At 52.8% G+C, this 261,427-nt stretch overlaps 14 protein-coding genes, 3 long non-coding RNA genes and 1 other non-coding gene across 47 annotated transcripts; 7 read left to right on the top strand and 11 right to left on the bottom strand.

Annotated features, from left to right (window-relative positions):
* Positions 1–1,931: 1,931 nt before the first annotated feature.
* On the top strand, positions 1,932–21,126 carry MED25 (mediator complex subunit 25). 3 transcript variants are annotated; one of them, XM_037991958.2, is made up of 18 exons: positions 1,932–2,149; positions 2,244–2,289; positions 3,262–3,386; positions 8,476–8,574; positions 8,997–9,117; positions 9,892–10,054; positions 10,195–10,325; positions 10,629–10,716; positions 10,812–11,005; positions 11,451–11,579; positions 12,053–12,138; positions 12,219–12,276; positions 12,426–12,533; positions 15,417–15,608; positions 15,966–16,037; positions 16,155–16,373; positions 16,654–16,834; positions 19,001–21,126. In XM_037991958.2, the coding sequence occupies exons 1-18, from the start codon at positions 2,016–2,018 to the stop codon at positions 19,243–19,245; spliced, it is 2,391 nt and encodes a 796-aa protein (XP_037847886.2). In that variant the 5' UTR covers positions 1,932–2,015; the 3' UTR covers positions 19,246–21,126. The 3 variants fall into 3 exon arrangements, with proteins under 3 accessions (XP_037847886.2, XP_037847887.2, XP_007995794.2); XM_037991959.2 differs by having other exon boundaries at positions 1,934–2,149; positions 19,130–21,126; XM_007997603.3 differs by lacking the exon at positions 19,001–21,126 and adding an exon at positions 17,273–17,405 and having other exon boundaries at positions 1,935–2,149.
* A 10,912-nt stretch (positions 21,127–32,038) lies between these two features.
* Positions 32,039–41,173, top strand: PTOV1 (PTOV1 extended AT-hook containing adaptor protein). The gene is made up of 13 exons (XM_007997605.3): positions 32,039–32,355; positions 35,227–35,364; positions 35,473–35,555; positions 35,652–35,709; positions 35,793–35,900; positions 37,357–37,512; positions 38,072–38,161; positions 38,283–38,356; positions 38,435–38,492; positions 38,927–39,031; positions 40,414–40,611; positions 40,696–40,763; positions 41,047–41,173. Exons 1-12 carry the CDS (start codon positions 32,185–32,187, stop codon positions 40,705–40,707), a joined length of 1,251 nt encoding a protein of 416 aa, XP_007995796.1. The 5' UTR covers positions 32,039–32,184; the 3' UTR covers positions 40,708–40,763; positions 41,047–41,173.
* Positions 41,174–41,590: 417 nt separating this feature from the next.
* On the bottom strand, positions 41,591–48,029 carry PNKP (polynucleotide kinase 3'-phosphatase). 2 transcript variants are annotated; one of them, XM_007997604.3, is made up of 17 exons: positions 47,905–48,029; positions 47,493–47,656; positions 46,828–46,874; positions 45,525–45,824; positions 44,747–44,826; positions 44,602–44,659; positions 44,387–44,494; positions 44,090–44,161; positions 43,087–43,135; positions 42,935–43,005; positions 42,768–42,860; positions 42,588–42,684; positions 42,453–42,514; positions 42,184–42,293; positions 42,015–42,102; positions 41,835–41,896; positions 41,591–41,752 (listed from the first exon to the last, which is right to left on the bottom strand). In XM_007997604.3, the coding sequence occupies exons 2-17, from the start codon at positions 47,641–47,643 to the stop codon at positions 41,635–41,637; spliced, it is 1,566 nt and encodes a 521-aa protein (XP_007995795.3). In that variant the 5' UTR covers positions 47,644–47,656; positions 47,905–48,029; the 3' UTR covers positions 41,591–41,634. The 2 variants fall into 2 exon arrangements, with proteins under 2 accessions (XP_007995795.3, XP_037847888.2); XM_037991960.2 differs by lacking the exons at positions 47,493–47,656; positions 47,905–48,029 and adding an exon at positions 47,192–47,471.
* LOC119621774 (uncharacterized) lies at positions 44,490–45,156 on the top strand. Its single transcript, XR_005238360.2, has 2 exons — positions 44,490–44,668; positions 44,753–45,156. It is a non-coding gene; the product is annotated as an uncharacterized lncRNA (long non-coding RNA).
* Positions 48,030–49,219: 1,190 nt separating the features above from the next.
* Positions 49,220–57,916, bottom strand: AKT1S1 (AKT1 substrate 1). Of its 4 annotated transcripts, none has more exons than XM_007997606.3 (5): positions 56,972–57,916; positions 53,003–53,388; positions 51,918–51,995; positions 51,657–51,826; positions 49,220–50,185 (listed from the first exon to the last, which is right to left on the bottom strand). In XM_007997606.3, the coding sequence occupies exons 1-5, from the start codon at positions 57,022–57,024 to the stop codon at positions 50,042–50,044; spliced, it is 831 nt and encodes a 276-aa protein (XP_007995797.1). In that variant the 5' UTR covers positions 57,025–57,916; the 3' UTR covers positions 49,220–50,041. The 4 variants fall into 4 exon arrangements, with proteins under 4 accessions (XP_007995797.1, XP_007995798.1, XP_007995799.1 ...); XM_007997607.3 differs by having other exon boundaries at positions 57,413–57,862; XM_007997608.3 differs by having other exon boundaries at positions 57,625–57,862.
* A 78-nt stretch (positions 57,917–57,994) lies between these two features.
* TBC1D17 (TBC1 domain family member 17) lies at positions 57,995–68,295 on the top strand. Of its 2 annotated transcripts, none has more exons than XR_005238361.2 (17): positions 57,995–58,132; positions 58,529–58,627; positions 58,884–58,958; positions 60,297–60,420; positions 61,276–61,483; positions 62,048–62,159; positions 62,249–62,407; positions 62,771–62,899; positions 62,980–63,083; positions 63,660–63,754; positions 64,260–64,376; positions 64,466–64,566; positions 64,665–64,764; positions 67,018–67,115; positions 67,262–67,378; positions 67,710–67,870; positions 67,968–68,295. XR_005238361.2 is itself a non-coding variant. In XM_007997611.3 (17 exons), exons 1-17 carry the CDS (start codon positions 58,112–58,114, stop codon positions 68,166–68,168), a joined length of 1,947 nt encoding a protein of 648 aa, XP_007995802.1. In that variant the 5' UTR covers positions 57,995–58,111; the 3' UTR covers positions 68,169–68,295. The 2 variants fall into 2 exon arrangements, 1 of the variants encoding a protein (XP_007995802.1); XM_007997611.3 differs by having other exon boundaries at positions 67,784–67,870.
* An 897-nt stretch (positions 68,296–69,192) lies between these two features.
* On the bottom strand, positions 69,193–83,932 carry IL4I1 (interleukin 4 induced 1). Of its 3 annotated transcripts, none has more exons than XM_007997616.3 (8): positions 76,205–76,756; positions 75,535–75,569; positions 75,201–75,439; positions 74,459–74,571; positions 73,699–73,900; positions 70,952–71,020; positions 70,518–70,654; positions 69,193–70,139 (listed from the first exon to the last, which is right to left on the bottom strand). In XM_007997616.3, exons 2-8 carry the CDS (start codon positions 75,545–75,547, stop codon positions 69,209–69,211), a joined length of 1,704 nt encoding a protein of 567 aa, XP_007995807.1. In that variant the 5' UTR covers positions 75,548–75,569; positions 76,205–76,756; the 3' UTR covers positions 69,193–69,208. The 3 variants fall into 3 exon arrangements, with proteins under 3 accessions (XP_007995807.1, XP_007995805.1, XP_007995806.1); XM_007997614.3 differs by lacking the exons at positions 75,535–75,569; positions 76,205–76,756 and adding exons at positions 80,617–80,792; positions 83,747–83,932 and having other exon boundaries at positions 69,209–70,139; XM_007997615.3 differs by lacking the exons at positions 75,535–75,569; positions 76,205–76,756 and adding exons at positions 80,617–80,763; positions 83,747–83,932 and having other exon boundaries at positions 69,209–70,139.
* A 3,082-nt stretch (positions 83,933–87,014) lies between these two features.
* On the bottom strand, positions 87,015–108,839 carry NUP62 (nucleoporin 62). 2 transcript variants are annotated; one of them, XM_007997621.3, is made up of 2 exons: positions 108,731–108,839; positions 87,015–89,365 (listed from the first exon to the last, which is right to left on the bottom strand). In XM_007997621.3, the coding sequence occupies exon 2, from the start codon at positions 89,286–89,288 to the stop codon at positions 87,723–87,725; it is 1,566 nt and encodes a 521-aa protein (XP_007995812.2). In that variant the 5' UTR covers positions 89,289–89,365; positions 108,731–108,839; the 3' UTR covers positions 87,015–87,722. The 2 variants fall into 2 exon arrangements, with proteins under 2 accessions (XP_007995812.2, XP_072872264.1); XM_073016163.1 differs by lacking the exon at positions 108,731–108,839 and adding an exon at positions 107,132–107,734.
* ATF5 (activating transcription factor 5) lies at positions 108,699–113,365 on the top strand. 2 transcript variants are annotated; one of them, XM_007997618.3, is made up of 3 exons: positions 108,699–108,805; positions 110,106–110,402; positions 111,835–113,365. In XM_007997618.3, the coding sequence occupies exons 2-3, from the start codon at positions 110,225–110,227 to the stop codon at positions 112,515–112,517; spliced, it is 861 nt and encodes a 286-aa protein (XP_007995809.2). In that variant the 5' UTR covers positions 108,699–108,805; positions 110,106–110,224; the 3' UTR covers positions 112,518–113,365. The 2 variants fall into 2 exon arrangements, with proteins under 2 accessions (XP_007995809.2, XP_007995811.2); XM_007997620.3 differs by lacking the exon at positions 108,699–108,805 and adding an exon at positions 109,596–109,809.
* On the bottom strand, positions 111,136–120,224 carry LOC140711824 (uncharacterized). The gene is made up of 2 exons (XR_012093122.1): positions 116,842–120,224; positions 111,136–111,727 (listed from the first exon to the last, which is right to left on the bottom strand). It is a non-coding gene; the product is annotated as an uncharacterized lncRNA (long non-coding RNA).
* Positions 120,225–123,403: 3,179 nt separating this feature from the next.
* LOC103235066 (sialic acid-binding Ig-like lectin 11) lies at positions 123,404–136,623 on the bottom strand. 2 transcript variants are annotated; one of them, XM_073016162.1, is made up of 11 exons: positions 136,390–136,623; positions 135,936–136,319; positions 135,519–135,803; positions 135,155–135,202; positions 134,738–135,001; positions 134,110–134,157; positions 133,716–133,973; positions 133,357–133,644; positions 125,953–126,049; positions 125,539–125,620; positions 123,404–124,675 (listed from the first exon to the last, which is right to left on the bottom strand). In XM_073016162.1, the coding sequence occupies exons 1-11, from the start codon at positions 136,535–136,537 to the stop codon at positions 124,409–124,411; spliced, it is 2,169 nt and encodes a 722-aa protein (XP_072872263.1). In that variant the 5' UTR covers positions 136,538–136,623; the 3' UTR covers positions 123,404–124,408. The 2 variants fall into 2 exon arrangements, with proteins under 2 accessions (XP_072872263.1, XP_072872262.1); XM_073016161.1 differs by lacking the exon at positions 133,357–133,644 and having other exon boundaries at positions 136,390–136,612.
* LOC119621826 (small nucleolar RNA U3) lies at positions 123,753–123,965 on the bottom strand. The gene has a single exon (XR_005238424.1). It is a non-coding gene; the product is annotated as a small nucleolar RNA U3 (small nucleolar RNA).
* A 50-nt stretch (positions 136,624–136,673) lies between the features above and the next one.
* LOC103235067 (sialic acid-binding Ig-like lectin 16) lies at positions 136,674–147,723 on the top strand. 3 transcript variants are annotated; one of them, XM_037991966.2, is made up of 10 exons: positions 136,674–141,907; positions 141,978–142,361; positions 142,494–142,778; positions 143,095–143,142; positions 143,275–143,538; positions 143,826–143,873; positions 143,987–144,253; positions 144,762–144,855; positions 145,194–145,273; positions 145,648–147,723. In XM_037991966.2, exons 1-10 carry the CDS (start codon positions 141,541–141,543, stop codon positions 145,695–145,697), a joined length of 1,887 nt encoding a protein of 628 aa, XP_037847894.2. In that variant the 5' UTR covers positions 136,674–141,540; the 3' UTR covers positions 145,698–147,723. The 3 variants fall into 3 exon arrangements, 2 of the variants coding, with proteins under 2 accessions (XP_037847894.2, XP_007995816.3); XR_012093121.1 differs by lacking the exon at positions 143,987–144,253 and having other exon boundaries at positions 145,174–145,273; positions 145,648–145,684; XM_007997625.3 differs by lacking the exon at positions 143,987–144,253.
* A 457-nt stretch (positions 147,724–148,180) lies between these two features.
* Positions 148,181–192,341, bottom strand: VRK3 (VRK serine/threonine kinase 3). 10 transcript variants are annotated; one of them, XM_007997630.3, is made up of 15 exons: positions 192,321–192,341; positions 187,091–187,153; positions 182,833–182,975; positions 176,783–176,932; positions 174,777–175,055; positions 171,643–171,707; positions 168,642–168,708; positions 166,342–166,426; positions 165,970–166,075; positions 164,043–164,135; positions 161,267–161,399; positions 159,658–159,778; positions 152,637–152,695; positions 151,084–151,243; positions 148,181–148,509 (listed from the first exon to the last, which is right to left on the bottom strand). In XM_007997630.3, exons 3-14 carry the CDS (start codon positions 182,972–182,974, stop codon positions 151,095–151,097), a joined length of 1,449 nt encoding a protein of 482 aa, XP_007995821.3. In that variant the 5' UTR covers position 182,975; positions 187,091–187,153; positions 192,321–192,341; the 3' UTR covers positions 148,181–148,509; positions 151,084–151,094. The 10 variants fall into 10 exon arrangements, with proteins under 10 accessions (XP_007995821.3, XP_007995820.3, XP_007995818.3 ...); XM_007997629.3 differs by having other exon boundaries at positions 192,222–192,323; XM_007997627.3 differs by lacking the exon at positions 192,321–192,341 and adding an exon at positions 191,821–191,936.
* A 66-nt stretch (positions 192,342–192,407) lies between these two features.
* ZNF473 (zinc finger protein 473) lies at positions 192,408–212,762 on the top strand. Of its 2 annotated transcripts, none has more exons than XM_007997634.3 (5): positions 192,408–192,600; positions 197,802–197,879; positions 203,107–203,233; positions 205,650–205,739; positions 208,632–212,762. In XM_007997634.3, exons 2-5 carry the CDS (start codon positions 197,871–197,873, stop codon positions 211,019–211,021), a joined length of 2,616 nt encoding a protein of 871 aa, XP_007995825.3. In that variant the 5' UTR covers positions 192,408–192,600; positions 197,802–197,870; the 3' UTR covers positions 211,022–212,762. The 2 variants fall into 2 exon arrangements, with proteins under 2 accessions (XP_007995825.3, XP_007995824.3); XM_007997633.3 differs by having other exon boundaries at positions 197,680–197,879.
* Positions 203,860–214,668, bottom strand: LOC103235070 (uncharacterized). Its single transcript, XR_005238362.2, has 4 exons — positions 214,561–214,668; positions 208,624–208,749; positions 205,771–205,896; positions 203,860–203,963 (listed from the first exon to the last, which is right to left on the bottom strand). It is a non-coding gene; the product is annotated as an uncharacterized lncRNA (long non-coding RNA).
* A 7,567-nt stretch (positions 214,669–222,235) lies between these two features.
* LOC103235072 (uncharacterized) lies at positions 222,236–237,740 on the bottom strand. Of its 6 annotated transcripts, none has more exons than XM_073016155.1 (6): positions 237,566–237,740; positions 237,263–237,444; positions 235,160–235,256; positions 234,248–234,374; positions 229,225–229,326; positions 222,236–225,386 (listed from the first exon to the last, which is right to left on the bottom strand). In XM_073016155.1, exons 1-6 carry the CDS (start codon positions 237,738–237,740, stop codon positions 223,424–223,426), a joined length of 2,646 nt encoding a protein of 881 aa, XP_072872256.1. In that variant the 3' UTR covers positions 222,236–223,423. The 6 variants fall into 6 exon arrangements, with proteins under 6 accessions (XP_072872256.1, XP_072872257.1, XP_072872259.1 ...); XM_073016156.1 differs by lacking the exons at positions 237,263–237,444; positions 237,566–237,740 and adding exons at positions 235,408–235,487; positions 236,228–236,334; XM_073016158.1 differs by lacking the exons at positions 237,263–237,444; positions 237,566–237,740 and adding exons at positions 235,408–235,487; positions 236,228–236,334 and having other exon boundaries at positions 222,236–225,309.
* Positions 237,741–238,781: 1,041 nt separating this feature from the next.
* IZUMO2 (IZUMO family member 2) lies at positions 238,782–254,075 on the bottom strand. The gene is made up of 6 exons (XM_073016160.1): positions 253,844–254,075; positions 253,624–253,698; positions 249,957–250,043; positions 248,714–248,794; positions 243,939–244,067; positions 238,782–243,152 (listed from the first exon to the last, which is right to left on the bottom strand). Exons 1-6 carry the CDS (start codon positions 254,073–254,075, stop codon positions 243,037–243,039), a joined length of 720 nt encoding a protein of 239 aa, XP_072872261.1. The 3' UTR covers positions 238,782–243,036.
* Between the last annotated feature and the right edge of the window lie 7,352 nt (positions 254,076–261,427).

The raw sequence follows: 261,427 nt of genomic DNA, 5'->3' as shown, positions 1-261,427 counted from the left end.
AATTTTTGTATTTTTAGTAGCTGGAGTTTCACCATGTTGGCCAGGCTGGTCTTGAACTCGTGACCTCAGGTGATCTACCCACCTCGGCCTTCCAAAGTGCTGGGATTACAGGCATGAGCCACGGTATCCGGTTCTGGTCAGGTTTCTTTCTATTAAAGTAAATATAAAGTGGCAGGGCACAGTGGCTAACACCTGGGATTGCTTCAGCCCAGGAGTTTGAGACATGCCAGGGCAACGTAGTGAGACCCCATCTCTACAAAAAATTTAAAAATTAGACCGGGCGTGGTGACTCATGCCTGTAATCCCAGCACTTTGGGAGGCTGAGGCCGGCGGATCACGAGGTCAGGAGATCAAGACCATCCTGGCTAACACGGTGAAACGCCATCTCTACTAAAAATACAAAAATAAAAAACAAGCCAGGCGTGGTGGTGGGTGCCTGTAGTCCCAGGTACACGGGAGGCTGAGGCAGGAGAATGGCGTGAACCCGGGAGGCGTAGCTTGCAGTGAGCCGAGATTGCGCCACTGCATTCCAGCCTGGGAGATAGAGCGATACAACGTCTCAAAAAAAAAAAAAAATTAAAAATTAAAAATTAGCTGGGAGTGGTGGTGCGCGGCTGTGGTCCCAGCTGCTCTACAGGCAGAAGAGTGGCTCCAGTGCGAGCAGTAGAGGCTGCCGTGAGCCAAGATTGGGCCACTGCACTCCAACCTGCACAACAGAAAGAGACCCTGTCTCAAAAAATAAAAATTAAAATTAAAAAGATAATAGTAATTCAGTGTTTCTATTTTTCTATATTATTCATCAATAAGATTTGTGTAGCACATTTCTGTCAACAAACACGTTAGATTTTCCCAGTTGGTAGTGTATTTTTCAACTTGGTTTATGCAGTCTTTTGGGAAAGATTAATAAAGACTACGTTTTCTGACTTTGCTGTAGTGCTAAGAAACTCCTTGGCAGTCATTAAGATTTTTTCCTTCAGATAGTTTTCGAGTTTCATTTGTTGCACTTACATTTTTAATCTACCTGGAATGTATTTATGTTCTAGGCCAGTTTCTGGCTCCTCTCCCGGAAAACAACGCTCAGGTGTTGCTAAGCAACCCACACTGGGGTTGGTGTTCGGCTTCTTTTCAGGGGGAAAACAACTGCCCTCCCTTCCAAGTTGAGGACGACCTTAAAGCGTTGCCTAGTAACCTCGTTTCCGCCGATGTGATTGGATCCTTCTCGCCTCCCTCCCCCCAGTCCGCGCGCCCGAAAGAACAGAATCAGAAACTTAATCTAAAGGTTAGAAAACAAGGGCAGAGGTCCCGGCGCTGTGGCTCAGGACTGTAATCTTAGCACTTTGGGAATCCAAGGCGGGCGAATCACTTGAGGTCAGGAGTTCGAGAACAGCCTGGCCCACATGGTGAAACCCTTTCTCTACTAAAAATACAAAAATTAGCGGAGCCTGGTGGCGGGCACCTGTAATCCCAGCTACTCAGAAGGCTGAGGCAGGAGAATCGCTTGAACCCGGGAGGCGGAGGTTGTAATGAGCCGAGATCGCGCCACTGCACTTCAGCCTGGGCGACAGGGCGAGACTCCCGTTTCGAAAACAAAAAACAAGAAAACAAAGGAAACAAAACACAAAAACGAAAACAAGGGCAGCGTACGCGTTGCATAGCAACCAGGTCTCCTGCCCCTCCCTTTGAGACAAGAGGCGGACCCAGACGCCCCGCTCAAAGATGGCGGCTGACTGAGCCGCTTTCAATTTATTTCGCTCTTGAGAATCCTGACAAGAATTCCGTCGAACCCATCAGGCCCCTAAAAGGGCTAACTATGCCCTTTCTGAGTCTTCCACGCGGTGGAGGCGAAGGAGGATGGAGCTAGAACGAAGCCTCAGCGCGTGCCCCGCACAAACATGGCCACATTCCCAGCGGCCCTAAACCGCCCGGCGCGGGTGCGCGCGCAGCGCAGGCGCATTTCCGCTCATTCCGCGGTGTCGGCTGCGGCGGCTGTGGCGGTGGCGGCTACCGCACGGGGTATGGTCCCCGGGTCCGAGGGCCCGGCCCGCGCCGGGGGCCTGGTGGCCGACGTGGTGTTTGTGATTGAGGGTACGGCCAACCTGGGACCCTACTTCGAGGGACTCCGCAAGCACTACCTGCTGCCGGCCATCGAGTGAGTGCCGTTTCCGCGGCTCTAACCCCGCCCTCCCATTTCAGTTTCCGCAGCTTCTTGCCTGACTCCGACCTTTCACCTCCGACCCTCACAGGTATTTTAATGGTGGTCCTCCTGCTGAGACGGACTTCGGGGGAGATGTGAGTCTTGGGACTCCTGGGTCTGAGGGAGGAGGGGCTGGGGGGCCTGGACTCCTGGGTCTGAGGGAGGAGGGGCCGGGGGTCTGGACTCCTGGGTCTGAGGGAGGAGGGGCTGGGGTCTGGACTCCTGGGTCTGAGGGAGGAGGGGCTGGGGGTCTGGACTCCTGGGTCTGAGGGAGGAGGGCTGGGGGCCTGGACTCCTGGGTCTGAGGGAGGAGGGGCTGGGGGCCTGGACTCCTGGGTCTGAGGGAGGAGGGGCTGGGGGTCTGGACTCCTGGGTCTGAGGGAGGAGGGGCTGTGGGCCTGGACTCCTGGGTCTGAGGGAGGAGGGGCTGGGGGTCTGGACTCCTGGGTCTGAGGGAGGAGGGGCTGGGGGGCCTGGACTCCTGGGTCTGAGGGAGGAGCTGGGGATCTGGACTCCTGGGTCTGAGGGAGGAGGGGCCGGGGGCCTGGACTCCTGGGTCTGAGAGAGGAGGAGGGGCTGGGATCTGGACTCCTGGGTCTGAGGGAGGAGGAGGGGCTGGGATCTGGACTCCTGGGTCTGAGGGAGGAGGAGGGGCTGGGGTTTGGACTCCTGGGTCTGAGGGAGAACGGGCTGGGGTCTGGACTCCTGGGTCTGAGCGAGGAGGAGGGGCGTGGACTCCTGGGTCTGAGGGAGGAGGGGCTGGGGTCTGGACCCCTGAGTTTGAGGGAGGAGGAGCTGGGGACTTGTACTGGGTCTGAGGGGGGAGAGGCTGGGGGTCTGGATTCTTGGGTCTGAGAGAGAAGGGTCTGAGGGAGGAGGGGCTGGGGGCCTGGACTCCTGGGTCTGAGGGAGGAGGGGATGGGGCTGAGACTCCCGGGTCTGAGGAAGGAGGAAGCTGAGGAGTTCCTGGTTCTGGAGGAACAGGAAGCTGGGAGCCCTGATTCCTTCTCTGAGGGAAAAGAGAATTGAGGTCCTAGATTGAAAGTTTTTCTGTTCTCCCCTCCCAGTATGGAGGGACCCAGTACAGCCTCGTGGTGTTCAACACAGTGGACTGCGCTCCCGAGTCCTACGTACAATGTCACGCTCCGACCAGCAGTGCCTATGAGTTTGTCACCTGGCTCGATGGCATTAAGTGAGCTTTTCCCCCACTTAGGGTGGGTTGGGGTTCCTGTGAGGGGCCGTGAATGAGGGATGACTTGGGTTTGAGCTGCAGGAAACATCTCATACATGAAACGATTGAAAGGACTTTGAGGGTGATTGTGTTTTTGTCAGAAATCACTTTTGTGGCTTCTGTGTGCTCAGCAATGTTGCCAACCAGTTTAGAAGTAGGAAAAACTTCCCATTCAGGGAGGCCTGGCTGAGCTCCAGCAGCCACCTTGTACTTCCTGTGTGATTGTCCCCTTTCTGTTCTCTCTTTTTCCATCTACCCCTGTTCTCCTTTTCCAGATGGGTACTTTGTAGTCTCAGTGCAGGGGGATGGGTCAGAGCCAGGATAGATCCCTCTGTGGCTTGAATCAGACCTTTTTTTTTTTTTTCTTTGAAACAGAGTCTTGCTCTGTCTCCCAGGCTGGAATACAGTGGCAGAGTCTTGGTTCACTGCAACCTGCATCTCCCGGGTTCAAGTGATTCTGCCTCAGCCTCCCAAGTAGCTGGGATTACAGGCACACGCCACTATGCCCAGCTAATTTTTTTTTTTTTTTTTTTTTTTTGATTTTTAGTAGAAACGGGGTTTTGCTATGTTGGCCAGGCTGGTCTGGAACTCCTGACCTCACGTGATCTGCCTGCCTCAGCCTCCCAAAGTGCTGGGATTACGGGGGTGAGCCACTGTTGCGGGATTGAGGAGGATGGGAGAGAGCCTTCCGGTTAAAGCAGGAGAATCTTTCATTGAGTGCACTCAGGCCCAAGCAGACTCACGTCCAAAGACGGCCTGGAACAAAGACAGCACTTGACTTTTATACACACTTCACAAAAGGGGGTGGGCTAGCTTGAAGCAAACTTACAGTGGCGTGAAAGCAGGGATACAGAGGCAGGACAAAGACAGTTAATCAAATTGTTGTAACAGGTTTATAACTCAGGATTACACATAACCGTTGCTATGCAACCCAGATGTCCGTTATCTAGGTTTGCCTAGGCACGGGCTTATCCCATAACCTTCACTATGGTGCCATGACCTTCACTGTACTTCTTAGATAAAAGAGAATACTTGAAGTCATTAGTTACAGAGAACAGAAGTCTATAAACTCATTCCATAAAACAAAGGAAAATTTGTTTTTTCTTCTCCCTATGTTGAGGGAGTGCTGGGAGAGTCTCCAAGAGCACATTAGATAATATTATCAAGACTTTTCCTGGGTCTGGGCTGTGTCTGTTGCTGCCTCTCAGGCAAGTCAGCCTAATACAGTAAAACTTATTTCTGTTTCTTTTTAATTTTATTTTTCTTTAATTTCCTGCTTTAACACCACACCTGGCGCTGGATCAGATTTTGATAGTTGACATTGTAGACTCTGGAGTCAGGCAGTCTGGGGTCAAATCCTGGCTCTTCCACCACAGAACTAACTCTCAGACCCAGAAGTCCATGTCCCCCCTGTGCCTAGTATCTCATCTCTGAACTGGGGATGTGGATAGTACTTGTATTAGTATTTCGTTGTATTACTTATTCTTAGCTGCATAACAGATTACCACCAAACTAACGGCATCATACTGCAAACATTTATCTAATGCAGTTTCTGTGAGTCAGGGACACAGGAGTGGCTTAGCTGGATGATTCGACTGAGGGTCTCACAAGGCAAGAGTCAAGAGGTCGGCAGGATTGCAGCCATCCAGGCGGTTTGACTGGCAGTAGGGATTGGCTCCCAAGGTGGTGAGTCTGTGGCTGTTGGCCGCAAGACCTCTCCACGGGGCTGCTTAACTGTCTGACATGGCAACTGGCATTCCTCAGATTGAGTGACCCAATAGAGACAGCAAAGAGGAAGCCCCAGGCCTCTTTTTGAGGAAGGATTTCACTCTGTCACCCAGGCTGGAGTGCAGTGGCTCAGTCATGGCTCACTGCAGCCTCGACCTCCTGGGCTCAAGCTCAAGCGATCCTCCCACCTCAGCTTCCCAAGTAGCTGGAGTAGCAGGGACTGTAGCCAAATGCCAACACACCTGGCTGATTCGTTAAAAATTTTTTTGTAGGTCGGGCGTGGTGGCTCACGCCTGTAATCCCAGCATTTTGGGAGGCTGGGGCAGGTGGATCACCTGAGGTCAGGATTTCCAGACCAGCCTGACCAACATGGAGAAACCCCGTCTCTACTAAAAATACAAGCACTTCTCCTGCCTTGACCTCCTTAAGTACTGGAGTGCTGAGATTATAAGCCTTAGCCGGGCATGGAGGCGCATGCCTGTAATCCCAGCTACTCAGGAGGCTGAGGCAGGAGAATACCTTGAACCCGGGAGGTGGAGGTTGTGGTGGGCCGAGATCACACCATTGCACTCCAGCCTTAGCAACAAGAGTGAAACTCTGTCTTAAAATAAAAAAAATTAAAAAGAAATTTTTTTTTTTGTAGTGGCTGGGCATGGTGGCTCATGCCTGTAATCCCAGCACTTTGGGAGGACAAGGCGGGCAGATCACCTGAGGTCAGGAGTTCGAGACCAGCCTGGCCAACATGGTGAAACCCCGTCTTTACTAAAAATAAAAAAAATGGCCGAGCGTTGTGCCTCATGCCTGTAATCCCAGCACTTTGGGAGGCAGAGACGGGCAGATCATGAGGTCAGGAGGTCGAGATCATCCTGGCTAACAAGGTGAAACCTCCCGTCTACTAGAAATACAAAAAATTAGCTGGGCGTGGTGTTGGGCACCTGCAGTCCCAGCTACTCAGGAGGCTGAGGCAGGAGAATGGCGTGAACCCGGGAGGCAGAGCTTGCAGTGAGCTGAGATCGCGCCTGGGTGACAGGGCAAGACTCCGTCTCAAAAAAAAACAAAAAGAACCACATACAAAAATTAGTTGGGTGTGGTGGCATGTACCTGTAATCCTAGCCACTCAGGAGGCTGAGGCAGGAGAATCACTTGAACCCAGGAGGTGGAGAGATCGTGCCACTGCGCTCCAGCTTGGGTGACTGAGTGAGACACTGTCTCAAAAAAATTGCTTTTGTAGAGTCGAGGTCCTGCAATGTTGCCCAGGCTGGTTTTGAACTCCTGGTCTCAAGTGATCCTCCACTTCAACATCCCTAAGTGCTAGGATTACAGGCATGAGCCGCTGCACCCAGAGGCCCCACTAGGCTCTTTGTAATCAAGTCTTGGAAGTTACATGTCATTATTCCTGTTACATTCTTTTTTTTTTTTTTTTTTTTTTTTTGGGGAGATGGAGTCTTGCTGTCGCCCAGGCTGGAGTGCAGTGGCTGGATCTCAGCTCACTGCAAGCTCCGTCTCCTGGGTTTACGCCATTCTCCTGCCTCAGCCTCCCGAGTAGCTGGGACTACAGGCGCCCACCACCACGCCCGGCTAGTTTTTTGTATTTTTTAGTAGAGACGGGGTTTCACCGTGTTAGCCAGGATGGTCTCGATCTCCTGACCTCGTGATCCGCCCGTCTCGGCCTCCCAAAGTGCTGAGATTACAGGCTTAAGCCACCGCGCCCGGCCCACATTCTTTTTTTTAACCTGAGACAGGGTCTTGCTCTGTTGCCCAGGCTGGAGTGCAGTGGTGGGATCATAGCTTGCTGCAGCTTCAACCTCTTGGGCTCGAGTGATCCTCCCACCTCAGGCTAGGACTCCAGGTGGGCACCACCATGCATGACTGATTATTTTAATTCTTGTAGAGATGAAGTCTTGCTGTGTTGCTCAGACTGGTCTTGACCTCCTGACCTCAAGCGATCCTCCTGCCTTGACCTCCCTAAGTGCTGGAGTACTGAGATCACAGGCCTGAGCTGCGGTGGCAAGTCCGCTTCTGCTGTATTGCATTTAGTGTGCAGTGTAAGCCTGTCCCATTCAGTGTAGGAGGAGACTGCGCAGGGCGGGAATTACCAGAGGCTGAATTGCTGGGTGCTGTATTGGGGGCTGGGTACCACAGTCTCACAGAGATGTTTGGAGAATTAAGTTAGTTGATGACTGGTTAATACAGTTCCTGGCATGTATTAAGTGCTATGTAAGTGTTTGCTAGGATTTTGTGCCTCACTTTCCTGGTTTGCAAATGGATGATCGTAGTGTGTATCTCCCTGTTGTTAGAAGGATCACAGGAGCTAGGTTGTGTACTGTGTTTCACTTAGCGCCTGGTGTGCAGTCAGGGTTCATTAAACAACACCTGTTCGTAGTAGCTGCCGTTACCTCTATACGCTTCTGGAGCAGGTGTTTGTTGAGCATCTGCTTTGTTCCAGGATGTGTGTACAAGTGCTGAGTGCAGGATGTATAGTGAAAAGGTGACACAGAAGCTTTCCCTTTGTGATAGCTGGAATTTGTAGGTGACATAGAGCAGAGTTTCTCATCCTTGGCCTTAGTGACCCTGTGGACACAATCATTTCTTGTAGTGGGGGCTGTCCTGGGTATTGTAGGATGTTTAACAGCAACCTTGGCCTCTACTCACTAGATACCAGTAGCCCCTCCCAAAGGTGTGACAACCAAAAATGTCTCCAGGCATTATAAAATATGCCCTGCCGCATGGCCCTGCCAGGCCTCCATTGCGCTGAGTACTCAGCAAATGGGTCCTAGGCCTTGTGTGACCTGGGGCTCAGACACCTTGGTGTCTCTCATGGAGGACTGCACACGGTGTGGAGATAAGCTTGACAGCTGCAGTATCAGGTGATCTATGATGTGATTAAGGGCAGGCCCTAAAATTAGGTGGCACGTAGGGAAGGCTTCCTACAGGAGGGCACACCAGGATGGGTGTCGTAGCTTCACCGGATTCACGCCTGTAGTTCCAGCTACTCAGGAGGCTGAGGCAGGAGAATGGCATGAACCTGGGAGGCGGAGCTTGCAGTGAGCCGAGATCGCGCCACTGCACTCCAGCCTGGGTGACAGAGCAAGACTCCGTCTCAAAAAAACAAAAAAACGCACACAACAAGTGTCCCCTGTCCTGTCTGGTACTGATGCTGTGCTAGCACCAGGGATCGGGTAGGGAACTCAGCGGTGTCCCTGTCATCCCAAGGTGCATACTCCAGGATAGGGTGGGGGACAGCATGGGAGCAGGCTCTTCAAGCATGGCCTGGGGGCAGGGATGATGGCAACCCTGGGGGCTGACCGCTCTGCCCCTACAGGTTCATGGGCGGGGGTGGCGAGAGCTGCAGCCTCATCGCGGAAGGACTCAGCACAGCCTTGCAGCTGTTTGATGACTTCAAGAAGATGCGTGAGCAGATGTGAGTGCCCCGTCTGCCCAGGCTGGGTCAGTCTCTCTCTGCCTGGCCCGGAACCACTTTGCCTGTCGAGTGGCTCTACCTCTAGCCTCACCCTGTAGGGCATGGGCTCTGTGTCCCCAAGCACGCTGAGCCAGGAGGCTGCAGGTTTGTTCTTGGGGGAGGTCTGGGCAGTGCCGGGTCTCAGCGTCCCCATCAGGAAGCAGTGCCAACTGTGGGTGTCACTCCTGCGTGCCCTGCCTGCTGGGTGACAGAGAGCACATTCCAGAACCTTTCAGGGCCTCAGTGTTGTCAGCTGTAAATTATGGGCGTTGCTTCTGATTCCATATGAGGCGGAATATGTGCGCCTCCACTGGTGCTGGGTCTGGGTTCCTTCTCAGGGCCCCTGTTGCTGCCGACTCCATGTCTTCTCTCATTCCTGGTAGTGGCCAGACGCACCGGGTCTGCCTCCTCATCTGCAACTCGCCCCCATACCTGTTGCCTGCTGTTGAGAGCACCACGTACTCTGGATGCACAACTGAGAATCTCGTGCAGCAGATTGGGGAGGTGAAGACTCCAGGGTCTGAGGGAGGAGGGTCTGGGGGCCAGGATTCTTGGGTTTGAGGCAGGAGGCACTGAGGGCCTGGACTCCTGGGTCTGAGGGAGGAGGCACTGGGGGCCTGGACTCCTGGGTCTGAGGGAGGAGGCACTGGGGGCCTGGACTCTTGGGTCTGAGGGAGGAGGCACTGGGGGGCCTGGACTCTTGGGTCTGAGGGAGGAGGCACTGGGGGCCTGGACTCAGTCACAGAATAGTCACAGACTGGCAACCAGCTTTGCTTACTCTCTTTTTTTGAAACAGAGTCTGGCTCTGTTACCCAGGCTGGAGTGCAGTGGTGTGATCTTGGCTTACTGCAGCCTCTGCCTCCTGGGTTCAAGCAATTCTCGTGTTTCAGCCTCCCGAGTAGCTGGGATTATAGACGCCCGCCATCACGCCCAGCTAATTTTTGTATCTTTAGTAGAGACGAGGTTTCACCATGTTGGCCAGGCTGCTTTCGAACTCCTGGCCTCATGTGATCTGCCTGACTCGGTCTCACAAAATCCTGGGATTACAGACGTGAGCCTCCACACCTAGCCCACTTAGTGTTACTGACAAAACCAGAACGTCGAGTCTCCCGGGGCGGGCAATACCAGGTTTCAGGGTCTCCTGCCTCAAAGCCCAGTGGGAATTGTGGTTGTAGGACTAGTGCCGTCCAGCCACACAGCAGCTGTGGTAGGTTGGGGGCTGGCCCTAACACCCCTATGGAGGGGGCCCGTCATGACTGCTGGGTCCCTCTCCTATAGCGGGGGATCCACTTCTCCATCGTGTCTCCCCGGAAGCTGCCTGCACTTCGGCTTCTGTTTGAGAAGGCAGCCCCCCCGGCCTTGCTGGAGCCGCTGCAGCCTCCGACAGATGTGAGCCAGGACCCAAGGCACATGGTGCTGGTTCGGGGGCTCGTGCTGCCTGGTGAGGCCTGGGCACCGCGCGCGGGGATGGGGGGCTCGACATGTTTCCCCAGCTCCCTCTGACTTGGATTTTGGATTTCTCTCCCCTCTCTCCATCTTGAATCCCTTCTTTCCGGGGTTGGCCATCCCTCCTGCTCTCAGTTGGGGGTGGCTCTGCCCCAGGCCCCCTCCAGCCAAAGCAGCCAGTCCCCCTGCCTCCTGCTGCACCCTCCGGTGCCACTCTCTCAGCAGCTCCCCAGCAGCCTCTGCCCCCCGTCCCCCCGCAGTACCAGGTATGGATGTTTCCAGGAAGGGACATGCTTCTGGGGACTTGCTGGAGCCCTGGCCCCTGGGGAGAGATCTAGTTGCATGTTGGAGCTTGTGGGATGATGGGAGTCCCATGGGACATTGGGAGGGTGGGACTCCTGGGGCCATGGAAGCTCATCTGCTGGGTGATGGGTGTCGTGAGCTCCTGAGCTATCCCAGCTGGGGCAGCTGTGCCTTGTGGGGCCGTGGGTAGTGTGACCTCGTGGGACACCAGGATTGGAGGGCCATGGTCCTCACCAGTCCCTTTCCTTCTTCCCTTCTACCCACAGGTTCCCGGGAACCTGAGTGCAGCTCAGGTGGCCGCCCAGAATGCAGTGGAGGCCGCCAAGAACCAGAAGGCTGGGCTGGGCCCTCGCTGTGAGTCCTGGGGCGAGAATGAAGGGCAGGCAGGGGCCAGGCAGGCCTCTCTCCACACACTTGTTCCTCACTTCTTCCCTTGGTCTCTCCCACAGTCTCACCCATCACCCCTCTCCAGCAAGCTGCTCCCGGAGTGGGTCCCCCCTTCAGCCAGGCCCCAGCTCCCCCACTACCCCCAGGACCCCCTGGCGCCCCCAAGCCACCACCTGCTTCCCAGCCCAGTCTGGTCTCCACCGTGGCCCCTGGCTCCGGTCTGGCTCCCACAGCGCAGCCCGGGGCACCGTCCATGGTAGGTGCCTGCACGCCTCCTGCCCCCACTCTTTCCTCCTGCTGCCCACAGCTAGGACAGTTAGAGGATGAGTCATTTGCCTTCCAGGGGGGTGTGGATCTGGTGGCCCTGGGGCCTTGGGGGTTTGTGGTGCGTGTGCTGCAGATGCCTGAGATGAGGGTCTGGGAATGGAATGGGGAGGCTCATGGCTCCAGGTGGGTCAGGGCTGTTCTGAGAAACCCAAGGAATCCCTGGGTTTGGGAGTCCGGGGCATCGCACAGCTTATGAGTCCTCGAATCCTGCAGCATCCAAGCATTTGGGGTCCTGGGGCTGGCCAAGTGCTGTTCTGGGAATGGATAAGCAGAAGAAGGGGCCTTTCCTTCTTCCTGGTTTGCCCTCACAGGATGGCCCCTGGAGGCCCCCCTCTTTCCCCATTCTCATGGCCCTCCTTCCTCCTCTCTGGCAGGCAGGCACTGTGGCCCCAGGAGGGGTGAGTGGCCCTTCCCCAGCCCAGCTAGGAGCCCCAGCCCTCGGTGGGCAGCAGTCAGTCTCCAATAAGCTTCTGGCATGGAGCGGGGTCCTCGAGTGGCAGGAGGTGAGGGGCCTGAGGGTCCATTGGGCACTTGGGACTCCCGGGGCCGTGGGGCTTGGCATGTGGGACTCATGGGTCAGATGCATGGGGTTTGCAGTGCTGGGTTTGGGGGCATTCCTTGGGCTGGACCCGTGGGATCCGGCACCAGGCCAGGAGCCCCATGGAGCAGTGGGACTTGCAATACAGAAGAGAGTCCCCATGCAAAGAACCCAGAAAAGCCTAGGATTTGGGGCCCAGAGAAGGACCCAGGCGATGTAGCACCTGGGGCACAGTGGATTGTGGGATTTAGGGGCCGGGCACGTAGCCCTAACATTTGAGGAATTGAAGGTTTGCTGGTTTGGAGGAGGGCCAGGGGCTCATGGGACTTAAACTGGGGAACATCCTGAGCTTTGGGGCCAGCAGGCTAGGACATGAGGGCTCAAGGGGACTGAGGCTTATGGCCCTTTTTACTTTGACATGCTCTTTCTCCCCCTCAGAAACCCAAACCTGCCTCAGTGGATGCCAACACCAAGCTGACACGGTCATTGCCCTGCCAGGTCTACGTGAATCATGGCGAGAACCTGTAGGTAACTGTCAGGGGTGGGGTGTGGTGGGGCTGGGGCTGGCCCCCTCCTCACACCTCTCCTGGCATCACCCCCCCAGGAAGACCGAGCAGTGGCCCCAGAAGCTGATCATGCAGCTCATCCCCCAGCAGCTGCTGGTGAGTGGTGGTGGAGGACAACCCTGCTGCCGGGCAGCCCTCACCCTACTGTCTCTTCCCTGTTCCTTGCCCTACCCCTACTCCCTGCCTCGTGTCCCCACCTCACTTGCCCACACCAACATGCCAGCTGACTTCTGTGTCTCCCGCAGACCACCCTGGGCCCTTTGTTCCGGAACTCAAGGATGGTCCAGTTCCATTTCACCAACAAGGACCTGGAGTCTCTCAAAGGCCTCTACCGCATCATGGGCAATGGCTTCGTGAGTCCAGGGCATTGGGGGCCGAGGGGCATTAACTCTTGTACTGCTTTCTGCTGACCTTTGAAGGGAATCCCAGAGTGCCTGGGCCCACGGAAGCCGTTTTTGATGGTTGGGTGGACTTCATGCTCGCCTTTCTTCTAGAGCCTTGACTTTTATTATAATCATCGTATGCACCAGATTGAGGGATATTCCACATTAAAAATGTGAGCTGGTTGTGACTGGAGCAGTTAGGAGGAAGCTGTTGATTCTGGCATGGGTTTATGGGATGTGTTCGTTTCCTGTGGCTGCGGTAACACATTACCACAAGCAGAGGGGCTCAAAACAACAGAAACGTGTTTGATCCCAGTTCTAGAGGCCAGAAGCCCAAGATCAGGGTGTCGGCAGGACCGCGCTCTCTCTAGAGGCTCAAGGGAAGGCCTCCTCATTGCCTCTTCTGGCCAGTAACCCCAGGCTGCAGGTGGCATCGCTCCGGGGTCTTCCTTGATCCTGTGGCTGTCTTCCCTCTGTGTGTGTCTCTATGTGGCATTTTCTGTATCTCTGTGTCCCTGTGCTTATAAGGACATCAATCATTTTGGATTAGGCCCCATTTTCCTGACCTCATCTTACTACAACTGCAAAGACCTTTCCAGATAGAGTCACCTTCACAGGTGCTGGAGACTGGAACCTCAGTTTAGCTTTCTGGTTTTGTTTTTTGAGACAGAGTTTCACTCTTGTCACCCAGGCTGGAATGTAGTAGTGCACTCAGTGCAGTCTTGGCTCACAGCAACTTCCGTCTCCCGGGTTCAAGCAAGTCTCCTGCCTCAGCCTCCCAAATAGCTGGGATTACAGGCATGTGCCACTATGCCTGACTAATGTCTGTATTTTTTATTAGAGACAGGGTTTCACCATGTTGGCCAGGCTGGTCTCGAACTTCTGACCTCAAGTGATCTGCCGCCTTGGCCTCCCAAAGTGCTAGGATTACCAGTGTGAGCCACCGCACCCAGCCTCAGCATAGCTTTCTGGGAGACACAGTTCACCTTGCAACTCGGGGAAGGAGCAGAGCAGTTACTTCTGTGCACCAGGCACTCCTGCACGAAAGAGGACCATAGGGATCGCCTCATGGGATCCTCACAGAACCGTGTGAAGAAGGCATTCCTGAGAGTTAGGAGTGCTTCTGGCTGCAAATAACATAGTTTTCCAAACAAATAGATAATTGGGGGCACTCAGAAAAAATTTTCTCTTATGATTCTGTGAGTCACCTGGGCTCAGTGGCCATCTTGCTTGGGGACTCTCATGGAGTTGCCATCAGATGGCAGCTGAGACTCTGGTCGTCTGAAAGCTTGACTGGGCTGGATGTTCAAAATAGGCGCTCCTCATAGGCCGGGCGTGGTGGCTCACGCTTGTAATCCTAGAACTTTGGGAGGCCGAGGTGGGCGGATCACGAGGTCAGGAAGATTGAGACCATCCTGGCTAACATGGTGAAACCCCGTCTCTACTAAAAATACAAAAAACTAGCCGGGTGTGGTGGCGGGCGCCTGTAGTCCCAGCTACTCGGGAGGCTGAGGCAGGAGAATGGCGTGAACCCGGGAGGCGGAGCTTGCAGTGAGCCAAGATTGCACCACTGCACTCCAGCCTGGGACAGAGCGAGACTCCGTCTCAAAAAACAAAACAAAACAAACAAAAACAGCTCCTCACACAGCACTGGCTGTTGGCTAGGGCTTGGCTAGGACCGGCCACCCCAGTGTCTGTACATGGCCTGTGCACATGGCCACACTGTGGCAGCTGGGTTCTGAGAGGACAGGCGTTGTAGGAGCAGGCATTTATTTTTTTGCACAGGACAGGACATCCAGGGGGAGCCAGCTATTGGGGTTGGTATCATAGGTCTGTGACATCAAGGGCAGGGCCCTGTGGTTCTCTTGACCCCTCCTTTATGGGTAGCTCCCATGGCTCCAGGCATTCCGTATGCTTTCATGAAGGAGGGGAAGGGGGCTGTGTATTTCCCTTTCTTTAAGACAGCAGAGACTTTCTCAGATTCCTGAGCAGGCCTCCCTTTCACCTCCTGGCCCAGACCTAGGCCACTGGGCAGCACCTAGTTGATGGGAGGCTGCCGGGAGCAGATATCCATGACTCTCTGGGGCTGGGACATGTCGCAGCCCCAGATGGCATTGGGAATGCAGGGGAGGAGGACACTTGGATATGGATTAGGCAGCTAGCAGTGTCTGTCTCAGGCAGGAAACTGAGGCTCAGAGCAGTCAGCTCACTTGGCCAAGGTCAGCCTCGCCTCCCTCAGGAGCCCCTGTCCTGAATGCTCCATGTGTTGCCCCCCTGGTGACCAGTGATGTTTCCTGGGTGCTTCCTGTGGGCTGAGCCTCGGGCAGGGCTCTTGCTGTGGATCGGACATCCCATAGTCACAGCGACCCTGTGATGTGGGAGCACTCCTCGTGGGGTACACTGGCCGATGCGGAGGCCTGGAGGATCTCTTGAGGCCCGGGGTCCGACACCACCGTTGATCCCAGGCCTGTGGGTACCGCGCTCTGCATCTAAGCCTCTCTGTCGCGGCTGTGACTTTCAGCAGCCCTTTAAGGAGGCAGCCGTGGCATTTAATGCCCAAGGAAACTGGGGCATCCCATGAGGAGCAGGTGATGGCCAAAGGTTGAAGAGCTGGGCTCCAGTGCTTTCTCTCCGCTTTTCCTCTCAGTGCGCAGCCAGAACCCCAGCTTGCCCTGAGTGCCTCAGTTTCTGTCTCTGGAGCAGCCCACAGCACACCTGTTCTCCTCAACTTTCTATAGCAGAAACCTCACCTCCCCTTGCCCAGGGGGCCTCTAGAATCTTCTGGAATGGGGAGGGGGTCAGGGCTGCCTTTTTCAGGGCATAAATGGTTCTGAAGAGCTGTTGTCCACCCAGGCGGGCTGCGTGCACTTCCCCCACACGGCGCCCTGTGAGGTGCGTGTGCTCATGCTCCTGTACTCGTCCAAGAAGAAGATTTTCATGGGCCTCATCCCTTACGACCAGAGCGGCTTCGTCAACGGCATCCGGCAGGTCATCACCAACCACAAGCAGGTCCAGCAGCAGAAGCTGGAGCAGCAGCAGCGAGGAGTAAGTGGTCACAGTCCCCAAACCAGCACTGCGACCCCCTCCTGCCCAGGCCCCACATGGCCCCCTGGGATCTCCAGGACCACAGACGCCCACCCTTCTCCCAATACATGGCACCCCCAAGCTACGTCCCACTCAGATTTTCTTGCAGTCTCTCTCCTTTTTCAGCACCCACATCAAAGCCTTGACACAGCTTCCTACTGGGGACCTTGGAGCGTACAGCGTCCCTCCCAGACCACTCACCCCCAAAGAGAATGTCCCTATCTCCTTACGAATTCCCCTCAGGGCACAGGTCCTCCTGCCTCAGATTCAGGACGCCACCACCCTCAGTTACTGACCTGCCCCTCTCTCCTCGTGCAGATGGGGGGACAGCAGGCACCCCCAGGGCTGGGGCCCATTCTGGAGGACCAAGCGAGGCCCTCACAGAATTTGGTGAGGACAGGGCTGGCGGAGTGGGGGCTGGGTGGGGGAGGCCCCAGAGGCTGCTCTCTGTGCCTGCAGGAGGGACGTGAGGCCCGTCTCCCTCACCCCTGTGTCTCTTCCCACCAGCTCCAGCTCCGCCCACCGCAGTCCCAGCCTCAGGGTACTGTAGGGGCCTCTGGGGCCACGGGGCAGCCCCAGCCCCAAGGTACTGCCCAGCCCCCCCCAGGTGCCCCCCAAGGCCCTCCTGGAACAGCTTCTGGCCCACCCCCTCCTGGACCCATCCTTCGGCCTCAGAACCCTGGGGCCAACCCCCAGCTTCGAAGCCTCCTCCTCAACCCGCCACCGGTGAGATGTGGGGGTGGGGTGGTGGGAGTTCCAGATCCTGGCCCTGGCGGTTCTGGTCCTGTTGCCTGGGAGGAGGGAGGTTGACTGTGGTCAGTGGGCATGAATGGAGACCCGCCCAGGGCTTTAGGCAGAAGACAGACCGCCTTCTCTCCATCCATCCCCTACCTTTGAAGAAAAACTTCCCCTCACCACTAGCTGATGCGATCTCTGAGCAGTGTCTGTGTTGGGAGGTGGAGAGTCTCTATCAGGAGCCTCTGAGCCACTCTCTGTGTTCTCCCAGCCGCAGACCGGGGTGCCCCCACCCCAGGCCTCCCTCCACCACCTCCAGCCACCAGGGGCTCCTGCGCTGCTGCCCCCGCCACACCAGGGCCTGGGGCAGCCCCAGTTGGGGCCCCCACTCCTGCATCCACCACCTGCCCAGTCCTGGCCCGCACAACTTCCCCCACGGGCTCCACTGCCAGGTAAGGGGACCCGGGGGAGGGCAGAGGTCTGGACTGAGTGTTCCAGCAGCTCCTGGGCTAGAGCACCGAGACCAAGTGCTCCTGGGAAGTAAAGACATAGGATCCAAGAATGAGGGTTCCCCCACGGGCTGCAGAGCTCTGAGGACTCTGGGAAAGTACAGCCCATGGGTCCAAGGACCTAGTGGGTTAAGTGTGTTTCCCATGATCCTCCTGTGTGTGCTCCTGGGATTGCTGGGAAATGTGGTCTTAGGGCCAGAGAAGTAGTTTTGGAGAAGGGCTCCCAAAGGCTCATGGGAAACAGCATATTTGTAACTAGATGGGGTTAGAAGGTGCTTCTGTTGGGTCCCCCACGGGCTGCCTAGAAAACTTAGTGCCTCTGGGCCCTCCTGGGCCCAAGGGCCTACTGGGAGATGCAGTCCCTTCCCCACTGCCCCTCAGGTCAGATGCTGCTGAGCGGGGGTCCCCGAGGCCCGGTCCCCCAGCCGGGCCTGCAGCCCAGCGTCATGGAGGACGACATCCTCATGGATCTCATCTGAATCCCCAACACCCAATAAAGTTCCTTTTTAACACACGCCCCGGCTCCCGTCACTGACATCCCCCAGGACTGGGCAGGAGGAAACCCCAGGGGGCATCTCTGTCCTTGTTCTCACTTCAGCAGACATCCCTGGGGCCCTGGGTGGGTGACGCTGGGGCCTCCGCGGTGAGTCAGAGGCAGTCTGGTGTAACCTGGTTCGTGGGAGATGCAGGGACAGGCAGGCAGCGCTCAGGACTCAAGCTCTCCTGGAGGCGGCGGGGCACCATGGGAGCCTGGAAGAGGTGTCTGACCCAGCCCCAGCTCCTCAGAGTCTTGAAAGAGAATCAGCTGTCAGGCCGGGAGGGAAGGAGGTGAGGGGTGATCTGGGTGCAGAGAACAACAGAAACTTTGAATACTCAAAGACAGGAGGAAGCCTGGGACGTTGAGAGGAGCAAGTTGATGGATGCTTTTGGAGCATGAGCGTGTAGGGAGCTCATGTGTAGAGAGATTGGCAGGTGCAGAGTTTGAGGAGCTCAGATGCCAAACTGAGCAGCCCATGGTTTGTCCTGGGGACACAGGAGAACCAGGAGACTTTGAGCGGTGGGGCGGGCTTAGGCCGGCTCTGGATGTCAGAAAGAGCCCTCTCAGCTGTGGAGCGTGATGAGACCAGACAGGAGGCCAGGAAGGCTGAGGCTGGGTGGTGGGGATGCTGGGGACTGGGGTAGAGGTTGGCTCCCGGGGTCAGGCCTACGTGATGGTAGGTGGTGGGGCTCCTGGGAGAAGGAGCTGGTAGTAAGTGTACGTGGTCCAAGGGACGTCCAGGTGACAGGTGCCATGTTGGGAGCTCAGGACGTGTCCTTAGGGGACAGCGTATGTTTGGTGGTTCACGCCACAGAAGCAGACAAGATCGCACATGGAGAGAGGGTGGTCCCTGGGTCCACGTCAGAGACTGACCTTCCAGGGCTGTGGACGGGAAGACGGTGGGTCTGTCCCCAGGATGGAATATCCAGCAGGGAACAGGTTTGGGATGTGGCAAGGTGAGGGACCTAAAGGATGACCTCAGAGACGTCCTGAGGGCAGGGGATCCAGACAGGCTTGGAGCACAGGGTGGTCTCTCCTGGAGGTGGAGAGTGAGTTGTCTGTTGTCGGACTCTGAACCAGTGTTGCTGAGAGCGCGGTCCATGCCCGGACCACCAGCATCCACATCATTTTGGATGCTGGTTAACGTACAGATTCACAGGCCCCACCCCAGGAGAGAGATTGCAATCTGGTGGCCTATGGGCCATGGTGCAGATGAGTTTTGTTTGGCCTTCCCTGTGTTAGCATATGTGGCATTTTTTTCTTGAGTTAGTTATAAAAATCAGGTTAATTCACACACACACACACACAAAATCTGCAGTCTTGGCATCTTTTGACAAGTCAGAAGAATTGGCACCCCTGGGCCCGCCCTTCTGCCTGGCAACAACGGGCTGGAGCTGCCCCTCTCCATGGGGCGTGTGCTCTCCGGTTCGCCACAGTCCCCACCACTCCCTCTTGGCTCCCTCGTGAGGCAGAGAGTCACTGCCTTTGTCACGGGGCTTGCACTGTGGTTGTTCTGTGGTAGCATTCAGAGGAAAGTGAAATCTTTCTTGTACTCATGTCTCTATCACAAGCGGCAAAACGAAAGAGAGAAGGAGAGGGCCGCGTGTTTCGAGAAAAGTGGGAGCGAGCCTATTTCTTTGTGGAAGTGAAGAGCATGCCTATGTGTTTAATATGCAAACAAATCGTGTCTGTGTTCAAAGAATACAACCTGAAGCGCCACTACGAATCAAAGCATAGCAAGAGCTACGACCAGTACACAGAGCAGACTCGAGATGCCATCCTCAGCGAACTGAAAAAGGGACTCAAATGTCAGTAGGGTTTGTCTTGAAAAGCGAATTAACAGAAGTGGTGCGGCAGTGGTACGCCGTTCCGGAATCACGTGAGAAGAATGACCTGGGCATTCAGACCTACAGCAGATGGCGAGTTGATAAAGGAGCAGAGTGACGTGTCCTTTACAGAAACACATGACTATTGAGACCATTATTTAAGTCTAACGGGCATTTGCGTTGCACAGTGAGTTGGAGATAACTCGGGGGATTTACAAGTCCAGTTGCTTGAAAGAGTCAAATTGATTGTGGCCTTTTCTTTCGCTGCTCATAAACTATTACCACCCAGTTAGCTTTATTTATTTGTGGTGTTAAGAAACTTGATGTGACCGAAGAAGTCTGTGGCATGGTGCCAAGGCAGGCCCAACACTGGGAAAGGACTCATTTTTTTTTGTATATTGAGAGAAAAGTTTCACATAGACTGGCCAGAGTTCTGAAGCACAACTACAGACAGCTGTCATGACAGGGGGACTTGACAGGACACCTTGAGCCAAGGTGACAGAATTTGGCAAGGACACGGAAGTCGGGTCGTTGGATCCATCATCAGGAGTTGACTTGTTCTGAGCAGCTGAACAGAACACACCGTGATGCTCTCGACACTTCCGCTCCTGGGTTTTTTTTTTGTTTTTTTTTTTTAGACGAGTCTCGCTCTGTCGCCCAGGCTGGAGTGCAGTGGCCGGATCTCAGCTCACTGCAAGCTCCGCCTCCCAGGTTTACGCCATTCTCCTGCCTCAGCCTCCCGAGTAGCTGGGACTATAGGCGTCCACCACCTCGCCCGGCTAGTTTTTTGTATTTTTTTAGTAGAGACGGGGTTTCACCGTGTTAGCCAGGATGGTCTCGATTTCCTGACCTCGTGATCCACCCGTCTCGGCCTCCCAAAGTGCTGGGATTACAGGCTTGAGCCACCGCGCCCGGCCGCTCCTGGGCTTTAGTCACGAGTGAGTTGATGATGACTTGACCTGAGAGATTTCACAGAAGCTCTGTGACTTGGTTGTGGAAGAAATCGGAACTGTACAAGTTAATCAGCTTGGTTCATTTTAAATCAAGCAAAAGCCACAGTGGGTTCCTCTGAGAAGGTTAGTCAAAGACTTCTGGTCAAGGTTATGACCGTTCTGAACACTGAATATTTCTCCGCAAGGATGTCCACAAACAGCTACTTGAATGTAAGATGGTACGTGCTTGGTCCTGGCAAAAACGGGGAATCCACCAGCAAGGAAAAATAACGTTTACTCTTTCCTACATCACAGTTGGCTTTCAGAAATGAAAGACGTGGCCCGGACTATATTCACCTACGTCCTGGGGTGGAAGACCAAATTCCCCCAAAGGCCCTTGGAATCCAGACTCATGAGAAGGAAGAGACACTGTTCAGTTTGCCTTTGTTGGTAAATGTTTCTTGTGTGAATACAGACCGTAAATAGTAATTGAACTACGGTGCAATACGGCGCTGGTTCCTAACTACAAGTCTGTGTGAAGATGGTGAGATTCTACAACTATCTCCAGTAGTTGTCCTGAATATCCATGTTTGGGAGTACCCACGCTTGTGAACAGCTGTTTTCCGTTACGAACCTGAATCAAATTAAACATTGTTCCCAGTTTAAGGATTCAAGGCTGAATTCTAAACTGCCCATCCCCACCGTGCCACCCCAAGGCCTGACACATCTCGGTGTGGAAGGGAAGACGCCAGCCTTTTGGCTTCAACTCAAAGGCGCAAAAAGAATTATGAAAGAGAAAATTTTAATAATTAAATACTTCTATTTTTCAATTTGTATTTTTTCAATTTTGAATTTAAAAATATAAACTCCAGTATCATCCATGTTTGTATTATGTTCCATGCATTCACCATAGTTCAGTAAAGATCCGATTTGATGATATTTCTGGCCGTCGACTTTTCTTATACCTGGCTAGTTCACTCATTTATGTGACCCGCCTGGCCCCTGTAGGCATGTGAGTTTCCCATCCCTGCCCTGGAACTGTTGGATCCAGCGGGGGGAGGGCGGGGGTCTGGGAGTCGTGTGAGCAAGCTCTCTAGGCGATCCTCAGGAATGTGCGTGTGGAGCAGGAGGCACTGGTGACAGCGAAGAAGTGAAAGTGGGGGATTTCCCAGGCAGCCTGTGTAGCAGGGGTTTTTGAAAACTCAGATGGCTTCAGGGACCAGGCAGGTGATGAAAATGTGTGAAGCGGACGGGTGTAAGACAACAGGGAATGATGGGGACTGTGGCGAACTTGGAGAGTGCTTGCCCCGCCTAATGGCATTCAAATTGAAACCAAAAACACTGTGAGGACCAAACAAAATCTGCCTGTGGGTCTAATGAGGCCGCCAGGCCGCCATTTTGCGACCTCTGGAAGAAGGAGAAGACTCAAGAACAAGGACAGAACCCCAAGAAAGAGCCACGCGTAAGGGTTGGGCTGGGAGCCAGAAGCCAGGAGGAGAACCAGGCAAGTGTGGTATTCTGGAAGCTGAGTGTTTTTGAGGAGGGAGCGATCAACTCTGTCAGAAGCCGCTGAGAGGAGCAGGAAGCAGCCTTCGGTGTTTCCACCAGGGTGGCCACGTCCCCCGGCAAGGGAAACGCAGGTTTGGATCAGAAACAAATTGGTTAAAAAGAAAGGTTTCCAGTCGCCAGTTTGGCCATCTCATGGCAGTGGCGCCCTCTTGACCTTAACACTCAATTAGAGGAACCAGAGGGACTGTCGTGGCCTAATCACACTTGTTTATCGGAGTGAACCAGGGCTTGCTTATTAATAGTAGCAGACCTGTTAGGGGTGAAAGAAAATGCCCACCCACCAGCTCCAAAGAAGAATTAGGAGAAAAAGGACACCTTCTCAAAAGGGGTATTAAGAATGTATTTGTTTCAAGGTACACAAAACACTAACACATATTTTCTTACCATCTTGGCGTTTAAAAAAAAATTAACTTTTAAAATGTATTGAGTTACACATACTAGAACAGTTTCCTAAAATGAAAAGGCACTGAAATGTGTGGAATAAAAAGGAGGCCCAGGCCGGGCACAGTGGTTCACGCCTGTAATCCCAGCACTTTGGGAGGCCGAGGCAGGTGGATCACCTGAGATTGGGAGTTCAAGACCAGCCTGACCAACATGGTGAAACCCCGTCTTTACTAAAAATACAAAATTAGCTGGCCATGGTGGCACATACCTGTAGTCCCAGCTACTTGGGAGGCTGAGGCAGGAGAATCGCTTGAACTCGGGAGGCGGAGGTTGTAGTGAGCCGAGATTGCACCATTGCACTCTAGCCTGGGCAACAAGAGCAAAACTCCTTCTCAAAAAAAAGAGGAGGCCCCAGGAGTGAGGCCAGATCTAGAACATGGGACTCACCTCCCCATTTCATAGGCCAGGTGACAATAAGGCCTAAGAACTTCATGTGCGCCTTAGAACCAGCCAACACCAACGGAGCAAATCTTTTGGGAAAGTTTTTCTCTGAATGCAAGGTTCTCCTAAGGCAAGAAATAGTGAAAACCCTAGAACAGCAGGGTTTAATCCCGAGATTTGTGCTGATTAGCTCTGTGACCTCAGGCAGGTCCCTGCGCGTCTCTGAGCCTCACTTTCCCCATATGTCAAATAGTGACTACCCCAGAGGATTCTCATAAGGAATACACGATCTGGCCCAGCTCAGTCCTGGACACAGGAGAGCTGCTAGTAGCCACTGTTGTCATCTTTTGGCTGAAATTCACTCTAAGAAAGTAAAATGTGGGCAAAACTGTTTCTAGAAATGCATGCCAAGCTGGGCCTCACGCCTGTAATCCCAGCACTTTGGGAAGCCGAGGTAGGAGAATCAGTTGAGGCCAGGGTTTCGGTACCAGCCTGGCCAACATGGTGAGACCCCATTTCTATTTAAAAAATACATCCTGGCTGGGCGTGGTGGCTCACGCCTGTAATCCCAGCACTTTGGGAGGCTGAGGCAGGCAGATCACTTGAGGCCAGGAGTTTGAGATTAGCCTGGCCAACATGGTGAAAGTCTGTCTCTAGTAAAAATACAAAACTTAGTTGTGGTTACACGCACCTGTAATCCCAGCTACTTGGGAGACTGAGGCACAAGAATCGCTTAAACCCCGGAGGTGGAAGTTGCAGTGAGCCAAGATCGTACCACCGCACTCCAGCCTGAGTGACAGCAAGACTGTCTCAAAAAAAAAAAAAAAAAAGCATCCAGGCCGGGCGCGGTGGCTCAAGCCTGTAATCCCAGCACTTTGGGAGGCTGAGACGGGTGGATCACGAGGTCAGGAGATCGAGACTATCCTGGCAAACATGGTGAAACCCCGTCTCTACTAAAAAATACAAAAAACTAGCTGGGCGAGGTGGCGGCACCTGTAGTCAGCTACTCGGGAGGCTGAGGCAGGAGAATGGCGTGAACCCGGGAGGCAGAGCCTGCAGTGAGCTGAGATCCGGCCACTGCACTCCAGCCCGGGAGACAGAGCAAGACTCCGTCTCAAAAAAAAAAAAAAGGCATCCTAACGTATAAAAATCATTTGTGTCCAGAAAGGTTATAATTGAGTGAGTGACTTGTAAATATTTTATTTTTGACCAGTTTGCTTTTGAATCACACATCATGGCTGGAGGCAAGACTGGGGATTCATGAAAATTCTTGCAAAGGAGCAGGTGGTAGGAGGTAATTGGAAAAAAAGTGACTGTTGAGGTAAAAATGCTAAAATGCCAACATATTAATAGTTGCAAACCTGTTGGGGGTGAAAGAAAATGCCCACCCACCTCCAAAGGATTAGGAGAAAAAGGACACCTTCTCAAAAGGGGTGTTAAGAATGTATTTGTTTCAAGGTACGCAAAACACTAAAGTATTTTCTCACCATCTTGGCGTTTAAAAAAAATTAACTTTTAAAATGTATTGAGTTACACATACTAGAACAGTTTCCTAAAATGAAAAGGCACTGAAATGTGTGGAATAAAAAGTGGAAGTACCATTGGGCATGGTGGCTCATGCCTGTAATCCCAGCACTTTGGGAGGCCGAGGTGGGCGGATCATGAGGTCAGGAGTTGGAGACCAGCCTGGCCAACATGGTGAAACCTCATGTCTACTGAAAATACAAAAATCAGCCAGCGTGGTGGCAGGCGCCTGTGATCCCGGATACCCAGAAGACTGAGGCAGGTGAATCACTAGAACCCAAGAGGCAGAGGCTGCATTGAACCAAGATCGTGCCACTGCACTCCAGCCTGGGAGACAGAGCAAGGCTCCGTCTCAACAACAACAAAAGTGGAATTACCCCTTCACACCTCACTCTCGCCTCTCCTGCCCAAACACACACCCTGAGCAAACCACTTACCTCCCCAGAGGCTGATGTACCAGTTCTGCATTTGGATTTACATGCATGTGGTTTTGGACACATTTATAGTTTAATTATTATATATGTGAGTCAATTTCTTTGTTCTTTAGCTTGCTTTTTTTTTTTTCTTCCCACCAAAGTAATGGCCATCTGCCTGCACTGTTTTTATTTATTTAGAGACAGAGTCTCACTCTGTTGTCCAGGCTGGAGTGCAATGGTGTGATCTCAGCTCGCTGCAACCTCTGCCTCCCAGGTTCAGGCATTTCTCCTGCCTCAGTCTCCCAAGTAGCTGGGATTACAGGCACGAGCCACCACGCCTGGCTAAGTTGTTGTTGTTGTTGTTGTTGTTGTTGAGAAAGTCTTACTTTGTTGCCCAGGCTGGAGTGCAGTGGTGCAATCTCAACTTACTGCAACCTCTACCTCCCAGGTTCAAGCGCTTCTCCTGCTTCACCCTTCTGAGTAGCTGGGATTACAGGCGCCCACCACCACGCCCAGCTGATTTTTGTATTTTTAGTTGAAACAGGGTTTCACCATGTTGGCTAGGCTGGTTTCAAACTCCTGACCTCAGGTGATCCGCCCACCTCAGCCTCCCAAAGTGCTGGGATTACAGGTGTGAGCCACCGCGCCTGGCCTGCCTGCACTGTTAATTTCCTGTTCCTCTGTGTCCCCACTTCTCATGGTGGCCTCAAGTAGTGCACTAAACGGATGCATTTCAGTTCCACAAGCGATCCTGTCTATTAGTTAGATATCTGTTGTGTAACAAACCCCACCACTTGAGTGGCTTAAAACAAGAAGCATTTATTGCCTCACAGTTGCTGGGGGTCAGGAATCCAGGCTTGGCTGAGCTGCTGGCTCCTGGGCTCTCAGGGTTGCAGTCGATCTGGTGGCTGGGCCTGTGCAGTCATCAGAAGGCTCTGTGAGGAGGGCCCACTTCCAGTCCACTCACATGCCTGTTGGCAGTATTCAGTTCCTCACAGGTGATGGGGCCAAGAGCCTCAGTTTCTTGCTGTTGGCTGGAGGTTTCCCTCGGTTTCTCGCCCATTACAGGCCTCTTCACAGGGCACCTTGCAGTTGCAATATAGCATCTAGCTTCTCTAGAAATATGAGAGAGGCTGGGCGCGGTGGCTCAAGCCTGTAATCCCAGCACTTTGGGAGGTCAAGGCGGGTGGATCACCTGAGGTCAGGAGTTTGAGACCAGCCTGGCCAACATGGTGAAACCCCGTCTCAACTAAAAATACAGAATATTAGCTGAGCACGGTGGCAAGCAATCCCAGGTACTTGGAAGGCTAAGGCAGGAGAATCGCTTGAACCCAGGAGGTGGAGGTTGCAGTGAGCCGAGAACACAACATTGCACACCAGTCTGGGCTGCAAGAGTGAAACTCTCTCTCAAGAAAAAAAAGAAAAATGAGAGGCAACGCCCAAGGTGGAAGCTGCAGTCTTTTGTACCCCAGTCTTGGAATTGATATCTTGTCACTCTTGCTATATTCTGTACAAATTGCTAGGTTCAGCCCACACGCAAACTGAGAGGACAGTGCAGACAGGAGGTGAGGGTCATGGGGGCCGTCTTTCAGGATGCCTGCCATGCCGCGCCCTGCCAGTTGGGGGCCTGTCCAGTTTTTCTTTTACTTTTTTTTTTTTTGTGATGGAGTCCCACTCTTGCCCAGGCTGGAGAGCACTGGTGCGATCTCAGCTCAGTGCAGCCTCCGCTTCCCAGGTTCAAGTGATTCTCCTGCCTCAGCCTCCCGAGTAGCTGGGATTACAGGCACACACCACCACACCCAGCTAATTTTTATATTTTTAGTAGAGATGGAATTTTGCCATGTTGCCCAGGTTGGTCTCAAACGCCTGACCTCAAGTGATCCACCCACCTTGAGTTCCCAAAGTGCTGGGATTACAGGCGTGAGCCACTGCGCCTGGCCAGTTTTTCACTATTATCAGACACACTTCAGAGGATGAATGTGTATTTTTTTTTTTTTTTTTTGAGACAGAGTCTTGCTCTGTCACCCAGGCTGGAGTGCAGTGGCCAGATCTCAGCTCACTGCAAGCTCCACCTCCCAGGTTTACGCCATTCTCCTGCCTCAGCCTCCCGAGTAGCTGGGACTACAGGCGCCCGCCATTATCGCCTGGCTACTTTTTTGTATTTTTTAGTAGAGACGGGGTTTCACCATGTTAGCCAGGATGGTCTCGATCTCCTGACCTCGTGATCCACCCGTCTCGGCCTCCCAAAGTGCTGGGATTACAGGCTTCAGCCACCGCGCCCGGCCTGAATGTGTATTTTTTAAACCCACTTGTGCAGGCATTCCTATGGGATGCATTCCTGGCAGCAAAATTTCAGAACTGAGTATGCCAACTTTATTTACATGACCTAAAAAATGGTGTATTCATTTTTCACATATAGGAGAAACCTTCCTATGGTTCACACTTGGGAGAGGCTCCAGAAACCAACCAAGGCAGTCTCAGCTCCCTCTAGAGATCAGTTACCAATTGCTTAAGTGTCTTTTCAGAAATATGTACAAGCAGGTGCAAGTAAATAGAGACACTGATTCATTTTCTGCTTTTCTATCCAGTGGCAGCCTACTTCATTCTATGATTTTTTTGTTTTGTTTATTTCCAGTCTAACAACATATCTTGAAGTTTGTGCCAGGACAAAAAGCCTTCCATTCGTTTTATTATTGTTTTTTTACATAGCCCAGGAGGCTGGGCTCAGTGGCTCCTGCCTGTAATCTCAAACCCAGGACCGTGGGTTTGGGGATAGGGCAGGTCTGCCTTGTACAATCTGGGAACACTCAGCATGGTCTGTGCTGGAGGGCAGATGGTGGCAGAGAAGCTAAGAAGTGCGGCAGTGACGAGGGTAAGATGGTCCCAAGCCCGAGGGGCTGTGCCCCTTGTTTATTCCACAAAGTGGAGGCCAACACCTACTGAGATTAAGAACCTGGGCCCTGTCCCTGCCCTGTGTCTCTGCAGCCTGTGATCTCAGGCTTTTGCTTGTGGATTCCTGGTTTCCCCATCTGTGGAGTGGAGATAAAAAGATTGTTGAACTCATGGCCTGCTGTGTGAGAATTGAGTGGGTTCAGACATGAAGTTCTTGAGAAACATTTAACTACTATTATTGCCAGGGGTCCCACTGTCAACCCTGGAGTGCAGTGGCATGATCTTAGTTCACTGCAGCCTCTGCCTATGGGTTCAAGCAGTCTTCCCACCTCAGCTTGTCGAGTAGCTGGGACTACAGACACACACCACCGTGCCCAGCTAATTTTTGTAGTTTTTGTAGAGAAATAGTCTCAGTATGTTGCTCAGGCTGGTCTCGAACTCTTGGCCTCAAGTAATTCTCCTGCCTCAGCCTCCAGAGTAGCTGGGACTACAGACATGTGACACCGTGCCTGGCTAGTTATATAGTTGTAGAGATAGAGTCTTGTTATGTTACCCAGGCTGGTCTCAAACTCCTGGGCTCAAGCAATACTCCAACCTCAGTCTCCCAAAGTGTTGAAAACTACAGGTGTGAGCCACTGTGCCTGGACACAAATAATGACGAGAAAGTTGAAAAACCTAGAGTTTGCAGAGCATGTATCAGGCAGACCTTAAAAAAAAAAAAAAAAAAAAATTCAGCCATACATTATTTTGTAATGGCAAAGAAAGAAAAATCCAAGCCAGAGATGATCTTACTCTCATTTCTTAGTATAAAGCATTTTATTATCTTTTTTGTTTGTTTGTTTTGAGACGGAGTCTCGCACTGTCACCCAGGCTGGAGTACAGTGGCACAATCTCAGTTCACTGCAACCTCCGCCTCCTGGGTTCAAGTGATTCTCCTGCCTCAGCTTCCCTAGTAGCTGGGATTACAGGCGCCCACTACCATGCCCAGCTAATTTTTTGTATTTTTAGTACAGATGTGGTTTCGCCATGTTGGCCACCATGCCTAGCAAATTATTGTGGTTTTTGTAGAGGTGGGAGTCTCCCTATGTTGCCCAGACTGGTCTTGAGCTCCTGGGCTCAAGCAATCCTCCCACCTTGGCCTCCCACCCGATGTGTTGGGATTATAGGCATGAGCCACTGCGCCCAGTGGAACAGCACATTGTTGTATAAGCTCCACCCACAAACCACAATGAGTCATCTCATTTTAAGTGTTTTTTTTTTTTTTTTTTTTTTTTTTTTTGGAGACGGAGTCTTGCTCTGTCGCCCAGGCTGGAGTGCAGTGGCCGGATCTCAGCTCACTGCAAGCTCCGCCTCCCGGGTTCACGCCATTCTCCTGCCTCAGCCTCCCAAGTAGCTGGGACTACAGGCGCCCGCCACCACGCCCGGCTAGTTTTTTGTATTTTTTAGTAGAGACGAGGTTTCACCGTGTTAGCCAGGATGGTCTACGATCTCCTGACCTCGTGATCCGCCCGTCTCGGCCTCCCAAAGTGCTGGGATTACAGGCTTGAGCCACCGCGCCCGGCCTTTTTTTTTTTTTTTTTTTTTTTTTAATGAGACAGAGTCTTGCTTTGTCTCCCAGGCTGGAGTGCAGTGGCACGATCTCGGCTCACTGCAACCTCTGCCTCCCGGGTTCACGCCATTCTCCTGCCTCAGCCTCCCGAGTAGCTGGGATTAACAGGTGCCTGCCACCAAGCCCAGCTAATTTTTTTTTTTATGTTTAGTATTAGTAGAGACAGGGTTTCACCATGTTAGCCAGGATGGTCTCGATCTCCTGACCTCGTGATCCACCTGCCTCAGCCTCCCAAAGTGCTGGGATTACAGGTGTGAGCCACCGCGCCCGACCAAGTTGTTTTTTTTTTTTTTAAGTGGCTTGAGAACCTAAAGATGTTTATGATACAAACTGGGGGCTGAGTCTTCCTAGGTTTTTATGAGCTTTTTCATTAAATAATTTACAGTTGCTTTACTTGTACCTAAACTGGCAGCACTTTATTTTTTTTATTTTTAGAGATGGAGTCTTGCTTTGTTACCCAGGCTAGAGTTGCAGTGGTGAGATCTCGACTCACTGCAACCTCCGTCCCCTGGGTTCAAGCAATTCTCCTGCCTTAGCCTCCAGAGTAGCTGGGACTACAGGCACACACCACCATGCCAGGTTAATTTTTGTATTTTTAGTGGAGACTGTGTTTCACCATGTTGGCCAGACTGGTCTTGAACTCCTGACCTGAAGTGATCCACCCACCTCGGCTTCCCAAAGTGCAGAATTACAGGTGTGAGCCACCAGGCCTGATGTTTTTAACAACTCCCTTTTAGTCTTTCCAAAGCAAGCAATCTGGTTTGTATATAAACAACTCTCGTACATTAATTTCATTATTTGGATTGTAAATTAAAGAACTTCTGGCATAAACAGGTTTGGATCAAACAGCTACCTTTCAGGAAGCAAGCAGCTTGAGAGATGGAAGTGGAATTGCTTAGTCATAATAGTAGCCTGCTAGCCCTGGCAGTGGGCTTCACAGATGAAAAGGAAAGCGTCTTTCAAGTTGGTGGACTGAGTGAGATGGTTTCAGAGAGTTTTGTTGCAGTATTACTGATAGAATTTCAGCCTACATTTTCATTTCACTGTCTGACATGAGTTCCCATTTTGCTTACTCTGGAGTACACCCTCATATACCTTTCTCCATGCTTATACAATTCAGGGCATTCAAACTCATGCATGTCCTGGTGGGTTCTGAGGGATGGGAAGGCATTAACTAGGTAGAGAACAGGAAGGATGGGAAAGAGTTTTTTTGGGGGGCAGCAGCAGGAGCCACAGTACCAAGTTTGGATTTAATTCTAAGGGGATTGGGATGGGAAGCCATTGGATGGTTTTGATTATTGCAGTGACAGAGAAGGCAGCAAGAGTTAGGAGGCATCACCCAGGCAAGAGATCTCGATGGTTTAGACCAACAAGAATGGGGAGAAGTAAAGATTCAGGGAGATTAAAGCAGCTCCTGTCTGGGTTTTCTCCTTCCTGCTGCCAGGTTGTCCTCACATGGGTGATTGACAGGGCATTGGAGGTACCTGTCGATAACTAACTTGCAGTTTGTGTCCAGGGAGCACTGACTTCGTTTGGCCACAATCCAGGTTGGATTTGGGGCTTAAGGCTGGGCTCCAGTCAGCCCTGGGAATCCCCTGGGCAGGAGGCTTAGTGGGGGCAGGGAAACATGGACGGGCCTACAGGTTCTTCTGCCATTTCACTGGCCACTCCTCGGTGTCCTTTGCTGGTTGCTTCTCATTGTCGTGACTGTTAAAGGGATAAGTGTCCCAGTCTCTCTGTGATCTTATCCAGTCTCCAAATATTGATGACTCCCGAATTTCTCTCTGCAGGCTATGACATCAAAATCTATCTACATTGTTTAGTCAACATCCCAAACAGAAGTAGGGATTCCCTCCCTAACCTCCTACAGCTGTGTGTTTCTCCTGTCTACCTTCACTCGGCTCCACCCACACTGGCTCCCTTTTATTCCTTCTACTTTCAGGATTTGTCTTTGCTGTTCTGTCCTCTTAGCACACTTTTCCAGCCATCTGGAATGGCAGGTTGCTCACAGGTCACTTTCTTGACTTCCCTTGCTTGCGAACTTTACTTCCCTATGGTCATATCCCATCGCCCTGTGGATATGTGCTAGTTAACACTTAGCACAGCCTGTGATTATGCCTCTCCCCAGTGGACCGTGAGGTCTGTGAGGGACCTGGTCTGATTCGGTCGTTGCCGTGCACAGAACCGGACAGGGTACTCATAACAGATTTTTGTTAAGAAAATCTAACCTTTGAGTAGTGGTTGCGCCAAGCATTTGATCCACATAACCACTCTAGGGTTAGATGTTACCCACGTTGAAGGAACAAAAATCGAGGGAAAAATCTTATACAACTAGTAAGCGGCTACGCAGTCATTTCATGTTAGCAGAGCGAATGAGCGAATCCACGGAAGGCCGGGGAGCGAGGCGAGTGGCTTGGAGTAGCCAGGGACGGCGGGCGGAGCCTGGGCGCGGGGACTAATGGGCGAAGCCTCCGTGGACCGCTGCCCTCCCCCACCCCCAAGCCGCGCGGAGGCCGCTGGGAGTTGGAGTCCCCTGCCCACCTCGCCACGTCACCGTCTGCAAACCATCAGCTCTCCCCTCAGGCTCGGGTGCAATCCGTACTCTCAGTGGGTTCCCTTTTAGTGGGTTCCCTTGTCCCCAGGCCCATTATTCTGTCCTCCTCTCTTCCCTTATGTCTTTTGGCGCGGTCTCCCGGCTCTGCGGGTCCAGGGCTCCGGATGAGGTCTCCCGCCGTCCGGACCCCGGCAAGGGGCCAGCTTGGTGTCGCCTTCGTTCTTCTGCCACCCCGTTTGGTAGGGAATCCCGTTCCCGCCACGCCCCCTGAAGTTGTTGCTCGCGCGTCTTCCCAGGCCCTCCCCCGCGCCGGAGCTGCCCGCAGGACCGCCGAGCCCACACTCCGCTCCCGCCAGGGCCCCGCTCCCCCGCGCCGCCTTGGTACGCTCCGGCCACGCCCCCTCGGACGCGCTTGATACGCGCCGGGCTCCCCCACTCGCCTCAGTGGTTCGGCCGCCGCGACCCCACTCCGGCGGCGCGTCCACCGAGCTTGGTGCGGCTCAGCCCGTCTCCCCCGAAGCCGCGCGCCCGCGCTCCTCAGTCGGTGGAGCCTGCAGCCCCCCCTTGTGGCCCGCGGCAGCTCCCCGCCCGCTCGGCCCGCGCCCGCCATGGTCCGTCCGCGCCGTGCCCCGTACCGCTCCGGCGCCGGGGGCCCCCTCGGGGGTCGCGGCCGCCCCCCGCGGCCCCTCGTAGCGCGCGGCGTCCGCTCGCGCTCCTGGCCGGCCAGCCCCCGAGGCCCGCAGCCTCCGCGGATCCGGGCCCGCTCGGCCCCTCCCATGGTGAGCCCCCCGCCCTTTTTCCAGAGCCTTCCACGGCCCCGCCCCCCCAGCCCCTACCCCGGGCTCACGCCTTTGTCCGCGGCCCCCGCCGCTCCGGGGTGTCCCCTGTGGCCCGAAGGGTGGTGCCGCCCGGGGCCGGGTTCCCCCGTGGAGCCCCCGGTGGTTCGCGCCGCGCTCTCCCCTTTGTTGCGCGTTCGGGCCGGGGTGGGGGGGTGGGGGACGGGGGCGGGGCGGGCTCAAATTACTGCTGACTCTGCGGCCGGATTTAAACGCGGGTGGGGGGCGGCGGACAGGCGGCCAGCACGCGCGTTTGTTTTTCCCCATTGGAAAGTTGCTCTCTCCGGGCAGGAAACCTGGAAATGGGGGCGGGGGTTGGGGGACAGCGGCGAGGGAGGGGCCCGCGCTTTGTACCAGCGCCCCCAGATGTCGCACCCGTGGGCGTTCTCCCTGGGGCCCGCGCTGTGCCGGTGGAGTGCGCACCTAGAATGTGCGCCCGCGCCCAGATGTGGGATGCTTTGATGGACTGCCGTGAGCCCAGACCTTAAACGTAAACATTCAGCTTCGCAGGTACTTTGGGCTGCACAGGCTTTCCCGGACCCAAAAGACTCACATGCTTTTCAGAAACCCTTAGTAAGGTTTACCTGGGGCTATAAAATTGCACATCGCGACTTTGCACCGTGCACACGCTTGCCCCAGTGTGAGATATCCCTTGGGTTCGCGCTCCAGTCCGCTTTTTAAATACACTCCCCAGCGATGTGGATGGCACAGAGCTGTGGCAGCCCTACTGAAACCTTAAACAGGCTTCCTGGGGTCATAAACATGGATACCCAGACTCAGATCACCTCCCAGAACTTAAACGTAGCCCTTCACTCCACTGTCTTTGCCCCTTCCTGCAGCATTCGCATCTAGTCGTTCAAAAGTGCTTTCCGGGCCCTCAGACATGCAGCCCAAGGCTTTAAACCTCAGTGCAGGTACTAGATGGGCTTCCCTGTGCAGTAGGGATGTCAGGCGCGCACAGTTTTGCACACACTTGCCAAGATGTGAGATTTCCTTTAGGTTGCACCTTACCCGTCGTTTTTAAATGTGATCGTCCCATCTTGATGTGCTGCTCCTGCTGTGGAAGGTATCCCTGGGTTTTAGGCATGCATGCCTGCTCTTTACGATGGCTCCAGATCCCAGCATCTTTTGAAGTCCTGAGTCAATCTGCCCTCCTAAACAAGCAGACATTAAGTATGTCGCTTGGGCCCTTAAGTGCGTTCGCCTGATTTTTACCCATCTTTGTGGCAGTAAATGCATATGTGTCACTCTATATGCGGACTTGTGTATGCAGTCTAGATATCCCAGGTCCCAGCGCCGTAAACAACTTGTATGTTGCAAGTGTACCCTCATCTCTAAAAGCACCTCCAGGTGTGCGTTTTAACACATCTTCTCAGATGCCGGATGTCCGGTATGGTGCCTGAAGCCCCCGGGGCAACATCCACTCTGTCCAGCTCATTCTGATGCCAAGATACTCAGGTTTTCTTTCTGATCTTTTGATGATTGCCCAAAAGCCAGAATCACCTGCAAGGGTGGAGAGCAAGTTTGTTCAGGTGTCTCTTTTTAAGCGCTCACAAAGTAAGATTTTTTGTTTGCTAGTATTCTGGAAGGAAAGATCTCCTTGTGCTTCATAGAAAATTTGGAAAATACCTGTTTGTAATAAAAAAAAAGAAATCACCCTTATAATTTTTTTCCCCTGCCTGGAGGAGCCTACTATGGGGAAACTCTCCTGGGTTTCCTGCTGCCAGGCTGTTTTCGAAGCTTTCTGTTGTTTGCTTTCAGATGTTTCTGGTTTTAAAAAATAGTAAGTGAGGCCAGGCGCGGTGACCCACGCCTGTAATCCCAGCACTTTGGGAGGCTGAGGTGGGCGGATCACTTGAGGTCAGGAGTTCGAGACCAGCCTGGCCAACATGGTGAACCCACATCTACTAAAAAAAAAAAAAAAAAAAAAAAATTAGCTGGGCATGATGGCGCGGCTTGCAGTGAGCGCGGTTGCAGTGAGCCGAGATCGCGCCACTGCACTCCAGCCTGGGAAACAAGAGTGAGACTGTCTCAAAAAAGTAATAGTAATAAAAAATAAAATAATGGGAGAGTGCCCTGTGAGTAGTATCTGCGGCTTTGCTTGGCTTTACTGCTAGACGCTTCTCCTGGTGTTCTGCGTGTTTTGGTCTGTGAGGCTCCTCCAGGGGGTGGTGTCCCAGCTCTCTTCCACATGTTTCCCCCTTCTGGTCGCTGTCTTTCTCCTAGATGGTTCAGTCCCCTCTGTGTTTCTTGTCACCTCCTTCCTGCCTCCCTGGGGTCAGACTGATAAGGCCAGAGAGGGGGGCACTGGCAGCTAGAGGGAGGAGTTGAACTTTGGAGTGACTGGGAGCCTTAGGAGAGTTTCAGACAGGGCAAGCTGGTCGCGGGACAGACACAGCACAGGCCGGCTTGTGTCTGCGGAGGCTGCAAGGAAGCCCTGGGCCCAGCCTGGGGCACATGGAAAGTCCCCCACAGCCGGCTTCTAACTTGGGTCTCAAGGAATCGATCAGGCACACAGCTGGGGCAAAGGCTAGAGGTGGTGCTGGCTGAAGGCTTCAGGACTCTGCTGGGCCAGTGTCAAGGTGACAGCAGGCTCTGGGAAGGAAAGGTCCTGAGGGGGGGCAGCGGGAAAGGACATGAGGACCAGCGTGTTGGGGTCCTGAGGGGTGAGCAGAGAGTTTGGACATGGCCCGGTGGGCTTCCAACAGGGGATTTGGGTCTGAATATTGGGACATCCCCTCTGGGGTATGTGGGGACTGCCTGTCCTTGCAGGCCCCAGCCTCAGTTTCCCGCCTACCCCCCACTCCACTGCAGGAAGGTGCTCGGGTCTTCGGGGCGCTGGGTCCCATCAGTCCCTCCTCACCTGGGCTCACCCTCGGGGGTCTGGCCGTGAGCGAGCACCGACTCAGCAACAAGCTGTTGGCCTGGAGCGGCGTCCTTGAGTGGCAGGAGGTGAGTCCCTGTGGGGCTGCAGCTGGTCTCCAGGGTCTTGTCTTGTCCCCGCGGGGACAGGCTGGGGCATCTAGGCTGTGCACAGTGACGCCCCTCCTGCCCCCACAGAAGCGCAGACCCTACTCTGACTCCACTGCAAAGCTGAAGCGGACCCTGCCCTGCCAAGCCTATGTGAACCAAGGCGAGAACCTGTGAGTGCCGGGGTGCAGCACCCAGGGCGGTGGCAGGGGCAGTGGCTGTGGCCATGGGGATCAGGGCAGCCCTTTCTGACCGGCTCTTTCCCATAGGGAGACCGACCAGTGGCCGCAGAAGCTGATCATGCAGCTGATTCCGCAGCAGCTGCTGGTGAGACCCGCCCCGCCCGCCCCACCCACTCTGAGCACCCCCATGCTTGGCTGACGCAGCTGTCTGTCCCCTGTCATCCCCAGACCACTCTGGGGCCCCTGTTCCGGAACTCCCAGTTGGCACAGTTCCACTTCACCAACAGAGACTGCGACTCGCTCAAGGGACTCTGCCGCATCATGGGCAACGGCTTTGTGAGTGGGGCGGGCTCGGGTGCGCGAGGGGGGCAGGGGGCGGCTCCCTTGTAGCACTGTGCTGACAAGTACAGCTGGAGGCAGGACCCTGCTCACAGCCCAGGCGGGGGCTGGGAGTCTCCCCTGGGGTCGACGGTAGCCCTCGTGGCCTCTCAGCCTGTCTGGAAATGACTGACCCCAGGCATCCTCCATAGAGCACAGGGTGAAGGAACTCAGCCTGAGAGGCCTCCAGTTCCTGCATCTGTGCCCAGCTCTGAGGTGGCCCTTGGGGTGTGAGTGCACAGAGGGACCGGGGCCAGGAGCCTGTCAGGGACACACAGCTTATGGCAGGAGCCTGGTAAATGGGTATGCTAGGCATAAGAGCCAGGAGGGAGTGGCGCATCGGGGCTTGGTATTCTGGTCTGTAAAATGGGCTAACAGGAGCCGTGCTTCCTAGGGCCACCGGGAGGCTGGAGGGAGGGAGTTTGTGTAGAGTGCTTGAGATGGTGACTTTAGTACCTAGTGAGTGCTCAGTGAACCTAGCTGCTGAGGCTGTTCAGGTGACTGGGATTCTGGGGCAGGGCAGGTCAGCAAGGGGGATGGGACTGTGAAAGATGGCAGGTGCTGGAGAGGAGGCAGGGATGGGGTGGGAGCGAGTCCTCTGCCCAGAGGACCTGGCTCTGGGACATTCTTAGTCCCTGTTCCCCTTTGGGACAGTCTGCCTCTACCCCGTTCCAGCTGCCGCTCTGAGGCGCAGTGGGTTCTGCTTTGGCCTCCCTTCTCCCTCAGAGCACCAGGGGCAGACCAGGCCTTGTGCCTGGCATGAGGTCTCTTAACTGACCCGTCCCCCTTCACCCAGCACTGTTTGTTGAGGGCCTGCCATGTCCGGGCCCCGAGTACCCAGTCTGTAGGGAAGGTGGGCATCCGCATTCGCCCCCCAGGCATGGCCCTGGGAGGGTGACTGTGCGTGGCTCCAAGGAGGCCAGGGACAGGGCCCTGAGCAGGTGATCCCTGGGCTGACACCGAGGTCGAGAGGTTAGGCTGGCAGTGTGTAGGGTACAGCACTGTGGAGGGTGGCCCAGTGTGGGGAGGGGACATGGGGTTCTAGAACGGGCCCACCACTTCAGACACCACGGCCAGGCACATCTGTCAGGCTTAGTTCTCTCATGCCCCTTCCAAGAGGTACCAGTGCTTTATCTGTTGAGCCTTTATGTGGCACCAAGTGTGTGCACTATTACCCCTTTTTACAGATGATGAAATGGAGGCCCAGAAACAGGAGGTGGCTGGTGTTAGGTCACACAGCTAGGAGGCAGCAGAGCGGTGGGGCGCTGCCTGTGCTCTTAACCCCCAGGCCAGGTCACCCCATCAGGCAGGCAGGAGGGCTGGCGGCAGCCCCTACAGGTGGGGCAGTCCAGGGTGGTGGGGGCATGGCGGCCCCGGGCAGTGCCCACGGGGTCCTGACCTGCGGCCCCCACAGGCGGGTTGCATGCTGTTCCCCCACATCTCGCCCTGTGAGGTGCGCGTGCTCATGCTCCTGTACTCATCCAAGAAGAAGATTTTCATGGGCCTCATCCCCTACGACCAGAGCGGCTTCGTCAGCGCCATCCGGCAGGTCATCACCACCCGCAAGCAGGTGTGCCGCCGAGCACAGCCCCTCTGAGGACAGAGTGGAGTTAGGCCGCAGCGCCCTGGATGGGCAGCCAGACTTGGTGTGGGCGGAGTGTGATGCGATGACTGGAGCAAGGAGCCGCAGGGGAGCCCAGAGGAGGCCGGGCGGGTTCCCATCAGGGCTCCATGGAAACGCAGCCACCAGGTGGCTCTGAAGGGCCGGAGGGTGGGTCTTGGCGCAGCGGTGGGGAAGCCAGTGGAGTGGGGAGCTGGGCAGGGGTTGGGATCATCGTGAGGCTGGAAGGCCCTGCCCGGTGACCACGTGTCCTGGTCATGCCTTGCCAGTTGAGGCAGACTCTGCAGGTCCTGTGCACCAGGTGAGGGCCAGGACCTGTCTCAGGCCACTGGGGAGCCATGGGGGGCTGTGAGCAGGTGAGGGGGCAGGGCCTGTTCCCCTGGGGCTAGAGAATGGACCCAGCTGGGGTCAACAGGCCAAGACTCGGAGGGAGGGACGGCAGACCCCAGGACAGACAGGTTTCCCAGGACCCTGGGCCCCTTCTTCCCACCCCCTTCCCTTCCAACAGGCAGTGGGACCTGGTGGTGTCAACTCAGGCCCAGTCCAGATCGTCAACAACAAGTTTCTGGCATGGAGCGGCGTCATGGAGTGGCAGGAGGTGAGCCCTTGGCAGCCCGGGGACCTGGGACCCCCAGAACCTCACGGACTGTGGCTGGGAGGGGACACTGGGGTTGTGGGTCTCCAGCCCTGAGGGCTCCTCTTTACCTGTCCCCCAAAAGCCCAGGCCTGAGCCCAACAGTCGGTCCAAGAGGTGGCTGCCGTCCCACGTCTACGTGAACCAGGGGGAGATCCTGTGAGTGCCGGGCTGGGGGCGGTGGCAGCGTCCAGGGGAGCTGGGGCCTCCTGACCCTCGTCCCCTCGTGCCCCACAGGAGGACCGAGCAGTGGCCAAGGAAGCTGTACATGCAGCTCATCCCGCAGCAGCTGCTGGTGAGGGGCTGGGGCCGGGCTCTCAAGCCTGCAAGCAGTAGCCATTCCAGAGGGCAGGACTGGGGGCAAGAGCGCCTCCCTGGGTGGCCTGAGCTGGCCATGAGGGAGTGGAGCTGAGGGTGCTGAAGCAGGGGCAGTGGGTAGGTCCTCAGGCCTGGTTCCAAGGGGTCCCAGGCACCCAGCCGGTGGCTGTGCAGGGACTGAGCGGGGCAGGGGCAGCTTCGATCTCGACCTGGGGAGCTGCCAAGGGGTCTGAGAGCGGCTTCCGCAGCACTCCAGGATTGGGCTGGTTGACGGGTGGAGATGACAATTTCTTGAAGTAAGGAGGACAGGGGAGCCTCAGTTTGGTCCTGGGCCTGGGGGACTCAGCAGGCTGGGAGCAGGAGGCCGTGGTTTGAGAAGCCAGAACCGGGGGTCCCCTCGCTTCCCCGCAGACCACCTTGGTGCCGCTGTTTCGGAACTCGCGCCTGGTCCAGTTCCACTTCACCAAGGACCTGGAGACACTGAAGAGCCTGTGCCGGATCATGGACAACGGCTTCGTGAGTGGCGCCGGCAAACGCTGGGGAGGGGCTGGCCAGGGCAGAGGGAGCCAGGGCAGAGCGAGGCAGGACCGCTCACAGGGGGTGCACATGGGAGAGGAACAGAGCACCATGTCCTGGACAGCTGGGGAGAGAGGGTGGCTAGTGTGGGCGTGGCTCCTGAGGGCTCTGTGCTGTCCCCACAGCACTGGACGGGGGCACTGACCCGTTATGCAGGGGCCTGCTGCTCCTCTGCCACATCAGGACTGACTCAGCACCAGGTGCTGATGTCCCAAAGCACCAACTCCGTGCTCTCCACTCCCCCGGGACAGGTGCCCTTGTCACTCCAGGTTTCCCGGGAGCTTGTGCCACATCCCAAAGGCCCATTGCTGGGCAGGGAGGGCTGTCTGTCCCCAGCAAAGTCCCAGAATATCTGGTGATCATCTTATCTGGGGGAGTCTCGGTTGAGTTTTCTCTCTCTGGGGCTCAGTTTCTCCATCTGTGAGGTGGGGAGGGTTGGACTTTGGTGCTTCTGCGCCCTCTCCCCTGGTGTCCACCTTCCAGCTGGGCCGTACTTAGGTAACATCTGTCCTGAAACTACCTTAAAATTACCTTCGCCTTAGTCTGAGTAAACTGTCCACAAAGCTGTTAGTGGGTGACGGGGCCTGGGTGTAGATGCTTTTACATTAAAGCAATTGCAAGAGTTCCCTCACGCCAGGCGCGGTGGCTCATGTCTGTAATCCCAGCACTTTGGGAGGCCGAGGGTGGATCACCTGAGGTCGGGAGTTTGAGACCAGCCTGGCCAACGTGGTGAAACCCTGTCTTTATTAAAAATACAAAAATTAGCTGGCCATGATGGCTACTCCGGAGGCTGAGTCACAAGAATGGCTTGAACCCAGGAGGTGGAGGTTGCAGTGAGCTGAGATCACGCCATTGCACTCCAGCCTGGGCAACAGGAGTGAAACAGTCTTACACACACACACAAAATAGTTTCCTCAGGGAAGTGCATAAAGGCTGCATGTACCTCCGCCCTCACCTGTGCTGGGCCAGCTGCTGCCGATCCCTCGGGCTCCCGAGTTGAAGCCATGGCCAGTTGGCTCAGGCGGCTGTGGTGAGCTGGCCCCAGACACAGCCTGGCCTGCCCAGAAGCTCTGAAATGCAAGTTCTTGGGCCCTTCCCAAAAGAGCCTGTTGGCCTTTGACCCACCCGTTGCTCTTGGCCACCGTGTCATCCTAATAAGGGGGCCCACCTCCGGGACGGGTGGGGAGGTGGGAGGACAGAGCAGTTAGGCTGTGTCTGGCTCATCGAGCCCTTGGCGTGGTGCCGTGGTTGGAGGGATGCTCGTCCCTGCGGCCTGAGTCCCTGTGGTGCTGTCTACTGACACCACACCCTGTGCCCGCCAGGCTGGCTGCGTGCACTTTTCCTACAAAGCATCGTGTGAGATCCGCGTGCTTATGCTCCTGTATTCTTCGGAGAAGAAAATCTTCATCGGCCTCATCCCCCACGACCAGGGCAACTTTGTCAACGGCATCCGGCGTGTCATTGCCAACCAGCAGCAGGTCCTGCAGCGGAACCTGGAGCAGGAGCAGCAGCAACGAGGGGTGAGGCAGCCGGGCCCCAGGGCTGCTCAGCCTCCCCCCCACCCCTCCTGCCTGCTCACCACTGGCCTCTGATTCCTCCCACAGATGGGGGGGTAGTGGCCACCCTGGGCTGGGCCCCTCCAGAGTCACAGATGAGGCCCCGGCAGAGACTGGTGAGTGGTGACCCTGTCATGTACAGGAGGGACCCTGGGGCATTGGGGGGGCACGGGTGCGGTTGGGAAAGAAGCAGGGCAACCTTGGCCTTGGGGTGACCAGAGCAGAGGGCGAGGCAGCAGTCCTGGCAGTCCTAGGCTATCTGGGAAACTGTATCCCGGCTGCAGGGCCATGGGAGGTGCAGTGTCCAGGCCTGGGTGGGGCCGGGCCTCTGCCCACAGGGATGTGGATCAGTGCTTGGGAGCCTGTGGCCAGCAGCCCCCACTGCACCCCTGCCCCCAGGTGACATGCTTCTGAACAGGGGCCCCTGGGGACTTCAACTGCCCAGCAACATGGAGGATGGTGTCCTGAGGCCTCCAAGGATGGTCCCCACCCCTCTACGTTCCCCTAATAAAGCCTTTTAAAAACCTGCCTGCCCCTCTGCTCACTGCCCCATGCCTGGCAGCCCCCTAGCCATAAGGTGGCCCAGCAGGCCCGGACAGCCTGGATACTCACTGGGTCTGGCTCTCGGCTGCCCACACCCTCTTCCCCAGCAATTTCCAGATCCACAGGCCCTGGGTTCAAGTTCAGGGGTCACACCTGGCCTTGAGCAAGTCCCTGGGTTGGAGCTTGTGGGCTCACCAGCTGGCTCTCAGGCAGCCAGGCAGCACCCTGCCCTGTGCGTTCCCTGGCTAATGTCTAACATGCCCATGCCAGGTCCCAGCAAAGCTGGAATCCCTTCTGTAAGGCCCCACCTTCTGTTACCGGAAAATGTCCCTAAAGCCTCCATCCATGTAAAAAACTGCCAGGCCTGGAGCCCCTGCTCCCAGCAAAATGCCGGCCAAGCTCAAGGAGAAACAGCATTTATTGTGGAGGGGAGCTGGGTGGGGCTCAGCCCTCGGAGAACTGGCAGTACAGCCGCTCCAGCCTCGGCTCCAGGCACAGCCGGAACGGGATCTCCAGGATGGCAGAGAAGCCTTCGGCCAGCGTCGGGGCCTCGAACTGCTTCCTGGCAGTGGTGGGAACAGTGAGGGACAGCCTGGCTCATGTGGCCCAGCCAGCGCCCCTCCCCCTGCCATCCCCAACAGTACCTGTAGCCATACATGACCATGTCTGATACGGGGACGTGAGAGGAGTCCGTCATCTCTCGAAACTGTGGGGATATCAGAAGGGGCGAAAGGCCCAGGGGTCAGGGGAGGGAGGGGGCACCTGGGGGTGAGGAGGGGGGTCGGGGTGCATCCCCGGGGGGTGACCGGGCCTAGCGGGCTCACCCGGTTGTTGTGGCGCGCCTGCTCCAGAGTGGCGGTGAAGAGGAAGCAGCGGCAGGGGAAGCCCGCGGCTCGGGCGCACTGGACGTACCTGTGGGGGAAGGAGCTGGATGTGCAGGCCCCGCCCACCCCGCCGCAGGCCCCGCCCACCCTACCGCAGGCTTCCCGCTACCTGGCGCGGCTCCCGGAGTCCGGGTTTGTGTTGTCGATGGCGACCCGTTTCCCTTGCTTCAGGGCTGTCTCACACGCGGTCACACAGCGCTGCCAGGAGCCTAGCGTGTCCTGGGGACACGAGAGGTCACAAACGGATCCGGAGACCCGAGGGGAGAGAAGACCCAGAGCGGGGTCGGGGAGGCAGTGATGGAGGGAAGCCGCCCCAAACCAGTTGAGCGGTGGAGATGGGAACTGAATAGATTCGGGGCGGCCAAAGCCTAGTCATACCCTGTTCACATGGACGTATCCGGCCGACACCAGGTGCTTCTTGAGAAAGGTGGACTTCCCGGCTGTGTGGGGGGCAGTGTCGGTGGGTGGTCTAGGACCCCGGAGGGGCTCAGGGCACAGGGGCAGGGCACTCACCCCCAGGGAATCCCACGGCGACCACCACCTCTGGGCTAGAGCTCAGGAGGGCCCTGGACTCGGGGAGGCAGAGAGGTCCTGAGCGGCAGAGAGTCCTCTGCGAGGGGAGGGGCACACGCGTGAGACGCTGTCCCCGTCTCCGGGAGCCCTCCCGCTCCCGCTCCCACCCCAGGGCCTCACCGGGTCAAAGGCTGGGAGCTCAAAGCCGGCTACTGGCCACTTCAGGAAGAACTCCTCAGGTGTGGCGAAGGGCAGGCCAAGGTTGAGGGCAAACTAGGGGTTGAGAACGGACATCAGACACAGGCCTGGGTCGGGCTCGGGCGCGGGGCAACGGGCAGGGGCCTCACCAGGCGATCTGCGCAGGAGAAGTCTTTCTTCTTCCGCCCTGGGGCCCAGCTGGCCGGGCGTCCGGCTGCGTCTGGAACACACGGGACACACTGTCCCCACCAGCTCGGAGGGAGGGGTCCCAGCCCACCCTCAGCAGCTTCCAGGCCCTTACCTCCCACAAAGATGCTGTCCCGGATGGAGATGGGCGTGCCCTCGTTGGCCTGCGGGAGATGGCAGTGAGGAGGCCCTTCCCATAACTGTCCCGCCGCAGCAGTAGCGGGTCCCTGGGGCTGCCTCGCCTGGTCTATGCCGCGCATCAGGCCTCATCCTCCAACTTTTCATGTCCCCACCATCCAGCCACTTTGCACCGTGCTCCTGGCCCTGTGGTCTCCACGCAGCCCCCTCCCTCCAGGCCTCCCAGCTTCCGCCTCCGCCGGTTCCCCACGCGGCCACCAGAGGGCGCCCGCTCTGCCTCAGCTCCAGCCTCCTGGGGGCCTGCGCCTCCCAGGCTCCCCCTCCCTCAGGGCAAAAGCGGGGCCCTCCCTGTGGCCCTGCCCTCTCCCCTCCCTCGCTTAGGGCCAGCCGCATGGGCCTCCCTGTCCCTAACTAGCCCAGGCTAGGGGCTGCCTCAGGGCCTTTGCACTTGCTGTCACTCCTGTAAGGGGGGGGGATCCACTTTCCCCAGGTGTCCACGTGGCTCCCTCCTTCCTCTGTCTTAGGCCTTTTCCTCGGATGTCACCTCCTCAGAGGCCATCCGTGCCCAACAGCTGAAATGATGCCTGCTTTCTCCACCTCCCTCCCTCCCGCTGTTTTACACGCCAATCTGCCCATCTGCCCAGAGTCATGGCGCTCGCCGTGCGGGCCCCGCTGGAGCAGGCTGTCCCGCTCACTGCTATCTTCAGCTCAAGAATGCGCTAAACTTCAGAACAAATGCACATACAAACGAATGAAGGAAGGAATGAACAGCTTCTCTCTCTACTACTCTGATTTAGAAAGTTTAAGAGCATTGGTCTCGTAAACCAACATCTAAGATGTGACAGCAAAAAAACAGAAGGCAGGTCCGAGGGAGGACAGGAGGAGTAAGGAGGCCCGGACCTGGCCGGAGAGCGGGGAGCCCAGGAGTGAGGGGCTGGAGCGAGGAAAAGGAGGGAAGCTGGGCAGACTGTGAGACTCACCTGCTCCTGCAGATGGTCCCACATGCCTGTCACTGGCTTCCGGTACAAGCCTGCGTGCGTGGCCACCAGCACCTGTGGATGGGAGGGGGCCACCAGCCTCAGCTCCCCCTCAAGCACCTACTGGATGCTACCCCAGCCCTCACCCAGCCAAGCAGAGCTACAGAATTTGTAGCTGATGATGGGTTCCTATCAGCATCACACCGCCTGAGGCCTCTGCCCCACTTACCCTGGAGTCTGAAACCCTCTCTCTGGATCTCTGTGCCCCCACATAGCTCCCAGCCTCCCTTCCAGCCATACCTGGAAGGGGACCCCCAGCTTCTCCACCACAGCCTCCACCTTGGCCTTGAACTCTTCGGCTGGCAGCTTCCCGCGCCCGATGCTCATCTGGTTGGTGAAGATCACCAGCTGGGGAGCAGAGAGTGTCATGAGGCGCCTGCTCACCAGGACCTTGGTCTGACCTGAGGTTGGACCGCCACCTGCACGCGCCCATGCAGACAGGTGGCTGCACATACCTTGTAGCCCTCGGCTTCTAGCTCCCGGAGCTTACGCGGAATCTCTGGGTACAAGATCCTAGGGCAGGTAGGAAGCGGGAGGGGTGACCCGGGGCCAGAGGTGGACTCCAGGCCTCACTCACTCCCTTGTTTTGCCTCTTATCACCTCCAGTCACTGGGGCCAGTGGGAAAGACCTTCCCAGAGCGTGTGGTGATGAGGGTCCCGTCCAGATCAAAGCCAGCCACCTGGTGTCACCAAGGAAAGAGGAACAGCAGCACTGTGATACCTCTGATCCTCTCCACTCACAGGCTGACTCACACCAACCCTGCCATCTCACAGATGGGGAAACCGAGTCACAGAACACCTCCATGTCAAGCATCCATGAAGCCTCTGAGTGCGGCCCGACATCTTAACCTTACTGTCTCCTGTTAACTCCTTATGACCCCGGCCCCAGGATTACAGTCTTTAAAATGGGGGTTAATGTCTTACCCAGCCTCCTTCCTCCCCTGGCCTTCTCCACCTTGGTGGGCTGCTAATCGTGAAAATAAAAACAGGAGCAAAGCTTTGGGTGCTAACTGCACGTCAGGGACTATGCCACGTGCTTTTTATGGATTCAGCATCGTAGAGACGAGAGACACGGGACTCAGAATGTGGTGGTAACAGCATTTGAACTCAAGTCTCTCTGGACCTAAATAATACTCATCATAATAGCTCCTACTGAGACGGTCATGGTCATTGCTGATGACTGGGTGGTCACCGTGGGACATGCAGGAACTGACATACATCATTTTCCCCACTGCTTACAACGAACCCTGCGTTTATCATTAGGCCCATTTCTCAGAAAATTAAACAGAGGCTAAAAAGAAGTTGAGAGAGCACACAACAAACCTGGGATTGGGTCCCAGTCTGTGGCGGCTCCCTCAGCCCTCGGCGTAGTCCTCACCTTGCCCTGGGGTTTCACCCCAGCTGCGGTGAACACTAGCAGCTTCTCCAGGTTCTCCCAGCCGGGGTTTGACTTCCGCATACGCTTCTTGGGAGGCTCAGAATCTCTCTTCTCGTCTTGGGACACCGGAGGGGTGCCAGGTGGAGTATCTGACTGGGATTCTGGTGTGCGCATCTCTTCCCAGCGCAGGGTCAGTGGGTGGAGGCCATTGACCAAATACAGTGTGTCCCCCACCCCCAGAGAGCCCTCCAACCCCGGCTTCAACTCCTGGGTCCCGGCAGTTGAGGGGTTAACTCCCAGCTGCAGAAAGAGAGGGAGGAGCTGAGACTGGCTCCGCCCCCACCGGGAGCCTCCTCCAATCAACAACCGAGCGGAAAGATCTGCTTTTCACCACTAATCAGATCCTTAGGCCTCACCGCTTCACTTTCCAACGGGCTTTGGAACGGTTAAGGGTTTTCAGCCTTATCCAATTTCTTCCTTCCTTCCTTCCTTCCGTCCGTCCTTCCTTTCCTTCGTTTCCCTTTCCTCTCTCCCTCCCTCCCTTTCTTTAGACAGAATCTTGTTTTGTCGCCCAGGCTGGAGTGCAGTGGTGCAATCTCGGATCACTGCAACCTCTGCCTCCCGCGTTCAAACGATTCTCCTGCCTCAGCCACCCAAGTAGCTGGGATTACAGGCACCCGCCACCATGCCCGGCTAATTTTTGTATTTTTAGTAGAGATGGGTTTTCGCCATGTTGGCCAGGCTGGTCACAAACTCCTGATCTCAGGTGATTCGCCCGCCTAAGCCTTCCAAAGTGCTGGGATTACAGGCGTGAGCCACTGCGCCTGGCCGCCTTGTCCAATTTCCAAGGGCTTGGACAGGTATCCACCCCACTGAAACAGGCAACACTTCTTTCTTTACTGGACACACCCCCTTCTCTCCTAGCCATATTTTTTCTTTTCTTTTTTGAGGCAGGTTCTCGCTGTCACCCAGGCTGAAGTACAGTGTGGTGATCACTGCTCACTGCACCCTAGACCTACTGGGCTCAAGGGATCCTCCCAATTAGCTGGAACTACAAGGACGCGCCACCATCCCCGCTAATTTTTTATAGAGACAGGTTTCACCATGTCGCTCAGGCTGGTCTCGAACTCCTGGGTTCAAGCGATCTGCCCGCCTCGGCCTCCCAAAGTGCTGGGATTACAGGCTTGAGCCACAACGCCCGGCCCCAATCAGATTTTCCTAATGTACCACTTCACTGATGGCTTGCAATTCCTCCCCAAATCCCATCCCCAGGCCTTGCTGCCCCTTGCAGAGGCACTGATACCTGTTTCACTGCCACTGTCCGGGTCTCAGGATCTGCGACCAGCTCCACTGAGGATAGGAGGGATGGAGTCAGGATTTGCATCCTTGTGTGATTGGTTCCCTCATTTCTGGGGAGTGTGGCCTGCTTCAGGCTATAGCATCCATTCCGGAGGGAGTCAGAGGCAGTTTATTTCTACACGGGATTGGCTCCTTGATATGTAGTAGCCAGATGGTGGCACTAGGGTTGCCTGACACTGGTCCTTCCTTGTAAGGGACAGGGAGGTACTTTTCTCTATAGAATTAGTTTCCTCCTTTACAAAAAATGTGGCTAGATACAGGTCCGGGACTTGGCCTGTTACCATCCATCCCAACCTGGTGACATTTACTTTTCTCCATAGGATAATTTTTCTCTTGACAAGGGTCGTCGCCTGTTTCTGGATTTCCAGATGGCCTGAGTATCATCCGCGCAGTGAACATCCTCCCGAAATTGGCTCGATCCCCTCTCCCCCAAAGGATCTAGCTAATTCTAAATCAAGCACAAACTTTCTCTTCCTGTGCGCCCTAGAGAGCACCTTCTGACTTCTGGGCTGCCGGCACCACGCAATCCCGCGTAGCAGCCAAGCGTCCCTCTGGATTGTTCTCACTTTTGCCACAGGCCACACCCCCTCCAGCTCAGGCCCCGCCCACCTTGAGTTCTGGAGCACTTCCGGTCCGTGACCTGGGTCAGGGGTCCCCTGCCCAGGACCAGGGCTTGCCCGTCCGAGGGCAGGAAGATGGGAGGCGCTCCCCCAGGGGGGCTCTCGAGCCACAAGCGGCCCGGGGCTTCCACCTCGCCCATCCTGGGTGCCAGCCTGGGGAGCAGGTAAACGGGCTTGAGTGGCGCACGGCTCCGGTTTGCTACAGGAAGTCCCACTTCCTCCCACCTCCACTAGAACTTTCCCCATCATTAACTGCTCCGGAAGTCCCACCCCTTCGCCTGCCGCGGGTCGCGCCGTTTCCCAGGCGACGACGCGTGCTCCATCCCCGCGAGTTGGAATCCCTACTTCCCAAGGCACAGGTAGATAGCCTCGCACATGCCCCCGCCCCGCCCTGTACTCACCCGGGACCGCTGCTCTGGCTCACGGCCACTTCCGACCAGGGAGGTCCTGCCCGAGGCGCCCCGCTTGCAACACGGCCGGCGGCGCTCAGTTCCTCGTCGGACGGAAATGACTCGTGCCCTCGAGGGGGGCGGGGCCTGGGTTCCTCCCACAGCAGCCACGCCCCTTGTCCGACCCACTGCCCCTAGGGTCCCTCCACAGCCCTGACCTTCACGTCTTGCTGCAACGCGAGGCTCAGACCGGTAGCGGGGACTGGATCCTCCGTTAGCAGATTTGCCTCTTTCTAACTGGACTTCCAATTTTCATCCCATGGAGGAAGCTTTTTTCCCCATCTGATGGTCATTGTCAGTCAAGGAAACCTCCGCCCACGACAGCGCCCCTAAATCCTTCTTTGGTTTTACCCTCCATGTTCTAGTTTCCTTATCTATAAAGCGGATGATCCTTTCCACTTCGTGGGGTTACCATGACGATTAAAGGCGCTAACACGTCACAAAAGCTTTAAAAAATCTTTGGGTGGTAGCAAGCCCTGTTTAAATCTTATTTAGTGTTAGCATTCTTCCGGTAGTGGTCTGGTGGGAGATTACGTTTACCTGGTTCTAATTTCGAAGGTGGTTTCCACCTGCTTTCTAACCTCCAGCCATTTTTTTTTTTTTTTTTGGAGAAGGGGTCTCACTGTGCTGCCCAGGCTGATCTCGACCTCCTGGCGTCCTGTGATCCTCCCGCCTCAGCCTCCCAGCGTGTTGGCCTTATAGGCGTGAGGCACCAAGCCCAGCTGCTCCAGTCCTTTTATAATAGAAGACTCCCTGCTGGAGTTCCTGGCTTTGCTGGTGAATATGTGGCCTCTGGCTCCAACTATCACCCCAAGATTGGGGTCCATGGTCACACAAGACTGGAATGCTCTCCTCCACCCCATGAACCTCTTGTCTTCATATGTATAAAATGGGCACAGAGCCAGGCGCGGTGGCTGACTCCTGTAATCCCAGCACTTTGGGAGGCCGAGGCGGGTAGATCATTTGAAGTCAGGAGTTCGAGACCAGCCTGGCCAACATGTTGAAACCCTGTTTCTACTGAAAATACAAAAATTATCCGGACGGCAGTGGCGCGTAATCCCAGCTACTCGGGAGGTTGAGGCAGGAGAATCACTTGAACCTGGGCGAGAGTGGGAATCACTTGAACCTGGGCGAGAGTGGGACCCTGTCTCAAAAATAAATAAATAAAATGGACACAGTCATTCCAACCCCCAGCTGTTCACTGATAATCAGACGTTGCCATTCGGTTTCAGAAAATGTTGAATGAACACTCACAACACACCTCACATTTATCTGTCAGAGGTAAAACTCTTTAATCTCAGAGCGCCCTTCCCAACTGCCAATCCCCCAACCCCTCACTCTCTCCCCTACACCAGGGCCGGAGAGTGAGGGCCCCTGCCCCCCACCTTGGGTGGACGAGGGCCCTTTAAGGCACCTGTGGAGGTGGGGGGCGAGGGACGGGAGCTGGTACCATCCTGGATGCAGGGACGGGCTTCGATTGGCAGGCTGTTGTGGGGATGGATGGAACCAATGAAAGGGGGTGCCAGAGGCAACGACCCCAGCCCCCGTAGTGTAAAGAATGTAAATTGAAGGCCCCAGGCCAATTCTGGGAACAGGAGGGCTTGGCCACGCCCCCACAGGAAGCAGGAGCCAATCAGGAGGGAGAACTCAGGAAAAGCGGACGATGACTATGCGGAGACTGGTCAAGCCCTTTAAATAATTCGAGCCAATCAAAAATAAGAGCTGCCCAGCGACTAGGGGATGGAACCAATGACGTGCGAGCAAATCCCTTGTCGCTAGGCGAAAAACAACGGAATTGACCCATTTAGAGCTTAGAACTGAGCGAGCCAATCCCTTAATAAAATAAATCTGTCGCTAGGCGGAGAGAAGCGACAGATCCAATCGGGAAACGGGACAGATCCCGCTCCTCGGCGCGGGAGGTCATGGGCTGGAAGGGCGACGTGGATTGGCAGAGGCGGCTCAATCCTGGGAACGGGAGACGCAAGGAGGCGGGCCCCGGATCGGCCTCAGATTGGCGGGCCCCGCGAGTGGGGCGGGGGCGTAGTGTGGGACGGGGCGGATGCGGCCCGGGACGCTCCCTCCCTGGGCCTCAGTATTTCCGCTTCAGCTTCTGGAAGTCGCTGGTGTTAAGCCGCGGCCGTGGCAGGTCCCCGAAGACCTGGGTGTCCTCGGCTTCTCTCAGCACCAGCGCGCGCATGCTTGCCGCGATACGGTCCAGGTCGGGCGAAGAGGGCTGCGGGGGGGACGACAACGGGGCAAGGTCAGCGCCGGCAGGGCACGCCCCCTGCACCCACACGCAGCCCAGGGGTGCACCCTGGCTCCAAGCCCACTCCTAGCACGTCCCCGCCCTGCCAGTTGTGCCCTGCGATGCCCACTGCCAGCAATGCCCTTCCCGTCTTGCTCCGCGTAGGAACCGTTCTACCCAGTTCAGACACCTCCTCCACGAAGCCTTCCTGCCCCTCTCCCTCCCCTTCTTGGCCTGGGAGATTGCTTCCTACACATGGAAGTGCTGTTGTCTGCTATCCATTAAGGCTGCGTGCACCCTCTCAAGTTTGAGGATCTGGGCTGGGGTTCAGTCATGTTCCAATCAGACCTCTACTGCTGACTAGCTGTGAGCAAGAGGTTTTGCTTCCCTAAGCCTCAGTATCCCCTTCTGAAAAATGGGAGCGGATAACAGGGTCTCTGTGAGGACTGAGATAATCAGCTGTTACTGCTTTATCATGTGGCCGTTGCGCTACAGAAAAGATCCCTCCCTGTGTCAGCCCCCACCAAGGAGCGGTCCTGTCATTCTGCCTGCAGCTCTGGCACCTAGTACTGCCTCTACTACAGCCCCCGTCACCCTGAGCTGGGCCTGTCCCCTCGCAGGATGGGACCCGGAGACCCAGATCAGGAACTGGATCTGAGCCCAGTGGGAGACCAGCTCCTGGGCACAGCACTCTGGAGGCCAGAGCGTTCAATGAACTGTGTTGCCATGAGTCGCCAGCACAGAGATCAGCAGCAGGAGGACCCTGGCTGCACCAGGCCCTGTTTCTGGTCTTCAGCGCTCACTGCCTCATTGAGGGAAGATGCACAGAAGAGGTCACCACTGTGACTGCTGGTTTGCACATGAGGACACTGAGGCCTGAGGGGGAACTGTGGGGACCCAGGCCTCCTCCCTCAAAGCCCACAGCTCCTTCCTGAAACGCAGCTGGGTTCCAGCCCCAGCTCTGCCTCTCAGGGAAGTCACATGTCCCCTCAGTGCCTCAGTTTCCCCTCTGCTTCAGGAAGGCTCAGTGAAGGCCAGCCCAGCCCAGGAGCTTCAAACAGGGGTCACTACAAGGGATGAACAGGGGACCAGGGGGTGGGACAAATTCTGCAAAGGGCCAGGAATGTGCGGGGTGGGGATGGGAGGTGACCTAAACCCTCCAAGCCTCAGTTTCCCCACTAGAGGGCATGCCAAAATACCTGTGCCTTGCCCAGAGCAGGTGTTCTATAGAGGTGCTCCTGGAAAGGAGAGGCCTTCTCTATAAGGTACTAGGACACGTGGTAAGGCTGCAATTGTTAAAACTGCAAGGCTCAGGTCCAAGAACTCGCCTCTTGAGGTTGAGGGGAGGATTCAGTTAGCTTATGAGTGGAAAGTGGCATCCACGCCGGAGGGCTTCCTGGAGGAGGCGGCTCAGAGCCCTTCCAGCTGCCCTCCCTACCTCCCCACATTTGCCCCTCACCGGCCCATTCTCCTCATCTGATGACCGCGCCTCTGTCCTCTTCTCCTTGAAGCCCCAGACGGGCACAGACACAGGCAGGGACTTGGCGTACTGCTGTGTGGGTAGGGCTGAGGCCGGGGGCACTGAGCAGGTTGGGGGGCCAGCAGGGGTCTCCTCGCTCAGGCTGCCATCTGAAAGAGAGGGTGGATTTCAGCTTCTGTCACTGCCTTTGTGCCAGCCGCCTGCCCCCAGGTAGGGAGGGGAACAGCCTGGGACACTCACCGTCTGTACTCTCGGGGTCCGACTCACAGAAGGGAGGAAGGTCCTGGAGAGTGGCGTCCTCATCCATCACGAAGAGCCCTGTGGACGGCGTGAGTTAGAGGCCCGGGCCAGTTAGAGGCCCTAGCCATGCTCCGTGTGCCCTCCTCCTCAGCCACGGCCACCGCCACAGCCACCACCTCCACCTCCCTGAGGCTTCTGAGACCCTCTCCCTTCACCTCAAAAACCGCTTCCTCTAGCAGCCTGCCTGGTCATCGGCAGAAACACACTGTTTCTATGGATCTGTCACCTTCTCAGCTGCACACAACGCGCTGCTAACGTGAAACCTCTATGATCTGTTTGGGACAATGTGACTCAAAATGCAGCCTGAGAGAAATATGGGATGACTATGACCTCTGTTTCACAAATGGAGACCTGGAGGCCCAGAGAGGTTAAGTCACTTGCCCGAGGTCCCATGGCTACTAAGGGATACCACCAGGATTTGAACTCAGGATGCCTGCCCTTCACCCTATGCAGGTTTTCTCTAGCAAGGTGAGCAGGCTGGCCATTTGTAATAACAAACGAAGACCTCCTAGTTACTGATCAAACTCCTACTAACTCCTCAAAGCCCTAGTTACAGCCCAGCCTCCGGGAAATGCCCAACCCCCAAATTCCCCCCCAAAACAGTTGCTTGCTGCCTCCCTGGCTTCCTCAGATGTTGGCTGCATCCTGGACAACTCTTTAATTCCTATCGTGGCCTCCCAGGCCTTGTGGAAACAACTCTGGTTCTACCCATGTCCTGCTCCAGAGCCTCCCGACCCCACACTGGGACTCCAATTCCTTGGCTAGACCGGGAGGCCCTTGAGAAAAAAGCCCGAGCCTGCTGTGTGTCCCTGTGCTCACCACTCCCAGCACAGAGCTGGCTCAGAGCAGGGAAGGGACTGGCTTTAGATCACACAGCAAGCCCCAGGCAAGCCTGTCTGGCTCTGGGGTCCTGAGACTGCACTTGCGTGGACGTACTCAGGACTAAGCAGGTCACCCCCACAAAGCCTCCTGCAGGCACCTCATCAAGCACTGGGCCGCATCAGCTCCTGCCCCTGCCCTCTCACCTCCATTATCACTGACGCCCAGCTGCTCCCCAGAGGTCTCTGTCTCTGTAGGCTCATCCTCTTCCTCCTCGTTGTCCTCCCTGGCCAGGGTAGGCCGGGGTGGGCTGGGCGTGGGGCTGGGTGGCTGTGGTGCTGGTGGGGGCGCAGGAGGCCGAGCAGCAGCAGCAGCCCTGTGGGCCAGCGCGATGTCGTGGAGGCAGCGGCGCGCTGCCTCCGCCAGGGCTCCTCGGCCATGGGCAGCGTAGGCACAGGGGCCTGGGCGGGGTGGTGGCGGCGGGGCTGCGGTCAGCAGCACCAGCTCCGTGCCAGTCCGGGCCCGGAAGCGCTCAGCGGCCCCCACCACGGCCTCCCACAGCTCCTCGGGGCGCCCCGACGCCATCCGCGCCCTGCGGGCCAGAGCACGACAGAGGGGCTGAGGCTTGGCTGCTTACACCATTGCCACCCACTCAGGGTGTCTGCCCGTCCTGTGGATGGCACTCACCCCCCTCCACCCACCTTGTCCCTGCGGTGCTGCGTGTCCTCCCCAAATCCTACTCCCCAGGATTCTCACCATCCAGCCCTTGCAGGCCCAGACCCTGGCGACGTCCTCTGCCCCAGCCCATTCCTCCTTCCCCTTTGGCCCTGCCCTGGCCTCTGTGTGAGCCACCAGCCACGTGAGCAGGGAGTACTGGAAAGTCAGGGAGTCCCAGCAGAGATGCCTCTCACAGTAAAACCTGCACCAGGGTCTGAAGACTGAGTACAAAAAAGCAGAATGAGCCGGGCACGATGGCTCAGGTCTGCAACCCCAACACTTTGGGAGGCCGAGGCAGGCAGATCACTGAGCCCAGGAGTTCGAGGCCAGCCTGGGCAACATGTTGAGACCCTGTCTCTATTTCAAAAAAAAAAAAAACAAAGAAGAAGAATTTCATCTGCTTTTTTTACTCTTTTAACATGGTGTCTAGAAAATTTAGAACTCCAAATGGGCCTCGCGTTGCATCTGATGGGTGATGCCACCCTGCTCCATCGCCCAGCCGTCCCATCCAGAGTGTCCTGCACAAGGCCCAGGGGCTTCCTTCTGCACCCAGAGCTGATGCTACCCCTCGCCATAGTCCTCAGGACAGGGTCTCAGCCTTCAGCCTGGCCCTGGAGGCTCTGCGTGTTCTGGCCAACGCCAGCTCCTGGGCTATCCTGCCTCCATGGCCTTCCAGAGCCTCTCAGGCCCAAGGCCTTCAGAAAACGTGGTCCCTGACCTGGATGCTCTGTTCCCCACCAACCTTTCACTCATCCTAGGGCGGAAGAAACTTTCCCTCACCCCTAGATCTAGCCAGTCCCCTCCCTGGGGTGTCCCACGACATCTGAGTGGCCACCTTCCCGGCACACTTCCTTCCAGAGGGAACCGGCTGGTTCCATGACTGAGGCCTCAGTGAGAGTCAGAGCTGAACAAAGGTAAGAAATGGTGCTGGTGCTGCTCTCTGTGCTGGGAAATCCACGTGGCTTTTTCCTACAAGACTGTTCGGGCAGGTCCTCTGTCGTCCCTCATCCCCCAGGGTGCATCAGATGCCTTCCGGAGCCCATCTGATGCTGTGGGCTTCCTCCATGAGCACTCATGTCACCAGAGCTTGTGACAGCTGTACCCTGGCTGCCTCCTGCATCAGACTGTGAATTCTCCCGAGGTCGGGGATTTGTATTCACAGGACAGGTTGGCCCTAAGCAGACAATGCAGGGTGCATCTCCTTACTGGGTGAGAAGAGCGAGGGTAGGGAGGCCGGGTCCTTGTCCTGACTCTGTCTCAAACCTGCTGTGTGACCTTGGACAGCTCACTGGCCCTCTCTGTGCCTCATTTTCTTTTTCTTTTTTTTTTTTTTGAGACGGAGTCTTGCTCAGTCTCCCAGGCTGGAGTGTGGTGGCGCGATTTCGGCTCACTGCAAGCTCCGCCTCCCGGGTTCTCGCCATTCTCCTGCCTCAGCCTCCCAAGTAGCTGGGACTACAGGCGCCCGCCACTACGCCCGGCTAGTTTTTCGTATTTTTAGTAGAGACGGGGTTTCACCGTGTTAGCGAGGATGGTCTCGATCTGCTGACCTCGTGATCCGCCCGTCTCGGCCTCCCAAAGTGCTGGGATTACAGGCGTGAGCCACCGCGCCCGGCTGTGCCTCATTTTCTTCCCCATTAACCAGAGTGGTTGAGCCAGAGCTGCTGGGCTGTGGAAGAGGCTCCTTGGGGAGGCAATGAGCACACTGCCACTGCAGGGATTCAGGCACAGCTGTGGTCCAGCCCACCAGGGTGAAGGGAGCAGGGAGTCTGGAGTTTGAATGACATTTGCAGGCCCTTTATGACTCACGATCATAGATGTCGGTGTTTGCTGAGCACCTATTCAGTGCTGGGACTCCACACCTGGCATCTCACCTCCTATCTGACTCACTCAGGGAGTTCAAAGCCCCGAGGGAAGTAAGAGGTTTATCCACCACTTCCCAGAAGCCACGCAACGACCCAAGATGGGATCAACCTTCTCATCCCACCCTTTCACCTACGCTATGAGGCAGGAGTTTTAGTTACAGTTCACTCCATTTTACAGTTGCAAACTCAGGCCCAGGGACAGTCAGCATCTTGAAGGGTCCGGTCCCACAGCTGGAAGAGGCAGGGCTGGGACCTGGACTCTGACAGTCTAGATCCAGGGCCTGCTCTAAATCCTGACCGCCATCCTGCCTGCCTTTAGGAGGGTAGATATTATAATCTAGATGGAAAAGTGAGGCTCAGAGAGCTTAGGACACTGGCAAGAAAGCACACAGCTACACAGGGCACAAGTGGGGCTGAAACCGCTGGCTGCCCAGCTTCCGAAACCCAATGAACTGGGGGGTACCCAGTGTCTCAAACACACCCCTCATGTCCTTCCTAGCTGATGGAGGAAGAAACTGAGGCTCGAAGCAAGAAGTGGCCAGTCCAAAGTCAACTGCCTGGCTGTGCTAGGCCTGGGGCTCTCACTTCCATGGGCCCCCAGCCCCTAATGACATTCGGAGAAGAGGGGGAGCGGGGGTCCCGGAGGAGGACGTCAGGATGAAACTCCCTGCCTGTACTCAATCTTGGAGGAGCCACGGGATTGAAGAGAGTGAAATAGGGTGAGTGGGTTGTGAGGGTTCCCCCAACTCAGGAGACATGAGCAAAAACGACGGGCGACTTCCACAGGCCTCTCTGCCAAGGTCCAGGGGCACCTGTAATGTTAGCCAACAGGAGAGTAGCCAAGACCTGGCGGTCCTCCTTACCCTTGAGCTTCTAGAGGAGGTCCTGTTTCCTCCAAGGAGCTGAGAGATGGAGGAAGAACCCGCCCCGATGGAGAAGTTTCGTTTAAGATCAAGGAGAGATGAGACGAAAGTGAGACGTGTTCCCCACAGGAGGGGGAGCACGATGTGGCTGTCCTCTTTGGATGAGGGGAGGAGGGTAAGAGCTAAGGAGAAGAAGGGTGGAACCACCCCTCCTGTCGAAATTTTAGGGCCCCGCACCCAAAGATGTGAGGAACCCGAGCATGAACGCGGTAGCCACGGGTGGGGTGAGTGCCTGGGGCCAGGCTCAGCTGCCCCGAGACCTCCCAACCTCGCCGGTGGTCCAGGGAGGACCCACTGGTCTAGGAAGAAAACAGGAAATCCCGCCCAGGCGGAGGCCAGGACCGGAAGTCCCGCCTTTGGAAGGGTGAGGGGCGCCCCGAGGCCCCCCAAGCCATTCCCCGACCCCGTGGACGTGGTCCACGGCCCAAGTAGAGATCCCAGGCGCTCTGGACACAGCAAGGTGAGGCTGTCTAGGATTTGCCTCAGGTCTGACAGGACGATTCCCACAAGCGACCCCCTTCCAGCGCTCAGCAAAGGGTCGCTGGCGGACCTCTGCCCTCTGATCTGTGCAGGCCATACCCCTCCCGTGAGCCGCTCGCCCTCCCAGCGCCCCGCTGCCTCAGGACGGCCAAATCCTCCCCACACCGCGGTTCACAACGCCGCCTCCACTCACGTGCCCGTAGCCAGCATGGCCGGCCCGGCGCCGTCGCCGCCCTCAAAAGACATGGCGGCGCCTTGCGTCACGTCCGCGTAGTTGCCCCGCCTCCTCTGTGCACACTCCGCCTCCCTTATCGGGGCCGCCCGAGATCAAGATGGCGGCCACAGGGGCTTCATCCGAACCAGTGGGCAATGGCGACGGCAGCGTGCCCACAAGAAAAATGGCGAAAAAACCGCTTCAGCTTTCTCGCCTAGGGCATTTCCATTTGCCCCCAACAATAATGGCCGTCCTCATAAGCTCGCTCATGACCACAGCAAACGAAGGCAAGCGACCTGACGTCCCTGACCCACGATAAACTTCTTCGACAAAAGTGGAGGAAATCGGTACTCGTTAACAACATGGCAGCCAACCGGTCTAATCAGCCCATAGTGTACATTGGCTCTCCCTCCCTCCAACCTGCTCCCATTCAGCACCAAAGCTGGCAAAGATCCAACACGGCAGCATTTCTTGCTTCGGTTTGCCAGGCTTCAAAATGGCGGCTCAGCCCGCTTTCTCGCGACGGTGACTCAGAAATTCGTTGGGGGCCGCTTCGTTTCTGGGGGCACTGACGGCTTCATCCCGTTATCCCGAGTCCCTCAGTGCCTCTTGTGGTGTACAGCTCCTCTCACCTCCTCTTCTCTTATCCGTTCGGCTCTTCCAGCTGTCGCGCCCCGCAGAGAGATGGGACACCCCCGTATTAACATGGCTTTAGCCGACCAGCTTAGGCCATGCCCTCGAGCAAAATGGTACCTCCTTGGCTTCAATTCCAGTATACAACATGGAGAAGGAAGTGGGCGTTTCGAGGCGTGCTTGCCCCAGGTGGTGCAGCTCTCAGACCCTCCCACTTGTTTACTTCGTGGCGAGAGGGAGAACACTGCGCCTGCGCACTCTCCGTAGCCGGCTCCACCTTCAGCGTCTGCGCCACGTGACTCCGATCCACCCTCGAAGTTCCAGTGGAATATCCCCCTTCTGAAAAATGGTTTCACCCACTCTTTCTCTGGAACTGGTCGGGGCGCTACCACTGTCCGGTCCGGAGGGGAACTGTTTTCTCCGGAAGTGACCACACGCTAACTCGGAAAAGGAGGAGGCGGGGCAGTGGGGCCTTCGGCGGCGACTATGGAAGGAGCCGGCTACAGGGTAAGCACTGAGGACGCATTCTCTCGCTTCAGTGTATGCGAAACGCCCCGTCTGGTGATCAGCTCTTCCCTCAGGCCTTGCGAGTGCACTTGAGAAACTCCAATCTCTTATAAACGCGCCGTCACCCTCCCGTCTACCGCCCCAGGGAAGAACCTCTCATGGCCCCGCCCCCCGGCTCAGGCGACTCATTGGGCCCTGCCCTCTGTGGAACGCACGCCAGCATCCGAACGTGGGCTGGACCATTCTCCCCGCCTTGGTCCCTGGGCAGTGGCCCTCCCGGCCCCGCCCCCTGGGGATGGCTCCTCCCTGGGCCCCTCCCTATTGGCTCCCCGGGCCGGTGCCCTCGCTGGTCGCCTTCTCTTGGGCCCCAGCCCTCGCTGATTCCCCCCAACTCAGGTGGTGTTTGAGAAGGGCGGAGTGTACCTGCACACCAGCGCTAAGAAGTATCAGGACCGAGACTCCCTCATCGCTGGTGTTATCCGTGTCGTGGAAAAGGTGCGTTGGGAGGGAGCAGGGCTCGAACCCGCTCCGAGCGGGATGCAGGCGCTCTGGGATGCAAGCGGCAACTGTAGGAGTTTGGTCTGGCGGTCAGCAGTGGGACCTGAAGAAGGCTGGGGGTGGGAACTGGAATGAGGGGCGGGACTTTGAAAGGCCGAGGGTAGAAACTGGGAAAGTTTGGAAATTTGCAACGGAAAGTTTTGGGAATGTGGTTTGGGGAGCGCCTCTAACCCCGCCTCCCTCCTTCTCCTAGGACAATGACGTCCTCCTGCACTGGGCTCCTGTAGAGGAGGCTGGAGATTCCACCCAAATCCTCTTCTCCAAGAAGGTAGGCTCCACCCGCTTGGCCCTTCTCCACTCGCTTTTCTTCTAGGTCCGTGCTGTTGTAAGTCATTTGAGGGACTTGTGTACAATCCCAGAGCTACCCATGGGGCATGTGTGACCCTGTCTGGGCTTGGGTACTCTGCCCCTTGGTTTGCTCCTCTCTGTGAAATGGGCAGAGGATGCCTATTCAAGGAAAAAGAGCAGGGACCATGAGACACACGGTCGTGGGAACGGCTGACCCCTCTCTCCCTTTGCTTCGTGGGAGATCCCTGCCAGGGTGCAAGATGTGGATTCGATTTGCTTGAAGGGAGGTGGCATTTCCTCTGGTGCCATAGGACAGGGCCTGACAGCCTACTCACCCACTTCGTCACTGCTCCTGCCTTTCCCTTCGTTATATCTCCTGAGACTTCCCGTGGCTGGACCCCATCCTGGGCAACTCTGAGACCCAGAGATAAGTCAGATCCAGACCCACCTAAGCCTTCACCCTTACTCACTTTTTGAGAAACTGATAGATTTCTCACTTTTTGAGAAACACAGCCAAGGCACAAGGAAGTTGTATCACGTCATTTCCGCTTTTCAGGTTGCCCTGCATCTGGTTGGTAGAACTTGTCATGTATCCTGGATTCCAGCTGCAAAGAAACCTGGGAAATGTAGTGTTTTTGTTTGTTTGTTTTTAAGACAGTCTCACTGTCTCAAAGAGTGCAAAGTGGTATCTTATTGTGGTTTTGTTTTGTATTTACCTAGTGAGTACCGACATTGTCTGTTAAGCACTCCACAGTCTGACTGCAGAGCCACCTGCTGTGTAGCATGGACCTTCCCACACACTGGGAGACATGGGGCCAAGTCCTGGCTCTCTCTCTGGTTGCGTTGGGTGACCCTGAGCAAGTGCTGTACCTTCTTTTTCTTTTTCTTTTTTTTAAATTTTTTTTTAATGAGATGGAGTTCCTCTCTTGTTGCCCAGGCTGGAGTGCAACGGTGCCATCTCAGCTCACTGCAACCTCCGCCTCTCAGATTCTAGCGATTTTCCTTCCTCAGCCTCCTGAGTAGCTGGGATTACAGGCATGCGTCACCACACCCAGCTAATTTTTTTGTATTTTTTTTTAGTAGAAATGAGGTTTCACCATGTCAGCCAGGCTGGTATTGAACTCCCACCTCAGGCGATCCGCCCGCCTCAACCTCCCAAAGTGCTGGGATTACAGGCATGAGCCACCGCACCCAGCCTGCTGTAGCTTCTTTGTGCCTCAGTTTCCCTGTTTATTCGATGGGACTATCTTCCAGGGTAGCCTCAAGGCTCAGATCTGCATCCCTAGCCCCTTACTGTCTGCTCATTTCCTCCCCTAAGGACTCCAGTGGGGGTGACTCCTGCGCTTCTGAGGAGGAGCCAACCTTTGACCCCGGCTATGAACCTGACTGGGCTGTCATCAGCACTGTGCGGCCACAGCCCCGCCACTCAGAGCCCACGAGAGGTAGGCTGAGGTGCGGCCCTTGGGAAGCACGTGTGGGCCAGGTAGGCCACATCTTGCCCTCAGTGGTCATGGCTCCAAAGGCTTTGCTGCTCACAATCAAGAAGGCCACCAGTCACCACCTTCTAATCCCAGGAGCATGGAAGTGAATGGGAGTACAGGACTGTCCCAGCCCAGGTCAGCATGGCCAGTGTCTCTGAGGTCACAGCCTTGCTCATCCTGCTGGGCTCCTGGATTGGCTGCGGGTGCCCCCACACCAGGCCTGCCCCTGAGGTTCGAGGCTGGTGGGGTGATAGATGCAGCCAGTCAGGGTGCACCATCCTGGGGTCACACAGGGTGCAGGGGACATCCAGAGAAGGCACCTGACCCTCTGGGGAATGGAGACCCCTTCCTGGAAGAGGTGATGCTAGAATTTGGCACTGAGGGACTCTTGGGAGTTATCTCTTCTGGCAGAGAGAGCAGCCCGTGCAAGCCAGAGGCAGGCGGCCCTGGTGTGTTTAGGGAGCCTCTGGCCTTTCATTGTAGCTCAAGTGTGGGATTTTGAGTGAAGAAGGGTTGGAGGTAAGACAGGCAGGGGCGAAGGACAGACCTGAGGGGCCTCAAGTGCCAGGTTGAGGAATAGGGCCCTTACCCTGCAGGTTGAGGGGTACCTAGGAAGGTTCTGGAAAGGCACATGTCCACTGGGCTGCCCTCCCATCTTACTCATTTGTGCTTCCAAGTAATGTGAGGCCAGGCGCGGGGGAATGGCTTGTGGCGGGGCGTCAGGAGATGCCTGTGCCAAAGGAACATCCTGGGTTGAGGTTGATGAGGCCGGCTCTGGCCTCTCACACCTCCCCCAACACAGCGCCCTCTCCCCAGGTGCAGAGCCCAGCTGCCCCCAGGGCTCCTGGGCCTTCTCAGTGAGTCTGGGGGAGCTCAAGTCCATCCGCCGCTCCAAGCCGGGCCTCAGCTGGGCCTACCTGGTTCTGGTGACCCAGGCTGGAGGCTCCCTGCCCGCACTGCACTTCCACCGCGGGGGCACCCGCGCCCTGCTCCGCGTCCTCAGCCGCTACCTGCTGTTGGCCAGGTGAGCTCTCTCCCAGTGCTGGGCCTTAAACCGGGCCCAGTTCCTCCATGGCTGCAGCGTGATCCCTCAGGGCTGTGAAAGAAACACAACTCACACTGATTTAAAGGAAGGCAGAGAGAGTTGACCAGCACATATAACCAAAAAATGAAAAAGGAGTATTGATTTCAGGCAGGACCCAGGTCCCAAAATGTTGGAAACAGTTATCCTTTTTCCCCCTGAGTTCGTCATTCTTTGAGCCCCCAGTATCCCTGGCTTAACAACCCCGCTGGATGGAAAGCACCTCTTCCCCCCATTCCAACAAGATCCCAGAGCTGCCTCTCATTGGCTCGTCCCTGAGTCAGTTACAGTGGACCAGAAGGTGAAAGGCCCTCATTGGCCAGCCCCAAGTCACACGCCCACCCCTGGGCTCCAGCTCTGGTCCTCCTGTAACAGCATCCTCCGAAATGAGGGATTCCCCAGGGGTGGTTGGGACACTGCAGCTGGAACGGATGTCGGCCGAGCAGACAGCCTGGGACACTGGGCCCCTACCTGTGCATCACCTGTGCATCGCCTCCCACCTCCCAGCTCCCCGCAGGACTCCCGCCTCTACCTTGTCTTCCCCCACGACTCCTCTGCCCTCTCCAACTCCTTCCACCACCTGCAGCTCTTTGACCAGGACAGCTCCAATGTGGTATCTGTGAGTGTCCCGGGCACCAGGCCTGGCGGGTGTGGGCAGGGAGCGACGAGAAGGGGCGGGCTGTGAACTCCCTTTGGCCTCGTCCCCAGCGTTTCCTCCAGGATCCCTACTCCACCACCTTCAGCAGCTTCTCCCGAGTGACCAACTTCTTCCGGGGTGCCCTGCAGCCACAGCCCGAGGGAGCCGCCTCCGACCTTCCCCCGCCACCTGACGATGAGCCTGAGCCTGGGTTCGAGGTCATTTCCTGTGTGAGTAGTGAGTGGACCCTCCCTGTTATTTCTGGCCATGTCTCCTTGGGTGCATGATTTCATTTCCCTGGGCCTCAATTTCCTCCTTGGTAAAATGGGGACGGTAATGGGACCCTATCAGGGGGTGCATGAGGAAAGCGCTCACGGCTCTGCCAGGCACTGTGAGCACCCGCTCGCTCCTATTAGGGGACCCCTCCTAACTGTGGGGTGACTTGGCTGCTGAGCCCCAGAAGAGGCTCCTGCCCGCCCCTGAATGTTAGTTATTCGTCAAGCTAAGAAGCGCCCTGAGCTTATGGACTGAGGCCGGGTTGGGTCCCCCCACTGCCCTGCCGAGCCCCGGGCTCACTTGCCCTTCACCTGCAGGTGGAGCTGGGGCCTCGGCCAACCGTCGAGCGGGGCCCTCCAGTTACAGAGGAGGAGTGGGCACGCCACGTGGGCCCTGAGGGCCGCCTGCAGCAGGTACCCGAGCTGAAGAATCGGATCTTCTCAGGGGTAAGTGCCAGGGCAGGTAGGAGGATGGGGCAGGGCCAGAACAAGGCCCCACTGAGCTGCCTGCCCTCCTGCACCCCCAGGGTCTGAGCCCCGGCTTGCGGCGTGAGGCATGGAAGTTCCTCCTGGGGTACCTCAGCTGGGAAGGCACAGCTGAGGAGCACAAGGCCCACGTTCGCAAGAAAACGTGAGTCCTCAGGAGGCCCTGCCAGGTGTGACACCTGGTGCCTCTTAGGGCACCAGTGGGCAAGTTCTGTGGACGCTGGTTGTGAGCCTGCTGTATCTGGGCACCATCCTGCGCCTGTGGAATACGTCAGTGATCAAGCCAGACCCATCCTCGCCCCTGTATAGTCTGTCTCCTGTCTCCATTGCAGTTTTCATTCCTGTGCCATATTGTTTTAATGATCACAGTTTTGCAGCATGTTTTATAATCTAGGCGGGCCCATCTCTCCTCATTCCTGGTGTAGGTTATGTACCTGCCAGGCACTGAGAATGCAGCAGTGCTGGACAGTTCCCTGTCCCTGGTGTTCTGTCCAGTGGGGGGTGACAAATTTTCACCAAAAACCCACAAGGCTATGTAGTGAGAGATACCAGAAAATTGAAGCATAAGGGATGGTGGCAAAAATGACAAGGTGACTTGCTTGGGTCTGTGTGGTCAGGGAGGGGCTCTGCAGGGCTGACTTGGGAGGTGGCGCCAGGCTGGGAGGTCTCTGGGTGCTGCAGAGAGTGGTGGCCTCACATCTTGTTTCCCTCTGCCGCTCAGGGATGAGTATTTCCGCATGAAGCTGCAGTGGAAATCTGTGAGCCCTGAGCAGGAGCGGAGAAACTCACTCCTGCACGGATACCGCAGCCTCATCGGTCAGTGTCAGGGGTGGCGCTCAGGGTGGATGGGAGCAGGGAACCACAGGAGGGCCTCAGGCACGGGTGCGAGGGGCAGATAGAGGGAGCCCCCTGCCTCCCCAAGACCAAGAAGAGGGCATCTAGGGGGAAAGCAGCATGGGGCATTGGGGAATGGCCTCGTGGGAGCAAGGCCAGGGACAGGACGGGAAAGAAGGGGAGCCTGGCTGCCTTGGGGCCCAGTCTCAGTTCTGTCGGTCCTCGAGATCTTGGCAAGTGATTTTGCCTCCCTGTGCCTCAGTTTCCCCTGCTGTGGGAGGATACAGCGAGCTGGTGAGCAGGAGGCCCGCACCTCGCAGCAGGAGCATCAGCGATGGTTTCTAGAACCAGCTCCGCTTCTGCCCGAGAGCGAACCCCGAGGCTGGGGGCTGCTGGCAGGAGAAGCAGTGGGGGCTGGCACTGGTGGCCTGCAGGGATGGGCCCCCCTACCCTTCTCACCTTTGCTTCCTGCGCCCGCTCCCCACAGAGAGAGACGTGAGCCGCACTGACAGGACCAACAAGTTCTACGAGGGTCCCGAGAACCCGGGACTGGGCCTGCTGAACGATATCCTTCTCACCTACTGCATGTACCACTTTGACCTCGGTGGGTGCCAGGCCTGGGGCCAGGCGGGGCCTGGGCTGTCCAGGGGAGCGCTGTGGGCTTGGCTGCAGCCTGACTCTGTGTCCCCCCAGGCTACGTCCAGGGCATGAGTGACCTTCTCTCCCCGATCCTCTACGTCATTCAGAATGAGGTGGATGCTTTCTGGTGTTTCTGTGGCTTCATGGAACTCGTGGTGAGGCTCGGGTCAGGGGTGGGACACAGGCCTGTCGAGCAATCAAGGGTCCTGGCACCTCACGGGGCCTGCTCTTCCCCCCTCCTTCCGTCCCACAGCAAGGGAACTTTGAAGAGAGCCAGGAGACTATGAAGCGGCAACTCGGGCGACTGCTTCTGCTCCTGAGGGTGCTGGACCCCCAGCTCTGCGACTTCCTGGGTATGTCTCTCGGGCAGGTGGGCAGGAGACAGTGGGGCCGTAGACCTTACCAGATTCTCTGGTAGCAGCCACAGGTGGCGTCCTGGACATTGGGTCCTGATCCAAACAAGAGAAACATCCCCACGCAACCTAGAACGTAGAGGCAGAATTGCGGTTTGAAGCAAAACGTCACCAAATGCGACACACAGGGACACTGACTCACCCCATCCTCGTGCTCACCTAGATCCTGTTTGGGCTTTGCCTTAGGCTTAACTTGCAGGGTATTTTTCAGAAATAAGGACCTAGGCATTCCTGCCACTTTTTATCTCCACCTGGCTGTGGCTCACCTTCAACCAGGAATCAGAAACTGGTTCTCTGGGCCACGGGGCTGGGGGTGCTGCATCCCAGCTTTAACATTTTTATTCTTCGGCCAGGCACAGTGGCTCACGCCTGTAATCCCAGCACTTTGGGAGGCAGAGGCGGGTGGACTACTTGAGGTCAGGAGTTCGATACCAGACTGACCAACATGGAGAAACCTGTCTCTACTAAAAATACAAAATTAGCCGGGCCTGGTGGCACACGCCTCTGATTCCAGCTACTCAGGAGGCTGAGGCGGGAGAATCGCTTGAACCTGAGAGGTGGAGGTTGCAGTGAGCCAAGATCACACCATTGCACTTCAGCCTAGGCAACAAGAGCAAAACCCCAACTCAAAAATAAATAAATAAATAAATAAATGAATAAATAAATAAATAATATATATATTATTATTATAGTATATATTATTTGTTACTTAGTCAATGTAAAAACTGTAGGAAATTAAGATGAAGAAAAAAAAATAAGACTGGGTGTGGTTGTTCATGCTTGTAATCCCAGTGCTTTGGGAGGCCGAGGTGGGCGATCACCTGAGGTCAGGAGTTCGAGACCAGCCTGGCCAACATGGTGAAACCCTGTTTCTACTAAAAATACAAAAATTAGCCGGGCGTGGTGGTGGGCACCTGTAATCCCAGCTACTCGGGAGGCTGAGGCAGGAGAGTCACTTGAGCCGAGGTCCCACCACTGCACTGCAGCCTGGACGACAAAGCGAGACTCTGTCTCAAAAAAAAAAAAGAAAAAAGCAAGTTAAAATTGCTGTTTGATATCATTATTTTTCTTGAGTGCAGATGGTGATGATAATAAGTTAAACTTATTCATGGACGTTTCCTCAACGCTTTGGGACCCCTGGGGGAGGGAGCTGAGATACTCTGTCCTCACCTTACTGATGAGGAAACTAAGCCATAGAAAAGCGTCAGCTCCTAGGGCACAAGGACAGAGGATGCCTCTGTGTCATTGAAAGTCTTCGGAAACATCACTTTTCTTGACTGCACGGCATTGTGTCCTGCAAGATGTGGTAGAATTGATTTAACTTGACCTGCCGGAGATTCGAGTCCTTTGCAGTTTTTCATCACAGTGCATAGTCTGGGTCCTATCTTTAGGTTCACTTCCAAGAAGTGGAATTTTGTTCAGGACAGTGCTTGTTTTCACAGCTCTGGAAAGTTTGTCCTCCATTGTTACTTTCCTAAAAAGTTAGAATGCTCAGGCTCTCAGTCTCATTTGAGTCAACTTGGGGGAAAAAAAGGTTTGACACCAGCTTAATTTTTTTTTTTTTCTTTTTGAGATGGAGTCTCGCTCTGTTGCCCAAGCTGGAGTGCAGTGGCGTGATCTTGGCTCACGGCAACCTCTGCTGCCCGAGTTCAAGCAATTCCCCTGCCTCAGCCTCCCAAGGAGCTAGAATTACAGGGGTGTGGCACCATGCCCAGCTAATTTTTGTATTTTTAGTAGTGACAGGGTTTCACCATGTTGGCCTGGCTGGTCTCGAACTCCTGACCTCAGGTAATCCACCCGCCTTGCCCTCCCAAAGTGCTGGGGTTACAGGAGTGCACCATCGCACCTGGCCCTCAGCTTAAATTTTTGCTAACATCATATCTAGGACTGCCAGTTTCCTTAGGCCTCACCAGCAGCGGGCACTGAGGTCTGTTTCCTCGGGCATGCTGGGCGTCCTGCTTCCCTTCCATGTCCATGGCAGATGTGGAAGTATAATAGCACACTTCCTCTGGAGAGTGGGTGGAAGAAGGGGCAGGGCCCGCTTCAGAGCTGCTTCTGTCTCACCTCCGAGGTTCCCAAGCCAGGCATAAGTCACTTGTCTAGACTTGGGGAAGGTGTTCCACTCAGGATGACATCTCAAACTCTCAGTCCCAGCGCTGGGCAAGGCTGAGTGGGCTCCATGTCATCCCCCAGATTCCCAGGACTCTGGCTCTCTCTGCTTCTGTTTCCGGTGGCTGCTCATCTGGTTCAAGAGGGAATTCCCCTTCCCGGATGTCCTTCGACTGTGGGAGGTGGGCCAGCCAGTTTGGGCTAGAACTGAAGGGGTGGGCTCGCCTGCCCCGGGAGAGACTGGGAGGTTGGGTGGAGAGGGGCAGGCCCTGGTGAGACCTCAGGCCCAGGCTGGGTCATCACCCCTCCCTCCCTTCCGCACCCCCAGGTGCTGTGGACAGGGCTCCCTGGCCCCAATCTGCACCTGTTGGTGGCCTGCGCCATCCTGGACATGGAGCGGGACACCCTCATGCTGTCCGGCTTCGGCTCCAATGAGATCCTCAAGGTGAGGCTCTGGCTCCCTCCCGGCCCGTCCCCGCCCTGTCCACCCTGAGCTGGGCGCCGCCCAGGGCCGCAGTACCTCCGGGGAGCAGGTGTTCAATGTGGGATTATTGAAAGCCTGGTTAGCTGGGAGCGCAGTGGGGGTGGGGCCGCGTAGCTTTCCCTCCTGCCCCATCCCGGGCCTGCTCCCAGCAAGGTCCTCAGGGCAGGTGGGTGGGGACCTGCCCTCCCCTAGTACGGGCTCAGAACGCTCCCAGAGGCCTGAGAAGCATGACTCGCCCAGCACGCCTCTGAGCCCTAGAGGGCCAGCCCGGTGTGTCTTCATTGTTTCCCAGCACGAGCCACAGAGCGGGCGCTGGGGCGGAGGTGGCTGAGTGCTGACTGGCGCCTGACCCACCCCCTCCCGCAGCACATCAACGAGCTGACTATGAAGCTGAGCGTGGAGGACGTGCTGACGCGCGCCGAGGCCCTGCACCGCCAGCTAACCGCCTGCCCCGTGAGTCCCCCGCCCGTCCTGCAGCGCCCCCGCCCGAACCCCGCCCCCATCTCACCTTCACCTTCCGCTTGTGGCTTCCCTCACCTCGCGCCTCCAGGAGCTGCCCCACAACGTGCAGGAGATCCTGGGGCTGGCGCCGCCCACAGAGCCCCACAGCCCCTCGCCCACCGCCTCCCCGCTGCCGCTGTCGCCCACCCGGGCCCCGCCCACCCCGCCGCCCCCCACGGACACAGCGCAGCAGCCGGACAGCAGCCTGGAGATCCTGCCCGAGGAGGAGGACGACGGCGCAGACTCCTAACCCCGCCCGGCAGCCTTGTTCTGCACAGGCACTTTAGACCGAGCCAGGGACACCTGCGAGGGGCCGGGTGCACTCCGCCGCCCTACTGATAAGCTGGCTTCATTAAACTGACACTTCTCATGTGCAATTGGCTTCTTCTTGGTGGGAGGAAGGCTGCCAAGTGGGCTCTGACCTGGGTGGGGAGGGGATGGTGGCTGGGCAGAGCCTAGGGTGAATGGGGTTTGTGCAGGCAGGGCTCCCTGAGTTGCCTGATTTGTTTTTTTGTTTTGTTTTACGAGATGGAGTCTTGCTCTGTCGCCCAGGCTGGAGTGCAGTGGTGGATCTCGGCTCACTGCAGCCTCTACCCTCCGGGTTCAAGCAACTATCCTGCCTCAGCCTCCTGAGTAGCTGGGACTACAGGCGTGCGCCATCACACCCGGCTAATTTTTGTATTTTTGGTAGAGACGGGGTTCCACCATGTTGGCCAGGCTGGTCTTGAACTCCCGACCTCAGGTGATCTACCTGCCTTGGGCTCCCAAAGGGCTGGCATTACAGGCGTGAGCCACCGCACCCGGCCTGATTTGGGGTTTTTGGAAGAGGATAGGGTGCTCTGGGCTGCGGCTGCGACCTGGTAGCTGTGTGGGAACACTGCTCGGACATAACCAAGGTGGAAGGGCCTGCAGAGTTGCACTCTGGGGAGCCTGCCCTCCCAGCTGCTGCTTGTGAGAAAAATCACCTCCTGTTAAGCCACTGTCAGCCGGGCTTTCTGTTACTTGCATTAGGGCCCATCTGTGCTTCAGCCTCGTGGCAGTCGGAGGTGGTTGTTGTGATTGCCATTTCCCGGTGGTGCAGGGCGTCTGTCCGGTTCCCTTCTATGCACCCCCTCCCACCCTCCTATGGAGCCCCACCGTCCAGGAAGAAGTGAGGGGCAGATTCTTGGGGGACTCCAGGATAGGCATAGCGCCTGCTAACTGCAGGCCTAGTGGTTCCGATGCAGGCAAACTGGGGAAGTAACTGAGCCACGGGGGAGGCTGGACCACACGGCTTTTTCCGAAAATACTTTAATACGAGGTCCTCGTGTGGGTCATGTGCTGGAGAGATAACTGGCCTTGGGCTGCAGGGTGGCTGCCCTCTTCCTTTGCCAGGTCATGCGAGGGGCTGCCAGCCACCCCATGCACATGCCCCTGCCCCTCCGTGTCGGACGCGTGCCCCGTGGGGCTGGCCGTGTCGGATGCAGGCCCCTTCCGGCTGTTGATCTTGATGGCGGCGCGCAGCGCCGACTTTACCGCCGTTTCCACCCAGCCGTGCGGGTAGGCGGTGTGCTCGCCGGCAAAGTAGATGCGGCCATAAGGGACCCTCCAGTAATCCTTTTCGGTTTGCCAGAGCGCCGGCGGCTGTACCACGAAGCCACCCTGGCTGTGCGGGTCCTCCGCCCAACGCTTGACGACGCCGGTGCCGTCCCAGAGCTGGCGCACGAGAGGCCCGTGCAATGCCGCCACGTCGTCGAGCGCCAAGCGCAGGGCCTCTTCCCGGCTCAAGCCGGCGAACGCGGCTGCCGCGTCCGACCACGTGTACGAAGCCAGCAGCAGCGCGCCCTCGCGCGGCGGCGGGTAGAAAATCATGCGCGACGGGCGGTCGGTGTTCGAGTGGCCGCCTTCAATGTGCTCCTCGCGCCAGAAGGGCCTGCGGAAGCTTAGAAACACTTTGGTGGCCGGCACGTAGTGCAGCCTCCGCAGCGCCTCCTGCATGTGGCGGGGCAGCGGCGGCGAGAAGGTGATGCGTTTCACCGCCGGTCCGCTCGCCGTCAGCAGCACCACGTCGGCCTTCAGCACCTTCAGATTCCGCGCCGGGGGTGAGGTATCGATCTGCACGTGCACATCGTGCGGCCCCTGGGTCATCGCCACGACGGGCGCGTTCAACAGCACAAGCCCGGACAGCGAGCTCAGCAGTGCGCGCGGCAGCAGGTCCCAGCCACCCACGATGCGGCTGTACCTGCAGGCGGGGCGGGGCGGGGCGGGGTTGGGGGGGGGTGACCTGGGCTCTGCGGCCCTGCCCCTCCGCCTGGCCCCACCCACCCCGGCAGCTGGCCCCTATGGGCACCGGCCCGCTCCCCAGTCATCCACCTCTCCCGACCCTGCCCGTCCCTGACATCCTGGAGGTCGCAGGAGTAGTGGATTGTGTGACCAGGGATCCCACCACTTCTCCGCTAGACCGTGTCCTTTATCCGGGAACCCTTAGCCCCACTGCCCTCAAGTAGGCCACGCCCTTCACAACAGCTCCGCCCCCAGACCCAAAAGCTCCTCCCACTCCCTGCTACTTGTCTTGATTGGCCCCCGCCCGCCCCTCCCCGCCGCCAGCCCCGCCCCTCACTGGAGTCTGTCGCTGAGGCAGCTGTGGGCCCGGAGGGCCTCGGCGAAGCTGAGATAGAAGAAGCCATCCTCGGACATCACGTCTCCCAGAAGCTGCACGGCCGGCCGGCTCAGGTTCCCTTCCCCGAGGAGGTATTCCTGCAGGGTGGGCGCAGGCCGAGGTCAGGGCCCAGGCAGGCTGCACCCCCGAGAGAGCCCCTCTGCAGCCCAGCCTCTTGGTCCCATGACATGTCCTTGGACCGTAGGATCTGGTCCCCGCTCTCTGACAGATGAGGAAAACTGAGGTCCAGAGAGGGGGCGTGTCCAGCCCCCGGGTCAGGCAGGAAGGTGGTGGCAGGACTAGGGTCCCAGGTACCCGCATTCTGACTCTCTGGGGAAGGCCTCATGGTCACACTCTCTGCCCTGCCTCTCAGCAGAACCAAGGGCCCCATTTACCAAGAGCGTGTGCCTTTCAAATTTTTTCATCGCCTTTCTGCAGCCCAGTGCCTTGAGGTCTTTGAGGGCCTGTTGTGGAAGAAGCAGACATGGCGCTGAGCTGCCTGGGCAGCCAGGGTGGAGGCTGGGCCTGGAGCCCACACCTGGCTTCTCCTGGTGGTTCTGCCCACGGCTGGCCATTCACCACTCTCAAGCCCCTGGGCTTCTGCCCACACCGTGCCCTCCGCCTTGCCCTCCATGGCAACTCCGATGCCACCACTCCTCCGATCTTCCTGAACTGTTCACGCCGCCTCACCCCCGCATTCAGCAGGCCAGGCTGGTCACAGCTCATCCCGGTTGGGTGTTATTTTGCCTGTTTCCGAGCCAGCCAGCCTGTGAGCTCCATGGAGACACGGATGTGGACAGCTGGAGAGGAGGCTGGGAGAGGATCCCAGGAGTGCTGCGTCCTCCCGGGCTCAGTGATTATTGTGGCCACGGACAGAAGCTGGTCCCCTGTGTCACTGGTCAGCGCTGACAGGGCATGATGGCTGAGAAGTTTACCTACCGTCTATCCCCTGCCCACAGCCCTCCTGTGGCTCCCCAGTGCCTGGGGCCACAGGGTCCTTGCCCCTCAGCCTCATGTTCAAGGCCCCTGCTAGCCCCTCAATGTCTTTTTTTTTCTTTTTTTGAGACGGAGTGTCGCTCTGTTGCCCAGGCTGCAGTGCAGGGGCGCCATCTCGGCTCACTGCAACCTCTGCCTCCCAGGTTCAAGAGATTCTCCCACCTCAGTCTCCCAAGTAGCTGGGATTACAGGCGCCCACCACCACACCTGGCTAATTTTTGTATTTTTAGTAGAGACGGGGTTTCACCATATTGGCCAGGCTGGTCTCAAACTCCTGACCTCAAGTGATCTGCCCACCTCGGCCTCCCAAAGTGCTGGGATTCCAGGTGTAAGCCACCGCGTCTGGCCTCAGTCCATGTCTTTTATGGCAGCTCCGGTTCTGTGAGCAGTGTCCAGTGCCCAGACCACCCGCCCTCAGGGCTCTCCCACCTGCACGTCTGGCACCTATTTTTTCCCTGCGTGTCTTTGCGTGGCACACGAGTGCCTGTCCTTCAGCTCTTTGTTCAAGTCTCACCCCCTCCGAGAAGCCTCGCTGCCCCTGTCTAATTTCAGGCCTCTTCTTGGTCTACCTGGCTTCCCCCTTCTGGCCAGGACCTCAGAGAGAAAGCGGTGCCCCTTCACTCACTCATGCATCTCGCATCTCCCAGGCTCGCAAACCAGTCAGTGTCAAGGCATAGAAATGACCTGGTCTAGAAGGGGAGATGGGCAAGTGGGCTCTGACCTGGGGGGGGAGGGGATATTGGGTGTGGCCAGCTTCTCCCTAAAGGTATCAGGGAAGGCTTCCTGGAGGAGGGGACATTGGATCTGGTTCTTGAGGGCTGAGCAGGAGTTCCTGTGTGGGGAAGGGAAAGGCATTCTGGGCAAGGGAGGGCGATGCACAGGTATAGTGAGTGTGAGGAATACAGAGCTGGGGGCATGTGGACCACCATGAGGACAAAAATTCCTTAGAGGAGAAAAGAGCATGAGGCTAGAGGGGTGCAGAAGGGAAGGCCAGTCAGGGCTCAAAGCTGAGCCCGAAAAGATCAGACTTTGTCCTGGAGGCAGCGGGGAGCCACCAGGGGCTGTGAGCGGCATCACTCTGGGTGTGTGGGAAGACACTTCTGGTACCAGGTGGGGGAGACTGGAGCCTCGGCAGTTGGAGAAGAGGCTGGGGGAGGGTCCAGGGCAAAGGAGGAGGCCTGAGCTGGGGTGGGCAGAGGGGAGCAGGGCACAAGCATCAGGGGGCAGGGGTGGGCATTGATGGTGGGGGAGGTGGGCGAGGAGGAGGTCAGGAGGAGGATGGCTCCTGGGGATCTGCCTGTGACTGCGGGATGGTGGGGCCATCGTGAGATGGGGGCACCGGGAGGAGGAACGGGTTTAGGGGAAGGTTCTGAGCCCAGTGGAGCTAGAGGGTCCTGGGGAGGGACACAGGCCAGGGTCTCGGGAGGCAGATGTCTCCATCAGCCCGTAGATCTATGTTTAAGCCAGAGGTGGAGACTGGAGAGGTTGTCCAGGACAGTGTGTGGGTGAAAGGGGAAGAGGCCAAAAGCTGATGCAGGTTTGAGGTCAGCAGTGTTTATGGGGAAGCTAAAGAACAGAGTTGGGGCCGGGGGCAGCGGTTCACGCCTGTAATCCCAGCACTTTGGGAGGCCGAGGCAGGTGGATCACGAGGTCAGGAGTTCAAGATCAGCCTGGCCAAGATGGTGAAACCCCGTCTCTATTAAAAATACAAAAATTAGCTGGGCGTGGTGGCGGGCGCCTGTAATCCCAGCTACTCGGGAGGCTGAAGCAGAGAATTGCTTGAACCTGGGAGACAGAGGTTGAGTGAGCTGAAATGGCGCCACTGCACTCCAGCCTGGGCGACACAGTAAGACTCCGTCTCAAAAAAAGAAAAGGGAGGGGGGAGTTGGGAGGTGACCCATATGCGTAGAAGCCCCTGGGATGGCCCATTCTCACTCTCAGATTGCAGTGAGTAGGTCAGTGGTTAGACCTCAGGGCACACGTCCCCCTGGTAGAATTTCCATCTCCATCAACAGGTGCCCCACCCCGTGGCGGGGGACCCAAGGGATGACAGAGAGAAGAAAAGCCAGGCCAGGGAGCGCGCCGGGGCGAGCTTAGGAGGAGGACAGAGAAGTCAGGGTGGGAGGAGGGTACAGGCGGTGCCCACCTGGTTGAGAGCCATCTGGTAGATGTCTTCAGGTGACTGGCCCTTTTCCTGGGGGCGTAGGGCGTAGCCCAGCTTCTCGGGTACCTTCTCCACCACATAGTTGCGCAGCTTCACTTCGTGCACCTCCGTCCATGTGTTCTTGTCGTACTGGGTGAACTTGGTCAGGTTGAGCCCCAGGCCCTGGCAGAGCTTATGGAGGATCCTGATTGAGGGAGTGGGTGAGTGAGGGCTGGGCTCCGGTGGAGGTAGCCCGGTCCCTCGTGGGACTTGGAGAAGGGAGGTGGGAGGGGAGAGTAGCTGGGGACCAGCATGAGGCTGGGGGTTGGGCTAGATTGAGGGTGATCAATGCTGAGGGATGGGAATGAAATGGGGACAAGGTTAGAGGGCTTAGGGCAGTACCAGGATTAGGATTGAGTTAGGAATGGGAATAGAGCCCAGCTTAGAATCGGGAAGGGGGACAGAGTTTGGGGTGGATGGGGGTTTGAGATGAAGAAGGAGCCTGGGGCTGGAGTGCCTGAGGGTGTGGGGGCGGTGGAGCTGCAGGCCTGGAGGGGCCAGCAGAGGAGCTGGGTTCTGCACCAGGCAGGGCTAGCTGGGGGTCTGGTTGGACTAGGTGGCCCGAGCATTGCCAGAGGCCCAGCGCTGGCGCTGGAGTCAAGACTGAGATGGGGATTAGGCGAAGGATGCCTGCTGTGGCTCGGGCATGGAGCTGGGGGGCTGGCTGAGTCTAGGCACACAGGTGGATGGGTTGCCAGGTCACCTGTGAGAGCTGGGCATGCGCATGGCTCCCAGCTCCCCAATCCAGCCCGTGTTCTGGTCCCGGTAGGTGAAGATGCGGCCCCCGATCCTGTTATCTGCCTCCAGGATGGTGACCTGAGGGAGGCGGTGGGTCGAGGAGGGCCCTTCAGCTCCACCCACTGACCATTCCCTGCCCCCTCCCACCCCGTGCCAGCCCCCTGCCTTCTTCCGTCCCCACAGTGGCACGGGAGACTAGGAGAGGGTCCCCTTCTGTATGGGAGGTGGGGGACCAGAACCAAGTGGGCAGCTCTCGAGTGCAGCAGGAAGGCCGCCGGCTAGCCTGCAAAGGGGCTTCCCAGCTCGGGGAGTTGCGAGATAACCCATATGCACAGAAGCCCCTGGGATAGCCCATTCTCATTCTTGGATTTCAGTGAGTAGGTCAGTGGTTAGACCTCAGGGCACACATCCCCTTAGCGGAGTTTCCTCTCCACCCACAGGCGCCCCACCCCAGGACAGGAGCTTTGAGCCAGTGAGACTTCCCTCTGGGATGAAAAACGTGGGACAGGAAAGTCTAGGGCCTCTCAGTGCAGACATGTGACAGCAGGGGGCTTGGACCTCACCCTCAGACCACGGGGAAAGGTAGCCTCTCCCTCCACATCCCCACCCCCACCCTCTCAAGCAGGAACAGGGCCAGGTCCCTCTGCCCAGGGACTCCAGCCTGCAGCAGAAGGGACTCCAGGTAGACTGCAAGCAGTGCTTCCCACCTTATGTCCGGCATCACTGAGCATCTTGGCAGCCACCAGCCCGGCCACACCAGCGCCGACCACAATCACCCTCTGGGGCTTCAGGGTCCGATTGAGCCCCCAGGTCACCACCTCGAGCAGCTGCTCATAGTCAGGATCCTGCATGCATTTCTCGAAGGGGTCCTGGCTGTGTTCAGCCTTCCAGTCCCGGGAGGCCACCAGGCTGAGGAGGATGGGAACGAGGACGAGGAGGCGCAGGGCTGGGAGAAGGAGGACAGGGTCAACAGGTATGGGGCAGGTTGGGGGAGAGGGGTTCTACTCACTTGTCCCAGAGCCCCCTCCCCTGCTTACTCACCCAACGGGGCCATGACTCTCCGTGGGAGATGGCGTCTGGGGTGGAGGAGAAGGGAGGGCTATTGTGGCGGAGGCCTGTGACTGCTGTAGCCTGACTCTGTCTCCCATGGGCTGCCCAGCTGCTGGAGCCAGCCCTCTCCCAATCACTGCCCTCTTCTCTGGACCTGTGTCCCCCAACCCCATTCTTTCAGAGTCCTCTGGACCGTCCACACCTCCCTCCTCACTGGTCTCCACCTCTGCCACAGCTCTCTCGGGTTCCTGTCTCTTTCTCTTCTTTTCCCTCTTTTTTTTTTTTTTTTTAAACAGTCTTTCTCTGTCATCCAGGCTGGAGTACAGTGGTACGATCTTGGCTCACTGCAACCTCCGCCTCCCAGGTTCAAGCAATCCTCCCACTTCAGCCTCCCAAGTAGCTGGGATTACAGACACCCATAACCACAGCTGGCTAATTTTTGTATTTTTAGTAGAGATGGGGTTTTGCCACATTGGCCAGGTTGGTCAACTCCTGATCTCAGGTGATCCACCCACCTCGGCCTCCCAAAGTGCTGGGGTTCTGGGCGTAAGCCATTGCGCCCAGTCTCTTTTCCCTCTTCCTCATCTCCCCCACTCGTTTCTCAGTCCCTGTTTCTGTGGGTCCTGTCTCTCTGTCCCCCCACCACTGGCTGTGTCACTACCTTCAGCTCTCGGTGACAGCAGGACTGCGTGGTCCTCTCCACCGCCCTCCACTGTGTCTGCTGAGGCCCTTTCTCTCCCCTTAAACTGGAAGAGCCCCGCCCACCCCTCCTTTTGGGAAACGCCGAGGGAAATGAAACTGATTTCCTGGAGCTGCTCTGGTCAAATGCTCAGAGTTTAGTTGAGGTTGGAGAAAGGGGGTCAGAGGAAGTTAATCAGTCTATTTTCCTTTTGCCCCAGATAGTTCTGGGGTGGTTTGGGGGCCAGAAATAGATGCTCAGGTAACCGTGTCAATAACGGGAATCCCCCTTGGCCTGCCCCGTCCCTCATCACCGGGCCCCTTGTTTCTATCCTCCCCTGCACGCTCTCTGCCTCCTTGATTCCCACGGCATGGGGACAGAGGGCGTATGGGTCCCTGGGCCAGGCCCATTTTCCCCTCCAAGTCCTTCTCCGTCAGGTGTCGCCATGTCCTGCAGGGTCCCCCATGGTTCTGCTTCCCTCTCCACTTGCCACCCAGAGCCTCAGTCTCCCCCTCCGTCAAATGGGCGTAGCAGTGGGGCTGGCAGCCGTGAGCTCTGAGCCCACCCTCCCCTCTGTGGCTCCCATCCGCAGCTGTTAAATGGGGACGTCCCAGTGTTTTAGGATAAAGTGAGTGAATCCAGGTTAAGCTCTGTGGCCGGAACCTGGGGCAGTACTGGAAGCTGCTCCTTTGGAAATGCCAGCTGCTGTGGCCGCAGGGGCACTGGGGGGTTCTGTGAGTGGCCACCCGCCAGAGGGAAGTGCCCAGGCTTCACCCATCCCTGCCTTGAGAACCACCTCGGTGCTCAGGGCAGGGAGTGGGGCGGCACCTTGAAGTGCGTGGGGTGGAGAAACAATAGCGGGGACTTTCCTTGGGGTGGGGGGAGGGAGCCAGGGGCTCAGTGAGGAGAAAACCAGAGGGAGGCAGATTCTCTGCAGCAGGGGTCAGGTGGGGGTAGGGGAGAATTACCAAGAAGGAAGATGGGAAACTCCAGCGGTAAATCAAAGAGGGATGCGGTTTATGGCCGGGAGGGGCTGGGCGGTGAATGTGAGTAAGAAGGCATATGATGCAGGGGTGGGAGGCTGTGGCAAAGGGCAATGATCAAAGAGCTGGACGGTTCAGGGACCGAAAGAGCTTGGGTCAGCAAAAATAGTGACAAGGGCCGGCGGTGGCTCACGCCTGTAATCCCAGCACTTTGGAAGGCTGAGGCAGGCGGATCACCTGATGTCAGGAGTTCAAGACCAGCCTGGCCAACGTGGTGAAACCTGGTCGCTACTAAAAATATAAAAATTAGCTGGGCGTGGTGGTATATGCCTATAGTCCCAACTACTCTGGAGGTTGAGGCAGAAGAATTGCTTGAACCTAGGAGGCAGAGGTTGCAGTGAGTTGAGATCGCGCCATTGCACTCCAGCCTGGGTGACAGAATGAGACTCCGTCTCAAAAAAAAACAAAAAACAACAAACAGCAACAACAACAAAAAACAATAGTAACGAGGGCTGGGTGTGGTGGCTCACTCCTGTAATCCTAGCACTTTGGGAGGCTGAGGTGGGAGGATTGCTTGAGCCCAGGGCCTTGAGACCAGCCTGGCCAAGATGGCGAAACCCTTTCTCTAAAAAAGAAAAAAAATAGTAACAAAAATGTTCCCATGGCTATCACCTGCTTGGAGGCCGCCTGGTGCTCAGGGCTTTGCACCCATCGTAACCCTCACAATGCGTACGTTTGAGGCCAGGCACAGTGGCACACACTTGTAATCCCAGCACTTTGGGAGGCTGAGGCAGGCAGATCACTTGAGGTCAGGAGTTCAAGACCAGCCTGGCCAACATGATGAAACCCTGTCTCTGCCAAAAATATAAAAAATTAGCCTGGTGTGGTGGTACTCGCCTGTAATCCCAGCTACTCGGGAGGCTGAGGCAGGAGAATCGCTTGAACCCAGGAGGTGGAGGTTGCAGTGAGTCGAGATTGTACCGCTGCACTCCAGCCTGGGGGACAGAGCGAGACTCCGTCTCAAAAACAAAAACAAAAACAAAACAAACAAAAAACAATGCCTGCATTTTTTTTATGTTGTTTTTTTTTTGAGATGGAGTATGAACGCAGTGGGATGGGGGCCTTATTCACCTGTGCCTCGGCCTGGGTCTCACAGCGGGGAATGGCAGTGCTGACATTCCTTACCAGGTCGGGCGGACCCCAGGTCCCCGGCCCCTGCCCAGCAGCTTGTTCAGTCCTACAGCCACATAACAGTGGAAACGACCATGGAAAGGGGTGGAGGCCCACAGCCCGCTGACACCTAGGACATGTCCCAGGAGTTTTTGGGTCTCCAGAGTGGGTGGGCTCCGGCACCAAGCCCCTTGTCCTTATCACACAGGGTTGTTGCACAAAGCTCCTCTGGCTCTGGGTGTATGTGCAGCTCACCTTGGTGGACTTCTGGGTTTTTTTTTTTTTTTTTTTTTAAAGACAAGGTCTCACTGTCACTCAGGCTAGAGCACAGTGGCACAATCACGGCTCGCTGCAGCCTCATCCTCCCGGGCTCAAGCAATCCTCCCACCTCAGCCTCCCTAGTAGCTGGGACTACAGAACTGCACCACCACACCTGGCTAAATTCTGTACTGTTTGTAGAGATGGGGTTTCATTATGCTGCCCAGGCTGGTCTTGAACGGCTGGGCTTAAGTGATCCTTCCACCTCAGTCTCTGAAGTAGCTGGGACCACAGGTGCATACCACCATGCACCGCTAATTTTTTGTACTTTTTCATAGAGGCGGGGCCTCACTATGTTGCCCAGGCTGGTCTCAAACTCCTGGGCTCAGGTGATCCACCTGCCTTGGCCTCCCAGAGTGCTGGGATTACAAGCATGAGCCACTATGCCTGGCCCCCTTGAGCTTTTTTGTGCATTTCACATCATCTTCATTCAGCATGTATTGCTTTTGTAATTAAAGAAAAAAAAAATCCCAATTAATGTTAGTTTGAAGCAATACATCAGACAGGCCAGGTACCCCAAGTGAAGAGAAGAGGGTGCAAGTCAGCTGGCTCAGGACTGATGCCTTTCCAGAATGCTCTGTGGCCCAGGTTGGAGTACCGTGGCGCGATCTCAGCTCACTGCAACCTCCACCTCCCGGGTTCAAATGATTCTCCTGCCTCAACCTCCCGAGTAGCTGGGATTACAGGCATGCACACCACCATGCCCAGCTAATTTTTGTATTTTTAGTAGAGACAGGGGTTTCTCCATGTTGGACAGGCTGGTCTCAAAGTCCTGACCTCAGGTGATCTGCCCACCTGGGCCTCCCAAAGTGCTGGGATTACAAGTGTGAGCCACCATGCCCAACCTCCAGAATCATTTCTGATACAACTAAGGAAATTGATGTTCAGGTTAAATTAGGTTTAGGGATGAGGGTGGAATTAGGGAAAAGCGGTTTGGATAGGTGAGTGGGAGACAGGAGGGAGGGGAGGGGCAGGTGGAGGGAGCAGACGGGGACGGGAGGAAAGGCCCGGTCAAGTATCTGTTGACTTCAGCTGGTTTGGGGATATTCTGATATTTTGTTTTTACAAAACTCCATTTTGTAAATGGAGTTTCTAGAAAACAAGGTTAATACTCCCAGACAGTGGTCTTCGGTGGGGCAAATCCTACCTTATTTGGTTGACTTCTAGAACCACAATGATGGTTTCGATGGGGTTTAGGTCATATCTATACAGCAGCCAGACACCTGGCCCTGGCCCCACGGGGGGCCTCGCGGCCCATCAGGGCAGGTGGTGCTGATGAGGACTGCACAGATGTGCTGGGGACCGGGCCCCTGCCTTACGTATGTACGCATTCCCTTCTCTGAGTCTGTCCAAAGACCCTAAGTGGTCAGTATTAAAACTCACTGGCCGGGCGTGGTGGCTCACACCTGTAATCCCAGCACTTTGGGAGGCTGAGGTGGGTGGGCAGATCACAAGATCAGGAGTTCGAGACCAGCCTGGTCAACACGGTGAAACCCCATCTCTACTAAAAATACAAAAAAATTAGTCGGGCGTGGTGGCGGGCGTCTGTAATCCCAGCTACTCAGGAGGCTGAGGCAGGAGAATGGCGTGAACCTGGGAGGCGGAGCTTGCAGTGAGCCGAGACCACGCCATTGCACTCCAGCCTGGGTGACAGAGCGAGACTCTGTCTCAAAAACAAAAACAAAAAAACCCCACAAAACTTTCACCAAGGCTTGGGTGGGCAGGGTCTGCCCAGGGGATGACCTGGGACCTGGGTGGGAGTCAGGGGGTCCAGGCCCAGATGGGGGAAGGGACTCAGGGATTGGAGAACAGAATTAATGAGTCCCCCGATCTTTGGCCTGACCCCAGGACAGGGGCCCCCTTCCCACAGAACCCTCTTTCCTGTTTCCAGAACATCCCAGGGCCCCAGGTGGGGGCACTCACTGCATGGCTGGCTCTGGGGGGCTCTCTCAGCACCCATGGCCTTTCTGGTTAGCCCAGGACAGAAGTCATCGTTGGGCGTGTGCAGAACCAAGGTCAATGATGGTGGCTTTGTCCTGATGCCCTTGTTAGGTCAGAGATGCCAGGTTCCTGGTGTTGGGGTCAGAGCAGTTGGGAGGCTGTGAAAGGCAGGTCCCCCTTTCTCAGAAGTGTTTTATTATGGAAACTTTCAAACATCCAAAACCAGAGTGAGCAGAGGATGAACCCAGGTGAATTCATGGCTTCACACAGCCTTTGTTTCATTCACATCCTCTCCCTCCCCTCACTGGATTTATTTGAGAGCAAATCCCAGACACCGTATTGTCTTTTTATTTTTTGAGACTGAGTCTCGTTCTATCGCCCAGGCCGGAGTGCAGTGGCGCAATCTCAGCTCACCGCAACCTCCACCTCCCAGGTTCAAGCCATTCTCCTGCCTCAGCCTCCCGAGGAGCTAGGATTACAGGCACAGGCCACTACACCCGGCTAATTTTTGTATTTTTAGTAGAGATGGGGTTTCCCTATGTTGGCTGGGCTGGTCTCGAACTCCTGTCCTTGGGTGATCCCTCCCGTCTCGGCCTCCCGAAGTGCAGGGATTACAGGGCTGAGCCACTGCGCCTGACCATGTTTTGCTTTTTAAAAACTACAATATCGGCTGGGTGCAGTGGCTCATGCCTGTAATCCCAGCACTTTGGGAGGCCGAAGCAGGCGGATCACGAGGTCAGGAGATCAAGACCATCCTGGTTAACACGGTGAAACCCCATCTCTACAAAAATACAAAAAAATTAGCTGGGTGTGGTGGCGGGCGCCTGTAGTCCCAGCTACTCAGGAGGCTGAGGCAGGAGAATGGTGTGAACCCGGGAGGCGGAGCTTGCAGTGAGACAAGATCGTACCACTGCACTCCAGCCTGGGCAACAGAGTGAGACTCCACCTCAAAAACAAACAAACAAACAAACTACAATATCACTATCATATTTTAAGATGGCAGCCATTTATTTTCTTTCTTTTTTTTGAGACAGAGTCTCCTGACCTCATGATCCGCCCACCTCAGCCTCCCAAAGTGCTGGGATTACAGGCGTGAGCCACCGCGCCTGGCCATCTCATCATTTTTGAAAAAACAATTGGTTTAGGCCGGGCATGGTGGCTCACGCCTGTAATCATAGCACTCTGGAAGACGGAGGTGGGCGGATCACCTGAGGTCAGGAGCTCAAGACCAGCCTTGGCAACATGGTGAAACCCCGTCTCTACTAAAAATACAAAAATTAGCCGGGCGTGGTGGCGGTCACCTCTGTAATCCCAGCTACTCAGGAGGCTGAGGCAGGAGAATCACTTGAACCTGGGAGGCAGAGGTGGCTATGAGCTGAGATCACGCCACTGCACTCCAGCCTAGGTGACAGAGTGGGACTCCGTCTCAAAAAAAAAAAAAAAAAAGAAAAGCCGGGCGTGGTGGCTCACGCATGTAATCCCAGTACTTTGGGAGGCCAAGACGGGTGGATCACAAGGTCAGGAGATCGACACCATCCTGGCCAACATGGTGAAACCCTGTCTCTACTAAAAATACAAAAATTAGCCAGGTGTGGTGGCGGGCGCCTGTGATCCCCGCTACTCGGGAGGCTGAGGCAGAGAATGGCGTGAACCCGGGAGGCGGAGATTGCAGTGAGCCTAGATCATGCCACTGCACTCCAGCCTGGGCAACAGATCGAGACTCTGTCTCAAACAAACAAACAAAAAAACTGGTTGGTTTGTATGCAAATCAGAGTCCATATTGCATTTGAGTGACATTGTCTTGGTCAATAGTGTCACCTTCAGTTCTGTGAATTCAAAGGAACTGGGGTGTCTGATGAGACTCCAGGGCACCAGGCCAGTTCCCAACAAGGCAGCGCACCCGGTTTGCTTCTTGCCTCGAGAAATCTTTGGAATTTGAGAGGGTTCAACGTGATGGTGTCCGGAGGGGAGATGGGACGAGGGCACCCACGTGGGTCACTGTGTTTGGAGTGACCAGGGCTCTGGTGTGCAGAAGCCAAGGGTGTGGTCCTGTGGGACAGGCAGGGGAACAGCTGGGGTCACTGAAACCTGGCTGGGGGGCTGGCTGCTGCGTAAGAAGCAGACCCGGCTTCTGAGCGTGAGGGCTTCGCTTCCTGGGAGGTTCCGTGGAGAGATGCTGCCGTGAGTCTGAGGGTAGATTTTGAAAGCACCCTAACATTTTTGGGGTTTACTAAAAACTTGGGAGCAGTGGTGTGCTGAAGCTGAGTCATATCAGGCCATAAGAGCTGATTTACATTTTCAGGAGTTTTGGCTTTTGCTCTGCAAGCCATTCATTATTAAAAAATAAATTGTATCGATGATTAGATTGTACTAAAAAAGAATCAAAAGTCATCATTCCCTCATGATTTGATGGTTTGACCACATATTATACTATTATATGTGCTGGGGTTTTTTTTTTTTTTTTTTGAGACAGAATCTCACTTTTGTAACCCAGGCTAGAGTGCAGTGGTATGATCTCGGCTCACTGCAACCTCTGCCTCCCGGGTTCATGTCAGCCTCCAAGTATCTGCAACTACAGGCAGGAGCCACCACGCCTGGCTAATTTTTGTATTTTTGTAGAGACGAGGTTTCGCCATGTTGCCCAGGCTGTTCTCAAACTCCAGAGCCCAAGTAGTCTACTCCTCTTGGCCTCCCCAAAATGCCGGGAATACAGGCATGAGCCACCACACCCAGCCCCCATTTGCCCCTCTTTTTTTTTTTTTTTTTTTTTGAGACGGAGTCTTGCTCTGTCGCCCAGGATGGAGTGCAGTGACCGGATCTCAGCTCACTGCAAGCTCTGCCTCCCGGGTCTACGCCATTCTCCTGCCTCAGCCTCCTGAGTAGCTGGGACTACAGGCACCCGCCACCTCGCCCGGCTAGTTTTCTTGTATTTTTTAGTAGAGACGGGGTTTCACCGTGTTAACCAGGATGGTGTCGATCTCCTGACCTCGTGATCCGCCCATTTCGGCCTCCCAGATTGCTGGGATTACAGGCTTGAGCCACCGCGCCCGGCCCCATTTGCCACTCTTATCCCTAAACAGGGAAAAGCAAAGCAGTAAAAGCTGAGATTCACCTTTAAAAGCCTCTGATTCCAAATTTAGTCACCAAATGTGTTGTCTTCATATTAATTAATGAGGAACTTAAGGAAAGGCCATTTGTCGGGACTGGCAAGGAAGCACGTCTGTGTATTTTCTTCCTGGAAAGGGAAACTGAAATTACAACGGAGCCATCACCCGCGGTGGCACCCAGTCGGCTGCTGGTGCTGCGATCTTGGGATCCCTCCTAGACTCCCCCAGGAGGCCTGTTGGGACCATTTCCCACACGGCTTTGGGGCAGAGCCTCCTGATTTAACGGAATCACTTGTGTTATTCAGAGTGGGGTGCTCAAGATCCCTTGGGGTATGGGAAGAAAATGTAGAACTTAATTTTCATGTTTTTTGAGACGGAGTGTAACTTTTGTCGCCCAGGCTGGAGTGCAATGACGCGATCTCGGCTCACTGCAACCTCCGCCTCCCAGGTTCAAGTGATCCTCGTGAGGAGCTGGGATTACAGGCACCCGCCACCACGTCTGGCTAATGTTTGTATTAGTTATTTATTTTTTATGTTTCTGAGACAGAGTCTTGCTCTGTTGCCCAGGCTGGAGTGCGGTGGCGCCATCTTTGCTCACTGCAAGCTCCGCCTCCCAAGTTCACGCCATTCTCCTGCCTCAGTCTCTCCGAGTAGCTGGGACTACAGGCGCCCGCCACCACACCCGGCTATTCTTTTTATATTTTTAGTAGAGATATTCACTGTGTTAGCCAAGATGGTCTCGATCTCCTGATCTTGTGATCTACCCACCTCAGCCTCCCACAGTGCTGGGATTACAGGCGTGAGCCACCGTTTTTGTATTTTTAGAAGAGACGGGGTTTCACCATGTTGGCCAGGCTGGTCTCAAACTCCTGACCTCAGGTGATCTGCCTACCTCAGCCTCCCAAAGCTGGAATCTGTTCTTATTTTAAAAATGTAACTGTAAGAAAGCAATTAAGCACTGCTAAGCTTTAATATGCAAAATAGGAAAAAATAGGAAGATATACATACAGACTTTGGAAATATATGCTCAAATTTTCTTGTCATGATTGTGTAGCTCCTGCCAACGACCTCTTTGTGGGCATTTTTTGGTACCTCCAGCACCAGATCAGGACCAGCTCTGAAAATAGATGCTGAAGGCACAAATGTAGGTAAAATGCAAACTGCTTCCTACCTCCTAAGGGGACTCAAGCCCTCCCTTCCGGCAGAGGGGGGCAGCATGAGTCAAGGCCTATGAACTACACAAAGAGGTCCCTGCTGTAGGTGACAGCTTTCAGAGAGTAGCTGGGGTTGTGGGGTCTTCCTCTGGTTTACCATGCCCACCACACACACCCATGGATTCTACTTAGACACAACTCCTGTCCTTCAGAGCCCAAGATGGCCCAAGGAAATTTTATTCATTTGGGACATAGTTTTGCTTTATCTAGGCTGGAGTGCAATGGCATGATCTCGGCTTACTGTAACCTCCACCTCCTGGGTTCAAGCGGTTCTCCTGCCTCAGCCTCCCAAGTAGCTGGGATTACAGGCGCCCACCACCTAATTAGCCACCAGTTAATGTTTGTATTTTTAGTAGAGATGGGGTTTCTCCATGTTGGTCAGGCTGGTCTCAAACTCCCGACCTCAGGTGTTCTGCCAGCCTTGGCCTCCCAAAGTGCTAGGATTACAGGTGTGAGCCACCACGCCCAGCCGGTCCAAGGAAATAATGACTCATGATCATGACTTCGGGAGACTTTTGAAACCTGGGCCATAAATCTTCCAAGTGTGGCCCACAGATTGACATGAATAGGTTGAGGGAGGCCGAAGGGGTACACTCCCCACAGCCCAGGAGATCTGAGTGCTTAGGACCATTCCAGTCCACAGAGCGAGGCTGCAGGGCAGAGGAAGAGCACGGGGCCTGTGTCTTTAGCCCCAGGTGCCAGGAAGGAATGCTGCCCGTGCCGTCTGTAGCCACTGGACTAGCGCCTTAGGGATGGGGCTAGATGACTTAACGTGTGTGTGTTTTTTGAGACAGTGTCTTAGCTCTGTCGCCCAGGCTGGAGTGCAGTGGCATGATCATGGCTCACTGCAGCCTCTAATACCTGGGCTTAAATGATCCTCCCACCTCAGCCCCCCAGGTAGCTGAGACACAGGTGCGTGCCAGCATGCACAACCAACTTTTTTGTAGTTTTGGTAGAGATGGGTTTCACCATGTTGCCCAGGATGGTCTTGAATCCCTGACCTCAAGTGATTCGCCCATCTCGGCCTCCCAAAGTACTGGGATTACAGGTGTGAGCCACCTCGCCCAGCCATATTTGTGTATATTCTATGACGTTAACAGTCACAAACACCAGGGGCCCACTCCCCGTGGTGGCTTCATTGGTGTGTTCCTCTTCTGCCACGAGGCACCGCCCCTTCCCGGCGCGAACCACAGTTTGCGTTTTCTATTACTCCGTCTCACCAAACAAAAGCTGCTTCATCACATGCTCCTGTCTGTGCAAGCACGGCTTGCCCCTGCGCTTCACGTGAATGACACCCCTGCAGAGTCTCCTGCAACCTGCTCTTTTTACTCAAGTTTCTCCTAACATTTATCCATATTAACAGCAGCTTTTTTGGTTTCACAATACATTTATTTAGAAAAGCAACATACAGTAATAGGTATTTCAGAGAATGCGCAAAGGATAAAGACAAACACGAAAGACACTTGGGATACAACTGCTGGCTTCTGCCTTCCACACACAGTGGATTTTACTGTAACTGACTAGAGTCACTCTGGTGCCAGGAAGTTCAGAGCCATGTCCGTGGCCACCACTGGCAGCTGTGGCTATTTCTGTGGACTGTTGTTATGCCGGGCTTCATTGTTCTTTCATTTAACAAATGTCCCAGTCACATTTGTTGGACTGGGCTGGGGACATACAGGGGAACAACAGTGGGTCTCTGCCCGTGGGAGCTCACAATCTAACAGCGAGACGGACGCAAACGGCTAGCACAGGACAGCATAGCAAGTGTTACCCAAGGTACAGGCTCAGGGTGCTACGGGGACCTGCAAGGCGGCCACCTGAGCTTTGGGTAGCTGGGAAGGAAGGCTTCCTGGAGGAGGTGAGGCCCAGAGGTGGGGTAAGTCTGGGCCAGGCAAAAGGCAGGCCTCTCGGCTCCCATCTGTGGTTCAACACCCTGTGTGTAGGCCCCTCAGCTGACCTGTCTTCTGTGAAATTCTCGATCCCGCTGTTTGTTCTATTCACACTGTGCTGCTTTGTCTTGGTGGTTAGCTTTCACAAGCACACACCTCCTACTCCAAAACTTAGGCTGCTGTCTCCTGGGACGCTATTTTTTTTTTTTTGAGACGCAGTGTCTGTTGCCCAGGCTGGAGTGCAGTGGTGTGATCCTGGCTCACTGCAACACCTCCCAGGTTCAAGTGATTCTCCTGCCTCAGCCTCCCGAGTAGCTGAGATCACAGGCACCCTCCACACCTGGCTAATTTTTGTATTTTTAGTAGACACGGGGTTTCACCATGTTGGTCAGGCTGGTCTTGAACTCCTGACCTCAAGTGATCGGCCTGCCTCAGCCACCCAAATTGCTGAGATTACAGGCGTGAGCCACTGCGCCCTGCAGGCTTTGGAGATTCTCTTACATTTGGTATTTTTTCATGACACCTATGACTACGCTTTGGAGAGAGCGGCTGTCCCCGCGACCCCGGCTGGGACCAAGACCACCACTGCGTCTCCATCACCAGGTCGAGCCAGGATGAGGGGGGCAGTCGCAGTGGCTGGAAAGGGGCCAAAGACACTCAAATAAAAGCCACAGAAGCCACACCCATGAGGCTGCTGCCTGGGCAGAGGGCTCAGAATACTTCCTACATGGAAAAAGGCAAAGCACACAGCAATTGTCTCAAGGGCAGTCACGTGAAAGAAAGAAACATGTATCTTGCCACAACCCCAAACTAGACAACAGGGCGCGTTCCCCACATGGAACTCCCTGGGGACCCGCAGGCCCCGGAGCTGCTGTCGCTCAGTCGAAGGTGATCCGGAAGCTGCGCTCCTGCTCCTTGCGCCGGCCCTCGCACACCTTGGTCACCTCCTCCACCTTCCTCTGCAGCAGGGCCGAGTTCTGGTCGATCCACTGCAGCGAGCCCATGTGCGCGTTGAGGATCTTGCAGATCTGCTGCAGCGGGTCGCTGGTGTCGGCGGGGGCCCCGGACGTATTCAGGTGCTCGATGATGTCCTTGAGGTCCTGGGCCATGCGCTTGAGCTGCGCGTCGATGTTCTCGGCCAGCTTGTAGGTTTTCTCGCGCTCCTCATCCGCGTGCTGCAGGTAGATGGTCCCGCTCTGCTCCTTCACCAACTCCTCCAGCGGGCTCAGCAGGTCTTCCAGCTCCTTCTGCTGGGACAGGATGAAGTCGAGCTCCTGGTCCAGCCTCTTCTGGTCCAGCTTCACCTTCTCCACCTCGCGATGCAGGCTGGTGATCTTCTCCCCGTTCTCGATCAGCGTGCGGTCCCAGGCGTTGACCTGGGTGGCCTGCTGGAGGAAGTGCCGCTCCTGGTCCTCTAGCTCCAGGCTCCATTTGTTGATCAGGCTCTCCAGCTGCGCGTAGGTCATGGCGGAGCTGGCGGCCGCCCCTGCAGCTGCACCAGGGCCAGGTGGAGCAGTCACAGCGGCTGCCGTATTGCTGGGGATCCCAGCTGGCGCCAGTGGTTTTAAATTCAAGGCAAAGCCAGTGCTGCTGCTGCTGCTGCTGCTGGTGGCGGCGGCGGCAGCGGTGGATGTTGTTGTGGAGGCGCCGGAAGCTGCTCCAGGTGCCTTTAAGCTGAAGCCCTGTGTCCCAGCAGCGGGGGCTCCCGCGGTGGTCGCAGGGGTACAGAGGGAGAGTCCGGTGGTGGCAGACGAGGTTGGAGCGGTTGCTATTGATGCAAAGAGGGTGGGCCCAGTACCGGTGGTGGTGGCTGTGGCTGTGGGAGCAGCTGGCTGCGTGACGCCGGCTGTGGTGGCTGCTGGCGTGGCCGGAGTGAAGGGCAGAGCGGCAGGGGCCGTGGGCTGGGCTGAATTCCCCGCTGAGCCAATGCTGAAACCGGAGGGCTGGGCCGTGCTTCCACCAGTGAATGAGAAGCCTCCAGATGTGGTGGCTGGAGCCACAGAGGTGGTGGAGGGGCCAAACACAAAGCCAGTGGGTGCTGTGCCCTGGCTGGAGGTGACAGTGCTCGATATGGCATTAGTGAGGTTGCTGCTGCCCAGCCCAAAGCCACTGGGGTTTGCCATGGCTGGGGTGGCAGCTGTGTTGCTCAAGTTGAGCTTTGAAGCACCGATCCCCAAAGAAAATCCAGTTCCCCCCGAGGCAAGAGTTGCTGTTCCAAAAGTGAAGCCTGTTGTCTGTGTGGCCGGAGTCTGAGTGGCGAGTGAGAACAGGCCAGTGGAAGGGGTACTTGTGGTTGGTTGGGAGGGAGCCCCAAAATTAAACCCTCCAGTGCCAGAGGTGGAGAAAGAAAACCCTGTAGCAGGTGTGGTTGTCGCTGTCTTTGCAGTGCCAAATGTGAACCCACCTGTAGGGGCCCCAGTGCCTCCAAAATTAAACCCGCTCATGGCTCCGGACTCTGGTGGCGGCAGCTACTCTGGCTCCCAAAGCAAATCCGCTGGCGTCTGCAACCTCAGGAAGATTTCTAAAGCAAAGGAAGTGACATTGTCAGATGGCAGTTTTGGAAAGGCAAGCCCAGTGGCATGACTGGGCACGGCTGGTTTGGAGGGTGGTGGGATGGGATTATGATACCATGCAGCAACCCCCCTTCGTCCTATGTAACCTAAACCAGACTCTGCTACATCGAGAAGGATCCAGAAGCACAAATGCGCGCTCCAGGGGTCAGGTACGAGCAGCCGGGGTGCTAGGGACGTGCATGGCCACGTTCAGCACAGTGGAAAGTTCCCACTCTGGAGGATGAGGCGGGAGAACAGGACCTTGGACCCACTTCAGCCCGAGGAGATCAGATTTGAGGCACTGCCACAAGCGGGACTAGGACACAGAACAGCTGTAGGACCTGCTCCCAGTGTGGGACCCAGTAAGGTTCCCTGGCTGACTCTAGCGGGGTGTGAGCGGATCAGCTCTTGCCACCCTGAGGGCCTCTCTGGACCTGAGAGAGAGAGATGGGGCAGGGAACCCAGGCTGGATGGCAGGGTCTGGGCTGCTGAAGGTCCCCCAGGCCCACACCTGTACTCTCTAAGAGCAGGAGAGGACGTGCCCCTCCTAACTCAGGGGAGGGTCTGAAACCTATGTGCTCAGAGCACAGATGCCCCTGGCCACAGTGACTGGCTCGAGGATAAACTGAGACCTGAGCCGGGCAATCAGAGCCTCCCCTGGGATTTTCTCCATGCTTGGAAGGTAGCTGCCTCCTTCTCCTCTAAGTGTGGTGCAGGGGATTGCACCTGGGCCTCCCTTGGACACCTTCTCAACCACCTGCAGACACTGGGACATCACCGGAGACCACGAGCCCCACCAGAGATGGATGGGGTGGGGAACAGATAAAGAGCCCCCGAGAAGCCCCATGGGTCAAACATTTCCCTTCAGTCCAAACTGACTTGATGTTGGTAACGTCTAACCGAAAAATCTCCAAGTGGTACCATCTATCAGCGGGAAGGTCACAGTTACCCGGTGAGGAAAGGGTGAGAGGGAGTGCTGGATAGGGGTGGTTTTTTTTTCTTTTGGGAAAGGGTTTTGCTCTGTCATACTAGCTGGAATGCAGTGACATATCACAACTCACTGCAGCCTCAAGCTCCAGGGCCCAAGTGATCCTTCCACCTCAGCCTCCCAAAGTAGCTGCGACTACAGGTACATGCCACCATGCCCAGCTAATCTATTTTTTGTAGGAACGGGATTTCACTCTGTTGCCCTGGTCTTGAACTCCTGGGCTCAAGCGATCCTCCCCCTCTTTGTCCTCCCAAAGTGCTAGGACTATAGGCCAGAGCCCTCCAGATGATCAGAAGCATCCTTAGAAGAGGGGTTTGACTGACTGGAGAGGGAAGAAAGCTTGTGGTGGTGAGAGCAGACTGGAGTGATGCACTTTGGAACCTGAAGACGGGAGAAAGCCAGGAGCCAGGGAAGGCAGAAGCAGCTCTAAAAGCCGGAAATGGAAAGAGGGAGGCCCTGTCTAAAAACCAAACAAACAGAACAAACAAAGTCATGACTGAGAAGCCAAGTGCCTGGCCCAGAGAAACACCCACGAGGTCTGTTTCCTCTTCCCTCTCTCCAGGCCAGTTTTTAAATTGTTTGGTGTCTGTCCTCAGGAAATCCCCTTCTAGCTTGAGGAAGAGGAAACCTACCTCACTACCCCCACCCCTTCCACTGCACCCTTCTGCCTTCCACAGGCCCCTAATTTTTGTTTCATCTGCTCCTCCTCCTCCACACAGCCAAGCAAGTCTGGGGAGATGTCCCCAGGGCCAGCTGCACGCGCTCTGCCTTGTCCAAGCCAGCGGATCTCAATGGACGTCCATCAGCACTGACCGGAGTATTCAAAACACAGAAGGCTGCCAGCTCCACGAAGCCAGTCTCTCTAGGGCTAGGATGCTGGCCCTGCCATTTTCATAAAGCTCTCCTGGGGGATTCTGAGAAAGGTCTCTTCAACAGGCCACGGCAAGTGCCTGAGCCCCCAGGACTTTGGGGCCCAGCCCGGCCTGCATCCATTCCTCCCGTTGTGGGACAGAATGAAAGTCCTCACTGCTGAGCCACCTCGAGTCGGTGTGTTGTCACTGGCAGCTAAAGGCATCTGAGCAGCTACACCTACACGTCTCAGTTCTCAAAAACTCAGCTTAAAAAAGCTTTTGCTATTAATAAGTTATAGCTAAAATTTCCAAGAAGAGTATTTATAAAAAGCTCTTTGCAACTATGAAAAACCTACAAGGAAAACAATCTTCTGTGGGGACTTGTCTGGCTTAACGGTTCACCATTTTTTTTTTTTTTTTTTTGAGACGGGAGTCTTGCTCTGTTGCCCAGGCTGGAGTGGAATGGCACGATCTTGGCTCACTGCAACCTCCGCTTCCTGGGTTCAAGCAATTCTTCTGCCTCAGCCTCCGAGTAGCTGGGATTACAGGCACATGCCACCACACCCAGCTAATTTTGTATTTTTAATAGAGACGGGGTTTCTGCATGTTGGTCAGACTTGTCTCAAACTCCCAGCCTCAGGTGATCCACCTGCCTCAGCCCCCCAAAATGCTGGGATTATAGGCGTAAGCCACCACGCCCGGCCAACAGTTCACCATTTATTAAGTGCCTTGTTGGTTTCTAATACTTCAGGTGCCAGGGATCTATTCACAATGGTGAACCCATACAGATCCAGCTCTGATCCATGCAGTTTAGATGTAATATGGCCAGGCGCAGTGGCTGATGCCTGTAATCCCAGCACTTTGGGAGGCTGAAGTGGGAGGATTGCTTGAGCTCAGGAACTCGAGAACAGCCTGGCCAATATAGCGAGATCCTGTCTCTACAAAAAAATACAAAAATGAGTTGGCTGAGATGGGAGGATCACTGGAGCCCAGGGAGGTGGAGGCTGCAGTGATTGTGCCACTGCGCTCCAGCCTGGGCAAAACAGTGAGACCCCATCTGAAGAAAAAAAAAAAAAGTTAGATATATCATTACTCACTGTTTCCTAAAAGCAAACTTTGGGGCAGATCCATTTTACAAATGAGAAAGTGAAGCCCAGAGTGGTTAGCTAAGCCATGGCCCCTGCCCACGAGGCAGCCAGAGTCAAATGTCAGCTCTATAACCAGGGATCAGGGCAGGGGCAGGGCTGGGTTACATGCTGTGGGAGCAGGTTCCAGGGAGGAGCTGAGTGTTGCAGATGCAGCATCAGCCAGGGAAAGGATGGGGAGAGGAGCCGTCTAGGCAGGAGGAAAGGCCTACGGGAAGACAGGGAGGCTGAAACAGCAGACATGCCTCTGGGTGCTAAGTGATTTCGTGCTTCTGAAGGGAGATGTTTATGTGTGAAGGACTGACTTGCCAAGCATGAGCTGTTCAAATCTGCGCACATTCCAAAGAGAGAAAATGGCCCTTGACCAGCTCTGGGAGAATCTCTGTTCTTGAAATGTCCTGCCAGGTAAGAGCGTCTTTGTTTACCTGGAGCCTCAGGCCACTCTAGGGAGTCCATGTTAACGCTGTGACCTACAGTGGGGGCTTTGGGTCATACGGTATCAGCACAACCTCTGGAGGGGCTGGAGACAGCAGACCTCAGTTTAGCCACACAGGTGCTCCATGCCTAGAGAATTGCTCCTCCCCACAACCCAGGCCGCCAACACTCCGTAAGAGTTACCACACACTGTTGCTGGGAGAACTGAGCGCTCTCCACGGAACTCTACCTGGAGAGGACAGCTGGAAGCTCGTGCCTGGTCTCTCTCGGAGCTTTTGCATCTCTCCCCTTTGCTGTTTTCGGTCTGTTTCATTTCTCCATAATAAACCGTGACCATGACCGTGAGAAGAAAGCTTTGCCGAGCTCTGTGAGTCTTCGTTCATCACTGAGCCGGAGGGTGGTCTTGGGGACTCAGGGCCACGTGATGGGCGGGAGAATTGGCAGAGCCATACATACCATGCTAACGGTTCGGGCATGATGTTGAGGGAGCCACAGGGGACTTTATGGGTGTGGGGGATGAACTGCAGGGGTAGAGGCTGGAGGCCAGGTGGCTTAGAGAAGACTAGGAGAAGGTCCAGGCCAAGAGCCCGAGGCCCGAACTGGGACTCAGACAGAGAGGACAGCATCACAATTTGAGCAAAGTGTTAAATTCACACCAAAACCACAGGGTCTGTTCCCAGTTAGCAAAGCCTGCACCAAGACCACAGGGTCTGTCCAGGTTAACAGTGACAGGCCAGGCATGATGGCTCACGCCTGTAATCCCAGCACTTTCGGAGGCCAAGGCGGGAGGATTGCTTAAGCCCAGGAGTTTGAGGCAAAAAACAAAACGAAAAGCCACAAATACTAGAACTTGGGAAGTTTCTCACAAATGCAAAGTATTACGAGCTCTGATCCTGGAATTGCCACATTTGTCAAAGGGGAGAGTTCCCTTACCAAAGAAGCCGATGGTGCTGGCGGCGGTGGGGGAAGCAGGGAGGAACCCAAACTGAGGGAGTGGTGCATTTCCAGGGAAAGGAGGAGGGTATGCCTGGGCCTGTGCTCAGGGCTGGGTGGCTGGGACCATCTGTAGTTCACCCAGGCAGGACACAGCTCCAGAGAAGCGCTGCCTTGAAGTCACCAAGGGAAGTGCTGGCAGAGCCGCCAGTCCCTTCCCTTCCTGCCTGCCCCAACATTTACCCTTGGGTTTCAAACAACACAGGCACCTTCACAGCCCTGGGGACCTGGAGGAAGACCCGCCTGGGATCAGATGCAGAATCATCTGAATTCAGGTGGGTACATCCCACCCCCACCTGTGAGACCAGGGTTCTTTGCTGTCACCGCAGCCTTCAGTCAGCTCTACCACTTTACCTCCATCTGTGATTCTTGTGCCACTCCACGTCCCAGTTTTTTTTTTTTTTTGAGACAGAGTCTCGCTCTGTCGCTCAGGCTGGAGTGCAGTGGTGTGATCTTGGCTCACTATAACCTCCGCCTCCCGGGTTCAAGCAATTCTCCCACCTCAGCCTCCCGAGTAGCTGGGATTACCAGCGCCCACCACCATGCCCAGCTAATTTCTGTATTTTTAGTAGAGATGGGGTTTCACCATGTTGGCCAGGCTGGTTGTGAACTCCTGACTTCAGGTGATCCACCTTGGCCTCCCAAAGTGCTGTGATTATAGGTGTGAGCCACTGTGCCCAGCCCCCAACCCCTTTCCTTAGATGCCTGGGACAGCGGTCTGTGCCTGGGAAAGAATACAGGAGACCTCAGCTTTGGACCAAAAGGAAGGAAGGGGTGTGTGTGTGTGTGTAGGGGTAGACAGAAAAATGGCCCACAAACATGTGTGTGTGTGTGTGTGTGTGTGTGTAGGGGTAGACAGAAAAATGGCCCACAAACATGCCCACACCCGCATCCAGGACCTGTCAATGTGACCTTACATGGCAAAGGAACTCTGCAGATGTGATGACGATAAGGAGGTTATCCTGGCTTATCCACGTGGGCCCCAGGTGACCATAAGGGTCTTTCAGGGAGGCAGGAGAGGAGTCAGAGGGAGATGTGCCTATGGAGAAATGGACTGACAGATGCTGTGCTGCTGGCTTTGAAGATGAGGGGGCCACAAGCCAAGGAACACGGGCAGCTTCAGCCTCTAGAGCTGGAGAAGGACAGAGCCTCTCTCCTAGTCTCCCGAAGGAACCACGCACCAGGCATCCATTTAGACTCCAGACTCCCAGCACTGTGAGAATACATTCGTGTTGCTGTAAACCACTACATCTGTGATGACTTGTTACAGCAGCCACTAGAAACTAATGGGGGTAGGTTGAAGGATGATGGAGAAAGAACAGAATGAAATCTAGATAGGTGGATGGGAATACACAGAGCAGAGCTGGGGTTGAGAAAGGGGCCGGGGTCAGGGGCAGGTCTGCCCTTGTGCATGGAGACCAAGATGGCTGGTACAGAAAGGAAAGTGAGATGTGACTGAAAATCCCGACATCCCTTGGTGCTGAGGCAACCCTGCCAGGGCTGTGGATATGTGTGGGTGGATTGCCACTAACACCCAGCCATGACAGGCCATCTACGGTGGGAGGCAAGGACAAGGTCACCTCCGAACACAGAGGAAGGCTAACAGTGGGGATGGTGTCGGCTCCACCGGGCTAGATTTCCGTTTGTTCCCTGCTGCATCCGCAGCACCTAGAGCAGTGCCTGGTACACAATAGGGACTCAGTAACAACCATTTACTAAGGACCTACTGTGTAACCAGTGCTGTGCCAGGAGCGCTGTGCTGCAGCACACGGAGCCCTTCCTGGGTGGGAAACAAGTGCAGACTCCCCAAGGCCACCCAGCAAACAGCAGCCCCACTATGGGAAACCAGAGCTTTCCGGGGCCAAGTCTTGACATTGTGTCTGGGACGGGAGGATTTCACTGAGGAGAAGATGTTAGAATTCAGTGTTGGCCAAGTGTGGTGGCTCACATCTGTAATCTCAGCACTTTGGGAGGCTGAGGTGGGTGGATTGCCTGAGGTCAGGAGTTCGAGACCAGCCTGGTCAACATGGTGAAACCTTGTCGTCTCTACTAAAAATACAAAAATTAGCCTGGCATGGTGGTGTGTGCCTGTGATCCCAGATAGAAGTGCGAGGATGACTTGAGCCCAGGAGTGTGAGGCTGCAGTGAGCTGTGATCACGCCACTATACTCCAGCCTGGGCGACAGAGGGAGATCCTGTCTCAAACAAATAAAAAAGTTCTGGGAGGCACCTGAACAAAGGCCCATGGCATTCGGCTGACAGCCACCTGGTGGCACTGCTGACAACACAGAGCCCAGACGCAGGAAGGAGGCGGCACGGAGCTGTCTCTGCAGGACCTCCCCTTTCCCCATGGAATTCGCAGTTTCAGATTTGGGGGATGTATGACCAGCGGAATCAGAGAGACCAGAACAGGGGAGAAAAGAGCAGAGAGTGAGGCAGTGGAGAGGAGAGAAACAAGGGGAAATCAGACAGGCCGGGCCCAGGGAAATCTGATTCCAGCTGAGGCTCGGACGCAGTCCTTAGACACTGCCTTCCCTCACTTGCCCTCTCATGGGGACCTCTGACCAGGACCATCTCCATGAGTGCTAGTGCTGGGATTCTCCGTCTGCAAACTCCACAAGTCTAACTACTCTGTTTCTTAACTGTCTCCTGAATCAGTTCCTCTTTTCTTTGTGTCAAAGAAAGTCCACCTAAACCCTGAAGATCAGCTCCAAGTCTGCCCTTCAAGAACTGAAGTCAACTGACCGACAACTTCCTAAGTGGACCTTAGCCAAGGCAGACGCTCAAGCAGTCCAGGCCAACGAGTGCCTTAGGAGCATGAGGCCACGGGTGGGCTCCAGTGGGTCAGGGTCTGGGTTATGTTTGGAAAGACTCACCGAGACTGTGTGGGAGGAGTGAGGAGACTGTTGCAGTTACCTGGCAGGAGCTGGCGGTGCGGCCTGGGCTTCCCTGTCCCGCTCTCTTATGTAATTACCCTGCCTGGGGTATGGCCAACCCCATTAGTAGAAAACAGAGCAGGCCGGGAGTGGTGGCTCACGCCTGTAATCCCAGTACTCTGGGAGGCTGAGGTGGGTGGATTACCTGAGGTCAGGAGTTTGAGACCAGCCTGACCAACACCGTGAAACCCCCGTCTCTACTAAAAATACAAAAAGTAGCCAAGTGTGGTGGCGCGTGCCTGTAATCCCAGTTATCTGAGAGGCTGAGATGGAGGTTGCAGTGAGCTGAGATCGCACCACTGCACTCCAGCCTGGGCAACAAAGCAAGACTCTAAAACAAACACACACACAAAACAAATGAACAAACAAAAACCCAGAGCCATGCAGAGGGTCTGCTTTCCTTTTCCTTTCTTTTTGAGAGTCTCACTCTGTCATCCAGTGCAGTGGTATAATCATGGCTCACTGCAGCCTCCACTTTCTAGGCTCAAATGATCCTCCTGCCCTAGCCTCCCATTAGCTGGGACTACAGGCATATGCCACCATGCCCAGCTAATTTTTGAATTTATGTAGAGATGGGGTCTCACTATGTTGCCCAGGCTGGTCACCAACTCCTGGGCTGAGGCCATCCTCCCACCTCTGCCTCCCAAAGCGCTAGCATTACAGGCGTGAGCCACCATGTCCAGCAGGGCTTGCTTTTCTAAGCCAAATCTGTGGCATGGAATTCAGCTCCTCTCTCCCACCCCTACGCTCACCTCCACCAAAAGGCCACCTCTCCCCGACAGAACCAGGTGTCCCCAACAGCAGGGAGGGAGGAGGAGACAGGGATACCTGTGGGTTTTCACCTGTCCTTTCTCTCCTCCTTAGGCCACCTGGCATTCTGGTCCCATTTTCCTCCCTGATGCCTTTCAACCTACAGGCATAACCGGCTTGCATGAAGGGCCTGTGTGGAGACAAGGAACTGGGCGTGTGTAGCTGTGTGTCTGTCAGCTCCGCAAGGGGAGAAGCTGTGATGGACCCGACTGTCTTTTCCCCAGGCTGGCACTGGAACTTTTACTGCATGTTCAGAGGTTTAATGTTTCAAGGCCTAAATGTTCCTGTGTGCTACTACCCAGGAGGCCGCACCACCCTGCCACAACCCAGTGACATTGGTGGGTATTTAAAAAAACAAAAACTAGGCTGGGTACAGTGGCTCACACCTGTAATCCCAGCACTTTGGGAGGCCGGGGAGCGGGGCGTGGAGGGGCGGATCACCTGAGGTGGGGAGTTTGAGACCAGCCTGATCAACATGGAGAAACCCCATCTCTACTAAAAAAAATTACAAAATTAGCTAGGTGTGGTGGTGCATGCCTGTAATTCCAGCTACTCGGGAGGCTGAGGCAGGAGAATCGCTTGAACCTGGGAGGCGGAGGTTGCAGTGAGCCGAGATCACAACACTGCATTCCAGCCTGGGCAACAAGAGTGAAACTCGGTCTCAAAAAACAAAAAACAAACACACTCATTTTGTGAATAGGTAGTATGTTCACATTGTTCTAGCTCAAAAGGTACAAAAGGGAATACTGTGGCCTGTCTTCCCTGAGTCCCACAGCCACCCAGCCCTGCTCCCTGGAGACAGGCTGCTATTGCAAGTCTTTGCAGTGACTTGCTGTGCATTTAAGCAAAAGCGTGGTTTGTACTATCCTCACCTGCATACAAAAGGCAGCCTGCTAGATGCACTGTTCTCTACTGTTCTTTCTTTACGTATCTTAGAAATCATTTTAAGCAGGTTTATTTTCCTCACCCGGGTAGATGAGGAAACCAAGGCCCTTGGAGGGGGCCGACTTGCCCAGGGTACCAAAATCCTGCCTCTGCCACTTGCTACACAGGACGGCCTCAAGGCAGTAGCTAAATGATTCCTGGATTCACTGGTTCTCAACATTCTCTCCTTTCCCTTGAAGTCACTTCATGGCTAATTAGCAATTACTTTCTCCTTTCCACTCCCCAGGCCCAGAAGCTACCAAAGGAGCTCAGGTGGTGCCAGCAACAGCAATTTTCCCCACAGGAAAAATGAAAGAGCTAAGACAACTCCGGAAAAGTCAGGAAACTGTCAGAGAGAGACTTTAATGAAGATTCTAGAACCACTGCTCTTAATATGAATAATAGGACTGGAAGAGATCTGAGGAATACTCTGGTGCCAAGGCTTCTTCCTTTTTGGCCAAGAACTTTTATTTCTTTCCCTTGTATTGAAAGATTTTTTTCCCCTCTACCTAACTGCATTAAATTTTTTTTTTTTTTTTCTAAGACAGGGTCTCACTCTGTCTCCCAGGCTGAAGTGCAGTGGTGGCAATCACAGTCCACAGCCTTGACCTCCCGGGTTCCAGTGGGCCTCCCACCTCAGCCTCCCTAATAGCTGGGATTACAGCTGTGTGCCACCACGCTGGCTTTTTTTTTTTTTTTTCCTGAGACAGAATCTCGCTCTGTCACCAGACTGGAGTGCAGTGGCATGATCTCAGCTCATTGCAACCTCCGCCTCCCGGGTTCAAGTTATTCTCCTGCCTCAGCCTCCCAAGTAGCTGGGATTACAGGCACACGCCAGCACACCCGGCTAACTTTTGTATTTTTAGTAGAGACGGGGTTTCACCATGTTGGCCAGGATGGTCTCAATCTCTTGACCTCGAGACCCGCCCACCTCGGTCTCCCAAAGTGCTGGGATTACAGGCGTGAGCCACCATGCCATGCCCGGCCCAGGAGTTTCTTTTTAGGGTGATGAAAATGTTCTAAAATTGTGGTGATGGCTGCACAACTCTGTCAGTGTACTAAAGCCACTAAGTTGGACACTTTGTTAAACGCATGTGGAGGCCGGGCGCGGTGGCTCAAGCCTGTAATCCCAGCACTTTGGGAGGCCGAGACGGGCGGATCACGAGGTCAGGAGATCGAGACCATCCTGGCTAACATGGTGAAACCCCGTCTCTACTAAAAATACAAAAAACTAGCCGGGCGAGGTGGCAGGCGCCTGTGGTCCCAGCTACTCGGGAGGCTGAGGCAGGAGAATGGCGTGAACCTGGGAGGCGGAGCTTGCAGTGAGCTGAGATCCGGCCACTGCACTCCAGCCTGGGCGACAGAGCGAGACTCCGTCTCAAAAAAAAAAAACAAAAACAAAAAAAAAACAACGCATGTGGATTATACAGTATCTCAATAAAATCACTCAACCAACCAACCAGGGGGTGCTGGGAAGGGGTTGAAAGGCCACAGTGAGGCTGTGGAGGCAGAGAGACATCAGGCTCAGAGCTGACTTTAGCCCGAGGGCAATGGCTTGGGCAGTTTCTAAGGGCAGGCCCATGCCCTCCTTGGGTGGCCGGTAATGCTGGTTGAGAACAGGCTGGGGAAGAGCCTAGAGCTGAAACGCTCTGGTCGGTGGTGCAGGCACAGGACACCAAGGCCTGGAGAGGGACTGAGGCATGAGGGCTGAGGGACTCTGAGAGCAGCGGACAGGCGTGTGTGGCGGGGGTGGAACGGCGCACACCTGTGCCCCTCCGCAGCCCCTCCTCTCGTCAACATCAGCTTCCCCGGGGACAGACAGTGATGTTGGTGGGGGAAGGAGGGAAGGGCCCAGGCCTGGCTGTGGTGGAGCCGGTTGCTATGGAGGTTTCTCTGGGAACCAGGTGAAGGCAGCCAGAGGATGGGGGCAGGGTGGCTTTCATTTTGAGAACTGGAACCAAATACAGCACCTTCTCCTAGCACGTCTAGGCGGCCATCTCCACACCCATATTTCGTGGCATTTCTCACACACTTAACTTTCGCCGGCAATGTGGTGAGGGGAAACTATCATGGTTCCCACTTATAAATGAGCAAACTGGAAAAGGTAAGAGGACTGAAATCACCTGCATCACGTCCCACAGCCAGTAAGGGCTGGCCCAGGCGTCTGGCCCCACAGCTGAGCTCCTAACCACACCAAGCCTCGTTCCCCACCGCCGCCACCACCACCACCATCCCCTGCCTCATCCAGTCCCCCCGTTCCCATTCTCCAGAGACTTCCTGGGCCATCTCCATGACCTTCCAGACCAACCTGGGCTTCACTCTCAAATCCAATTCAGGATGATCCGCCCGCCCCAGCTGCAGATGAGGCCCTGAGACTCCTGCAGGGAAGAGAGGGGCGTCCGCTGCTCACCAACCCCCATCCATTCCTGCTCTGTGGTAGGTCAGGAAGAGGGCAAAGGAGTCTGCATCAAACTGGGCGAAGGCCTGGCGCTCTGATGGCCGCTGACCTCAAAACTTTCCACGGGGGATATCCCCGTACCCGTTGAGGGGGCACCTAGGGAGTCTAGGGGGCCCCGTGAGGCCCTCCCACTGTGGCTCCCCGCCTCCACCTCTCTCGCTGCAGCTCCTACCATGACCATCCATCCTGAGTGCTGGCTGGGCTCAAGCCCGGGTACTCTCCTCTGTGCCCTAGTGACCCTGTAGGAACCACACGTCCTGGGCCAACTGAATGCAGGAGTAGGCTCCTCTGGACGCAACAGTGGCGGCTCAGCCTTCCATCTTGGCAGGATGAGCGCATTTGCTACGAGAAAGCAGCCCCAACAGCAGGGCCCTGGTGCTCTCTTGCTGGACAAACTTCCCAGAACACCAACCCCAGGCCAGGCCACCATGACCACGAGGGACCGAGACGACAAGCCCACTCCCGAATCACGCCTCAACACAGAGACCACCATATCCAAACCACAGAAACGACCAAACACCACCACCCCCCGCCCCTGGCTCAGAGCTGCTGTTTCTCAACTAACCCCGGCACTGACTCCCTTTGCTTCTCCAGGCTCTAGGTCAAATAGATCCACATCATGGGCTTGCCCCCGACAGCCCAACTCCTAAAGTTAGTCCAAATGCCTCCTTATTGAGGTGCCCTGTGGGTCCCTGTGGGGGACAGTCTTCCTGCGGCAATGAGTAATGTGCTCCTGCTGGCCTCTGGCTGGGGGCATGGACGGCTGGCTAGGAAGAGTAGTAAGACACCAGCCCCGCTTCCAGCAGGCATCCTGACCCTCAGGAAGGATTCTCTAGACTGCCTCCTCTGCTCCCCAGAAACACTGTCCTCCTCTACTTCACATGGGACAGGGCTGTGTTGGAACGAGGCCCTGCTCTGTCTCACTGCTTCTAAAGTCCAGCACAGAGGGGTCCAGCCCCAATTCTTGGAGACTCTTAGAATGAGGGCTGGGTTTCCTTTTGCCCTCTGCTACGGGCAGAGAGGATGACAGCTGTGGGGAGGGGAAGTCACAGAGGGCCAGAGGCCTAAGTCCTGTCCACACTTGTGGTTTGCTGGGGTTTTCCAGGTTTTTCTGAATTACTTGCCTACCTTTAAAACTTGGATGTCACAGAAAAAAAAAAATCTGGATTTCTAGCTTCTCCTGTGAAACCAGCAGCTCAGCACCAGCAGCGAGTGCTGCCAGTGTTGCTGTGGCCCCGGTGCCTTTCAGGGGCCCAGGAGCTTCTGGGGGCCACCCCTCCCTCTGGGCCTGACATGGGCCCGAGGAGGTCAGCAGTTCACCGGTCCAGGCCTCTTCCCCTGTCAACCCCCTGCCACTCCACACTGCCCCGAGGTAGTTCTACGATTGTGCCCATTTTACTGATGAGGTGACCACAGGTTGGGAGTGCAGCGTCTTGTCTGAGGCCACTAAGCGGTAAGTGACGGCATCCTGGGCTCTAGGACACTGGTGTCAGCTGTTATCAGTTTGCTGTGTCCTTTCTTTTGCGTAAGAGCTGTGACTGCTTCTGCTGAAGGGACAAGAGTGGCGCAAGGGAGGGAAGGGGCTCTGGAGGACTGTGGGCCACGTGGCAGCCTGTGCTGTCTCCCAGCCCCCACATCATCCTCTCCCCAACTGAGCTGGCCTTGGCCTACCTGCCCTTGTTTGCCAGGACGCCCACCTTCAACCCCGGCACCCCGGGCCTGCGTGACCCAGTTACCCTCCCTGGCTCCTCTCAGGGACCTCAGTATCACATTCGCTGGCCTCTGTGCTGAGCAACTCATTAGAAAATGTATTGATGCCTACAGAAATAGCAACACAGGGCGGGGGGTTGTGGGGAACGATTCTGGGAATGAGGAGGGAGACTTTGCCCTCGAAGCGTTCGGGGGAGCAGTCACGTAGACAGACATCTGTGCAAGGCGGATCTGAAAGCAGAAGCAGGCGTGGCGGGAACAGAGGAGGATCATGCACAGACCTGGGCTCCAGCAGGCGCTGGTTTCACCGACATCATCTCCACAGCGCTCCGGCACCGGACCCGAGCAGAAACTATCGCTCACAGGGCACTTCCCATATGCTAGGCCCCACCTTACGCACATTTACACATTTAATCCTCAAAACCACCAGCTGCAATGGACCATCTCATCCCCATTTTACGGAGGGGAAACTGAGTCACAGAGAGGCTGCCACTTGCTGAGGGTCACAGAACTGGTGGAGTTGGGGTGTGAACCCAGCAGGGTGGCTCCAGGGCCCATGCTCTGACCCACATTGCAGAAGGCAGCCGAGGCTCAGGCAGATGAGGGCCCTGTCTGCACTCCAGTCTACAACTGAGTGCTGGGCTCAGGACCAGAACCCAGGTCTGTCTGATGCAAAACTTGGAGCCTTTTCCATCATGCCAGGGCCACCCTGATTGGGAAAGCACTGAGGGGTTGCAGCAATAGCAGGGTGATGGCATGGTGCAGGCGGGAATCAATAGCGTTCGGCAGTCGTGAGCAGCAGCAGGCCTGAGGTGAGGGTCGGGGCTTGGAGGCCTCCCAGAGGCTACACCATGGGCCCTGGGGCCCTGGAAGCTGTGCAGCATGGTGGAGGCTGAGGTCCCATCTAACTGGCAGCGTGATTTTCACAACCTCTCTTACCTCTCGGGACCTGTCTTGTCTCCTGCTAACAAGCCTCTGTGACCTGAGGGCCCTTCTTGGCACCGAGTCCCAGATTCTCAGGGTCCTACACGGGTGGCTGACCTCCCTCCCTCTCCATGAGCCCCCTACTCTTGCTGTGCTGGAGTTCTCCCTTATCCAAGGCTCTGCTAACCAAGAGCGGTTGCCAGGTGTGCTGGGGTCCCCAGAGAATCCCCCAACTCCCCCTCCCCGTCAAACAGCCAGGGCTGATGCAATCTGCCTGCAACCACCGCCTCACTCCCCAAGCCTGGCCCCTCCGCACCGAAAAAGAGTCCCCAGCAGCCCCACCCTTGCTTGAAGCCCCAGCTCAGGAGTTGAAGGGGAGCTCCAGGCTGGGGGAGGCCAGGACATGAGTCCTGAAGGAGCCATAAGCCTGGGTCAGCAATGTGCACATGGGGGACTCAGGGTTCGAAGATCTAGGGAGGAGGGTCACAGGCAACCACTGATGACCCACCGTGAACTAGAACAGGCTGGGAGGGGCTGGAGAGTTCAGGGTGCCAACTGGCACCCACTCAGCCTGAGTCCAGCTGCTTAGTCTGGCTGGGCTGAAGTGGGTGGGACCCAATAGCTAGAGAGAGACGGCAAAAGGGTTGAGATGGGGGTGGGGGTGGGGAGGGGAAGCAGAGTCCCTGCCCAGACACCTCTGCAGCCAGCATAAACCGCACGTAGCCAGCAATGCAATTCTCCTACTGACCAAGTTATTAAAAATTACCCAGGCTGGGCCATGCGCAGTGGTTCACGCCTGTAATCCCAGCACTTTGGGAGGCCGAGGCGGGCAAATCATCTGAGGTCGGGAGTTTGAGACCAGCTTGACCAACATGGAGAAACCCCGTCTCTACTAAAAATACAAAATTAGCCACGTGTGGTGATGCATGCCTGTAATCCTAGCTACTCGGGAGGCTGAGACAGGAAAATCTCTTGAACCCAGGAGGCAGAGGTTGCGGTGAGCCAAGATGGCACCATTGCACTCCAGCCTGGGCAACAAGAGTGAAACTCTCTCTCAAAAAACCAAAAAAACCCTAAAAAACACAACACAACAAAACAAAAACAAACAATAAAACCCAGGCCTAGTGGCTCAGGCTTGTAATCCTAACACTTTGCAAGAGTGAGGCAGGAGGATCGCTTGAGCTCAGGAACCAGGAATTCAAGACCAGCCTGGGCAACACAGTGAGACCCCGCCCCCATCTCTACTCAAAAAAATAAAAATAAAAATAAAGTATCCTACCTGGCCATCCTCTCAATATCCTGCAATACCAGTCTAAGTATGAGACAAAACCAAATGGAAGCACATTCCATAAAACACCCAACCAGCATTTTTCCAAACGGTCAGGGTCACGAAGGACAAGGGAAGTCTAAAGCCAGTCACAAGCCAGAGAAGGCTGCGGAGCCATGATGCCTAAATATGACGTGGCATCCTGAAGGCATCCAGAAGGAGCAGAAAGGACATTAGGGAACAACTACCAAAATCAGAATCAAGCGTGGTCAGCATTAAGAATGGCACCTGGTCAATGGTAACATACTGATGTTGCCTTGGTTGTGACAAATGCAGCAGTGTCATGTAGGATGTTAATGGGAAAAACCAAGTGAGGGGCATACAGAAATTCTCCCTGTTCTCTTTGCAACTTTTCTGTCGAGTCAATCTAAAATTATTCCAAAATAAAAAATTTTATTTAGGCTGGGTGCAGTGGCTCACGCCTGTAATCCCAGCACTTTGGGAGGCTGAGGCGGGCAGATCACGAGGTCAGGAGTTCGAGACTAGCCTGACCAACATGCAGAAACCCCGTCTCTACTAAAAATACAAAAATTAGCCGGGCGTGGTGGTGGGCACCTGTAGTCCCAGTTACTTGGGAGCCTGAGGCAGGAGAATGGCTTGAACCTGGGAGGTGGTGGTTGCAGTGAGCTGAGATGGCGCTAGTGCACTCCAGCCTGGGCAACAAAGCGAGACTGTGTCTCAAAACAAACAAACAAACAAACAAAAACCCAAAAAAACAGGTAGGTCTTGCTTAAGGCCGGGTGTGCTCACGCCTGTAAATCCTAGCACTTTGGGAGGCCGAGGAAGGGGAGGGGGTCCCCTGAAGTCAGGGGTTCAAGACCAGCTTGGCCAAATTGGCAAAACCCCGTCTCTACTAAAAATACAAAAATTAGCCGGGCGGGGTGACGGGCGCCTGTAATCCCAGTTACTCGGGAGGCTGAAGCAGGAGAATTGCTTGAATCCGAAAAGCGGACGTTGTAATGAGCCGAGATCATACCACTGTACTCCAGCCTGAGCGACAGAGCAAGACTCTGTCTCAAAACCAAACCAAACCCAACCCAACCCAGTTCCCATGTACAATCTAGAAGGTCTTCTTAGGAGAAGATTCTGCCGGTGGGGGCTGGGGTAGGGCACGTCTGTGCGTCCTTACCACTGGCAGTCTGTCCGACAGTCTACCCTTAATTCCATCTGCTTTTGCTCAAAAACCTATACTGAGAAGTGGAAGGAAGTTGGACTTACTGCACAGCAATGGAATGAGAACACATTCACCTTAATTATGGCAGTAACAATAACCACTTTTATGCAGCACCTACTGTGTCCCAGGCACTAGTCTAACTGCTTGATGTGAATTAACTCATTTAATCCTCGTAACAGCCCTATGAGGTAGGCACTTTTTTTTTTTTTTTTTGAGGCAGGGTCTCACTCTGTCACCCAGGCTGGAGTGTGGTGGCACAATCTCCGCTTACTGCAACCTCCGCCCCACCCCAGGGTTCAAGTGATCCTCCTGCCTTAGCCTCACAAGTAGCTGGGACCACAGGCACAAACCACGACACCCAGTTATTTTTTTGTATTTTCGGTAGAGACGGGGTTTCACCATGTTGCCCAGGCTGGTCTCGAATTCCTGAGCTCAAGCAATCTGCCCACTTCAGCCTCCCAGGGTGGTGGGATTACAGGCATAAGCCACTGTGCCTGGCCCAGAGGCAGGTACTCTTAACGCCACCTTGTACCACAGGGGAAACTGAGGCACAGGGAAGGGAAATGGCTAGGGTCACACAGCTAATAAGAGGGGTGCAGTCAGGTTTTGAACTCATAAATCTGGCTCCAGAGTCTATGCCAGGGATGTATAAAATTTGGCTTTCTGGGGCTACATCGCAAGAACTGTCTTAGGCCACACATAAAATAACACTAATGACAGCTGATGAGCTAAAAAAAAAAAAAAAAAAAAAAAAACTCGCAAAAAATTCGCATGGTTTAGGAAAGTTTACGAATTTGTATTAGGCTGCATTCAAAGCTATTCTGGGCCACATGCAGGCCCACGGATGGGACAAGCTCAGTTTATGCTCTTAGCTGCTACTCTGTATACTGTCTCAGTGATAACACAACCCCTACAGGCTCAAAGAAATATAGGGCAGGTGCTCAAAAGCTGGCAAAGTGGACAATCAGTGCTCTAAGGGAAGGTGGTCAGATCCCAAGAAGGGCTTCCTGCCCGCAACAAGTAAGGGAGGAGGAAGAAGCTTGTGTAAAACGCTCAATACCAGGATTCCTCCACCTTCTCTGGACCTTGATTCAGTCTCCTAACTGCCACAGAAGGGATGAAGATTGAACTCCAGCTGGGATGTCCTGACGTGGATGGGACAAGGTGGGTTTCTGCAAGAGAGAAAAGACCGACATCCACCTCGGCTGGTGGAGGGCCCTGTGCATGAGAAGGGGCAAGATGGCTACCCTCTGACTAGAGGGAAACGGAGATCTTCCATTTTTGGCAGGGTTGGGAGATAGTTCCTATCCCGTGGAAGCTAAGGACTGTTTGAAAGGAAGCCAAGGGCAAGGGATGGAGAAAAGGACGCAGCGGGGGCCTCGATGTCTGAATCCCTGCCAGGGGATGGGACCTGGGCACCCATCATTTGGAACGGAAGATGAGGATGGCCGGAAACAGACACTTCAGAGGAATGAGGGAGACAGAAGAACGACAGCAAGAGTTGGACAGTCCAACGTCTGCGGCTCTTGCAAGGGGAAAGGAAGACGTGAAGAAGGAAGGAAGAAGGGAAGGGCCCCAATAAAATATGTTGAGGCCGGGCGCGGTGGCTCACGCCTGTAATCCCAGCACTTTGGGAGGCCGAGGCGGGCCGATCACGAAGTCAGGAGATCGAGACCATCCTGGCTAACAAGGTGAAACCCCGTCTCTACTACAAATACAAAAAATTAGCCGGGCGTGGTGGCGGGCGCCTGTAATCCTAGCTACTCGGGAGGCTGAGGCAGGAGAATGGCGTGAACTCGGCGGAGTCTGCAGTGAGCCGAGATCGCGCCACTGCACTCCAGCCTGGGCGACAGAGACGGAGAGACTTCATCTCACAAAAAAAAAAAAAAAAAAAAAAAAAATTGAACAGGAACATATGAGTTGAACTCTGTGCATAAGGCTTGCCAGACAACGTCTTATTTGAGTTTCATAAACCCACCAAGAGAGCTGATTTTTCTTATTTTACGGATAGGAAAACGAAGCAAGAGAACTTAAGCTATTTGCCCGAGGCCATCCTGGTAGGTCTGTGCTCGGGAGAGTGCTGTGACTCACGCTGGACTCTAACCCACGAGGGTTTCTCGGGGTCAGCAGTTGGGGGATGAAAACATGAAAAGTGTGGCTGGCAGGAAATTCTGCAAGCAGGGAAAGGGAAACAGAAATTAAATGGTGCAGGTCTCCGGGAAGAGAATGAGGCTGGATCCACAAAATCACAGGAGAAAGCAGGCCCAGACCTCACAGGCAGAAAAAGAAAGAAACCAGAGCTTAGGAGGAAACCAGACCCCGGAGCTACGAGGAGAGGGCCGGATCCCCGGCTCAAAAGGGAGGAGGGGCCTGGACCCTAGGAGTGGGAAGGAAGAGGTCGGATCCCCTGATCCCCAGGAGGAGGGGACCGGGCTGCCTCCCAGTTGGGGCCCCGCGAGGGCGGGGCGCGGAAGGATCCGGGCGGGCCATGCTGCGCCACCCGCAGTATATCTGTCCCCAGTCCCCGGGGCCGCCTCATTCCCCGTCCTCAGACCACGGTCTCTTCTAACTACAGCCTTCTCCGCCTCCGCCTGAGTAGCCCCGGCCATGGCTCTGTAGCCTCGACCCCTTTGTGCCCCTAGCCCGTCTCCGCGCTTACCACGCCTGCGCTCTCCGCTCCCACCTTCTTTCTTCAGCCGAGGCCGCCACCGCCTCTCCTTGCTGCAGCCATGGAGTGAGTAACCGCTTACCTCTCCCTCTCCAACCGCCTTTCCCGCCCTTTCGCAGCTCGTGGCCCTCTTTAGGGAGCCCTGGGGGGAGGGGAGGTGCGAGCGGGGAATCACGGTCGCGCAGGCGTAGAAGAGGTACGGTGGGCCGAAGGCGCGCGGCTGCGCATGCGCACCGGGCCCGGGGTCGGGTGGGAGAGTTCTAGAGATTCGATGTTTGTCAGCCGGCGTGTGGCTGCGCCTGCGCACTCCAAGGGAGGGTGTGGTCTTTTTCTAAACGATTCTGTGCGTGCTTGGTGGTTCCTGCGCAGTAGCCTACCAGTGCCCCGTAACGAATGAGCGGCGGGCCCTGAGTGTCCGCACATGCGCACTGATCCCCAAGAAGGCGGAGGTGTAAAGCAATTGGACAGCTCGGCAGACGTAGCATGCGCTTTGGCCCTCGGCTCATAGCCGCGTGTGGACGGCTGGCGTTCGGGTAGCCGTTCTCCGCCTGCCCCCTCTACCCTCCTCCACCCTCCCTGCTCCACGTTGCTCTAGCTCACAGACCAACTTCCTTTTAAACCAGGCGCCTGCTGAGGCGGGGACTGGCTTAGATTGACAGGGGAGAAGGCGGGGCTTAGAGGCAGCCCTGTCGTCACGATGGGTGGGATTTCGTGAGCCCATTGTGAGAAGGGGCGGGGCTAAGCCAACCTTTAGCTGAGAGGTGGGGCTTCAATGGGACAAAGAGGCGGGGCCTCTGGGGAATCGGAGAGGGGCGGAGCTAAATAAACAATGAGGGGCGGGGCTTGGAGGGGCAGTGGCAAAGCGAGGAGTGGGATTTGAGTGGATAACATTACTGAAGGGCTGGGGCCTGGGGCAGTTCCCCTGGGCACTGGTTTGGGATGGAAGCTAGGAAGGCAGTGGGGCCAAAAGGAAATATTTTAGGGCAAGGGGCGTGGCTGGAAGAAAATGTCCCTGGAATTGAGTTTTTCCATGAAGCGGAATATTCTGAGGTGGATGGGGGGTACCTAAGGTAATTCCCCTGGGAGACCCTTAGGTTTCTGTATTGGGGGAAAGGGTGGGGCATCGGTCCTACCTTAGGACCTAAAGAAATTCCCTTGGGAGTGGGTGGGGCTCAGATTTGGGTAAAGAAAGGGCAAATTTAGAATTCGGAGAGGCTGAGGCTTAGTTATAAACTGTGGTTGGAAGGGGGAGGGAGGAGCCCCGTGGATGTGCCTGGGGGTGTGGCTTGGCTTCCCCATGATTTTGGCTGGTGGATGAGGCTTTCCTGACCCCACGACCCCACCCACTCTTGTCTCACACGTGTAGGTCTTCCACTTTCGCCTTGGTGCCTGTCTTCGTCCAGCTGAGCATCCTCCAGAGCCTCATCCCAGCTGCTGGTGCAGCCACTCCTGTTGCCATCAGTGCCCTGCACCTGTGCTACAGCCATGTCACTCCTGGCGACCCTGGGGCTGGAGCTGGACAGGACCCTGCTCCCAGCTAGCGGGCTGGGATGGCTCGTAGACTATGGGAAACTCCCCCCGGCCCCTGCCCCCGTGGCTCCCTATGAGGTCCTTGGGGGAGCCCTGGAGGGCGGGCTTCCAGTGGGGGGAGAGCCCCTGGCAGGTAAGGGCAGGTGGAAGGTGGAGCAGGGGAGTGGAGGGCAGGGGAAGATGGGGGAGGAAGAACTCATCCATGTATTCATTAAATGTTGAGTGCCTACAATGTGCCAGCCACTGTTTTAGGTGCTGAGGATACAGCTGGGAACAAGAAGAACATGGTCTGTGCCCTCCAGCAGCTCACACTGTGGAGAGTAGGCCAGGGGCAAATTAAATGAGAGTGTATTGGAATAAGTCAGAAACACCTAGCAGCTGAGCTACAAAATGACAAAGGGGACCTAATTCAGAGTGGGTAGCCAGAAAACCCTCTCCAAGTAGGTAACATGTTGACTGAGGCATAAAGGATGGGAAGGAAGCCAGGCATGGTGGCCTGTAATCCCAGCACTGTGGGAGGCTGAGGAGGGAGAATTGCTTTAGTCCAGGAGTTCAGGACCTGGGCAACATAGCAAGGCCTCATATCTATAGGGAAAAAAAAAAAAAAAATGAGCCAGGCATGGTGGCGCAGGCCTGTAGTCCCAGCTACTTAGGAGCCTGAGGTGGGAGGATCGCTTGAGCCTGGGAGGCCTAGGCTGCAGTGAGCCAAGATGATACCACTGCACTGCAGCCTGGGCAACAGAGTGAAACCTTATCCCTTAAAATAAAAAAATAAAAAAATAAAAAAAGGAAAGGAATGAGCCAGGAAAACACCCAAGGGAAGAGCATTTTCGTTGGAGGGAACTGCATACGCAGAAGCCCTCAGGAGGCAGGAATCCTTTTATTCATTACTGTATCCCAAATGCTTGGCACATCGTGGGTTTTCAGTAATTAATGAGTAAAGATGAAACAAGGTGTATCTATGTGTGTAATGTGATCTAGTTTGCCTTTTAAGAACAGAGTAAATACAGACACCACAGATACAGAGTACTCAGTAAAGGAGATGTTGGAATGGTTGAAGAAATGCTTGCTTGACTGTTGGTTGAGTCACTGGTTGGTTGGCTGGTTCTGTCTTTTTTTATTTTTTAATTTTTTTTTCCCCTGGACCCTTTTATAGGTTAAGACTGATTCTCTCATTGGCTAATTTGTTGGTTTTTGGTCAACTGGTTCATTGGTTGATTAATGGGTTGATTGATTGGTTGACTGGTTTATTTGGTTGGTTGGCTGATTCCTTGATTGATTGGTTGACGGGTTGGTTGGTTGGTTGATTCGTCGGTTGCTTGGTTGGTTGAGTGGTTTGTTGGTTGGTTGGTTGATTGCTTGGTTGACTGGGTGGTTAGATGGTTGATGGTTGGTTGGTTGGTTGACTGGTTTATTGGTTTGTTGACTGGTTTGATGATTCACTGGTTAGTTGTTTTACTGAATGAATGGAACAGATGCGCCTGAATGAGATGTGAGTGAGCACCCACCTAGGCAGAAGACCAGCAACTCAGGAAATTTTGTGTCCCTCCCCACTTTCATCCCAGGTGATGGCTTCTCTGACTGGATGACTGAGCGAGTTGATTTCACAGCTCTCCTCCCTCTGGAGCCCCCTTTCCCCCCAGGCACCCTCCCCCAACCTTCCCCAACCCCACCCGACCTGGAAGCGATGGCCGCCCTCCTCAAGAAGGAGCTGGAACAGATGGAAGACTTCTTCCTAGATGCCCCGCTCCTCCCGCCACCCTCCCCGCCGCCGCCGCCGCCACCACCACCACCACCACCACCACCACCAGGCCCCTCCCTCCCCCTGCCCCTCCCCTCCTTTGACCTCCCCCAGCCCCCTGTCTTGGATACTCTGGACTTGCTGGCCATCTACTGCCGCAACGACGCTGGGCAGGGGGAGGTGGGGATGCAGCCCCTGCCCGTGCCACAGCAGCCCCTTCCTCCTCTTCCACCTCAACCTTCTCGCCTGACCCCCTACCCACATCCCGCCACTACCCGAGGGGACCGCAAGCAAAAGAAGAGAGACCAGAACAAGTCGGCGGCTCTGAGGTACCGCCAGCGGAAGCGGGCAGAGGGTGAGGCCCTGGAGGGCGAGTGCCAGGGGCTGGAGGCGCGGAATCGCGAGCTGAGGGAACGGGCAGAGTCCGTGGAGCGCGAGATCCAGTACGTCAAGGACTTGCTCATCGAGGTGTACAAGGCCCGGAGCCAGAGGACCCGTAGCTGCTAGAAGGGCGGGGGTGTGGCTTCTCGGGGCTGGTCTTCAGCTCTGGCTCCATCATCCCCCTGCCTCCACCTAATTCCATACCCCTCTCTTGGCCGGGCACAATGGCTTATGCTTGTAATCCCAGTACTTTGGGAGGCCAAGGCAGGAAGATCGTTTGAGGCTAGGAGGTCAATACCAGCCTGGGCAACATAGTAAGACCCTGTCTCTATTAAAACAAACAAACCCTTCTTCCCCACAAAACCACCCAACTCCTCTCTGGTTTTATCCTTTTATCCTCTCTCTCTGCTTTTATCACCTCTCTTGTGTATTTCTGGATTTTCTTCCCTCTTCTCTCCTTCAAATCATTAAATGTTTGGCCTTAGTCAATGTCTGTGCCCGTCACATAACATCCAAGGCACCGAGGCCCACGGGGAATACAGGAAGCAGCTGGGAGCTTGGAAACCTGGTCTCTTGAATTTCAAACCTGGTTTCTTGCAGCTGGTTGTCTGGGGTGAGTGGAGTGGCTACAGGATAGAGCTGAAGGACTATGCAAATGAGGATGTAAGTCAGGGCAGGCTTTGAGAAGTGGACCCATATCCTACAGGCAAAAAGCAGGCTAGGTGACCTTGGGACACTATGCTAAGGGAGGGAGCCTAAAGGCAGCCAGGTTTACGGAGCGGGAAGATGAGCAGGCCAATGGGAGGAGGGGCAGGGCAGGACTGTAGTTGGTGACTGGGTGTTCATTTTAGCTGTGGGAGAAAATCTGTGTTTTGTGAAGGTGTTGGAGAGGGGCTGTGTCTAGGTGAGGGATGGTGGAGTACTGATTTTTTTGGGAGGTTATGAGCGAAAATAAAATGAAGCATTTCCTCTGGCCTGTGCATCTTGTCTTTGAGAGAAGCAGCTGGGGAGAAGGTGACCTTGTAATCCCAGCACTTTGGGAGGCCGAGGTGGGCAGATCACCTGAGGTCAGGAGTTCAAGACCTGCCTGACCAACAAGGTGAAACCCCATCTCTACTAAAAATACAAAATTAGTTGGGCGTGGTGGCGCCAGCCTGTAATCACGGCAACTTGTGAGGCTGAGGTAGGAGACTCTCTTGAGCCTGGGAGACGGAGGCTGCAGTGAGCCGAGATCGTGCTATTGTACTCCAGCTTGGGGAACAAGATTGAAACTCTGTCTCAAAAAAAAAAAAAAAAAAAAAAAGGTGGGGGTGCTGAGCGCAGTGGCACACGCCTGTAATCCCAGCACTTTGAGAGGCTGTGCTAAGTGAATTACTTGAGCCCAGGAGGGGAAACCAGCCTGGGCAACATAATGGGAACTCATCTCTACAAAAAATAATTAAAAAAAAAAATGGCCGGGTGCTGTGGCTTACGCCTGTAATCTCAGCACTTTGGGAGGCCAAGGTGGGTGGATCACCTGAAGTCAGGAGTTCGAGACCAGCCTGACCAACATGGTGAAACCTCATTTCTATTAAAAATACAAAATTAGCCGGGCATGGTGGTGGGTGCCTGTAATCTCGGCTACTTGGGAGGCTGAGGCTGAAGAATCCCTTGAACCCTGGAGGCGGAGGTTGCAGTGAGCCGAGATTGCACCATTGCACTCCAGCCTCAACAACAAGAGTGGAACTCCATCTCAAAAAAAAAAAAAAGGCCGGGCGCGGTGGCTCAAGCCTGTAATCCCAGCACTTTGGGAGGCCGAGACGGGCGGATCACAAGGTCAGAAGATCGAGACCATCCTGGCTAAACCGGTGAAACCCCGTCTCTACTAAAAAAAATACAAAAAACTAGCCGGGTGAGGTGGCGGGCGCCTGTAGTCCCAGCTACTCGGGAGGCTGAGGCAGGAGAATAGCGTGAACCCGGGAAGCGGAGCTTGCAGTGAGCTGAGATCCGGCCACTGCACTCCAGCCTGGGCGACAGAGCGAGACTCCGTCTGAAAAAAAAAAAAAAAATTTAGTGGGGCAAGGTGGTGTGCACCTGTAGTCCTACCTACTTGGGAGGCTGAGGCAGGAGGATCACTTGAGGTCAGAAGCTGGGGACCAGCCTTGGCAACATAGCAAGACACGGTCTCTACAAAAAAAATTAGTTGGGGCCAGGCGCCTTGACTCACGTCTGTAATCCCAGCACTTTGGGAGGCTGAGGCAGGCGGATCATTTGAGGTCAGGAGTTCGAGACCAGCCTGGCCAGCATGGTGAAACCCTGTCTCTGCTAAAAATACAAAAATTAGCTGGGCATGGTGGCGCACGCCTGTAGTCCCAGCTACTTGGGAAACTGAGGCAGGAGAATCGCTTGAACCTGGGAGGCAGAGGTTGCAGTGAGTCGAGATCGTGCCAGTGCCCTCCAGCCTGAGCAAGAGAACAACACTGTCTCAAATGAATGAATGAATGAAAGAAAAAAAAGTTATTCTCCACCCATCTGCAAAGCCTCTTTCTTTGCAATAGTGCTGAATTTTACTGGAGCCTTGTGCGCCTGGACAACAGTGACAGTGAAGAAATCCCCCTACTTTTCTGGCTCAGGCGTGGTGGCTGACACCTGTAATCCCAACACTTTGGGAGGCTGAAGTGGGAGGATCGTTTGAGCCCAGGAGCTTGAGACCAACCTGGGCAACATAGCGAGACCCTGTCTCTACAAAAAGTTTTTTTTTTTTGAGACAGAGTCTTGCTGTGTCCCCCAGGCTGGAATGCAGTGGCTTGAGCTCAGCTCACTGCAAGCTCCGCCTCCCGGGTTCCCACCATTCTCCTGCCTCAGCCTCCCAAGTAACTGGGACTACAGGCACCCACCACCGTGCCTGGCTAATTTTTTTGCATTTTTAGTAGAGACGAGGTTTCACTGTGTTAGCCAGGATGGTCTCAATCTCCTGACCTCCTGATCTGCCTGCCTCAGCCTCCCAAAGTGCTGGGATTACAGGCGTGAGCCACCGCGTCTGGCCCAAAAAGTTTTAGAAAACTAACAACAAAAAAGAAATCCTCCTGCTTTTTTGCATTCTAGGAGATGACGTACTGAGAAGAACCACCCTTCCATATATGACTTAGATAAGACTTGAGAATGAACCCCTTGTCTGCCAAAGACAAGGGCAGACATAGACCCCCCAAATTCCCATTTATTTGTCTCATACATGATTAGCTGCACTGTTTTGTCCCCAGTGATCAATGGAAACAAAATGCTCATTTAACCTAACTTTCTCCTCACTGCCCGGCCTCTGAATTTCAGTCCATCCACAGGCTCAGCCAGAACACAGCCCCTCCTTAAGCACCTCTCCTGAGAAGAATAAAACATTCCCTGGTCTATTGTCCTGTACCGTAGCCCTTGCATCTTATTTCCCCACAGCTGGTTTTTTCTAGCCTTGTTTACTCCTCCCCATAAAGAAAAAGTCCTTGGCTGTGCACGTGGCCTGTACCTGTGGTCCCAGCACTCTGGGAGGCTGAGGAGGATCCCTTGTGTTCTGGAGTTCCAGAGCAGCCTGGGCAACATAGTGAGACCCTGTCTCTACAAAAAAAATTAAAAATTAGCCGTGCATGGTGGCACGTGCTTGTAGTCCCAGCACTCTGAGAGGCTGAGGCAGGAGGATCCCTTGAGCCCAGGAGTTTGAGCCTGCAGTGAGCTGTGATCATGCCACTGAATGCCAGCCTGAGTGACAGAATGAGACCCTATCTCTATTTTATTTTATGTTTTAAAGAAGGGACTGGGCACGGTGGTGGCTTATGCCTGTAATCCCAGTACTTTGGGAGGTCAAAGCAGGCAGATCATTTGAGGTCAGGAATTCAAGACCATCCTGGCCAACATGGTGAAACCCCATCTCCACTAATAATACAAAAAGTAGCTGGGCATGGTGGCGTGTGCCTGTAATCCCGGCTACTTGAGAGGCTGAGGCAGTAGAATTGCTTGAACCCAGGAGGCAGAGATTGCAGTGGACTGAAATTGCACTACTGCACTCCAGCCTGGGCAACAGAGCAAGACTCTGTCTTAAAAAAAAAAAAAAAAAAAAGCAAAAAAAGTTCCTGTTCAATTCTTGTCTCACTTGCAAATCTTTTGCTTCTCTCTATTGCAATCGTCCCTTTCCCACCTTAAAAAAATCCTTTAAAATGAAGTCTCTTCTCAAGGCTGCAGTGAGCCATGATTGCGTCTGGGTGGCAGAGCGAGACTGAGTCTCTAAATAAAGTCTCCTTACCAAGTATGATTTTTTAAAAAAATTGAGGTGAAATTCACATAATAGAAAACCATTTTACAGGGGCCATTTCACAGAACAGTGGCATTTAGTACATTTGCGGTACTGTGCAACTACTGCCTCTATCTCTTTCCTAATCATTTCTATCACTTCAAAAGAAAATCTCATCCCCCTTAAGCAGTTACTTACCATTTCTGCCTTCCTGATGTGTTTCGTGTTTGTATTCATTGAACGCTTGCAATTCCATGAAGTGCGGAAGTGAGTATCACTCTTTTTTTTTTTCTTAGATGGAGTTTTACTCTGTCGCCGGGCTGGAGTGTAGTGGTGCAATCTCGGCTCACTGCAACCTCTGTCTCCTGGGTTCAAGCGATTCTCCGGCCTCAGCCTCCTGAGTAGCTGGGACCACAGGTGCAAGCCACCAAGTCCAGATAATTTTTGTATTTTTTTTTTTTTTTTTTTTTTGAGACAGAGTCTCGCTCTGTCGCCCGGGCTGGAGTGCAGTGACCGGATCTCAGCTCACTGCAAGCTCCGCCTCCCGGGTTTACGCCATTCTCCTGCCTCAGCCTCCCGAATAGCTGGGACTACAGGCGCCCGCCACCTCGCCCGGCTAGTTTTTTGTATTTTTTTAGTAGAGACGGGGTTTCATCGTGTTAGCCAGGATGGTCTCGATCTCCTGACCTCGTGATCCGCCCGCCTCGGCCTCCCAGAGTGCTGGGATTACAGGCTTGAGCCACCGCGCCCGGCCAATTTCTGTATTTTTAGTAGAGACGGGGTTTCACCGTGTTGGCCAGGATGGTCTCGACTCCTGACCTCACGTGATCCGCCCGCCTGGGCTTCCCAAACTGCTGGGACTACAGGTGTGACCCACAGCGCCGGGCGCGAAATGATTTCTTACTGTGAGTCATGGTCAGAAAATTTTGGAAGCCACTGGTAGGCGCCCCCCAGCTTGACATAGTGATTTTCAGACAATAGCCGGTTTGCAAATCGCACGCTTCGGAAATCAAACATTTCTGGCCTGTGGGCGGAGCTGTCTTAGCAAGAATCCGCCGCCAGGAGGCGCGCGTACCCCGCCGGAAATGGGTTTTGCTCCATCCCAGACTCAGACCGTCCAAGCCGGTCATTTCCTTCTGGTCGGTTTATGTATTAGAAGCCCTGCCTTCGAATACAGTTCACAGAGCAGAGCCCTGCAGGGTGTTTTAGGCGGCTAAGAAGGGAAGTGGCTCTCCTAAGACTCTCTGTCCAGAGAGCTCATTAAATGCCTCCCGCGCCGGAAGAGGTCCCCGCCCCCGGAGGTCGCATCCCAATGGGCAGGGCACACACGAACGCCATTCACGACCCTGTCAGTGCAGGGAGGCTCCGGCCTGGGGCCGAAGAGCTGAGTCTGTATGGTGCTTGACAGCACGGGGTAGTGCCCCGCCTGGCCTGGCCACCTGCTGGCTGTGTGACCTTGGGAATCGTGCTTGGCCTTGCCGTGCCTTGGTTCCCTCCACTATAAAATGGCAGTGATAACAACAATCACTTCATAGGGTTCCGGGCATTGCATAAGTTAACACATGCAAAGCGCTCAGAAGGGATGGGGCATGTTTGTCGAACCCATTGTTAAAAATTCCCATTTTGGCCGGGCGCGGTGGCTCAAGCCTGTAATCCCAGCACTTTGGGAGGCCGAGACGGGCGGATCACGAGATCAGGAGATCGAGACCATCCTGGCTAACACGGTGAAACCCCGTCTCTACTAAAAAATACAAAAAACTAGCCGGGCGAGGTGGCGGGCGCCTGTAGTCCCAGCTACTCGGGAGGTTGAGGCAGGAGAATGGCGTAAACCCGGGAGGCGGAGCTTGCAGTGAGCTGAGATCCGGCCACTGCACTCCAGCCTGGGCGACAGAGCAAGACTCCGTCTCAAAAAACAAACAAAAATTAGCTGGGCATGGTGGCGCATGCCTGTAATCCCAGCTACTCAGGAGGTTGAGGCAGGAGAATCGCTTGAACCCAGGAGATGGAGGTTGCAGTGAGCCAAGATTGTGCCACTGCACTCCAGCCTGCGAGACAGAGTGAGACCCTGTCTCAAATTAAAAAAAAAAAAAAAAAAAAGGATACCACAGAAATGCAAAACATCATCAGAGACTGTTCTGAGTAACTGTACCATAACAAAGTGGAAAACTTAGGGGAAATGGGTAAATTCCTGAACACATACAACCTAACAAGATTGAATCAGGAAGAAACAGGAAGTCTGTACAGACCAATAACAAGTAATGAGATTGAATTAGTAATAAAAAAAAAATGCTGCTGGGTTAGGTGGCTCATACCTGTAATACCAGCACTTTGGGAGGCCGAGGGAGGAGGATTGCTCATCCCCAAGAGTTTGAGACCAGCCTGGGCAACATAGGAGGCCCCATTTCTTAACAAAGTATCCATGTCTGGGCGCTGTGGCTAATGCCTGTAATCCCAGCACTCTGGGAGGCCGAGGTGGGCGGATCATCTAAGGTCAGGAGTTAACACCAGCCTGGCCACCACAGTGAAACCCTGTCTTTACTACAAATACAAAAATTAGCCGGGTGTGGTGGTGGGCGCCTGTAATTCCAGCTACTTAGGAGGCTGAGGCAGGAGAATCACTTGAACCCAGGAGGCGGAGGTTGCAGTGAGCTGAGATTGTGCCACTGCTCTCCAGCCTGGGTGACAGAGTGAGACTCTGTCTCATAAAACAAAGAGGGGGCCGGGCACGGTGGCTCAAGCCTGTAATCCCAGCACTTTGGGAGGCCGAGACGGGCGGATCACCAGGTCAGGAGATCGAGACCATCCTGGCTAACACGGTGAAACACCGTCTCTACTAAAAAATACAAAAAAATACTAGCAGGCGCCTGTAGTCCCAGCTACTCGGGAGGCTGAGGCAGGAGAATGGCGTGGACCTGGGAGGCAGAGCTTGCAGTGAGCTGAGATCCGGCCACTGCACTCCAGCCTGGGCTACAGAGCCAGACTCCGTCTCAAAAAAAAAAAACAAAAAACAAAAAACAAAAAAAAACAAAGAGGCCGGGCGCGGTGGCTCGGTGCCTGTAATCCCAGCACTTTGGGAGGCCGAGGTGGGGGCATCACGAGGTCAGGAGATTGAGACCATCCTGGCTAACACGGTGAAACCCCGTCTGTATTAAAAATACAAAAAAATTAGCCGGGCGTGCTGGCGGGCACCTGTAGTCCCAGCTACTGGGGAGGCTGAGGCAGGAGAATGGCGTGAACCTGGGAGGTGGAGCTTGCAGTGAGCCGAGATCCCGCCACTGCACTCCAGCCTGGGTGACAGAGCGAGATTCTGTCTCAAAAAAAAAAAACCTTTATCCTCATTGTTTTCCCGTTGAGTAGGCTGAGGAGAAAGAGGAAGAGGAGAGATTCATTTTGCTGTATCGGGTGGCAGAAGAGGAAGAAAATCTGTGTATACCCCAGTGTAAACTTGTGCGGTTCAAGGGTCACCTGTATATACGCAGACACAGAAAACATGCATAATACAGCTGAATACTACTCATCCTTACGAAAAAGAAATCCTGCCATTTGCAACAACAGAAATTAACCCGAAATCAGAGGTAGACAAATACCGTGCGATCTCACAGACATGTGGAATCCACAGAAGTCAAACTGTCACTGGAGAGTTGTCCACGTTCTTGGCGTGTTGAACAAAGAATTGAACAAAATGCACAAATCAAGTAACAAAAGAAAATGAAAGGAGGGACAAAGCAACAGAAGAATGGAATAACAAAAGCACAGATTTTTTTTTTTTTTTTTTTTTTTTTTTGAGACGGAGTCTCACTCTGTCGCCCAGGCTGGAGTGCAGTGGCCGGATCTCAGCTCACTGTAAGCTCCGCCTCCCGGGTTCACGCCATTCTCCTGCCTCAGCCTCCCGAGTAGCTGGGACTACAGGCGCCGCCACCTCGCCCGGCTAATTTTTGTGTTTTTAGTAGAGATGGGGTTTCACCGTGTTAGCCAGGATGGTCTCGAACTCCTGACCTCAAGTGATCTGCCCGCCTCTGCCTCCTAAAGGAAAGCACAGATTTTTTTAAGTTCTGGGGTGAAGGGGTGGCCAGCCCCTCCACACCTGTGGGTGTTTCTCGTCAGGTGGGAGGAGAGACTGAGAAAATAAATAAGACAGAGACAACGTATAGAGAAAGAAAAGTGTGCCCAGGGAACCAGAGCTTAGCATACAGAGGACCTGCACCGGCACTGGTCTCAGAGTTCCCTCAGTATTTATTGATTACTATTTTCACTATCTCAGCAAAAGGGATACGGTAGGAGAGCAGGGTGATAATAGGGAGAAGGTCAGCAAGAAAACATGTGAGCAAAGGAATCTGTGTCACAGTTAAGTTCAAGGGGAAGTACTATGCGTGGATGTGCACGCAGGCCAGATCTATGTTTCTCTCCGCCCAAGCATCACAGTGGAGTAAAGAATAACAAGGCAGCATTGCTGCCAACACGTCTCGCGTCCCGCCACAGGGCGGCTTTTCTCCTATCCCAGAACTGAACAAATGTACAATCGGGTTTTATACTGAGACATTTCAGTTCCCAGGGGCAGGCAGGAGACGGTGGCCTTCCTCTATCTTGACCGCAAGAGGCCTTCCTCTTTTACTAATCCTCCTCAGCACAGACCCTTCACGGGTGTCAGGCTGGGGGATGGTCAGGTCTTTCCCATCCCATGAGGACATATCTCAGACTATCACATGGGGAGAAACCTTGGACAATACCCGGCTTTCCAGGGCAGAGGTCCCTGCGGCTCTCTGCAGTGCATTGTGCCCCTGGTTTATCGAGACCAGAGAATGGCGATGACTTTTACCAAGCATACTGCCTGTAAACATTTTCTTAACAAGGCACATCCTGCACAGCCCTAGATCTCTTAAACTTTGATTCCACACAACACATGTTTCTGTAAGCTCAAGGTTGGGGCAAAGTTACAGATTACAGCATCTCAGGGCAAAGCAATTGTTCAGCGTACAGGTCAAAATGGAGTTCCTTTCTGTAGGGAAAAAAGAGATCAGACTGTTACTGTGTCTATGTAGAAAGGGAAGACATAGACACAGTAACAGTCTGATCTCTCTTTTCCCTACAGTTCTGGAGTACATGTGCAGGATGTGCAGGTTTGTTACATAGGTAAACGTGTGCCATGGTGGTTCGCTGCACCTATCAGCCCATCACCTAGGTATTAAGCCCAGTATGCATTAGCTGTTTTTCCTGATGCCGTCCCTTCCCCGGCCCCTTGACAGGCCCTAGTGTGTGTGGCTCTCCTCCCTGTGTCCATGTGTTTTCATTGTTCAGCTCCTTCTTAGAAGTGAGAACGTTCAGTGTTGGTTTTCTGTTCCTGTGTTAGTTTGCTGAGGATAATGGCTTCCAGCTCCATCCATGTCCCTGCAAAGGACATGATCTCATCCTTTTTTTATGGCTGCATAGTATTCCATGGTGTATATACACCACATTTTCTTTATCCAGTCTATCATTGATGGGCATTTGGGTTGATTCCATGTCTTTGCTATTGTGAATAGAAAAGCACAGATTTATTGAAGACAGTTCAGAGTGGGAGCGGGATCGAGCCAGCAGCTCAAGAGGCTCCCCAATTAGGGTTTGTAATAAGCTAGAAGGAACCTGGCAACACCCCTAGGCGCCCTTCAGAGGCCTCCAATTGGTTACCTGCTATGAAGGATTAGCTCACGACCAATCAGGGGCCATAGTGGAGACCCGTACTGCAGTCAATCAGAGACTGATGTGGCTTGTTATCATGGGAGCGAGAATGTGGCCTGTGCGCCACACCTGTGCTCTCCTGTCTGTAGGAACTGGCTCCACCTGCTGAGCTCCCGTTCCCCTAATCCCCTATTCTCCTGCCACAAAACTCATGGAAACAAAGTAGAATTAGAACCGTGGTTGCTGGGGGTTAGGAGGAGAGAAAAATGGACAGATGTCAGTAAAAGGGTAGAAACTTGGAATTACAAGATCAAGTCAGCCCAACATGGTGGCTCACGCCTGTAATCTTAGCACTTTTGGAGGCTGAGGTGGGAGGATTGCTTGAGGCCAGGACTTTGAGACCAGACTGGGCAACATAGTGAGTTCTTGTTTCTTTTCTTTTCTTTTCTTTCTTTTTTGTTTTGAGACCGAGTTTTGCTTTTGGCATCCAGGCTGAGTGCAATGGCGTGATCTCAGCTCACTGCTACCTCTGCCGCCCGGGTTTAAGTAATTCTCCTGGCTCAGTCTCCTAGTAGCTGGGATAAGAGACATCCACCACCATGCCCTGCTAATTTTTGAATTTTTAGTAGACACAGCATGATTACAGGCATGAGGCCTGCCTTGGCCTCCCAAAGTGCTGGAATTACAGGCGTGAGCTACCATGCCTGGCCTTATTTATTTTTGAGACAGAGCCTCACTCCGTTGCCCAAGCTGGAGTGCAGTGGTGCAATCTCGGCTCACTGCAACCTCTGCCTCCTGAGTTCAAATGATTCTCGTGCCTCAGCCTCCTGAGTCACTGGGTCTGCAGGTGTACCCCACCACATCTGGCTAATTTTTGTGTTTTTGGTAGAGATGGGGTTTCACCAGGTTGGCCAGGCTGGTCTTGAACTCCTGACCTCATGTGGTCTGCCCGCCTCAGCCTCCCAAAGTACTGGGATTACAGATGTGAGCGACCGTGCCTGGCCTGGGTGCCTTGTTTTAATGACTTCCTTTCTGTCCCACAATAGCCCTGTGATTTAGGTTTATTGTGTCCGTTTTACTGAGGAGTAAGATGACTTGCCCAAACTCAGGCTCTATTTATTTATTTATTTATTTAGACACAGAGTCTCACTCTGTCACCCAGGCTGGAGCGCAGTGGGATGATCTCAGCTCACTGCAACCTCTGCCTCCCGGGTTCAACCAATTATCTGCCTAGTCTCGTCAGTAACTGGGATTACAGGTGCCCGCCACCATGTCCGGATAATTTTTGTGTTTTTAGTAGAGACGGGGTTTCACCGTCTTGCCCAGGCTGGTCTTGAACTCCTGACCTTGTGATCCACCCACCTCAGCCTCCCAAAGTGCTGAGATTACAGGTGTGAACCACCACGCACAGCCTTCTTCTTCTTCTTTTTTTTTTTTTTAATGTTAAAATGGGAACCACTCGGACTTGGTTCTCTCACTCTCCCTCTTCTGAAGGAGGAGAATGGTTATCAATGGGGAATGATGGTTGCAGCAAAGCAACCCCAGGAGCTGGCTCCTCGTTCTGGAGAGCGCTCTGTGTCTCCTCTGCCTGGTTTACTGTGCTTTACACATCCAGAGAAGCTTCTGTAGTAATGAACCATAGACACGATGCCTCAAAGTGTCATCTTCAAACTCGCTGTGAATTGAAAGTATAATCTTCAGCCAGGTATGGTGGCTCACGTCTGTAATCCCAGCACTTTGGTAGGCAGAGGCAGGCAGATTGCTTGAGCCCAGGAGTTCAAGACCAACCTGGGAAACACAGCAAAACCCTGTCTCTACTAAAAATACAAAAATGAGCCTGGCGTGATGGCTCACAATTGTAGTCCCAGGTACTCCGGAGGCTGAAATAGGAGGATCACTTCAGTCTGGCAGGTTGAGACTACAGTGAGCTGAGCTTGCACCACTGCACTCCAGCCTGGGGGACAGAGTGAGAACCTGTCTCAAAAAAGAGTCTAATCTTCAAACTCAAGCTCTTCACTGGGGATGGGGCTGAAATCTGAGTCCAGTTCTGGCCGTCACACCAACATGACTCCCACGCACTTGTTGGTGTCCTGTTTCCATGGAGAACTCTTCACTTTGGAACCATCCCTGACGTCTCCTTCTCGAACTGAAGCCCAAAGCCCAGGCCCCTCGGGGGCTGTCCCTTGTGGATCTTGATCTCTGAGTACTCAGTGCTGCTGGGGGCCTCCTGGTCCTCAGGCTCCCGAAGCCTCAGCCCCTGGAAGCTGAGGGAGGCGTAGTAGACCTCCTGCTCTTCCCCCTGCCCTGGGGTGGGGGTGGCTGCACCTGGGGGCAGGTGGTCTTGGGAGCTGCCTGCTGAGCATTCATGCTGCTGACCCTGAATGCAGGGGAGAAAGGGGGTCAAATTAGGATCATGGGGGCTAAGCGAGAGCAAGGAGGATGCACAAGAGGACCTGGAAGCTGAGCATTTCCTGTTTCACCTACTCATTCCACAGACGCTGGCTGGGCCCTCATCCATTCACTCATTCAGCAAGTATTTGAGAACAATAACATCTGGCTCCTGGTAATTCACTGCCAGGCTCATAAAATCCAGACTCACAAAATCCTCACCACAATCCACTGGGGAGGCACTGTGGTCTCCATGATCAGATGGAGAAATGGAGGCTGAGTAAATACCCCAAACCCACACATCTAAGCAGTGGTCAGGCCAGGATTCACATCCAGGTGTCTCTGACTCCAGCGCCCGCTGCCCTTATGGAACAGCTCCCCTGTGCCAGCCCCTGGATATTCCCGGGGGAACTAGGGAGACACCATCCCTGACCTCAGGCAGCTTGCAGTGTGGAAGGAGAAGCAGACATTAAAGCTCTAGTCTATCAAGTTACTATCTAATTGCAAATTATGAATGGATGCCCAGGAAGGAGGAGGTGTGAGAAAGACGGGGATTTGCTCAGACCTGGACTGACCTCAGGGACCTCGGAAGATCTACTCAAACACAAAGATCTACTCGAGCACAGGCAGAGTATGGACAGGCCCGGGGAGGCCTTGGCTCTGGGAGGGGACATGGGGAGCAAGGGGGAGGGTGCCCCCCAGATCATGAGACTTGGGACTGCATTGATGGGGACCCAGAAGCAAAATCTTATTTGGGGCATAATGATTCTGCAAGGCACCAAGAGGAGTGCCCATGGCCATCCAGGAAAGGGGAAGAGCTGGGGCCCCAGCAGACAGAGACTGGGCTCTCACCTGGGAGACGGGCCCCAGGGTGGAGGGCACGTCCTGCTCCGCTGCTGCCCTCTTGCGAGCTTCCTTCCTGCAGGTCTTTATCCTGAGGGAAGAAGCACTGCCCTTCAGTCTTCAGGCTGGCCCAGAGCCTGGGGCGACTGCTCCCTACATGGCTTAGCAGAGGCTGGAAGGCCATGATGGCCAGTGGGGTGGGGACATATCCATGGGGTGACTTCCACAGTGAGAACTGGGGACCCTCATAGATGGCCTGGATCGGGGCTCTGGAGCAGACCCCTGCTCTGATTCTCTTGCCCAAGGCCCGGTTCTTACACCCACTGCCCCATCTAGATTCCTGCGGCTGGGACTGTCTGGGATTCTAGAACCCTCTCCCTTCCCACACTCTGCATTGCCTGCCCTCCCGGGGATGACACTTACCTGAAGATGACGAGGCAGGAACAGAGAGCGAGCAGGGCAGTGACACCAGCTCCCAGGGCAGCCCCCAGGCCAACTCCTCCCCCACGCTGCAGCTTCCCTGCATGGGAGCAGGGTTTGGGGTGGTGTTCTCCTAGCCCTGAGACCCTCCTGCCCCTTCCTCCCACAGACCTAGAGCTCTCAGATTCTTCATCCCCCACTGAGGCAGAAATTTAAAAATAAATACGCATTCATTCACTCCAAGAAAATTAACAGGCAAGGCAAGGGTTAAATTAAAAAAGGAACAAGTTTTCCTCTGCTTAGCAAGCTCACTTCAAGGACAGTTATGAGATAATACTGTTTAAAAAGCCAAGGCCAAAGGAATAGGCTCCAGACACACCCCCTTCCAGAGCAAAGTTGAAGGAAAAAAAGAAAAACAAATTCCTTTCTGCTACTCCTTTCCCTGGCTTCTTAAGCATAACTATGTTTTACAAATGTCTGTATTTTCAAGCCTGTAATCCCAGCACTTTGGGAGGCCGAGGTGGGTGGATCACGAGGTTAGGAGATCGAGACCATCCTGGCTAACACGGTGAAACCCCATCTCTACTAAAAATACAAAAAAATTAGCCGGGCGTGGTGGAGGGCGCCTGTAGTCCCAGCTACTTGGGAGACTGAGGCAGGAGAATGGCGTGAACCCGGGAGGCGGAGCTTGCAGTGAGCCGAGATGGTGCCACTGCACTCCAGCCTGGGCGACAAAGCGAGACTCCGCCTCAAAAAAAAAAAAAAAAAAGTCTGTATTTGGCCAGTTCTTTTTTTTTTTTTTTTTTTTTTGACACAGCTACAAGGCCACCAGCTATGCAAAGCCACAAGTTGTGCTATACTATAAATCATGTGACCTATCATATAATTAACTGCCTCTGTTTTACTTTCGTAAGTCTGCTCATAAAAACCCTGCTCTGTGTGTGTTTAATGCTCAGCTTTTTAGATGCAAATCTACTGAGCTGGTGTGCACCTAAGATAAACAATCCTCCTGTTCTCTGTATCGGTCTCTCCAGTCCTCAGTTTCCCGCAGCATTTTTGGCGACCACGAAGGGACCAGAGACGGCAGGTTTACTGCCTCCTTTGCCTCTGGGGCCTGGAGCCCCAGGCCTCGGGAGACCTGTGACCCCAGGTGCCACCGGAAGAATGTTAGGCTGGAGAAGAAATCAGCTCTCCCCTGACCCGGCGCCCTTACCTAGCAGCACAACAAAACCTGAAAGGAGCTACAGAACGATTTCAGAAACAGTGCACTTCAGGAACCGCAGTAATTTGGGGCCCAAGGCAGGAGACCCATCCCGTAGGGACGGAAGGGGAGCCTGATCACTTCCTGGGGTGTGCCTAGTAGTCCAATCCAGAGGGGCTGGGGGCGGCGAAGAGTGGCTTGTCGATTTGGATGAAACTCACACCCCAACCAATACAGGACACGAGAATGGCTCGCTAAGTCGATTAGGAAAAGGAAACAGGAGGTGGCGAGCCACCCCAACTAAGAAACTGGAGGTGGCAAGAGTGGCTTGCCACCCCAATTAGGACCATAGGAACTGCGAGTGGGGAAGTGTGTAAAAGTGTGTAAATGTAGAGACCTAATTAGGCTCATCAGTCACAAAGTGAGAGGTCACAAATCTCTTAGTATGGACGCGGTGCTCCGAGCAAAGTGTGGGGCCAACTACGACTAGTGGCGATCTGCATACGGCTAACCGGAGCTGCCCTAGTGGCGATCTGCATACGGCTAACCGGAGCTGCCCTAGTGGCGATCTGCATACGGCTAACCAGAGCTGCCCTACAGCTCAGAGTCTTAGCAGGAATAAGGAACTCTCCAAAGTCAAGTAGTGTCTAAAAACTCCCATAATAGGAGACGGTATAGTTGGCAGAAATGAGAGGAAGAGCAAGTGAGTGCGCTGCGCCGTGAAGAAAGGAATAGAAGGAAAGTCATCAAAACTTACTCCATTGAAGCGCATGTCACAAAACTTTAAGAAAGGTTTTTCGGGGGATTATAAAGTTAAGCGAATCCCCCAGAGGTTGAGAACTCTCTGTGAATTAGAATGACTTTCCTTTGATGTTGGATGGCTGACCGAAGAAACTGTAGGCTAGAAAACAATTGGCTATGTATCTAAGATGGTGACAGCCTGAGTATCCTTATCAGTTTCCTTATATTGATTCATAGTTACATCTAGGACAGACAAGACCAACCTGGATCCAGCCCTGTTTAGCAGCTTATCACAAAACACTTGTAGCCTGAGCCAAAAGTAAAAGTAAGAGCAGCTTCACCGACTGAGAGGAAGTTAAAAGAAAAATCCCAGAAAGAGCAACAGAAGCCAGTTTTGCAACAGCTGCCAGAGGAAACAGAGATTCCTCCTCCATATATGTCCCAGCCTACCCACCTTTACTGAGGCCAACAGCCCTCCAGGAACCAAATTCAGGAGCTAGCACGCCCCAAGTCTCACCCTGAAGGGAAGGATCGGAGCCTCAAAAGGCCAGGGAAGGAAGTCAAAATATTCAAGCAGGCTGTCTCAGATCTGGCCGTGCTTGAGCTATGCAAATGCCTGTCAGGGAGATGTGAGGACCCATTTATTATAATAACCAAGGCCAGGTTCAGGGGGCAAATGGACCTTCATCCATCAGCCCTTTTCGACTACTGATCTACTAAACTGGAAAACTCATACTCCCTCCTACACAGAGAAGCCCCAAGCCCTTACAGATCTGATGCAGTCCATCTTTCTGACACACAATCCACCCTGGCCAGATTGCAAGCAGCTTTTCCTAATGTGATTTAACACTAAAAAGTGCAAGAGAGTAACATAGGCAGCTCTCCGCTGGCTAAAACCCCACGTACCAGCAGAGGCAGGGCGTGCTCAGGCATGCACTCAAGGTCAGTTCTCAGACCCAGATCCTGACTAGGACCCAGGGGATGCAACTCAGCTTCAGCGTTTGCAAAGGTACCGAGAGGCACTTCTGCAAGGCGTGAAAGCTGGTGGAAAGAAAGCAATTAATAGAAGAAAAATTTCAAAAGTGCTTCAGAGAGCTGATGACAGCCCAAGTCAGTTTTATAAAAAACTTCGTGAAGCATTCCGGCTTTACACCCCATTTGACCCTGAGGCTGCTGAAAATCAGCGCATGGTAAGCGTTAGGCAGGGATCTAGACCTGACATGGCGGTGCCACCCGGCGTAGCAGGCCCTTTGTTCAAGACTTCCCTTCCTCTTGGAACACACCCGCAGACTTGCATACATCAGAGGTTCCGGCTGGGCAACCACACTCCCCCATGACCTACAGCTCACCTGCATTCCACAAGTTCCTAAAAAGCAGTTCCGGTTGACAGTTTCCAAAGACCCCTTCCTCATGACCCTCACTTGACTCCTGCCCTAGTAGTTTCAAGACACCCCAGGCCCTGTTTGTACAACCAGCTTCCCTACCTCTCAGGCTATAAGAAGCCCCTACCCTTCTCCCTCAGCACGACTTCCTCAGCCAGCACCTTTGGACCGAGGAACCTCGCCCGCGAGTCCTAGTAAAGGCTATTCTCACTGCCATTCGCCTTGTGTCTTCATTCCTGGTTTGGCTGCAGCCTCGGTTTACCTTTACAGTAAGCATAGCCTTTGTAGGGCAAGCCCGGGGTGACATCAAGCGGAAGCTGCAGGCATGAATGCCACCCAGCTTATAAAAGTGACCACCAAGATGTACGTTAACCGTGACCAGGGAACAAACCGGGAAAGAGCAAAAGCAACAAGCGAGGCGCCAAGCAGCTAGGCACACCAAGGGTTAAGTCCCTCTCCCCAGCCCCGCTCTATCTAGAAAAAGAGGGGGGCAGGGACTGGCATAATTCTTACAACTTGCGGCAGGCACCTACCAAGCCTCTGGGCTGATAACGCCCCAGGAGTGGACTACAGCTGTTCAGATCCTACCTGGCCCCAAAAAGTAAGTGTGAAAATGAAAAAAAACCATCCTGGCTAACTTGGTGAAACCCCGTCTCTACTAAAAATACAAAAAAATTAGCCAGATGTGGTGGCGGGCGCCTGTAGTCCAAGCTGCTCAGGAGGCTGAGGCAGGAGAATGGTGTGAATCCGGGAGGCGGAGCTTGCAGTGAGCTGAGATCGCGCCACTGCACTCCAGCCTGGGTGACAGAGCGAGACTCCATCTCAAAAAAAAAAAAAAAAAAAAGGATAAAAGAAAAATCAGAAAGAGGAAAGACGGATGGCAATGCGTGCACAGGGCCGGGGCCCATGCCGTTGCCCAGCCCCACTGGCCAGCTGTAGGAGCAGGAGAACTCAGGAAGGAAAAAGGAAGCAGAACATAGGCTGACAAAAAAGGCCAGTCGGTTGGCAGCAGCCCTCATAAAAAGAAAAATTAGCAGGCTGGGCACTGCGGCTCGCACCTGTAATCCCAGCACTTTGGGAGGCTGATGTGGGCAGCTCATGGGGTCAGGAGATTGAGACCATCCTGGCTAACACAGTGAAACTCCATCTCTACTAAAAATACAAAAAATTGGCCAGGCGAGGTGGCTCAGGCCTGTAATCCCAGCACTTTGGGAGGCTGAGACGGGTGGATCACGAGGTCAGGAGATCGAGACCATCCTGGCTAACACGGTGAAACCTCATCTCTACTAAAAAATACAAAAAAAGCAGGGCGTGGTGGCGGGCGCCTGTAGTCCCAGCTACTCGGGAGGCTGAGGCAGGAGAATGGCGTAAACTCAGGAGGCAGAGCTTGCAGTGAGCTGAGATCCGGCCACTGCACTCCAGCCTGGGCGACAGAGCGAGACTCCGTCTCAAAAAAAGAAAAAAAAAAAGAAAAAAAAAATACAAAAAATTAGCCAGGCGTGGTGGAGGGCACCTGTAGTCCCAGGTACTCTGGAGGCTGAAGCAGGAGAATGGCGTGAACCTGCGAGGTGGAGCTTGCAGTGAACCGAGATCACCCCACCGCACTCCAGCCTGGGCGACAGAGCGAGACTCCGTCTCAAAAAAAAAAAAAAAAAAGCTTGCTTATAAACTTTACCAAAATGCCCTGTGCTGGAGACTATGGGTACATGCTAGCGTTTATTTATAACTTTTCAGGATAGGTTGAAGTTTTCCCCACCAGAACAGAAAAAGCACAAAAAGTAACTAAAGTGCTGTTAAAACACATTATCCCCAGGTTTGGACTGCCTCTAACTTTAAAGTCAAACAATGCGCCGGCATGTGTAGCTAAAATAGTGCAAGATTTAACAAGACTGTTAAAAATAAAATAGAAGTTGCACACAGCCTATCGGCCGCAAAGTTCAAAAACGTGGAACACATGAATCAGATACTCAAGTGTCTACTGAAGAAATATTGCCAGGAAACTCATCTGAGATAGAATCAGGTCTTGCCTATGGTCCTCCTCCAAGTCAGGTGCACCCCCACCAAACAAACTGGGTATTCGCCCTATGAGATTTTGTTCGCTTGGGTGGCCGACAGGGCGCAATGGCACCCCAAATCATAAGTCAAATTAAAGGTGATCTCCGGCCGGGCACAGTGGCTCACACCTGTAATCCCAGCACTTTGGGAGGCCGAGGTGGGCGGATCACCTGAGGTTGGGAGTTCAAGACCAGCCTGACCAACATGGAGAAACCCTGTCTCTACTAAAAATACAAAATTAGCTGGGCATGGTGGCGCACGCCTGTAATACCAGCTACTTGGGAGGCTGAGGCAGGAGAATCGCTTGAACCTGGGAGCAGGAGGTTGTGGTGAGCCGAGATGGTACCACTGCACTCCAGCCTGGGTGACAAGAGCAAAACTCCATCTCAGAAGAAAAAAAAAAGGTGATCTCCAGGAACTAAAGGAATTAACCTTAAAAAAGCAAATGCAGGCTTTAAAAATAGCCATGCAAAGTGTGCGTAGTTAGGTACATGAAAGAATGCCTATAAGCCTGACACGCCTTTAAACCTAGAAACTCTGTTTAAGTTAAGAAGTAAAATTCAACTTCTCTAGGACCCATGGGGGATGGGCCCCATACTGTAATCTTGTCTACTCCTACTGCTGTTAAAAGTTGTAGGGGTTGTGGCCTGGCGCGGTGGTTCACATCTGTGATCCCAGCACTTTGGGAGGCCGAGGCAGGCGGATCACGAGGTCAGGAGATCGAGACCATGGTGAAACCCCGTCTCTACTAAAAAATAGAAAAAAATTAGCCGGGCGCAGTGGCGGGCACCTGTAGTCCCAGCTACTGGGGAGGCTGAGGTAGGAGAATGGCGTGAACCCGCGAGGCGGAGCTTGCAGTGAGCCGAGATTGCGCCACTGCACTCCAACCTGGGCGACAGAGCGAGACTCCGTCTCAAAAAAAAAAAAAAAAAAAAGAAAAAGTTGTAGGGGTTGTGGCCCGGCACGGTGGCTCACATCTGTGATCCCAGCACTTTGGGAGGCCGAGGCAGGAGGATCACGAGGTCAGGACATCGAGACCATCCTGGCTAACATGGTGAAACCCCGTCTCTATTAAAAATAAAAAAAAAATATATATATATATATATATACACACACAAAAAAAATTAGTTGGGTGTGGTGGCGGGCGCCTGTAGTCCCAGCTACTCGGAAGGCTGAGGCAGGAGAATGGCGTGAACCCAGGAAGTGGAGCTTGCAGTGAGCTGAGATCCGGGCACTGCAGCCTGGGCGACAGAGAGAGACTCCGTCTCAAAAAAAAAAAAAAAGACAAATTATTTTACTGTTACTCCTTTCCCTGGCTTCTTTTTTTTTTTTTTTTTTTTTTTTTTTTTGAGACGGAGTCTTGCTCTGTCGCCCGGGCTGGAGTGCAGTGGCCAGATCTCAGCTCACTGCAAGCTCCGCCTCCCGGGTTCACGCCATTCTCCAGTCTCAGCCTCCCGAGTAGCTGGGACTACAGGCGCCCGCCACCTCACCCGGCTAGTTTTTTTTTGTATTTCTTAGTAGAGACGGGGTTTCACCGTGTTAGCCAGGATGGTCTCGATCTCTTGACCTCGTGATCCACCCTTCTCGGCCTCCCAAAGTGCTGGGATTACAGGCTTGAGCCACCGCGCCCGGCCTCCCTGGCTTCTTAAGCATAATTATGTCTTACAAATGTTTGTATTTAACCAGTTCTTGTTTTTCTTTTGACACAGCTACAAGGTCACAAGTTATGCACTATGTAATTAACTGCTTTTGTCTTACTTTTGTAAGTCTACTTACAAAAACCCGCTGTGTCTTTACTTAATGCTCAGCTTTTGAAATGTAAGTCCACTAAGCCGGTACTTACCTTAAATAAACAATCCTCCTGTTCTCCATATGGCTCTAGTCCGCCCTCAGTTTCCCGCAACACCACCAGCCACAGAGCAGGGACTTTGTCCCCATCACTTCCCACCACACCCAGCCCCTCTCCCCACAACCCTAAACCTTCATCTTCCTAGGATCCTGTGTCTCAGACCCCAACAGTCCCCTCACCTGGTGGCAGCTGGAAGACGGAGCCACTCTGGGCCCCATGGATGTTCCAGGCCTCACAGCTGAGCCTGAGGCCAGAGCTGAGCCCTCCATGGAGGCTCAGGGAGCTGTTGGCCCAGGGCCCAACTGAGCTAGGGGTGACCTCAAAGGAGCCCTGGCTGCTGTTCCCCTCCAGCAGCTCCTCCCCAAGCCACCAACGCAGAGAGGGGGCCGGGCTGGCTTGGGAGGAGCAGCTGCAGTGCAGACCCTCAGCCTCCCAGGAGCAGGAGGGGCCCAGCAGCTGTGGGGGGTCTGTGGGACGGAGGACAGAACTCAGCAGGGGCCCCTTCCTGGGACCCAGATGTCCCCCTTTCCCCACTCACAGTGCACAGAGAGGCTGAGAGAGATGTGCTGGGAGCCCAGCGGGTGCTGAGCGTGGCAGGTGAACTCTCCTTCATGCTCCATTTGAACCCGAGGCAGCTCCAGGATCCCGGGGTCTGACGGCTGGGAGGGGCTCAGAATCTGTCCCCCCTGGGTCCAGCTCAGCCTGGCTGGGGGGCTGCTGTGGGTGACACAGACCAGGCGCAGGCTTTGGCCCTCCAGGACCGGGAGGGACGTGCCGTTCCCGAGGTTTTCCAGGACTAGGGAAGGAAGGGGCAGAATCGACGTGCAGCTCAGGGCTCAGGGCTCAGGGACCCTCCTGCGTGGGGGCCCTCCAGATTCCTGGGCCCCCAATTCGGCACCGAGAGGCTCTGGCTCCTCTGTCCCCTTTCCTACCTGTCCTGTTTGCTTGGGAAACCATCACTCTCAGGTTCTCTGGAGGATCTGAAATGGAGAGAGGGGACCGGCTCTAGACGGGCCAGGGGCTTCCCTCTGGGTAAAGGGAAGCGTCCTGGAGACTGAGGTGGGGGAAGTGGGTGCGATAGAAGGGCAGTGCAGAATCACCCACTGAGTCCCAGACACAAACTGCATGAGGGTCTACACAGGTAAGAATATCAGTCCCCAGCCAGGCGAGCCTGGCTCATGCCCAGCACTTTGGGAGGCCGGGGCGGGCGGATCACGAGGTCAGGAGATCAAGACCATCCTGGCTAACATGGTGAAACCCCGTCTCTACTAGAAACACAAAAAATCAGCCGGGGGTGGTGGTGGGCGCCTGTAGTCCCAGCTACTGGGGAGGCTGAGGCAGGAGAATGGCGTGAACCTGGGAGGCGGAGCTTGCAGTGAGCTGAGATCATGCCACTGCACTCCAGCCCGAGAGACAGAGCAAGACTCTGTCTCAAAAAAAAAAAAAAGAATGTCAGTCCCTGAGACCTGGCGCTCTAGACCCCCTCAGCTCTGGGACCCTGAGCCCAGCCCCTGCATCCCCACCTGTTCTGCCCTCCAGGCCCCTGCTGGGCACACTCACACTGCACAGAGAGGTCCAGGTCTCGCTGCTGGGAGCCAAGCCTGTTCTCCGCTCGGCAGATGTAGCGCCCTGAATCCCCGGCCTTCACCCCGGGCAGCTCCAGCCCCAGGGGTCTGGGGCCCCAGGGGTGGGACAAGGCGAGGACTCTGCCCTGCAGGACCCAGCTCAGCGTGGCGGGGGGCTGGCTGTCAGCAGCACAGAGGAGCCGCAGGAACTGGCCTTTCCGGGCTTCCAGATGTGTGAGATTTTCCTGGGGTTTCAGGGCTGAACCGAAAGAGAAAGAGAGAGAGAGAGAGAGAGAGAGAGAGAGAGAGAGAGAGAGAGAGAGGCTACAGGGAGGAGCACATCCCCTCACCTTCATGAAAATTTTTCATCTAAAGAGGACTGGCCCAACCCCAGCCCGACGGCCCTCAGTACCTGACGTGTTGTCCCGCGAAATGATGATAATAAGATCTCTGGGGGCGTCTGCAACAACATTGTGAGCTGGCTACAGGGAGGGACAGTTTGTTCCTCACACCTGGAAAAAACTCCCTCCGGGAAAAGAAAGTGGGAACATCCCAGGAAAGACAAGTGATAACCAGAGCTGAGGCTCACGGGTGTGGACAGAGGACCAGATGCCATTCCCATCCCCTCCCAGGGCTGAGCCAGCATCCTGGGACCCCACGGCTTCCTCTCCCTGGACGCTCCTGAGCTGGGAGCCGCTCCACTGCCCCGCTGGACTCCTCCACCTCCCCACCCACCGGGTCTGTCTGCACGCCCCAGCGTCCCAGGCCACACTCACAGGCCACGCGGAGTCGGACGGTCCTCTGTGCGCTCACACCCTTTCTGGAGAAGTCCACATGGCAGGTGAGGTCGGTGTCGTGGTCCTGGGGGCTGGGCGTGAAGCTGAGCACTGAGAAGTGGGTGGTGCTTGGTCTGGTTCTTCTGGGGGTGAGGGCAGTCCCCGTCCAGGAGAAAGAAGGCGCTGGACATTCCTCAGAGGCCCAGTTAAACACACAGATGACCGTCACCGGCTGCCCGGGCTCCAGAGTCTCAGGGATGAAGACATCAGGCTTCTGAGTCAGGGCTGGGACAGAGACAGGGGTCGGGGGGTTCTAATGCTGCAGGGGTCCCTGAGAGCCCTCTGTGCTCAGCCCATAGCCTGTCCCCAGGGTCCCTCCCCAGTGTGAGAGGCAGCAGTTCCCATCCCACTCCATACCTGTTACTTCTAGAACGAACCAATCGTTCCTGAAATTGTATCTCACACGACTTCCTCTCTCCACCCGAAAGAAGTACTGTGCCTCATCCTCCCTCTGCGCGTCTCTGATCACCAAGGAGCAGCTCCCCTTGCCGGGATCCCCAGTGAGCTGGAATCGGCCCCGGGTGCTCATTTCCACCTCTCGACTCGGGTTGTTTGTGGCCACAGGAGCACCCGTATTTGTGTTGGTCCCTTCTTTGAACCAGTAGCCATAAGCAGCAGTAGACTCGTTCCAGCCATCCCGGGGGTAGGAGAAGTTGCAAGGCACCATGACGCACAGGCCCTCCTGCACCGTCACCCGCCTCTGCACTTGAAGACTGTAACTGGGATCCTTGTTCAGGGACCCTGGGGAGATGCACAGGCTCAGCGGCGGCCCCAGTCCCTGCATGGGACCCCCAGCCGCCGACCCACTCACCCGCCCCCAGCACGGGCAGCAGCAGGGGCAGCAGCAGCATCTCTGGGCTCTGGGGCTGGGCCTGTCCCGGGACCATCTGGCTTCTGGGCCGGCCTGGCGGGGAAGGAAACTCCTCGAGCAGGAAGCCTGGCAGAGGGACAGTGACCATCCGCAGAGGAGGAACCTCAGGAACCGCAATGTCCAGAAAGATCCTCTCCTGACTTCTCCTTTCACAGGGGAAGCAGCAGGGCAGAGGGCATGAGGACCAGCCCCAAACCAGGAAGGAGCCACCCTGGCCAGCCTCGGGGGTGGGCCGTGCTAGGAGGGGTCTGTCAGGGGACACAGGTGAGTCATGGCTGCAGGTGAGGTGATGGATGCAGAGTCCCATTCATTCATTCATTCATTCATTCATTCATTCTCCAGGCAAAATCTACTCCATGTAGTGGGGGGAGGCAAAGAAGAGATGACCAACCAATCCCTGCCCACAGGATCCTCACCTCCACTTACGTCAACTCAGGGTCCCTGGGCTCCCCAAAGGCACTCAGCTCCCCTGCGTGTTGTGGGGCCGTCTCTGCAGCTTACAGCAGGCTCCCAGCTCCACAGTGAGTTGGGGGGCAGTGACATAAGACCCCAGTGAGCTCAGAGGGCCTCGTGCTTGGGGTTTACTGCTCTGAGGTTGCCCCCTGGAGATTCTTAATAATTTATCTTTTGATCTGTGTTTTGTAAATGAGGTCTAATTGGTTCATGGAGCCCCACTGGGGAACTTGGACCTTGCATCATAGGGTCACAGCTCTGTCCTCTCCCCACCCTGATGCCCAGATTAGTTTGTGGCTCAGCCCAGCCCCGATTACCCACCTGGGCATAGAGGGGGTCTGGGTTGTGCAGACTCAAGGGCAGGGACCCCAGCACCTTTGAGAGTCTGCACTGCCCACCCTCCCGATTCCCCAAGGCTGAGGATTTGGACATTAACTAGCAAATTTAAAACTCCATGAACAAAATGTGGTTTATCCATTTAATGGAGTATTCTTCACCCCTAAAAAGGAATGACATTCTGACACCTGCCAAACACAGATGGTCCTGAGAACATTATACTAAATGAAAGAAACCAGACAATACTGTGTGATTCTGTTCATCGGATATGTCCAGAAGCGGCAAATGTAGAGACAGGAAGTAGATTTGTCATTGTTGGGGGCGGGGGGCATGGTGGGAGAGAAGAATGGGAAGTGACAGTTTAATGGGTACATGGTTTCTTTTTGCAGTAATGGGAAAGTTCTGCAACTAGATGAGCTGATGGTTGCACAAGAATGTGAACATACTTATTGCCAATGAACTGTACTTTTTTTCTTTTTTTTTTTCCTTTTGAGTCTTGCTTTGTCACCCAGGCTGAGTGCAGTGGTTGCAATCTGCAACCTCTGCCTCCCAGTTTTTTTTTTTTTTTTTTTTTTTTTGAGACGGAGTCTGGCTTCCTCTCCCAGGCTGGAGTGCAGTGGCGCAATCTCGGCTCACTGCAAGCTCCGCCTCCCGGGTTCACGCCATTCTCCTGCCTCAGCCTCCCGAGTAGCTGGGACTACAGGCGCCCACCACTGCGCCCGGCTAATTTTTTCTACTTTTAGTAGAGACAGGGTTTCACCATGGTCTCGATCTCCTGACCTTGTGATCCGCCCGCCTCGGCCTCCCAAAGTGCTGGGATTACAGGTGTGAGCCACCGCGCCCGGCCTGCCTCCCAGTTTTAAGCAGTTCTCGTGCCTCAGCCTCCCGAGTGGCCGGGATTACAGCCATGCACCACCATGCCCAGCTAAATGATTAAAGTAGGCCGGACGCAGTGGCCCACGCCTGTAATTCCAGCACTTTGGGAGGCCGAGGCGGGCAGATCACTTGAGGTCAGGAGTTCGAGACCAGCCTGGTCAACATGGTGAAAACCCGTCTCTATTAAAAATACAAAGATTAGGCTGGGCGCGGTGGCTCAAGCCTGTAATCCCAGCACTTTGGGAGGCCGAGACGGGCGGATCACGAGGTCAGGAGATCGAGACCATCCTGGCTAACACGGTGAAACCCCGTCTCTACTAAAAATACAAAAAACTAGCCGGGCGAGGTGGCGGGCGCCTATAGTCCCAGCTACTCCGGAGGCTGAGGCAGGAGAATGGCGTAAACCCGGGAGGCGGAGCTTGCAGTGAGCTGAGATCCGGCCACTGCAGTCCAGCCCGGGCTACAGAGCGAGACTCCGTCTCAAAAAAAAAAAAAAAAAAAAGACCAGCCTGACCAGCATGGTGAAACCCCGTCTCTACTAAAAATACAAAAAAATTAGCCGGACATGGTGGCGTGCACCTGTAGTCCCAGCTACTCAGGAGGCTGAGGCACGGGAATTGCTTGAACCTGGTGGGCAGAGGTTGCAGTGAGCCGAGGTCATGCCACTGCACTCCAGCCTGGGCGACAGAGTGAGACTCTGTCTCAAAAAAAAAAAAAAAAATTCAACTCAATATGGATCAGAGACTTAAATCTAAGACCTGAAACCAAAAAATTCTGGAAGATAACCTAGGAAAAACCCTTCAGGACATTGGTCTAGGCAGTGGTATGTATACTATTATCATGGAATATTACTCAGCCATAAGAAAAAAATGAAATAATGTATTTTGCAACAACTTGGACGGAGCTGGAGGCCATTATTCCAAGTGAAGTAACTCAGGAATGAAAAATCAAATGCCATCTGTTCTCACTTTTAAGTGGGAGCTAAGCTATGGATACGTAAAGGCATACAGAGATCATGGGCTATGATGTTATGGAGGCAGAGAGTAGAACAATAGTTATGAGAGCCCTAGAAGGGGGCATGGGTGGGTAGGTGGGGAATGAAGAGCTCTATCTAACAAATATACAGTTGGATAGAAGTAGTTCTTATGTTTAATAGCAGAGTACGGTGACTATAGTTAACAGTAACATATTGTAGTGGTGGCTCATGCCTGTAATCCCAACAATTTGGGAGGCTGAGACAGGCAGATTGCTTGAGCCTAGGAGTTTGAGGCCAGCCTGAGCAACATGGTAAAACCCCATCTCTATCAAAAAAAAAAGTACAAAAATTAAGTGGTGGTGCACACCTGTAGTCCCAAGTTGCTCAGGAGGCTGAAGTTGGAGGATTGCTTGAGCTTGGGGAGATCAAAGCTGCAGTGAGTCATGATCACACCACTGCACTCCAGCCTGGGTGACTGAGTAACCCTGTTTTTTTTTTTTTTTTTTTTTGAGACGGAGTCTCGCTCTGTCACCCAGGCTGGAGGGCAGTGGCCGGATCTCAGCTCACTGCAAGCTCCGCCTCCCAGGTTCACGCCACTCTCCCGCCTCAGCCTCCTGAGTAGCTGGGACTATAGGCACCCACCACCACACCTGGCTAATTTTTTTGTATTTTTAATAGAGACAGGGTTTTACCGTGTTAGCCAGGATGGCCTTCATCTCCTGACCTCGTGATCCGCCCGCCTTGGCCTCCCAAAGTGCTGGGATTACAGGTGTAAGCCACTGCATCCGGCCTCAGAGTGACCCTGTCTTAAAAATAAATAAATAAATAAATAACATATTGTATTTTTCAAAATAGCTAGAAAAGAGGATCTGAAATGTTCCCAACATATAGAAATAATACATGTTTGAAGTGATAGATATTCAAATACCCTGACTTGATTATACCATATTATATGCATGGCACAAAATATCACATATACCCCATAAATATGTACAAATATCACATATTAATAAAAATAATTTTTAAAAATCAACAAACCAGGGCTGGGCACAGTGGCTCACACCTGTAATCCCAGCACTTAAGGAGGCCGAGGCGGGTGGATCACCTGAGGTCAGAAGTTCAAGACCAGCCTGGTCAACATGGTGAAACCCCATCTCTAATAAATATACAAAAAATTAGCCGGGCGTGGTGGCAGGCACCAGTAATCCCAGCTACTAAGGAGGCTGAGGCAGGAGAATTGCTTGAACCTGAGAGGCGGAGGTTGTAGTGAGCCAAGATCATGCCATTGTGCTCCAGCCTGGGCAATGAGTGAAACTTCATCTTAAAAAAAAAAAAAATCAACAAGCCAGACACAGTTGCTCACGCCTGTAAATGCCAGCACTTTGGGAGGCTGGGCAGGCAGATCACCTGAGGTCAGGAGTTCGAGACCAGCCTGCTCAACATGATGAAAGCCCATCTCTACTAAAAATACAAAAAATTAGCCAGGCGTGGTGGCGGGTACCTGTAGTCCCAGCTACTTGGGAGGCTGAGGCAGGAGAAGCACTTGGCCCCTGGGAGGCGGAGGTTGCAGTGAGCTGAGACTGCGCCATTGCACTCCAGCTGGGGTGACAGAGTGAGACTCTGTCTCAAAAATAAAAAAAAAATAAATAAAAATCAACAAAAGGTTTCATAGGGCAGGATCCAGAAGAGACAATGCGTGGGATTCCAATTGTCTTTTCCCAGTGAAATCATACAGAAAACACTTAATGCTTGCAGCAAGGATGAATGACAACATACACTAAGTATTGTCACCCAGGCGAGCTCACCTGAGCCTCGGTGTTCAGAGTTTTTTGTTTGTTTTTGTTTTTTTCTTTTGAGACGGAGTCTCGCTCTGTCACCCAGGCTGGAGTGCAGTGGCACGATCTCTGCTCACTGCAAGCTCCGCCCCCGGGTTCACGCCATTCTCCTGCCTCAGCCTCCCGGGTAGCTGGGACTACAGGCGCCCGACACCTCACCTTGCTAGTTTTTTGTATTTTTTTAGTAGAGACGGGGTTTCACTGTGTTAGCCAGGATGGTCTCGATCTCCTGACCTCGTGATCCGCCCGTCTCGGCCTCCCAAAGTGCTGGGATTACAGACTTGAGCCACCGCAACCGGCCGTATTTTTAGTAGAGATGGGGTTTCACCATGTTAGCCAGGATGGTCTCAATCTCCTGACCTCATGATCCACCCATCTCAGCTTCCCAAAATGCTGGGATTACAGGTGTGAGCCACCACGCCTGGCCGGTGTTCAGAGTTTTTACTGGGAGTTGGTCAGGTAGATGTGGCTGACTGCCTGTGTGGTTGACCCAGTTTTTACTCTCTGTGGAGGTACAGCAATAATACATGGTGCAAAGCCCTCACCATAAATCACGGAGTTATTGTAGACTCTTCCAGTGTCCCACTGCCCCCTGGAGAATGAATGAATGAATGAATGGGACTCTGCATCCATCACCTCACCTGCAGCCATGACTCACCTGTGTCCCCTGACAGTCCCCTCCTAGCACGGCCCACACCCGAGGCTGGCCAGGGTGGCTCCTTCCTGGTTTGGGGCTGGTCCTCATGCCCTCTGCCCTGCTGCTTCCCCTGTGAAAGGAGAAGTTGGGAAAGGATCTTTCAGGACATTGCAGTTCCCGAGGCTCCTCCTCTGCGGATGGTCACTGTCCCTCTGCCAGGCTTCCTGCTCGAGGAGTTTCCTTCCCCGCCAGGCCGGCCCAGAAGCCAGATGGTCCCGGGACAGGCCCAGCCCCAGAGCCCAGAGATGCTGCTGCTGCCCCTGCTGCTGCCCGTGCTGGGGGCGGGTGAGTGGGTCGGCGGCTGGGGGTCCCATGCAGGGACTGGGGCCACCACTGAGCCTCTGCATCTCCCCAGGGTCCCTGAACAAGGATCCCAGTTACAGTCTTCAAGTGCAGAGGCTGGTGACGGTGCAGGAGGGCCTGTGCGTCATGGTGCCTTGCAACTTCTCCTACCCCCGGGGTGGCTGGAATGAGTCTACTGCTGCTTATGGCTACTGGTTCAAAGAAGGGACCAACATAAATATGGATGCTCCTGTGGCCACAAACAACCCGAGTCGAGAGGTGGAAATGAGCACCCGGGGCCGATTCCAGCTCACTGGGGATCCCGGCAAGGGGAGCTGCTCCTTGGTGATCAGAGATGCGCAGAGGGAGGATGAGGCACAGTACTTCTTTCGGGTAGAGAGAGGAAGTCGTCTGAGATACAATTTCAGGAAAGATTGGTTCCTTCTACAAATAACAGGTATGGAATGGGATGGGAACCGCTGCCTCTCACACTGGGGAGGGACCCTGGGGACAGGCTATGGGCTGAACAGAGAGGGCTCTCAGGGACCCCTGCAACATTAGAACTCCCCGACCCCCGTCTCTGTCCCAGCCCTGACTCAGAAGCCTGATGTCTTCATCCCTGAGACTCTGGAGCCCGGGCAGCCAGTGACAGTCATCTGTGTGTTTAACTGGGCCTTTGAGGAATGTCCAGCGCCTTCTTTCTCCTGGACGGGGACTGCCCTCTCCTCCCAAGGAACCAAACCAACGACCTCCCACTTCTCAGTGCTCAGCTTCACGCCCAGCCCCCAGGACCACGACACCGACCTCACCTGCCATGTGGACTTCTCCAGAAAGGGTGTGAGCGCACAGAGGACCGTCCGACTCCGTGTGGCCTGTGAGTGTGCCCTGGGACTGTAGGGCGTGCAGACAGACCCAGTGGGTGAGGAGGGGGAGGAGTCCAGCGGGGCAGTGAGCGGCTGCCAGCTCAGGAGCGTCCAGGGAGAGGAAGCCGTGAGGTCCCAGGATGCCGGCTCAGCCCTGGGAGGGGGATGGGAATGGCGTCTGGTCCTCTGTCCACACCCTTGAGGCCCGGCTCTGGTTGTCACTTGTCTTTCCTGGGATGTTCCCACTTTCTTTTCCCGGAGGGAGTTTTTTCCAGGTGTGAGGAACAAACTGTCCCTCCCTGAAGCCAGCTCACAATCTTGTTGCAGACGCCCCCAGAGATCTTGTTATCAGCATTTTGCGGGACAACACGTCAGGTACTGAGGGCCGTGGGGCTGGGGCTGGGCCAGTCCTCTTTAGGAGATGAAAAATTTTCATGAAGGTGAGGGGATATGCTCCTCCTTGTAGCCTCTCTCTCTCTCTCTCTCTCTCTCTCTCTCTCGGTTCAGCCCTGAAACCCCAGGAAAATCTCACACATCTGGAAGCCCGGAAAGGCCAGTTCCTGCGGCTCCTCTGTGCTGCTGACAGCCAGCCCCCCGCCACGCTGAGCTGGGTCCTGCAGGACAGAGTCCTCGCCTTGTCCCACCCCTGGGGCCCCAGACCCCTGGGACTGGAGCTGTCCGGGGTGAAGGCCGGGGATTCAGGGCGCTACACCTGCCGAGCGGAGAACAGGCTTGGCTCCCAGCAGCGAGCCCTGGACCTCTCTGTGCAGTGTGAGTGTGCCCAGCAGGGGCCTGGGGTCCATCTAGGAGGGCAGAACAGGTGGGGATGCAGGGGCTGGGCTCAGGGTGCCAGAGCTGAGGGGATCTGGAGCCCCAGGCCTCGGGGACTGACCTTACCTGTGTAGACCCTCATGCAGTTTGTGTCTGGGACTCAGTGGGTGATTCTGCACTGCCCTTCTATCCCACCCACTTCCCCCACCTCAGTCTCCAGGACGCTTCCCTTTACCCAGGGGGAAGCCCCTGGCCCGTCTAGAGCTGGTCTCCTCTCTCCATTTCAGATCCTCCGGAGAACCTGAGTGTGATGGTTTCCCAAGCAAACAGGACAGGTAGGAAAGGGGACAGAGGAGCCAGGGCCTCTCGGTGCCGAATTGGGGGCTCAGGAATCTGGAGGGTCTCGGAGCCCTGACCTTCACATGGATTCTGCCCCTTCCTTCCCTAGTCCTGGAAAACCTCGGGAACGGCACGTCCCTCCCGGTCCTCCTGGTCCTGGAGGGCCAAAGCCTGCGCCTGGTCTGTGTCACCCACAGCAGCCCCCCAGCCAGGCTGAGCTGGACCCAGGGGGGACAGATTCTGAGCCTCTCCCAGCCGTCAGACCCCGGGGTCCTGGAATTGCCTCGGGTTCAAGTGGAGCAAGAAGGAGAGTTCACCTGCCACGCTCAGCACCCGCTGGGCTCCCAGCATGTCTCTCTCAGCCTCTCCGTGCACTGCGAGTGGGGAAAGGGGGGCACCTGGGTCCCAGGAAGGGGCCCCTGCTGAGTCCTGTCCTCCGTCCCACACAGCCCCCACAGCTGCTGGGCCCCTCCTGCTCCTGGGAGGCTGAGGGTCTCCACTGCAGCTGCTCCTCCAAAGCCAGCCCGGCCCCGGCTCTGAGCTGGTGGATTGGTGGGGAGCTGTTGGAGGGGAACAGCAGCCAGGGCTTCTTCGAGGTCACCCCCAGCTCAGCCAGGCCCTGTGTCAACAGCTCCCTCAAGCCTCCAAGTGGGAGCTTTGCTCCAACCTCAGGCTCCGCTTCGAGGCCCAGAACGTCCATGGGACCCAGAGCTCTCGTTTCCTGCTGGACAGTCAGGGTGTAGGGTAGGGAGGCCTGGGCTCTCCAGGTCCCACAGCCAAGGGTGTAGGAAGGGCCTGGAGAACCCAGATTGAAGTTGCAATAAGAAAGGAAGGACTCAGGACTGTAGTTTAGCAGGTGAACGGGCCTCATCCCACTTTTCCAGGCAAATCAGGGCCCGTGACGGGGCTGGTTCTGGTGGCTGTCGGGGAGATGGCTACAAAGATCTTGATTCTCTGCCTCTGCCTCATCCTCCTCAGGTGAGCCCTGCCCCAGGGTCCAAGGGGAGGGGTGGAGAGGGCAGAGGATACACCGCTCAATCCCAGATCTTAATCCTGGGGGGTGCTTGGACGCCTGCGGCCAGGCAGAGGCTGAGTTGATCGTGATGATTCCACACGGGCCAATGTTGTCAGTCCCCAACTCTGGACCAATTTCCAGGCTGGGGAGGTTCCTGCTCTCATTGGGGAGGTCCTGGGGGCCACGCCTGCTCTCTCTGCCTCAGTCCCCTGCAGTCCCTTAGCAGGGCACAGTGAGGTGAGTCTGCTGCCTTCTGAGCCCCAGTGCGGCCACACTCACAGGCGCTGGTTTCTTCATCCAGAGTGAGGTCCTGCAGGAGGAAGGCAGCAAGGGCAGCACTGGGCATGCAGGCTGCAGACACTGTCACAGACTCATCTCCAGGTGAGTGTCGTGGGCCTCTTCCCTTCCAACATCCTGCTGGACACCTCCCCCTCGATGGCCCCAAGGATTGCTCCACTCAACGTGGCCATAACTGACTTGTCACCTCCCTTTCCAAGCCCACTTCTCCTGTTGAGAGCCCCATCCCTCTGATGACGTGGTAGCCCCATCTCTAATGTCAGAACCCGGGTGTGGGTGTCCACCTTGACCTCCCTCCCTCCTCTAGATCCCATAAATCACTAGCTCTTGTCCCTCCTCCTAAGTACAGGTCACCTTGGAGCCCTTTTCTCCATCCTGGCCCCAGTCATGCCTGGGCCTCACCTCTTCGCTGGTCATTGAACCTTCCTCATCTCTTGCCTCCATCTCTCCCAAAACAGACTCCAGACGGCTTCCAGATGCCTCCTCATCCAGTTCCTCCACTGTCTGAGCGGCCGTGTTTCCTCTGCAGGCCTTACATGGTCCTTGTTTCCTCTGCTGGGCTCTCCTGATCTCTCCTCTCCCTGCGTCACCCAACATCTCCCCAAACCCTCCGGGCCAAAGACTCCGTGCCTCTGACACTTGGCATATGTAGTTTCTTCTCCTGAAACGCCCTTCCCTCCCACTCCTGCCAAACTATGTCCAGATCCTCCTTCAGGTTCCCCCTTTTTTTTTTTTTTTGAGACACAGTCTCACTTTGTCACCCAGGCTGGAGTGCAGTGGCGTGATCTCAGCTCACTGCAGCCTCCTAGGTTCAAGCGATTCTCCTGCCTCAGCCTCCTGAGTAGCTGGGATTACAGGCACCTGCCACCATGTCCGGCTAATTTTTGTATTTTTAGTAGAGATGGGGTTTCACCATGTTGGCCAGGCTGGTCTCAAACTCCTAGCCTCAAGTGATCCACCCTCCTCAGCCTCCCAAACTGCTGGGATTACAGGCGTGAGCCACCGCACTGAACTGTGTGCAATCATGGGTCACATAAGGACCTTTCTGCCAAAAACGGACGGCAAATATGACAGTGGTTTCATAATATTCTTTTTTTTTTTTTTTTTTTTGAGATGGAGTCTTGCACTGTCGCCTGGGCTGGTACGCAATGCAATGGTGCAATCTCAGCTCACTGCAACCTCCACTTTCCAGGTTTAAGCGATTCTCTTGCCTCAACCTGTTCCGTTTCTACCAAAAATACAAAAATTAGCCGGGCGTGGTGGAAAGTAGCCCCAGCTATTCAGGAGGTTGAGGCGCGAGAATCGCTTGAACCTGGGAGGCGGAGGTTGCAGGGAGCCGAGATCGCACCACTGCACTCCAGCCTCAGTGACAGAGCGAGACTGTCTCAAAAATTAAAACAAAAAACCACCACCACCACCAATGTCTGATTAAATCTAAGCCAGGGTTCCATTCTGGGGCAAGGGGCAGGGTGTGGCTGTGGGGGACAGAGAACGGGCTCCAGCCACCGTCAGCTGCATGTCCTGGTGGCAACCGAGCCATTCCCGTCCCCTGTGCTGGGAGATCATCATCTAATCCCGACAACGCCCTCCTCTCAGAGCTCGGGGGATGAGCTGCCAAAACCCACAAGAGTTCAGAACCTGGGCTCTGGAGACAGAAGGCCCTGGGCTCAGAGACGTGGGGCCACTGCCTGGGCCTTCCCTGGGCCTGGACCTGGGCTCCTTCCATTGTCTGAGCAGGGTCAGGCTGGGCTGGCTGTGCTGGCTGAAGAGATGAGAAAGGAGGACACAGGGGCTGCCAGGACCTTGAGGCACTGGACTGGGCACTGCCCCAGCGGGCAGAGGATGGAGACCGGTGTTGATATTGTGACACTGACCGTCTGCTCACCTGATTTGGGTGCTGAAGTGCAACTGACGCCCCTAATCTTTTATAGACTTGTGAAAGGAAAATAAATAAAAGTCAAGCTGGGAACAGCTTAGGGCAAACCCACCTCCCATTCTATTCAGAGCCACCCCTCTGCTCACTGAGACAGATGCACGTCTGATCGCCTCCGTTTGGAAAGGCTAATCAGAAACGCCAGAGAACGCACCTGTTCATCTCTCACCCATCTGTGACCTGGAAGCCCCCTCCCCACTCCGAGTCTTCCTGCCTTTGCTTCAAGTTGTCCTGCCTTTCCAAACGGAACCAAAGTACTTCTTACACATAGTGACTCGTGTCTCAAGTCTCCCTAAAATGTATAAAACTAAGCTGTGCCCCAACCACCTTGGCCACGTCATCAGGACCTCCTGAGGCTGTGTCGAGGTCCATGTCCTCAACCTTGGCAAAACAAAGTTTCCAAATTAACTGAACCTGTCTCACATTTTCGGGGTTCACGGATTCATGTGCAACAAGGGGTCTAAGCAGGACAGGTTTGGGCCGGTTTTTCTGTTGTTAGCGGATGTTCCCTTCTGGAAAGGGGCGCACACACCCACCTTCAGCCAGGAGATGGTAAGCGGTTCCCTGATCCCACCTGCTTCTCCTGAGTAGGGTTTATCAGTACAGGAGAGTCAGGGCATCTGAGAGCACTTCCTTCCTTACCTGACCTCGGATTCTCCACACTCCAAAGTATGATGCATGATCTGAGCTACTCAAGACAAAATTTAGAGGAGCCGGTTTAGCTTCTCTCTTCCTTCTTCCTTTTTTTTGAGACAGGGTCTTACTCTGTTGCCCAGGCTAGAGTGCAGTGGTGCAGTCATGGCTCACTGCAGCCTCGACTTGCTGGGCTCAAGTAATCCTCCTGCTTCAGCCTCCCAAGCAGCTGGGACGACAGGAGTCCACCACCACGCCTAGCTGGTTTTTGTATTTTTTGTAGAGATGGGTTTCACCCTGTTGCCCAGGCTGGTCTCAAACTCGTGGGCTCAAGTGATCCTCCTGTCTTGGCCTCCCAAAGTGCTGGAATTACAGGCATGAGCCACCACACCTGGGCCCCAAAAGAACTTTTGCAGACACACTGGTTCCTTAAGCTCTGGTAAAAAATTTATTACCAAAGCACAGAGGTGTCAAGGGTAGCAGGGGTCCCCCCTGGGGGCCGGCCCAACCCCATCCAGCTTTGCTAGGACATTGGCTGAAGGGCAGGCCACCCAGACGGGGAACTTCACATTCACCGGAGGGAAACGGGGGGTCTCCCTGAGGCTAATCAGGACTGATGAGTATCCCGAAACCAGTGGCAGGAATGCACATTCCAGGGCTTGTTCTAGAAGTTTATCTGTGATTAAACAGCAGGCCTTGAGTCACATTGCTTCTTTTTTTTTTTCTTTCTGTTGCACACTGCAAATGGAAAATTCTAGAAGACAATAAAAATGGCTGTTAGTGTCTCATTCATTCAGGGAGCACCCTCTGTCCTTCACTTTGTGCCAGGCACCTTCTAGGTACTGGGGATGTCATCATGACCATACGAGATGAGGAGCCCCTGCTGGGCTTAGGACGCAGAAGAGGGGGGTGGAGACTACACATTAAACACACGCTTCCCTCCAGATGGGAGCAAGGGCTGTGTGGAAAACAGGTGACATGATGAGCAAGTGTGTGAGGGGGCAGTGAGGATGCCTCATAGAGGATGGAGAGGACTCGGGTCTTGAGAAGCAGCAGGTGCATAAAACCATGACGAGGCGAGCCTTCCAGACCTCGGGATGGCAGGTGCAAAGGTTCCAGGGTGGGGTCCAGCTTGGCCTGGTCTAGAATTGGAGGGGAGGGTGTGTGGCTGACGCATCATGCACAGGGGAGGAAGGGAGCTCGGCCTCGGGCCAAGGCAAGGAGGTGCTGTGGAGAAGAGGCGAGATGACCTTTAAGGCGCTCGAAGGTCACCGGGCTCCTTAAATGCCATCTCCTCGTTACATTCCCAACCAAGGGGCTGAGTGAGTGGCTTCCAGAGAACGCACGGGTGTGAGACAGTGGAGACCCTGGGGGGTTGTCAGGTGTCGGGTTCTAAACGCCTTTTGATAAACAGGACATCGATAAACAGGACATTTGCTCCATCAATAAACAGGACAAAGCCTCTGCCCTGTGCCATGCCAGAAAAGCAGAGACGATAGAGTCAGACGCAACCCTGCCCTGGAGAAGCTCGATGGCAGCAGAAGACTGTGATGAGTGACCCCACGGTTGGTCTCATCTGGGACCGAAGGTTTGGACGACGCTGCTGAGGGAGTGAGGGTGTTGGGGAGGACCCCGAGCTGTCCGGCCTGGATAACTGGGTGCATGGAGGAGGAGCTCTGTATCGAGCTGGAGAGGTGGGGGAAGGAGTGAGACTGGCACAGAAGGTCATGACTTGACTCTCGGCGCCTCTGGTTGAGGCAGAGAGCCTGCTACCTCTCTGTAGCAGAGAGAGAAGAGGGCCCCCGCCCCTCACTGCTGGCTCACTCTGTGCAGGGGCTCTGCGAGTCGCTTGGCACACACGTGTCAGCTTATGCTTCAGCCTCAGATGTGAGGAAAGGTTGTGGGAATGTAGAAGTACTTGTAATCCAAGTGCCAAGAAGGTCGCTGCACAGGGAGACAGGCCGCCAAAAGGAGACGCTATTCAAGACTCCCCTGGACCAGGATCTCGCAATCGCGGCACTGGAGACCACTGGGGCCGGGGGATTCTTTGTGGGGGGGTAGAGGTGGGGACCATGCTGCGTGTTGCGGGATGCGAGGCAGCCTCCCAGCCTCCACTGTCCTGCATCCTGATAACCAAGTATCTCCAGACACGGTCAAATGCCCCCAGGGCGGTGCCGAGGTAGACAAAGCACTGAGCTTTGGTTCCAGCCAACCGTGATGAGAGACATGACGACTCCGGGGACAGACAGGGAGCCTGGAGAAGCCCCTCTTCAGCACACATCCCTGCACCCTTGCCAAAATTTACTGTGAAGTTTGTCTTCGACCTTGAAAACATGCCTGCACATTTACACACAGTGCTGATGGAAGTAAAGCCATCTAGTCCTCACTTCCTCACTGTCAAGCTGACACCTTCATCCACAGACCGCGCGCGCCAGCAGCCGGGCTGTGCACACAGGCAGCACTGCTTGTAAAAGAAAAATCTGGGAAACTAAGCAAACGCCCAGCTGCTGGCTGTGAGGAGTGTCCGTCATCCACACGATGGAGGAGTGCGCGCTATGAACAAGACCTGAAGGCATGGAGCAGCTACCTTTTGTGTATGGGGGCCACGGGGGCCAGGCCAAAGGAAAGTAGAGACTACAGGTGGCTGGGTGGAAGGACACAGGGAGGCAGGGATGCAAGAAGGGACAGAAGATGGCGAGAGACAGAAAACGTCTTGATGCTATTTTTGAGGCTCTGAATCCTGTTGTGCCTGAAGCTCCCCCTTAGACTTTTCTAGCTACAACAGCCAATCAACCCCACTTTTCTTTTCTTTTCTTTTTTTTGAGATGGAGTCTCACTCTGTCACCCAGGCTGGAGTGCAGTGGTGCCATCTTGGCTCACTGCAAGCTCCGCCTCCCGGGTTCACACCATTCTCCCGCCTCAGCCTCCCGAGGAGCTGGGACTACAGGCGCCCGCCACCACGCCCGACTAATTTCTCTTGTATTTTAGTAGAGTCGGGGTTTCACCGTGTTAGCCAGGATGGTCTCGATCCCTTGACCTCGTGATCCGTCCGCCTCGGCCTCCCAAAGTGCTGGGATTACAGGCGTGAGCCACTGTGCCCAGCCTCAACCCCCTTTTCTTAAAGCAAAGTTGAGCCAGGTTTCTGCTACTTGCCATTCCTGGAGGTTGGGAAGTTCAAGGACCCTGTGGAAAACCCCAGCATCTCCCTGGGAAGCTGGGCCCTGATATGAACGTGGGACAGCCTCTGGGAAGTGTCCCCTGGAGCCTGGGGCAGGGCTGGGCCGAGCGCAAGGGGTGAGAGGGCTGAAGACGCACAAGCTCTTCCCACCTGGATTCCACCTAGGGCACCATCGGGAGGCCAATGGGGTCATACGGGGACACACACAGATCCTGCAGCAGAGCTTCTAGGTTGTTCCTCAGCACGGCGTAGGGCGGCTTCTCCTCGTACCTGAGGGCCATCACCACCTTCAGGTAATTCTGCAGGGTCTCTGTGGTCAAGACAACCCCCAGCAAGGGAGAGCCTGAGAGGCGTCCCCCAACCTCGATCCTGGGGGTCTGTGCCCAAGGGTGGGGGATAGGGGACTGACGGGCACGAGGGTCTCAGCAAAAGTGCCCATTTGCTTGGTGCCTGGCGTTGCCAGGGGACTTCCATTTTTTTTTCAGTTTTGGAAAACGTCATACACAGGCACCAGGAGAAGGGCATGAACACCCAAGTATCCATCACTCAGTTTCCACAATGATCACCTCACAGTCAATCGCGTTCCATCAAGACCCCTCCCCTGGCCCGCAGTGTTTCCATGCAGATCCCAGCTAGCAGTGCAGTCTCCCTGCACATAAATATTGTGCATGTGTCTTTAAAGAGGCGGGCCCTGCCTCAGCTCCACCTCCAACCTCTGGTGGACCAGCTTAAACATCCTTGAGGCCCAAGGTTTACAGAGGGAGAACTGGAGGGGAGTGCTTGGCAGCTGAGCCATGATCTGAACCCAGGGATTTAAAGTAATTCAAAAATGAGCCTCAGAGAGCCAGAGGGGACACGCTATCGTTTCTGTCTGTCCATTTCTGCCTCCAGCTTGGAGAAAAGCATCAAAGCTCTTCAGGAGGGGCACAAAGACAACAGCAGCAACAAACACCCCCGTGCCCAAACGAGACAGTGCAAATACCCAGTGACAGGGACGAGTGACAGGGACTGGCTTTATAAGCTATGGTGCGGCCAAACCATGACCCCTGTGCAGCTGTCAATAAAAGCTGTGGTGCATCTATAAAGGAAGGGCATGAAGGACGGCCCTAGGGTTAAGGGAAAAAAGCAAGAGGTAGAATGAGATCTATGTAGGGTGAGCCCATTTTTTGTTCATAAAAATGTCTGGGCACGGTGGCTCATGCCTGTAATCCCAGCACTTTGGGAGGCCGAGGTGGTAGATCAGTTGAGGCTAGGGGTTCGAGACCAGCCTGGGCAACATGGTGAAACCCTGTCTCTACTAAAAATACAAAAAACTAGCCAGGTATGGGGACGCACGCCTGTAATCCCAGCTACTTGGGAGGCTGAGGCACGAGAATTGCTTGAACCTGGGAGGCGGAGATTGCAGTGAGCCGAGATCGCACCACCGCACTCCAGCCTGGGCGACAGAGCTAGACCCTGTCTTAAAAAAAAGAAAAAATTACCCTGTCCTCAAAAAACACTTGTGTGTTTTTGTTTTGTTGTTGTTCGGAGGCACTTGTGAATGTTTTGACGATTTTTGTCTTTCTACAATGGGTACATATTACAAATGCAATTTGGAAAACTAAAAAAAATGAAGAGGTGTAAGGAGAGGCCACCCCAAGATGGATCTGAGCCACCAGGTCCCGCCCAGGTCCCTGCCTGTTCCTGCTCCCTTCAGGACGTACCTGAGGGCCTGATCCAATGACCGCAGGGTCCCACGAAGGGCCCCGGCTTATCAGTAAACCTGAAGGGACAGAAGCACATGTGAAAGGTCTTATCAGTAAACCTGAAGGGACAGAAGCACATGTTAAAGGGAAAGGAGAGCAACCTTTTAAAACAGAATGCCTAAGATACATACACAGCCTAAGATATATACACAGTCCCCTCTGCCATCCAGGGAAGTTAAGTTCTTAAAGCCACTGTGAACACTGAATCAACCAACCCACTACCATTGCTCCCAGGGGAAACAGCAGTGGCCTCCTGCAAGCCTCCGGCCATATCATTTTCCGCAATCAATACACCTTGTTTTATGTATGTTTCTGTTGAAAGACATCTTATGTAATAAGCATTGTTGATTCATTAGCACTGAACTCTGTTTTAACCTGGGATCTTTAAGATGGAGAGGATTCCTTCGACGATGAGGAAAGATCCAAGATGAAAATAAAGATTTTATTGCTTACAGGTCCTGGGGGCACACGACACACCCAAAGGTGACCTCCCCTCCATCCCACGCACACACACAGACACACACACACACACACACACACACACACACACACACACACAGAGGTAAGGGAGCTTGTGGTTGCATGAGGGTCCAATGGTTGGTATCCAAACATTTTGAGGGGATTTTAACTGGTGGGTTCAAAGCAAGCAGGCTCGAGTTCCTGGAGGTCACGCTGTGTCTGAGAGGGGGTCACTGTGGCATCTGCACAGTTCAGTGGGATGTGGTCAGCGGGGCCGTCAAGTAGGCTGTCTGTGGCTGACCCATAGGGAGGGAGGTGTTCTCCCGGAGGCGGCTGGATAAGGGAAATATCTGGGTCAACCACACGGAGGAACTGGGAGGAGGTGGAAAACTGGAAACTGTGCTGAGGGTGACCGAGCCCTGCTTCTGGCATGAGAAAGTCCAACTTACATTCAAATGAATGCCAAGGCAACCTGAAATGATAAGAATTCCCCACAAACTCTCGGCCAACAGCACCGTAGCTCATGCCTGAACAAAGCTGATACAACACACGAATTATTAACCATCTCAGGCTTCGGGACATCAGACAACACTTCAGCATTATGCTAGGTGGCTGTTTGATTTTTTGTAGAGATGGGTTCTCACTATGTTGCCCAGGCTGCTCTGATCCTCCTGTCTTGGCCTCCCAAAGTGCTGGGATTACAGGTGTGAACCCCCACGCCTGGCTGAGGCCATTTTAAATGGCATAATCACTGACAAGAAGCATAAAAACAGGAAAAAATGTAGCATTAACTGAACAGTGAAAAGGACACTGGCGTATATAGTGCAGGCACTGAAACAGGGAGGCAGAATGCTGTCTGGCTCCGCCCTAGGCCGGGAACATGCTGGCGTATATAGCGCAGGCACTGAAACAGGGAGGCAGAATGCTGTCTGGCTCCGCCCTAGGCCGGGAACATGCTGGCGTATATAGCGCAGGCACTGAAACAGGGAGGCAGAATGCTGTCTGGCTCCGCCCTAGGCCGGGAACATGCTGGCGTATATAGCGCAGGCACTGAAACAGGGAGGCAGAATGCTGTCTGGCTCCGCCCTAGGCCGGGAACATGCTGGCGTATATAGCGCAGGCACTGAAACAGGGAGGCAGAATGCTGTCTGGCTCCGCCCTAGGCTGGGAACATGTGTGTCAGGTGATTACAATTTTTCTCCACACTATGTGTCTGCAAGTGGCCATGAAAGAACTGCAAGAATTGATTTGGGGTTACAAATACTTTTAGTGAGCAAGAGAATTCACACATATGGACTCTGAATAATCAGGACTAACTGTATATGTACATACGCACACACACACATATATGTATAACACACACACACGGGCATGCACGTGCACCCCTCTTTGGCTGTTCAGGAAAAATCCTGATTTACCCACTGCCTTTGCTTTATCCCCCAGCCCCACCCTCCTGCTCCTCAAATCCCTCTGCCCCATGGATCTGGGCCCATCTCAGGCTTCATCCCTTTTCCCTGGACCTCAACTCCTCCCTGGCCTCCTGTGCATCTCCACGTGGCCCCAGAGGGTCTCTTTACACCTGTCCCTGACCCTCCCTGCTCACAGCCCACCCTGCCTCCCGTGGCTCCCCAGCACACACTGGCCACCCTCTAGCTCCGTCTCTCCACTCCCTTCTCCCATCGCATGTCCCATCCACACCAAAGGACTCCTCGTCCCACCAGGCCACACATCCACACACATCTGCCTCTGCACACATCACTCTCGCTGCCTGGGCAGCCTTCCCCACCCTGAGCTCTGGCAGGTGGCTGTTCTCCCTTCGAGATACAGCTCGAGGGTCTGGCCTCCTAGGAAGTCTTCCCCAGACCCCCCCAGGCAGAGGAACTCCGTCCCTCCTGGGCCTGTGTGTACGTCCGTGGATGTCCCACGGCAGCCATCGACATACAAGCGCAGGAAGGCCCGGTTGTGCCATCGACAGGACGTTACACGCTGCACAGCAACGCCACTGCCACCCCCTGCCGCGGGCTCTCCCTGACCAGCTGGGTGGGGAGCCCTGAGAGCGGGTCCAAAGCTGGCTCTCATTTGTGCTTTGCCCAGCAATGGGCCTTGAATGCCAGAAAGCCTCAGGGACTCAAACTGCCTCTCCTCCTTCTTTTACTCATTCTGCCTGTCGTGAACTATAATGTGCAAAACGTGAGTATCTGTTGAATGAATGGAAAAAGGCCACGTATACCAGTGAAACGTCCTAGCGCAGGGCACCTTAGGGTGCCAGGAAACGAGCATGTAGCAACATCGCCCCCTTGCGGTCCCCTTGGCTACGGTCTGGGCTAAGAGACGCTGGGCTGGGGGTGAGGAGGGGTGTCTGGGGGACAGTGTCAACATCACCAGCTACTCTCCAGGGAGCATTTTCGTGCACTTGGCCCTCTATGGTTGTGGTCTGGAGCTGGGGCTGCGGAATTACTGTTATCCATGCTGCTATCATTGATACGAGATGATTACCGTGACCTGTCTTACTCACCCTGCACCATGTTGACGAGTGCAGGCCCTCTCTGTGAACCGGTCACGTTCAAGTCTCTTTAGGTGAGGGGATGTGAAAAGGGTGACGTGACTGCTCTTAGGAGTTAGGAAGGGGAGTGGGGAGAAGACTCCACCCAGGGGAGCCTCGGGGACCGGTTTTCCTGACAAGATCGGAGTGCAGAGGCACCGTGCGCTGATTCTAACCTGGGTGTCCAGCACAGCCACTGGCCTCAGGAACCTGGCACTGAATGCATGAGTGGAGAGGGTGTAGAGCTGTGCTGTCCTGTCTGCCTAGGAATCCTGCCTCCCCCTTGCCCACCTGGAAGGCTCTCGTGTTCTCTACAGACCAGGTCAGGCATCTCCCAGGTGAGGGTTTCCAGGAGCCGGCGGCGGGGTCCTGTGCCTCCCCTCTGCTCCCACAGTGCCGGGCTACCTCCACCCTCACCTGCAGCTCCTGCTTCCTGTCCGTGTCTCCCCGCAGCCCTGGAACCCCCGACACTGGGCCTGCGTCTGCCTGACCTCTGTGTCCACAATGAAGCCCGGGCGGGCTCAGCATTCACTCCTTAGTTGTTCTTCATTCCACTATGATTTTTCTTTTATTTTGAGACAGGGTCTCACTCTGTTGCCCAGGTTGGAGTGCAGCGACACAATCACAGCTCACTGCAGCCTCCACCTCCTTGGACTCAAGTGATCCTTCCACCTCAGCATCCTGAGTAGCTGGGACTACAGGCATACGCTACCACACCTGGCTACAGTTTTTGTAGAGATGGGGTCTCATCATGTTGTCCAGGCTGGTCTCAAACTCCTGGGCTCAAGCAATCTGCCCGCCTAAGCTTCCAAAGTGCTGGGATAAAAGGCATGAGCCACTGTGCCAGATCCGCCCCTATTTCTTGGGCACCCACAATGTGTGCTCTCTGTTGCATCCAGAGGAGGACGTGTGTGTGTCACAGGGAATTGAGGCACCGCTACTGCCCTCAGTCTCCTGTCTTGGGACTGTTAGTTAGAGATGTGAACCCTCCCTCATGGAAGCTGCAGTGTTTTGGGGTCTCCTCGTGAGAGCAGCTCAGCCTTGTCCTCAGCTAACCCATCAGAATGTGTGAGGGAGCATTTCACTGCCTTCACTCACACGGGGACTCCAGCGGGCTGCTCATTCTGTGACTCATCGTTTTCACCTGGCTTCATTTCAAAAGACACCTTTGTCTCACTAGTGTGAGCAGAAAACCCCAGCACCATGCATTAAAGCTAGGGAGTAAGTGTGAAAATAAGCTCCAAGAAAATGGGACAATGGACTTGTCTAGCGGGTTCTGAGGCTGGCTTCCCATGCGGAGGTTGCCTGCGGGAAGTCTGGGGGCTGAAGGCCTCTCTGTCCCTCCCTCTTTCTGCAGGGATGTTGGGGCAAATTAGCACCAAACTGTGTGTGATATCCTTCTTGCCACGGTTTAAAGCTTCATGGTCCTTCAGGGGGCAATTTACCTGTTGCCATGGCTGTGAGACCTGCCCCCGACATCAGACCTAAAAGTGTGCTGCACACCCCCAACAAGAGTCCCACCAGTGGACACCCAGGACCTGGCCCCAGGATCCCCATCAGTCTGACCTCTGACACACCGTGTGTTTCGCCCTTTAGCTCCCGTCTCCCCCAACAGGATGTGAGCTCCCTGAGGGCAGGGATTTTTGTCTTATTCGCTCCTGTATCCGCCGGGCCTAGAACAGAGCCTAGCACATGGCAGGGGTTCAGTATTTGTTGAGTGGGTCCAGGCACCACCAGTTCACCTCATAAGCCTCCTCGACTTGGAAAGCAGCGTGTAGGTGACAGGGGCTGTCTGTGGAGTTGAATGGCCTGGGTTTGAGTCCAGGAGCCCCTGCTGAGTAGCTGTGTGGCCTGGGCTGATTACCTAAGCTCTCTGTGCCACAGATCATGAGAGCACATAGCTCGGAGCAGTTGTGAGGATGCAGGGGAAACACCAGGGGCAGCGCCTGGCACAGACAAGTGTATAATAAATGTTAGCTTTGAACAGTTAGTAGGAGGAAGTCAAAATGACGAGACACATCCCCTCGTCTGAAGGAGGATGAAATTCTGGGCATGGTGCCACATACGCCAATTAAACACGCACCCAAGAACGTCACAGAGTTTTTAAGGACACAGATGCATCTAAACTAACACATTTAGGAGCATTCGGAAGTAGTGAACTAGTTGTATAGCTAAAGTTAAAAACATAACATTGAGTGAAAGAAGGCAAGAAACAGCATGAGGTTTAGAGCATAGTACTATTTATACAAATTAAACACACAGTACCACCATATATAGTTTAAGGACACAGACATGTCTACAGAAAATTGATTTAGAAGCAGCAGTCAGGAGCAGTGAATTCGATCCACATGTAGGGGTAGGGTTAAATTTGAAGAGAGCCAGAGACAGATGAGATGAAGAGCAGAACATCACTTATGCAAATCACACACAGGACCACGGCCAGGACGCGATTTTCAGGGTATAAATACATCTAAGTGAACACGTCAGCAGAACACATGTTAAGTGTGCTTGAGCAGCTGTCCATGGTTGAGAGAAAGTTGGGAGATACGAAGGGAGTAAAATAAAACAAGAAAGGCTTTACGTGAGGGAAGGACTGGGAAGGAATTCACCGCACACTAAGGACAGGGAAGTATGACGGACTCAATGCCATTCACTGGAGGGTACACCCTCTTCCCACTCTATATGCTTTCCCAGATAATCTCATCCTCTCCTGGGGCTTCAGTTGACAGCTCCTGAGATATTCCTGGGATCTGAGTCGCCCTCTAGACTTCACTCCTGCACTTCAGATGGTCAGCTGCCTCCCAGATGACTCGGGCAACAAGTCCGAGATGGAGTTTTGCCCTGTCACCCAGGATGGAATGCAGTGGCGTGATCTCAGCTCACTGCAACCTCCAACTCCCAGGTTCAAGCAATTCTCCTGCCTCAGCCTCCCAAGCAGCTGGGATTACAGGTGTCTGCCACTGCGTCAGGCTAATTTTTGTATTTTCAGTAGAGACAGGGTTTCACCATGTTGGCCAGGCTGGTCTCGAACTCCTGACCTCGCGATCCACCCACCTTGGCCTCCCAAAGTGCTGTAATTAAGACGTGAACCACCGTGCCCGGCCTAAGTAACTCTTATTCATGTCTGAAGTGCACGCCTAGCATGCCCACTAGGACCAGCTGCCTACTGTCCTTGGTGCTGAACCCACACCCCCGCGCTTCCATTTTGTGCCCAGCGGCCCACTATCCCTGGTGCTGAACCCACATCCCTAGCACTTCCCTTTTGGGTACCGCTGCCTGCTGTCCTTGGTGCTGAACACACACCTCAGTACCGCCCTTTTGCGCCCAGCTGCCTGCTGTCCCTAGTGCTGAATTCATATCCCTAGCGCTCCCTGTGTCCAGCTGCTCAATGCCCTTAGTGTTCAATCTCATCCCAGAACTTCCCCATATGTTTCGCTGTCCACTGGCTTTGGTGCTGAATGTTTAAACCAGCAATGGTAAGACCTGGTGGTTTACACACAGAGGTGAAGGCACTGATCTGGTGGTGTGAACACTGGATGGGTGGTGCTACCAGTGCTAAGGCAGGGCCTGGGCCTGTCTTGCTCAGGTTGCCTGTGTGTTTGTGATGAACGAGTCACGGTGCCCCACACATGATGAGCATTTTCTACAAGCCAGGCCCTGTGCTAAGTGCTGTGTATACCTGACTTCTCTGAACCCTTCTGCAGTCCCGTAAGGTGCGTGCTAGTAGGAGACCATCTCATGGAGAAGGCTACTGAGGCTCGCAGATGTTAACACCCCACAGTGGTGGGGCCAGAGTCCAAGCCCAGGCAGCATGGCTCTGGAACCCCTGCCTCGCGTGCTGCCTGGACAGTGCAGCACATGTGTGTGCAGCTCAGAGGACTTGGGCTCTGCTAGATGCCACTTCCCCTTCCCGCCTGCCCCCAGCTGGGCTCTGGGCTTCTGCCCACCTGCAGGGGTTCTGCTGACCCCCCGACTCACTTCTGTTTTTGCTTCATGATGTCCTCAGTGTTAGGAAGGCAGTTTGTCCATGGCAGAAACCCGTAGAGCCACTTCAGCATGCAGTAGCCCAGGCTCTGGAGGTCGCTGCGGCGGGAGGGCCCTGGGAAGGGAAGGGTAGAGGTGGCACCTCAGTCTGGATGCTCCATTCACCAGTGCGTCCACCCCCTTCCTTCCCCCCACCCCCTCCACTGACTCAACCACGCGCTCATGCACTCAGCATTCCAGCCATATGGGCTGTCTCCTCTGCTCATTCACTTTCATGAGTAGGCAGAAGCTGACTTTTTTTTTTTTTTTTTTTTTTTTTTTTTTGAGACGGAGTCTCGCTCTGTCCCCCAGGCTGGAGTGCAGTGGCCGGATCTCAGCTCAGTGCAAGCTCTGCCTCCCGGGTTCACGCCATTCTCCTGCCTCAGCCTCCTGAGTAGCTGGGACTACAGGCGCCCGCCACCGCGCCCGGCTAATTTTTGTATTTTTTTAGTAGAGACGGGGTTTCACCGTGTTAGCCAGGATGGTCTCGATCTCCTGACCTCGTGATCCGCCCGTCTCGGCCTTCCAAAGTGCTGGGATTACAGGTTTGAGCCACCGCGCCCGGCCCAGAAGCTGACTCTTATTCTCATTCTGACTTACTCTCACCCAACCATCCCCTCAGCCCCTTTCTTCAGGTCACCCTCATCCACTCTTCTCTCATTCATGCACTCATTCAATCCTCAGCACCCATGTGCTGGGCTCAGCTCATTTCTGAAAACCCAGACCGGGATCTCGTCGGGTCCCAGCCCATGACAGCCTCGTTGGGAGACAGCTATGGCGTGGGACTACCCGAGTGACAAAGGACAGAGAACACACGGGAGCCCAGGAGGATGGGTACCAACCCCAGCCTCAGTGGGGAAGGGCCAGGAGACTCAGACGGTATATTTTCCTTATGCTTCCTGAGCATAAGACAGTGCTTAATTTAGACAACGCTTTGTGTAAGCATTCGACAAGCACTACTTGTTGTCCATGCTGGCCTTCCACCACCGATGCTGGGGGCAGGGGTACCTTCCCTGCCCTGGAGGAGCTCAGTCTGGTGGGAGGACGTGGCAAGCATGTGGACGGCCATGATATAAAGGGATGTGCGAAAGAGGGGCTCAAGAAATCTGCTCCAGGCCCTCTTCCCAGTCTCTACACTTTCCCTGGATGATCCCATCCTCTCCCAGGGCTTTGGCTGATAAACTCCCGAGATACTGCAGAGCCTCTGCCCAGATTTCCCTCCCACATTCCAGATGTGGTGGCCAACCACCTCCTCAACAGCCCCTCCTGGATGACTCTTACGCAACTCCCATCTTTCAAGTCTGCACCAGATCCCGAATCCCAACCTCTGGAACTCATGGCTCCCCAGTGCCCAGCCTCCCACTGTCCTTGGTGCTGAACCGCTACCCCCCCCCCCCCACCCCCCACAGTGGTCAGGACGCTGTCTGTGGTTCTGATCCCTGTCCTGGCAGGGGATAGTTCCTGTCCTGTGTGGCCACCTGCTGTCTCTGGCTGTGAACTCCTAGAGCTGCCCTTGTATGAGAAGCATGTCTCCGTGGTCCCAAACCCTTCCCTGGCCTCATACCGCATCCCTTGTGCAGGTCCATGCTAATGAACTCGAGGTCTCCCTCGTGAGGGCTCCTGCTGCCTTCCACATAGGCCACGTGTTTGCCACTCGGGCAATAGCGGAAGGCGAAGCCATAGCCTGCCAAGGTCACCTGTGGACACAGGGAGAAGCCATATAGATTGGAGATGAGGAGCATAACTGAAAACAACCATTCCATCAGATATGACATTTTTCACTTACAAAACTAAGCCATGCTCATAGTACAAACGACGTGAAGTAAAAAGAACCCCAACCAGCCATCATATTTCCTCCCAGCCCCTAAAACCCACTGCTCAGAAATAACCACTAGTAACAGTTTCTTATGCGTCATTCCACATTTTTTTTTTTAATAACCAGGTAACATATGTGGATGGGGAGGGGCTCTTGTTTTCCAGAGGCCTCACACCAGACCTCCTGTTGGACACCAGCACTTAATACTTTTTTAACAGCGGTTCTGGGCATTAACTCTGGGGCCAGATGGCCTGGGTTCAAATGCCAGCTCAGCCTGCTGGTGGCGGTACAACCTTGGGCAAGCTATACTATCTGCTATGATTTCTCCATTTGTAAAATGATAATAGTCCCCACCTCAAAGGGTTCTTATGAGGCTTAACTAAGTTTAAAACAAAAGTTAAATGCTTTCTGCCTGATACACAAAGTTAACCAAATCTTCTTTCAAAAATATTTATTTATTTTGAGATGGGGTTTCACTCTGTCACCCAGGTTGGAGTGCAGTGGCGCGATCACGGCTCACTGTAGCCTCCTAGGCTCTGGTGATCCTCCTACCTCAGCCTCCCGAGTAGCTGGGACCACAGGCATGCGCCACATGCCCAGCTGATTTTTTGTATTTTTTGTAAAGATGGGGTTTTGCCCTGTTGCCCAGGCTGGTCTTGAAACCCTGGGCTCAAGTGATTCTCCTGCCTTGGCCTCCCAAAGCGCTGGGATTACAGGTGTGAGCCACTGTGCCCAGTCCATGTCTTTTCAATGGCTGCATCTTATTCCACCATATGGATATTGGACAACTGTTGGTTTTGTCTATGTAAGACCTATACAGTTCCCCTGCTCCCTGTTTTTCTGTTCACAGTTTGTGGTGTTCATTAAAAAAGTTTTGAGACAGGGTCTCGCTTGGTCACACAGGTTGGAGTGCAGTGGCACGATCATGGTTCACTGCAGCCTCAATCTCCTGGGCTCAGGTGATCTTTCTACCTCAGCCTCCCGAGTAGCTGGAACCACAGGTGTGTGCCACTACACCTGGATAGGTTATTATTTTTTATTTTGTAGAGACGAGGTTCCCCATGTTTCCCAGGCTGGTCTCAAACTCCTGGGCTCAAACGATCCTCCCACTTTGGCCTCCCAAAGTGCTGGAATTAGAGGCGTGAGACACGGGGCCTGGCCAGGATGGCCATTTTTATGTGGCAACTTGACTGGGCCATGGGGTGCCCAGACATTTGGCCAAACCCTATTCTGGGAGTGTCTATGAGGGTGTTGTGAAAGAGATGAACATTGGGGTTTGCAGACTAAGGCAGATTATTCTCCCTAATGTGGGTGGGTCTCATTCAATCAACTCAAGATGTGAACAGAATAAAAAGCTAAGCAACCAGAAGCTCCTCTTCCCTGACTGCTTGAGCTGGAACATTGGTCTTTTCTTGCCTTTGGACTGGAACTGAAACAACCCCTCTTTTTGGGTCTCAAGCCTGCTGGCCTTTAAACTGAAACTCACATCACTGGCTCTCCTAGGTCTCCAGATTGCAAACTGAAGCTCTCAGGACTGCTTAGCTTCCATTATCAATGAGCCAATTCCTTATAATAAATCCCTACACACACACACACACACACACACACACACACACACACACACACGCACGCACACCCTGCCAGTTCTGTTTCTCTGAAGATTCCTAATGCTTAGTTCCAGGATTTTCATCTGGGATTGTCTCCCCCCACTTCTCAGTCCATGCAGTTCAGGTCTGTTTCTGCCAGGGCTGCTGAGCTTTGGGGATTTAAGCCTAATCTGCTGGTGGCGATTTTCTCACCAGGAGGAACAGGTCTGCCTGACAACGAGCAGTGAGAAGCACGAGCCCAGATACGGGAGAGCTGGTTTCAAATCTTAATTTTGTTCTTAATTCTTAATCATTCAAGTTCAAAATCATTCTTAATTTTGTTCAGAGGGTAAAAATAGCATCTTGTTTTAAGTTACATCTCTATGATTACTAAGGAGGTTGAATATCTTTTCTTTTCTTTTCTTTTTTAGATAGAGTCTCGCTGTGTTGCCCAGGCTGGAGTGCAGTGGCGCGATCTTGGCTCACTGCAACCTTCGCCTCCCGGGTTCACGCCATTCTCCTGCCTCAGCCTCCTGAGTAGCTGGGACTATAGGCGCCCACCACCACGCCTGGCTAATTTTTTGTATTTTTAGTACAGATGGGGTTTCACCGTGTTAGCCAGGATGGTCTCTATCTCCTGACCTCGTGATCCGCCTGCCTTGGCCTCCCAAAGTGCTGGGATTACAGGCATGACCCACCGCGCCTGGCCATACTTTTTCATATTATTTAGTTAGCCTGTGATTTCATTTTTTAAGAATTGCTTTTCTTATCCTTTGCCCATTTTCCTACTAAGTTACTTCTTATTTATTTGAAGGAACTCTTTATATATGATGGACAACAATCCTTTGTAATAAAGCACTGTGAAATAAATAGAGGTTTGGAGACAGATGGGAACCTGAGCCCAGAGATCTTCAGAGTGGGCAGGAGCTGGCTCTTACCTGACTCCGGTCCTCTGGATCCACAAAGATATTTTCAGCTGTCACATTTCCATGAACATACTCATTCTCATGGAGGAACTCCAGGGCATCCAGCTGGGGGAAGAAGCAAGCCAGTGTCTGCACAAGCAGTACGACTAACACAGCCTCTGGTGCAGACTGGGGCAGGGAGCCCCACTATTAAGGCCTGGGGTCGTCTGGCACTGTGACTGGGGGTTAAACCTGACTAAATCCGGGGCAGCATGAGGAGCCCGCTGTGAGAGCACATTGAGCAGCCTCTAATCAGGCTGTTGGGGAGCTCACCAGTTGAGCTAATGCGTGGCTTCCTGTATTTCTCTCTTAGCTGATGGCTAACTCAGGAGAGGGAGAAGGGGTTAATGTCTGTCTGCAAAAATGACTCAGCACCTGTGAATATCAAAAGAGCTCTTCTTACCTGTCCTAGAGAGCAGAAATCAATCTTGTTAAGCAATTTATATCTTGATCTCCAGCTCCAGCTGTCCCACTGAGCTCCAGACTTTTTTTTGGTGTGTGTATACATACATATTTTTGAGACAGGTTCTCACTCCTGTTGCCCAGGCTGTAGTGCAGTGGTGCAATCACTGCTCACTGTAGCCTTGATTTCCCAAGCTCAGGTGATCCTCCCACCTCAGCCTCACAAGTAACTGGGACTACAGGTGTGCACCACCACACCCGGCTACTTTTTTCTAGTTTTATTAGAGAGGGCATTTTGCCATGTTGCCCAGGCTGGTCTTGAACTCCTGAGCTCAAGTGATCCACCTGCCTCATCCTCCCAAAGTGCTGGGATTACCAGCGTGAGCTGCTGCACCAGGCCAACGCTTCAGTTGTGTCTGCTGCCCGAGGATCAGCGACATTCCGATCACATCCCCAACCCTCTTTGATCCCAGGGCCAAAGTTCTGCTCGTTCTCCTTCTATAGACTCTCCATCCCCAGGGCCCGGGACCCTCCTCAGCCTTGTCCTCTCCAAATGGACCCTCACTCAGATTCTTCTCCCAATTCCAGTCCCTCCCCATATGGCCCCTGAGGGCCTTTCTGTACCCAGAGCTGACCCTGCCCTCCCCTAATCCCAGCACTCTTGTGGCTCTCCAGTGCCCTCAAGACAGATCCCAGCCCCTGAGTCTGCTGTGCGAGGCCCTGTGTGATGTGGTCACTGCTGACCTGTCCACACCAACTCCATCTCTCCCCACTGCAGGGCCATAGTGCCGACACTGAACATAAAGACCTTAGGACTCAGCATGTCGCTCCCTTGGTACGTCCATCCCTCCAGCGATGCAAACTGGGCCCTCTTATTCTCCATCACAGCAGGGGCCGCTTCTACTCAGAGCACTCTTCTTAGTTTGTGCAACTGTTTGATTTACTATTGGCCCCTCCCACTAGACTGTGAGCTCCAAGACACAGAAACCATGTTTGTGTTGCTCCCTGCTCTGCACCCAGCCCTGGGGACAGCATCTGGCACCCAGCAAGTGCCTGATGAATATTTAATGAGGATGAATGAATTAATTAATGAACAAATGCCATATGCTCTCTATTCCACATAAGCCTTGCTCCAGCTGTATCCTTGGCCGAACCATCCTCTCATCTATCCTCCGCCTCTTCCACCCAGCACCTCGCTATTTCCACTCATCCTGAGAGTCTTGGCTTAGAAACACCCTCCACCAGGAAGCCTAATCTAAGCCTTCAGTTTGAGGCTGGGGCTCCTTCCTCCAGTGCTCATGGCCCCCCAAGGGCCCTCCACAGGACTGACCCCCCAACATCCCGGCTCTAACCGCCTGCCATGTCAGTCAGTGAGCCAACCCCTAGTGTGCGGCGGAGGGAGGTGGGGGCCGGATGTGTCAATGACTGAAGAGTCTGCTAAACTAGGATCTGACGCGCCCTCCCTGACGCAGCAGCTCAGCAACTTCTGGGTACGCACCAGCCGGCAGGCCACCTGTAGCACAGACCTCTCTGACAGCACATGCTCTGGGCTGACATCCAGGGCCGATTGAAGGCTCCTCCCCAGGCTGGGTAACACCAAGAACCTGGAAGACACAAGCACCCCAGGAGATGGGCGATGAACAGGGGAAAGAGGAGAACCGGCTGCCAAGGATGGACTGTGGTGGGGGCTGCAAGGTCCTGGTCCCAGGTAAGATGAAAAGTTCTGACTGGCTGGGCAGCAAACTGGGTCAAAACTACGAGAAGGCAGGAAGAACTGGCCCACAGCTTCGGGGTCCCAGCCATGCCTGGACTCACGACAGGAAGAGGAGGAAAGGGGCCAATGAGGCAAGCAGTGAGTAGAGCAGCTCACCTGTATTTGTCCTGGTGAACACCAAAACCCATGCAGGTAGGGATAGCCAGTCGCGGGGTCGAGTACAGCTTCTTCCACTTGTTGACTGTAGAAAACAGGGGCTTGAGGTTAGAAGACAGCCAGTCTCAAGCCCATGGCAATAAGAGCCAGTTCTCAGAGCAGAAGCACAGAGTGCCCAGACCGCCTGTGAGTCTCCTTGTCGGAGATGACAACATTGTGGGTGGGTGACTGTTGGAAGGGGCTGGTGACGGGGCAGGCACGGATGACCCATGAACGTCTGTGATCCAGGTCTGTAGATGATGGGGTGAACATGGTGGTTCTGGAGGAAGCGTATACAAATCCGGAGTGCAGAGATGGGATAACGACAGGGTTACTTCCGAATTCACACACAGAGCTAACAAGACCAACGTGTGTCTAATCTAGCCATGACGTCACCAGAATGTGCCTCTGCCTGTCTTCCAGATGTCAGCGGGGTGGACCAGAACCAACGGCAGCTGACGCTAGTTTAACAGCTGGCTGTCCAGGGAAGTTAGTCCTGATGGGTAGCATTTGCTAATTTCTTTTTTCTTTTTTTTTTTGAGACGAAGTTTCACTACGTTACCCTGGCTGGAGTGCAACAGCGCAATCTGGGCTCACTGCAACCTCTGCCTCCTGGTTTTAAGCGATTCTTCTGCCTCAGCCTCCTGAGTACCTGGGGTTGCAGGCATCTGCCACCAGGCCTGGCTAATCTTATTTATTTATTTATTTTGAGATGCAGTCTTGCTCTGTCACCAGGCTGGAGTGCTGTGGTGTGATCTCGGCTCACAGCAACCTCCACCTCCCAGGTTCAAGCAATTCTCCTGCCTCAGCCTCCCGAGTAGCTGGGATCACAGGCACGTGCCACCACGCCCAACTAATTTTTGTATTTTCAGTAGAGACAGGGTTTCACCATGTTGGCCAGGATGGTCTCGATCTCCTGATCTCATGATCTGCCCACTATGGCCTCCCAAAGTGCTGGGATTACAGGCGTGAGCCACCACGCTCAGCCCTTTTTTTGTATTTTCAGTAGAGATGTTTTGCCATGTTGGCCAGGCTGGTCTTCAACTCCTGACCTTAGGTGATCCACCCGCCTCGGCCTCCCGAAGTGTGGGGATTACAGGCGTGAGCCAGCACACCCGGCTGCATTTGCTAATTTCTGCAGTGTAAATACTCCCGCTATGGCCAACTCCAAGCTGCCAACATGACATGACTGGAGGTGGGTCGGGGAGACGCACAGCGGCGGCCGCCATGCGGCATTCTCTCCACACAGAGACAACAGTGCACACAACCTCACTGGCAGGGATCACAGGACATGTAGGGAAATAATTAGAAAGTGATGAGTTTCTGAGGGTTCATTACCTTTGTTTTGAATATACTTGTAAGATTATATAATTTATTTATTTCATATATTTTTTGAGACTGAGTATCACTCTATCGCCCAGGCTGGAGTGCAGTGGCATGATCTCAGCTCACTGCAACCTCCACCTCCCAGGTTCGAGTGACTCTCCCGCCTCAGCCTCCCATGTAGCTGGATTACAGGCACATGCCACCACGCCTGGCTAATTTTTGTATTTTTAGTAGAGATGGGGTTTCACCACATTGGCCAGGCTGCTCTCGAACTCCTGATCTCAGGTGATCCACCCACCTTGGCCTCCCAAAGTGCTAGGATTACAGGCGTGAGCCAACACGCCCGGTCTATATAATTTAATTGCTAATACTGGCTATATGTAACCACCAGCTTGCCATCTTCCTGAAAATTTATTTTATTTTATTTTATTTTTTGAGATAGGGTCTGGCTCTGTCGCCCAGGCTGGAGTGCGGTGGCACAATCACAGTTCACTGCAACCTCCACCTCCCGGGCTCAAGCAATCCTCCCACCTCAGCCTCTTGAGTAGCTGGAATCACAGGCGCATGCCACTACACCCGGCTAATTTTTGTATTTTCAGTAGAGATAAGGTTTTGACGTATTGCCCAGGCTGGTCTCAAACCCCTGGGCTCAAGTGATCTGCCCACCTCAGCCTCCTAAAGTGCTGGGATTATAGGCGTCAACCCACGCCCAGCCTCAAAATGTAATACTTGGCTTCCAAGAGCTGGTGTGAGGCAGCCACAACACACACTGAGGCCTGAGGGGTGACAGGAGTCAGGTTATGGGCACAGATGGGAGCAAACCTGGGCCTTTAATCTAAACCCACCCTTCTCACACCAGCAGGTAGAATCCAGGTGCTGTGACCATGCTGGCGCCCCCTCACTCTCCCCTCCTTGCCCAGTTCCCTGCCAGGTACCTTGCAGAGGCTTGGCGGCCCGCTGGAAGAAGTTCTGCTCATTGAACAAGCGCCCATCCTTGGCATCCTGGTGGGGGACAGGAGAGGCAGAAGGCTGTCACACTGAAGTCTCAGACAAGGGCCCCCAGTTCCCACTGGCAATTTATTACTCCCTCGATGATGAGGTTCCTCATCGAGTCCCCACATCAGAGCCAGATTCCTCAGGTACTACACACAAACACACATCAGAGACTGCGAGCTACCTCCTAGTACCCAGGTTTCTTTTCTTTCTTTTATAAGAGCCACAGTGTTCCCTACAATGTGGTGTTCAGCTTAAAAACTACGTTTCCCAGCCTCCTCTGCAGTGAGGACTGACCACATGACCAAGTTCTGGCCAATGAGGATGTGAGCAGAAGAAACGTGGGCAACTTCCAGGTTATGCCCTTAAAGGGCTTTCCTTTCCTCTTCTGTTCCAGCTGGCTGCAATGCAGATGTGATGGTGGAAGCTGAAGCAGCCACTACAGCCCAAGAGATGCAGGTTATGCGTTGAAAATGTTGGTGCAAAAAGACAAGGAAACAGGGCCCCTTGTTTATAAAATCATCATGTCAGCTCTGGAAAACTGCCCCTGATTTTAAGTGAAAAAGCAATAAAAATATCATCTTGCTTACGCCACTATTAATACTGGGTATTTGTTAAAAATAACACCAATGGCCAGGTAGGGTGGGACAAGCCTGTAATCCCAGCACTTTGGGAGGCCAAGGCAGCTGACGGATCACTTGAGGTTAGGAGTTCTAGATCAGCCTCGCCAACATGGTGAAACGCTGCCTCCACTAAAAATACAAAAATTAGCCAGGCACGGTGGTGTGTGCCTGTAATCCCAGTTACTCGGGAGGCTGAGGCAGGAGAATTGCTTGAACCTGGGAGGCACATGTTGTGGTGAGCCAAGATTGCACCTTCAGCCTGGGTGACAGAGTGAGACTTTGTCTCGGGGGGAAAAAAAAAAAAAAAAAAAAAAGCACCAAATATTTTAATTAAAACACAACTCGTGCAGCTGGGTTCTTAAGAGTACAGAGTCAGCTGGGTGCAGGTGGCTCACACCTGTAATCCCAGCACTTTCGGAGGTGAAGGTGGGAGGATCGCTCGAGCCCAGGAGTTCCAGACCAACCTGGGCAACACAGGGAGACCCCATCTCTATCAAAAAAAGAAAGAAAGAAAAAATTAGCTGGACGTGGTGGTGCATGCCTGTGGTCCCAGCTACTTGGGAGGCTGAAGTGGAATGATCACTTGAACCTAGCAGACCAAGGCTGGGTAAGCCTTGCACCGCTGCACTCCAGCCTGGGTGACAGAGAGACTCTGTCTCAAAACAAACAAAAACCCAAAAGAATTAAATGACATAATGCTTGTGACACTCAGCCCAGGGACTGTCACATAATAGGTTCTCAATAAGCAGGTGCTGCTACTGGTCATTAGTGAGCCTAGCTCCCTGCCCCAGCTCCTCTTCTTGTCCTTCCTTTTCCCTTTTTGCGTCCTGGAGTCCTCCCCACGATGCCGGCGAAGCCCATAGTGACTGACGCGAGCGACGTGGGCACAGCCATGTAGGCCCTGAGCAATCTCACGTGGTGTATTCGTGCCTGCCCCACTCTCCCAAGGGGGCAGCTCCTTTAGGGCAGCAATTGGGTCTGACCCATCTCTGCAGAAGTCCCCAGCACTCGGTTCACAGGAGGCTGCAGGAAAGGCTTGGTGAATGAATGAATAAATGGATGGATGAACACCACTGGGCATTCAGCCCTGACCTTTCGAATGCTTCAGAACAGAGCTGCCTTCCCAGTGGATGGAATGTCCTCTGGTCAGCCGGGTGCCCTGTGCTCCCCGCCCAGCCCATCCGTCTTCCTGATGGGACTGGGACATGGCACGGCCCCCGCCAGACTGGGAGCTTCTCCAGGGCTGGGCCTGGGACCAACTCTTCATCACCGAGTTTTGAGCCTCAGGAAATGCTGATGAGATTAGATGCACGAACAGAGAGCAAGGCTGTATATCTAGGATGACGAGCGTAATTACAGTAGTAATAATGGGAACAGCTCAGGTTGATGGGGTGCGTACTGTGCCAGGCACACCTGAACCACGCAGAGCAGCATTAAATGGGACACAGTAGCTGCCCCGCTGGGAGGATTCAATGAAGCAGTGCTTGTGAAACACAGCCCGGCTCAGGCCATGCCAGGCTCTCAAAGCAGGTGCTACCCATCACTAGTGAGCCTGGCTCCACAGCCCACGCTCTGACCCACTCTCATGGCCTCCATCTAGGGCGGAGGGAGGGCAACCCACCCAGCTGTCCCTGGTTTTCTGGGGTGGGAGACAATTTGGATAAACAAAAAGAAAATAAAAGTCACCCGTAATCCCAGCACCCAGGGATGATGGCAGGGTTATGAACCATGACAATGCCCTTCTGTTAGGCACCTCCTCTGTGTGGAAGGCATGACTCACCCTCGTGGCCACTCTCCCTTTCTCTTTGTTTCCTTTTGGCCCCACCCTTGAGCGCACATGTCCGACAGCTGAAACTCATGCTCGGCCCCTGATGTGTGATTTCACTGAATCCTCAGCATGGGGACCCTATCTGACGGGTTCTCTGTTGGACCCCACACCCGGCACGGTGATACACAGTAGGTGCTCGATATGTGCACACTGCAAGACCGGTGGTAGGGGGCAGATGGGCCACACCCTGTGGGTATTAGTGGCTCCATTTCATGGATGAGGAAACTGAGTTCTGAGGGGGATGGGCTTCCCCAGGTCACACAGCCAGGGAGCATCAGAGCCAGACTCGGGCGGATCCAACTGTCGGTCTCTAACACCCCGGGATGATGGACAACTGGGTGCCTGCCCCGCCCACAGTCTCATTGCTCCTTGCAGGTGGGGACCCTGGTCCCCAGCCAAGCTCTCCCAGCTGACAGAGGGGCTCAGAAGTCAAGGATGTGTTTGTGAAAGTCCCTGCCCTCCAAGCTGCCCCCCACCTGCAGGGTCACTTACCAGTTTGAGCGAGAACTTTTGCTTCTGGGGTTCTGAGTCACAGGTGAGGACGGAGGTGGGTGCAGCTATGGGGGAACAAACAAGGGAGCGAGGTTATAACCGCAGGGAAGGTCAGGGTCATCGTCCCCAAACTTCCCAGCAATGAGGAGCGGCTCTGGTGCCCTGGTTCCAACAAGGTCAAGCGCACTCTTGGCTCTCACGACCTGCTGCTTCCTAGTTTTAAATAAGCTTCCTCTCCCTCTTTCTGTCACTATCCAGCCGTGCAGGAAGGGTTAATGCAGCAGGCTTGAGGCGGCTCTCCTGGCAAGGTCTGGGAGCCTAGATTCCGGCAGGGCTCCCAGAATCCCCTAAGTGAGTGGGGCTTGCTGAGCCTAAACTGCTTGTGCAATCACTGTGGTTTCTGTGCAACACCTTCTTTCCCCTGGGGAACCTGGAATGCGGATACATGTCAGACAGAGGGGGCCACATGAGCTCCCCAGTAACAGCTCTGGGCACTGAGCCTCTGAGGAGCTTCCTGGTGGACAGTTCCCGCGTACTGTCACAGCCTGTGGCTGGGGAATTAGGGGCGTCCCAGGCAGAGTGACCTCATCCAAGGCCACATCCCAGGGTGACCCAGGTCCAATGATTAAGGTGGACATAAAGGCCCAGCCTCTCTTGGCCCAACACGGACCCACGCTGAAGGACCACTTCTGCTCCAGAGCCCTGCAGGGTCGGCTGAGGCCATCACTGGGCTGCATCACAGCGCTGCCTCTCGCTCTGCCCCGCCTGCTTCCTTACCCTTCCCTGCAGGGCCGCCTCCCGCTCTGCCCCGCCTGCTTCCTTACCCCTCCCTGCAGCACCGCCTCCCGCTCTGCCCCGCCTGCTTCCTTACCCCCTCCCTACAGCACCGCCTCCCGCTCTGCCCCGCCTGCTTCCTTACCCTTCCCTGGGTTCTGATCCCTGAGGCAGCTCCCCATAAGCACCCCACCTGCTTGTTCCTCGACAAAGCCTGCTCCAGGAGCCCTTACTGTTCATTTACAGACCCCACCATGTCTCCGGCCCTGTGCTAAGTGTGGGCTTCACATGCATCGTCCCATCTGACAGACGAGAAGAGGAGAGAGGCCAAGAAATGCCAGGCTGACCAGGGTTCAAATCCCAGCTCCTCCCTCCACTCTCTGTGTGACTTTGGGCCTCCATTTGCATGTCTGTAACATCGGAGCAATAAGGCCTACCCGGAGACTGGCTGCAAGGACTCAACAGACAGGCAGGAGTAAGAGCGGCACCAGCGATGTGTGCAGCAAGAGTCTGCATCCCCCTGCACGCACACTGCTCGGTGAACCCGCTCAGCCCAGAGCCCAGCACGGAGCCTGGCGTGTCAGGATTGCTCCATAGGTGACAGCTTTAAAATATCCCCATAACACCAGGGCTCCGCAGCTGGGGAGTGGCAGAGCTGGCTCGACCTGGGTCTCGCTATCCCAAAGCCCGTGAGCTGAGCTACTGTCGCCTGCGCACCCTGACTCATGCTGGTGTCCCTCCTTCCTCTGTTCTCATTGTTCCCACCCTCCCTTCACCATCGAGGCTGGTATCATCTCAGACACTGGGCTGAAGGACAAGGGGGTGACAAAGTCACCAAGAAGCCGTCCTTGCCCTCAAGAATCTCCAGCTGCAACAGGGTTGGGAGCCAGCTCTACACGTTCAAGGCCAAGGGTGCTCTGAGCCCAGGGGAAGAGAGAGAGACTTATGCAGGACCCACATCTTGGGGAAAGAAAGGTCCTTTCCAGCTGTGGGGAGATCCTTTACATTGGGGGGATCATGCTGGAGCAGGCTGTGACATCATGACCAAGCATCTGCCCCTGTCTGGAAGCCAGGCACAGGAACAGTGCCTGTCTCTCACAGGCACCATGAGGTCAATGACGACGCGTACATGCCTGGCACTCAGAGGCACCATGAGGTCAATGACGACGCGTACATGCCTGGCACTCAGAGGCACCATGAGGACAATGACGACGCGTACATGCCTGGCACTCAGAGGCACCATGAGGTCAATGACGACGGGTACATGCCTGGCACTCAGAGGGACCATGAGGTCAATGACGACGCATACATGCCTGGCACTCAGAGGGACCATGAGGTCAATGACGACGCTTACATGCCTGGCACTCAGAGGCACCATGAGGTCAATGACGACGCATACATGCCTGGCACTCAGAGGGACCATGAGGTCAATGACGACGCGTACATGCCTGGCACTCAGAGGGACCATGAGGTCAATGACGACGCGTACATGCCTGGCACTCAGAGGGACCATGAGGTCAATGACGATGCGTACATGCCTGGCACTCAGAGGCAGGCAGGAAAAGCTTGCAATTTGATACAAATTTCCTGCACTGCTTTGCAGACTATAGAAAGCTTTCCTCTTTAATTTTTCTAACTGGCCCTGCTGCCAACAGCCTGGAAAGCTAGCTGGGCAATTTCCAATGTAGAGGGAGTCAAGGGAGGCCAGAAGGGAAAAAGGGCTTGGCCAAGGGCCCCAACAGAGACGGGCCACAAGCCCAGGGCTCTAGACTCTGTGATCTGGGGTGGCAGATCCAGGTTTCTGCCCAGCCCCACCCCCAACTATGATGAAACACCTGGCCAGTCTCCTTTCCTCACTCTCAAGGCATCTCAGATCTGCGTGGGAGGCCTGCCTGCTCTCCGCAGAGCCCCCCATTATGTAAGCAATAAACCTCTCCTGTCCTCTTGGTGTGTGTGTGACGTTATCAGCCTCGATGTTTCAACCAAATCTTAGGTGGGGATCCATCCTCTCTCTGCATACTGGCCAGAACAATCATCCTTAGCACACAGCCCCTGGGCCTCCCACATGCCAACAGCAGGCGGGCTGAGAAGGGGCACACCTCACACAGGGCACATGCCTTCCAACTGGCCACAGTCCCCACCACGCCCAACTGCCTTACTCCAGCCTGCTGCACTCATTCCCACTGTTGCCCGGCCCTGCAGGTGGGTAGGCGTAGAGTCCTAGGTCTAAGAGAAAGTTGCCTAGCGGCAGGTCTGCAGCTAGGGACGTGACTTCCATTCCCATTCTCAGGAAGGGGTCCCCTCCCACTGTCCTGGTGCTGAGACGACCCAGTCCCTGGCCGCCCATGGACAGAGCGTACCTTCATAGAGAATGCCCTGGTCGTCCCTGGTCTGGAGGAACTTCAGCTTCCACTGTCGCCCACTCTTGTCTGTCAGCACTGTCCCTGTGGGCAAAGCTTCAAGTGAGGTGGTCACCCGGCTCCGCTTCAGTGTCTGAGGACTCCGCTTCAGTGTCTGAGGGCTGCAGCTGGTCTTCTGAGGGCTCTGCTTGGTCTTCTGAGGGCTGCAGCTGGTCTTCTGAGGGCTCTTCCTGGTCTTCTGAGGGCTGCTTTTGGGGGTTGGGGGTCTGCTCCCGGAGCCTGCAGGAGGATGGTAAGAATAAAGCAGGCCGGGCGCGGTGGCTCAAGCCTGTAATCCCAGCACTTTGGGAGGCCGAGACGGGCGGATCACGAGGTCAGGAGATCGAGACCATCCTGGCTAACACAGTGAAACCCCGTCTCTACTAAAAAATACAAAAAACTAGCTGGGCGCGGTGGCGGGCGCCTGTAGTCCCAGCTACTCGGGAGGCTGAGGCAGGAGAATGGCGTAAACCCGGGAGGCGGAGCTTGCAGTGAGCCGAGATCTGGCCACTGCACTCCGGCCTGGGCGACAGAGTGAGACTCCGCCTCAAAAAAAAAAAAAAAAAAAAAAAAAAAAAAAAAAAAAAGAATAAAGCAAAAGCACCATCCAGGAGAGAAAAGTTGGATGAGGAGTGAAACAGTACGCAAACTACTATTCCTTTATGAATTAGTTCATTCAACAAACACTTCCTTGGACCTTCTATGAGTCAGGCCTTTGAGTGATGACACTGGGGTACAAGATAGGAGTCGGACCTGCATCCTTCCCTCAGGAGTGCCCAGTTTGGTGGGCAAGTCTACTCTAGATACAGCCAGTCAGATGCGGGTCTGAGACAGGGCAGCACAGACAGATATTAGGGCCCAAAAGAGAAAAAGATCCTGCCTGGAGAAGTCAGGGTAGGCTTCCTGGAGGAAGGGATGTTAGAGTTGGGTCTTGTTGGATGAGTAGAAGTTTGCCAGGGAAAAAAGGACATTCTAGACATTTACGCAAAAACATCCTGAAAAAGGACTCAGTCCTGAGATAGAAAGGGGCCAAAAAATTTGTTACACCAAAGCCCTGCCCTGGAAAAGTACCTAGACTGGCAAAAGAATGGGGCAGGTGTGGTGGCAGACAGATTTGGACACAGGAAAAGACATCGTTTACTCCGTTCCTCCCACCCACCATCCCCTAAAGGCAAGTAATGGCAAGAGGCCTCCGGGCTCAGAGGATAATAAGGAGCAAAGGGGACACCTCACACTGCCACTGTGGCTGTGGCTTCAGATCCAGGGGCCCAGCGAACAGAAGGAACACAGTCCTCAGGCCTCCCGTGTCCTGGGCACTGGCTAGGCACAGGGAATATACACAAGTTATGCTGGGTCCTTGCCCGCAAAGGGCCCCCAGTCCAGAAAGTGAGGCAGAAAGGCCTGTGGAGCCTAGAGTGACACGCACTCCAATGAAGGCTGCAGCAGGCATGGGGGGGTGCCAGACAAAGAGGCTGGAAAGAGGCTCTGGTGGACGATGAGGAGGTCTGGATGCGAGCCTACGGCACTCAAGAGAAGCTTCCTAGAGACCAGACCGGCTGAGTGGCAGTACACAAGGCCAAGACGGAAGGTGAGAGTGTCCTGGGCTGAGGGAACAGGCTTAGCAAAGACCAAGGTTAATCCCCAAAAGTGTTTTCTGGGCAAAGACTATGTTGAGGGCTAAAGCAGGAACCAGACCACACAGATGCCAGACTGAAGAGCTTGGTCTCAGGGCACCAGGAACAGTAGGAGGCTGTGTGCAGGGAGAGGCCAGGGCAGCTCTGGGTGCTAAAAGACCCATCTGGGGCCATTCAGAGGCAGACTGGAGGGGGAGATGGGAAGCTGGAGTCAGAGAACAGGCAGGGATGGATGATGTTTGAGCCAGGACTGTGGCAGTTTTGTCCCAAAGATCATTAGACAACCCAACTTTGCTCCACTTAGAGTCAGGCCAGATGGACCTTAACTCTTACCTTTGGATCTCTCAGAGGAACTCAGAGTATCTTCAGACTCAGAACTGTCACCATCTGAGAAGAGGGACAATCGGGGAGAGGTGACGGTGCTGGACCATTTCACTTTCTTAGGAGAGGTTTCAAAACTGGAGTTCAGCCCTCTCTTTGAGCCTAAAGAAAGGCAGACAAAATGCAGACTGGAGTTACAAAGGCCCCTTTGCAGGCTCCACTGGACTGGGAGCCCTGAGGTTATATTCAGCTATGCTCTTCTCTTTGGCCCTCAACATCAATTCTTGCTTCTTCTATCACATAAATATCTAAGTAAACTGTTCCTTTTAGTTGTTCTCACCTTCTTAGGTCTTAGCCTCTCTTGTATCTTCCAGCATTTTGCCACTCTGTGTCCTTTCTACATAATTTCTTTATATGTACGTATATTTGAGATGGAGTCTCACTCTGTTGCCCAGGCTGGAGTGCAGTGGTACGATCTTGGCTCATTGCAACCTCTGCCTCCTGGGTTCAAGCAATTCTCCTGCCTCAGCCTCCCAAGTAGCTGGGATTACAGGCATGCATCAACACACTCAGCTAATTTTTATAGTTTTAGTAGAGATGGGGTTTCACCATGTTGGCCAGACTGGTCTTGAACTCCTGACCGCAAGTGATCCACCAGCCTCAGTCTTCCAAAGTGTTGGGATTATAGGCATGAGCCACCATGCCCAGCCTCTTCCATGTAATTTCTTAAAATTTATCTTCCAGTTAACTAATTCTCCCTTCAGCTATGTCTAGTCTGCTGTTTTAACTACCCACTGAGGTTCTGATTACAATGATTATATATACATATACACACACACACACACACATATATACACACACACACACATACATATACATACATACAACTGCGTATATATACACACGTACATATATACACATAGACACATACATATACATATATACACATCAATCATTAGAGTTTTTATATGGTTCCTTCTCTTATTTGCCTGTGCAACTTTAACCTATTCCTTCATTATACTTTCAATTTGTTATTTTATTTATTTAAACGTATTAAGCATATTTTGTAAACATTCTCATCTATTAATTTTAAGGTCTGTGGTCTTGGCAGGTCTGATTCTGTAGTTTGCTGTTTCTGCTGACTCTCAGGCTAGCTTATTTCCAGGTGTCTTTGTAAATCAACAGAGACTGGTGCTTATGTTCCTTGGACATTGACCTGTGGTAATTCCCTAAGGTTTGTCTTTAAAGGATGTTTTCCAAGAGAAGATTTGTTTATATCAGGCAGGGAGTGGTACCCACATCTCACCACTTTAAATTAAATGTTCAGCTTGCATTTTGGGGGACCACACAGATCAGTGTGAATTCTGGCCCCAAACTGGTGAGAATGTAAATTCTTGATTAGGAATTCTCAAAGAAGGCTGGGCGTGGCGGCTCATGCCTGTAATCCCAGCACTTTGGGAGGCTGGGGCGGGTGGATCGCCCGAGGTCAGGAGTTTGAGGCCAGCCTGTCCAACACGGTGAAACCCTGTCTCTACTAAAAATATAAAAATTAGCTGGGTGTGGTGGCAGGTGCCTGTAAACTCAGCTACTTGAGAAGCTGAGGCAGGAGAATCACTTGAACATGGGAGGTGGAGGTTGCACTGAGCCAAGATTACATCACTGCACTCTAGCCTGGGTGACAGAGCAAGACTGTCTCAAAAAAAAAAAAAAAAAAAAAAAGGAATTATCAAAGAAGACATTCCTCCTTTTTTTTACCCACCACCAAGGCTGACCAATGTCTCCACCAATTTTCTCAGTGGAACAATGACTTTTGCTGTAGTTCAGCCACTGAGGAGCCCCCGATTTAAGAGGAGGTTAGGAAACATGTCCTTTCTTTTTAGTTGACACTGACTAACTCAGCCAGCATGGTTGGTCCCTGGGCTACTGGAATGGCCTCCTAACTGGTTTCCACGCCTCGAATCCATTTTTCACAAAGAGAAGCCACAGAAGTCTTTCCAAAATGCAAAGCCTATCGTGTTGCCTACTTGGCAGAAGCTCTTCCGCAGCTCTCCACGTCACCAACGGTTAAAACCAAACTCCTTCCCGTGGCCCTGCCTGTCTTCCCCCAGGCAGAAATGTTCCTTACTCCTCCACTGTGCCTGGCTCCCTTCACCTCACATCTGCTCCCCATATCACGTCCCAGTGCCTGGAACACATGTGCCAACTCCCACCTTGCTCATTCTTCTTTTTTTTTTGAGATGGAGTTTTGCTCTTGTTGCCCAGGCTGGAGTGCCATGGCACAATCTCGGCTCACTGCAACCTCTTCCTCCCGGGTTCAAGCAATTCTCCTGCCTCAGCCTCCCAAGTGAGTAGCTGGGACTACAGGCACGCACCACCTCGCCCGGCTAATTTTCTATTTTTAGTAGAGATGGGGTTTCTCCATGTTGGTGAGGCTGGTCTCAAACTCCCGACCTCAGGTGATCAGGCTACCTCAGCCTCACAAAATGCTGGGATTACAGTTGTGAGCCACTGTGCCCAGCCCATTCTTTTTCATCCCTAGCTCAGTTCAAACTTTACCCACTTAGGGAGGTTTTCCCTGATCCCCTGAAAAACATGTTCCCTTATATGTGTTCCAGGGTCCATTCAGTTCCCCTCTGTTATCATGCAACCTACTGATAATCATTTACTCAATGTCTGTCACCTTACTGAGCTGTAAAAACTATGAGAGAACAGAAACCATGGCTGTCTCGTTTCTTACCATAATCCTCAGGACAAATATAGCACCTCAGCACATGGCCGGTCACTCACACATATTTGCCATCTGATGACTGAGGGAGTGAATAACGAACTGGGCTCTAGGTCAGCATTAGGAAAGGCAGAGGTTGGGTTAAGAACTGACTCTGGCCGGGCACGGTGGCTCATGCCTATAATCCCAACACTTTTGGGAGGCCAGATGGGTGCATCGCCTGAGGTCAGGAGTTCAAGACCAGCCTGGGCAACATTGTAAAACCCGGTTTCTACTAAAAATACAAAAATTAGCCAGGTGTGGTGTTGCACGGTTGTAATACCAGCTACTAGGGAGGCTGAGGAAGGAGAATAGCTTGAACCTGGGAGGTGGAGGTTGCAGTGAGCCGAGATTGTGCTGCCATACTCCAGCCTGGGTGACAGAGCAAGATTCTGTCTTAAAAAAACAAAGGCCGGGTGCAGTGGCTCACGCCTGTAATCCCAGCACTTTGGGAGGCAGGCAGGCGGATCACGAGGTCAGGAGATGGAGACCATCCTGACTAACACAGTAAAACCCCGTTTCTACTAAAAATACAAAAAATTAGCCGGGCGTGGTGGCGAGTGCCTGTAGTCCCAGCTACTCAGGAGGCTGAGGCAGGAGAATGGCGTGAACCCGGGAGGTGGAACTTGCAGTGAGCCAAGATCGCGCCACTGCACTCCAGCCTGTGCGACAGAGCAAGACTCCGTCTCAAACAAAACAAAACAAAACAAAACACAACAAAAAAAACCACTCTGACTCTCAAGTTGGGCCAAGGCCAACGCTGTTCACATTTGCCTGGAACTGTGGAGATGAAGAAGTCAACTTGAGACCTCAAGGCAGTAAGCATGGGAACAAAAGCTATATGCTAAGGATGGCTCAGTGGAAAAACAGAGGAGCCTGGGTCCCTTAGGGCATCGTGGGGACACCATCCCAACACTTACTGTCTCCTTTTTTCAGTAAGAAAAATACTGCTCTACATACTTGCCAGTAAAAGAAAAATAAACCTAATCATTTGTTTAAACCCTTGTCATAGCATTTTCTGTTATTTGCAGCTAAATATATTCCCAAATGATAAAATGAATGTCACTCAACTCCCCGCCATGTATGCTGACTGCCTTCTGCACAACTGTCCGATGGGTAAACCCTCTTTGATTTACCAATATTGTATCTGGGCTTGGGCCTTCCAGTGAGCAAGACCGACTATTGATATTTAATTCATTCAACCAGTCAGTAAGATTTCTCAACACCTGATACCGTGCCAGGCACAGACCCAGGTGCTGTGCTAACAGCAGGTTACAAAACCAGAATCAACACAGGTTACAGAAACACAAAAAGTTTCTGTCCTCATGGAGCTTACAGAAGAAGCAATATAAGTAAAATACTGTATTTAATAGGGTTGAGACAAGTACCAAAAACAAATACACAGCAAGGAAGGGGGACAGGATCACTGCATAGAGGGAAGATGCAACTTTAATTAGTAGTGGCAGTGAAAGTGTCTCTGAGAAAGTGACAACTGAATAAATACCTGAAGGCATGGATGGGCGCAGTGGCTCACGTAATCCCAACACTTTGGGAGGCCGAGGCTGGTGGCTCACTTCAGGCCAGGAGTTCAAGACCAGCCTGGCCAACATGGTGAAACCCCATCTCTACTGAAAATACAAAAATGAGCCGGGCGTGGTGGTACATACCTGTGATCCCAGCTACTCAGGAGCCTGAGGCACAAGAATCACTTAAACCTGGGAGGTGGAGGTTGCAGTGAGCTGAGATTGTGCCACTGTACCCCAGCCTGGGTGACAAAGCCAGACTCAGTCTCAAAAACAAAAACAAAAACAACAAAAAACAAAACCTGAAGGCAGTGACAGAGTGGGGCATGCAGGCCCATAAGGGAAGAGGCATCCAGGAGGGAGCGGCAAGCGCACAGGCTGAGGCCCAGGCATGCTGAGGCGTGGAGGGGCAGCCGGGAGGCCGGTGCAGCTGGAACAGCACAGGCAACAGCAGGAGGGTCGGGAGGTGGAGTCTGAGGGGAAATGGGGACCTGGTCCTGTCGCCTCACATGGGAAAGTATGAGCAGAGGAATGACGGGCTCTGACTGTATTCATAGGATCCCTCTGGCGGCTGTGTGAAGACGACTACAGGGACAAGAGAGAGGAGCCGAGGGCAAAAAGGCTTCTGCACAAGAGAGGTGAGGGCAAGGGATGTGGGAGGTGAGGGCAACGGATGTGGGAGGTGCGGGGAAGGAATTGGGCTGATACTGCACTGATTGTAAAGAGGGAGCCAACAAGATTTGCTGAAGGGGTGGGCGGGTCAAGGGGCTGGTGACAAAGAGAACTCATGGATGACCCCCAGGGTCCGGCCTGAGAAACTGGATGGAGGGCTATTCTTGGCAATGGGGAAGTCTATGGCAGGGCAGGCGGCACGAACACCAGGGGCTCAGGTGAAGGCAAGTTCAGACTGAGATGTGATCAGGACATCCAACACAGGTTAAGCATCCCAAATCCAGAAATCTGAAATGCAAAATGCTCCAAAATCTGAAACTTTGAGTGCCAACAGGATGCTCAAAGGAAATTTCACTGGGTTACTGTGGAGTTCAGATTTTTTTTTTCTTTTCTTTTTTTTTAATCGAGTCTCACTCTGCTGCCCAGGCTGCAGTGCAGTGGCGTAATCTCGGCTCGCTGCGACCTCCGCCTCCTGGGTTCAAGTGATTCTCCTGCCTCAGACTCCCAAGTAGGTGGGATTACAGGTGTGCGTCACTATGCCAGCTAATTTTTGTATTTTTAGTAGAGATGGGATTTCAGGATGTTGGCCAGGCTGGTCTCGAACTCCTGACCTCAAGTGCTCTGCCTGCCTCAGCCTCCCAAAGTGCTAGGATTACAGGTATGAGCCACTGTGCCCAGCCAGATTTCAGATTTTTGAATCAGGATGCTCAACCAGTAAGTATAATGCAAATATTCCAAAATCTGAAAAAATCCAAAATGAGAACACTTCCGGTCCCCAACATTTCGGATAAGGGATACTCAACCTGCAGGTGCCAAGCAGGCAGGCTGCACATATATCTCCTCCAAGCAGGGGAGTCCAGGCTGGCTGGAGATAGAAATGAAGGAATTGTTAACATGGAAACAGTGTCCAAAGCCATGAGGCCAATAAGAGGCCAAGGGACTGAGGGTAGGCAGAGGGGTCCAGTCCTGAGGCCTGGGCTTCTCCAGTATCAGGACAGGGTCAGACAGGCTGCAAAGGCATCCTCCCTCCGCACCTCCCCAGACACACACGTGCATGCACCTCATCCCCACTGCAGAAATGGGCTCAAAGCTCTGGTTCTTACCTCGGAAGGATGACACACGCGAACTGACAGGGGTTTCGGACCCCACATGCTCCTCCTCTGTGGGCAGAGAATTTCCACAGTAGGGGCAGAACTTGAATGCCGCTTGGATACTTTTGCCACAGTCTGGACAGAAGGAGATCATGCTACAAAACAGAATGAACACATACAAAGTCAAACGGGCTGGCTGAAGCTCAGTGGAAGTATTGTTGGAGAACTGCTCTTAATCACAGGGTGAGTGTGCAGGAGGCATAGCCAGGGTCTTCAACTATGTTTGTGACGTTCACTTTTTTTTTTTTTTTTTGAGACGGAGTCTCGCTCTGTCACCCAGGCTGGAGTGCAGTGGCTGGATCTCAGCTCACTGCAAGCTCCGCCTCCCGGGTTTACGCCATTCTCCTGCCTCAGCCTCCCGAGTAGCTGGGACTACAGGCGCCCGCCACCTCGCCCGGCTAGTTTTTTTTTGTATTTTTTAGTAGAGACGGGGTTTCACTAAGTTAGCCAGGATGGTCTCGATCTCCTGACCTCGTGATCCACCCGTCTCGGCCTCCCAAAGTGCTGGGATTACAGGTGTGGGCCATCACGCCCGGCCACAACTGACTAATTTTTAAATTTTTTTTTTTTGTAGAGACGGTGTCTTACTATGTTGCCCAGGCTGGTCTGGAACTCCTGGCCTCCAGCAACCTTCCTGCCTCAGCCTCCCAAAGTGCTGGGATTACAAGCATGAGCTACCATCCTGGTTGCAAGAGACCATTCTGATCAAACCCTTTTCCTTCATTCACTGTAAAGGCTGGCTTCGTTGCAAATGCAAACAGTGGGGTCCTTAAAATCACAGGTTTGGCCCCAGGCTGCCAGATTTCAATCCCAGATCCGCTACATGCTGGGCAAGCTACTTAACCTCTCTGTGCCACAGTCCACCCCATTGTAAAAGAGGGCTTCTCCCAGCACCTATCTCATAGAATGGTTGATGAGGTCTAAATGAATATGAGGTGCTGAGAACAGGGCCTGGCCCACAGAAAGCCTTTTATGTGAGTGCTTGCTGTGACCATATCATGCCTTGTACCCAAGTTACTATATTCCAGTCATTAATATTTCTCTTCTTCTCCTTCTTCTTCGATAGGAAGTTCTGAGCTTCTCAGGCCTGTCTATTTCCTCTAGGTACTAACTTCTGAAATTCTAGAGCTTGTCCTTAAAAACCATAGGCCAGGCCGGGCGCGGTGGCTCAAGCCTGTAATCCCAGCACTTTGGGAGACCGAGACGGGCGGATCACGAGGTCAGGAGATCGAGACCATCTTGGCTAGCACGGTGAAACCCTGTCTCTACTAAAAAATACAAAAAACTAGCCGGGCGAGGTGGCGGGCGCTTGTAGTCCCAGCTACTCGGGAGGCTGAGGCAGGAGAATGGCGTAAACCTGGGAGGTGGAGCTTGCAGTGAGCTGAGATCCGGCCACTGCACTCCAGCCTGGGAGACAGAGCGAGACTCCGTCTCAAAAAAAACAAAACAAAACAAAACAAAAAAAACCAAAAACCATAGGCCATTCCATCAGCTGGTGAAATAAATCTCAGTCACATGGGGAGAGAACAGGTCCTGGATTCCTCTTCCTCAGGCTGCAGAAGAACAGAAACACTCTGGGGCATACATCTGCCCTTCTGTTGTTCAAACAAAGGAGTTGTATAAGACATCTGGACTGCAAAGGCTGTCGGTCAAGTATCTTTTACCCTCTAGAAAGCCAGTCATTCTGAGTGGTTGTCCAACTCAGTGATTTGTCGTCCTGCTAATAATATGTAAAAGAACATCTCTGTCTTCTCAAAGGCATAAATACCAGTGAGCATTTTTGTTAGGGTAGAGGTCTCACTGCCTCTTCCCTCTCCCCCAGGCACACCTGGGTGTCTGACACTGGTGTCACAAGACCAAATTGCCTAGATGTACCCAATAAATATATACACCTACTATGTACCCCGGTAAATTAAAAATTAAAAAAACAATTTTTTTTTTTTTTGAGATGGAGTCTCTCTCTGCCACCCAGGCTGGAGAGCAGTCGTGCGATCTCAGCTCACTGCAAGCTCCGCCTCTTGGGTTCAAGCGATTCTCCTGCCTCAGTCTCCCGAATAGCTGGGATTACAGGCGTGAGCCACCATGTCTGGCTAATTAAAAAAATATATATATTTTGGCCGGGTGCGGTGGCTCACGCCTGTAATCCCAGCACTTTGGGAGGCTGAGGTGGGCGGATCACAAGGTCAGGAGCTCGAGATCATCCTGGCTAACACGGTGAAACCCCGTCTCTACTAAAAAATACAAAAAATTAACCGGGTGTGGTGGTGGGCGCCTGTAGTCCCAGCTACTCGGGAGGCTGAGGCAGGAGAATGGCATGAACCCGGGAAGCGGAGCTTGCAGTGAGCTGAGATCATGCCACTGCACTCCAGCTTGGGCGACAGAGCAAGACTCTGTCTCAAAAAAAAAAATATATATGTATACACATACACACACACACACACACACGTGTGTATATATATAGTAAAAAAAAGAAAAAATAGCCAGTCATGGTGGCACATACCTGTAGTCCCAGATACTTGGGAGGCTGAGGTGAGAGGATGGCTTGAGCCCAAGAGCTCAAGGCTGCAGTGAGCCACGATTACGCCATTGCACTCCAGCCTGAGTGACAGGCTGTGCCAATATTTGGAGTGCAAATATATATTACATATATATTTATATACACATAAACAACACATTATATATATACACATTATTAAACTGCATAGAGGCTGGTGCCTGGAAAGTTGTATTAGTGAGAAGTCATGTGTGATTGTGTGAAACCACTAAGATTTAGAAGTCGCTTGTTACTGAAGCCTCGCCAGTCAGACTCTGCTACACTTTTCTATTTTCTAGCAACAGGGTCCCACCCTGTCACTCAGGCTGGAGTGCAATGGCATGATCATGGCTCACTGCAGCCTTGAGTTCTTGGGCTCAAGCCATCCTCTCACCTCAGCCTCCCAAGTTATCTGGGACTACAGGCATGTGCCACCATGACTGGCTTTTTTTTTTTTTGAGACAGAGTCTTGCTCTGTCGCCCAGGCTGGAGTGCAGTGGCACGATCTCAGCTCCCTGCAAGCTCTGCCTCCCGGGTTTACGCCATTCTTCTAACTCAGCCTCCCGAGTAGCTGGGACTACAGGTGCCCGCCACCTCGCCCAGCTAGGTTTTTTTTTGTATTTTTTAGTAGAGACGGGGTTTCACTGTGTTAGCCAGGATGGTCTCGATCCCCTGACCTCTTGATCCGCCTGTCTCGGCCTCCCAAAGTGCTGGGACTACAGGGTTGAGCCACTGCGCACGGCCTCTTTTTTTTTTTTTTTTTTTAACTTTTTGTAGAGATGGTGTCTTGCTATGTTGCCCTGGTCTCGAACTCCTGAGCTCAATCTTTCTTCCTTGGCTTCCCAAAGTGTTGGGATTACAGGTGTGGGCCACCATGCCTAGATTTCTTATGTGAACAAAGGGTTTGTTTAGATATCTGTGATGGTTTGTTTTATTTATTTATTTATTTTGAGACAGAGTTTCACTCTGTCACCCAGGCTGGAGTGCAGTGGCGCGATCTTGGCTCACTGCAACCTCCGTCTCCCAGGTTCAAGTGATTTTCCTGTCAGTGTCCTGTGTGGCTGGGACTACAGGTGTGCCCTACCACACCCAGTTAATTTTTTTTTCTTTTTTGAGATGGAGTTCTGCTGTTGTTGCCCAGGCTGGAGTGCAGTGGTGCGGTCTCGGCTCACTGCAACCTCTGCCTCCTAGGTTCAAGCGATTCTCCTGCCTCAGCATCCTGAGTAGCTGGGACTACAGGTACGCGCCACCACACCTAGCTAATTTTTATATACAAGTATGCGCCACCACACCCAGCTAATTTTTACATTTTTAGTACAGATGGGGTTTCACCATGTTGGCTGGGATGGTCTGGAACTCCTGACCTCAAGTGATCCACCTGCCTCAGCCTCCCAAAGTGCCGGAATTACAGGTGCGAGCCTCCACACCTGGCAGAAATCTGTGACAGTTTTAAATGGCTTCATGTTACATAGAATTTCCCCAGATGCTGGTTGCCCTCCGGGAAAGATGCCTCCAGGACGCAGCAAGTGCCTAAGCAGGCAAGCCCTGCCATACCCACCACAATGTTCTTTCTGGGAGTAAAGCTGGCCAGCAGCAACCCAGAGGAGACAAGCAGGAGCCAGCTGCTGGTGGGAAAAAGGAAAAAGGCCTTGAGAGGCTATGCCCAAGGGATAATACCTTTATGAGGTCACGGTCTGGCCCTTGGATTTACTGGGCTGGAAACTCCATTTTGACAGCGACCTGTAAGTGAACAAAAGTGGAGTGGCTGACTCATGCTTTCACACAGAAAGGAAAGATAATAGCTAATGTTTATTGAGCACTGGTCATGTCACCAGCATGTGCCAAATCCATTCGTTCGTTTATTCACTCATTCATTCACTCGATAATTATTCACTGAGTTTCCTGTTTATGCCGGTCACTGGGGAAACAGCAGCGAAGGAAACAACCCAGCCCCTGCCTTCAGGATGCTCAAGTTCTGGTGGGGAAGAGAAGCTAACAAACAAATGAGCAAGGAACCGCTGAGCAGGTCAGATGGAGAAAGTGCTATGGAGGACAATAAAGTACCACAGAAGAAAACAGGATGCCACAGAGGTTGATGGGTCACTATTCACACAGGGTGGCCAAGGAGGGACTCACCCAGAGGGAGGCATCTGAGCTGAGACCCAAAGGAAACCAGGGAGCGAGTTGTCAATATCTGGGAAGGCGTCCTCCAGGCAGAGAGCTTTCTATGCATTATCCTATTTAGTCTATACAACAGCCCAGGACGCCGGTTCCAGAATGATCACCACTTCATAGGAGAGTATGGCACTCGTTTTTCCAAAGCAGGTCACAGCAATATTTCTGGTCCTGTGTGCTCTTTGGAACCTTGTAACCTCTCTTCCCAGGAGTCCGGGTCTCTGTTCCTCCCCCTTTGGAGCTGGGCAGAGCTGTGACTGCTCCTACCAACAGAGGACTGGCAGCAGTAAGGCCATGAGACTTCCAAGTCTGGGTCACAAAAAACAACTTGGCTGGCTCACTCAGGATGCTCACCCATGGAAGCCAGTTTCCATGGCATGAGGCAGCCTAAAGTAGCCCAGGCAGAGAAACCACATGGAGAGGCTCAGGTGGAGAGGAACTGAGGCCTACGGCCAACAGCCAGCACCAGCTGCTGGGTGAGCGGGCAAGTCCTCAGACCACTTAAATCCCAGCCTTCAAATCTTCCTGCTAAGGCACAGGCATTGGGGAGCAGAAACAGGCCACTCTGCTGTGCTCACTCTGAATTCCCGGCCCACAGGATCCATGGGCACAAGAAATGGCGGTTCTACACCAGTAAATTGTGGGATAATTTTTTCCTAGACACAGCAACCAGAACAGAGAGACCCTGCTGCACAGAGGTTAAGTCACTGAAGACAGTTCTCATTTCATGACAGTTCAGTATGTGCAGATCACTGTGCTAAGTTCTTGGGAGGTATTATCTACAGAACCTTCCCAATCACCCTTTTCAAGGTAAGAATGATTTCCCCTTTGGGGAGATGAGAAGCAGAGGCTCAGGGAGAAAACGACTTGCCCAGGGCCACACAGCTCTTAAGTGGCAAGCCAGACACATGATTTTGTTTAATCTTCCCCTCCATTCTATGAGGTAGGGATAATCATCCCACCTTTGAAACCTGCAAAATGATGCTCAAAGGGTGACAATTCTCCTTCCCCCAGACCTGACTCCACTCACCTAGAAAACAGTGGGGACGCAGCTGGAATCCAGAACCTAAAAGCCCATGTTCTTAACCTGGTGCCAGTTCACACAACGAAAACGCAAAACCGGACTGGGACCTTGGGGCAGCAGGTCAGAACATTCTTGTAGATTTAAATCTGGAAGCTGATGTTGGGTGTGGAATCAGGGTAAGAGAGTCTTTTAACTATGTGCCATCCCCGGTTCTGACACCGTCACCAGCCTGGTCTAGGCCACCATCTCTCCCTTGTGCTACTGCAGCAGCTTCCGAACTAGACTTCCAGCTTCTACGCTTGTCCCTACATTGATTTTCAACCCAGTAGCTAGAGGGGTCCACTTAAAATCTAAGTCAGACCCTGCCCCTGTCAGACCCTGGCCCATATGGTGGGTCGGACACGGTGGCTCACGCCTGTAATCCCAGCACTTTGGGAGGCCGAGGTGGGCGGATCACGTGAGGTCAGGGGTTCCAGACCAGCCTGGACACCATGGTGAAACCCCGTCTCTACTAAAAACACACACACACACATCAGCCGGGTGTGGTGACAGGCACCTGTAATCCCAGTTACTTGGGAGGCTGAGGCATGAGAGTCGCTTGAATCCAGGAGGCAGAGGTTGCAGTGAGCCAAGGTCGCACTGCTGCACTCCAGCCTGGGCGACAGAGCGAGGCTCAGTCTCATAAACAAACAAATACATTAAAAAAAATGTAAGTCAGTCCCTGTCCCTCCTCTACTCAAAACCATATGGTGGATTTCATTTTAGACAGAATCAACGCCAAAATTCCTACCATGGCCCAGGAGCCCCTGTATGATCTGCCACTTCCCTGTTCCCTCCCTGACCTCTCCCACCATCTTGCCTTGCTCACACTGAGTCAGCCACACTGGCTTCGGTGCTTTTCCCCAATTGTGACAAGAACGTTTCTTCCCCAAGACCTTTGCACCTGCTCTCCCATCTGCCTGGAACACTGCCCCCACAAGAGTGCACACACGTCACTTCCTCATCACCTTCTTTAGCTCTCTGTTCAAATGTCACCTTCTCAGAGATCTTCTTGGACACGATTTTACTGTGTTTTTTCTTTTCTTTTTTTTGAGATGGAGTTTCGCTCTTTTGGCCCAGGCTGGAGTGCAATGGTACGATCCTGGCTTACTGCAACCTCTGCCTCCTGGGTTCAAGTGATTCTCCTGCCTCAGCCTCCCATGTAGCTGGGATTATAGGTGCGTGCCACCACGCCTGGCTAATTTTGTATTTTTACTAGAGATGGGGTTTCACCATGTTGGCCAGGTTGGCCTTGAACTCCTGACCTCGGGTGATCCCCCCCGCCTCGGCCTCCCAAAGTCCTGGGATTACAGGCTTGAGCGACCGTTCCTGGCCCTGGACACCATTTTACTAATAGCGTGTTTTATCCTCCTTACCTTGCCTTATTTTTCTTCACAGTGGTTGTCACCACCTGACATACTCTGAGTTACTAGAATGTAAGCTTCATAATGGCAGGGACTTTTCCCTGTCTGGTTTGCCATAGTATGCCCAGAGCCTCACACAGGCCTGGCACAGAGCAAATGCTGGGTCTACGTTTGCTGAGTGAATAAATCATTGTCTCCTTTGCAGAAGAAAACGTGCCAAGAAGGCAGGGGGGTCCCCAGCTGTGTCACACACATTCATCTTTCAGGCAAGTCTAGACATCTAGCCAGAGACTCAAAGCTCAGGGCCAGAATTATCTAGCTGGATGGTCCTTAAAAAAGACCTGCCACTTAGAAACAGATCTGTGTAGGGGTTAAGAGGATAAACTTGGGACATAATCTGCCTGGGTCTGGATCTTGCTTCTGCCATGTATTACATGATGGTGGGCAAAAAACAGATATTATTTTTTCCCTTTGGGACAGAGTTTTGCTATATCACCCAGGTTGGAGTGCAGTGGCACGATCTCAGCTCACTTGCAACCTCCACTTCCTGGATTCAAGCGATTCTCCCTGCCTCAACCTCCTGAGTAGCTGGGATTACAGGTGCATGCCGCCATGCCCGGCTAATTTTTTAATTTTTAGTAGAGATGGGGTTTCACCATGTTGGCCAGGCTGGTCTTGAACTCCTGACCCCAGGTGATCTGCCCGCCTCGGTCTCCTAAAGTGCTGCGATTACAGGCGGGAGCCAGCATGCCCAGTCAAATTTTTTGGATTTTAGAACCTATTACATATTACAACACCGGCGAGATCCAGGGGCAACTCTCCATAAGCAACTATATGATTTGCACAACAAAATCTTTAAAAATTCTAAATAGTCACACATCAGTTCAGGGTGGGTACTGCCAGCAAACAAGTTCAAAGCCAGGTGAGGCTGGGCTACCAGGTAAGTTGCAAAACAGAGAAAAAGATCTTTCAGTTTTTACAACGTTTTGGATTTTAAAGTCATAGATAAAGGATTGCAGACCTGTAAATATTCTTTAACATTTCTTTTTTAGTGTCTGGCATGCCCAACCACCCTGAAAATGTGAATTAGCTGGGCAGGATTTTTTAGACACTGCTATAATAACGTGGGCTTGAGCATTGCCTATTAGACTAGCACCGTTCAAGCCCCGGTTATATTAGGGTAATATCGGTTGCACGGAGCCTTCCATATAGTAAACACTCAGTAAAAGTGGATGTGCTGAAGTCACCTATGCAATGGCCAGGTCAGGACTTGAAAGCCCAAGACTCCAACTCTCAGGCCAGTCTTTATCTTAATTTATTTGACTTACTCAACAAATGTTTAGTGAACAGCTGCTATGTGTCAACTACTGTATAGTGTTCCTCCTAGAAACTTCAGGAGACAACAGCAAAAAGGCTAAAGGTCAGACCCCACCCCAACGCAGGTGGGCGGTTGCCTAGGCGACAGAGACTCCCTTTGGCCCCATCCTCCATAGAAACCATGGGATGACTTAGATGCCAAGTTTCACAGCGGAGGAGCCAAAGGTGGCTTCGGAAGCTCAAGAGAAAGCCAGTGAACCCCGAGACCCGGAGCCGCTCTCATTCCGAACCCCGACCGCAGGGGCCCCCACCTCCCACCAAGGGTCGTGCTGACGTCACGGACACCCCAGCCGAGCTGCGGCTAGGGGGTCGGGGGACGTACGGCCACTCCGCCTCGCTTCCCCTCACCTCTTTACTTAGGGACGGGGTTGGGATTCTAGGCTTCTGCAGCCTGACCCTTCGGATCCTCCGCAGTTACCGGGACTCACCTTCTCGGTTGCCCCGCGAAAACTTCCGCAGGGCAGAGAGCGCTGCGCGCGCATCCTGAGCCTGTGGCGTCCGCGCAGGCGCCGCGGACTTCCCGACGGCCCCTGGGCTTCGCCTACCTGGGAACTCCATTTCCCAGAGGCCTCCGCGGCAGGCCCGCCCTCTGATTCCAGACGGAATGGGGATTATTCCGTCATTACTCATCCCCCTCCCCACCGTTCTAGCCTCTTTGGAAGGCCTTCTGGTTCTACTGCGCATGTGTCTGTGTAAAACCAATCGGAATACACCGTAAGGCATCTCTCCACCAGTCAGAGGTCACATTACCACTTCTCCCGCCTCAACTCCACCCCTTCCGCGCGTTTTCTCAGAAATCCCGTCTCAACGCGTTTCCATGGCAACCTACCGCTTGCTCTTCGGAAGAGGGGAAGACTCCCAGTCTTCTAGTAAAGGCAAGAAGCTAATTAGATGATTATTTAACAAGGTAAAAATCTGGACTACAAACCCTGATGCCGCCTGGTCCTGATTCTGTTTCTACCATACTCCCAGAGTGCTAAGTAAGGCTGAAGAAGCGGGAGGAGATGGGAAGGCGAACGAAGTCGCCCGCACAGCCCTCTGGGAAATAGAGTCTTGGCGCTGGCGCGGAGGATCCTGGGTGCAGCCGCTCAGAGAAGCTTCTCGCGCGCAGGAAGTTGCTGCGGAGAGGCGCGTGTGCGAGGAGTTGAGTCTCCCGCTCCCTCGAGGCTGTGGTTGCGTTTGTTGACGCGGCCGATTACAATCCCGAGGTACGGATATGCTGGGGCTGAGGGACTTGGGGGCTCGGTCCTTCCTGAGAGGTGACGGAATGGAAGTGGGGGCGACTGCGGCAAAGGGTGCGTCGTCTTGGGCGGCGGTTGTCTGGGTGGAGGTGTGAACCGTCTTTCACAGTCTGTTAGGAAAACCGCTCAAGGGCCGGGCACGGTGGATCACTCCTGTAATCCCAGCACTTTGGGAAGCCTTGGCGGGGGATCACTTGCGGCCAGGAGTTCCTCGAACCCCCTGTCTCTACTAAAAATACAAAAATTAGCTGAGCATGGTGGCGGACGCCTGTAATCCCAGCTGCTCGGGAGGCTGAGGCAGGCGAATCGCTTGAACCCGGGAGGCGGAGGTTGCAGTGAGCCGAGATCGCGCCTGGGTGACAGAGCGAGACTACGTCTTAAAAAAAAAAAAAAAAGGAAGAAAAGCACCTTGGGAGGCCACGGCGGGCGGATCGCTTGAGCCCAGGATTTCGAGGCTAGCCTGGGCCACATGGTGAAACCCTGTCTCTACAAGAGAAGAAAAAAATACAAAAATTAGTCGGGCGTGGTGGCGCGTGCCTGTAGTGGTAGCTAATTGGGAGACCGAGGTGGAAGGATTGCTTGAACCCGGGAGGCAGAGGTTGCACTGAGCCGAGATGGCACCACGGCACTCCAGCCTGGGCGACAGAGCAAGACCCTGTCTCAAAAAGAAAAAGAAAAAAGAAAACCGCTAAAGGGGTTTCCAGCCCTCCCTGACGGCCCTGAGAGGAGTGATTCTGTTTTATTTTAGTTTTGGTTGGGGAAGGAGGGAAATGAGTTACCTGAAGTTGGCAGATTTAGGCAGAATCTTGCTGGAGGATGGATGAGAGTTCTTGGGGAAGTTGAAGTACTTAACATTTTCAGTATTTGAGCGCTTTCTGTGTGCCAGGCGCCCTGCTAGAGTCCCTTTTCCTCTCCTGATCCCCGCAGCAGCACTGAGACATAAGTGCAGGTCCCTTTGGCAACAAGGCAATCTTGGGAATCAGAATTTTTCAGATTTTAGAAAGGTAATAGGGTGTGTATTTTATAATTAGGCAGCACCCCCCCACCCCGAGAAATCTGGCCAGTTCTTGGTCATAAAATGTTTCTATGGGTCAAGGTGTGGATATTCACACTTAGGGGAATATTAAGACCCTACGTGGCCTATGGAGGTCCAGGTGAAGTTTTGCGGTCAGTTTATAAGTCAAGTTCCGTTATTTGGAGCATTTAAAGGACCGTAGATCTGCTGTATTTGTTCCATTTGGTACATGTGGAAACTGAGGCTTAGAGAAGGTAAATGATCTGGACGGAGGGGCAAGACTCTCAGGCCCAAGGTTTTCAGCCCAATAATTGTTTGGCTTAAGTCACTCTGGGCTGGATGACCTTGGGCTCCACCTCTGGGCCCTCATTTCTTTCCTCCCAGGGCTAAGAGTATATGAGATGTGGACAGAATGTGATTTGGTAACTGCAGACAGGGGTCTTAAGCTCAGCTGTCTGTGAGGGCCAGGCAGATAACATACAGGAAAGAAGAGAACTGGTCCAGGTGAGGCTGCGGGGCCTTGGGGAGCACTTGCCTCATATAAAGGGGAGAGTTGTGTTTATTTTTCTTTGTTGTTGTTTGTTTGTTTGTTTGTTTTGAAGACAGAGTCTCGCTCTGTCACCCAGACTGGAGTGCGGTCTCACTGGAACCTCCACCTCTCGGGTTGAAGTGATTCTCCTGCCTCAGCCTCCCAAGTAACTGGAATTACAGCCATGCATCACCAAGGCTAATTTTAGTATTTTTGGTAGGGACGGAGGTTTCACCATGCTAACCAGGCTGGTCTCGGACTCCAAACTTCAGGTGATTCGCCCACCTCGGCCTCCCAAAGTGCTGGGATTACAGGCATGAGCCACTGCACCCAGTCACTTTTTAAACTTAAATGTATTTATTTATTTTTTTGGAGGCGGGATCTTTCTCTGTCACCCAGGCTGGAGTACAGTGGCACAATCATAGCTCACTGCAGCCTTGTGATCCTCCTACCTCAGCCTCCCAAGTAGCTGGGACTACAGGCACGTGCTACCACAACTTGCTTATTTTTAAATTTTTTTGTAGAAACAAGGTCTTGTTACGTTGCCCAGGCTGGTCTCAAACCCCCTTCAGCCTCCCAAAGTGCTGGGATTATAAGCATCCCCCACTTGCCTAGCACTGGTCGGAGAGCTTTAAATGGGCTCCAGTGAACCAACTTCGTGGGATGTAGACCCAGTGTTGCCAAATCCTAGGATGTTTCAGAAGTTGGAAACCTAATTTTTAGGTGAAATTTTCCAGTTTTCAAGTTTGAGACTAGTGAGCCATGCTTGAATTTTCTTTCAAAACATTGTCTGCCAACAAACATTAAGGACCAAATATGTGTCAACTGAGTTATACTGATGGATTGAGGCTTAACCTCTGACATGTAGAAAAACTCACTGTTCAGTAGAGTTAGCATTTATTGTAGGTCTACCATATTCCCATATCTGTAGTCTCAAAAATCTGGAAAACTCAGAACAAATATTTTTTTCATAAATTTAGTATTCATGCCTTACCTGAACTACGACAGGGTATTTTTTTAAAATATAACTTTAAATTATTCTACCTAGAATGACTGATTATACCTTTCTCTAGAAATGGTAAAGTGTTCAATTATGAAGTGCAGCCTGATCCACACTGTGCTGGGATTTTGTTTTGTATTGTTTCTGTTTTTGAGACTGAGTCTTGCTCTGTCGCCCAGGCTGGAGTGCAGTGGCACAATCTCGGCTCACTGCAAGGTCCACCTCTTGGGTTCACACCATTCTCTCACCTCAGCCTCCCAAGTAGCTGGGACTACAGACGCCCGCCACCACACCTGGCTAATTTTGTTTTTGTATTTTTAGTAGGGATGGGGTTTCACCGTGTTTGTTAGCCAGGATGGTCTCAATCTGACTTCGTGATCCGCCCGCCTCAGCCTCCCAAAGTGCTGGAATTACAGGTGTGAGCCACCACGGCCAGCCCTGCACTGGGATTTTAATGAAATATGCCATATATATGCCATGTCACCTTTTTAAAATAAAGTTGAATGTCGAAGCACATCTGGTGTCGGAGTTTGAAGAATTTGTGGATTTGTGTCATTGTTAAGTGATCCGTGCTGCTTTGTGATATGAAGTGCATTCAGCAGTCTGCAGATATATGCCACTTGGTCCACGCAATGGATACAAATGGGTAAAGGTGTCTGTGGTACGACGTTTTGCATATTATGGGTCATGAAAATAACTGGTGGGCAGTGACTATGGTTTTTTTTTTTTTTTTTTTTTTTTAGACGGAGTCTTGCTCTGTCGCCCAGGCTGCAGTGCAGTGGCGTGACCTCGGGTCAGTGCAAGCTCTGCCTCCCAGGTTCATGCCATTCTCCTGCCTCAGCCTCCCGAGTAGCTGGGACTACAGGCGCCAGTCACCATGCCCAGCTAATTTTTTGTATTTTTGGTAGAGACGGGGTTTCACCGTGTAAGCCAGGATGGTCTTGATCTCCTGACCTTGTGATCTGCCGGCCTCGGCCTCCCAAAGTGCTGGGATTACAGGCGTGAGCCACCGCGCCCAGCCGATTTTTTTTTTTTTTTTTTTTAAATGAATGAGAATTAAAAAAGACTAGAATAGAAAATATCCCAGCACATCTTACATTGCAGGGTAAGTATTACTTCATGAAACTTTTGTTTAGTTACACTGTGTATCTGAGTAGTCATGATACTTTTTTTTTTTTCTTTTTTTTTTGAGATGGAGTCTCACTGTGTTGCCCAGGCTGGAATGCAGTGGCATCATCTCGGTTCAGTGCAGCCTCCGCCTCCCGGGTTCAAGTGATTCTTTGCCTCAGCCTCTTGAGTAGCTGGGATTACAGGCACGCGCCACCAAGCCCAGCTAATTTTTGTATTCTTAGTACAGACGGGGTTTCAGCATATTGGCCGGGCTGATCTTGAACTCCTGACCTCAGGTAATCTGCCCACCTTGGCCTCCCAAAGTACTGAGATTACAGAGGTGAGCCACTGTCCCAGGCCTATACTACATATTGGCGTTGTTACTGTGGGTAATGGTTAAAACAAAAGTTGAAATATTTCTCTTTTTTTGAGACGGAGTCTCGCTGTGTCTCCCAGGCTGGAGTGCAGTGGCCGGATCTCAGTTCACTGCAAGCTCCGCCTCCCGGGTTTACGCCATTCTCCTGCCTCAGCCTCCCGAGTAGCTGGGACTACAGGCGCCCGCCACCTCGCCCAGCTAGTTTTTTGTATTTTTTAGTAGAGACGGGGTTTCGCTGTGTTAGCCAGGATGGTCTCGATCTCCTGACCTCGTGATCTGCCCGTCTCGGCCTCCCAAAGTGCTGGGATTACAGCACCACGCCCGGCCAAGTTGAAATATTTCTGTTGTAGAGATAGCAGCCAGGTGCGGTGGCTCACACCTGTAATCCTAGCATTTTGGGTGGCCGACGAGGGTGGCTTACTTGAGGTCAAGAGTTTGAGAACAACCTGGGCAACAAGTGAGATCCTGTCCCTACAAAAAGTGAAAAAGATTAACTTGACGTGGTGGCACGTGCTTGTAGTCCCAGTTACTTGAGAGGCTGAGGTTGGAGGATTGCTTAAGCCCAGGAGATTACAGCTGCAGTGAGCCATGATTGTGCCGCTGTAGTACTCCAGCCTGGCAGCAGAGCAAGACCTTGTCTCAAAAAAAAAAAAAAAAAAAAAAAAGGAACAGTTTTGGAGGCTGATTTGCCTGAACTCAAATTCTAGAGATGATAATCAGAAATCCCAGAAGCGTTGTTCCATTGGTTCTTTAGACACCTTCATTCTGTCAACAACTGTAGGTGCTTTTACACCTACTGTTAAAGCACCTACTGTACACTAAGCGACACAGCAGTGAGCAAGACAGAAGTTCCCACTGCGGCCATAGACTTTCCTCACCAAATCTCCTGAACATGTTTTTACTGACTATGTTCGGTGCTAACAGTGGTGGCGAAGCTGTTCTGTAGGTTCTGAAGCACAGTGGAGATGTGGGGCTGGGGTAGCTTCAGTAAATACAGTTGTTGTTGTCCCCTGCAGGGAGACTCACATTGGGACTTGTCTTCCTCCTCCTGGACATTTTGGCGGCTCGGCAGCATGGACAGCGAGTCAGCCACGGGCGGAAGGGAGACTTTCTCACAGCTCCCTTGTGCTTCCCACAGCCCTGCCAGCCGGGAACACGGAGGGGAAGGAGGAGGAGCTTAAAAGAGGCTACTGAAGCCCAGTTGGCCATGACTGAGGTGAGTTGAACGTCACTCTGTCTTAATCGGTCACCCCCAAAGGCAGGAAAGTTGGCTTTCCTTTGTGGCCGAGGCGAGTTGAAGGCCGCTCTGTGTTAATCGGTCACCCCCCAAGGCAGGAAAGTTGGTCTGCCTTTGTTTTGGCCTCGCTGTCCCATGGTGGCTCCCAGGTGATCGTTTTTAAAGGAAAGCTCACATGCTGTTCTTTTCTGCTTGTACTCTTCTGGGAACCCCTATTGTTTATAGGATAAATTCCAGGTTTTTCAGCCTTCCTGTGTGTTCTAGGTTCTACCCACCTTTGCACCATCTTCTCCCATTTCTCTAGATGACCAGTACTCCCTTTGGCCTAGTAGTAAAACTTGATTCTGTACTTTCCAGCAGCTTCCCTGCCTTTGCTCAGGTTGGGTCCTCTGCTGGAATCCCCTGCCCCTTTTCCATCTGGTAATGTCTCCACAGCCTTTAAGACCCGGTTCAGTTCCCCAACCCTTCCCTAGGCACTCAGCACTTTCCCACTCTGACCTTCCATAGCGCCCCCTGCTGCCTCCACTGTAGCACAGATCCACCTAGATATGGATGTTCCTGCCCATATCTGTCATCCCGACCAGACTAGATGCTCTTTGGGGACACGAACTGATGGGGATTCATCTCTGGGTCCCCAGGGCCCAGCACAGGCCAGGCACACAGGAAGCCTCATGAGGTATTAGGTGAATGTATGAATGAATCAATGAATGATGCATGAAACCATCTATCTGGTAAATATCTGTTCATCCTTAGTGATCCAACTTTAATGACCTCCCCTCCAGGAAGCTTTCCCTGACCTCAAGGCAATGGCCTCCCTCCTTCCTCTGGCCCACACAGCCCTCGATACCTCCCTGTGCCACAGTCCTACCTCCCTCATGTCTCTTCATCAGACCATGAGCTCCATGAGGCCAGGAACCTGGTCTGACACACATCCGTGTCCCTAGTGCCCACAGTGTGGTCTGGCACACAGGGTAAATGGTTGCCACATATGTGCACTGACCTTGTCACTTTCCTGTGGCTCCCCAGTGCCTCAGGGATCAAGTCTGCCCCTGTCTTCCCACCTCCTCCATCACTGAGACCAGGGGCCCTTGTCCAGCACAGTCTGGGAGTGTGAGGAAAGGAAGCTCCTCAAAGGTCCTCTGTGATCTGGCTCCTGCTGAAAAAACTGCTTGACTGGTACTCTTGACAGGATATAGACAGCAACAGTTTCTATTATAAGTGTCAGAAATCGACTTACGCAGTCAGGAGACTACTAATTATATAACCAAAAGTCCAGAGGTAGGGCTGTCATCATCTGCAAGTGTGATTGGGACTCAGTTTATTGTCCCCACCTTGAACTTCACTTAGTATGGGTTCCATCCTTGATGAGCTCCTTCCCTTGTCCCAAAACAGCTATCAGGACCACGTGCTGCTTTGCCTCCTTCGACAAGTATTTACTCTGCCTACCATGTGTGGGCTTTGTTATAAGTCTGGACTAGGGAAACAGTTTAGGTGGTTCCTGTCCTCGTGAAGCTCAGGTTATTGCGAGTGACAGTGTATAAGCTTGCTAGGGCTGCTGTAACAAAGTACCACACACTGGGTGGCTGAAAACAACAGAAATGGATGGTCTCGCAGTCCTGGAGGCCAGAAGTCTGAGATCAGGGTGTTGGCAGGGCTGGATCCTTCTGAGGCTGCAAGCCAGGCCTCTCCCCTATCTTTTGGCAGTTTGCTGACCAGCTTCGGTGTTGCTTGGCCTAGAGAGGCATCACCCCAATCTCTGCCTTCATCTTCCCAGGATGTTCTCCTCGTATCTTCACATTGTTTTCCCTCAGCCTGTGTTTGTCTTTTTGTCCCCATTTCTCCTGTTTATAACAACTTCAGTCATGTTGGATTAGGACCCACCCTGGTGACCTCATCTCAGCTTGATCACCTCTGTAAAGACCCCATTTCCAAATAAGGGCAAATTCTGAGGTACTGGGGATTAGAACTTCATTGTATCTTTTTGGAGGGTTATAGTTCAACCCATACCACACAGTAAAATGCATGAAGTAAATCACATAGAATGCAGGCAGTATTAAGGATTATGGAAGAAAGGGATAGGGAGACCCGGGGTGGATTTGCTGTTTTATATAGAGGGGTCGGAGAAGGCCTCATGGAGAAGAGGCATTTAAGCAGAGAACTGAGGGACACAATCTTGACTGTAAGATGGGAGCTGGCAGGTGTGTTCAGGGAGCAGCAAGGAAGCCGGTGTGGCTGGAGCAGAGTGGATGTGCAGGAAAGGGGGAGAAGGTGAGCCCTGAGGGATAGCTGGGGCCTGATCTTTAGGGCCCTGGAGATCATTGTATGGCCTTTGTCTTTAAATGCGATGAATTCGGAGGCCATTGGAGGGTTTGGAGCAGAGGATGGACAGGATCTGTTGTAAGTAGAAACAGGATCCCCGTGGCTCGTCTACCCAATTCCTGCTTAGTATCATATTGGGATGACTGTTTCAGGATCTTGCTGCTGCTGTAACAAATAACACAAACCTGGGGGCCTAAAAACAACACAAATTTATTATTTCACAGCCTCTAGAACTATAGGAAATAAATTTTTCTTTATAGATTACCCAGTTACAGCAACAGAAGATGGACTAATACACTGTGTGACTTGGAGAAAGTGACTATTTGGGCCTTGATTTTGTTCTCTATAAATTAGGGATAATCCTGCCTCAGAAAGGAGTCAGGCAGTTTAGTGACTCACTGCACCTAAAGCATTGAACCATTGCCGGCATGCAGAACGCTCTTGGCCAAAGAAGGGCTTTTGCAGTCAGATGCCTGGAGGGTTGGGCTGGGCAGTGTGAGCCAGAGTGGAATTGCCCCTTTGTGGAGCTCTTCCTTTGTGCTTAGTACTGTGCAGTCACCTCCCAGCAGTATTTCAGTTGCTTCCTGTAGCAGCCCTGATGAGATGGGACTCATTGGTCCCATTTCACTAGGGGAGCAGGAATCGGGGTCACAAGAGACATGCAGCTTACTTGCCAGTAGTCACTCATAAGTGAAGGTAGTAGGGCCAAACCTCAAAGCCAAACAACTAAAGAGAGGTGGTTTTCATTCTTCCTTAAAGTGTGCCTGTGTGTGCGCGTGCGCATATGTGCCTGTGCCCACATTGATGGAGATTTGGAAGAGACACAGCAGTCATGGTTTCACCTAGAGATGGGGTGTGTGGGGGCAGGCTTTCACGTTTTATCGTTGGTACTTCTCAAGTATTTGAATTTTTATCCTAAACACCCATTAACTGGCCAGGTACAGTGGCTCATGCCTGTAATCCCAACACTTGAGGAGGCAGGGGCAGGAGGATCGCTTGAGGCCAAGAGTTCGAGACCAGCCTGGGAAACATGGCAAGACTCCTACTCTACCAAACAAACAAACAAACAAAAAATTAGCTGGGTCTGGTGGCACATGCCTATAGTTCTGGCTACTTGGAGGCTGAGGCAGGAGGATTGCTTGAGCCCAGAGGTCAAGGCTATCATCGTGGCACTGCACTCCAGACTGGGCAACACTGTGAGACACTCTCTCTGTCTCTCTCTCTATATATATATACATAATATATATAATAAGTTATATATAAAATTTACAAATTACCAGATTTATAAATTACCATAATTTATAAATGATAGAAAGAAACCGATTCCTTATAGTGAAAACTAGCAAATAAAAGGAGAATCAAGCATTTACCTTACCTGTCCTATATGAACTCTTCCACTGACTAGCCAAATAATAGAAAAATTTTTCTTTTTTTTAGGCAGGGTCTCACTGTCACCCAGGCTGGAGTGCAGTGATGCAATCACAGCTCACTGTAGCCTTGACTTCCTTGGGCTCTTGTGATACTCTCACCTCAGCCTCCTGAGTAGCTGGGACTACAGGTGCATATGTAAATTATAATATATAAATATATATAATTATATATGAAATAAAATTATGTAGAATACATATCTATATTATATATACATTATGTGATGTATATATATACACTATATACACGCACACATACACATAAATAATAGTAAACACCTATTAACTAGGAAAGTTTTAAAATGAAAGATGGCATCACTAAAAGTTGGACAACCAGATAAGAGCCTTAGGTAGTCATGGGGCCTAAAGTGGACCTGGTACCACCTGTGGGTGGGTCTTTCCCCCAGAGGCTGTACTGACTCAGTCAGGCCTCTGCTCCCCTGACCAGCTCACAGGAAATGCGCAGCCAGGGGAGCAGCCAGGTGATACTGCCTGGAAGCCGCTCGCCACACTCAGAACGTGGGATCTCAAATCAGGAGCATGGAGGATGAAGAAGGCACAGGGGTACAGCTGTAGATTTTAAAACCTCAGAGCCACATCTGTTACACGCAGGGTATGGGCTCCCCTGGATTCTGATTGAGACAAGCTAGCTATAAAGACACACCCCTAGGCTGGGCATGGTGTCTTATGCCTGTAATCCCAGCACTTTGGGAGGCCGAGACGGGCAGATCACGAGGTCAGGAGATCGACACTAGCCTTGCTCACATGGTGAAATCCTGTCTCTACTTAAAAATGCAAAATTAAAATTAGCTGGGCGTGGTGGTATGCACCTGTAATCCCAGCTACTCAGGAGGCTGAGGCAGGAGAATCGCTTGAACCCGAGAGGCAGAGGTTGCTGTGAGCCGAGATCGTGCCATTGCACTCCAGCCTGGGCAACAGAGTGAGACTTTGTCTCAAAAAAAAAGAAGGGACACCACTGAGACGTCAGCCTAATCTGTATACAGATTTCAAATGTGGTCTAGGTGTTCAGTGACTAAGGAGTTACTGCTCATACTGAAGTATTCACAGGTGAAATCAGATGACCCCTGGTGATGGGTTCATGGTTGTTAATTATATACATCTCTCTACTTGTATGTATGTTTGAAAATTTACAAAATAAAATCTTGAATGAACACTAAAAAAAGCAAAAGTGTGAATAGATTTTTAGGACCAGACAGACCTGGATTCAGTCTCACCTGTGTTAACCTTGGTTGACATTCTGTCCCCTGGCCAAGACTCCTTTTCTTTGCCTACAAAATACAGGGGTTTCCAATCTCTTACGTCTCAAGTCTTGTGAGGCTGAGGATGGGATGGTTTTTGCCAAAGGCCTGGCAGATTGAGGGCTGGGGGTGCCCTGAGTGAGCTGTTGGGCTCCTCCCTGACCCCAGCCTCTGAGTGACCAATAGTGTATTGTGTTTCAGGAATTTGTGACCCTCAAGGACGTCGGCATGGACTTCACCTTGGAAGATTGGGAGCATCTCGGGCTGGAGCAGGGGGACATGTTCTGGGACACAGCGTTGGACAACTGCCAGGACCTCTTCCTGCTGGGTGAGTGTTCCCTGTCCCCAGGGGCCTACTCACTGTCCTGCTTGGTGATCACCTGTGCTCTCCCCCAGCCACAGGGTGAAATCCTGGGCTCTGAATCCACATGACATAGCCCAGCAGTTCTCAGCTGGCCAAGGAGACATTGGCAATGTGTGGAGACATTTTTGATTGTTACTTCTTGGGCCAGCAGCGTGCTGCTAACATCCAGCCGGTGGAACCCGGGGAGGCTGCCACGCATCCTGCAGTGCACAGGAGACCCCCACAACCAAGGACTGGCCTACGCCAGTGTTAGTAGTGCTAAGCCTGGGAAACCCTGCTCTGGCCCCATCTGCCTCCCCAGCCTCGTCTTCACCACTTTCCTGCTTGTAGTCAGTCATTCTTCAAGCTGAGACTTCAGGGTCTTCCAGTTGCCCTCCCCTCTGCCTAAGTGGCTCTCAGGGCTTACCTTCTTCAATCTGACCTGGGACCCTGTGAGAACTCTGTATCTCCTCTCCTGCTCATCTTGGCCGTCACTCCATCACATTCTAACTACCATTTTATCATCAGAGCGGGAGCCGTGTGAGGACAGGGGCGTGTCCCCAGTGTTTGGAATAAGCAGTTCCTGCTCCAGGGCCCAGCGGACAGCTCTAAATTAATGAACAATTGAGTAGCAGCTCTTCGGACTTGCTCGTTCAATCCTCCAGTAACCCCACGAGGAAGCTGGGTTGTCCCTCTTGTGCCGAATGGTCTGAAACTGAGGTTGAAAGAGAGGCAGTCACCTTCCCAGCTATGCCAGTGTCCCCAGGACACCCACAGCTCCAGTGATTGACTAGGATTCCCAGGACTCAGCCTGTGGTCAGACTCATGGCTAAGACTGACTACAGTGAAAAGAGTCAGAGCAGTCAGCAAAGGGAGGAGGTACATGGGGCAAAGTCCAAGGGAGCCAGGCACAAACTTCCAGAATTTTCTCTCACGGGAGTCACATGGGACATGCTTAATTCCCCCAGCAATATTGTAGAATGTGATATCTCGTGTGAAATGCTGTCCATCAGGGAAGCTCATCAGAGACTCAGGGCCAGGGTTTTTACTGGGGTCTGGTCACGTGGTCCCCTTTGCCTGGAACATACCAAAATTGCAGACTCCCAGGAGGAAAGCAGGTGTCAGCCACAGTGTTTGCACAGTTTAGGTCCAGGGAGCGTGTCTCTTCCGTTCTGGAGACATGGGGTACCCCTCTGAAATCCAGCCTTGCCAGCAGGCCTTTCCCAGGAGAGCAGCCAGCCTGCTGTGTCGCCCTCTTCTGCACACCAGTGTCACACAGTGAGAGCAGCAGGGCCCAGACTCCAGCTAAGGTCTGTGCAGCCCCAAGGCCACATCACCCCAGCTGCCCATCAGTGTCACCTCATTAGCTCATTTTGCCTCTCTGTTGCCTCAGTTCTTTCTTTTTGAAGAACCAGGAAAATAATTTACTTCAAAAGATGAAAGCAGTAAAAGGTAACACACTGTGGAAACTGTCATTTGATAGAATCTCATCACATTGGGGCAGACTTTCTCTAGACTGACCAGTGTGTGCTAAGAAGCATCTAATGGGAGGTCCTACCTCAGTGTCGTTTTGAATTTTTAAACTACAGCCCACAGTAAGAAGTGTGTTTACCTCGACTGCCCCTTCACCCATTTGCGTGTATGTATGAGTAGTGTATCCGTTTCCTATTGCTGCTGTTACACATAGCACAAACGCAGTGGCTTCCACCAGCATGCTTGTATTATGTTACAGTCCTGGAGGCCAGGAGTTCCAAATGCATGTGGCTGGGCTGGAGGCGAGGTGTTGGCAGGGCCATGTTCCTTCTGGAGGCTCCAGCACATACAGTCCTCTCCTGGCCTGTTGCCAGCTTCTGGAGGTCACCTGTATTGCTTGACTCATGGCCTCTCAGTCTTCAAAGCCAGCAGTGGAGTTTTCTCCGCCGTAGCCTGTATCCCTCCTGGATGGTGACTCTGGTCCCTTACTTGGGGAAGCTTGTGGAGGGTAGGGCTCAGGACTGCTTGGACCCTGGGACCCTGACATCTTCTGTCCTTGGCCCATGGAGGCCTCAGGCGTTGTGTGGCCCATGGGTCAGTGAGTGAATCATGAATGGCTAAGGAAGTGCGTGCCTCTCCACCTGGCAGATTCTGCCCATTAAAGAGCTGTCACAAGTCCTTTGTGTCCCCAGCCCCAGCTGTCACAGCTTTGATCACCCTGGATTGTGATTGTTTGGCTCCCTCTCTGTCACTGGACTGGGAACCCTACAGGACAGGCATCCCCAGAGGCGCCCAGGCAGCACCTGGCCCACAGGAGCCATGTGCAGGATAAAGCATAGAAAAGTCAGGAGAGCCAGGAGGTGCTCACTGAGTGTCTGGATGACCCTCCACGTCCCAGTTAGATGACAATGCTGTTCTCTCCCCGCAGACCCCCCAAGACCCAACCTGACCTCCCACCCAGATGGCGGTGAAGATCTGGAGCCTCTGCCAGGAGGAAGCCCAGAAGCAACGGGCCCTGGTGAGTGGATGGAGAGGGGCCCCCTGTGTACCTTCTGTCCTCCAGACCTCCATCCTGGGCTGCCGCCAGCTCTCCCACAGGTCTACCCAGACATTACAATGCTCAGCTTCAGGACTTCACTCGCCACTCGCTGGCTTCCACCCCCTCATCCTGGGAGCTGGGGGCGATACGGACATTTTTATAGACCCTCACTCTGGTGTCTCTCCACCTTGCCCTTCAGCACAGGGCTATCCTGGTGCCTCTCCGCAGCTCCTCTTCTTCCTTCCAGACTCAACAAGGAGACGCCCTCCACTCTCTGAGTTGGTCTCTACTTTCCTGCCTTGTGCTCCCTGGGTGTGTTGACCCTCATTCTACTTCTTTTACCTCCTTTCCTTCAGGTCCATTTTTCCTTCCTATCCCTGGGGCACAGCAAATGGCCACATTAGGGAGTAACTTAAGCCTAGGCCTGAATGGTGCCGAGAGCATCTGCCCTGCCATCTCCCAAGCCAGGGTTCCTCCAGGTGGATCAGGTTAGGTGGTGAGGACTCCGGGGGTGTTACCCATGGTAGAGACATCCCCAGTAGGAGAAAGCAGAGGCAGCTGCCTTGCCTGGCATGGGAGGCTTCTCTCCTTGTTTCTTTATCTGCATGAGAAGCAGGGCCCTGAGCCAGAGACCACAGGAGTCTCAGGCTGTACCCAACCCAGTCAGTCTGTAGCTCCCTTCTTGGCTCACCACACTCAAGCTCGTGTACATGAGGCCTCTGCAGCCTCCTCTTCAGCACATCAGTGTCCCTCGTAGATGACTAACCCATGTACAGGCTCTCACAACCTCTGCTTTCTGTTTCTGTGACCTCAGCATAGTGGCTGTTTCCAAACATGGGTAGCCATGCCTTTACTAACAAATATACCTCCATAGCCTCTAGTAGTGACACTCGAGTTGCACAGTTACCACGTAAATGTCTTTCGCCTTTAACGGTGTGCCTCTCTTGGAAGCAGGGCTTAGCTGATTCACCCTGTATTCCCAGCTCCTGACATCATGCTTGGCACATAAGGGGTGCCTATTACATGTCTGTCGGTGCATTTGAGGCAGAGGGAACAACATGAGCACCGGTGTGGTGAGGAGAGTGAGCTGGGTATCTGTGGGAGAGATGAGCAGAGGCAGAGGTGACAATTCAGAACAAGGTGTGATTTCAGAAGGCTTTCATTTGCAAGTTTTAATTCCAGGTGGAGAGACTTTAAGCAGTCTCATAGATACTCAGATGGTGAGCCAAGAACTGCAGAAGGGACAGGCTGGAAAAGGTATGATGATGGAGGAGAGGAGAGATGGGGAGACTGGAGGCATACAGCAGAGCAGTGACATTCATGTTTTGTGAAGGATCCCAGAGAGCATACAGCTTGGTAGTTAAGAATATGGGGGCCAGGCATGGTAGCTCATACCTGTAATCTCAGCACTTTGGGAGGGCAAGGCAGGCAGATCACTTGAGGTCAGGAGTTCGAGACCAGACTGACCAACATGCCGAAACTCCGTCTCTACTAAAAATACAAAAATTAGCTGGGTGTGGTAGTAGGCGCCTGCAGTCCCAGCTACTCAGGAGGCTGAGGCAGGAGAATCACTTGAACCCGGGAGGCAGAGGTTGCATTGAGCTGAGATCGTGCAGCACTTCAGCCTGGGCAACAGAGCAAGACTCAATCTCAAAAAAAAAAATATATATATATATATATATATATATGGGGTCAGAGGGGTTCAAATCCTCATTCTGCTGCTCACTTAGCTTTAAGAAGCAGAAACGTGCCTACCTTATGGGAGGTTGTCGAGTGTAAGAGAGTGCCTGAGGCACTCCTGCCTGTGAGTAAGCATGCCATGAATGGGATTTACTGTCTGTGAATCTGTCCCGTGGCTGCCGCTGTGGCAGTGGATGGATGAGCAGTGGAAGGTGCCCGTTAAAGAGCTTACCTTCTGGTAAGGGTCAGGGGTGAGACCCTTTCATAACCTGTCAAGGTGGAGGATGGTAAGTGCTCAGCTGTTTTTCAGAGAATATAGGGCAGGGGACTTAAAGCAGAATGGGGATGGGGTCGTCAGGGAAGCCTTTCAGAGGAGGGTGATACTCAAGCTGGGTATTAAAAGACTTAGAGGAGTTAGCCCAGGAAGTGCCATCCAGCATGAGGGACCATTAAAAGCACAGAGGAGAAAGTCTGGTAGATTTAGGGAACCGCAAGAGTTCTATGAGGTCAGCACAAAGAGCGCTGGGCTGATACACTCATTTCTCTTCCAGGGCAGGAAGCCCTGGAAGGGTTTAATCAGAGGAGTGATATAGTCAGATCCATTTATTACAAAACCCTTTAGGGCTAGCGTGGAAGACTGGAGAGAGAGACAGGAGACCAATGAGCAGCCTGGTGTCAGATGGAGTCAGTGATAAAGAGAGGAGAGGAAGGGAGTTGAGACATTTCGATAGAGACCAAATGAAAATAGTGCCAAGTTGAGGGAGAGGTAGGGAGGAGGTTGACTCCTAGGATTCTAGCATGGAGAACTGGATGGATGGTGGAGTGAGGGGAGTGGGGTGTTGTCTGGTATAGAGGATGCAGGATATGAGGAGGAAGATTTTGGTGACAGTGCAGGATAGAGTGGAGAGTAGAAGCAGGTGAGTCCAGGCGACTTTTTAGGGAACTTGGTCAGTCACCTAGGTGTGAAGGTAATGGTCGAATCTCCCTCCTTGTTGAACCCCTGTGGTTTCCCAGCTCCCCTGTTGACCCTCCTGGGAATGGGCTCTCTGTTTTATGTGATGCCAGTTCCACATGGGTCACCCCTTTGGGTCCCTTAATGGATAAGCTGGACTCAAGATCCATCACCCCTACTTGCTCTTGTCTGTGTTCTCACCCTTGGTGAACAGGAGACATTTGCACTTACTCTTTCAGATGCGACTGAGACCAAGAACTCTCCTCTGATGGAGGATTTCTTGGAAGAAGGATTCTCCCAGGAGATTATAGAGATGTTATCCAAGGATGGCTTCTGGAACTCCAATTTCGGAGACGCCTGTGTAGAGGACACCTGGTTAGACAGTTTGCTAGGCGATCCAGAAAGTCTTCTGAGGTCTGATGTTGCCACCAATGGGGAAGGTCCCACGGAATGCAAGAGTTATGAATTAAAGAGAGGCCTCAGTCCTGTGTCCACCCTTTCCACGGGAGAAGATTCCATGATACATAATGTTTCTGAAAAGACCCTCACACCAGCTGAGTCTAAGGAATATAGGGGTGAGTTTGACTCCTACTCGGACCACAGCCAGCAGGATTCTGTTCAGGAAGGGGAGAAACCATATAAATGTAGTGAATGTGGGAAAAGCTTCAGTGGGAGTTACCATCTTACCCAGCACTGGATTACTCATACTGGGGAGAAACCCACTGTCCATCAAGAGTGTGAGCAAGGTTTTGGCCAGAACGCTTCCTTTTCCGTGTATCCGAAAACTCACACGGGCTACAAATTCTATGTGTGTAATGAATATGGGACAACTTTTAGTCAGAGTACAAACCTGTGGTATCAGAAAACTCACACTGGAGAAAAACCATGTAAGAGTCAATACAGTGACCGCCCACCCAGTCATGACACACAGCCTGGTGAGCATCAGAAAACTCGCACAGATAGTAAGTTCTACAACTGTAATGAATGCGGCAAGGCTTTCACCCGGATCTTTCATCTTATTCGGCACCAGAAGACCCACACTCAGAAACGCCATGAATGTTCCAAGTGCCAGGCGACCTTCAGCTTGAGAAAACACCTCATCCAACATCAGAAAAGTCACACTGCAAAAACGACCTCTGAGCGTCGGGAGTGCGGGAAGACCTTTCGGCAGAGTTCGCTGCTCATTGAACACCAGGCTCTTCATACTGGAGAGAAGCCTTATAAGTGTAACGAATGTGGGAAATCCTTCAGCCATAACTCTACCCTAAAGATCCATCAGAGGGTTCACAGTGGAGAGAAGCCTTACAAATGCAGTGAGTGTGGGAAGGCCTTCCGCCGGCACACTCACCTTAATGAGCATCGGCGAATTCATACAGGCTACAGACCCCACAAATGTCAGGCGTGCATCAAGAGTTTCAGCCGGCCCTCACATCTGATGCGACATCAGGCCATTCACACTGCAGAAAAGCCCTATCGCTGTGCTGAATGCAAGGCGGCTTTCAGCGATAACAGTCACCTTGTGCAACACCAGAAGATGCACACTGTCAAAACCCCGTATGAATGCCAGGAGTGCGGAGAACGCTTCATCTGCAGCTCAACCCTGAAGTGCCACCAGAGTGTTCACACAAGAGAAAAACAAGGATTTGTTGTGAGTGGGAAGATCTTGGATCAGAACCCAGAACAGAAAGAGAAGTGCTTTACGTGTAACAAATGTGAGAAAACCTTTAGCTGCAGCAAATACCTAACTCAGCATGAGAGGATTCACACCAGCGGGGTGAAGCCCTTTGAGTGTGACCAGTGTGGGAGAGCCTTTGGCCAAAGTACTCAGCTCATTCACCATCAAAGAATCCACTCTAGAGTGAGGCTGTATAAATGGGGTGAGCAAGGGAAAGCCATCAGCAGTGCCTCCCTTCTCAAACTTCAGTCCTCCCACACAAAGGAGCACCCTTTTAAATGTAACGAATGCGGAAAGACCTTCAGCCAAGGTGCACACCTCTCAAAACATCAGTTAATTCATGCTGGAGGGAATCCCTTTAAATGTAGTAAGTGTGACAGAGTCTTCACCCAGCGAAACTACCTTGTTCAGCATGAGCGAACTCATGCCAGAAAGAAGCCCTTGGTGTGTAATGAATGCGGGAAAACGTTCCGTCAGAGCTCGTGCCTTTCTAAGCATCAGAGAATTCACTCAGGTGAGAAGCCCTATGTATGTGACTACTGCGGGAAGGCCTTCGGCCTGAGTGCGGAGCTTGTCCGCCACCAGAGAATTCACACTGGAGAAAAGCCTTATGTTTGTCAGGAGTGCGGGAAAGCCTTCACCCAGAGCTCATGCCTTTCTGTTCACCGGAGAGTTCACACTGGGGAGAAGCCCTACATATGTGGTGAATGTGGGAAAGCCTTTGCCCAGAAAGCAAATCTAACACAGCACCAGAGAATTCACACTGGTGAGAAGCCTTACTCCTGTAACGTGTGTGGCAAAGCTTTTGGCCTCAGTGCCCATCTCAACCAGCACCTGAGAGTTCACACCCAGGAGACACTTTATCAGTGTCAACGTTGCCAGAAAGCCTTTCGGTGCCACTCGAGCCTCACCCGCCATCAGCGTGTACACAACAAGCAGCAATACTGCCTGTAGCCATTGGGTGGCAGCAGAGTCCCAGAATATGAGACTCTTCATCCGACGTGGAAAGTTGGAAACCATCCATCCTATTGCAAGTTTCTCTCCAAATAAATACATCTAAAGATTGATTAGAAAGTTTGTGCACATGTGTTTCATTACAACAGTGAAAACACAAAAATGGAGAAGCTGTACAACGTCAGGATACAGAGGTAGGCTCTGGAGCCAGTCTACCTGAGTTAAGTTCCACCTCTGCCGTCTACTACCTAAGTGACCTTGGGAAAGTCAGAAAAATCTCTCAGGGCCTCGGTGTCCTCATCTGTAAAATGGGCATCACCTACCTCAGAGGGCTTTTCTGAGGATTAAATACATAAATGTGAAGCACTTAGAACTGATGGCCAGCACATGAGGGCTCACCAAGTGTAAGCCACAAATACACATCAGCCATAGCACAAATATACTCATGTTATAAGAAAAGAATTAGTAATCTCTCTGTGTTTACTGTAGTTAATGTTCTTATAATGTATCGCTTTTAATTTAAGTTTTCCTTTTTTAAAGTTTTTCTCCAGCACCTTAATCTTAAATGCCTGGCCTTTTTTGTCCCTTTATCTCTCTTTCCTGGTTTTTTTTTTTTCTTAACCCCCAGAAAGCCAAAAAGAACATGTTAACTCCTAACCTCAACTAGCTACAACCTTCCACTCCTAACCTCCCAAGCCTCTCACTCAGAGAGGACTCCCTATCCCACAAACACATGCTTCCTCTTCCCATGACCTTCCTCCGTTTAACAGTGTTGGCTATGCAGTAAGACACCCAATTTGTCATGGGAGTTGACACCAAAACACAGCTGGATTCCTTCAGGAAAGCTGTATTGATCAAGGTGTTAACCGCATATGAAACACAACCCATATGGAAGACATGCTTGGGGGTCAAACCTGTGGTGCGTGGAAGTGACCGCTGGGATGTCATCATTCACTATTAATCCAAGACAGCCGCTCACCAGGCAATTTGCTAGGCTCGGGGGCGGGTGGTATGAATACACTATGCACTGCTGCTACTCTGAAGCTTCTGGAATCAGAGAAATGAATGAACCCATTTTCATAGACGATTACTGTTAGTTGACAAGTGACATCTTAAAAATGCCCCATTCCCTCATGTCACAGGAAGTTCTGGGATCACCAAGGATTGTTGGAGAGTCCAGTGAGGTGGACCCACACAACCAGTTCCCTCCTGACAGTGTCTTGTCAGCTCTAGGCGTTTGTGCCCCACCACTAAGTGGCTCAGTCACACATTTGCTGAAACACAGTAGTCTTATGAAAAGCACTGGACACATACTTTCAATGCCTTTCAGATCTTAGGTGCTTCAAATGGTTGGGGGTAAGTGCTCTGTACCCTTGGGCTCTTCAAGTCTTGCACCTGGAGTTCTGCTGGTTAAGTTTGTTAAACTTAGTTGAAACTGGGAACCTGTTGGCTAACCATTGGGCCCTTATGCTGTTTTTCAAATGGCTGCAGCATTTAACTTCTTGCACATGGTTCCCGTCCTCTGGAGCTCTGTCTTGTCTGGGAGATGGGCATGTTACATACCAAAAGAATGGACAGAGTGTTGGAGGGCTGGAACACAATGAGGACTCTGGAAAACTGGCAGCCATTGGGGGTGGGGGACAGTCTATAAATCAGTCACCTGTGTTGCTGCAGGCCAGGGTAGAAACGCCCTCCATGTGTGCATATTTGTTGTTCTCTGATTAAAGTTTTGAATCGAAAAGCATTGATTCCTTCTCTCAGCCTGCTGCCATGCAGCACGCATCAGCCCCTGCCTGCCAGGCCTCACGTCTTTGTGGGGGAGGGCATCTGATGGTGATCATTGCCCAGTAAGAAACAGCTCCGTCTGTTTTCCCGCTGTCTGGACGGGGCATGCGCCACTGAGGAGGCACACAAGTTCACCTGGTCCTCAGATGCATCATCAAACAACACTTTTCAGTCTTTGTGTGAGCCTAAGTCATCAAGGAGAGAGCACAGGCAGCCTGCAGTTCACTCTTCACAGACACGTCAGGCCCCAGGCTTGGGGAGTGTTTCTAATTAGCATCCAATAATACACATCACTTTGCTCAGTACTTTAATTTTTGTCCCCGCCTTTTTCCTTTTAGTGACAAGTGACAAGAGATACTAGTTTCCTGCTCATGGTAGTAATAGAAAGTTGTTATTTTTTTTTGATAAAGTGAGCTGATCGGGCCGAGTGTGGTGGCTCATGCCTGTAATCCCAGCACTTTGGGAGGCCTAGGTGGGAAGATGACTTGAGCCCAGGAGTTCGAGACCAGCCTGAACATGATGAAACCCTGTCTCTACAAGAGAAATATGCAAATTAGCTGGGTGGTGACCACTGATCACTAAAAATGATTAAAATGGCAAATTGTATATTTTTACCGCAATTTAAAAACACTTACATAAAGTACTACATTTTTAAAGTTTGTGTGGTAGGCTGGGAGTGGTGGCTCATGCCTGTAATCCCAGCACTCTGGGAGGCTGAGATGGGTGGATTGCTTGAGCTCAGGAGTTTGAGACCAGCCTGGGCAGCATGGTGAAACCCTGTGTCTACAAAAAATACAGCTGGGTGTGGTGGCACACGCCTGCACTCAAGCTACTAGGGAGACTGAAGTGGGAGAATCGCAAGCCTGGGAGGTTGAGGCTGCAGGAAGCTGTGATCACGCCACTGCACTCCAGCTTGGGCGGCAGAACAAGACCCTGTCTCCGAATAAAGGAAAAAAATGTGACTGGAAAAAGAAATGAGCTACACGAGCCTAAACCAAGCAAGGCTAAGATGGCAAAACCTAGCACCTCTGAGGCTGATGCGAAGACAAGCTCAAACGAGGTCAAGGTATAAAGCAGCAGCAGAGTCTTCTAGGGCCAAGGTCTCCCCCAACATTTCAGAGGTGCAACTGATACCCCAGCTAAATTCCAGCTTGACCTCTGGAAGGGCTGGAGACTAAGGTCAGTCAGGGTGATCAGCCTTGTCAACATAACCAACCTTATAACCCTAGGTACCAAGACGTGGGTGAGCTTCTCTGGCAACACTTTGTCGTCACACGTTATTGTTGAGTGCATTAAGTGCTCTCCATATGACTCTACTGGCAGAGGACACCTGGAAGCTCACGCCTGGTCTCTCCTAGACTCCATCCTTTCCCATGCATCTTTTCCCATGGCTGATTTTAATCTCTATATTTAGCTGTAATAAATGCAACCAAGTATAACAGCTTTGCTGATTGTGAGCCCTTCTAATGAATTACTGAACCTGAGGGTCCACTGCCCTCTCTGAGACTGTTTCTCCAGTGGACTCAAGAATGATACTCGGATTAAGGGTTCTCAAAACGAGCATCAGCGGGTTCTGCCCACGCCGGCCCCATGGGCTAAATTCTCTAATAACCACCTCCCTTCCCCGCCTACTCCAGGCAATCATTGCGCTGACTCGGCTCCTGGCCACGCCCTAACCCCGCCTCCGCTGCTTCGAAACCCGTCCCGAGCCCTGCAGCCCCATAGGCTGCCGCCACATTCTCGAGCCCTTTTACCTCGGTGGCCTAAATCCTTGACTGCTCGGAGCCACTCTTCAGGCCAAAATGGGCCCAAAATGGGGAGGGTAAGCGATGAATGTCACTAGACAGTCGGGCCCTCGAGGACCTGGCAACTGGGGGCTTGGACCTCGGGTCGGCTTCCCACGCGAAGCTTGCTCCCCACCTGCATCCGCACGTTGGTGGCGACGCTGCCCTGGCCCCCACGGATGCCTCTGCGCATGTCAGACTCCCTGATGAACTACCCTTCCCAGAATCCCGCGGGAGCTGCTTAGGGCGACGGTCCTCTGATGGCCGATGCGGGAAAAACCCTGGCGTCAGGCGGCCCTCGAGTGGGGCACACGAAGTCGTGGCTTATTCTGGCTTCAGTATGCGGGATGGAGAAGGCGATCCACGAGGCTGCCTCTGTTTCCTATGGATCAATCGCAGAAATCGTTCTGTAAGCCCCGCCCCCACTGCGTGCGGGCGGCTTTTGTCTCCATGGCAACCGTCAACTCTGGAAACGCCTGTCTTTCTCCATGGCAACTGTCTACGCTGCAGGCTGGGGCCGCCCATTACCGGAGCCTTTAAGCAGTATGGGTGCTGGACAAACAGCGTGATCGGGTCGTAAAACTTGATGGAACGAATATTAGAGCACAAGGAAGAAAAAACCGGGCTAGGTGGGACTGAAATAGTTGATGTGAGGGAAGATTTCTCAAAGGAGGCAGCCTATTTTTTTGTTGTTTGTTTTTTACTTTTAGTTTTTCAAGACGGAGTCTCTGTTGCCCAAGCTGGAGCACAGTGGCACGATCTCGGCTCACTGCAACCTCCGCCTTCCGGATTCAAGCGATTCTCCTGCTTCAGCCTCCCGAGTGGCAGGGATTACAGGCGCCCACCACCACGCCTGGCTAATCTTTTGTATTTTTAGTAGTGTGAGAAATGGGAAAGTTCTTCTTCAAAGATTATAAAAAGTCACAATTTCTTACTATAAGATTGCTATCCACTATTATATATTCCAAATCAGCTGTCCTAGCTTGCTCTGGCATGCCTGGACAGAACTAGACAAGCCCCAGCCCATAGTGCATAGTTAAGGAAGCATCCTTGACTATCCCTGGGTAACTTCCTTTTCTTTCTTTGTTCTGTTCCCCTTACCCAATTAAAAAAGTTTTAAACTAATAGCCAAACGGGTAAAGTGTAAAATGTGAGGTCTCATTCCAGCCAATGGAAACTGGACACAACAGTAGGGTGGATGCCTTAGGTTATAAATAACTCTGTCTCCTTTCTTCGGTGGGGTCTCATGGCTGGACAGCTATTGAGTAGCACCCTTTCTGCAAAAAGTAAAGCTTGCCTTGCTGAGACATCATTTGTTCCCGCATTCTTTCTTTCTTTCTTTTTTTGCGACACCAAAAACTTCATTCCCAACAGCAGAGACAGGTTTCCACCATGTTGCCCAGGCTGGTCGCCAACTCCTGACCTCAGGTGATCCACCCGCCTCGGCCTCCTTAAGTGCTGGGATTACAGGCGTGAGCCACCACTCTTGGCCCAGGAGGTGACCTTTGAATAAGGCTTTGAGGGATGACCAGGAGGTTGCCTGGAAGAGAAGGGAAAATATAGTATATCTAGAGATCTGGCCAAAATTAAAAGTCTTAATGAGGGTGTGGGGAAACTGCCACTCTCCTACCCTGCTGGTAGGGAGAGGAATGTCTTCAGCCTTTGAGGAAGTAAATCAGTCAGTCAGCGGGTGACTGCTGAGAACCTACTATATACTGGGAAGTGTTCCAGACACTAGGGATACAGCGGGGAAAGGTATACAGGGAGGCAGGCAGTAACCACGAGACATATGATTGGAAATTGTAAGTGCTGTGAAGTAGGCCAGGTGTGATGGCTCACACCTGCAATCCCAGCACTTTGGGAGGCCGAGGTGGGTGGATCACTTGAGGCCAGGAGTTCGAGACTAGCCTGTCCAACATAGTGAAACCCCACCTCTAAAAATACAAAAATTAGCCAGGCGTGGTGGCCGGCGCCTGTAATCCCAGTTACTCAGGAGGCTGAGGCAGGGGAATCACTGGAACGTGGGAGGCAGAGGTTGTAACCGAGCCGAGGTCACACCACTGCACTCCAGCCTGGGTCACAGAATGAGACTCCATCTCAAAAAAAAAAAAAAAAGTGCTATGAAGTAAACAGGCAGGGGCTGAGATGGGAATGCAGGAGGGACTGTGGGATCAAGAAACAGAATTCTTTGAGAACATGGTGTGAAATAACATAAATAATATCAACCTCAAGAGAAATGTAGAGGAATACTATGAATTGCAGCTGGAATCTGCCCTAAATGTGTATTTCTTCTTCCTGGTGTCTGTGACACTTTGAGTTGGGGTTTTCTTTTAGTTTCTTGAGTGTCTTGCTTTTGATGCTTTTAGCTACTCAAGCCAGTAAATTATCGTTCTTGTTTGAGCTGTGTGAGAGGTGGTCAAGTTCAGCATTTGAAGGAAGAGTTGAGAGATTCACTGAATGGGAGAGAGGGATAAGAAAAACATACCTTCTTTCTGTTTAGGTTTCTAAGGTGATAGGAGGTAAGCCTGGAGCTGCTGGTGGCCACCTTGCCACCATGGGGGGAGAACTTGCCAGAAAATGAACCTAACCAAAAAGGAAGCTAAACTAAGAGGAGTGACCAGATTACTGACATGTCACTTAAGCACCTGGATCTATCTGTTCCTGAAGGCAAAACTGTTCAATTACATAGGCTAATAAATTCCCTTTCTTTCTTAAGCAAGCAGAATACTCTTGGCTGGAAATGAATCTCTACCAGAAATTATTTAAAAATCCAGATGGATTGATGGCTGGGCACGGTGGTTCACACCTGTAATCCCAGCACTTTGGGAGGCTGAGGCAGGTAGATCACAAGGCCAGGAGATCATGAGGTCAGGAGATCAAGACCATCCTGGCTAACATGGTGAAACCCCGTCCCTACTAAAAATACAAAAAATTAGCTGGGCGTGGTGGTGGGCGCCTGTAATCTCAGCTACTAGGGAGGCTGAGGCAGAAGAATGGCATGAACCCAGGAGGCGGAACTTGCAGTGAGCCGAGATCGCGCCACTGCACTCCAGCCTGGGCGACACAGCGAGACTCCATCTCAAAAAAAAAAAAAAATCCAGATGGATCAAAGTTTTCATTGTGAAAAAAATCATAAAAGTACTAGATTAAAATATAGCAGAACTTTTTTTCATAATCTTGGGGGTGAGGAAAGCCTTTGTTAGCATGATAGATCCAAGAACTATAAAAGAAAGTACAGATAGATTTAAAAATTTAAATTTAAATCTAAAAATTAAAAACTCTGTATGACAAACGTGAACAAAATTGAAGAGAAACTGGGAGAAAATATTAGTCACTTATACACCAAAGTGTTAATCTGCGTAATATATAAGGACTTGTCATTATAAATCAATACAAAAAGGCTTCTCAATTAAAAATGGGCAAAATACATAAATAGGCAATTCACAGAATACAAAACATCAATTAATGCATAAAAAGATAATCTCACAACCAAGAGGACATTTTTACCTATCAGATTAAAATTGCTTTAAAAAATGACCAAGACCAAGTATTTGAGAAGGAAGTAAAAGAACAGAGAAATAGTCACTCATATATACTTCCAGGAGTTATGCAAATTGTTTCACCCCTTTTGGAGGACTACTTAGTAATAACCATGAAAAATTTAAATGTAAGTGTTCTGTGATCCCACAAGTACACTTGTAGGAATTCGTTTTGTACATAAGTCAAATAATAAATATCCAATGATGGAAAAGAAAATGAAAACAACTTAAATATCCATCAATAGGGATTGCTTAAACAAATTAAAGAAACCCTAGCATGAAATATTACGCAGCCGTGAAAAATGAAGATACCTATGTATGTATATATTTTTGTGTAATATGTACAACATGTATATATTTTGCATTATCATGGGAAAGTATCCACATTATATCAAGTGAGAAAAGCAACTTCTTAAAATTATGTTTGCATGTAGTTATGCCATATATACCATACATATGTGAATATACATACATATAAAATCAGTTTCATAAAAACAGAAAGGGAGATTTCATATTTATAGAAAAAGTAGGAGGTCTTTGGAATGAAGGGTTTTTTTTTTTTGAAACAGATTTTGCTCGTTGCCCAGGCTAGAGTGCAATGGCACAATCTCAGCTCACTGCAACCCCTGTCTCCCGGGTTCAAGCAATTCTCCTACCTCAGCCTCCCAAGTAGCTTAGATTACAGGCACGCACCACCACACCCAGCTAATTTTTTATTTTTGGTTTTAGTAGAGACAGAGTTTCACCATGTTAATCAGGATGGTCTCGATCTCCTGACCTCAGGTGATCCACATGCCTCGGCCTCCCAAAGTGCTGGGATGACAGGCGTGAGCCACCACACTCGGCCTGGAACAAAGATTTACGGGGCACTAAAGATTTCTTCATTTTTGTATCATCTGAATTATTCACAATGAATATTACTTCAATCATTAAAGAAGCCACAGAAGATTAGGAGAAATACCTGGGCAATGACTTTAAAATACAATAATAGCATAGAAGACGGCTAGTGAGACACAGCCCCATATATTCACAGACGTTCCAGCTGATACAGAACTTCTGGCAACCCATTGGCAACATACTCGAGGTCACAGAAATCCTCTCCCTATGGCCCCATGACCTCACTGCCAGGATTTCACCTGGGAAATGGTTAGGCACTCATCCCTGTCATAAAAGGGATGTTCCATAGCATACATATATAAGTCAAAAGCGGCCAGGCGTGGTGGCTCACGCCTGTAATCCCAGCATTTTGGGAGGCCGAGGCGGGCAGATCACGAGGTCAGCAGATCGAGACCATCCCGGTTAACACGGTGAAACCCTGTCTCTACTAAAAATACAAAAAAAAAAAAAAAAAAAAATTAGCCGGGCGTGGTGGCAGGTGCCTATAGTCCCAGTTACTCAGGAGGCTGGGGTGGGAGAATGGCGTGAACCCGGGAGGTGCAGGTTGCAGTGAGCTGAGATCACACCACTGCACTCCAGCCTGGGCAACAGAGCGACACTCCTTCTCTAAATAAATAAATAAATAAATAAATAAATAAATAAATAAATAGTCAAAAGCTAGAAACAACAGTGAAACTCCTTCTCTAAATAAATAAAATAAATAAATAGTCAAAAGCTAGAAATAACAGCCTGGGCAACAGAGCGAAACTCCTTCTCTAAATAAATAAATACATAAATAGTCAAAAGCTAGAAACAACTAGAATGTCCAACAAGGGACTGGATAATATGTTGACTGAATATGCATAAGCTACGTGAAACGGCAAGACATCAGGTCATTAAAGGTGACTTAATGATATGTTAAATAGCTGACACTCATTGCTATAAAAACGTATTGCATCCATGGTCCGCATGCCCAGCCGTGGCACGTAGGTCAAGTTCAGCCCTTTGGACGACAATATGGCAACATGTGTGAGGAAATCAGGAAAATGGCTGGAGCATTGGTTCCCATCATTGCCATTGTGGGAATTTTACTTTGAGGAATAATCACCCCAAAGGGAGAGAGGAGGTGAGCATGGACATGTTCATTATAATATTATTTGTAATTGGGATAACTGGTGAATAACCCGTCAGTCAAAAGCTTAAAGAAGAATCTAGGGCCGGGCGCGGTGGCTCAAGCCTGTAATCCCAGCACTTTGGGAGGCCGAGACAGGCGGATCACGAGGTCAGGAGATCAAGACCATCCTGGCTAACCCGGTGAAACCCCGTCTCTACTAAAAAATACAAAAATCTAGCCGGGCGAGGTGGCGGGCGCCTGTAGTCCCAGCTACTCGGGAGGCTGAGGCAGGAGAATGGCGTGAACCCGGGAGGCGGAGCTTGCAGTGAGCTGAGATCCGGCCACTGCACTCCAGCCTGGGCGACAGAGCGAAACTCCGCCTCAAAAAAAAAAAAAAAAAAAAAAAAGAAGAATCTAAATGGAGAATGGATTTGTAAATTACACTTTCTCAATGGCATATCATTATCCTTAGTAATGATAAAAGTGTATGGGACAATGACAATGCTCATGGCATAATGATGGCAAAAATGGTCTCTACATGGTGATTACAATGAAATAAACTTGTATTTGTTTAAAAGATTTGAAAGGAAATATAAAAACTAAAAACAATATGACTTCTAAGAATGGCCAAATTGTCAGTGACGGCTTTTATGTTTTTGACCCAAAATTTCTGACAACTAAACCTATGGATATGGGATATAGATTTAAAAAACCATAAAGAGGATGGGGGCAATGGCTCACTCCTGTAATCCCAACACTTTGGGAGGCCGAGGCAGGTGGATCACGCAGGAGTTCAAGACCAGCCTGGCCAGGATGGTGAAACCCCATCTCTACTAAACCTACAAAAATTAGCCAGGTGTGGTGGCAGGTGCCTATAATCCCAGTTACTTGGGAGGCTGAGGCAGGAGAATCACTTGAACCTGGGTGGCAGAGGTTGCAGTAGAGATCATGCCACTGCACTCCAACCTGGGCGACAGAGTGAGACTCCATCTCAAAAAACAAAAAACATAAAGAAACACACCCAAGAATGACTGGCGAGTCTCTCTGAGCTGCAGAATTACAGGGAATTTGTCTTTTATTTCATACTTCTTCACACTTTCCAAATTATCCTTAATGATGAGCGTATGGTATTTCACTAAAATTTTTTCTGTTATAAAAATATATGGCTGGGCACGGTGGCTCACGCCTGTAAATCCCAGCACTTTGGGAGACTGAGGTGGGCGGATCATGAGGTCAGGAGTTCGAGACCAGGTTGGCCAATATGGTGAAACCCCATCTCTACTAAAAATACAAAAATTAGCTGGGCATGGTGGCGCACACCTGTAGTCCCATCTACTTGGGGGACTGAGGGAGAAGAATTGCTTGAACCTGGGAGGCAGAGGTTGCAGTGAGCCGAGAGCTTGCCATTGCACTCCAGCCTGGGAGACAGAGCGAGACTCCGTCTCAAAAAAAAAATTTAAAAAAAACCATATATATATATATACACACACACACACACATATATAATTATTAAATTAGAAATAAAACTATGTTTTAAAAATATGATTAAAAGTCTCCCCTTGGGAGGTGGGGCCTGCAGTGAGCCAAGATCGCGCCACTGCACTCCAGTCTGGGTGACAGAGCAAGACTCCGTCTCAAAAAAATAATAATAAAAAAATATCTCGTTGGTCATGAATAAATAGTGATGCTTAAGAACATGATGCTTAATAGAACAATCACTTTTCAGGCCAGGCACGGGAGCTCACACCTGTAATCCCAACACTTTCAGAGGCTGACGGAGGAGGATCACATGAGGACAGGTGTTTGAGACCAGCCTGGCCAACATGGTGAAACCCCACCTCTACCAAAAATAGAAAAATTAGCTGGGAGTGGTGGCAGATGCCTGTAATCCCAGTTTCTTGGGAGGCTAATGTAGGAGAATCGCTTGAACCCTGGAGGTGGAGATTGCAGTGAGCTGAGATCACGCCACTGCACTCCAGCCTGGTAACAGAGCAAGATTCCGTCTCTAAATAAATAAATAAATAAATAAATAAAATAAAAGAACAATAGCTTTGTAAAGTGTAGATCCTGGAAACATAATAAACAGAAACAATAGGACATTAAAAATGTCTATAAATATGTGAAACATATTTATATTTATATCCATATTTATATGAAACATTTATTGTTTAAGCCAATTGCAGATTCTGATATTTGTACCTTAAAGTTTTAAAGGAAACTAAAAATGTTACTTTAAAGGGTTAATCTTTACAGCTGTCTTCCCCCACTGAATATTCAGGCTCCAATTTAAGGAAGGATGAATCAGTTTAAAAAGCTTGGAGAGGCCAGGCGCGGTGGCTCATGCCTGTAATCCCAGCACTTTGAGAGGCCGAGGTGAGTGGATCATGAGGTCAGGAGATCGAGACCATCCTGGCTAACACGGTGAAACCCCATCTCTACTAAAAATACAAAAAGTTAGCTGGGCGAGGTGGTGGGCACCTGTAGTCCTAGCTATGCTGGAGGCTTAGGCAGGAGAATAGCGTGAACCCAGGAGGTGGAGCTTGCAGTGAGCTGAGATCGTGCCACTGTACTCCAGCCTGGGTGACAGAGCGAGACTCCATCTCAAAAAAAACCACAAAAGCCGGGCGTGGTGGCTCACACCTGTAATCCCAGCACTTTGGGAGGCCGAGACGGGCGGATCACAAGGTCAGGAGATCGAGACCATCCTGGCTAACATGGTGAAACCCCATCTCTACTAAAAATACAAAAAATTAGCCGGGCGTGGTGGCGGGCGCCTGTAGTCCCAGCTACTCAGGAGGCTGAGGCAGGAGAATGGCATGAACCGGGACGCGGAGCTTGCAGTGAGCCAAGAATGCACCACTGCACTCCAGCCTGGGTGACAGAGTGAGACTCTGTCTCAAAAAAAAAAAAAAAAAAAAAAAAAAACTTGGAGAGAGCTGTTGTTGGTGAAGGTCCCAGATGAAATGGCATCCCTTTTGGACCACCCCCTAACTATACCACAACCTAGGGACATGGCAGCATGGAGGAAATATGCAAGGGAAGCCCCTGGAATGATCAGAACCTGTCCCAGTTAGTGAAAAACTGTGCTACCTTCCCTCTAGGGAACAAAGGAACAAACCATCTCAACATATGGCGCCAGCATCCTTCTCTGGGGAGTTCCTAGTGTTGATGAAGAGCAGATTGCCAAAAGGCCGTTTATGCACCTGGATCCATCTGTTCCTGAAGGCAACATTTTTCTTAAGGTTCCTAGTGTTGATGAAGGTGGGACGGAACCCAACAGCAGGACAGCCGGCTCATTACACACTCAGGTTGTCTCATCAGCATGAGTTCTCTGATGATCGGCAAGCTGTGTGCCCCAAGCAAAGGCTTTCTCAAAATCATCACAGAGGTAGGCATCCTGGCCAGTGTGAAGCCTCTGGTGTTCAGTCAGGTGTGAACTCCAGCTGAAACCCTCTCCACACTCCTCACATGTGTAGCGTTTGCTGCCATTGTGGACCTTCTGATGTTGGAGAAGGTGTGAGATCTGGGTGTAGGTTCTCCCACAGTCGCTACACTTGTAAGGCTTCTCTCCAGTGTGAATCCTTTGGTGTTGGATTAAGTGGATGCTCTGGTTGAAGGCCTTCCCGCATTCCTTGCAGGCGTAGGGCTTCTCGCCGGTGTGAATCCTCTGATGTTGAGTGAGGGAGGAGTTGTGACTGAAGGTTTTCCCACACTCCTTACACTTATAGGGCTTCTCGCCAGTGTGGATCTTCTGGTGCTCAATGAGGTGCGTGCTCCGGCTGAAGGCTTTCCCACATTCGCTGCACTCGTAGGGCCTCTCTCCAGTGTGAATCCTCTGGTGCTGAATGAGGTGGGAGATCTGGGTATAGGCTTTCCCACACACTTTACATTCGTAGGGTTTCTCCCCCGTGTGAATCCTCTGGTGACGTGTGAGGGAGGAGTTCTGGCTGAAGGTTTTCCCACACTCGGTACATTTGTAGGGCTTCTCGCCGGTGTGGATGGTCTGGTGCTGCGTGAAGGATGAGGTGTGGCTGAAAGCCTTCCCACATTCATTGCATACGTAGGGCTTTTCCCCCATGTGAGTGCTCTGGTGCCTCATGAGGTGGGAAATCTGCGTGTAGGCCTTCCCGCACTCGTGACACGCGTAGGGCTTCTCGCCGGTGTGAATTCGCTGGTGCTGAGCCAGGGACGAGCTGTGGCTGAAGGCTTTGCCACACTCAGTGCACTCATAGGGCTTTTCTCCAGTGTGGACTCGCTGGTGCTGAGTCAGGGACGAGCTGTGGCTGAACGTTTTCCCGCACTCGTTACATTTATAGGGTTTCTCTCCGGTGTGGATGGTCTGGTGCTGGCTGAGGGAGGAGGTGTGACAGAAGGCCTTGCCACACTCTCCGCATTCGTAGGGCTTCTCCCCCGTGTGGATTTTCTGGTGGCGGGTGAGATGGGAGACCTGCGAGTAGAACTTCCCACACTGGCCGCATTTGTAGGGCTTCTCGCCGGTGTGGCACCGCTGGTGTTTGATGAGGGATGAGCTCTGTGTGAAGGCCTTCCCGCAGTCCTTGCATTTGTAGGGCTTCTCTCCGGTGTGAATCCTCTGATGCTCGGTCAGCGAAGAGCTCTGAGTGAAGGTCTTGCCACACGCGTGGCAGGCGTAGGGCTTCTCGCCTGTGTGGATGATGTGGTGCTGAATGAAATACGAGCTGTTGCCGAACGCCTTCCCGCAGTCATGGCACTTGTAGGGCTTCTCCCCGGTGTGAATGCGCTGATGGAGAATATAGTCCGAATGGTAAATGAAGGCTTTCCCGCATTCCATGCAGTTCAATGGTTTCTTCTCCACGAAGGTCCTTTGGCGTTTCAAGCTCTTCCAGGGCCTGCCCCACTCCCGGGGCCTGTCTCCACGGGGCACTCGTTGCTTCCTGATGAGAGCAGAGGCCTGCGAGAGGCTTCTCTCAAGCTCGTTACATCCAAGGCCTCTCTCCCATGAGGTGTCTCCCTTGGAAGTAGCAAATAAACACGTCAGATGCCTCTCCTGCTTTCTTGGGTCCTCCAGTGGATAGTGGCATACCAAGGGTTTCCCCACCTGGGCATCTGCAAGCACAGCCCTTGAAGGTCCCTCTACTGGGGAAGCCGAATCTTCAGAAATGCTCTTTTTTCGAGGTGTCCCTTGAATAGTCACAGAGTTCGTCTCCAAGTCTGAAAGACATGGAAAATACCAACACCATCTGTCCCAGGACAAAGCAAGCTGATTACTTGGAAGTGGCAGTGTAAACCTAAAAAAAAAAAAAAAAAAAAAAAGGTTTCAAACTTGATGCTGCTATTTTGTTTGTTTCTTTTTTTGGGGGGTGGAGGAGAGTCTCTCTCTGTTGCCCAGGCTGGAGTGCAGTGGCACCATCTCCACCTCCTGGGTTCAAGCAATTCTCCTGCCTCAGCCTCCCGAGTTGCTGGGACTACGGGCACCCGCCACCACACCTGGCTAATTTTTTGTATTTTTAATAGAGACGGGGTTTCACCATATTGGCCAAGCTGGTCTCGAACTCCTGACCTCGTGATCCGCCCACCTCGGCCTCCCAAAGTGCTGGGATTACAGGCGTGAGCCACCGTGCCCAGCCGATGTTGCCATTTTGAAAGGCATGGTGTACGTGGATTGATTCATGTTCTGACATGGAAGGATAGTCTCAATACACTGGAAAAATGAAGACAACCAAGTTGCAAACAGTTTATGTACACAGAGTTGCGTAGCCATGCTATAGAGTACATTTTTTTACAAATCAATAAGAAAAATGATAGAAAAAAATCTGAGAAAATAGAGAGGCAAGAATATGAGTAGATAATTCACAGAAGAAAAATAAAAGGCTGATAAATACATGTTTAGATGCTGAATATCAGCAATAGTTAAAAAAATCAAATCATTAGGATGCTATTTTACCCATTTTAGATTGGAAAACATTAAAGATATCCAGTGTTGCCAAGGGAGCATGGCACAGACCTTCTCACACTATATTTGTAGGAATGTGCAAGAAAAGAGTGAACAGAAGGTCCATCTCACTCAGTTTTTTTTTTTTTTTTTTTTTTGAGACAGAGTCTCACTCTGTTGCCCAGGCTGGAGGGCAATGGCATGATCTCAGCTCACTGCAACCTCCGTCTCCCAGGTTCAAGCCATTCTCCTGCCTCAGCCTCCCAGGTAGCTGGGACTACATGCATGTGCCACCCCACCTGGAAAATTTCTTTTTTTTTTTTTTTTTTGTATTTTTAGTAGAGATGGGGTTTCACCATGCTGGCCAGGCTGGTCTCGAACCCCTGACCTCAAGTCATCTGCCTCCCTCGGCCTCCCAAAGTGCTAGGATTACAGACATCAGCCACCACGCCCAGCCCATCTCACTCAGTCTTTGTCTCTGCAGACATGGCAATGACCCTTGGCCAATCGCTGGGAACTAAAGTCCCGGGATGTTTACAAAGATGTTGGGTCAGATGTTCTTCCATATGCTCAAGACCACGGCTCAAGATGTAGTAGGTTGTCAGCATTGTTGACTGTAAGTAGGAAGATGCATGATGGGCACCTGGTCCCTGGATTGGGGTCCTCACCATGGCTGGTCGTGTAGCAGGTATGTGCATACGTGACCAACTCTCTTCAAGAACTCTGGACTGTAAGACTCCAAGTGAGCTTCCCCGGGTGGAGACACCTCATACATGTGTCTGTGGTTTTGCATTGGTAGAAAAAAGCACATCTGTGTGACCCGCACAGGGAAAGGGAGGGCTGGAAACCTGCGTATGACCTCTGTGGCCTTTGTTAGTTCCTACTGTTCCTGTGTTACAAACTTTGCTGTAAACCATCAATACAACTTGCCAAGTCATGTGACTCCTTCCAGAAAATTGCCAAACCAGTGGGTGGTTGTGGGACCCCCAACGCAGAGACATGACAACTAAATGCTATGTGAGATTCCTGAAATTATCCTTTTGTCATTGGATTAGGCAATGGTATCTTAGATATGATGTCAAAATCACAAAGCAACACAAGTAAAATAGATAAATTGGACACTGTCAAAATTAAAACCTAGGCCGGGCACATTGGCTCACACCTGTAATCCCAGCACTTTGGGAGGCCCAGGTGGGTGGATCACTTGAGCTCAGGAGTTCAAGAACAGCCTGGGTAACATGGCTGAACCCTGTCTCTACCAAAAATACAAGAATTAGGTAGTGATGGCACACGCCTGTGGTCCCAGCTACTTGGGAGGCTCAGGTGGGAGGATCATCGAAGCCCTGGAGGTTGAGGCCGTGGTAAGCCATGACTGCACCACTGCACTCCAGCCTGGGTGACAGAGTGAGACCCTGTCTCAAAAATAATAATAATTTAAAAATGTAAACCTTTGTGCTTCAAAGACAATAACAAGAAGTAAAAAGACAACTAATAGAATGGGAGAAATTTTTTTCCAATCATATGTCTGATAAAGAACTTGTTTCTAGAATATATAAAGCATACTTACAGCTCTCTCTCTCTCTCTCTATATATATATATACACACACACACACACACATATATATATATATATATATTTTTTGAGACAGAGTCTCACTCTGTACCCCAGACTGGAGTGCAGTGGCACGATCCCGGGTCACTGCAACCTCCGCCTCCCGGGTTCAAGTGATTCTCCTGCCTCAGCCTCCCGAGGAGCTGGGATTACAGGCGCCCGCCACCACGCCCGGCTAATTTTTGTATTTTTTGCAGATCCGGGGTTTCACCATGTTGGCCAGGATGGTCTCAATCTCTTGACCTCATGATCTGCCCGCCTCAGTCTCCCAAAGTGTTGGGATTACAGGCGTGAGCTACCACACCCGGCCACAACTCAATATTTTTAAAAACTCAATTAAAAAAGGGCAAAGTTCTCAATAGTCATTTCTTTAAAGATACACGAATGGCCAATAAATACATGAAAAGACACTCAACATCATTAGACATCAAGGAAAATAAAATGAACATCATGAGATTCCACTTCACACTCACCAGTTATGTAATAAAAAGGACAGATGATAACAAGCATTGGTGAGGATGTGGAGAAATCAGAGCCTGCACACGCTGCTGGTGGGAATGTAACATGGTACAGCCACTTTGGAAAATAGTCTGGCAGTTTCTCAAAAGGTTAAACACAGAATTACCCTATGATTCAACAATTCCACCCCTAGGGATCTACCCGAAAGAAATGAAAACATGCATTCACACAAAAACTTGTGCATGAATGTTCATAGAAGTATGATTCATAATACCCAAAAAGAAGAAATAACTCAATGTTCACCAACTAATGAATAAACCAACTGTGGCACATTCATACAATAAAATATTATTCAGCCATAAACAGGAATGAAGCTCTTATACATAATGCAATGTGAATGACTCTTAAAAATATTATGCTAGGCCGGGCACAGTGGCTCATGCCTGTAATCCCAGCACTTTGGGAGGCCGAGGCGGGTGGATCACAAGGTCAGAAGTTCGAGACTAGCCTGGCCAACATGGTGAAATTCTGCCTCTACTAAAAATACAAAAATTAGCCAGGTGTGGTAGCAGGCGCCCATAATCCCAGCTACTTGGGAGACTGAAGCAGGAGAATTGCTTGAACCCGGGAGGCGGAGGTTGCAGTGAGCCGAGATAGTGCCACTGCACTCCAGCCTGGGTGACAGAGTGAGACTCCGTCTCAAAAAAAAAAAAAAAAAAAAAAATCTATCTATCTATCTATGAAGAAAGAAAGAACGTACTTGAAGGAATTCCATTAAAATGTCAAAAGTTAATTTTTGGGAGACATGAGGATTATGGGGGATTTTCATTCTTGCTTTATTCTTATTTAGATGTTCAAAGTTTCATTTATTCCTCCCAACCCTACATACTCATGTCACCCCCTTTTTACAGACAAAAAAAAAATCAAAGCACAGAGAGGCTAAGTGACTTGCCCAAGGCCACACAGCCAGGAAGCAATCAGCTGGGATTTGAACCACACAACCCGAATCTAGAGCCCATGATGATCACCCATGTGTTCCACTGCCTCACCCCTGACTGAACCTCACTGACCATGAGAGATGGGGTGGGAAGAGGGCTTACACCTGCTGGATATCAGCACCCACCTGGACAGGTAACTCGCCAGGCCTCTCTCTCCTCCGGCCTCGGCTCTTCCCCTCGCTCCAGACGGGAGATCACGTCGGGTTTGGACCCAGGCAGCCCTGCCCCTGGGGAAAGATACAAGAGTTGGCTGTGGGTGCTAGGATCACAGGGAGGTCTGCAGGGAAGGTGCACGCATTGAGTGCCTAATGGTTGGAAGCACAAATGGCCAACGCAAGACTTATTTTTTGAGTGCTTAGGACACTGCAGAGAGGCTGAGCTCTGACAAGGCTGTTTAAGGCTCCAGGTCTGTGCTGTTCGAGTTAACTGCACTGTGACAGCGTAAAAAACATTGTCTTGTATGTTTCGAAGACTTACTAAAGAAAAAAACCGTAAAATCTCTCAATCATTTGTCAATCGATTATGGTTAAATCTCTCAATCATTTGTTAATTGATTATGGTTAAATCTCTCAATCATTTGTTAATTGATTATGGTTTCAGTGGGTCAAGATGATATGATTTTAGATAGCTTGAGGTGAATAAAATGTATTGTTAAAATTAATTTCATTTCCTTTTTTTTTTTTTAACATGACCACCAAAAAAATGTAAAATTACCTAAGTGGGTTTCTTATTTCTGATGGACCACTCTGTTTTAGATTCACTGGTGCCCAAAGCTTCCATCTCAAGACTTCTAAATACATAAGTTAAAAACATACGCATTTTTTTTTTGAGACAGGATCTCGCTCTGTTGCCCAGGCTGGAGTGTGGTGGCACAATCAAGGCTCACTGCAGCCTCGACCTCCTGGGCTCAAGTGATCCTCCTACCTCAGCCTCCTGAATAGCTGGGATTACAAGCATACACCACCATGCCTGGCTAATGTTCAAATTTTTTGTAGAGATGGGGTCTCACTCTATTACCCAGGCTGATCTCGAATTTCTGGGCTCAAGTGATCTACCCACCCCGAATGTTTCCTTTTTGAGATGGAGTTTCATTCTTGTTGCCCAGGCTGGAGTACAACGGTGTGGTCTCAGCTCACTGCAACCTCCGCCTCCTGGGTTGAAGCAATTCTCCTGCCTCAGCCTTCCAAGTAGCTGGGATTACAGGTGCCCGCTACCATGCTCGGCTAATTTTTTATATTTTTAGTAGGAATGGGGTTTCACCATGTTGGCCAGGCTGGTCTTGAACTCTTGACCTCAGGTGATCTGCCCACCTTGGCCTCCCAAAGTGCTGGGATTACAGGCATGAGCCACTGCACCCGGCCTGAACGTTTTCATTTTGATGAAACTGTCTTGAATCACTGTAGACAAACCTACCATCCCTGATTATAACATGAGATAATTACAACAATAGTTAGGGTGATACTAAAAAGCAAATGTCTATTAAGGGCAGACTACGTGCCAGGCATGTTTCTAAGCTGGTTAAATGTATTAGCTCATTTTCACCCTTCGGGCAGGAAACCAAGACATAGTCTAGTGTTGCGTGAGCAGGAATGGAAGAAACACACAACACTGCAGGAAGTCACAGAGGGTGGAGAAATCAAAGGAAACTTCCTGGAGGAGGCGAGCCAAGAGGTGACTAGACTAGGGGTGAGGAGGAGATGAGTTTTGGTTCAACAAACATACCCGGCCAGGCACAGTGGCTCACGCCTGTAATCCCAGCACTTAGGGAGGCTGAGGCAGGTGGATCATGAGGTCAGGAGTTCAAGACCAGCCTGGCCAAGATGATGAAACCCTGTCTCTACTAAAAATACAAAAATTAGCCGGGCATGGTGACGGGTGCCTGTAATCCCAGCTACTCGGGAAGCTGAGGCAGAGAATTGCTGCAACCCAGGAGGCGGAGGTTGCAGTAAGCCAAGATTGTGCCACTGCACTCTAGCCTGCGTGACAGAGCAAGACTCTGTCTAAAAACAAACAAACAAACAAAAACAAACATGCCCAAGGACCTCCCGGTCTCCCTGTGCCAGTCCCTGGCATTGCAGGAGATATAGAAATGATCTGGACACTCCCCCGTGCTTGAGGGGGTCTCAGGCTGAAGGGGGAGGCAGACCTGGACACAGTTGCAATCCAGGGTGACTCCGGGATTCCTCTCCTACAAGGATCCCGTCCTCCCTCTGCCTTAGGTGCCCAGGCCTATGGTCACAGCCTTCATCTCCGATAATGACACCAATCTCCACATCCCGGTGTCAGACACCCCCTCCCACCTCCCAACCTCCTAGGGACTTTCTCCACTATACTTTATCTTATTATTTTAATTTTATTTTTTGAGACAGGATCTTGCTCTGTCGCCCAGGCTGGAGTGAAGTTGTACAGTCACCACTCACTGCAGGCTTGGCTTCCTGAGCTCAAGCCATCCTCCCACCTCAGCCTCCCGAGTGGCTGGGACTACAGGTGCGCACCACCACATCTGGCTAATTTTTAGTTTTTTGAAGAGACAAGGTCTTGCTATGTTGCCCAGGCTGGTCTCGAACTCCTGACCTCAAGCAATCCTCCCACCTCAGCCTCCCCAAGTGCAGGGATTACAGGCATGAACCACCGTGCCTGACTTTTCTCCACTTCTTGACTCCAGCTATCCTTCTATGGACAAGGAGGGTGCCCTAGAGCCTGGCTTGGTGGCTGGGTGAACCATGGGGTCTGTCTCTAACTGCTGCAACCAGAGGATAGAGGAGCAGGGACCCAGGACAGCTAACCCTCTGATACTGGGGCCCCCCTCACCATGCATTACCCCCCATGACTTCACCTTCCACTCTCCAGCCTGGCATTTACCACCATCCCTGTAACCACTCCCCTGCCTGCACCCCTACCTGCCCTGCCCCTCGGCCTGCACTGAGCTCAGCAGGTAACAGCCCTGCCGTGGTTAGAACCAAACAGCCTCCGACCTGGGTGCTGGCGCCCAAGAAGCCGAAGGACATTGCTGCTAAGGCTTTTTTTTTTTTTTTTTAGACTGTCTCTCTCTCTTGTCCAGGCTGGAGTGCAGTGGCATGATCTCAGCTCACCGCAACCTCCACCTCTGGGGTTCAAGATTCTCCCACTTCAACCTCCCGAGTAGCAGGAACTATTTGAAAAGGGTAGAAACTGAGGATCCCAGAGGTGACAAGGATTATCTGGGCGTCGAGATGGCGCTGCTGAGGGAATGAAGAGGACAACACAGCTGGAATGAGAGCCAGAGAGGCCGCAGTTAGACACGAAGTCTCAGCAGCCTGGGAACGGACGGTAGAGGGCGCACTGCTCCCTCCTACCCAGAGGACCTGGAGGCTGCTGGTCCCAGGCCTGTGGCGGATGAAATGTCCCAGTTGACTTCAAATACCTCTCAGATCCTTCCTCCCTCCATTTTCTCTCCTCTCCTCTCTCCTCTCTCCTTCCTTCCTTCCTTCCTTCCTTCCTTCCTTCCTTCCTTCCTTCCTTCCTTCCTTCCTTCCTTCCTTCCTCCCTCCCTCCCTCCCTCCCTCCTTCCCTCCCTTCCTCCCTCCCTCCTTCTTTCCTTTCTTTCTTTCTCTCTTTCTTTCGAGTCTGGAGTCTCTGTCACTCAGGCTGGAGTGCAGTGGCGTGATTTCGGCTCACTGCAACCTCTGCCTCCCGGCTTCAAGCGATTCCCCTGCCTCAGCCTCCCAAGTAGCTGGGACTACAGGTGTGCACCACCACACCCGGCTAATTTTTTATATTTTAATAGAGACGGGGTTTCACCATGTTGGCCAGGCTGGTCTCAAACTCCTGACCTCAAGTGATCCTCCCTCTTCGGCCTCCCAAAGTGCTGGATTTACAGGTGTGAGCCACCACCCCCGGCCTCCACCAGGGGCTTACTCGGAACTTGGATCCAGAATTTGCAACAGACAACTGTATGTTTTCTCCCCACTCTCCAAAATGACCGTTTTGTCATTTCTTCCCGCTCTGTGCTACACCTCACCCTCTTTTTTCAGCTGTGGCCCTCCCTTGTCACTCAAAGAAGCCATTGGTGTAAGAAGCTCCACCTTCCCCACCATGAATCCAGGCAACGAACCCACATCTCTATCCTACATCCTGCCTCTGCTCTGGGTATCTTGGAAACCGTCCCTGCTCCAGGCCCGGGCCTGCCCTTCTGCTGGCGCCCAAGCTCACCCCCGACCACCCACTCATCAGGCAAGGCCTTGGCTCCTCCTATCAGCCCTGCTGTCTAAGGAATCACTAATTTCTCCCCTCCTATCCTGGGTTGAATGACGTTCCACAAAAATTACGTCCATCCAGAACAGCAGAACGTGACCTTATTTGGAAATGGGGTCTTTGCTGATGTAATTAGCTAAGATGAAGTCCTAGTGGATTAGGGCAAGTCCTAAATCCAGAGACTGGTGTCCTTTTTTTGAGACAGAGTCTCACTCTGTCACCCAGGTTGGAGTGTAGTGCTGTGATTTCAGCTCACTGCAGCCTCTGCCTCCTGGGTTCAAGTGATTCTTGTGCCTCAGCTTCCCCAGTAGCTGGGATTACAGGTGTGCGTCACCACACCTCACTAATTTTTGTATTTTTAGTAGAGCTAGGGTTTCGCCATGTTGGCCAGGCTGGTCTCGAACTCCTGACCTCAAGTGAGCCTCCCGCCTCAGCCTCCCTGTCTCTACTAAAAATCCAAAAATTAGCCGGCATGGTGGTGCGTGCCTGTAATCCCACTACTCGGGAGGCTGAGACAGGAGAATTGCTTGAACCCAGGAGGAGGAGGTTGCAGTGAGCTGAGATCGTGCTACTGCCCTTCTGCCTAGGTGACAGAGTGAGACTCCATCTCAAAAAAAAAAAGAAGCTGGGGGCACAGGCTGAAGAGTGTGTGGGATCCACATTTTACAGGACAGGCCAAGAGACTTGGGCCTTCCTGGCTCCTGGGACTCCAGGATCCGCTGGCAGAAAGAGAGGAACGGAGAGGCCAGGCATGAGGGACCAGCGAGAGGAGCACAGAGGCCCCCAGATGGCAGGGGATGGACATGAATGAGAAGAGGGTGCCAGGGGGCATCAGAGAGAGTGCTGGGGGCATCAGAGAGGGTTCCAGGGGGCATCAGGCCTCCCCCAGGGGGAGGGCAGGAGGAGGGGTCTCACCCAGGGAGAGAAGGTTCCGGTAGTTCTCTAGCATCACATCTCGATACAGCTCCCTCTGGCCAGGCTCCAGCCAGCCCCACTCCTCCAGGGTGAAGTCCACGGCCACATCCTTGAAAGTCACTGATTCCTGCAAGGGCCAATTTCATTCCATAGAGGGGCACGTCCTTCTGGAACTCAGGGGCAGAAGTGTCAGGGGTCAAGAGCCCACAACAGCCCCCTGGGCTGGAACATTCTGATTGTGCAGAATTGGGATGCCTGAATCCAGCTGGCCTATGGGAACCCAGCGGGGGCAGAAACTCGCCCATCGGCACCTTGGTAGAAAGTAGAACAAGGAGCCCTTTCACGTGACTCTTTACTGCCATCTGTTGGGAAGTCATTGTAATATGCCAATTAATTTAGCGTATGACAGTTTACCACACTGTCTGAAAACTGCCACCAGTGTATGAGGTGTAAGGTGTGAGTCCTGCCCGGGATGAGGCATCCTTGTGCAGTGCATAACCTGCACAGCTCTAAGTGACAGTCCTAAGAAATACTTAAAGAAAAAACTGTCAAGCCGTCGTGTGCAGCAGATACTCGCAAGTCCTATTCTATCCCAGACCCCGTCCCTGATCCTGACCCCCATTCCTGACTCCAGGGATGAGGCTCAGGGGTGAAGCAAAACCATCCAGTGCCCACTTTGCCTGGGACCCAAAAGGCTGCAGGGTTAGATGAAAGACTTTTAGACTGCGTGACGCGGTCCCAGCTCAGAGCATTCTGCCTCTGGCCCCTGCTCTTCTGCACTGCCCAGCTCCCCTCTCCTCATGCCCCCTTTCCCAGAATTGGAAGAGAGAGACCTTGAGATCATGAACAGGGATGAAGAGGGCCCACTGGAGTCTACAAAGTCATCTTGGGGAAGAGGAAGCCCAGACTCACCTGGCCCTCGGCCATTAGGGTCCCATTGGCCATTGCTGGGTCCTGGGCATGTGCCTCTGGGAGAAGGGTCCAGGCCAGGCCTCCAGGGCCTGAAGAGCTGGAGGAGGAGACCACAGCAGAAAAGGGGTGATTCGTGACCCTGACAGACAGACGCTTTCCCCAAGACTCCTGGTCACAGAAGTGGCCACGGTCCCCCAAGAGTCAAAGCAAAGACCCAGGACAGGCCACCTGAGGCCCCCATTCCATACCAGTGACAACAGCCAGCAACCATGAGGCTGTCTCACCTCCCGAACACAACAGCTCTCGGACACAGGAACTATGGTGATCCCTACATGAGGACATTGAGGCACAAGAGGTCAAGACTTGCTCAAGTTCATGGAGACAAAAAGTATCAGAGAAGTCTAGCCACAGGGTCACCCCTTTTTTCTTATCCTTTTTTTTTTTTAGATGGAGTCTCGCTCAGTTGCCCAGGCTGGAGTCAGTGGCACCATCTTGGCTCACTGCAACCTCCGCCTCCCAGGATCAAGCGATTCTCTTGCCTCAGCTTCCTGAATAGCTGGGATTACAAGCACCCGCCACCATGCCTGGCTAATGTTTACATTTTTAGTAGAGATGAGGTTTCACCATGTTGGCCAGGCTGGTCTCAAACTCCTGACCTCAGGTGATCCACCCACCTCGGCCTCCCAAAGTGCTGGGATTACAGGCGTGAGCCACCACACCCTGCCTTATTTTATTTTTGAGACAGAGTCTTGCTCTGTTGCCCAGGCTGGAGTGCAGTGAGGTGATCTTGGCTCACTGAAACTTCCACCTCCCGGGTTCAAGTGATTCTCAGGCCTCAGCCTCCTGAGTAGCTGGGGTTACAGGTGCACGCCATCACACCAGGCTAATTTTTTTGTATTTTTAGTAGAGATGGGGTTTCACCATGTTGGCCAGGCTGGTCTCGAACTCCTGACCTCAGGTTATCCACCCCCACCTTGGCCTCCCAAAGTGCTGGGATTATAGGTGTGAGCCACCGCGCCCAGACCAGGGAATCTTTAGAGAGGAGAAACTTGGCAGATGCCACCTTACCCATGTGAGTGAGGCTGATGTGGTGTATGGTGGGACAAGCCGAGCCCAGGGTCCCCAATCTGATGAGGAGACAGCATCACTCCTAGGGCATCCCTGCCAAAAGCGCGTGACCTAAATCTAATTATGAAGAAGCACCAGACAAACGCAGACTGAGGGACATTCTGCAATTACATGGTCTGTAATCTTCAGAACTTCCAAGAGGAGACTGAAAACCGGTTCCAGATTGAAGGAGGCCCAACAATGTGTGCAATGTGCGACCTAGGATTTCCTGTGGCCATTAAGGACATTATTGCAGCCAGCTGTAATCCCAGCACATTGGGAGGCTGAAGTGGGAGGATCGCTTGAGCCCAGAAGTTTGAGACCAGCCCGGGCAACATAGTGAGACCCCGTTTCTACAAAAAAAGTTAAAAAATTAGCCGGGCATGGTGGCATGTGCTTGTAATCCTGGCTACTCAGAAGACTGAAATGGGAGGATCGCTTGAGCCCAGGAGGTTGAGGCTGCAGTGAGCTATGATTGCACCACTGCACTCCAGCCTGGGCGACAGAGCCAGACCCTGTCTCCAAAAAAAAAAAAAAAAAAAAAAAGAAAAAGAAAAGAAAAGAAAAGAAAAAAGACAAAAAGACATTATTAGAAGAATCATCAAAAATTTGAATAAAGTCTATAGATTAGCTATTAGTATTACATCAATATTTCCTCATTGTGATCGTGGTGCTATGGTTATGTAAGAAAATGACCTTGTCTTTGGAAAACACAGAGATTCGCTAGGAGGGCTGGGGAGTGGGAGGGTGCAGAGACCGAGAGAGAGCGACAGAGACCCACAGAGACGGGGACAGAGAGGCAGAGAGACGGGGCACAGAGATTCAGGGAAAGGGGGACAGGACCTGGGGCGGCGAGGGTGAGGGGAAGATCAGAGAGAGATGGGAGACCCAGAGAGAGAAGAACAGATGCTCAAGATAAGGGGAGCCGAGACCGAGTCTGTGCCGGTGCAGTGCTGCTCGCGGGCTCTGGGGTCAGAATCTGGGTTGCAGCTCTACCAGCCTGAGAGAAATCGCGGAGTCTCCCCGAGTCTCAGTTTCTTCAGCTGCAAAGTGAGGAAAGGTAGGTTCCCCTTCCTCGGAGAGCGCAGCAGTCCCAAGCTCCGCCGGACTCCTTGCAAACAGCAGGCGCCCAATTCCTGCGCGCTGAGCCGTCTGAGCCTCGCTGATACTAGGTGGGACTCGGGGAATGACAAGAGGGGGCGGGGCGTCACCCACAGCGCCCTCCCCGCTTCCACCCAGACCCAACTCGGGCCCGCCCCCGGAGCTTCTGCTAGCCTGTCTGTCCCGGCCCGCACTCACCTGCTCCGGTCGGGTCCGCGACGTCCGTGCGTTCAGGAGGATTTCGCTGGACAGCCAGGCCTTCCCTTCCTCCGAAGGGCCCCGGAACGCGCCTGCGCGCTCGCTGTCTCGGAATTGTAAGTCCCCGGTACTTTAAACTCCGCATCGCGACTGGACTACATTTCCCAGAAACCATTGAGGCTCAGGCTCCTCCCGGCCTAAGGGCTTCTGACTGCGGGGGAATGCTGGGAAATGGAGTCTGGGAGCAGGATGCGGAGCAGGATTAAGAGGACTGTATTTGGATACAGACACAACAGCTTTTGCAGGAAAACTGGTATTTGGGACATGCCTCACTGTACTGGCACGCGAATATCCCTGTTTTAGGCAGAGGCGATGCCACAGTCCATTTAATCCAAATTTCTCCTGCCATGGCTGAAGTCTTCAGGACAGATAGAAGTTGGCCCCATGTAAACTGATGGTGAATGAATTGAACCACTGTTATTCAATTTCCCTGGGCATCTGCCTTCCTGTTTGCTCAGTTTCACCCATCACTTCTTAAAGGGCAGTGTGGTAAAGGCAATGGAGCCTATTCTGGGAGCTTGGAGACGTGTGTTCAGGAGTGCAAGGATGGTTTGATATTAGGACATTACACAATTTATCTTTTGACCTTTCTGAATATATCAATATGCAATCATATCTATAGATACTAAAAAAAACCTTTGATAACATTCAGTAACCCTAGATGCTGAGAAAGCTTACAAAAAAAAAAAATTCTGTAACCAGTCATTTCTAGATAAGCTGAATAAATTGAGCATATATTCATATTGAACAACAATAGCAACAATGTTAAAGAATTACTGGCCTCTTCTTGTGTTTATGTCCATACAATCAAAACCTCATATCAGGCTTTATCATAAAACACTAAAAGAATTGCCAGGCTGGGTGCAGTGGTTCACACCTGAAATCCCAGCACTTTGGGATTTCAAAGAGGGAAGCTAAAGAGGGAGAATCACTTGCACTCAGAAGTTTGAGACCAGCCTGGGCAACATAGTGATACCCCCATCTCTACAGAAAATACAAAAGCTAGCCAAGCATAGTGGTGAGCACCTGTAGACCCAGCTACTCAGGAGGCTGAGGTAGGAGGATCAATTGAACACAGGAGGGCAAGGCTGCAGTGAGCTGTGATGGTACCAGCCTAGGCAAGAGACCAAGACCCTGTCTCAAAAAAAAAAAAAAGAAAAAAAAAAAGTGTAAACCATATATGTGCTCATGAGCAAAAGCTAGATGGCCCATTGCCGAAATGAAATAATAGTAGGTGTTACTTATTAACAACACGTTGTGAGCTTTACTAGTTGAGCTGGCACCACCACCCTATGAAGAAGGCATTGCTCTCCCTATTTTACAGACAAGGACACTGAGATAGAGGATTTATGTCATCCCCCCAAGCTCCCAGAGCTAGTTGAGGATGGAGGCAGGATTTGAATCCAGGTCCAGCCCATATTTGCAACCACTTCATTTTACTGCTGCCAAGTTTGCTCCTTTTTCCTTGCATCCTGATAACCAAATGCTCCAAGCACAGGTTGTACTGTCAGCTGAGGCTCTAGAGTCAGGGTGGCATGGAGCAGAGCCTCAGCTAATCTATAATAGGCATGTCACATTGTGGAGACAAAGGTGACTCCATCTTGGATGGTAATCCGCCTTGTTGACTTCTGATTAATCCTAGTCCTGGGAATGCCTTCTGATTTCTACTTTACTTACTGTCTCTAGTGTAAGAACATGTCAACCCTGATGTTTTCACACAAATTATAGGCTATGACACAAACAGCATTCTTGCCTGTTCTGGAGGGTTGTCTTAACCATTGTCTTGCCAAAGCAAGTATTCCCCTTCCGTATGTGAGATAAGCCTTGGGATTAGGGAGTAACTGTGTGGAGATAGATCTGTCCTGCTGCCACCCCAGACCCCATGCTTCCCTTTGTAAGTTCCCCAAATAAATCACCCCTTACCAACGAACTGGGTTTGTCTCCCTCTTTTTTGGTTTATTGGATCCTTCCACATTTGGGGGTTATTTTGCATAGATAGTCCTTATACGGAACACACATGAACAAGGAGTAAGCCTTCATCACTATAAACCATGAAGGAGGTTGTGGGGGTGTTACTGAAGCATAACTACTTATCCTGGCGGATACAACTGTCTCCAAAGGCTTTGATGAAGCTGAAATTTGATATTAAATACAAGTTATTATCAGAGCTTTGCAAGTCATTAACTGCTCTGTGCCTCAGTTTCCTCATTGTACATGGGGCAATAATAAGTACCCTCTTTATCAGGTTATGAGATTTGAATAGGTAGATAGAAGTAAAGCCATTAGAACAGTATATGACAGATAGAAAACACCGTGTAAGTGTTTGCTATTATTAAAAACACGTTAGGCCAGGCACGGTGGCTCAAGACGGAGTCTCACTCTATCGCCAAGCCGGAGTGCAGTGGCACGATCTCGGCTCACTGAAACCTCCGCCTCCCGAGTTCAAGCGATTTTCCTGCCTCAGCCTCCATAGACGCGCGCCACCACGCCCTGCTTTTGTATTTTTACTAGAGACGGGGATTCACCAACACGCCCTGCTAACTTTTGTATTTTTACTGGAGACGGGGTTTCACCGTGTTGGCCAGGATGGTCTTGATCTCTTGACCTGGTGATCTGCCCACTTCGGCCTCCCAAAGTGCTGGGATTACAGGCGTGAGCCACCGCGCCCAGCCCCAACTGTGACTATTTGCTCTTCCTTCCACTTTTTCCCACGACTGCTTTCGGAAAACACCTACTTTTCTTACAAGAACAAGTTCTTACAGCCTCTCCTGCAGTAAACTTTCTCTGATTTCCACTGAGCTCAGCCAGAGCTGGCAACTCGCTCTCTTGGGTTCGCACAGGAACATTCCAGTATCTTAGATCCTATAGGGCTATGTGCTAACCGCCGTGTTGTAATTCTTTGTAACTGTCCGTCTTTCTCGCTCCAGTCTCATCACACTAATTTATGTAAGTCTTAATTATCTGTTTATTCCGCACTTCTCCCAGGAAATTTCCAGGAATTTGAGGAAATGTCTGGACCTGCAGCATGAAGACGTTAAAACAAACCCGTAACACTGCTCACCACCGGCCAAGCAAAAAGCATTTTGGGACCACTAGTTTGCGACCCTCAAACTTGAGTTTTTCCCAGGTGCTGCAGTCCGGCTACCAGTTCAGAGGTGCGCGTGAAGTCAAGAACCTCTGATGCATCTGCGGTAGCCACGTCCCCGGCCAGCGCACAGATGACGGTGACGTAGCGCGCACCAGGAAGAGAGTCGTCATGGCAACCAGCGTTCCGTCGCCCGGCCACGTCCGCAGGAGACTGAGCCGGCTCCCTGCGGAGGCGCGGAGTCGAGAAAAAGAGGAGGGTGCAGTTCTCAGATATAGCGAGGCCCAGACATTAGGGCCTAGTTCCCGCGGACTTTCAACGCGGAGTAATAGCCAATGCCGTGTAGGACAGTGCTCCTGCGCAGGCTGAGTCCGTAAACTACCATTCCCAGAGTCCTTCCGGTTGCAGCCAGATCAATTTCAGAGGTTGACGCCCGCGCTCTACCTCTTCAAACCTGCTCATTCAAGGCGCACGTACTGCGTATGTGCTAAAATGGTATCTTGGCAACCGATGGCTGGAACAGGGCGCGGTAGCTCTTGCCTGTAATCCCAGCATTTTGAGAGGCCCAGGCGGGCGGACAACTTGAGGTCAGGAGTTCGAGACCAGCCTGGCCAACATGGTGAAACCACCGTCTCTACTAAAAATACAAAAATTAGCTGGGCATGGTGGCGCATGCCTGTAATTCCAGCTACTCCGGAGGCTGAGGCAGGAGAATAGCTTGAAACCGGGAGGCAGAGGTTGCAGTGAGCCGAGATCATGCCACTGCACTCCAACCTGGGCGACAGAGCAGGACTCCGTCTCCAAAAAAAAAAAAAAAAAAAAAAAAGTATCCGAATCTAGTATTCAGGTGCACAGAGGGTGAAGAATTGTAGTTCAGATAGAGAAGAAAACCTGTGCCTTCCACATTGACCACCGCTCTTCCTGTTTAACCATCCTCGAGGGTTGCACTGAGTCATGTCCTTTCAGATGCATTTCCTTCCCAGAGGAGAAATGATTGTCCCTTCAAACCCTTACAATATGCTGTCCATCCTTTTTGAAGGTCCAAGTCACTTCTACCTTGTATTAGGATAATGGGTGTCTACAGATGAGTGGGATCTGGTCCCAGCTTTTGAGGAGCATCCAGTCAGGTAGAGAAACAGAGCTGCACACCAACTAGGGGGAGGGTCCCCAGGAAACGGACAGAGACATTGATGGATTTGTCACCAATTTTATTAATTTTCCTTTCTCCTTACCCCCAAACCACCGTCCTACTGCAGCAGGAGTTTTCGGTTTTGTCTGTATGTACAAGCCCTGGTCAGAGAGAAAAAGCCTGTAGATTAGAATGAGAATTTCAGGCTCCTCCAGATCAAAGGACCCATAACTTCCCTCCCATAACTTCCCTCCAATCTTTGGCCTGATTTGGCTCATCCACTGATGTCATGGGTATCTGGGCAGATTTTCAGGGTTCTCTGCCAATCGGAGTTGGTGAGGAGAGAGGAGAGAAAAGTTGGGACCAGGGGTGACAGTAAAATGTGGGAACAGAAAGAGTCTAAAAAGACAAGAGGAGACACAGGCAGAAATGGAGAGAGAGAAGGTAGAGACAGGGTATAGTGGAAGCAGGTATAGTGGGCTACGCTGTGTCACCCACCCCAAAGATATATCCAAGTCCCAACTCCTAGTATCTGGGAATGTGACCTTAATTGGAAACACAGTCTTTGCAGATGTAATTAAGTTAAGGTGACATGAGATTTAGGATGGGCCCTACATCTAAAGACAGGTGCCCTTAGAAGAGAAAGGAGAGGGAGATTTGAGACGGACACACAGGAAACAAAGCCATGTGAAGACAGAGGCAGGGATTAGAAGGGAGCCAAGGAATGCCAGCCGCCACCAGCAGCTAGGACACAGGCATGAGGTGGATTCGCTCTCAGAGGCTCCGGAAGGAACCAACTTTGCCAACCCCTTGATTTCAGACTTCTGCTTTCAGAACCCAGGGAATACATTTCTTTTGCTTTAAGTCACCCAGTTTGTGGTGATGTTACAGCAGCAATAAGAAATGAATACACAGGGAGACAGAGAAATGAGGAGAGAGAGTTGGAAGAGAGGCTGAGCAAGTTCACAGTGAGAGCTGGCCTGCAGGGAGCACTCCCCATGCGCTAAGTGTTATTAAGAGCGTTCACTGGCCGGGCACGGTGGCTCATGACTGTAATCCCAGCACTTTGGGAGGACGAAGCAGATGGATCACCTGAGGACAGGAGTTTGAGACCAGCCTGGCCAACGTAGCAAAACCCCATCTCTACTGAAAATTCAAAAATTAGCCAGGTGTGGCGGCGGGCACCTGTAGTCCCAGCTACTCAGGAGGCTGAGGCAGGAGAATCGCTTGAACCTGGGAGGCGGAGGTTGCAGTGAGCCAAGGTCGCAAGATCACGCCACTGCCCTCTAGCCTGGGCCACAGAGCAAAACTCCGTTTCAAGAAAAAAAAAAAAAAAGAAGAAAAAGAAAAAAAGAGCATTCACTGATTCACTGCTCATCACACCCCCCAGTGGGAGGTGGTGGCATTACTCTCTTTTTGCAGATGAAGAAACTGAGGCATTAGGGAAAGGAGATTAATGGGACACTTGGAGGAGGCAGAGAGAGAGAGAAATTGAGACAGAGAGGGGAAGACAGGGGCCGGAGAAGGGGCTGGGGGGGCACAAGTAGAAAGAGACAGGGACATAAACTTAGAGGGGGAGAGGATGAGAGCCACTTCCTTCCTAGGCACAGGGCCTGGGGTCCATGGAAATGTTTTCACTGTAGTTATCTTTGAAAGCCAGAAGAAGATAAATGAATGTAACAGTAATTATGATGACGAATAGAACATAACTAATCCAACTTGGATGATACTTGTCTTTCTACCGAGGAATCCACAAAACATAACTTTTAGGGTGTTTTTTGTTTTTGGTTTGTTTTTAGTGTAAGAAGAGGCCCACAAAGGCAAAAGTGCTGAGGACCCGGGAAGGTTGTAATGTGACCCAGAGGTGGAGGAAAGGGGAAATGAGAAAGACAGACAGACAGAAATACAGATGAGAGAAAGGTACGGGGGTGGGGGCGGGAGGGAGAAGAGGGAGGAGAGAGACAGAGAGAGAAAAAGATAGAGACTAAAGTGACTGAAGAGGAGATTCCCAAAGTACACAGTGACCCATCCAGGGAGTTGCCATTTTCGAGGGGCCCACGGGGTCCCACGGGGGACTGAGGAGGGAGCAAGAATGACTCACGAGACCACGATGACCATGAACATAAAGACAGCCAGAGACACAGAAATGAAGATGCCCAACAGCGCCTGGTTCCTCAGATATTTGTTGTCCATCTGGTACTGCAGGGCCACGCGGGGTTGCCGGTCGACTGGGGCGGGTAGGGAAACAGCCCCGACCTCCAAGTCACCACCCCTCCTTAGCCTCGTACCCACCCCACCTGTTCATTCAGCAGCCTGGAGCGGGGTGGGGGTGGGGCGCTCTTCCTATTTGTTCCCTGCCCTCTGCTGGGATCTGACTCTCCACTTATCCATTCCTCTAATGCTGTGTCTCAGGCACCATTGTAGGCACTTGGGATACAGCTGGGAACCAAGCTGGCAAACTGGCCTCATGGAGTTAAGAGTCCAGCCTGCATATCACAGTTATCATAGCTACAGTGAGAGGCTAGTTCTAAAAGCATTTCATTTGATGGGATGGGGTGGGGTGAGGACGACTTGGGAAGTTCGACTCACAACCAAAAGGTACAGATACAATGGCCAGGCATGGTGAGCTCGCGCCTATAATCCCAGTACTTTGGGAGGCTGAGGCAGGAGGATCACTTGAGCCCAGGGGTTCAAGTCACCATGGGCTGTGAGATCCTATCTCGACAAAAAAAGAAAAAATTAGCTAGGTATGGTGGCACGTGCCTGCAGTCCTAGCAACTCAGGAGGCTGAGGTGGGAGGATTGCTGGAACACAGGAGGTTGAGGCTGCAGTGAGCCACGACTGTGTCACTGCACCCCAGCCTGGGGGATGAACCAAGACCCTGTCTCAGAAAACAAAAACAAAACAAACAAAAAAACCCAGAGACACTATGCACATGAGAGGGAGGTACAAAATGCGAACAGTTTCACAAGATAAAAGTCTTAGTTGCTACATCTTAGCTGTTGACCCTGAAGGTGGCCTTGGGAGTTGCTTTCTGCATCTTCCACTTACCACCCACCACCAACTCTTTCCTTCTATCAGCAAAGCCTCTTGGCTTGACCTTCAAAGTGTAGGCAGAATCCAATCTACCTCCATGGCTACCAAGCGGGTCCAGCTCCAGCCCAAGGCTTCTTTTAGGGGGCTCCCTTGACTCCTCCTCCCACAGTTCCTCATATGGCCTCCGGGAGGCGCTGTTAAAACCTAAATTGGCGGCCGGGCGCGGTGGCTCAAGCCTGTAATCCCAGCACTTTGGGAGGCCGAGACGGGCGGATCACGAGGTCAGGAGATTGAGACCATCCTGGCTAACACGCTGAAACCCCGTCTCTACTAAAAAATACAAAAAACTAGCCGGGCGAGGTGGCCGGCGCCTGTAGTCCCAGCTACTCGGGAGGCTGAGGCAGGAGAATGGCGTGAACCCGGGAGGCGGAGCTTGCAGTGAGCCGAGATCCGGTCACTGCACTCCAGCCCGGGCGACAGAGCAAGACTCCGTCTCAAAAAAAAAAAAAAACCTAAATTGGCTCCCTCTGCTCAGAGTCTTCCTGCTACTCTATGGCCCCCCATCTCAGAATAAAAGCTCAAGTTCTCACCGTGCTCTCTAGCAAGCCCTGCACCATCTGGTTCCCACGTGACCTGGCCATTGCCACCCTACTATTCTCTTTCATTCACTGGGCTCTGGCCACACTGGCTTTCTCCTACTTGTTGCTTAATCATGTTAGATCTTTGCATGTGCTGTTCCCTCTGTCATTGACACTGTTCCTGTCACTCACTGACTTCCTTCAGCTTTCAAAAGTCACCTCTTTAGAGGGGCCCTACATCTGTACTTTTTTTTTTTTGAGATGGAGTCTCGCTCTGTCTCCCAGGCTGGAGTGCAGTGGTGCGATCTCGGCTCACTGCAAGCTCTGCCTCCCAGGTTCACGCCATTCTCCCGCCTCAGCCTCCTGAGTAGCTGGGACTACAGGTGCCCGCCACCACGCCTAGTTTTTTTGTATTTTTAGAAGAGATGGGGTTTCACCATGTTAGCCAGGATGGTCTCGATCTCCTGACCTCGTGATTCACCTGCCTCGGCTTCCCAAAGTACTGGGATTACAGGCGTGAGCCACCGCGCCCGGCCTACATCTCTCCTTTCTAAAGTAGCAGCCTCCCCCGAGGCACTATTTACCAAACCATTCTGTTTTCATTAGAACACTGTTGCCACCTGAATCCAGCCTGTTTATCTGTTCATGTAATTACCATCTAACCCAGTGGTTCTCAATCAGGGATAATTTTGTCGCTCAGGGGACATTTGGAAATGTCTAGGGACATTTCTGATTGTCATAATGGGGAGGGAGATGCTACTGGCATCTCGTGGATCGAAGCTAGGGATGCTGCTAAGCATCCTACAATAACCAGGGCGGCGTCCCTAACAAAGAATGATCCAGCTCCATATCTCAACAGTGCTGAGGTTGCGAAACCCTAGTCTAACCTCTGGCCCCATTGAAATGTGGGCTTCATGAGGGCAGGAACTACATGTCTCCCATTCCACTGTTCCTCAGTTTGGGACATCGTAGGGTGCTCAAACTATTTGTTGTCACCAAGTACCAGCCAAAGGAAGCAAACAAGCAAATCCAAAAGCGGGACACTCTACAGCACACACTCCCTTCTTTTTCAATGCCAATGTCATGGAGGCAAAAAAAAAAAAAACTGATAAGAGAAACTGTTCTAGGTCGGGTGCAGTGGCTCATGCCTGTAATCCCAGCACTTTGGGAGGCCGAGGTGGGTGAATCACTTCAGCCCAGGAGTTTGAGACCAGCCTGGCCAACATGGCAAGACCCAGTCTAAAAACAAAACAGAACAAAACTGTTCTAGATTTTAAAAAGAAGTGGAAAAAAAAAAAAAAAAGAAGTGAAAAACCGAACAATTGAATGATATAAGAAGTCCTTTCATTGGACCTTGGTTTGAACAAATCAACTGTGAAAAATATTCTAGGGACAATTAGGAAAGTTGACAGTGGGACCTGGAATTATTTGACATTGAGGAATCATTGCTCGGTTTGGTGGGTGTGGGAACGACATTGTGGCTGCTTAGGAAAATGTCTTTATTTTTAGAGGCACATTCTATGTATGGGGCATGGTGTCTGTGATTTCTTTTAAGATACTATGGCAAAGAATAAAGTAGGTGAAATAAATATGGAAGAATGTTCATTGTTAACATAATTTGATAGTACGTGCTACTTTTGAGATTATGATCAGAGAGGCCTGTCTGAGGAAGTGACCTTTGAGACCTGAATTAAGTAAAGAAGTGATTGGAACAGTGTGACAGAGAGAGGGAGCAGCATGTGAAAAGATCCAGCATGACTATTCAACCTGGATAGATATATGTGGATTCATTGTACCATTTTTTTTTTTTTTTTTTTTTTTTGAGATGGAGTCTCGCATTGTCACCCAAGCTGGAGTGCAATGGTGCGATCTTGGCTCACTGCAGCCTCCACCTCCTAGATTCAAGCAATTCTCCTGCCTCAGCCTCCTGAGTAGCTGGAATTACAGATGCCCGCCACCATGCCAGGGTAATTTTTTGTTATTTTTGTAGAGACGGGGTTTCACTATGTTGGCCAGGCTGGTCACGAACTCCTGACCTTGTGATCTGCCTGCCTCGGCCTCCCAAAGTGCTGGGATTACAGGTGTGAGCCACTGCGTGTCCTGCCTCTTTGTACTATTCTTTCTGTTATGAGAATATATGTTTTTAGGCTGGGCATGGTGGCTCATGCCTGTAATCATGGCACTTTGGGAGGCTGAGTGGATCACCTGAGGTCAGGAGTTTGAGACCAGGCTGGTCAACATGGTGAAACCCCATCTCTACTAAAAATACAAAAATTAACCGGGTATGGTGGTGCATACTTGTAGTCCCAGCTATTTGGGAGGCTGAGGCAGGGGAATCACTTGAAGCTAGGAGGCAGAGGTTGCAGTGAGCCGAGATCATGCCAATGCACTCCAGCCTGGGTGAGACTCCATCTCAAAAAAAAAAAAAAAAAAAAAAAAAAGGCCATGTGCAGTGGCTCACACCTGTAATTCCAGTACTTTGGGAGGCCAAGGCAGGTGGATCACAAGGTCAGGAGATTGAGACCATACTGGCTAACACGGTGAAACCCCGTCTCTACTAAAAATACAAAAAATTAGTCGGGTGTGGTGGCGGGCACCTGTAGTCCCAGCTACTCGGGAGGCTGAGGCAGGAGAATGATGTGAACCCAGGAGGCGGAGCTTGCAGTGAGCCGAGATTGCGCCACTGCACTCCAGCCTGGGTGACAGAGTGAGACTTCATCTCAAAAAAAAAAAAAGGTTGGGCGCAGTGGCTCACGCCTGTAATCTCAGCACTTTGGGAGGCTGAGGCAGGCAGATCACCTGAGGTCAGGAGTTCAAGACCAGCCTCAACATGGAGAAACTCCGTCTCTACTAAAAATACAAAATTAGCTGGGCGTGGTGGCACATGCCTGTAATCCCAGCTACTCGGGAGGCTAAGGCAGGAGAATTGCTTGAACCTAGGAGGCGGAGGTTGCGGTGAGCCAAGATCGCACCATTGCACTCCAGCCTGTCAACAAGAGCAAAACTCTGTCTCAAAAAAAAAAAAAAAAAAGTATGTTTTTTAGGGGCATTCTAAAGTTCCAGGGAGTCTTTCCATTTACCAGATGGAGGAAAGTGAATTTCAGAACACAGAAGCAACTTCTGGGCCACACTCTAAGCAAATGGTTAGGGCAGGATTCGAGGCTGCATGTGGGAGCCTCGAAACCCATATCTAGTGGGTCATGGCTGTCTTAATCTCTTGCATGCTTGTCCCATGTCTTCCCCCACCCCCAGAAGCTTACCAAAGCAGTACTTTTTGTGGATACACTGGGGTTTGATCCTCTGGCAATGTAAACAGTCCCACACCTCTTCTTTTAGCCAGCCTAGGCAAGGGGAAAGGGAGAAGTAAGACAAGGGCAGGTATCAGAGGACCGGCAAGGGTGGGAAGGAAGAAGGAGAAAGAGGAGATGGGGTCCCTTGGCTCTCCTAAATTTCAGAGATTCCACTGCCCAGCAGAGGAACTGAGCAAAATGCACTGACAATTCACATAAAAAATAATTGTTATATAATCATTGAAGAGTTCAATTCAGTTGCAGTCATCCAGTAGATTCAGCAGTCTGTTTGTGGACATTTAATTAAACATTTGTAAATTCTGAGTTTGCACTTTTCTTTTTCTAATTTGGAGCCCCCTTTGCAGACACTGGTGAGATGTCCCCTCTTTGGGCACACTGTGTCCTCCTCTACTGGTGCATACAGGAGGACTACATTTCCCAGGGTGCCTTTCAGTAAATTGTGACCTTGTGACCTAGTCCTGGACAATGGAAAGTCAGCAGGATCATGTGTGTCTCTTCCAGGCTTGGCTATAAAACTCTCAGTGTGATTTCTATTGCTTTTCCGTTTGAAGCATGCTTAGAAGCTGCCATGTGTGTATAGCCTGGATCCCTGAGTCACCACCTGGACTGCTGCTCAACTCTCAGTGAATTTGGGTGAAAGAAAAATAAACCTTTGTTGTATTAAACCACTGAGATATGAGGGTTTATTTGTTAATACAGCATAGCCTATCTTATTGTGACTTACATACCTTCAAAATGTTTTGTTTTGCAGATAGTCGTTATTTTCATAAACCTTTAAAAAGCAAATCTCCCTAGGTTCCATGGCTTTGGGGTAAGGGAACTGCCAAATGGAGTAAGGAGTGGTAGCCAGGCTTGATGTGGGGAGACAGGGCGAAGGGGGTTAGGAGGGTACAGAAGGGAGAGATAGACGATCCAGAACTCACGGCAAAGTTTGGGGTTGCAGGCTGCAAGAGAAAATTGCTGAGGTGAGTTAAATTGGGATGGTAACTTGATAATTTAATTGGCGAGGGATCAGGAGAGCAGGTAAGGGGTGAGGCTGGGAAAGGACAGAAGGGAAGATTGGGGAGAGATGAAGAAGGCTGAGTTATAGGAGAGGTGAAGAAGGAGTTTGGTTTGGGAGAAAAAGTGGTAAAAGTGGATCAAGAGATCAAGGGAGAAGGGGAGAGGGAATTGGTGGAGAGAGATGCTGCACCTTTTAATTGATGTGAAATTAAAACTTTCTTGAGTTCCTTGATCACATTCGCCCTGAGGGTCACCAGCTCTTCCAGCAAAGGCTCATCTGAGGAGAGGAAGAGATCTCTGTGGGGTGGGAGGCACCCAGAAAGCCCACCCCACTACCTGCAGCTTCCAGGAGAAGAGCTAAGGAAGCTCCTCTTCATTTATAAGGGGTAACCAAGACCAGGATTACTAAGGGTCTCCTGGGCAAATCTATGGCGGGGAGATCCTGCATCTATATTCTGATTCACTGTGGGGCCTAGGCAAAGCCACGCTTCCTTGGCCTCACTTTCCTCATCTGGCAAGTGGATTTCATCTCTCTTCTCCTCTTCTTTCTTTTTTGAAACGGAGTCTCACTCTGTTGCCCAGGCTGGAGTGCAGTGGTGTGATCTTGGCTCACTACAACCTCCACCTACCAAGTTCAAGTGATTCTCCTGCCTCAGCCTCCCAAGTAGCTGGGATTACAGGCATGTGCCACCACGCCTGGCTAATTTTTTGTATTTTTAGTAGAGATGGGGGTTTCGCCATGTTGGCCAGGCTGGTTTCAAACTCCTGACCTCAGGTGATCCTCCCACCTCGGCCTCCCAAAGTGCTGGGATTACAGGCGTGAGCCACCGTGCCTGGCCTCTTCTTTTTTGTGTCTACACTCACTCCTTCATGATTTCAATCCATATGGCTTTATATATTACCTAGCCTTGCACTGTCCAGTGTGGTAGCCACTAGCCACACCTGGCTACTGAACACTTGAAATGGGCTAGTCTGAATTGAGATGTGCTGTAGGTATAAAATGTACACTGGATTGTAAAGATATTGTGCAAAACACCTGTAAAATATATTGATAATTCCTATGTGGATTGCATGTTGAAATGGTGATAATTTATATATTAGATTAACTAAAATATATTATCAAAATTAATTTCATCTGTTTCTGTTTACCTTTTTAAAAATGCAGCTACTAGAATTTTTATTTTATTTTATTTTATTTTTGTTTCTGAGATGGAGTTTTGCTCTTGTTGCCCAGGCTGGAGTGCAATGGTGTGATCTCTGCTCACTGCAAACTCTGCCTCTGGGTTCAAGTGATTCTCCTGCCTCAGCCTCCTGAGTAGCTGGGATTACAGGCACCCACCACCACACCTGGCTAATTTTTGTATTTTTTGTAGAGATGGAGTTTTACCATGTTGGCCAGGCTAGTCTTGAACTCCTGACCTCAGGCGATCCACCTGCCTCAGCCTCCCAAAGTGCTGGGATTACAGGTGTGAGCCACCGCGCAACCAGAAAATTTAAAATTTAAATTTAAAATTGCATATGTGACTCCTATTTGTGGCTGACATTCTATTTCTATTGGATGGTGCTGTTCTATACACAGATGCCCCCCACATTTATATTACTAGCCCAGAGGGCTCACCGAAGGTAGAATTTATATACCTAGCTATCTGGTCAAGATCTCCAATTGGATATCTAACAGGCATCTCAAACCCACTAAGTCCAAAACTGAACCCTCATTATTCTCCTCCAGACCTACTCCCAACATCCCAGTCTACTCCATCTTAGTAAATAGGTATGTCACGATTCTAATTGCTCAATTCAGAATCATTGGTGCTATCTTTGACAACTTTCTCGTTTTCTTTTCTTCTTCTTTTTTTTTTTTTTTTTTTTTTTTGTGAGACAGAGTTTTGCTCTTGTTGCCCAGGCTGGAGTGCAATGGGGCGATCTCAGCTCACCACAACCTCTGCCTCCCGGGTTCAAGCAATTCTTCTGTCTCAACCTCTTGAGTAGCTGGGATTACAGGAATGTGCCACCACAGCCGGCTTATTTTGTATTTTTAGTAGAGACGGGGTTTCTCTATGTTGGTCAGGCTGGTCTCGAACTCCCGACCTCAGGTGATCCACCTGCCTCAGCCTCCCAAAGTGCTGGGATTATAGGCCTGAGTCACTGCGCCAGGCTGACGCCTTTCTTTTTCTTTTTTTTTGAGACGGAGTCTCACTCTGTTGCCCAGGCTGGAGTGCAGTGGTGTGATCTCGGCTCACTGCAAGCTCCGCCTCCCAGGTTCACGCCATTCTCCTGCCTCAGCCTCACTAGTAGCTGGGACTACAGGTGCCCGCCACCACACCCGGCTAATTTTTTGTATTTTTTAGTAGAGACAGGGTTTCACCGTGTTAGCCAGGATGGTCTCAATCTCCTGACCTCGTGATCCGCCTGCCTTGGCCTCCCAAAGTGCTGGGATTACAGGTGTGAGCCACCGCGCCCGGCCGACGCCTTTCTTTTTCTTATATCCCAGTGCAATTTTTCAGCATGACTGGCAACAAATCCTGTTTGTTCAATATTCAAAACACCCATTCCCTCCCCTTAACTCTAAGATCTCATCTTCCACAGAGACAATGTTGCCTTCTCACTGCACTCTGGCCTTCTTGGATGTTCTGTGAATATGCCAAACTTAGTCCCATCTCAGGGATTCCACCAGCTGTTCTTTCTGCCTGCACCCTTCTACCCCCAGACCCCGTCATGGCTGCTTCCCTCTCCCCTTCAGGTCTTTTCTCACATGCTCCCTTTTCAGGGACATCTTTCTTGGATGCCCTACTTTAAGCTGCAATCCCCACCCCTACTCACAGCACTTGCCATTCCGTGGTCCTTGCTTTATTTTTTTCCTCCTTAGTATTTCCCTCCATTTGACATATTTTATTGGGCAATAAAGGATTAACAGAGCAGGCCTGGGTTGTCCCAACTCTGCACATTCCCACCCTGCCCCCCCCACCACACACACACAAAATTTTCGCTCTTGCCTGGCCTACAGAAGGTAACCTCTATGTCCTTGGAATATCCTGCCTGTTAAGAGTATCTTGGTTTGGCTGGCACGGTGGCTCACGCCTATAATTCCAGCACTTTTGGGAGGCCAAGGCGGGCAGATCACTTGAGGTCACAAGTTTGAGAACAGCCTGGCCAACATGGTGAAACCCCGTCTCTACTAAAAATAGAAAAATTAGCCGGGCATGGTGGTGGGTGCCTGTAATCCCAGCTACTTGGGAGGCTGAGGCAGGAAAATCGCTTGAACCCGGCAGGCGGAAGCTGCAGTGAGCAGAGATTGTGGCACTGCACTCCAGCCTGGAAGACAGGGCGAGACTGTCTTAAAAAAAAAAAACAAAAAAACAAAAAAACAAAAAAAAACAGTGTCTTGGATTATGATCAGGTGCAGCGGCTCACACCTGTAATCCCTGCACTTTGGGAGGCTGAGGTAGGAGGATTTATTGAGGCCAGGAGTTTGAGACCAGCCTGGGCAACATAATGAGACCCCATCTCTACAAAAAATTAAAAAATAGAAAATTAGCCAGGTGTGGTGGCACACGCCTGTGGTTCCAGCTACTTGGGAGGCTGAGGCGACAGGATCGCTGGAGCCCTGGAGGTCGAGGCTGCAGTGAGCTGTGATGGCGCCACTGCACTCCAGCTGGAGCGACAGTGAGGCTCTGCGCCTTAAAAAAAAAAGAAAGAAAGAAAGAAAGAAAGAAAGAAAGAAAGAAAGAAAGAAAGAAAGAAACAAAGAAAGGCTACATTACATGCGTGTTTGCTCTTATTTTTATATTCAAGGGAGGTGATGCAGACCGGCCGAAAGGAGAGGGGTGCTGGAGCAGGCGTTCCCTCGGCTCTCCTACCTTTCAGAGAGTTATCCATTAAGTGCTGCGTTTGGTTCTTGACAAAGGACGCCACAAGGTCCAGTTGATTTGTCTCTGGGGGAGAAGGGAGAGGACACTCCAGTGGGCCCCCCAGAGAGTCAAGTGACCTCGCCCCCTCCAGGCCTGGCCCCGGCCCCTCTTGGGGGCGTGGTCTCCGGCATCCCTTGCCCAGCCCCGCTGCCCAACTTCCAGCACGCACCCACTCTCCCCACAAACGCGTTCAGCGCGTAGTCCTGGAAGAAAGGCCCCTCCATGCCCATCAAGACGGCCCTGGCGCGGGCCTGCAGCTGCTCCAACTGGAAGCGACTGGGGATGAGGGTGGAGCGCAGGTGACTCAGGGCCTCCGGCACCGAGGGGTCGCACTGCAGGCAGCCCCAGCCTCCGGGGGCGCCCAAGCCCGACAGCAGCAGAAGGGTCAAGGCCAGAAGCATGGCGAGGCCTTTGTGACGTCACAGAGAGGGCCCCGCGGGCCCCGCCTCCCAGTCGAGGGCGCGGTCAGGAGGCCCAGGGAGCATCAGGGTGTTACAGGTCCGTGTTTGCTGAGCACCTACTGTGTGCCAGGCATGGTTCTAGAACCTAGAGAGAGAGTCAAGAAAAAACAGAAAGCCTCTGCTCTACCCCTCTTTTACATTTATTCATCCAACACATATTGTTTTATTTTATTTATTTATTTATTTTTTCCCGAGACGGAGTCACACTGTCTCCCAGGCTGGAGTGCAGTGGTGTGATCTCGGTTAACTGCAACCTCCGCCTCCCGGGTTCAAGCGATTCTCCTGCCTCAACCTCCCAAGTAGCTGGGACTACAGGCAGGCGCCACCAGGTCCAGCTAATTTTTTATTTTTAGTAGAGATGGGTTTCATCATGTTGGCCAGGCTGGTCTCGAACTCCTGACCTCAGGCGATCTGCCCGCCTCGGCCTCCCAAAGTGCTAGAATTATAGGCGTGAGCCGCTGCACCCGGCCTACATATTGTTTTTTTGTTTGTTTATTTGTTTGCTTGTTTGTTTTCAGACAGAGTCTTGCTCTGTCGCCCAGGCTGGAGGGCAGTGGTGCGATCCTGGGTCATGGCAAGCTCTACCTCCCAGGTTCAGCCTATTTTTGTGCCTCTGCCTACCAAGTAGCTGGGATTACTGTGCCACCACACTCGTATAATTTATGTATGTATATGTGTGTGTGTGTATATATATATATATAGAAAGAGAGAGAGAGAGAGATGGAGTATCGCTCTGTGTCACAGGCTGGAGCTCAGTGGTGCAATCTCAGCTCACTCTATATACGTAGATGAATTAAATATAAATTTAATCATAGAGATTCAACTAAAAGACATTATAATAGTATACATGGAGATATAGCAAATGTGAAATTAATATATGATATATTATATATAGTTAAATATTAATTCATAGAGATTAAATTAATTAAGACTAAATATTTCTATGTGGAGGGAGAGAGGAGGAGAGAGAGAGAGTAGGAGAGGGGAGCTGTCTTATTAATAGTTTAGGTGCTATAACAAAACACCATAGACTGGGTGGCTTATGAACAACAGAATTTATTTCTTACAGTTCTGGAGGCTGGAAATCCAAGATCAGAGCACCAACAAGATGTGGTTCTGGTGGAGCTCTCTTCTTGTATCCTCACGTGGCAGAAAGAGGATGAGAGGACTCTCTGGGTTCCCTTTTTTTATTTTTTAATTTTTGAGATAGAGTCTTGCTCTTGTCACCCAGGCTGGAGTGCAGTGGCACGATCTCAGCTCACTGCAACCTCCACTTCCCAAGTTCAAGAGATTCTCCTGCTTCAGCCTCCTGAGTAGCTGGGACTATAGGTGTGTGCCCCAACGCCCGGCTAATTTTTGTATTTTTTGTAGAGATGGGGTTTCACCATGTTGGGCAGGCTGGTCTTGAACTCCCAACCTCAAGTGATCCACCCCCACCTCGGCCTCCCAAAGTGCTGGGATTGCAAAGTGTGGGATTAGACCACAAGGAGGTGCTCACACCCAAGTGAAATTTTCTCTACTTCCGGACTGAAAGTCAGGGCCTTGCCGCCCACGCCTACCTTTCTTAGGATCATCCAGTTGTCTACCTATGTCGTGGGGGCCATAAATTGAGAAATGAACCTGAGATATTAACGTGCGCGTCCTTTTCCTCACCCCCTATTACCATCTGCCTTTCACGCAGGGAGTCAAGGGGCTGCTGTTTGACCTAAGAAGTGATGGCTAGAATGGGATGGGAAGGCCGCTCATTCCTCAGCTTCCAAGCCCCAAACCCTGAGGCCCGGGTGTGAGGCAGGAAGGCTTGGGATGCAGAACCGGTTTTGTTTATCGGCTGCAGCCATGCTAATTTGGTAAAACATAAGTTAAATGAACTATCATCAGATTTCACACCCCAGCGAAAGTGGCTGAGGAAGTTCCCACACTCACCCTCCAGGCGCACAGACGTCCATCACCATGTTGTTGACGGCACCGGGAGACAAAGGCGAGCTGGGTGTCCTCACTGGGGAGGTGGGTCCCCGGTTGTAGGACTCTGTAGCAGCTAGAAGATCAGACGAGCCTATCCACATCATGACATGAATGGATCCAAGTGAAAACAGTAAAAAGCAAAACAAAGCAAGCAAACGAACGAAAAACCCACAGTGAAACATACAACTCAATACCATTGACATAATTTTTCTTTTTTTTTTTTTTTCTGGAGACAAGGTCTCCCTCTGTCGCCCAAGCTGGAGTGCAGTGGCACGATCTCAGCTCACTGCAGCCTCAACCTCCTGGGCTCAAGTGATCATCCTGCCTCAGGCTCCCACATAGAATAGAAAAAAATAGCCGGCTGTGGTGGCACGCTTCTGTAGTCCTGGCTACTTGGGAGACTTAAATAGGAGGATCGCCTAAACCTGGGAAATCAAGGCTGAATGAAGCGAGCCACGATCTCACCACTGCATGCCAGCCTGGGGCACAGAGCAAGATCCTGTCTCAAAACATAAAAAAGAAAAGAAAAGGATGATATGTTTGTTCATTTGTTTATTTTGAGACAGAGTTTTGCTCTGTTGCCCAGGCTGGCGTGCAGTGGCATGATCTCGACTCACTGTAATCTCGCCTCCCGGGTTCAAGTGATTCTCCTGCCTCAGCCTCCCGAGTAGCTGGCACTACACGTGTGCACCATCACAGCTGGTTAATTTTTGTATTTTTTTATAATTTTTTTTTTTTTTTGAGACGGAGTCTTGCGCTGTCACCCAGGCTGGAGTGCAGTGGCCGGATCTCAGCTCACTGCAAGCTCCGCCTCCAGGATTTACGCCATTCTCCTGCCTCAGCCTCCCGAGTAGCTGGGACTACAGGCGCCCGCCACCACACCCGGCTAGTTTTTTTGTATTTTTAGTAGAGACGGGGTTTCACCGTGTTAGCTGGGATGGTCTCGATCTCCTGACCTCCTGATCCGCCCATCTCGGCCTCCCAAAGTGCTGGGATTACAGGCTTGAGCCACCGCGCCTGGCCTAATTATTTTTTTGAGACAGAGTCTCACTCTTGTCACCCAGGCTGGAGTGTAATGGCATGGTCTCGGCTCACTGCAACCTCCGCCTCCCGGGTTCAAGCGATTCTCTTGCCTCAGCCTCCTGAGTAGCTGGGACCACAGGTGCGCACCACCACACACAGCTAATTTTTGTATTTTTAGTGGAAATGGGGTTTAACTATGTTGGCCAAGCTGGTCTTGAACTCCTGACCTCGTGATCCACCGCCTCGGCCTCCCAAAGAGCTGGGATTACAGGCGTGAGCCACTGCGCCCGGCCAATTTTTGTATTTTTAGTAGAGATGGGGTTTCACCACGTTGGCCAGGCTGTTCTCAAACTCCTGACTTCAAGTGATCTGCCTGCCTCGGCTTCCCAAAGTGCTGGGATTACAGTTGTGAGCCACCACGCCCAGCTGAAAAGGACTATATGTTTTATGCTCATCTGAGTTTGTGACTGTACAAAGTCATGCCTGCTGCTCTAATATTTCCGGAGGGTTTTGGGGAGCTTTGTGAACCTCATGAAGTAATGTACATACACGTGTGTATTGCCAGAATGAAGGCATGCCTTATTTCGTCCACACCCCATTTGGCTGACGTGGATTGGGAGGCAAAGCAGGGACAGTCTACTCGTGTGAGGTTATGCAGGTAGAGACAGAGACAGATGTGGGGCCAGGCAGGCAGCCAGAGGTCCCCAGGCTGCAAAGCCCTGCTGAGTGACACTAATGGCCAGATCTGGCGTTGGTGTGCAGCAGGCGGAAAAGAATGTCTGGGAAATGGTTAGAGGGATTTGGCTTCAAGCCCAGCGGAGGAGGGGAGTTAGAGGAGGCGGTTCCAGCGTTGGGGGTGGGGTGAGGGCTGTTTTCTCACCATCCACTTCCCCATGTCCAGCCCCCTCCCTAGTCCACGTTGTGTGGCTACAAAAACAGTGACCTGTTCTCATGCACAGCTGTCGGGGGGCAGACGGGGACGGCCACATTGGAAAACGGTCAGGCTGTAGGCAGGCTGGACATGTGCACATCCCTTCCTTCACATGCACACACGGGAAATGTGTGCACACATCCGCCAGGGCGGGCAGACACGCATCCCCTTGGCAGCGTCCTTTGTAAGGAGCTCAAGCTGGAGACAGCCCAAGTATCTGTCAACGGGAGACTCGCTAGATAAACCCACTGTGGCATGTTCCTCTGATGGAATCCCGCAGGTCAGTGGGAGGATGATCTGGCTGCCCACAAACGTCTCTGGGGCATCGTTCAAACATGATGTTGAGCAAAAGCAGAAACAAAGGACGATGTGATCTGCAATTCCTTTTTTTTGACAGAGTCTCGCTCTGTCGCCCAGGCTAGAGTGCAGTGGCGTGATCTCGGCTCACTGCCACCTCTGCCTTCCAGGTTCAAGTGATTCTCCTGCCTCAGCCTCCTGAGTAGCTGGGACTACAGTCACGTGCCACCACACCTGGCTAATTTTTATATTTTTAGTAGAGATGGGGTTTCACCATGTTAGCCAGGATGGTCTTGATCTCCTGACCTCATGATCCGCCCACCTTGGCGTCCCGAAGTGCTGGGATTACAGGCGTGAGCCACCACGCCCGGCCTACAGCCTCCTTTTTTAAGGCTGAATAATATTCCATTGTATGGATGGGCCACATTGCGTGCATTCATTCGTCGGTCGATAAGATACGTGGGTTGCTTGCACATCATGTTTTGCATTCTTTTCTGGATGTGTGTTATATTTCACTCACACAAAAACTTTAAAATAACATGCTTTGTTATTTGCATGGCCTGGGATTGAATGTCACCCCAAGGCAGAGGCAGGGCCCATGACCTGCCCTGTAGGGCACTTCTCACCTAGTTCAGTGACTCTCACACCCATGGGTGGAGCACGGTCATGCCCACATTTCCTCTCACTCCATCACCAGCACCAAGGGGTGACATCAGCTGTGCTCACACTCTGGGCCTGGAGGCTGCCACTCAGGCCAGAGTCCCCACACCCCCACGAGGTCCAGGGGTTCTCTGTACACTGCCTGTCTCCACCACCCGCTCTCTGGATGGAAAACTGGGGTGTGAGGTGACCACAGGCTGTCTGCCCCCAGCCAAGCCTAACTGTCCCTCTAGTTCCTCAAACTCTATCACTCGCTCCCTTTTCTTTTGTGCCTCCCTCTCTGCCTCTTTCTCTCTCTCTCTCTGGGTCTCTGTCTCCTCCCCCGGTCTCCATCTCTCTCTCTCTGGGTCTCTGTCTCCTCCCCCAGTCTCCATCTCTCTCTCTCTGGGTCTCTGTACCCCCTCTCTCTGGGTCTCTGTCCCCCTCTCTCTGGGTCTCTGTCCCCCTCTCTGGGTCTCTGCCCTCCCAGGCTCTCTGGGTCTCTGTACCCCCTCTCTCTCTGGGTCTCTCCCTCTCTCTCTGGGTCTCTGTCCCCATCTCTCTGGGTGTTTGTCCCCTTGTCTCTGGGTATCTCTCCCCTTTTCTCTGGGTCTCTGGCCCCCCGACCCTCTGGGTCTCTGTCCCTCTCTGTCTGGGTCTCTGTCCCCCTCTGGTTCTCTGTCCCCCTCTCTCTGGTTCTCTGTCCCCCTCTCTCTGGGTCTCTATCCCCTGTCTCCTATCTCTGCCCCTCTCCCTGTGTCTCAGTGCTTTGTCTCCTTTTTCCTGGCTTGCTCCTCCCTCCCTCCCTTCCTTCCTTCCTTCCTTCCCTCCCTCCCTCCCTCTTTCCCTCCCTCCCTCCCTCCCTCCCTCTCTCCCTCCCTTCCTTCCGCACTCCCTTCCTTCCTCCCTCCCTCCCTCCCTTCTCTCCTCCCTTCCTTCCTTTCCTCTTGCCTGCCTGCCTTTCAAACTCTGTTTGAGAGCCCCATATTCTGTGTGACATTGGGCAGGAGGCTTCCTCTCTTTGTCCCTCAGTTTCCTCACTGCACCATGGCACTCACTGGGCTGACATGAAACTGAAGGGAATCGCTGTGTATCCCGGACACCTGGTATTCAGCGGCTACTGAACCAGACCCATGGCCCACATGGGTTGAGAGTGTGGACTCTGTGCCAGGCCCCATGCCAAGACCTAGCACCTCCTTTCATCCTCCCGGCGCGCTGTAAGGGAAGCAATGGCATTGTCCCCGTCTGCAGATGAGGATGATGAGGTTGTTCAGCTTGCCCCAGATCAGACAGTGAGTAGAAGGCAGGGCGAGAACTTGAACTCGGGCTGCCTGGCCTCAGAGCCTGTGCTCCTAACCCTACGCTCTGAGGGTTTCACATTGGCTGTTACGTGTATTGGCAAATCGGGATTTCCCAGCTTCAGCACTACTGACATTTGGGGCTGGACAATCCGTCCTTGTGGGCCCCAACCTGTGCACGGTGTAGGATGTGGGCAGCATCTCTGGCCTTTACTCACTAAATGCCAGCAGCACCCTCACTCCCAGCTGTGACAACCATAGATATATCCGTAGATATTGCCAGAATTCCCCCATCTGTCAATCACTGTGTTCAACACAGCGTGCAGGGATCAAGAATACACGGGCCAGCGAGGACTTAACCAAAATAAAATATCTGACGTCCTTTGGGCTTCAGAAAACACCATCCAGAAAGTTAATGGATAACCATATAATATAAAAATATATTTACAACCGGGCACTCATGCCTGTAATCCCAGCACTTTAGGAGGCCGAGGCGGGTGGATCATTTGAGGTCAGGAGTTGGGGAACAACCTGGCCAACATGGTGAAACCCTGTCTCTACTAAAAATACAAAAGTTACCTGGGTGTGGTGGCGCATGCCTGTCATCCCGGCTACTTGGGAGGCTGAGGCAGGAGAATTGCTTGAACCCAGGAGGCGGAGGTTGTAGTGAGCCGAGATGACGCCACTGCACTCCAGCCTGGGCGACAGAGCGAGACTCTATCTCAAAAAAAAAAAAAAAAAAGAAAAAAAAAGAAATAAATAAAGAGAAAATACTCTGGAATTAGTGGTGATAGTTGCACAACCATACGAATAAACTAAAACCCACCGAATTGCACATGTTAAAATGGTGCATTTTATGGCGTGTGAATTATGTTTTTCAAAAAGTTTAAAAGTTGTTTTTTTTTTTTTTTTTTTTTAAAGAGTATGGGCTGTAGCATCAGGATGCCCGCTTTGTCCCTTATGAACTGTGTGACCTGTGCATATCCCCCATACCTCAGTGTCCTCATCTGTAAAATGAAGACAACATTAGCCTCTCTACAGTAGTTTCACTGTGAGGGGCAAATGGGATGATGAATTTAAAGTCCTTGTACACAGACATCGTTCTGTAAATGTGAGCTGGGAGCACGGAAGTATCGCTTGTG

This window comes from Chlorocebus sabaeus, chromosome 6 (assembly GCF_047675955.1).
Source record: "Chlorocebus sabaeus isolate Y175 chromosome 6, mChlSab1.0.hap1, whole genome shotgun sequence".
NCBI lineage: Eukaryota > Metazoa > Chordata > Mammalia > Primates > Cercopithecidae > Chlorocebus > Chlorocebus sabaeus.
This window is presented reverse-complemented; position numbering and strand designations above follow the sequence as displayed.

What these genes read in the sequence shown, in the direction of transcription:
- LOC103235072 (XM_073016155.1), bottom strand. Translation starts at nt 237,740, where the DNA reads ATGGTTTCTGGGAAATGTAGTCCAGTCGCGATGCGGAGTTTAAAGTAC. An exon ending in CGCGGACCCGACCGGAGCAG is followed by an intron (nt 237,445 to 237,565) that starts GTGAGTGCGGGC and finishes TCATTCCCCGAG; the next exon opens with TCCCACCTAGTATCAGCGAG. An exon ending in CCGGAACCTTCTCTCCCTGG is followed by an intron (nt 229,327 to 234,247) that starts GTGAGACCCCTC and finishes ATCTTTCCCCAG; the next exon opens with GGGCAGGGCTGCCTGGGTCC.
- ZNF473 (XM_007997634.3), top strand. An exon ending in CCAGGACCTCTTCCTGCTGG is followed by an intron (nt 203,234 to 205,649) that starts GTGAGTGTTCCC and finishes CTCTCCCCGCAG; the next exon opens with ACCCCCCAAGACCCAACCTG. An exon ending in CCCAGAAGCAACGGGCCCTG is followed by an intron (nt 205,740 to 208,631) that starts GTGAGTGGATGG and finishes TTACTCTTTCAG; the next exon opens with ATGCGACTGAGACCAAGAAC.
- NUP62 (XM_007997621.3), bottom strand. Translation starts at nt 89,288, where the DNA reads ATGAGCGGGTTTAATTTTGGAGGCACTGGGGCCCCTACAGGTGGGTTC.
- VRK3 (XM_073016164.1), bottom strand. Translation starts at nt 182,974, where the DNA reads ATGATCTCCTTCTGTCCAGACTGTGGCAAAAGTATCCAAGCGGCATTC. An exon ending in GCGTGTGTCATCCTTCCGAG is followed by an intron (nt 176,933 to 182,832) that starts GTAAGAACCAGA and finishes GCCTTTCTTTAG; the next exon opens with GCTCAAAGAGAGGGCTGAAC. An exon ending in GTTCACCAGGACAAATACAG is followed by an intron (nt 166,076 to 166,341) that starts GTGAGCTGCTCT and finishes TGTGTCTTCCAG; the next exon opens with GTTCTTGGTGTTACCCAGCC.
- AKT1S1 (XM_007997606.3), bottom strand. Translation starts at nt 57,024, where the DNA reads ATGTCTTTTGAGGGCGGCGACGGCGCCGGGCCGGCCATGCTGGCTACG. An exon ending in GCCATGCTGGCTACGGGCAC is followed by an intron (nt 53,389 to 56,971) that starts GTGAGTGGAGGC and finishes TCTGGCCCGCAG; the next exon opens with GGCGCGGATGGCGTCGGGGC. An exon ending in GGGCGTCAGTGATAATGGAG is followed by an intron (nt 51,996 to 53,002) that starts GTGAGAGGGCAG and finishes CGCCGTCCACAG; the next exon opens with GGCTCTTCGTGATGGATGAG.
- LOC103235067 (XM_037991966.2), top strand. Translation starts at nt 141,541, where the DNA reads ATGGGACTCTGCATCCATCACCTCACCTGCAGCCATGACTCACCTGTG. An exon ending in CCTGGACCTCTCTGTGCAGT is followed by an intron (nt 143,539 to 143,825) that starts GTGAGTGTGCCC and finishes TCTCCATTTCAG; the next exon opens with ATCCTCCGGAGAACCTGAGT. An exon ending in TCTCAGCCTCTCCGTGCACT is followed by an intron (nt 144,254 to 144,761) that starts GCGAGTGGGGAA and finishes CCACTTTTCCAG; the next exon opens with GCAAATCAGGGCCCGTGACG.
- MED25 (XM_037991958.2), top strand. Translation starts at nt 2,016, where the DNA reads ATGGTCCCCGGGTCCGAGGGCCCGGCCCGCGCCGGGGGCCTGGTGGCC. An exon ending in ACCTGGCTCGATGGCATTAA is followed by an intron (nt 3,387 to 8,475) that starts GTGAGCTTTTCC and finishes CTGCCCCTACAG; the next exon opens with GTTCATGGGCGGGGGTGGCG. An exon ending in TCCTCCTCAACCCGCCACCG is followed by an intron (nt 16,374 to 16,653) that starts GTGAGATGTGGG and finishes GTGTTCTCCCAG; the next exon opens with CCGCAGACCGGGGTGCCCCC.
- IZUMO2 (XM_073016160.1), bottom strand. Translation starts at nt 254,075, where the DNA reads ATGCTTCTGGCCTTGACCCTTCTGCTGCTGTCGGGCTTGGGCGCCCCC. An exon ending in AATGGATAACTCTCTGAAAG is followed by an intron (nt 250,044 to 253,623) that starts GTAGGAGAGCCG and finishes TCCTCTCCTCAG; the next exon opens with ATGAGCCTTTGCTGGAAGAG. An exon ending in CATGGTCATCGTGGTCTCGT is followed by an intron (nt 243,153 to 243,938) that starts GAGTCATTCTTG and finishes TTTTCTTGAAAC; the next exon opens with GGAGTTTTGCTCTGTGGCCC.
- PNKP (XM_007997604.3), bottom strand. Translation starts at nt 47,643, where the DNA reads ATGGGCGAGGTGGAAGCCCCGGGCCGCTTGTGGCTCGAGAGCCCCCCT. An exon ending in TAGAAGCCGAGGGCTACAAG is followed by an intron (nt 44,495 to 44,601) that starts GTATGTGCAGCC and finishes TCTGCTCCCCAG; the next exon opens with CTGGTGATCTTCACCAACCA. An exon ending in GGACAGCATCTTTGTGGGAG is followed by an intron (nt 43,006 to 43,086) that starts GTAAGGGCCTGG and finishes CGTGTGTTCCAG; the next exon opens with ACGCAGCCGGACGCCCGGCC.
- TBC1D17 (XM_007997611.3), top strand. Translation starts at nt 58,112, where the DNA reads ATGGAAGGAGCCGGCTACAGG. An exon ending in ACAGCTCCAATGTGGTATCT is followed by an intron (nt 62,160 to 62,248) that starts GTGAGTGTCCCG and finishes CCTCGTCCCCAG; the next exon opens with CGTTTCCTCCAGGATCCCTA. An exon ending in GCCAGCTAACCGCCTGCCCC is followed by an intron (nt 67,871 to 67,967) that starts GTGAGTCCCCCG and finishes TCGCGCCTCCAG; the next exon opens with GAGCTGCCCCACAACGTGCA.
- LOC103235066 (XM_073016162.1), bottom strand. Translation starts at nt 136,537, where the DNA reads ATGGTCACTGTCCCTCTGCCAGGCTTCCTGCTCGAGGAGTTTCCTTCC. An exon ending in GTTCGTTCTAGAAGTAACAG is followed by an intron (nt 135,804 to 135,935) that starts GTATGGAGTGGG and finishes TCTCTGTCCCAG; the next exon opens with CCCTGACTCAGAAGCCTGAT. An exon ending in CGTCTTCCAGCTGCCACCAG is followed by an intron (nt 126,050 to 133,356) that starts GTGAGGGGACTG and finishes GCTCCCATGCAG; the next exon opens with GGAAGCTGCAGCGTGGGGGA.
- IL4I1 (XM_007997614.3), bottom strand. Translation starts at nt 80,653, where the DNA reads ATGGGTGCTGAGAGAGCCCCCCAGAGCCAGCCATGCA. An exon ending in ACCAGATGGCTCTCAACCAG is followed by an intron (nt 71,021 to 73,698) that starts GTGGGCACCGCC and finishes CTTCCACAACAG; the next exon opens with GCCCTCAAAGACCTCAAGGC. An exon ending in TTGAAAGGCACACGCTCTTG is followed by an intron (nt 70,655 to 70,951) that starts GTAAATGGGGCC and finishes CCCACCCTGCAG; the next exon opens with GAATACCTCCTCGGGGAAGG.
- PTOV1 (XM_007997605.3), top strand. Translation starts at nt 32,185, where the DNA reads ATGGTCCGTCCGCGCCGTGCCCCGTACCGCTCCGGCGCCGGGGGCCCC. An exon ending in GTGAACCAAGGCGAGAACCT is followed by an intron (nt 35,556 to 35,651) that starts GTGAGTGCCGGG and finishes TCTTTCCCATAG; the next exon opens with GGAGACCGACCAGTGGCCGC. An exon ending in GTGAACCAGGGGGAGATCCT is followed by an intron (nt 38,357 to 38,434) that starts GTGAGTGCCGGG and finishes CGTGCCCCACAG; the next exon opens with GAGGACCGAGCAGTGGCCAA.
- ATF5 (XM_007997618.3), top strand. Translation starts at nt 110,225, where the DNA reads ATGTCACTCCTGGCGACCCTGGGGCTGGAGCTGGACAGGACCCTGCTC. An exon ending in GGGGGGAGAGCCCCTGGCAG is followed by an intron (nt 110,403 to 111,834) that starts GTAAGGGCAGGT and finishes CTTTCATCCCAG; the next exon opens with GTGATGGCTTCTCTGACTGG.